The 288,358-nt window shown below is 41.2% G+C and overlaps 1 protein-coding gene across 3 annotated transcripts; it reads left to right on the top strand.

The window, feature by feature from the left end:
• The first annotated feature begins 97,212 nt into the window (after positions 1 to 97,212).
• Positions 97,213 to 282,632, top strand: LOC124554806. Of its 3 annotated transcripts, XM_047128463.1 has the most exons (11): positions 97,213 to 97,942; positions 116,607 to 116,793; positions 128,930 to 128,978; positions 152,319 to 152,590; positions 178,075 to 178,309; positions 198,242 to 198,431; positions 203,004 to 203,125; positions 240,836 to 240,959; positions 260,162 to 261,154; positions 261,848 to 261,997; positions 280,440 to 282,632. In XM_047128463.1, the coding sequence occupies exons 3-10, from the start codon at positions 128,972 to 128,974 to the stop codon at positions 261,978 to 261,980; spliced, it is 2,076 nt and encodes a 691-aa protein (XP_046984419.1). In that variant the 5' UTR covers positions 97,213 to 97,942; positions 116,607 to 116,793; positions 128,930 to 128,971; the 3' UTR covers positions 261,981 to 261,997; positions 280,440 to 282,632. The 3 variants fall into 3 exon arrangements, with proteins under 3 accessions (XP_046984419.1, XP_046984418.1, XP_046984417.1); XM_047128462.1 differs by lacking the exon at positions 116,607 to 116,793; XM_047128461.1 differs by lacking the exons at positions 97,213 to 97,942; positions 116,607 to 116,793; positions 128,930 to 128,978 and having other exon boundaries at positions 152,297 to 152,590.
• Positions 282,633 to 288,358: the final 5,726 nt, after the last annotated feature.

The raw sequence follows: 288,358 nt of genomic DNA, 5'->3' as shown, positions 1-288,358 counted from the left end.
TAGCGCTCTGGAAAACGTAACTTCCACTCATCGCTCATTTCGTTTGCTATTCTGAACACAATTCCCTTATGTATTTTGTAATATTTATTCATATTTTCGTCTGCCCTAGTCCCCAAGCGCATCTTTATCTGTTATAACTTGCGATTCTGATCCTGTGACCTTCCCATGTCCTTACATATTCCCCTGATGTTTTTCTCACTCGGTAACCCTTTGTGTATGACATTTTAAATTCTTTATCTTCATCCTCTTCCTCTCATAAAATATCCCTCTTTGTCACTGGTAATCTCGAGAAAAGAGCAGTGATAACATTCTCAGTTACCTTAAGGTACTGGATGCTGTAATTCAATTGCTGCAAGGACTTAGTCGGCCTTCAACAATTTACATTCGTGTAAATAGTTCAATACTTTATGGCCAGTGAAAACAATCACTTGATGACCCACTATATAGTTTCTGAACTTGGGGCATGCCCACACAAGTGCTAACAACTCCTTCTCAGTGATCCTGTAGCTCCACTCATTTTTGGAAGGTGTCCACAATGCAAAAGCCATAGACTTCAGTTCTTCATGTCCACCTACCTAGTTCAATACTTTATGGCCAGTGAAAACAATCACTCGATGACCCACTATATAGTTTCTGAACTTGGGGCATGCCCACACAAGTGCTAACAACTCCTTCTCAGTGATCCTGTAGCTCCACTCATTTTTGGAAGGTGTCCACAATGCAAAAGCCATAGACTTCAGTTCTTCATGTCCACCTACCTAGTTCAATACTTTATGGCCAGTGAAAACAATCACTTGATGACCCACTATATAGTTTCTGAACTTGGGGCATGCCCACACAAGTGCTAACAACTCCTTCTCAGTGATCCTGTAGCTCCACTCATTTTTGGAAGGTGTCCACAATGCAAAAGCCATAGACTTCAGTTCTTCATGTCCACCTACCTAGTTCAATACTTTATGGCCAGTGAAAACAATCACTTGATGACCCACTATATAGTTTCTGAACTTGGGGCATGCCCACACAAGTGCTAACAACTCCTTCTCAGTGATCCTGTAGCTCCACTCATTTTTGGAAGGCGTCCACAATGCAAAAGCCATAGACCTCAGTTCTTCATGTCCACCTACCTAGTTCAATACTTTATGGCCAGTGAAAACAATCACTCGATGACCCACTATATAGTTTCTGAACTTGGGGCATGCCCACACAAGTGCTAACAACTCCTTCTCAGTGATCCTGTAGCTCCACTCATTTTTTTAAGGTGTCCACAATGCAAAAGCCATAGACCTCAGTTCTTCATGTCCACCTACCACTAGTCAGGTTTGATGTGTTCAGACGTTGATTCCTGAGTAACTACCGGAGGAAATTACACATTCCTAAAAAGAACTTCAATTGTTTCTTGTTATTTGGGACAGCGCACTCAGCTGTAGCCTCGATCCCGTCTTTCCTTGGCACCTTTCCAGTGAGTGTTATGATTTGTCCCAAGAAATCTCCTTCCCTGTAAACTCACACTTGCTTAGTTTTAGCTTCAGGCTACACTTTCTGAGAGCACTTCACACTTCCATTAGTAAATGACAGTGACTTTCCCAGTGAACAGGTGCCATCAATATATCATCAACACAGACTATCAGTTTGCTCACAAGTTTCCTTTGTAAAACATAATCTAATACCCTTACAAAAATTGTCAGAAACTGCTCAGGCCAAATGGAACTGCTTTAAATTAGTGGCATCTGCCTCTATGCAAGTGGATGGTCAGTTTCCCTACAGATTAAGGTATTCAGCGGTCTAGCATCCAACACTAGCCTCACTGATTTATCCTTCCTTTCAAAAACTAGTGGATAGCTGTATTAACTATTACATCTCTCTGTTATCCCTTCCTGCACCATTCTTTCCAGCTCAGTTTCAACTGCCTTCCTTAGTGTAATACCTATATGGTATGGTCTCTGTATGAAAGGTTCAAGTGGCTTAACACTTAGAACACATTCAAAGACGTTCACCCCTCTTGCCCCATCAGGAAAGGCACTATTATGTTCACACTGCGAATCGTACAGAACCTCCCTTTCTCTCTCACCTATCCCTTCCATATTATAAATTTGTAGTATAATTTCTGACATTGTCTTCTTCCTAGCTCTGTAGTTTTGCCCCCACTCTTCACAATTTTTTCTTGCCCTTTTATCCATTACAAGTGATGCAACCATCGTTTTCCCAGTTAATGCCTTGTTATAGTCCATGACTAAATTAGCCCCACTTTCTTATATTTTTAATTGATTTCTTTTGCAATCTAGAACAGCTCATACATGATTCACAAAATCCACTGCAGTAATGAAATTCATATCGAGTCAAGGTATAACCACGCAATTGTGAAAAAAACTTTAGTCCCATAGTGCTCAGAGCCATTTTGAACCAAAAAACTTTGTACCACCTATCTTAAAACAAAACATTACTTATGTCCTCCAGGGTTTGCTTAACCTGTTAGTTGCAACCCTAATCTGTATTCCAGCTAATGGCAATTCCCTAACTTCTGAATGGTGGGCTCCATGTGGTTCCCAAGTTGTGCAGCGACCGTAAACCATAAAATTACCAAATAAGCAGCAACCAGTCGCAAAATTATGTTTTCTTTATTTACTTTTGCAAATCGATTTCAACTGATTAACATCGGTGCTTTCAACGAATATGTGCGCTGAGTAGTAACACTGTCTTGAGCAGAGGTCAAGCATGGCTGTTAATCAGTTGAAATCGATTTGCAAAAGTAAATAAAGAAAACATGATCTTGCGACTGGTTGCTGCTTATGTGGTAATTTTAATTCCATAACTTGTGTAACAGATTTCAGATATCTACATCTCCATATATACTCCGCTAGCCACCAAGTGAAGTGGTGTGTGGCGGAGGGCACAATTCGCGCCAAAGTCATATTCCCCCTCCCTGTTCCACTCGCGGATCGCACGAGGGAAAAACGACTATCTGAACGCCTCAGTACGAGCTCTAATTTCCCTTATCTTTGAATGGTGATCATTGCGCGATTTGAAAGTTAGTGGTAACAACATCTTCGGCGAACATCGGATTTCGGAATTTAGTGAGCAGCCCCTTCCGTTTAGCGTGCCGTCTATCTGCAAGTGTGTCCCACTTCAAACTTTGTACGAGATCTGCAACGCTCTCGCGATGGCTAAATGTAACAGTCACGAATAATGCCGCTCTTCTTTGGACCTTCTCAATATCTTGAATCAGACCCAACAATTCTCTAAGACTGAACGAACTAACGTATTGTAAGCTATTTCCTTTGTTGAAGGACTCCATCGCTTCAGGATTCTACCAATAAATGGGCATTTATTTTGTACTCGTCCATTAATGGGAATTTTCGCCTTGTTATATGCAGTAGCTTACACTTACAAATATTGAAAGATAACTACCAGTCATTACACCACGCATTTATTGTCTGCAAATCCTCATTGATCTGTTCACAACTTTCATGTGATACTACTTTGGTGTAGACTACAGCATCATCGGCAAACAGTCTAATGCCGCTGTCAATCCCATCAACCAGATCGTTTATGTAAATCGTAAAAAGCAGCGGGGCAAACCTGAAGTTACGCTTGTTTCTGTTGAAGTCACCCAGTTCAGGACGACATACTGCTCCCTGTCTGTTAGTAAATTTTCTATCCAACGGCATATGTCATCAGGTAGACCGTAAGCGCGCACTTTTTGGAGCACGCGACAGGGCGGAACTGAGCCGAACGCCTTTCGAAAGTCGAAAAATATGGCGTCAACCTGGGAGCCAGTATCTAGAGTCCGTTGCATAACATGCACAAAGAGGGCCAGCTGTGTCTCGCATGACCGCTGTTTCCTAAAACCGTGCTGGTTTCTACAGATGAGCTTCTCAGAGTCTTGAAAGGTCATGATGTCTGAACACAAAATATGTTCCATGATTCTACAACAGATCGATGTCAGTGAAATTGGCCGGTAATTATGTGCATCCGATTTTCTCCCCTTTCTACAGATTGCTATGCCTGGGCCTTCTTCCAGTTCCGTGGAACTTTCCGCTGTTCCAATTATCCCTGATGGACGATGGATAAGAATGGTGCTATATTTGTAGCATAATCAACATATAATCTTACGGAGATACCGTCTGGACCAGATACCTTCCTGGTGTCTAAGGATCTTAACTGTTTTACAATCCCAGATACACTAAACACTATGTCAGCCATCCTTGCATTTGTTCAATAAATGAAAGGGGTAATGGTGTGCAGTCCTCTACCATAAATGAGTTTTTAAAAGCTAGGTTTAGAATTTCTGCCTTCTGTTTATCATCATCCATTACATTACCCGTACTGTCAGCAAGAGAAGGTATTGAATTATTTTTAGCGTTCATAGAGTTTACGTACGACCAAAATTTTTTGGGGTTATTTTTAGAATCTGCAGAGAAAATATTGCTCTCAAATTCGTTAAAAGAATCTCTCATTGTCCTTCTGACAGCTGCTTTCATTTCGCATAATTTCTCTTTGTCAGCGGGGCAGTAACTACGTTCAAAACGACTGTTCAAAATTCTCTGCTTTCTCAGCAACTTCCTAATATGTTTGTTGTATCAAGGTGGATCCTTTCCCTCCCCTATATTTTTGCTAGGCACATACTTCTCTAGCAAATGGTGGACAATACCTTGAAATTCCGACCAAAGATGCTCAATATCCTTGTGTCCCGCGGTGAATGCTTGGAGCAGACTATGAAGATATTCATTAATGACACTTTTATTGGCCGGCCGAAGTGGCCGCGCGGTTCTGGCGCTGCAGTCTGGAACCGCGAGACCGCTACGGTCGCAGGTTCGAATCCTGCCTCGGGCATGGATGTGTGTGATGTCCTTAGGTTAGTTAGGTTTAACTAGTCCTAAGTTCTAGGGGACTAATGACCTCAGCAGTTCAATCCCATAGTGCTCAGAGCCATTTGAACCACACTTTTATTTGCTTTCCCAAACAAGAAAACTCTACGCTGTTTCTGTGGTTATTTTGAGCCGGCCGAAGTGGCCGTGCGGTTAAAGGCGCTGCAGTCTGGAACGGCAAGACCGCTACGGTCGCAGGTTCGAATCTTGCCTCGGGCATGGATGTTTGTGATGTCCTTAGGTTAGTTAGGTTTAACTAGTTCTAAGTTCTAGGGGACTAATGACCTCAGCAGTTGAGTCCCATAGTGCTCAGAGCCATTTTGTGGTTATTTTGCAACTTCGACTAACATAGAAGCCAAAACGACATTATGGTCACTAATACCTTCTTCTAGAACAACTTCCTTAAAAAGATCAGGTCTGTTTGTCACCAAGGTGTCTAATATGTTCCCATTGGTTTTCTAACCAATTGCTCAAGGTTGTATGTTGAGAGCGTTCCTAGAATAACTTCACACGAATCTTTGTTTCTGCCCCCTGTGATAAGAGTGTAATTTTCCCAGTAAATCTATGCCAGATTAAAGTCTCCACCTATAACTAATCGATAATTTGCATATTTATTTCCTATGTACTCAAGACTTTCCCTGAAACGTTCTGCAACGTTTGTTGCAGATGCTGGTAGTCTATAAAAACATCCTAATACAATGGAGAATCCTTGTCTGATTGACAGCTTTATCCAGACTATTTCACAGTCCGACGCAGTATCGATCTCAACTGCGTTTAAACAATTTTTATCTGCAATATAGTATAAGTCCTATCCTTCCTAAACATTTTCCAATACGAGTTGAAAATTTCACTGCTATTTATGCCTGGTTACAACCAGCTTTCAGTACCTAATACAATATTGGCTTTACTACTATTTATTTCAAAGAGTAACTTGGGGATCTAGCTACAGACACTTCGACAATTTACTAACATGAGATTAAGAATATTTAAATACTTGGAATGACTTGTTTAGGGGAACTAACAATTTTTTCAGTTGGAACACCCACATCAGTAACATGAACTGGTACTTTTTCAGGCCAACGGTTTGTTTCCCGTGGGGAGGAACCTAATCTAAAAAACTCCCATGTGCCCGACGCAAGTATTGTGCTACCCATATAGCTGCTTCCTGGGTGTAGTGCACCCCTGATCTATCGAGGGGCGTCCTACAACCTTCCACCCCATAGCGTAGGTCGAGGAATCTACAACTATTTTCGTCACAGAGTCGACGTAGCCTCTGGTTTAGATTCTGTACTCGACTACAAACCAGAGGACCCCAGTCCACCCTGGGTACGGTGCTGCAGATCGTCAGCTTGGCTTCCACTCTTCGGGAGATGGAGGCCGTCTTCGCCAATTTTTCCAGCCGTCGAAAGGACCCAAGGGTGTCCTCAGAACCCCAACGACAGGCACTGTTGGTGCTGACATGTGCAACAATCTGCAGCTGGCTGCACCCCACACGCTCGATAGCCGCCGGAAGAGCCTCTTCCACATCTCGGACAAGGCCCCCCAGCAAGCACACAGGGTGAACATTGGACTTCCTCCCCGCCCTAGGCGCTATGTTCCTGAGAGGCTCCATGACCCGCCTAACATTGGAGCTCCCAGTAACTAACAAACCCCCTACCCCCACGTGCCTGTTCGGACCTTGCTGAAGGAGTGGCCACTATCCAGCAGAAGGTGCATTCTGATCCGGCTCAGCCTCGCCCCCCCCCCCCCCCCCCCCCGCCCCAGCATCAGATATCACACTGAATCTATTAGCAAAGTGCATGGGATTTGGCAGTAGCCTGCGTCCCCCATGCAGCCTTCGCCTTGAGGCTCGAGACCTCGACACAGTCCGCCACCCACAGTGAGGTGAGAGTGGGCCGGCTGGCTCAGTCGCACCTGATGTTGGCTCAGTGACAGAGAGCTGTGACATCCCCCCCTGCACATCTAGTACAGCAGAGGCTGCCCCAGGCACCCCATCCCCACCACTCCTCAAGGTGGCACTCAGGAGCTTGTTGACTGTGGTCAACAAAGCTTCCAGCTGCGTTTGGACTGTGGCCAACTCCTCCTGTATCCGCACACAACAGACACAGTCCCTATTCATCTAGCTAATAACTGATTTACTATAAGAAACGTAAGGAGACCTACTGCCACACAAGGTTTACAGTTACACTCTAGTTGGCAGAAAGGACACTCAATAATGAAAATAAAAATTTATGGAAGAAACTAGATCTGGTGCTTATTTTCCTGCTAGGGCCTATCTAGTGAATACTAAAGAATAAGACAGTGACCTACAGTAAACTGCTGTGGGCTATCTAGTGAATATTATTAACAAATTAAACAGTGACGTACGGTAAGCTGCACCCGCTGATTATCCCTCGTATTTGTAAATTAAACAAGCGTTTACGTACACGCGAAAGTGACCTAATATAAGTATAAAAACTGCTACCTTAATGAACCGAGTCTAAATGACATTAATAAACGTAAATACTGAGTATTTTAGACTCCGTTACGTCTCAGTTGTTGGCTACAATATGTGGACGACACATTCGTTATCTGGCCTCACGATGAAGCGGAATTGGGAAACTTCTTCCAGCACTTAAATAGCCTGCACAAAAATATAAAGTTTACACATGAGACTGAAAACAATGGTACCTTGCTATTTCTGGATGTGGAAGTATACAGAGCTGCCGAAGGTAAACTGGGACACAAAGTGTACCGGAAACCAACGCACACTAATCGGTGCCTGCACGCGAAGAGCCACCACCACCCAGCTCAAAAGTATTCTGCTCTGCATACGTTAACTGCCCGAGCCTACCGGATAAGCGATGAAAATAACATCAAAGAAGAATTAAAGGAACTACAACACACGTTTCGTGCCAACGGCTATGATGACAACATCAAATGAAAGGTAGCTAAAACTAAAGGGAGCAGAACACGAGAAGAAGGCAAAGAAGAGAAGCTTCCACTGGTACACTTACCAAAGGTAAAAGGCGTCAGTGAACAGCTAGGCAACGTCCTCCGCCGACGAGGTTTCAAACCGATTTTTCGAAGCAGTCACAGGATCCACGAAATGATAGGTTCCACCAAATATGTAGTCAACAATCTTAACAAAATGGCTCTGAGCACTATGCGACTTAACTTCTGAGGTCATCAGTCGCCTAGACCTTAGAACTAATTAAACCTAACTAACCTAAGGACATCACACACATCCATGCCCGAGGCAGGATTCGAACCTGCGACCGTAACGGTCGCTCGGTTCCAGACTGTAGCGCCTAGAACCGCACGGCCACAGCGGCCGGCAACAACCTTAACACAGCAGGTGTTTACGAACTACGGTGTGAGTGCAGAGCTGCCTACATATGAGTGACAGGGACACCTGTCAGCTTACGAGTAGCAGAACACGAACGCTATGTACGATTTCAACAACATAATAAATGAATAAAATAAAGTCACCACCATGACTGTGGACAACCTATCAGGTTCCAGGAAGCCCGAGTACTGGCGAAAGAATCGTGGATGCGAGAACGCAAAATACGGGAGGCGATCGAAATTATCAACAGACAAGATGGCTACAAACTCCCGGCATCCTGGCTGCCGGCCACCCCAGTCCAACGGGTCGCGAGCGGTCGATGGGCAGAAGCTACACGAGACACGGACGTATCCGCACAAGCAGCTGTAGAGCAACTGTCAGTCCAATTCCGCACACACCAGGAGGAAAACTTGGCGACCAGAAGTCGAACGCTGATTGGCGGACAGCTACCAATCGTTGACGACATGGACATCCACGAATAGCATCGTTCCTTCCATCTTCCCTTACGTCATGACTAGCCAATCATATGAGAGGGCAATTAAAAGTTTTACAACAGTGACGTCAGACATCGATAGTCTGTAATAAATATAAGCATCTATCCCCATGCAAAACCAGTCGTGCCCTGAGGAAGGCCTTTGCAGTTCGGCCGAAACGTCGGTTTTATGACACGGCATAATACTCAGAAGAATTTTAATCACTATGACACCAGCCGCCGAAGCCTACGTTCTTATATCTTCTGTTGTATTTCTATTTTCGCTTCAAGTTTGGTGCACTTTTTCGGATTAATTAGTTCATATTTTAAATTGTTGGTGCATGATTATTATTCTAACATTATTGTAAATTTGTATAATAATGAGGAAGTGCAGAATTGTCCATGTCAAAAAATGCTGGATGCACTTCAGTTTTGTACATGAAGCAGAGTAGACAACTGCTGTTTCATGACAGGGGTCACAAACAGGTTGACTGTTTTTAACGTAAATGTGAATAGATCTTTCACATTTAGGTAGTTTCTGTCTAGCGTAACCACTCTTGTCCCAATCATATTTGAAAATGTTTTCGAATCTTGGAGAAGAAAACTGATTGTGAATGAGTGATTGAATTTTTAGAACATTATTTCTTAAATGCAAGTTAATATCGTAAATATACAGTAGAATTACGTCTGAAAAATGTTTCAAAAAAATCTTTCTGTGGCTGAAAAGTATATACATCCAATGGCTAAATCATACTGGTCGTTCTGGTAGGAATAATTACAATATTCATTTCCTATACATGTTTATCAATGGTGTTAAATATTTTTTTCAGTTTTCTCGGTCCAGGAATCTAAACATAAGACAGACTTTAAATTCGTATTAGGTATATAAACCCATTCAAAGCATTTCCTGCTGTCGAGACATCTTCGCGGGTACCGGGCGCGGTTGGGCCACCCTCTCCCCAAGGGGAGTGGCGGGTTCAGCGGCGTTCGCGGCGCACGAGGCGGAGGGTAAATGTGGAGGCTGGCCGTGTGGCATCGCCCGCTCTGCCTGTGGGTGGACATGTGGCTGCTCCCTCAGCAAGGTCCGAGCAGGCACACGAGGGGAGGGGTTTATTAGTTATTGGGAGCTCCAACGTTAGGCGGGTGATGGAGCCCCTTAGGGAAATAGCGGAAAGGTCGGGGAAGAAGGCCAGTGTTCACTCTGTCTGCTTGCCGGGGGGTCTCATTCGAGATGTGGAGGAGAGAGCACTGGGTGCACCCGACTGCAAATTGTTGCTCATGTCGGCACCAATGACTCCTGTCTTCTGGGTTCAGAGGTCATCCTCAGTTCGTGCAGGCGGTTGGCGGAATTGGTGAAGGCGGAAAGCCTCGCTCGTGGGGTGGAATCAGAGCTAACTATTTCTAGTATCGTTCCCACAACCGGTCGCGGTCCCCTGGTTTGGAGTCGAGTGGAACGCTTAAACCAGAGGCTCAGACGATTCTGCAGAGATCTGGGGTGCAAATTTCTCGACCTCCACTATCGGGTGGAGAAATATAGGGTCCCCCTGAATAGGTCAGGCGTGCACTACACGCCGGAATCGGCTACAAGAGTAGCAGAGTACGTGTGGAGTGCACATGGGGGTTTTTTAGGTTAGAGAATTCCCTCCCTAGGCCCGACAAGACGCCTCCTGAGACGCGGCAAGGTAGGAGTAGGCAAAATGCAACAGGGAATAACAATATTAATGTGCTAATAATAAACTGCAGAAGCGTCTATACAAAGGGCCCAGAACTGCTCTCATTAATAAACGGTCACAACGCCCTAGGGACAGAAAGTTGGCTGAAACCAGACGTAAACAGTAATGAAATCCTAAACTCAGATTGGAATATATACCGCAGAGACAGGCTGGACAGTGAAGGAGGAGGCGTGTTTATAGCGATAAGAAGTGCAATAGTATCGAAGGAAATTGACGGAGATCCGAAATGTGAAATGATTTGGGTGAAGGTCACGGTTAAAGCAGGCTCAAACATGGTAATTGGATGTCTCTATAGGCCCCCTGCCTGAGCAGCTGTTGTGGCTGAGCATCTGAAGGATAATTTGGAAAATATTTCGAGTAGATTTCCCCACCATGTTATAGTTCTGGGTGGAGATTTTAATTTGCTGGATATAGACTGGGAGACTCAAACGTTCATAACGGGTGGCAGGGACAAAAAATCCAGTGAAATTCTTTTAAATGCTTTATCTGAAAACTACCTTGAGCAGTTAAACAGAGAACCGACTCGTGGCGATAACATATTAGACCTTATGGTGACAAACAGACCCGAACTTTTTGGAACAGTTAACGCAGAACAGGTAATCAGCGAAGCGGTTACTGCATCGATGATTTCAGCTGTAAGTAGAAATATTAAAAAAGGTAGGAAGATTTTTCTGTTTAGCAGAAGTGACAAAAAGTAGATTACGGAGTACCTGACGGCCTAACACAAAACTTTTGTCTCAAGTACAGATAGTGTTGAGGATCAGTGAGCAAAGTTCAAAACCATCGTACAATATGCGTTAGATGAGGATGTGTCAAGTAAGATCGTAAGAGATGGAAAAGAGCCACTGTGGTACAACAACAGAGTTAGAAAACTGCGGTAGGTGGATCAAAACAAAATGTCCAGACACTCTGTGACCAAAATTGTACTGAAACAGAGGATGACAGACTAAAGGCCGAAATACTAAATGTCTTTTTCCAAAGCTGTTTCACAGAGGAAGACTGCACTGTAGTTCCTTCTCTAGATTCTCGCACAGATGACAAAATGGTAGAAATCGAAATAGACGACAGAGGGATAGAGAAACCATTAAAATCGCTCAAAAGAGGAAAGGCCGCTGGAGCTGATGGGATACCAGTTCGATTGGTGGATGACATCGGAAGTTCACTGAGGCTTTTTCCAGATGATGCTTGGTGTATTGAGTGGTTGTAACAATGGAAAATTGTACTGAAATGCAGGAGGATCTGCAGCGAATTGACGCATGGTGCAGGGAATGGCAATTGAATCTCAATGTAGACAAGTGTAATGTGCTGCGAATACATAGAAAGATAGATCCCTTATCATTTAGCTACAAAATAGCAGGTCAGCTACTGGAGGCAGTTAATTGCATAAATTATCTGAGAGTACGCATTAGGAGTGATTTAAAATGGAATGATCATATAAAGTTGATCGTCGGTAAAGCAGATGCCAGACTGAGGTTGATTGGAAGAATCCTAAGGAAATGCAATCCGAAAACAAAGGAAGTAGGTTACAGTATGCTTGTTCGCCCACTGCTTGAATACTGCTCAGCAGTGTGGGATCCGTACCAGATAGGGTTGATAGAAGAGATAGAGAAGATCCAACGGAGAGCAGCGCGCTTCGTTACAGGATCATTTAGAAATCGCGAAAGCGTTACGGAGATGATAGATAAACTCCAGTGGAAGACTCTGCACGAGAGACGCTCACTAGCTCGGTACGGGCATTTGTTAAAGTTTCGAGAACATACCTTCACCGAAGAGTCAAGCAGTATATTACTCCCTCCTACGTATATCTCGCGAAGAGACCATGAGGATAAAATCAGAGAGATTAGAGCCCACACAGAAGCATACAGACAATCCTTCTTTCCACGAACAATACGAGACTGGAATAGAAGGGAGAACCGATAGAGGTACTCAGGGTACCATCCGCCACACACCATCAGGTGGCTTGCGGAGTATGGCTGTAGATGTAGATAAATATAAAAACATATTCTAAATGTGTGTATTATATATAGATATTAAAACACTCCGTCTTCAGGCCACGAGTGGCCTACCGGGACCATCCGACCGCCGTGTCATCTTCAGAGGAGGATGCGGATAGAAGGGGCATGTGGTCAGCACACCGCTCTCCCGGTCGTTATGATGGAATTCTTGACCGAAGCCAGTACTATTCGGTCGAGTAGCTCCTCAATTGGCATCACGAGGCTCAGTGCATCCCGAAAAATGGCAACAGCGCATGGCTGCCTGGACAGTCACCAATCCAAGTGCCAACCACGCCCGACAGCGCTTAACGTCGGTGATCTCACAGGAAATGGTGTATCCACTGCGGCAAGGCCATTGCCCATGTATATATAAAAGAAAAAAAGTCCAGTAAACTTGTGCTCAAAAATCCGTATCTTAAAAGTTATGAGCACTTGTTCATTATAAGAGTTGTGTTTCAAAGCAGTGAAGATGAACAGGTGCTCATAGCTCTTAAGGCATGCATTTTACAGCACATGTTTACTGGACAAAAAAATGGTTCAAATGGCTCTGAGCACTATGCGACTTAACTGCTGAGGTCATCAGTCGCCTAGAACTTAGAACTAATTAAACCTAACTAACCTAAGGACATCACAGACATCCATGCCCGAGGCAGGATTCGAACCTGCGACCGTAGCAGTCCCGCGGTTCCGGACTGAGCGCCTAGAACAGCTAGACCACCGCGGCCGGCTGTTTACTGGACATTTTTTGCTTGGTTTGGTCCATATTACCACTTCACAAAATATGGAAAGCATAGAGCTTGCGGTAGAAGAGATTTATTTCACAGTATCAAAGATCAAGAACTGCTCATAACTCTTAAGGTATCCATGTTTACTTGGACATTTTTGTTTCGAATGCTCATTCCTGTCATATCGCTGAATGTTGACCGTCACTTCTGAAACACCCTGTGTATATATATATATATATATATATATATATATATATATATATATATATATGTGTGTGTGTGTGTGTGTATATATAATGTAGGGCTTGGGCCCATGAATGTACATATTTGGAAACATTCTAAAACGAAAGCATATGTGTTTTTTAACACAAACTTATGTTTTTTTAAATGTACCTCCTATATTTTTTCTTCAGCAATCCATAGCACGACAAAGCACATACACAATGGCGTTGATTGCATCGCAATATTCCCATTACATCCCGAGATATTGAGACGCGAAGATGACGCTTGAAACACCCGACATGCGCTGCTAGCGCACGTCCTGAGGCTCAGGCGTCAACCCCATGCTGCCCGTAATCGCGATGTGATTGACATGTGTAATCACATCTCCATACTTATCAAGAGGTCTGTAACGAATAATACGGTCTGCTGCCATCAACTCTCATAAGCACATAATGGTTTCCCTCTTGCACGTTTTACGTATCTACGTACACAATATGAACCAGTACCGATCGGTGTACACCCGTCAGGTTGTCTTATTTATCCTGCACATCTAAAATAAGGTTTATCTAATGCGTTATATGACCCATTGTGCCTGTCGCGCAGGGCCTGGCTCTAACTAGTCAAGTGTCCAACGTAGTTCCCACTACTGCCACAGTTACCACTTCGCCTTGTTTATGATTTGCGACCCATGCAAACTCCTGTACTCCACCACCCTCCGAGCATCCCATTTGTTGTTGCTTTGGCGTGCAGTACACCACTTGCCAGTGTAGTCGTGCATCAGAGTAATCTAGTGACGGCACGGAGGTGGTACACATTGTGAATAAACGTTGTGTTGTGGAACTTATACTGTACAGTATAATGTACACACATGAAGATGTGGTAGAAATGCTGCTGATCTATGGAGAATGTACGTTGACGGGAAATACGTTATGAGATTGCTTGTTTGTTGATAGTACTGTTAGCGAACATTATGATTATTAAGTTAATGTCTGTTTTCTACCCTACTCTACATACCTGTACTGTACCCTGTTGTAGGTGGACGAAATGCTGTTCAGGCAGAACGACTGTACAGAAGACGATTCCCTGACAAGCCATCGCCTTCGCGCCGGATTTTTGGTCGTCTCACATCGCGTCTACGTGAAACGGGAAGCTTAAATCCAAGACCTCGACAGATGAACACGCACAGATGAACGTGCTGAAGTTGCTGTGCTCGCTACCATAGCTGTGAATCCTCAAATCAGCACACGTCAAATTGAACATGAAGTTGGTGTGTCGAAATCAAGTGTACAGCGTATTCTTAAACGTCATAAATTTCATCCTTACCATGTTCATTTACACCAGGATCTTCATGGAAATGACTTCCGCAATAGGGTAACATTTTGTCGGTGGGCTCAGCAAAAACTTCTGACTAATCCAAATTTTTTTGCAGATGTTTTCTTTACCGACGAGGCATCATTCTCCAACAAAGGAATTGTCAATATGAGGAATATGTATTATTGGTCCGCAGACAATCCAAAATGGCTCCGTCAGGTAGAGCATCAACGTCCGTGGAAAGTTAATGTTTGGTGTGGGGTTATTGGAGATACCATTATCGGACCTTTCTTTATAAATGGCATCCAAAATGGCAGACAATACTCCAGATTTATACGACACTCTTCCTGTTCTCTTGGACACCGTACCTCTGAACCGGAGAATGGTCATGTGGTATCAGCATGACGGATGCCCTGCACATAACGCCTTACGAGCACGACGACTTCTGAACCGTAAGTTCCCTGGTAGGTGGATTGGACGAGGTGGCCCAGTTAGGTGGCCTGCCCGATCTCCGGACCTTACACCGCTGGCTTATTTTCTTTGGGGAGCAGTGAAGGATGCTGTTTACCAACATGAACCGACAACACCAGAGGACATGAAGCAACACATTTGATGCTTGTACAGCCATCAAAGGGGAAACAGTAGCACGAAGTAGGGCATCCTTCATCCGCAGACTGGCCCTATGTATGCAAGCCAACGGGCATCACTTTGAGCATGAGATGTCAACGCTATGTTTAGTATGTAGTGCTGGTATCACAGTGGAAGTTTCTACAAAGGGCCATTTTACCCAGTGATCTTAAGAAACAATGTGTTTGCAACAATTTGTCATTTAACGCATTAGATAAACATAAGATTGATAATTATGTGATAATAAAACTAATTGGTTAAACATGTTTACATTCATCTTCTATGTCCTACCTGAACTTCCCAAATCAAAACATTGTTACCTAAACAACGGTAAAACTTTTAGTCCACTTGCTCGTTTCACTAAAACCATCAACATGAATTTTACTATTACGAGTGAATGATTGACTGTCACTTGCGCTAAATCTACGTTAAAGTTTTAACGTTGAACGGCATTACGTTTTTAGTAACGGATTAACGATAAGCGAAGTTAACTTTGTGACTAACGTTGCGGTACACAGATATGTTACAGAACCGCATCACCCCTAGCCTATGGGATAAATACCTGCTGGAATGTACGACGTTAATGCGGAATGGCAGCAGACCGTATTATTCGTCTCGGACCTCTTGATAAGTATGGAAGTGTGATTACGCATGTCAATCACATCGCGATTACGGACAGCATGGGGTTCACGCCTGAGCCTCAGGACATGCGCTAGCAGCGCATGTCGGGTGTTTCAAGCGTCAACTTCGCGTCTTAATATCTCGGGATGTAATGGGAATATTGCGATGCAATCAACGCCATTGTGTATGTGCTTTGTCATGCTATGGATTGCTGAAGAAAAAATATAGGAGGTCCATTTAAGAAAAACATAAGTTTGTGTTAAAAAACAAATATGCTTTCGTTTTAGAATGTTTCCAAATACGTACATTCATGGGCCCAAGCCCTACATTGATACCGGTGAAAGTCGTTTTCCAATAGCTGTTATTGTTCCAGAGATATTTTGGATGGACAAGATAGCTGGGACACCCTATATATATATATATATATATATATATATATATATATATATATATATATATATATATATATATATATACATTTAGAATATTTTTTATTGGGCGGGTATATAGCGACATAGGTATATTTCTAGCTTTAACTCACAAATGCGTCTTTGGAATACTACTTCACATGATTGAATTTTGTATTAACCATGCTATACGTTTTGCTATTCGTCAAACGTTGAAATGAAAAACAAATTAGTGGAGCAGCTGATTTCAAAAAAAAAAAGAAAAACTATAAATCTCGGTACACCATTGTAACGTACATTAAAAAACCACAGAACTTTCAATTGAATTTCTTTTTGTATCTGTTACCGTTTCAATGGTATTCATTCAGAAATATTAAACTCAATTTTTTTCAAGGGAATGCTTCATCCCTTAACGTCTATATGGGCACATATAAAAAAAGAAATGTGTTGTATTTTACTCTACATGGCAACATATTCAAAGCTGATCAAAATCGAAGAGTGTTCCTTGGGGAGGCTTACTTGTCAGTATGTTCCACTGGAATACTGCTGGCTACAACAAAAACAGCTCAAGCATTGTTCCCAATAATGACCTCAGGGAGATCTCCTTTAATATAACTTGCACCATTAATATTATTATCCAGATCCAGTTCCACTGCCTAGTTCATTTCAGCCTCTATACTAGCATCAACACCAGGAACAGCAAATGCAACGCTGGCAACTTTCTTGATGCAAGGTTCAAAATTCAGATCAGTGTCAACATCATTTGAAATATCACATACAGAATCAGCAGAAAAAATATTATCACATGAAGGATCCACCCTTCCTTCATCTATATGTAAAGCAACACAATTACCAGTAACTTCACTTAATATGTTCTCGTGCTTCTCATTAGTATCAATACACACACTCTCAACATTTGTATTATCAGTTCCAGAATTAGAACAAACCATATTATCATACCTTAAAATTTTAAAACTAGTATTTCCAGTATCATCCACGTTTGAATTTTCACCATTCGCTCTATCACTTGATTCAGCTCACTGAAATATTTCACTCACATTCTCACTTACAATCTTTTCTTTCAACTACTTCTCCCTTTTCTTTTTTCCCAGTAGTTTCAAAACAGTCTCCTTAAAATTCACTTTCCCGAAATTCACTCCATATTGAATTAATTAAACTGCCTACCCACTGGTCCTTTAGTCAGCATTTCTCACTAGGTCCTTTTCCAAGCATTGTCAGTCTTTATCACAGTTCAGACCTCAGGTGGGATACCTACTCGTTTCCATGCTTGTGAGGTCCGTCTGACCCCCAGCTGGTCGTTCAACATCTAAATCTACATCTACATCCATACTCCGCAAGCCACCTGACGGTGTGTGGCGGAGGGTACCTTGAGTACCTCTATCGGTTCTCCCTTCTATTCCAGTCTCGTATTGTTCGTGGAAAGGATTGTCGGTATGCCTCTGTGTGAGCTCTAATCTCTCTGATTTTATCCTCATGGTCTCTTCGCGAGATATACGTAGGAGGGAGCAATATACTGCTTGACTCCTCGGTGAAGGGATGTTCTCCAAACTTCAACAAAAGCCCGCACCGAGCTACTGAGCGTCTGTCGTGCAGAGTCTTCCACTGGAGTTTATCTATCATCTCCGTAACGCTTTCGCAGTTACTAAATGATCCTGTAACGAAGCGCGCTGCTCTCCGTTGGATCATCTCTATCACTTCTATCAACCCTATCTGGTACGGATCCCACACTGCTGAGCAGTATTCAAGCAGTGGGCGAACAAGCATACTGTAACCTACTTCCTTTGTTTTCGGATTGCATTTCCTTAGGATTCTTCCAATGAATCTCAGTCTGGCATCTGCTTTACCGACGATCAACTTTATATGATCATTCCATTTTAAATCACTCCTAATGTGTACTCCCCGATAATTTATGGAATTAACTGCTTCCAGTTGTTGACCTGCTATATTGTGGCTAAATGATATGGGATCTTTCTTTCTATGTATTCGCAGCACATTACACTTGTCTACATTGAGATTCAATTGCCATTCCCTGCACCATGCGTCAATTCGTTGCAGATCCTCCTGCATTTCAGTACAATTTTCCACTGTTACAACCTCTCGATATACCACAGCATCATCCGCAAAAGGCCTCAGTGAACTTCCGATGTCATCCACAAGGTCATTTATGTATATTGTGAATAGCAACGGTCCTACGACACTCCCCTGCGGCACACCTGAAATCACTCTTACTTCGGAAGACTTCTCTCCATTGAGAATGACATGCTGCATTCTGTTATCTAGGAACTCTTCAATCCAATCACACAATTGGTCTGATAGTCCATATGCTCTTACTTTGCTCATTAAACGACTGTGGGGAACTGTATCGAACGCCTTGCGGAAGTCAAGAAACACGGCATCTACCTGGGAACCCGTGTCTATGGCCCTCTGAGTCTCGTGGACGAATAGCGCGAGCTGGGTTTCACACGGTCGTCTTTTTCGAAACCCATGCTGATTCCTACAGGGTAGATTTATAGTTTCCAGAAAAGTCATTATAATCGAACATAAAACGTGTTCCAAAATTCTACAACAGATCGACGTTAGAGATATAGGTCTACAGTTCTGCACATCTGTTCGACGTCCCTTCTTGAAAACGGGCATGACGTGTGCCCTTTTCCAATCCTTTGGAACGCTACGCTCTTCTAGAGACCTACGGTACACCGCTGCAAGAAAGGGGGGCACGTTCCTTCGCGCAGTCTGTGTAAAATCGAACTGGTATCCCATCAGGTCCAGCGGCCTTTCCTCTTTTGAGCGATTTTAATTGTTTCTCTATCCCTCTGTCGTCTATTTCGATATCTACCATTTTGTCATCTGTGCGACAACCTAGAGAAGGAACTACAGTGCAGTCTTCCTCTGTGAAACAGCTTTGGAAAAAGACATTTAGTATTTCGGCCTTTAGTCTGTCATCCTCTGTTTCAGTACCATTTTGGTTACAGTGTGTCTGGACATTTTGTGTTGATCCACCTACCGCTTTGACATAAGACCAAAATTTCTTAGGATTTTCTGCCAAGTCAGTACATAGAACTTTACTTTCGAATTCATTGTACGCCTCTCGCATGGCCCTCCTCACATTACATTTCACTTCGCGTAATTTTTGTTTGCCTGCAAGGCGTTGGCTATGTTTATGTTTGCTGTGAAGTACCCTTTGCTTCCGCAGCAGTTTTCTAACTCGGTTGTTGTACCACGGTGGCTCTTTTCCATCTCTTACGATCTTGCTTGGCACATACTCGTCTAACGCATATTGTACGATGGTTTTGAACTTTGTCCACTGATTCTCAACACTATCTGTACTTAAGACAAAACTTTTGTGTTGAGCTGTCAGGTACTCTGAAATCTGCTTTTTGTCACCTTTGCTAAAGAGAAAATTCTTCCTACCATTTTTAATATTTCTATTTACGGCTGAAATCATCGGTGCAGTAACCGCTTTATGATCGCTGATACCCTGTTCTTCGTTAACTGTTTCAAATAGTTCGGGTCTGTTTGTCACCAGAAGGACTAATATATTATCACCACGAGTCGGTTCTCTGTTTAACTGCTCAAGGTAGTTTTCAGATAAATCACTTTAAAAAATTTCACTGGATTCTTTGTCCCTGCCACATGTTATGAACGTTTGAGTCTCCCAGTCTATATCCGGCAAATTAAAATCTCCACCCAGAACTATAACATGGTGGGGAAATCTACTCGAAATATTTTCCAAATTATCCTTCAGATGCTCAGCCACAACAGCTGCTCAGGCAGGGGGCCTATAGAGACATCCAATTACCATGTCTGAGCCTGCTTTAACCGTGACCTTCACCCAAATCATTTCACATTTCGGATCTCCGTCAATTTCCTTCGATACTATTGCACTTCTTATCGCTATAAACACGCCTCCTCCTTCACTGTCCAGCCTGTCTCTGCGGTATACATTCCAATCTGAGTTTAGAATTTCATTACTGTTTACATCTGGTTTCAGCCAACTTTCTGTCCCTAGTACTATGTGGGCATTGTGACCATTTATTAATGAGAGCAGTTCTGGGACCTTTGTATAGACGCTCCTGCAGTTTACTATTAACACATTAATATTATCATTCCCTGTTGCATTTTGCCTACTCCTACCTTGCGGCGTCTCAGGACGCGTCTTGTCGGGCCTAGGGATGGAATTCTCTAACTTAAAAAACCCACATGTGCAGCCCGCATCTCGTGGTCGTGTGGTAGCGTTCTCGCTTCCCACGCCCGGGTTCCCGTGTTCGATTCCCGGCGGGGTCAGGGATTTTCTCTGCCTCGTGATGGCTGGGTGTTGTGTGATGTCCTTAGGTTAGTTAGGTATAAGTAGTTCTAAGTTCTAGGGGACTGATGACGTAAGATGTTAAGTCCCATAGTGCTCAGAGCCCACATGTGCACTCCACACGTATTCCGCTACCCTTGTAGCCGCTTCCGGCGTGTAGTGCAGGCCTGACCTATTCATGGGGCCCTGCATTTCTCCACCCGATAGCGGAGGTCGAGAAATTTGCACCCCAGATCTCCGCAGTATTGTCTGAGCCTCTGGTTTAAGCCTTCTACTCGGCTCCAAACCATAGGACCGCGATCGGTTGTGGGAACGATACTACAAATAGTTAGGTCAGATTCCACCCCGCGAGCGAGGCTTTCCGCCTTCACCAATTCCGCCAACCGCCTGTACGAACTGAGGATGACCTCTGAACCCAAACGGCAGGAGTCATTGGTGCCGACATGAGCAACAATTTGCAGTCAGGTGCACCCAGTGCTCTCTATCGCCGCCAGCAGGGCCTCCTCCACATCTCGAATGAGACCCCCCGGCATGCAGACAGAGTGAACACTGGCCTTCTTCCCCGACCTTTCTGCTATTTCCCTAACGGGCTCCATCACCCGCCTAACGTTGGAGCTCCCAATAACTAATAAACCCCTCCCCCCGTGTGCCTGCTCGGACCTTGCTGAAGGAGTGGCCACATGCCCACTCACAGGCAGAGCGGGCGATGCCACTCGGCCAGCCTCCACATTGACCCTCCGCCTCGTGTGCCGCAAACGCCGCTGAACCTGCCACTCCCCTTGGCGAGAGGGTGACCCAACCGCGCCCGGTACCCGCGAAGATGTCTCGACAGCAGGGACAGTGGGTGTAGCATGTAACACCTGAGGTGTACCATGCGGCGCACCAGACCACCCACTGCCGCTACACTCCAAGGCAGCAGCCTGAAGACGGCTGACCGCGGCCATCAACACGTTCAGCTTTTCGCGATCAGTGGCCAGCTCCTCCTGCGTCCGTACACAGCAGTCACACATCCTATCTGTCCTAAGAAATCAATTTACTGTAGAGAGTTAATCAACTTCTAACTAGACTGCTAATTCACTAAAGGCGGCTGATAGTTGACTAAACTGTGGTTACTAGACACTTGTTGTAGAAAACAATGAAAATAGCACTACCTGTCTCTGGACTGTATTGAAAACAAACACTAGCACTGCTGGCACTATGGCTGACTAAAGGGACTAACTCTGACTGTATTCAAAACAAACACGAAATCTATGGAACACTATTACTAGCACTCGACAATTAAAGCTTCCTAAAAGCAAAAATACATGGAAGAAGCGACAAGTAAAAAAAAATACAGTTAATACTTAAATTAAGGTAGCTCACTGCACAGCAGACGTAAAGCAGAGGGCAGTTACGACGACACAACGGTCTACTGTAATGTCTTCTATTATTTGGCCCACAATTTCTCCCACTATCATTCCTCTGTTAAAGTTCTGTTGTCTACCCTGTAATTCCTCCTGTCCCACCCATCATGATTTCTGACGTTTCAGAAATTTTTTCTGTTTCTAAATGGTCAAGCACTATCCATATTCCCTACATAATCAATGAATGAGTCTACATCATCTCTCGTAACATTTATGAGATCCCATTGTATATTTTCAGGCACTCTCTTCTTTAAAGTGGAAATGATAATGAATGGCCCAATTGCCTTTTCCAAATTTGCTTATTTTTCAATTTTCAATTAAATCAGCAGCTATTTTCCATAAATATTAAAACATTTAAAAATCTGAACATTATAATGGGCAACATATTTATAGTATGGTTACCATATTCATGTTCCATCATAGCAACCTTTACCCCATAGCAACCTTTACCCCATGTGTTTAATTTTCTTTGATATCACAGTACTGACATCAACTTTTAATTTAGTCAGTTTACTATCCACTTTATTAACATTTCTAGTTCCCATTTCACTCATTCTTGCAATTTGAAATTTTCAGCTGTGCAATTTTCATCCAGCTTAACAGTTTCATCCCTTACCACAGCATTTAATCTGCTACATTCCTGCTTCTTTCTGATGTTAGCTTTCCTTCCATTTCTCGTTTAATGTTGCCTCCACAGACTGAAAACTGTTTTTTTTTCTTATTTCACCTTTGCTACTCTTAACTTCTTTTAATTGTTCATGCATTTGGTTCCCTTGGGTTTTTACTTGCACTTCCTGCCTCGGACATGGATGTGTGTGATGTCCTTAGGTTAGTTAGGTTTAAGTAGTTCTAAGTTCTAGGGGACTGATGACCACAGAAGTTAAGTCCCATAGTGCTCAGAGCCATTTGAACAACATTATTTCCCGAAATTGGTTCCCCCCATTACAGCAAATAAAGGAAGGAAAACACAAAAGTTTGCAGCACACGACAATAAATTCTACACATAGATCTTGCAGATTTACGTAATTTTTGAAGTCTTCGTCTCTGCTGCTGCACTCCGTAGCGCCAGAAAAGTTGCAGCGCCCCCATGTGCCGTAGTCCCGTGTTGCACTGTGAACAGCCGTTTGCGACGTCTGTTCGTTTCAGTTATATCCTAATCAGGAATGTCGAGTGCTGTGTTTGGGCTGTGTTTGGCACTAGAACTCGAAAAAACTGGAAACGACAGCGTACAGTAGCCGTTCAGTAGTAAAACTGCTGATCACTCTTTTTATTATACAGTGGATGCACACTACCACACGATAAATTATACAGAAATAAATAGAATGAGATTTTCACTCTGCCAGTACCTCGTCTCCTACCTTTCAGACTTCACAGAAGCTCTTCTGCAAACCTTGCAGAACTAGCACTCCTGGAAGAAAGGAGTACTAGTATTGTATTAATAGCCAGTACCATGCATCTTGACGTTTTGCAGAGCCCACGACTCCACAACATATCTGGCATATATTTTGTAATAAATCATAGATAATTACACATATTTGTCGAGTTGCTCTTCTTGTAGAAAAGTTGAATTCTATCATTGTCTTCCGGGGTTCTCACACACACTACATCTTCATGTCACCTGTCCTGAACTAGGGCCCCCTTATTGTAGTGTACTGGAACTGCAGTTACTGAAAAAGGCGGGACATGGCCGCACAAATACATCCATAGGGATTTCCCTACACATTATTCCTTAGTACTATTATCATGACTCCTTAGAAGGAGAGTACATAATTTAACAATATTCTTCAAAACATAATCCTTTTAAGAATATAAATCAAATAATATACATTTATATATTTCACAAATATGGTTTATGAAATTCTACAGCATCATTAGTTGCTACTTTAGCCATGAGGTGACAGCACATTATCGTCACTTCATAACATTTGTACTCATTACAGCCATTAGGCGTCATATGCATATAGTTTGACATGCTCTATGACGAGCCTTTTTACTCATGAGAGAGGACAAGTGCTTAAGTGTTGCCAGCTGTTACAGTGCAATGTTAGTAAAAAGTTTACTGTTTATGGTCGTAATGATATTTCTATCTTTAGATGCTGCCCACTACTTTGCCTACCACCCACATGGTTCCACTGCTGTCGATCATCCGTTGCAGCGGTCAGATCGTCGTTAAAGCCTTTTTCACTGCTTCTTGGTACAACCAACACTATCTTTGGATCGTCTCCTGTCGTTCAGACATCCTGAACGAAAGCTCCCATTTATAACGCTAAACCGTTCTGATCACTACGAAAAATCTCATCGATGTTTTCAGTTAACTTTTTGGCTCTCTGGGGATGGTACCACTTAGCTCCTTGCTAGTATTAGCGTCATATAGCTATTTGATTACTAAAGTGCAACTGGTTGGGCCAAATAAAATTACAGTTTAAAACATACATTACTTTACTCCAGTTGCAAGTTCACATTCACTCACCGGCACTGCTCTAATGGAAAAGACACCAATGTATGTCTTGAGCCCCTCACCACTTCTGCTGCTTCTACCACATTGCTATCATACAAAGTACCCTCTCCAAAATAACGACAACATCCACAAGTTTCACACATTCTGTCATTCTGAGATCATTGTTTAATGCTAAATATCGCAGTTCTTAAGGGACTATCGTTACTTTGTTTTACTAGAACGGAAAAATTCGTCAAGACATGTGGCACAGTGATACAATAGGTATCTAAAAGAACAGATTTCCAGTGAGAACGACCGACATGTGGAAATAATATCTTTGAGTTACTTCCAAAGATTCCCTAGGATGTCGTCTGCCACCAACCATCAATTTTATTTTAATGTACAGTGTGCTGGCGATGGGGCAGGATCCACTAGAAGTAAGCGTTGTGCCATGACCGAGAGAATTCCATTGTTGGAGAAGTGGGGAGTGAGGGTGGTTGCATTAATGTCACGTAGCAGTGCAGTTTTTTGGATGTCCCACGTGATTGAAATGGTTTTGGGCTGGCGATCTGTGTGCTGTCCTTCGATGATGAGGTTGTTGTCTATAATTTTGACGGTGAGATCTTCAGGAAGGAAGTCACTGATGTGTATACGGAGTTTAGAGGTCAGTGGTATAGTGCTAATAGCATGAAGGTCGTTGGGCATTGGGAGGGAGGGTGCTTGGTGCGCATTGTCATCGAGTGTATCTTCCTGTAATGTCCATGCAGGATTCAGACTGCTTACGAACATGACTGTTAGTTTACCATTCAATAAGATGAGGAACATTCCATCGTATCATCGAAGTACCGTATGTGATTGTGTGTAAAAGGTTTGTATGGCAGGACGTACTGTGTCTCCTGTCTACATGACGAAGTCGCTATCTGCGTGAGGTCTGTGGACAAACACTTTTGGTATTGAGTGTGGGAGAAGCAGAGATATTCTGAGGTGCGCTATGTGTTTTTTAACACGATGGCGGGATTCATCAGACCTGTGGGCATGACTGGTGGGACTTCAAGTATGAAGTCCACTGAATGCTTTGGCAATGGCTTCAGCCATAATTCATTAAGTGGTTTCGCCTTGACCCATCGTGTGACTCAGTTGATAGCCGAGAGGATGGAGCGGTAGCCATCAGAGGCTGCCAATGGGTCAACGAGGTTGATGTGAACGTGTTGGAAGCATTCTTTAGCAACATCAAGCTGACCTAATGGTGACTGTGTGTGGCACGAAACTTAACTTTCTTGACATAGAATGCATGTGCGAGCCCAGAGTTTGCAGTTTTTTAATATTAGGCCAAACAAATCTATATATTACTAGGCAGGGCGAATTCGTGGATGTGCCAGACTGTGAAGCTGTTCGCATAGTATGGGGGGCGTCGCCTCTGCTATATGACAAAGTTCAAATCTACGGTTTATGTCTGGATCGTGGGTGAGGCCTTGCAACCGATGGTCTTTTCTTGCACCTTGGCGAACTGTTCATAATCGATAGTCGAAGACAAGGCGCTGGGGTGTGAAAAATAATCCTCTACGACGTTCTCTGCATCTTTGAGGTGGTGGACATGTATAAACCACGAATTTCTTACCAGAAAACAAGTTTCATGTCGCTGTTTCTGACAAAGAGTACACATTTGTAAATGTACATTTCTTGCAACAGTGTGTAGTCTGCAATTGCTAAGGAGAGGATAATATTAGTCCCTAGAGCCAACCTTACGCATTACATGTGACATTCTTCTTTGTATTTTTAAAATGTTGGTAATGTAAAAAGTGTGTGCATAAATGCAAATGCCATATGAAATTTTAAGAGTCCAATATACAGTACTCTACGATAGTACCAGCATTCGATAATCATATGTCACAATTTCCATAGGCAATAGGAGACTTGTGAAGCATTTTTGCAGAAATAGCTGACATGTTCTTTCCAGTTAAGTTTAGGATCAATATTTATTCCTATGATTTTAACAGATATATTTTCTATACCCTTGGAAAATCCTAAAACAAGTTGTTGTGCTACCTCTGGGTTGCAGAGTAGAAAGAGTGGAGTAAAGACTCAAGTGATTCATGTGTGATCATGTTCAGAAATGAGAAGTTCTGGTGCGATGAAAACAGAGTTGTGTCTTAGCACTGCATATGAAAATCTGGTATGTGCAGATCATTATAGTGATAATGGAAAAAAGAAGGGTCTGAGGACAAAGTCTGGTGGATACCAGCACTAATTTCTGGGAAAGAAGAATTTTTATTTTTACTGAGCAAACTGCCTGCTGTTCAGATAGGAAATAATTACTCTTAATGAAAGATTGCACACATCATAATATTCAAGGTTTACTACTAGAATTTCAAAGTAAAGGCAGACAAATGCTTTGCTTAGGTCATATAATACAATTGGCACCATATATTCTTATTTTCAAAGGCTGTTAATGGCCGATTAATAATTTCCACTACACTCACAAATGTGTTTCTGTCCTGCTAGAATCCAAATTGACTATTATATGGAAGATTATGTACCTCAAAGTAGCTAATTAATTGAGGATCCATAATTGACTCTAATATGTTAGAAATACTGTAACAATCAATTAAGACTGACTGACCGCTTTGTGGCATATTTTTATCACCCTTCCTGTCCGCCCCCATTAGCTGACTGGTCAGTGCGACAGAATGTCAATCCTAAGGGCCTGGGTTCGACTCCCAGCTTGGCCAGAGATTTTCTCCACTCAGGGACTGGGTGTTGTGTTGTCCTAATCATCATCATTTCATTCCCATCGACGCACAAGTCGCTGAAGTGGTGTCAAATCGAAAGACTTGCACCCAGCGAACGGTCTGCCCGACGGGAGGCCCTAGTCACACGACATTTACGTTTTCTTTTAACACTCTTCCTAAATATTGGAACAGCTTTTAAAAATCTAAGTGAATCATGTAAAACTACAGACTGTAAACATTTGTTAAATATGAAACTCACTGACATAAAAGTGAAGACTACTGTGTTTCTGCTAATAAGGTAACTAGACAGCCAATAGCAGTCTATACAGTTAAATACATTATGAATATCCAATTAGCTTCATGAGCAAACAATCTGATTGCTACAATAGTAGAGCACAGACTGATGGGCTTCAAGTGCAGAGGTAAACACACAAACTATATCTGGGTTACTTGTTTGCTTACATTTTGTACAATAGGGCAGACTTTTGTAGAGTCATTTATTTTGTCAATAGGACAGTGGTTTGCAGTGCTATTATCTTGTTACTGTTTCATCAAGTTCCAATTATGCTATGTCACTGAAGTCATCTTAGTAGGCTCTTTCCAGTGCCACAGGACAAAATATGTATTTTCATTAAACGACGGTGTTATAATTCGACAGCTATGAGCGTCAAAAAATAACTTTCATATGTGAGAAAATTCGCCTCAATGTACTCTATAGTTTAGTGAAAACCGCACTTAGATATTACTCATTCTGGATGCATTTGCATCTCCCTGCCTTAGCTGCTTCATCCTGTATACGTGATGAAACAACTAACAACACCACCAATAGTATTTTCAACATGAGATGTGCAACTGATACGATATTGATGTATATGCTAATACATGTGCTGTTAAAATTAACCCACACAGTAATTCCATAAGATATGATAATGATTATTAAGAGGACATCGTACGTCCTATGCCGCCAATGTTAAATTATCGGATTTTGTGACCCATTATCTAGGAAACTTTTTAAGACACCAACTTACAATTTTCCATAATTATTGAATGCACCTTTCTAGTTACACTGAGCTACAATTATTACTAAAATTGTATTGTGTGGCATGTTATGTTCTTTTTAAAACACTCAATTTTTTGTAAATAAATGAACATAAAAATAAAACAACTCAGGATAGTCAATTATACTAGTTCCATATGTGTTGAATCCCACACTTGGCATGCTGTGAAAATTTCATGTCTCTACCATCTATACTTTTTTAGAAAATGGGTCATTTATTACATAAAATGTAGTTCTGAGATATTGAGGTTTAAAGTTTTTTTATTACATATTCTCATACAGACTTCCATTTCTGCATCTTTTATGCACGAGAATTGTCCTGGCCCATAGTCTGTGTCTTCTTCAGTGTCACTACAGCCCAGTGCTTGCCTCCTCCTTTCCTTTCTTGCTTCTTTTGTTATTTGCTGAGCAGCTAACTCTGTTTCATGTACACGAAGCTCGTCCAGTTCCCACAGTCCTTTAGCTGTGTTCTGTCCAAATCTTACCCCTAATTTCTCCAGAACCATAAGTCTTTCATAGTTCCCACTATTAAAAGTTATTACGGCATCTGACACTGCGAACTTAATAGTCATAAGGCCAACAAATACATTTTTAGGCACACAGCACCACACAACATTATTGAAGGACTCATTCACATTCTGGGTCTTCCTATGTAAACACTTCTTTAGTAGCTCAGGATTTGCCAAATCTCTGTAAATAGGTTTGATTGCCTCCATTACTGCCAAAGAAAGAGAATGTCATCCATTTCTAAAGTTACTTTCCTTTTCGATGCACTAGGGGGCGTGGTCACTTCAGAAACATTATCGTGGTTTCCTTTACTGTTAGCACACATGTTTCAAGTACTTCAGAAGAAAATGCAGGTCTCACATATCTGTTACCAGCAAATTTACGTTTCTTGAAGTTCATTTTACGCTTAGTCATTTTATTCACGTATAAAAAGCAATAGAAGTTAACTTAATACAAAAATAACCGATATTCACACTACTTTCAACGAAAACTAGTATCAGAAACAAAGGACTGATTTGTTTATTCGCAATGTCAACTTCTGAGACGTAGCAGTAGGTACAAAGAAAAGCAATTCACAGCCTTCTAGACTGTGTAGTTCCTAAGATATGACTGCTCAACTGTGGCAGTATACGCATAGCGGCGAAATTTGACAGTCACATGTCAACATTCAAAATATTATTTGAAGGTCTCACAACAGTCTGATTTTAATGTATTATATACCAAAATGTTCAGCAAAGTCCAAAGTACATTATGGAGCAGAAAACAGAAAATGTCAAATTTCAAAGAATTAAATGGAGTAATAACTTTGTTTACTACAAAACTGGCGATAGAGGTATCATGAATCACAACTGAGCTCCTCATGCAGCTTTAGTTTAAATAGTTCTTGAAATACTGTAATTTCACTTTGCAAGTGTTTTCTGCCCCATTAGATTCGCCACTAGCACGGTAATTTCGCCTACAGTAGCTGTTTGCTTTATTTTATCATTTGACTTCCGAATCGTGGATGTCACTTGAATGAATCACAGACCTTGCCAAAGTGGGATGCCTTGCTTGCCTCAGTGGTACAGAGAGCTGGACAGTAGGTGCAGCCAGAATCATAGGTTATATGTGGAGAGGCCAGATAAACCTGTATTACTTGAAGAGGGGCATCATTAGTTGCAGGGGCAGTATTTTGAATGATTGAGTGATATGGCCTTGGAACATTAGCTTATATAGCCTTGCTATGTTAATACCATGGATGGCTGAAAGCAAGTGGAAAATGGCAGTCATTATAGCAGGTGGTTATAATTAAACCAACAGTGTACTGAGTGCTGCAGTGTGAGCTGTATACATAGCAGAACACTGAAATATCGTAGGTATGTTAATTAATCAGTGTACTTGTGAGGTATGCTAAAAAAATAAAAGTTCCAATTTCTTCCACCCGGTGAAAAGCTGGCGCTTTGAGCAGTCACAACGTGAAATGCTTTCTGTTTTGACGTCAGTATGCTGTTTGTTGCTTCGAAAAATGTGTGGATTTCTTTTTTGAGGTGACTGTTGGTGTAAAGGGTTAAGAATCTCGAAGTTTTCCATACGAAACATAGTGGCGATTGACTAGAAAGACCGTGCATTGCTGGTAAAGTCGTTTTATCACAATGGGAGCAATATCATTGTTGCAGTGCGAGAATATCGCCGACACAAACATCTTCAAAGAGGCTCCATGTAAGTAAATGGGCGAAATAATATAATCAAGACATTTGAAGAAACAGGTGAATTAGGTGGTGCAGCAGGGAAAGAGAGACGGCCCATTCGCATGGCAATCGTTAATGAAGTTGCTGTAGTTATAGCTTACCCTGTAGCACATGCCTCAAATTCTGCAGTCAGTGCGCAAGCTGTGTCACAGGAAGTGTTTCTTCCAGGGTCAACAGTTCAATGGATTTTGCGGCGCACCTTACACTGGTATCCCTAAAAGATTCATAATGTGCACCAAATGGAGCCCCCCCCCAAGATAGTTTTAAGTGCTGTGACGTTGGCCTTCGTCTTTTGGTCTGCCTGGAAATGGATGACACATGGCCGGGGAATATTCTTTGGATAGACGAGGCACATTTTACCCTGCAGAGTGCCATGACTGCACAGAACTGTTGCATATGGGGCTCTACTCTGCCACATGTTGTGCAGGTACATCCCCTGCACTCAGCTTATGTAACTATGTGGTGTGGTTTCACAAGCTCCTTCACTCTCGGTTCGTTTTTCTTTGAGGAGATTACACCACAGGGGCCTGTTAGGTGAACAGTGACATTTATATATTATAAGGACCTCCTTGTGCAACACGTCATTCCAACTTTGCAAGAACGCAGCTGTGGGGTGACACCACATGTCGCTTGCCAGGTGAAAGATTTTTCTTCGAGAAATCTTTGGTAACAACCACATCATCTCTACGGAATTTCAAGATGTGTGGTGTTCCAGTTCCCATGACCTAAATCCATGTGACTTCTGGTTGTGGAGATATTTGAAAGATCGTGCCTATCAGGGATTTATCTGGACTCTCCCTGATCTGAAGGATGGCATACAAGACATATCACTCTGATTACACCAGATATTCTGTGAGCAACTGTCGACCACGCCATGTTATGGACCCAGCGTGTTACTGAGTTGGGAGACCACATTGAACACATGTTTTAGCTTGTCACCATACCCTAATAAACATGTCACAACCATCCTTATTATCTGAATGATCGTTGTTCCCCTTTTGCCGCACCCACACCACATTCTGGTTGCTCACAGCGCCATATTATTTTAGTGTACTCAGCGAGATCACCGATTAATGAACATACCTACGATGTTTCAGCATCCCGCGATGTATAGAGACCACACTACAGCACTTGGAACACTATCATTTTAATGATAACCTGCCAGTATTTCCCGAAGATCTGCTGCATGTCTTAGTGATGATGGTATCCTCTTGGGTAAAACATACCAGACGTAAAAAGAGTCCCCCTTTCAGATCTCTGCACTGGGACTGCTCAGGAAAAAAACTGGTGTGCTACAGGTCAGACTGTGTGAAATGTAAGAGCCTTTTATCAGGTAGGTCCGTCAGAGGTTTTAAAAAGGGAACTGACAGGTTGAAGTTAGATATAGTGGGAATTAGTTAAGTGTGGTGGCAGGAAGAATAAGACTTCTGGTCAGGTGAGTACAGGGTTAGGAATATAAACACAAATATATAGAAAATTAAATAGGAATAATGCAGGAGCAGGTCTAATAATGAGTAAGAACATTTGATGTGGATAAGTTACTATGAATAGCACAGTGAAGCATTATCACAGACGAGACAGACAAACACCCACAGCAGGAGTACAAGTTTATTTGCAAACTAACTGCTAGATAATGAAGAAAGTGAAAGAATATATTATGAGGTAAAAGAAATTACTCAAATACTTAAGGGAGAAAAAAATCTTAATTGTGATGGGCAAACGGCATTCAATACAAGGAAAAAGAAGGGAACGAAAACTAGTAGGTGAATAGGTACTGGGGGAAAGGAGTAAAAGAAGTCATCTGGTAGAGTTTTGCACAGAGCATAATTTAATCACAGCTAACATTTGGTTGAAGAACCATGCAATAAGACTGTATACGTAGAAGTGACGTGGAAACACCGGAAGTTTTCAGATTACTTACGTAACAGTAAGATGGACACATTAGAAACAGATATTAAACTGTAAGACACTTCCAGGGACAGATGTAGATTCTGGCCTCAATTTATTGGTTACGAATTGTAAATTCAAACTGAAGAAATTAAAAACGGTGGGAAATTAAGAAAATGGAATCCGGATGGGTTGAATGAACCGAAAGTAGCTGAGAGTTTCAAAGGGAGCATTAGGCAACGATAGACTACCACAGGGGAAAGAAATACAATAGAAAACGAATGGGTACCTTGAGAGAAAGGTAATGACTAATTAGTGCTATCGACATGGGATGTCAAACTGAGTCCATATTTTTAGATTTCTACGGAGTATCGCCTCAGTTGTGAGACTGGATTCGTGATTTCCTGTCAGAAGGGCCACAGTTCATAATAACTGACAGAAAGTCTTCGAATAATACAGAAGTATCTGGCGTTCCCCAGAGAAGTGTTATAGGCCCTCTGCTGTTCCTGACATACATAAACGACATAGAAGACAACTGAGCAGCCCTCTTAGATAAATTTGCAGATGATGCTCGTTTTGTAAAGTTATCAGACGATCAAAGCTAGTTGCATCATGCTTTAGACAAGATATCTGTATGGTGCAAAACACTCTAAATAATGAAATGTGTGAAGTAATTCACATGAATACTAAAATAAATCCGCCAAATTTCGTTACACGATAAATCACATAAATCTACAGGCTGTAAATACTTAGAAATTACAATTACGAATAACTTAAATTGGAACGACCACATAGACAATGTTCTGGAGGAAGTCAGCCAAGGATTACAATTTATTGGCAGAACACATAGAGTGTGCAAAAGTTGTACTAAAGAGCCTGCTTACACCATGCTTGTCCGCCCTGTTCTGAAGTACTGGTCTGCGGTGTGGGATCCAAATCAGATGGGACTGAGGTAGGATATCGAAAAAGTCCAGACAAGAGCAACTCCTATTGTATTATAGCGAAATAGAGGAGAGAGTGCCACCGATATGATACGCGAATTTGGGCGGCAATCATTAAAACAAAGGTGTTTTTCGTTGCGGCAGGATCTTCTAATGAAACTTCAATCACAAACTTCCTATTGGATTACGAAAATATTTTGTTGGTGCCAAGGTTCATAAGGAGAAATGATCATCATAATAAAATAAAAGAAATCAGAGCTCGCACGTTATGTAAAGGCTTAAATGCTCGTTTTTCCCTCACGCTGTTCAAGTGTGGAACGGTAGAGAAATAGCTTAAAGGTGGTTCGACGAACCCCTGCCAGGCACTTAAATGTGAATCGCAGACCAATCATATAGATATAGATGTAGAAGGCAGCAGAGGATCAAACAGGTAATAAGAGAAGGCCAGGTAGAAGTCCTTGCCTATCACAGGAGATAATGAATTTAAATGATGAAAGGACAAAATATAAACACGTAGCAAATGAAGTACGCGAAATAGAGTACAAACGTCTAAGAAACGACAGCGACAGGAAGCGCAACATGGCTAAACAGTAATGCCTAGAGGACAAATGTAAAGATATAGAAGTGTTTATAACTAGAGAAAAGATAGATAAAGCCTATAGCAAAATTAAAGAGGCCTTTGGAGGAAAGAGAAAAAGTTGGATGGATATCAAGAGCTCAGATGGAAAACCAATACCAAGCAGATAAGGAAAAACTGAAAGGAAGAATGAGTATATAGAGGAGCTACATAAAGGAAATGAATTTGAAGGCAATATAACAGAAAGGGAAGAGGATATAGATGAGGATGAGATGAGGTGGGGATATGGCACTACGCAAAGAATTTGGCAGAGCACTGAAAGATCTACTCCGAAATAAGATACCTGGAGAAAATGACATTCTGTTGGACTACTGATATCTTTGGCAGAGTCAGTTAGGACAACACTATTCCACCTGGTGTGCAAGATATATGAGGCAGGCAAAATACCCTCAGACTTCAAGAGGAATATCATAATTCCAATTTCAAAGAAAACAGGTGTTGACATGTGTGTATATTAACGAATTATCAGTTTAACAAGTCGTGGCTGCAAAATACTGACACAGATTCTTTTCAGAAGAATGGAGAAACTTATTGAAGAGGTGGACACCAAGCCAACACCCACAAAAATATTAAAAATTTATAGGCCTGTTAGCCCCACAAATCATGAAGAGCTCGAACTGATGTATGATGAGATAAAAGAAATTATTCAGACAGCTAAATTTAATTGCGACGGGGCACTGGAATTCAATAGTAGGAACAAGAAGACAGGAAAAATAGCAGAAAATGAACTTGTGGAATGAAAAGGGAAGTCACCTGGCAGTATTTTTCACAGAGCATAATTCAGTCACGAATAGGGTTGTATATAAGGAACAGATCTAAAAATAAAATATGATGTGATATAAAATATACACTATGTGATCAAAAGTATCCGGACACTCCCAAAAACATACGTTTTTCATATTAGGTGCATTGTGCTGCCACCTAGTGCCAGGTACTCCATATCAGCGACCTCAGTAATCATCAGACATCGTGAGAGAGCAGAATGGGGCAGCCCGTGGAACTCACGGACTTTGCATGTGGTCAGGCGATTGGGTGTCACTTGTGTCATACATCTGTATGCGAGATTTTCACACCCTTAAACATCCTAGGTCCACTGTTTCCGATGTGATAGTGAAGTGGAAATGAGAAGAGACACATACAGCACAAAAGCATACAGGCCAAGCTCATCTGTTGACTGACAGTGGCCGCCGACAGTTGAAGAGGGTCATAACGTGTAATAGGCAGATATCTATCCAGACCATCACACAGGAATTCCAAACTGCATTAGGGTCCACTGCAAGTACTATGACAGTTAGGCGGGAGGTGAGAAAGCTTGGATTTCATGGTCGAGCGGGTGCTCATAAGCCACGCAGGTAAATGCCAAATGACACCTCGCTGGGAGTACGGAGCCTAAAAATTGGATGACTGAACGGTGGAAAACGTTGTGTGGAATAGCAAATCACAGTACACAGTGTGGCGATCCGATGGAAGGGTGTGGGTATGGCGAATGCCTGGTGAACGTCATCTGCCAGCGTATGTAGTAACAACAGTGAAATTCGGAGGGGGTGGTGTATTGGTATGGTCGTGTTTCTGATGGAGGGGGGTTGCACCCCTTGTTGTTTTACGTGGCACTATAAAAGCACAGGCCTACACTGATGTTTCAAGCACCTCCTTGCTTCCCACTGTTGAAGAGCAATATAGGAATGGCGATTGAATCTTCCAACACGATCGAGCACCTGTTCATAATGCACGGCCTGTAGCGGAATGGTTACACGAAAACAACATACCCGTAATGGAAGGACCTGCACAGTGTCCTGACTTGAATCCTATAGAACACCTTTGAGATGTTTTGGAACGCCAACTTCGTGTGAGGCCTCACCGACCAAAATCGATACCAGTATTGGGACAAGGCTGTGGCCACCCCAAACAACCGTTATCCAAGATGTCGGCGATGACGTCAACTGATGGCATCATCCAAGAGGGCAGCCATGACGTTATTCAAGATAGCGTCTTTTGGCGGGAAGTTTGAATTTTGGTGGGAAGATGGGCCAATTGGACTACCTCCACTAATGTAACCCCCATTCCCCTACCACACAAAATAGCAGGAACTTCAAATTCCATCACAACAATGCAGCCTCTACTAATCTAAGAAAAATGGCGGGAAGCTAGGTCAGTTGGGCTACCTCCACTAACCCAAGTCATCAATCACCACCTCTTCCTAGGGATTGGCACGAAGTTTGAATATTCGCAGTAAAGAAAGGTCACTTAGGCTGTCTCTACTAAACTAAGTAAATGCCGGGAAAGAAAGGACAGTTGGGCTACTTCCACTAACCTAAGTCACCCGACTACCACCTCTCCCTAGGGATTGGTGGGAAAAGGACTCAGCCTGTGCTGGGCTGCTGGAGAGAGGAAGGAGTGTACTTTATTTATTTTGGAACAATTTATTTAGGGATGGATTTTGTAAGATAGTATATTTATCACAGTGATGCAGAACACACGCTGTGATGTGCATGGGGTCACGCCACACAGCCTGCAGACCTACAAACCACTCGTAAATATTGCAATACATTTATGTCCAGAGAGCCAAACAACTCGTAAATTGTCAAAATAATAACCCCTCTAAAAGACTCTGCAAACTTGCTTACTAATCGTCAACTGTCAAAATCATGCACCAGTCTTTATTTAAACAATTTGAGGCACTTCTGCCATCCAGTGTGTTCACCACGAAGTCCAGAGTCCAACTGACCTAGTACACAGTACCACCATCAGAAGGCGCTGTCGTCCATTCCGCGACGTAATCCAAGATGGCGGCGATGACGTCAATTGATGACATCATTACGAGGTCTGGACCAAATACACAGTACTGCCACCAGAAAGTGCTGTCATCCATTCTGTGATGTAACCAAGACGGTGGGGGAACATGGTGGGAAACAGTGTGGTCGCCACGAGGTCTGGACCTAGTGCACAGTATTGTCACCAGAGGGCGCTGTCGCCCATTCTGTTACATAAACCGAGATGACTGTCTGGAGGGGAAAATGACTCAGCCTGCGCTGGGGTGCTGGAGAGAGGAAGGAGTGTACTTTATTTATTTCAGAACAATTTATTTAGGGACGGATTTTGAAAGATAGTATATTTATCACACTGATACAAAAAACAGGTTCTGACATGCTTGGGGTTACGCCACACAGCCCACAAACCTGTAAACTACTCCTAAATAATGCACTACAGACTCGCAAACAACTCCTAAATTACCGAAATAATTTCAGTACAAACATGCAAACTCCTCCTAAGTAATGCAGTACACTAATGTGCAGACACAAAGTCAACTCGTAAACTGTCCAGACAATACATAGCACAGCCTACAGACCTGCTAGCAAAATAATGCAACAGACAAGCAAACAATGTACACAGCACAGGCACTGCTCACTGTTCCCAGTCCACTGGGTCGCGCAGGAGCCTACCGCACACACTGCCAGAAGTCAGGATGCATCGGCTAAGTGATGCACATGTGCCCGTTTAGGTCCTGCAATCGTGAGGTGGCGACATCCCTTTAGTACTTGGTACCTGAGAACTTCCTCTCGAAATACTTGTTCACCTAGGCACCATTGCTGATGCGACCAGACGGGAGCGAAGACCTATTTGCACAGCACGTCGACACCACGAGCCACCGCTGAATGCGAGCCAGTACGAGCCAGCACTCTCACTCGACTGTACACGGCATGTGAAAGTTCGTCCATTGTTATACGGATGTCACACGTCTATCTAAATAAGCGCCAACTCATCCTCTGGACCGTGTGCACACGTGTTTACCGTCGGTGGGGCGATGACGCATAGGTGTGGTGTGGGGCCATTGGGAGCACCGTTCACCGTTGTTTTCTGCAGACGGGACATTCAGGCGATAAAATTATTTTGCACAGGTCGCTAAATTGCACTCACAGTTGAACCAACAAAACTTATCTACAGATCATCAAATGCATACAAGACTCACAAGAATATTGGAAGCCAGGAACATATTTAGCAGTGTAACTACAATTAAATATTATGATTTCTGCTACAGTCTGACACCGATCGATGAACATCTCCTCTTGACGGCTGTGGTTATGGTACGAAAGTCAGTATCTATAATTTTTCACATAAAAAATCTCTCTCATACCCTCGTGGTTATCAATGTGTTGAACCTATACTTCCCTCATGATAGGACATACACTCTTTTTCTCTGGTCATGCCACAATATAAGCCACAGTAACTTTACACTACAATATATACACATTTTACACAAACAGTGCAGTTATCTTTTATATCTGTACAGCACCGGAAAAAATTATGGTATGCTACACTCACACCGGCTGTATGTCTCGATTCTCCTCAGTCCTAGAAAATTATCTGACAAACTCTTACAACCAGCCCTTCTGGAAGGTGTTACATCCTGCCACAATTCTCTCAAATAAGTGTTACGAAGGACAGGCGTCTGGCACTATGTGTGATAATGAATACTGCACTCGCAGACATAAGCTTGGAAAGACATCACTGATGCAGGCTGATGTACTGTAATCATCATCACTACCGATAGAACAACAAGGGAAATGTGTATTCATTCTCCCTCGCGCTCCCAACATGACACCATGTCCTTCACGCCCTACCCTTCCGGCTTTCAACATACACAAACGTTCTCACTGCTAAGCAGAGACTCCTACATCCCAGCACAAAGGATGTCTTGTGAATGAATGGGAGATTATGATTGGCTCTTATCGAATTTACCCATCGAATTACTGATGCCGGCAGTCTGGAAGAACCGTCCGACTTTTTTATTCTTTCTGCAGACGAGACTTACAGTGGCAAAAAAATTATTTTACCCTCATCGCCGTATTGCACCAACAACTAAACCTTGCAAAGTGCCCTACATATCGTCAAATACGGAAAGACTCTTACTCATTTACACTGCTCTCCCACTAAGGACAAGATTTTGAATATTAGAGCGTCAAACTGATCTCCAACCCAGCAATATAACACCACATACGGTGTCGATGTAGTAAACGTCCAATATGTATTCTGCGCCATACAAAACCAACCCTCCTACATCATTCATACATATACCACAAAGACAGACAGCGCCGTATATACCCCTCACAGCACAAGATATGTCCCTGTGAGGTCTGCAGTCATCCATTCCCGACGGGTGACCAGAGCGCCCTCAGTGGATCAAAGTCACTCTCAGAACTGTTCTACAAATTTGGACTCATTCTCCCTCGGCACAAACGCGTTACTGTTTCTGGTCCGAACCTATTTCCTTGCTTGCTTTTCTACACCCATCTCCAGATTCTGGGATTACAAGAGCACATGTATTTTCGCATGATTTTCCATAATATTACACCATTTTCGCTCTACTTTTCGATATCAAGCACACAGCAGTAACCTACCAATCGCTCGCGCAACATAATTCCGAAGATACAGACTGGAAATTATTTCTCTTCAAAGCCCAAACATTAGCGAGAAGGAGCGTGCTCTAGACCACTAAGTAACTAGAAAATTATGGCATCTGCGAAGACCTTTGCTTGAGAACACGAAACAAATAGAGTAAAATGATCTTTCCACTCGCGAATACCGATGTCGGTGATGTAACAGATTCCAAATCATCCCTATAATTTACAAAGTCAACTAAGGTGTTTCTCATGTCTAGAGAACTGGCAAACATGTCTTCCAGCTGCTAGACGCACACACCACAATTTCTTCTCTCAACTAAATAAAGAAGTCAAATGTGAAGAAGCAGTCAACTGAACAATTTACATGGGAGGGAACAATGGCCCAGTGCAAACCTGTGTCCATATTCAATCTTCTCAAATTTCCACTTGATCACGAAAGCTGCCCAACACATACTAAGTATTAGTTCGGTATTCAACTGTCTAGAGGACAATACGGTTAATTCATCTACATTCATCCACTCCAACAGGCCTCTCCATTCTGACAGCTCCTACCGTTAACGGGAAACGTGAATCTTCCCTGCACAGGTTTTCGGCGCTGAATTCCGAGCACGCGCAGGTAGAATCATCACTCTAAGAAATCGGTCACATATATATTCTATTCGTGTTCTTACAACTAAATGGTACGATTGCAGCCTCAGTTGAATGACATTCGACAACGAGTGAAGTATCGGAAATATACCCCGTCGATGGCCGCAGCTCAGAAAATAGAAATATCACTACCATTCTTATGACTTGACATATTCTTCCCTTTGCTATCACAGTACTCGACGTCATATCCATCCGTACCTTCTGTTGCAGCCACGTGTAGTAAGCGTTGCTTCACGCAGTAGAGAATGCAAAACAGAGGCACACCGGCGACCGAGGCGTCGTGAAGTAAGCACGCACAGATAGCCTTGCTGACGGCAGCAGTCTAACGACAGACTGACACGAGGATGCACACAGACCGAGTTCCGAGCAAAATCGAGGAGAGTGCTGAGTAAAGAGGAGTGAGGCCAGCTCGCTAAGTTACGCTGCAATATACTGTGGGAGTAATAACAAAAAGCTACCACCGAGGTTAAAAAACGTCCTCCTGCTGGATATAAATAGTGGAGCACAGGCAGCAACAGACAGAAGCCATTAGGAAGCGGTTCGGATCTGAGGACGGACGTGGTACCGTGTCTGAAGGTTCAATCTTCGTAGGTGACGATTACGGATGTCTGTTCCAGCTCGCAGGAGTCATCCGTTCGCCGCCGGATGTCAACTTCAGCTCTGGAGGTCGGCCCGAGTTCGGTCGGCATCATGTGTAACTAATTGCAGCGAGAACCTCCAGCAGACCGGCCACAACGCAGTCTCGGTCACAGGCGCCTGGACTCCACGGCAACCTGGCCCCACGGTGCGTGGTCCGTCCGTGACGGGAGCTCAGGGACATCGCGACTGACGGCGTCTCAGCTCAGCCGCCGGTGCAGCTGACCTCACGGCGACGCGGCTCCGTGGGCGTGTCCGTACTGGGGCGCCGCGCGGCGATGAGTTCATCTCAACCACAGTGCATCCTGGCTTTATCGGAGCACTGGTGGCCTGAGGCTCCCGAGTGCCATCAGCAGCGCGCATTGTTGGAGAATCTACACAGCAGCAGCCAGGCAGAGGGATCCGCAGGGCTGGGCAGTGACAACGAGAGAGAAATTGTAAAGAAATTTCAATAAATAATTGTAAAACTCCACGCCGTCTCAGGCTTTGGCGCAGCCACTGTGTCTGCTTGTAACAAGTGGTGCAGAAGTCGTAACAAGTGGTGTCAGGCGCACCCACGCCACGACTTTGACTAGCACCGTGCAGAGCAACCGAGAAACATCTTATAGGGTGAGTCCAGCAACTGCCTTCTCTCTATGTTTTCTGTGTAGCTAGACAAGTCGAGGGTAACGTTAAGGGATGTGAGAGTGTCATTTGAAAGATCTAACAGCCCTGTCTACTTATCGCAGTTTTGTGGGAATGACAGTCATGTTAACTTAGTACCATCTAAATGTGTAGTGTGCGGATTAACAGGTCACGCCGCTCCTTGCGATAAATTTGTACCGAGCTCTTGCGATGTGTGTGGCTTCTATGGTCATGTAACGGGGCAATGTGGTAAGTCTAGATGGCTTGCCATTAGACGTGCTAGGTATTAACTTGCTTCTGGGTAATTCACTTTTATTTTTGTGAGGTGAGGTATACCACACGGAAAATGCCAGAGACACGTGCAACCCAGAAAAGTGACGCCGTAGTCGCATTGACAGAGCAAGTTAAGAAACTGATTGAAGAAAATAAGTTGCAAAAGCAGCACATGCAGAGGATGGAGCAACAATTGTTGCAAAATACTCAATTAGGCTCGGGCAGCGATAATGTAGAATGCAAGGGTACTGTCTTTTCCGGTGTGGCAGATTGTTCAGCGGCTAATTTGACACATTCCTTCTCGGGTAAAACATCAGAGGATGTGAATGTTCATTTGTGACGTACATAGTACAGCTAGACTGTGTGGCTGGCCGGATGAAATGTGTTTGCAAATGTCGAGGTTACGGTTAGTAGGTGACGCAAAGAATTATGTGGCATACCACAAAGGGTTAAAGGATGCTATTACGTTCACAGAGTTGGCTGAGAGTTATTGAAAAGGTTTAGGAAACAAAACAGTGCCAGATTTTTTAGAGAAAAATTGGGGAGGATGATGCAAAAAACGGGTGAAACGGTAGAAGAATTTTCAGACAGAATCAGGAGAATGAATGCGCACACGTATGAGTTAACGCAAGATGCGAGTGCAAATGAAGTTCTATTGAAAGAAGCAGAGAATAGAGCTCTAGACGCATTGTTGCGAGGGGTCTCATCGGATATTTCACGCCGGATACGGATGGAAAATCCAAGTGACTTAGCAGCAGTATTGCACGTAGCTACACATTTGCAGGAAGTGGATAGCGCCACTATAAATTGCAATGACAAGAAAATTTGTTCATCTTCCAAAGAGTGTTACCGTTGTGGGAAGCAAGGTTATTTTAAGGGCCAATGTCGGGAACCGCAGTATTTCAGTTGTCAGAAAATAGGGCATAAGGCACGGCAGTGTAAAGCCAAGAAACAGGTTAATGGTACAGCAGGTGAAAAACTGTTATACGAAAAAGGGAGTGTTCCTGCCGTCGGGAGGCATTCCCAGTAAAAAGAGGTACTCAGAGAGTGCACGAAGAGGCGGATTGTAGTTTGATGGTTTGGATAAAAGACAAGTGGCGAAGAGTTTTAGTGGATACTGGAGTGTATGTATCAGTTGTCAGTGTGGACCTCGTGGGCAAGAAAGGATTGGAAGCTCCAAGATACAGATTGCCCGCAGTACGTGATAAAAAATTAGATGCACTAGGGACAGCACAGCTCAAGGTTAAGATAGGGAACGTGTGGTTCCGGGAGCAAATGGAGGCGTTGTCAACTGTGGGACAGGGATTTTCAGCGATACTAGGGTTGGACTTTCTGATTAAACATCACGCCAAAATTGACCTTTCGCAATATACGCTGGAACTCGATGGGAACTTGTTCTGTGTGTACAGCCGTTGCAAATGTTTCAGAGTCGCAAGGTGCACCGATAGCTAAGGTGATACCAACTAAACTGCGTACAAGTGCATTAAAGGTGATTTCGTGTGATGAAGTACGAACAGGTACAGGGAAGTTGATCTGGGTACCGGTGGATGTCGATGTGCCACAGCAGGGGTTATTCTTGGTAGAGCCACTACCAAGTAATGAGGTTTTAGACGAAAAGCATTGCTTTATTCGTGGGAGTGTATCAGAGGTAATGGACATAAACGGGCAGTTTATGGTTCTGGTGAGTTTAGATAACTTTGGGCGGGATGATGTCGATCTGCCGAAGGGATTAGTAATAGCCACAGTAGAGTTAATGGATGAAGAGGACATCGATAGTTCGAGGCTAGACTATGATGTAAAGCAAACCGTCAGCACGTCTGCACTTCGTGACAAGGTAAATCATTTGAGAGGAAATGATCGTCCGGGTATGGAAGCATTATTATTAAAGTATAAAGCATTGTTTGAAGCACAGAGTACGTTACCTGCTACACCGATAACACAGCATCGTATTCTGACAAGGAATCATGCTCCAGTGTATCGTAAGCGATACAGACTACCGAAACAATTACAACCAGTAGTAGAGCAATTAATAGAGCAACAACTGGAAGATGGGATAATCCAGCACAGTAATAGTCCTTGGAGGATGGGATAATCCAGCTTAATAGTCCTTGGAAGATGGGATAATCCAGCACAGTAATAGTCCTTGGCCTAGCAGCGTGGTCCTAGTTCCGAAGAAGACACCAGACGGGTCGAAAAAATTTCGCTTTTGTTGCGGTTACAGGCATTTGAATGAACGGACAATGGCGGACGTATATGCAATTCCGAATATCACAGAAACGTTAGACAACCTAGGGCAGTGTAAATTTTTCTCCACTATGGATTTGCGAAGCGGTTATCACCAGATTGAAGTATGTCTGGAGGACAGGCCAAAAACAGCATTTACGACGCATTGTGGTCACTTCGGGTATAAAAGAATGCCGTTTGGACTAAAAAACGGTCCAGCGACATTTCAGAGGTTTTTGGATGGAGTCCGCGGGTTGAAACCGAAAAAATGCATGGTGTATCTGGATGACATTATAGTTTTTTCAAGAGATATAGAGCAGCATGTGGAACGGTTAGAGGAGGTGTTTAAAAGATTAGAGGCAGCACGGCTAACATTAAGTTTGGACAAATGCCATTTTGCGAAAGCACATGTAAATTATCTCGGGCATGTTATCAGTCAGGATGGGGTACGGACAGATTCTCGTCTCATTTCTGCAGTACGAGATTTTCGGGTTCCGCAAACGGTTAAACAACTGCAATCGTCTATTGGTCTTGCGAGCTATTATCGAAAATTCGTACAGCGGTTCGCAGAAATAGTGAGGCCACTTACTAAGTTGCTAAGAAAAGGTGTTACCTTCCAGTGGACGTCAGAGTGCGAGAAAGCATTTCAAGAGTTGAAACGGATACTCACATAGGTCCAGTTTTGAAGTTTCCAGACTTTTCGAAGGAGTTTATACTACAATGTGACGCATCTAATCACGCTCTTGGGGTTGTTCTTGGGCAAGAAATTGATGGCAAAGAACATCCGATTGCATTCGCGTCTCGTCAACTTAACAAGGCGGAACAAAATTACTCCGCGACGGAGAAGGTTCAAATGGTTCAAATGGCTCTGAGCACTATGCGACTTAACTTCTGAGGTCATCAGTCGCCTAGAACTTAGAACTACTTAAACCTAACTAACCTAAGGACATCACACACATCCATGACCGAGGCAGGATTCGAACCTGCGACCGTAGCGGTCGCTCGGCTCCAGACTGTAGCGCCTAGAACCGCACGGCCACTCCGGCTGGCGACGGAGAAGGAATTATTAGCGGTAATATACGGGATTTCGTACTTTCGATGTTATCAGTATGGCAGAAGGTTTAAGGTTGTGTCGGATCATTGAGCTCCGAAATGGTTATTAGGTCTGAAAGACCCAGCGAGTACGCTAGTGAGATGGGCGCTGAAACTCAGTGAGTTTGATTATGAAGCCAGGTGTGAAACATGCCAATGCTGACGCATTGAGCAGGAAAGTGGCAGTATTACAAGTAACAGGGGTGACTGAAGATGAGTGGAAAAGGGCACAAGCCGTGGATAGTGATTGCATTCTTCAGAAAGCAACTGCAGTTCCTAGAACAGGACGGGTTACTTTGCAGGTCGACGAAATGCGGCCCACGCGTCGTCGCACCAGCAGCGTTAAGATCTGAAGTTTTGCAACAGGCTCATGACCATTTTCTTTCAGGACAAATGGCTCTAAGCACTATGGGACTTAACATCTGAGGTCATCAGTCCTGTAGAACTTAGAACTACTTAAACCTAACTAACCTAAGAACATCACACACATCCATGCCCGAGGCAGGATTCGAACCTGCGACCGTAGCGGTGGCGCAATTCCAGACTGAAGCGCCTAGAACCGCTCGGCCACACCGGCCGGCCTTTCAGGACATGGCGGGAGAAGAGCTACGGATAGGCAGATAGCAGAGAAGTTTTGGTGGAGGACACGACGTCAAGACGTGGACGAGTACGTCAGGAATTGTGTGCCATGTGCACAGCGTGCGGACTTGAGCCATCAAAAGATTCAGCTTCAAAGATTACCAGAGGGAGACAGACCTTTCCAACAAATCGGAATTGATGTATTAGGCCCATTTCATAGGAGTGCAGCAGGGAATATGTATGTGTTAACAGTGATTGAGAACTTTTCTAGGTATTTAGTCATGGTCGCATTACCAGATCAGAAAGCAAGTATGGTGGCACAAGCTTCAGTTAATAATTGGTTACTCAGGTATGGGAGACCTCAGTCCTTAATCTTGGATCAAGGTACTAATTTCACGTCAGATCTGACGAAGCAACTGTGTAAGTTACTGAAGGTAAAGAAACTATGGACTAGTCCATTCCATCCGCAAGCAAACGGACGAATGGAGAGAGTGCATCGCACGATCGCTAAGATCTCGAGTCACTATGTAAATAGTCAACACACCGACTGGGATGTGTACTTGCAATTCGTAACCAGTGCATATAATAGTAAGGTACATACGTCGACAGGATTGTCGCCGTACGAAGTGGTGTATGGGCGGAAGATACCATCACCTTTTGAAATGCTTAGTCCAAGGCTGGGAGCGGAGGGCGAGCATGTAAGGCAGTTTGTGAAAACCATTAAGGAAGTATTGCAGAGAGTTAGAGGAGCTAACACAAAAGCGTTGGAACGACAAGAACGGATAGGAGGTACAACAAGGAAGTTGCCACAGTACAGAGTAGGCCAATGGGTGCTAGTGACTAATCTGTATGTTCCAAAAGGGAGAATCAAGAAGTTCACAAACAAGTTCCAGGGACCGTACCAGGTAGTGGAAATGACATCACCTGTCAATGTAAAATTACAATTGCCTACCAAGACGACGGTGGTTCACGTTAGTAGAGTTCAGCCATTCCAGGGGCTAGTAGATCCGTGTATGTGTACTTCTCCTTCTGGCAGAAAGCGAAAAGAAGCGCCAGAAGCAGACAGTAGACCGGGTATTAAGTATAAGATGCGTTCGAGGGATGTGTAGTTAGCAGTAATTATCATTTGTGTATTATTTTTGTGCACGGACCAGGGTTATTTTATTGGTATTAAGGGGTAGTAATGGGAGTTTTTTCCTTCTCTCTCCATTCTGTAGGTGACGCAGGATGGGGTACAAGTGGATAGTATGGGGCGTAGTCCTCTGGCACTCGAGTCACGAGTGGACGCTTCGGCTGGCACTCAACATCCTGCAGGTACGGAACTTCGGGACGTGCAAGAAGAGTACGAGGCTTTGGATATATCATGTAAGGAAATAAGGGAACAACTGCGCCAAGTCATGAGCATGATTCCAGGGAGGAGAAAGAGAGTAAAGACGGGTTGGTTGAATGCAGGTGGGAAGTTGCTGAAAACAATTTTTGGAACAGCGGATAGAGACGATATTGAGGGTTTGAACAATTCTTTAACAATTATTCGCGACAGGGAGGAAAGCATAGGGAAGTTAGTGGATATACACACAACAAAGATACTAGGATTAAGTACAGAGTTGTTGAATGTGACATGTGTGGTGTGTGGGGTGGCTACAGGGTTACTACCATATATAGAACAAACACAGGAATTATTGAATACGGATCTGGAATAGGTACAAACGCGATTGGATATAGTGGAAAGGAAGCTGGAAATGGTTAAATTGCTGCGGGAACTGGTTAACAGCATTGGTGATGCACGAGTGAGGATGGATGAATTGCAAGAGGTGAGTGTGGATTATGTCTAGGATTAAGGTAGGAACGGATCTAGTTAAGATGTATATAGAGATTAGATTCCCAGTAACTAGTGTGGGGAGACAGTATCACTGTTACACAGTGCATCCTTATCCGGTCAGATGGGAGCGCATGGGGAAGGCGTACAGTTCAGGACACAGGAGGTTTTATTAATTTTTAAGGAGGGGGATACTCATGCTACTATGTCGAGTTTAGAGTTGAGCAGATGATAAGAGAGTCAGTTTCCATTTGTCCAGCACGGGTTGTTTTCACGGGCAAGGGGTCGTGTGAGATCCAGTTATTTAGGGCAGAAGCAGAAGCATCGGAGTGTCGGAGAATAATAGTGAAGCCTACGCCACATTTTCAACAAGTTGGGAGGCATTGGTTGTATTCGGTATTCGCTACGGAGAGGATACGAGCCGAGTGTTATGGCAATGGGAATTGGACAGCAACCACGGAGATGGAATTATGGGACAGTGGTTTGCTAATCAACGGGACAGATTGTGAAATAGTAGGGGATCGTTTCAGCTTACCAGCGACAGTCAAAGGAGTCACCAAGGTTACAGATACTCATCTGACGTTGTACTGGCCAGATGCGTCATTCGGCATCGCTCCAGGAGAAAATTTGATGTATATTAACAACACCTTCCATGCTACACTATTACAAACGATAGATAAACTAGCAGATTCAGAGAAAGGTCAAATTTCAATGCAGCAATTATTAAGGCATGTGGGAAAGTACAATATCAGGTGGAAACGCAGCATAGTGACCATTGGTATTTCAACCAGTACTATTACTGTGTTGATTGTATTTATCGGTGTGATACATTTCTTATTAAAATGGAGGATTCAGCATCTTAATGCCAGACCTCTCCATGAGATTCCTGTAGAATGGATTACCAGTAGGGCATGAGTCAGGGCAACCTGGATGTATATAGGGAAGAAATAGAATATAGCATAGAACTAGAGTTAAGGAATAGGGTAAATTCGGGGACGAATTTAATTTTTAGGAGGAGGCAGTGTTGCGGCCACATGTAGTAAGCGTTGCTTCACGCAGTGGAGAAGGCAAAACAGAGGCTCGCTGGCAACTGAGGCGTTGCGAAGTAAGCACGCACAGATAGCCTTGCTGACGGCAGCAGTCTACCGACAGACTGATGCGAGGACGCACACAGACCGAGTGCTGAGTGAAGCCTGGAGAGTGCCGAGTATGGAGAAGTGAGGCCAGCTCGCTAAGTTACGCTGCAATATACTGTGGGAGTAATAACAAAAAGCTACCACCGTAGGTAAAAAACGTCCTCCTGCCGGATATAAATAGTGGAGCGCAGGCAGCAACAGACGGAAGCTATTAGGAAGCAGTTCGGATCTGAGGACAGATGTGGTCCGTGTCCGAAGGTTCAATCTTCGTAGGTGACGATACTGGAAGTCTGTTCCAGCTCACAGAGTCATCCGCTCGCCGCCAGATGTCAACTTCAGCTCTGGAGGCCGGCACCATGTCTGACTAACTACAGCGAGCAGCTCCAGCAGGACCGGCCGCAGTGCAGTCTCTGTCACAGGCCCCGCCTGGACTTCACGGTAACCTGGCTCCACGGCGCGTGGTCCGTCCGTGACGGCACCTCGCAGACATCGCGACTGACGGCTTCTCAGCCGCCGATGCAGCAGGCGTCGGCAGCTGACCTCACGGCGACGCGGCTCCGTGGGCGTGTCCGTACTGGGGCGCCGCACGGGGACAAGTTCATCTCAACCACAGGGCATCCTGGCTTCAGCGGAGCTCTGGTGGCCTGAGGCTCCAGAGTGCGATCAGCGGCTCGCGTTGCGCGCATTGCCGGAGAATCTACACAGTAGTAGCCAGGCGGAGAGATCCGCAGGGCTGGGCGGCGACGACGGGGGAAAAATTGTAAAGAAAGTTCATAAATAATTGTAAAACTCCACGCCGTCTCAGGCTTTGGCCCAGCCACTTTCTCTGCTGCTAACAAGTGGTGCAGACGTCGTAACACTTCCTTTGCACATGACGGAACACAAACACATACTTTATAAGCCTGACGCTCAAGACGAACCTATCATGCACCCCCTACTACTAACTATAATACTGCGTCAATAACTGATCGCTGGCGATACGAAATAATACTGACCGAAAGTCAGCTAGGGTGGACACGTCTCATAAGTTTTTCTTGTGAGTGATACCACTGTGTCTTAGAAAGATAGGCGTAATCGTCTCATATGTAAAAAAAAAAAAAAAAACGACCACAACAACTACTGCCGGCCGAAGTGGCCATGCGGTTAAAGGCGCTGCAGTCTGGAACCGCAAGACCGCTACGGTCGCAGGTTCGAATCCTGCCTCGGGCATGGATGTTTGTGATGTCCTTAGGTTAGTTAGGTTTAACTAGTTCTAAGTTATAGGGGACTAATGACCTCAGCAGTTGAGTCCCATAGTGCTCAGAGCCAGCCAACAACTACTCTATGTTACTGTCACAAGCGCTCCTGGTTCTACAGGTGCACACAAGTATCCATGTTAAAAGCTATACTTGCTATATAAGTCGAGGTACGACAAATACCGAGACAGTGATCGCTGGAGTGTATATTATCAGAGCAGCAGTCCGAATACACGTAGCCCACGATGCAACCTCATGATAAAACCGCTGAATTTTGAACCTAGAAGGTATTGGTAAGAGAGAACATAAGCACATACACTCCTAAGGCTACAACGTCCCGCACTTAAAACGGGCTATAATGTTACATCGCTTGCGTTTCCAACCTATCGGTTGTATGGAATGTGTCGCTGTTAATATTCCAGTGCAAGAAATATACTTCAAGCGTATGACATACACCCTTCATCCCGGTTTCTCTACGATGAACTATGTCATCGAACCGTAAAACGAAAAAACTGCTGCCTTAAAACATTGACTCTGTGTGATACGAGCACAATATAGCTTTCCGGAGATGTATAGCGTCAACTGTTCACGTCCGATCATGGTTCAGAAATTATACTATGCTTGCCTCAGCCCTATATAAAACGATCCAATCTGGAGGTGACTGGACACAATCGGGTACAGTGATATACTACACCTTTGGGCTAGGTGTTGGCAGCTGTGCTACATTTACAAGCAATTTTAGAACACAGAACGAGAGGCTGTGTCATGATCGCATGGATAGATCTGACATAAAATCGATAGAAATGCTATAAATGATGGGGGAATAGGTATAAATGATCGAATATACACCGAAATGTTAGGAAATTGAGGAAGTGCTTGCGTATCTTCTGATTCGCGCAGAACAATTTGTACATGGGAACAAGTATGAGGCAGCAAGAGGAATCCGGGAAAACGTCGACATGGAAGCGAAAAGGAATCAGTGAAGCAGTCAATTTTTCTCCTTCGAGGCAGCATTTTAGTGTATGTCTATTGAGGTACCAGTGATACACGCAAGTTGTCTACTGTATTCGACGCTTTTCAGGAAGACGGAGAACTATCCGCCTCTAAACTTACATACATCTGCGTTAAAGGATAAAGAGAATTGACGGGGTAATCGACTCAGATGGGGCTGTAACGAGGTACGACTTAATTGTAGACTGATGATGCATTCTAGAGAGGGAGAAGTCACTGCAGGTCAATTTTTCCATTGTTCTGTCAGAAGGCATCGGTCACGTGACATAACCTCCGTTCTACTCGTATATAGCCACGTGTTCTGTATGTGGTTTAAAGCACTGTCTACTTGCGATCGTTAATGGTAAACCTGTCGGTCAGCAGAGGACTTCCATCTCACGTCTGATGAAACGTGAAACATTCATCTAAACGAGCTATGATTTAGGTGATGTACTCCATCCCTCTGTCGCATCTTGGGTGTAAAATCAAGACTTCTGCTTCATAACTAAGTTAGCGATAGGTGTTTGTGAGGCACTGCAATCCCCATGTATACATTTACCTGACAGATGTGCTGTCTACAGAGTTAGTGGCAGAATGGCTTGTAATTTTCACATATCCAAAGTTGCTGGTATTCGTTTACTTGTTTCTTTGTAAGAGGTATTCACCGTTACTAACAATCATTTTATATAGGGCTGACGCAGGCATAGTATAATTTTCAAACCGTGATCGGATGTGAACAGTGGACGTTACACGTCTCCGGAAAGCTATATCGTGCTCGTGTCACACAGAGCCAATGTTTTAAGGCAGCAGTTTTTTCGTTTTACGGTTCGATGACATAGTTCATCGTAGAGAAACCGGGATGAAGGGTGTATGTCATACGCTTGAAGTATATTTCTTGCACTGGAATATTAACAGCGACACATTCCATACAACCGATAGGTTGGAAACGCAAGCGATGTAACATTATAGCCCGTTTTAAGAGCGGGACGTTGTAGCCTTAGGAGTGTATGTGTTTATGTTCTCTCTTACCAATACCTTCTAGGTACGGATCCTAGGCTCTGTACTAATACTTTAAAATTGATAACTTGGTTGATTTATGTAAAAATGCTTCGAACTCCATCCGTCTGGAGCTCCATCGCACATAAAAATCACTCGTTTCTTGTTCTTCTTCACCGTCTGTAATAACATGATAACACTTTCAAATCTGTCACTATATATCGATAAGGAGTGCTAAAATACTCGACATGGTCACATCTCAATAAATCTTGCGCACTTGGATGGGCGAGGACTCGGCTAGCTCCATTCATTCACGAGACGTCAAATGTAAAGGCCTACTTCTGGTCGGTTGTAGATTAAACCGCTAACCGTGCCGCGGGTTGGTCAATGACAGTGCGCAGGGAGTCTTTCATTCTCTAATTTTAAAGTAAGACTGCAAAAATGCTCTGTGACTCCCATCAGCATAGAGATAGATCGTAAATTAAGCACAATGCTCGAAGTGTTAGAAATATGTAGAGCGCTGTCTGATATACTTTGGTGATGGATGTGTTCGAGAATTAACAATGCATGCACGTACAGCACAGTCATCTACCCACATTTGCAATGATACTTGCAAAGTGGGGGATGGGATGGTATAGCTATGATACTGAAATTGAGAAACCTGCTGTCATCATTGGTCGGTGTTGAAGTTACTGTAAAATTGGTAAAATTGTTCACACAATCAAATGTAATGGTTATTATTTCAGTACGTTGGGGGTGTCTTTTCCATCCCATCCGTCCACTGGAACGCTGTTGGTTGCCACGTAATGATTGACTGACATCGCTTATTTGAGTTGGAGGAAGAGATTTGGTGGAGGGATAACACCTTCTGGGGACGGATAGCAACTAAATAGTGATCACGTACATGACTGCAATATGGGGAATCAGTCGATACGGAACGCAGAGCCATCAGCTATTCGGTCAATGGGACAGATGAGTTTAAATGTATTTTGGAAACCCATGCCAGCGTCGTAAAACTCTTCCAGTTTCTTTATGTTTTAACTGTCTTTTACTTAAAATCATCCAGTGTGTGCGGCGTGTTATGGTAGGTGCAGTAACAACATGATTTACACAGTGTGACGTCTAGTTTTCTGCGAGAGGCAATGGATAATAACGTGTTAATGTCAGTTGAGAACCTGACATAGACCTCGAAGTGTAAGCAGTGTACAAAGCGTGTTACAGCAGAAAAAAACAACGTTTCAAAGAACGACACACAGTCAGAGGGAGCGACTCTTGCGACTTAGAGTATAGTCTGTGGGATACGGTCGTCGTCCTACAATATACACTCCTGGAAATGGAAAAAAGAACACATTGACACCGGTGTGTCAGACCCACCATACTTGCTCCGGACACTGCGAGAGGGCTGTACAAGCAATGATCACACGCACGGCACAGCGGACACACCAGGAACCGCGGTGTTGGCCGTCGAATGGCGCTAGCTGCGCAGCATTTGTGCACCGCCGCCGTCAGTGTCAGCCAGTTTGCCGTGGCATACGGAGCTCCATCGCAGTCTTTAACACTGGTAGCATGCCGCGACAGCGTGGACGTGAACCGTATGTGCAGTTGACGGACTTTGAGCGAGGGCGTATAGTGGGCATGCGGGAGGCCGGGTGGACGTACCGCCGAATTGCTCAACACGTGGGGCGTGAGGTCTCCACAGTACATCGATGTTGTCGCCAGTGGTCGGCGGAAGGTGCACGTGCCGGTCGACCTGGGACCGGACCGCAGCGACTCACGGATGCACGCCAAGACCGTAGGATCCTACGCAGTGCCGTAGGGGACCGCACCGCCACTTCCCAGCAAATTAGGGACACTGTTGCTCCTGGGGTATCGGCGGGGACCATTCGCAACCGTCTCCATGAAGCTGGGCTACGGTCCCGCACACCGTTAGGCCGTCTTCCGCTCACGCCCCAACATCGTGCAGCCCGCCTCCAGTGGTGTCGCGACAGGCGTGAATGGAGGGACGAATGGAGACGTGTCGTCTTCAGCGATGAGAGTCGCTTCTGCCTTGGTGCCAATGATGGTCGTATGCGTGTTTGGCGCCATGCAGGTGAGCGCCACAATCAGGACTGCATACGACCGAGGCACACAGGGCCAACACCCGGCATCATGGTGTGGGGAGCGATCTCCTACACTGGCCGTACACCACTGGTGATCGTCGAGGGGACTCTGAATAGTGCGCGGTACATCCAAACCGTCATCGAACCCATCGTTCTACCATTCCTAGACCGGCAAGGGAACTTGCTGTTCCAACAGGACAATGCACGTCCGCATGTATCCCGTGCCACCCAACGTGCTCTAGAAGGTGTAAGTCAACTACCCTGGCCAGCAAGATCTCCGGATCTGTCCCCCATTGAGCATGTTTGGGACTGGATGAAGCGTCATCTCACGCGGTCTGCACGTCCAGCACGAACGCTGGTCCAACTGAGGCGCCAGGTGGAAATGGCATGGCAAGCCGTTCCACAGGACTACATCCAGCATCTCTACGATCGTCTCCATGGGAGAATAGCAGCCTGCATTGCTGCGAAAGGTGGATATACACTGTACTAGTGCCGACATTGTGCATGCTCTGTTGCCTGTGTCTATGTGCCTGTGGTTCTGTCAGTGTGATCATGTGATGTATCTGACCCCAGGAATGTGTCAATAAAGTTTCCCCTTCCTGGGACAATGAATTCACGGTGTTCTTATTTCAGTTTCCAGGAGTGTAGATAATAAAACTTTAAACTTGTCTGTGCAGTGGGTTAATACCTGTATATTTAATAGGATCGTCTCATGTGCTCGAAGCCAGCACGCATGTGGTATTTGTTTTCGATATATGGGAGGAGAGTGACGCGGTAAAAAAAAAAAAAAAAAGTTCAAATAGCCCTTAGCAATATAGGATTTAATATCTGAGGTCATCAGTCCCCTAGACTTAGAACTACTTAAACCTAACTAGCGTAAGGACATCATACACATTCATGCCAGAGGCAGGATTCGAACCTGCGACTGTAGCAATAGCGCGGTTCTGGGCTGAAGCGCCTTATCTGTTAGAACCGCTCGGCCACAGTGGCAGGCGATGCGGTAAAAACCTTATCGAGCTCTCTATCCGATGAAGTTAGTGGAGCTTATATAGTTCGTAATTTTTTCTGGTGGATGGACCATAACAAAGATGATAGAATGTGGTGGTGATAGGTGTGAATGGGCCCTGATGGATGTGGATCTGTGGCACCTGCTTGTAGTTTGGAGACGCACCACAATGCTGTAGCAACATCCTCGTCCTTCCCCCAGTTCCCGTACTGTCTTTTATACTACCCAGTGTTGCAGGAGCAGGCTTTGTTTCCGTCGAATGGTCAAAACACTGTTCTGTCGCAGTAACTCGGCTTTGTATGTTTCTATATGGGTTGCAGAAGGTGGTAGATACAGCATTCTTTGACTTCTACTCAGTTCCGACTTACATTGGAAAAATCACTCGTGCAAAGCTGCAGGGACGGTAGCGCAGTGTCTGAGGGGTAGTTGCAAGATGCATAGGGGCTACCTAAAACCACGGTGGAATCTCACTGTAGCAGGTAGGTTCGAGAAAGGTGGCTCGTTTCGAGATACGAGAGTGCCAGAAATATGATTCACTAGTGACTGTAATCATTAGCGGACTACTCCATAGGATCCAACGCAGGTATGTGGTTGAATAGAAAGACTTGATTCTCAAATCATAGACATCATTTCTAGCGGGTAGTGGAACACAAGACATCTGAAAAGCTAGTGTACATTTCTTGCGACCTCAATCAGCACACCATCTACTGCTACTGTTTGTGATCCTTCTCCATCAGTCATCGCCTATAACTCAGTGGATATATCGCAGAACCTCTGACATAATATCAAGGCAGAATACGCTACAAATACTATAGACATATCTAGCTGGGGCGGCGTGAGGGAGTCGCAAATACCGCTTACATACCACGTTCCTTAGCCGAATCACTTTCAAAATTCAGATGTTTTATCATGAGGTTGCATCGAGGGCTACGTATAATCGGTCTGCTGGTCTGATAATATACACTCCAGCGATCACCGTCTCGGTATTTGTATGGACAAAAAACCATCTCCTTCAGAGGTAACGTCGTACCTCGACTTATAAAGCAAGTATAGCCTTTAACATGGATACTTGTGTGCACCTGTAGAACCAAGAGCGCTTGTGACAGTAAAATAGAGTAGTTGTTGTGATCGGGTTTTTAGCATATAAGACGATTACGCCTATCTTTCTAAGACACAGTGGTATCACTCACAAGAAAAACTTGTGAGACATGTCCACCTGTAGTTGATTTTCGGTAAGTATTGTTTCGTATCACCAGCGATCAGTTATTGACGAAGTATTATAGTTAGTAGTAGGGGGTGCATGATAGGTTCGTCTTGAGCATCAGGCTTATAAAGTATGTGTTTGTGTTCCGACATGTGCAAAGGAAGATATGGATTTGACGTCGAGTACTGTGATAGCAAAGGGAAGAGTATGTCAAGTCATAAGAATGGTAGTGATATTTCTATTTCCAGAGCCACGGCCAACAACGGAATGTATTTCCGATACTTCACTCATTGTCGAATGTCATTCAACTGAGACTGCAATCGTACCATTTAGTTGTAAGAACACGAATAGAATATATATGTGACCGATTTCTTAGAAGGATGATTCTACCTGTGCGTGCTCGGAATTCAGCGCCGAAAACCTGTGCAGGGAAGATTCACGTTTCCCGTTAATGGTAGGAGCTGTCAGAATGGAGAGGCCTGTTGGAGTGGATGAATGTAGATGAATTAACCGTATTGTCCTCTAGACAGTTGAATACCGAACTAATACTTAGTATGTGTTGGGCAGCTTTCGTGATCAAGTGGAAATTTGAGAAGATTGAATATGGACACAGGTTTGCACTGGGCCATTGTTCCCTCCCATGTAAATTGTTCAGTTGACTGCTTCTTCACATTTGACTTCTTTATTTAGTTGAGAGAAGAAATTGTGGTGTGTGCGTCTAGCAGGTGGAAGACATGTTTGCCAGTTCTCTAGACATGAGAAACACCTTAGTTGACTTTGTAAATTATAGGGATGATTTGGAATCTGTTACATCACCGACATCGGTATTCGCGAGTGGAAAGATCATTTTACTCTATTTGTTTCGTGTTCTCAAGCAAAGGTCTTCGCAGATGCCATAATTTTCTAGTTACTTAGTGGTCTAGAGCACGCTCCTTCTCGCTAATGTTTGGGCTTTGAAGAGAAATAATTTCCAGTCTGTATCTTCGGAATTATGTTGCGCAAGCGATTGGTAGGTTACTGCTGTGTGCTTGATATCGAAAAGTAGAGCGAAAATGGTGTAATATTATGGCAAATCATGCGAAAATACATGTGCTCTTGTAATCCCAGAATCTGGAGATGGGTGTAGAAAAGCAAGCAAGGAAGCAGGTTCAGACCAGAAACAGTAACGCGTTTGTGCCGAGGGGGAATGAGTCCGAATTTGTAGAACAGTTCTGAGAGTGACTTTGGTCCACTGAGGGCGCTCTGGTCACCCGTCGGGAATGGATGACTGCGGACCTCACAGGGACATATCTTGTGCTGTGAGGGGTATATACGGTGCTAGAATGAGATTTCCACTCTGCAGCGGAGTGAGCTGTGATATAACTTCCTGGCAGATTAAAACTGTGTGCCAGACCAAGACTCGAACTCAGGACCTTTGCCTTTTGCAGGGAAGTGCTCTACCAACTGAGCAATCCAAGCACGACTCACATCCCGTCCACACAGCTTTACTTCTGCCAGTATCTCTCGTCTCCTACCTTCCAAAGGCTTTCCTGCAATCGTTCTTCCCGCGAACCATACGCGACTGGAACAGGTAATGACAGTGGCACGTAAAGTGCCCTCCATCATACACCGTTGGGTGGCTTGCGGAGTATAAATGTAGATGTAGATGAATATCCTTTCTTTCAGGAGTGCTAGTTCTGCAAGGTTTGCAGGAGAGCTTTTGTAAAGTTTGGAAGGTAGGAGACAAGATACTGGCAGAAGTAAAGCTCAAGGACGGGGTGTGAGTCGTGCTTGGGTAGCTGAGTTGGTAGAGCACTTGCCTGCGAAAGGCAAAGGTCCTGAGTTCGAGTCTTGGTGCAGCACATGTTTTAATCTTCCAGGAAGTTTCATATACGGTGCTGTCTGTCTTTGTGGTATATGTACGAATGATGTAGGTGGGCTGGTTTTGTATGTCACAGAATACGAATTGTATGTTTACTACATCGACACAGTACATGGTGTTAAATTGCTGGGTTGGAGATCGGTTTCGTGCTCTAATATTCGAGATCTTGTCCTCACTGGGAGAGCAGTGTAATTGAGTAAGAGTCTTTCCATATTTGATGATATGTAGGGCACTTTGCAAGGTTTAGGTGTCGGTGCAATACGGCGATCAGCGTAAAATAATTTTTTTGCCGCTGTAAGTCTCGTCTGCAGAAAGAAAAAAAAAAGTCGGACGGTTCTTCCAGACCGGCGGCATCAGTAATTCGGCGGGTAAATTCGATAAGAGCCAATCATAATCCCCCATTCATTCACAAGACATCCTTTGTGCTGGGATATAGGAGTCTATACATAGTGGTGAAAGCGTTTGTGTATGTTGAAAGCAGGAAGGGTAAGACGTGACGGACCCGGTGTCACGTTAGGACTGCGAGGAAGAACGAATTCGCATTTTCCTTGTTTGTCTATCGATAGTGAACATGACTGCAATACACCAACCTATGTCGGTGATGTCCTTCCAAGCATTAAATCCATGGGTGCGGTATCCATTATCACAAGTAGTGCTGGACACCAGTCCTTCATAACACTTGTTTGAGAGGATCTCGACAGGATGCAGCATCTTCTAGAAGCGTCGAATGTAAGACTTCATCAGATAATTTACTAGGACTAAGGAGAATCGAGACATATAGCCAGTGTGAGTATAGCATTCCATAATTTTTTCGGGTGCTGCACAGATATAAAAGATAACTGCACTGTTTGTAAAAATGTGTATATATTGAAGTGTAAAGTTACTGTGGCTTATGTTGTGGCATGACCGGAGAAGATCAGTGTGTGTCCTATCGTGAGGGATGTATAGATTCAACTCAGGGATAACCATGAGGGTGTGAGATTTTTTACGTGGAAAATTATAGATACTGAGATTCGTTCCAGAACCACAGCCATCAAGAGGAGATGTACATCGATCGGTTTCAGACTGTGGGAGCAATCATAATATTTAATTGTAGTTACACTGCTAAATATGTTCCTGGCTTCCAATATTCTTGTGAGTCTTGTATGTATTTGGTGATCTGTAGACAACTTCTGTGGGTTTAACTGTTAGTGTAATTTAGCGATCTGTGCAAAATAATTTTACCGCTGAATATCCTGTCTGCAGAAAATAATGGTGGACGGTGCTCCCGCTGGACCCACACCACACCTATGCGTCAACACACCACCGATGGTAAACACGTGGGTGCTTATTTAGATAGACACGTGACGACCGTATAACAACGGATGAACTCTCATATGCCATCTGCAGCTGAGTGACAGTGCCGGCTCGCGCCGGCTTGCGTCCGGTGGTGGCTCGTGGCAGTGACGTGATCTGCAAATAGGTCTTCACTTCCGTCCAGTCACATCAGCAATGGTATCTAGATGAACATGTATTTCGAGAGGAATTTCTCAGGTACCAAGTACGAAAGGGATGTTGCCACCTCACTTGTGGGATCAGAGCAGGCATCTGTGCATCCTGACTTCTGGGAGTGTGTGCGGTCGTGCGGTAGGCTCCAGTGGGCAGGGGGCGGCGTGCAGTGGCTGTGCTGTGCATGTTGTTTGCTTGTCGTTTGCTTTATTTGGCTACTAGGTCTATAGGTTGTGCTATGCATTATTTGGGCAGTTGATTTCGTGACTGCACATCAGTGTACTGCATTATTTAGGACTAGTTTGCATGTTTGTACTGAAATTATTGCGGTAATTTAGGAGTTGTTTGCGTGTCTGTAGTGCATTATTTAGGAGTAGTTTAGAGGTCTGTGGGCTGTGTGGCGTGACTCCAAGCATGTCAGATCCTGTGATTTGTATCAGTGTGATACCTATACTATCTTCCAAAATCCATCCCTAAATAAATTGTTCCAAAATAAATAAAGTACACTCCTTCCTCTCTCCAGCAGCCCAGCGCAGGCTGAGTCACTTTCCCCTCCAGATAGTCATCTCGGGTTATGTCACGGAACAGACGACAGCGCCCTCTGGCGGCAGTACTGTGTACTAGGTCCGGCCCTTGTGGTGAACACACTGTTTCCCGCCGAAATCCGCCGTACTAGAAAACGGCACCTGTGTCATCAGCTGATGTCACGGCCACCGTCTCGGATCACGTCGTCAGGTGACGTCATCGCCGCCATCTAGCATTACTTCACAGAATGGACGACAGTGCCCTCTGGTGGTGGTACTGTGTACTAGATCGGTTGGACTCTGGACCTCGTTGCGAACACACTGAATGGCGGCAGTGCCTCAAGTTGTTTAAAGAAAGACTGGTGCGTGATATTTATAGTTGACAATTAGCAAGCATGTTTGCAGAGTCTTTTAGATGGATTATTATTTTTTCAATTTACGAGATGTTTGGCTCTCTGGACATAAATGTATTGCATTATTTATGAGTGGTTTGCAGTGCGTGACCCCAAGCATGTCAGAGTGTGTGTTCTGTATCACTGTGATAAATACACTATCTTTAAAATCTATCCCTAAATAAATTGTTACAAAATAAATAAAGTACACTCCTTCCTCTCTCCAATAGCCCAGCACAGACTGAGTCCTTTTCACGCCAATCTCTAGGGAGAGGTGGCTGTCGGATGACTTTGGTTAGTGGAGGTAGCCCAACTGCCCTTTCTTTCCCACCATTTTCTTATGTTAGTAGAGAGAGCCCAAGTGACCTTTCTTTACCACCAAAATTCAAACTTCGCGCCAATGCCTAGGAAGAGGTGGCGGTCGGATGATTTGGGTTAGTGGAGGTAGCCGAATTGACCTATCTCCCCGCCATTTTTCTTACATTAGTAGAGGCTTCATTGCCGTGATGGAATTTGAAGTTCCTGTCATTTTGTAGGGGAGGGTGGGTTACATTAATGGAGGTAGACCCATTGACCTATCTTCCTGCCAAAATTCAAACTTCCCGCCAAAAGCCGCCATCTTGAATGACGTCATGGCCGCTTTCTTGGATGGTGACATTAGCTGATTTCATCGCCGCCATCTTGGAGGACGGTAGTTTGGGGTGGCCTGGCCTTGTCCCAATACTGATACCTCTCCTCAGTGTAGCACTCCGTGAAGAATAGGCTGCCATTCCCCAAGAAACCTTCCAGCATCTGATTGAACATACACTTGCGAGAGTGGAAGCTGTCATCAAGGCTAAGGGTGGGCCAACACGATATTGAATTCCAGCATTGCTGATGGAGGACGCCAAAAACTTGTAAGTCATTTTCAGCCAGGTTCCGGATACTTTTGACCATATAGTATATATTACATAATGGTAAAAGAGGGATTGTAAAGGTTTTCCAGCAAAACAATTCCAGGGGCGAATATGTACTCGTATCATAGATTATTGATTATGAATTGCAGATTAACACTAAAGAAATTGCAGAAATTTGTTAAATGAAGGAGATGAGACTTGAATAAATTGAAAGAATCAGACGTTGGTGGGAATTTAAGAGGGAGCATTACACACAACGATTGACTGAAACAGGGGAAAGGAATACAACAGAAGACAAATGGTAGCTTTGAGAGATGAGATAGTGAAAGCAGCAGAGGAGTAAATAGGTAAGAAGCCAAGGCCCAATAGAAATCCTTGGATTACACAAGAGATACTGAATGTAACTGATGAACGAAGAAACCATAAAAAACTATAGCAAATGAATGAGGAAAAAAGGAATAATGATGCGCAGTGCACTACCTTGGGAGACAGGAAGGTCAATCACAATTGGATGAAACCCATCCAGACGGCTGACGATTTTGGCTGGTGCACTGGCTGGCCTAAGTGTGATTTCTTGGCAGTTTCCCACGCTTGTTTAGGCAAATGCTCGGCTGCTCTCCAATTTATGCAATTTCTGTCTCGGAAAGAAAGATACAAGTGCAGTTTGACAAGAAGCACTGATAATATGCTGTAGATGATTTTGTATGTGTTGCTCATGATTACCGATTGCGGCTATTTGCAAATGTATTTGTTGTATTAAATTTCAATACTTACAGCGATAGCGATCTACTTGTTGGTTTCAGCTACTAAACTCGGTGGAGACAGACACAGAAAAGCAACTAGTCGATGAAACTCAATCATTTATTCATGTCTTAAACACACTACAAGCAAGCATGCATGCCTACTGAAACGATCCAAAGCAATCTCATGTCAGAGATCTTCACTTCCTTCGTCGAAGTTGTTTGGATCACTGTCGATAGGCACCAAGGAGAGCACCCCCCCCCCCACCCCCCCCCCCCCCCCACCCCATCATTGCTGTGGCAGCGTAGAGCACGGAGAGGCTGAGGAACCGACAAGGCAGGTGCCAATCCATGTAGGTTGATGTGGTGATCGGCTGGCGTTGGAAGGACCATGTGGCAAGCTTGTATGACCAGCTGTGTCATGGCCAGTCCCAAAGGAAAGAAAGGCTGGGCTGTTTCTCAGTGATAGAGTTCGAGGACGCAAATGCCCGAACAACATAGTCTCGGAGACCAACGGGGGTTCTAGGCATCGACTCACACAGGAAAGGGATATATCTGTCGAGTGGCCATGATATTGAGAAGGCACAAGTAGCAGAACAGTAATGGAGAGGCGACTGTCTCTAGTACACTACTGGCCATTGAAATTGCTACACCAAGAAGAAATGCAGGTGATAAACGGGTATTCATTGGACAAATATATTATACTAGAACTGACATGTGATTACATTTTCACGCAATGTGGCTGCATAAATCCTGAGAAATCAGTACCCAGAACAACCACCTCTGGCCGTAATAACGGCCTTGATACGCCTAGCCATTGAGTCAAACAGACCTTGGATGGCGTGTACAGGTACAGCTGCCCATGCAGCTTCAACACGATACCACAGTTCATCAAGAGTAGTGACTGGCGTATTGTGACGAGCCAGTTGCTCGGCCATCATTGGCCAGGCGTTTTCAGTTGGTGAGAGATCTGGAGAATGTGCTGGCCAGGGCAGCAGTCGAACATTTTGTGTATCCAGAAAGGCCTGTACAGGACCTGCAACATGTGGTCATGCATTATCCTACTGAAATGTAGGGTTTCGCAGCGATCGAATGAAGGGTAGAGCCACGAGTCGTAACACATCTGAAATGTAACGTCCACTGTTCAAAGTGCCATCAGTGCGAACAAGAGGTGACCGAGACATGTAACCAATGGCACCACATACCATCATGCCGGGTGATACACCAGTATGGCCATGAAGAATACACGCTTCCAATGTGAGTTCACCGCGATGTCGCTAAACACGGATGCGACCATCATGATGCTGTAAACAGAACCTGAATTCATCTGAAAAAATGACGTTTTGCCGTTCATGCACCCAGGTTCGTCGTTGAGTACACCATCGCAGGCGCTCGTGTCTGTGATGCAGCATCAAGGGTAACCACAGTCATGGTCTCCGAGCGGATAGTCAATGCTGCTGCAAACGCCGTCGAACTGTTCGTGCAGATGGTTGTTGTCTTGCAAACGTCCATCTGTTGACTCAGGGATCGAGACGTGGCTGCACGATCCGTTACCGCCATGCGGATAAGATGCCTGTCATCTCGACTGCTAGTGATACGAGGCCGTTGGGATCCAGCACGGCGTTCCGTATTACCCTCCTGAACCCACCGATTCCATATTCTGCTAGCAGTCATTGGATGTCGACCAACGCGAGAAGCAATGTCGCGATTCGATAAACCGCAATCGCGATAGGCTACAATCCGACCTTTATCAAAGTCGGAAACGTGATGGTACGCATTTCTCCTCCTTACAAGAGGCACCACAACAACGTTTCACCAGGCAACGCCGGTCAACTGCTGTTTGTATATGAGAAATCGGTTGGAAACTTTCCTCGTGTCAGCACGTTGTAGGTGTCGCCACCGTCGCCAACCTTGAGAGTGCTCTGAAAGGCTAATCATTTGCATATCACAGCATCTTCTTCCTGTCGGTAAAATTTCGCATCTGTAGCGGGTCATCTTCGTGGTGTAGCATTTTTTATGGCCAGTAGTGTAGTTCTGGCCATGATGTTTTACTCGTCGGTGTCGACTGATATCTCGAATGAGCGAAGTAAAGTGATGTGGGTCCCGGATGAGTCATCATGTGTTTGCATCAGAGCAGAAAATTCACAGATTATGCCATTGAACAGTTGGATGGAGCGTTCCTCGATATGAAAGTTGGAGACATCGACAGTGAATACAGAAGCTTGTATGACCAGCTGTGTCACGGCCAGTCCCAAAGGAAAGCAAGCTGGGCTGCTTCTCGGTGATAGAGGTCGAGGACGCAAATGCCTGAACAACATAGTCTTGGAGACAAACGGGGGTTCTAGGCATCGACTCGCATAGGAAAGGGCTATATCTGTCGAGTGCCCAAGATACTGAGAAGGCGCAAGTAGCGGAACAGTAATGGGGAGGCGATCATCTCTGATAGCTCTGGCCATGATGTTTTACTCGTCGATGTCGACCGGTATTTCGAATGAGTGAACTAAAGTGATGTGGGCGCAGGATGAGTCATCGTGTGTGAGCATCAGTGCAGAAAACCCAAAGATCATGTCATTGCACAGTTGGATGGAGCGTTCCTCGATATGAAAGTTGGAGACGTCGACTGTGAATACAGAAGCACTGGAGGGGGAAGAAAGGGGGAAAAGGCGAAGAGTACTTGTGTACCCTAACTACACCTGCCAGAGGGGAAGCATCACATGAAGCGACAGTGTTGTGGCACACACTGGGGGGGGGGGGAAGATGTCACAGGGAGCAGAGTCATCATCACACAACACACGAGGCAGGGATGTCGTCGCGTCGTATATCAGTTCCACATCAGTAGCAGTAGCCAAGGAGGGCCTATCGTCCAGGGTGCAAGCAGGTTTTACTCTGTTGATGGAAACCATCTGGCGTTTCGCCATTGAGTAAAATGTCTATGGTGTTACTCGCATGGCTAAGTATTCTGTGTAGGTCTGATTATGGCGAGTGAAGTGCCACCCAAACTGTGTCATCGCATAACATGATGAATTTGCAGTGACCCATGGTGTGTAGCTGCAAGGTTGGGTTGAATATGTTCGTGTTATGTGAGCAGGTGAGCTCGATTAGGGTAGGGAGCTCGTCCTAAAGTGTGAGCTTGCAGTGGTATCTCGGAGTCTTCCACAAACTTAGCCAATAGCACCAGAGGCTCCCCGTATAGGATATCATCTAGAGAAGTGTTCAAGTCATCATTGTGGGCAGAGTGAATGCCAAGTAAGGTCCATGGCAGGGCCTCTGACCAGCAACCACCATGGCACATTAGTGCTGCTTTGAGCATGCAGTGCCAACATTCTACAAGCCTGTTGCTCTGCAGATGATACACAGTTGTATGGAACTTGTCGACACTGCACAAGTCACACAATTTAGCAAAGAGTAAAGATTCGAACTGTCGTCCCTGGTCAGTGGTAGTAGACAAGGACACTCAAAGTGTGCAATCCACCTAGACACGAAAGTGAGTGCGACTAAATCAGCTATGATGTCCGAAAGAAATACGGCCTCGACCCACCTGGTTACCCAGTTGATGGCTGAAAAAGTATACCTATACCCCTCGGAGGTGGGAATTGGGCCCACTATATCGAGGTGCACATTTCTAAAGCATCCCTTCAGCATGTCAAATATCCTCAGTATTGGTTGTGTGTGACGTCCAACCTCGCTTGATTCAGATAGAATGCAAGCACATATCCATGTACAGCAGTCGTCTTTCATGTTGGGCAAAACGAAATGCTCCATGATAAGGTGTGTTGTAGCCTTGACGTCTGGGTGCATGAGATCACGTATACCCGAATAACTGTCCGTCGGAGAGGGACTGGGATGAGGTTGTGGATGTTACCCGTAGACACATTACGTAATATATGGAGTGAAGAGACCAGGAAGGCAGTGGGACACCAAGGTTAGCGCCAAGTTAGGTGCCTGTCATAGATTTTGAAGTCTGTTGTCCGCATGTTGCCGTGCCAGCTCGTACAGCTCCAAAGGAGAAGTGATGGCGTTCACTGAGGAAAGGGTATTCACAGCCACATAGTCTGCCACCCATATGTAACGAATGTTGCTGGTATGCTGACTAATCAGATTCGTGTGGTGGAATCTCCTCAGAGGTAGGTCCTGTGCTGGGTTGCTAACAGCATCAGAAAGTGGCTTATAGTGTGTAAAAATTATGATCGCATGCCATTCAATGGCACCATGGAAGTATCTCATGGCTTCATAAATCGGGATTAGCTCAAGGTTGAATGCTGACCACTTGTGTTGGGAATCTGTGAGTTTCCTTGAGAAGAACTGGAATGGTAGGCTTGTATGCCAAAGAACAGCACTCATTGAGGTGTCAAATGGTTCAAATGGCTCTGAGCACTATGGGACTCAACTGCTGAGGTCATTAGTCCCCTAGAACTTAGAACTAGTTAAACCTAACTAACCTAAGGACATCACACACATCCATGCCCGAGGCAGGATTCGAACCTGCGACCGTAGCGGTCTCGCGGTTCCAGACTGCAGCGCCAGAACCACGCGGCCACTTCGGCCGGCATTGAGGTGTCACTCACATCAACTGTGACAGAGACAATTGCATTTAGGACTGAGTGCGTGACCGTAAAAGTGTTCTAAAGTGCAGTCTTGAGTCCGTTAAATGCTAGAATCACTTCATCCAACGACATGATCTTTCATTTCGCTGAGGTGTTTCTCCCAGCCAGAGCATATGTGATTGGGACCTAGATGGAGGCAGCATGGGGCTAATGTCTTTGGTAGAAATTTACTATACCGAGAACACAGCACAAATCGTGGTAAGTGTGAGTATGGGGAAAGCATGGATGAAATCAATGTGTTTTACATCAGACGGATGCTGTTATTGGTGACAATGTGACTGAGAAAGGTTACAGTTCTGCAACCCAATTACAGTTTGTCATGGTTAATTTCTAAGCCGTCGTCACTTATGGCAGCCTTAACCTGAAACAGGTGGTAACCATGTTCCTCAACAGAGTGGAGAAAGATAAGGATATTGTCGAGGTAGGTGTAGCAGTATGGGAGATTGAACAAGACAGAGTCAATGAACCTTTGCCACGCCTGAGCCACGTTTTTCAAGCCATAAGGTATTAAGCAGAACACGAAGAGGCTGAATGGTGTAATGATTGCCGTTTTAGCAATGTCGTCTTTGAACATAGAGATCTGAAGGTATGCTTTCTGGCAATCAAAAACGGTAAACACTTGTGCCCCATTAAGCAAATGGATGAAGTCCTAAATGTGGGGGATAGGACAGTTGTCAATAATGGTGCAAACATCTAGTTTCCAATAGTCACTACACAAACGGAATGAACCATCTTTCTTAGGCACATGGTGCATGGGTGACGGCCAGTTACCCTCTCAGAGGTGTATGATACCCACATTTAAAAGGTCGTTAACAGTTGCTTTCGTGTGATTTTTTTTTAAATGGAAATAATGGAAATGCCGTGTGGCTAGGGCCTCCCGTCAGGTAGACCGTTCGCCTGGTGCAAGTTTTTCGAGTTGACACCACTTCAACAACTTGCATGTCGATGGGGATGAAATGACGATGATAAGGACAAGACAACACCCAGTCCGTGAGCGGAGAAAATCTCTGACCCAGCCGGGAATCGAACCCGGGCTGTTAGGTACGACATTCCGTTGCACTGACCACTCAGCTACCAGGAGCGGACTTTTTTTTTGTGAGACACAGCGAGCCTTTTAGTGCATGGGAAGGCCTTCTATTGTGGTTGTCCTGTGGCAGCTGCCTATAGTGATCATGCCTAATAGCGCATCTCGCTCGAGTGTAGAAGGAACACAGTTGTCTTTGCGTGGAAAGGACACACAGTGGAACAAGACACTGGGAAACGGAATATCACTAACCTCAGTGTATGGATGCTGAGGCCCCAGTTGGGCCATGTCCGCTGCAGTGGGTGTGCCAGCAGCGAGCTTGTGAAGCAGGGGAGCACGCAGTGAGCTTGTGACAGTATCTCTGACGTGGCGTCAATCATCTGTTTCAGCTAGACATTGTGAGCATGTAGGGCACCAATCTTGGAGCGCTCAATCATAAGCTCAGCCAGTGAGGAAGTGAGGAGAGCAGTCAGTGTAGAGCACTCATAGAAGGCGAACAGAAGTTGGGGGGGGGGGGGGGGGGCAGAAGGGCTGATGCGAGTGCCAGAAGCATGGTGCAGTAAGGATGCTGTCTGTAGATCCGCGAATTGGCTAAAATGCTTGAGGAAATCGATCCCAAGTACTGGTTCATTGATGTCAGCTACGTGGAACATAAAGGTAAAGTCCATCCTGGTGTAAGCTGGACCTGAAGTTCGGCTGCACTATGAACACCAATGTGGGATCTGTTGTGGCACATAAAGGGAGTCTTTGCGCAAGGGTGTGTAGGAGCACACAAGTGTTGGGAATGACATTGGCATCCACCCCTGTGTCAGTGAGAAAGTGAAGACTACTGATGAGATCCAAGACATAGTGTCTTCCACTAGATGTTGTGGCACTGTTTGCCGATCCCTGCCTGTGAGGGCGACATACAGAGATGTAGCGAGCCAGGCGTCTAGACTAGTCAGTGTGCAAAGTTTAGGAAGGCACAGGGCGGGCAGCAGTTTCTTTCTGTATCACCGAATGTAACGTGAAACAGGAAAAGTGGGTAGGCAGGATGGGGAGTGAGGCAGGTGTCACCCATCCCATCTGTTGCACTCCACTTGAGATTGGCTGCACCTTTGGGTGAAGCGTGGGCAGAGGTCATCAGCAATCAGGAATTTAGTGAACTTAGTACCCAGTGTTGGGCGCCAGATGGCCACAGGTTGTTTTCATGTATCATGGCTGCTCTCACATGGTTCCTGCCACCCAAGCATATCAGAGGTGGTGGAGAGTGTGTACACTGCTGCCAACATTGTCATCTGCTGGTGTACATGTGGTCAAAAGTAACTGTCTATGGTGAATAATTCTGTCAGCCTGATCTACAGGCCGAAGTTTAGTTTCCAATGTGTCTGATGATGAAAGTGAAGCTGGAGCTATAGCTGATGTGGAAGTTTCACTAGCCACAGTGTCCATAAAATGATGTCGAGCATGACCTCTGGGCCCACTTGTGCATGTAGATGGCATCAAAACTGCGAAGTCGATTATCAACCAAGATCTCCACGATTCCACTGACCTCATCAGTGACTTATTTCTGTGCCCTACCCCACACCATAAATGTGCCACACTGAAGTCTGTCATCATTGACTATCTGTTGCAGCTGACAGTCAATGATGACATACTTCAGTGTGGCACACTTATGGTGTGGTGTAGGGCACAGAAATAAGTCACTGATTAGGTCGGTGAAATCGTGGAGATGGCTGACAAGTTAGATGAATTGGGCACCGTCATCGAGAGTGTCATGTATGTCCAGCAGATTGTCCACCACTGTGAACTACTTTTTAAGGCTGTATTGTAACTGAGGTAGGTTTGGGAACCTGCCACATTCAGAGAATAACTGTCTGCTGAGGGTGAATAACAATAGAGGAGTAGAAGGCACAACAGTGAGACATAGCGAGGTAGATCTGGCTTTGGAGGGAGTAAAGCATAGCGTAATGCAGCTGGCAAAACTCGGAAACAAATATACCTTTGTGTGTGTGCCAGCGCCAGCGTGTGCGTTTCCTGCCATTGAGGTCCAATGAAGGTTAGACTGGCTGCATCTGTTTCCGTGCATATTCACTTGCAACTATCAGTTACATCATTGACAGCATCTGTGGTGCGTAATCGTAGTTAGGTGTATATGCAAGAAACACAGTGGCTGATTCACCCCATGGTAGGCTATCCTTTGCTTCCGCCAATGAAAACACAAAACTCATAATCGAAGAACGAAAAAGATTTGGGTTCACCAATGTGGGTTCCAGCTACTCAACTCAGCAGAGAAACTCAAGTAGTTGATGTAATTCAATTGTTTATTCGTATGTCAAACACAGTACAAACAAGTGTGCACATATACTGGAAAGACCAATATCAAACTCAAGTAAAAGATCTTCACTCCCTTCATGGAAGTTGTTCGGTTCACTATCAACATTTGCTGCAGATGTCATGTCTGAAAATAGTCACTGAAAATAAAGAACATTTCTCACTGCGACTCTGACAGAATTACAAATAACAGTTTTGATACACAAACAGTTAATATACAATCACACACAAAACAAAGATTACACAATTAACAGAAATGTGACATACATGACTCCCCACCCCCAGAGGTAACTGACGACTACAACGACGGAAAGGGCATCCAAGCACACAGCTTAATAACACATATTTGCCAAATTTTGAGGGCTCTAGGCACTATGGGACTTAACACCTCAGGTCATCAGTCCCCTAGACTTAGAACTACTTAAACCTAACTAACCTAAGGACATCACTCACAATCATGCCCGAGGCAGGATTCGAACCTGTGACCGTAGTAGCAGCGCGGTTCCGGACTGAAGGGCCTACAACCGCTCTGCCAGAGCGGCCGGCTACCAAATTCTGAGTACAGAGAACCTCGTCCTATATGGGATATATGCTAACGAAATAAGAAGCAGAAGAAGACTAGAGGAGTCAAACGAATTGAGATGCAACGAAGTTATGTGATGCCTGTGTACTATTATTTTCCGAAAATCTCATTTCGATATCTTGAACCATACACGAAGTAAAATGGATGTTACGTTTTATGCAAGTCACTGTATAATAGTAACCACAGACGGGCCAATTGGAACCGACCGAGCACAGTGTCATCTTCTGCCAGTAGCATTGCTGGATGTGCTATGAAGTGGTGGAAGCAATACACTGCTCACCTGGCTTTTGTACTTTTAGCAGGCTTTTGTCACCACCACTTGGTCAAGTAGCTCTTCAATTGGCACCATAAGGTTGAGTGCACCCAGTTCTAGTTCTCCCACCAAGGGAAAATCTTTGGCAGCACAGGAATCCAATTCGGTGTAATGTGCCTCTTAAATGCCGCATATTCGATGGCTTGTCCTCGAACCGCACGTTAGTCATTATTTTGAAATGAGTTGCACTGAAGGACATATCCACATACTAAGATACACAGTTCTTCCGTAGCTGATTATCTTAATGTTGGCTTCATTGCCTTTAGAAGCATGATAACGTCCATACACTGGTCTACTATGTACAAAATTAACTGATGAACGATTACGAAATGTCGTATCTGACCTTTTAACTGTTTGTATTCTGAAACTTTTCATGTATTATGATGACACAGTTTTGAACTAACAATTCGAGCAATACATCTGCTTTCTGAAGTCTCACAGGACGACTTGACCACCATTCACCCCAACTTCCCATCAAACCTGTACATGATGAAGACCAAAGATACTATACTAAGAAAAGTATTTACATCTTTATCAGACCCTATATCTGATACATATGTAGCAAAATTTAATAGAACTGAATTTACGAAATTTTGTATTCAACTTCAATATTGTTCTAACTAAATGAAATGTAAATATCTAAGCTTGAAATAATTAATTCTTGTGGACATAGTTTTCTATTAACTCTCCTTTATGAAGGAAGATATTGATACCAATGGGTATCATAGTATTCCCAAAGTGTCATAGGCTTGATTACATTACACTGGTCCCTCACATGGCAATGAGCCACACTGAGCACTGAGCTACAGAGGTGGCTCACTGTATATTACTTTAGTTATTTTCTGTGCCCTGTTGCCAGAATATACTATTATAGCTTAATTATTGGCTCAAAAAATACAAGAGTACATGTAAACTTTTTTCTACATATCTTTTAGAGACAGATACTACTATAATAATAACAAATGTTCGTATTTTCTGAACTTTAGGTTAAACATAGTATACTTCCTAGTAGCCTACTCTTACATGAAATTTTGTTTTCTTAATCTAACAGCCAATTTCTTTTGATCATAATGCTCAACGCATATTCCTTGAAACTATGAACAAATTCAAGTGAAATTCCAAATGAAGAAAATTAGCACAGGACGAAATACAGTGAAACACGGGCCAGAGAAACGACAAACTGATACCCAGCTTCCATTTGTATTTATAGAAGGTCACATCTGGAGCTTAACACAGAGGAGGTATTGAATGACAGTTTTAAAAAATCTTTCCTAGAGGGTAGAAACTAATTGTGAATAGGATAGCTTTGGTAGTAACATTAACTGTACAGACAATTACAAAAAAGCACTAGAAGCAAAGAAACACAGTAGGAAATTATGTCAGTAAGTAATGTAACAAATATAAAATGTGTTTGGTAGTAAGAACAATTAGCGTTTTTATGTGGTTTGAAATCTTAAAGACTTCTGTTATGAGTATTCAAACAAACAAGTGACTCAGCCATATGTTCATAACGTCTAATATTAAGGACAAGCTCATAATTCCGAATATTTAGTTTTTTATGAAAAATATGGCCCATATTTGACACACTCACATGGGAAGCATGGAAGGGCTTTGTAGCCACCTTTCATTAGTCCGGTAGCCCACTTTCACTAGCATTTCTCTTTCTTTTTCTTGTTTCTCTTTTTCCACAACTAACTGAATGAATGTGGTTGTGTGTCACGTTGCTAGACAGTTGTGTAGTCTGCTGCAGAAAGTCTGCGATAGTCATACAGATTCAGCAGCAGTTGTACGGAATAGCCAGCTCTCATAGTGGTCAAGTAGGCAAAGAGGTTTGCGCTACTTTTGAGAAATCTGCCTGCATTAGGTTGATGGTGGAAATGGCATCTTTGGGTTTTCCGGGCCACACGGAGCGTGGAAGAGGTTGGAGGAGAAAAAGTGAAGCATCTGCCGCCGGTACGGGAAGCGTCCACAGCTGTGCTCCAGTCGAAAAAGGGTGAGTTAGACTGACCGCATGGCGGGTTGTTACTTGGCGAGAGGACAGCTGCTAGCTTTTGGTCTCGCTTTTCAGCTCTGAAAGATTGCTTTACCTTGTGGCAGCAAGGAATGCAAAACTTTAGCAGATTTTCCTTTTAGTAAATTTGTCGCATCTATAAGAAGTGAGCCCTCACTTCTGTATGAATGTCTGTTCACCCTCAGCCGTGCCTGTATACGCTTTGATTTTTCTAAATATTAATAGCTATGCCTTCTCGTGAATTTTCCTTCCTTTATGTATCTTTCGTACGTGGGGAGCCAACCACGTGGTTGGACATTAGAGTTTGTTGGGCTACCATCATTACTAACTGTCCGATCTCATGTGTGTTTTAAAGAACGTTAACTGTTCACGATTGCGTGATGTGATATTGTTGCAACTTGGCCACGATACCTAGAAATTGCGTCTCCACAAACCACGTGGGTGCGCGGGTGTACTGCGAAACGTGTACCGTTTCACGAGCCATTGCCACCAGTTATCAGGCAACCGCAGTTGTATGAATGATTCACAACAATGATTTTAGGTCTAGATTATAACGGTGAATGTATCTCTGATTTTCTTTAATGTTTTAGGAATTAATGTTATCAGGAATTGTGTACATGCCTCGCATCCATACCTTAAGAATAAATGATTTTATCCACAATTTTCTCTTGTATTCCGAGGTTACGTTTTTGCACCTAAGCCACTCACATCGTAGCGTTCACGTTAGCACATCCAACGCGTTTCCTTATGCACAGGTCCAGTGATTAGTTTTCCCTTTTATTTTAACACAAATGCTGTAGATTAAGTCTTATTTCCAGGTGTTTTGCTGGGAGCTGATCTTATGCACAGTGTTCATGTACTTTCTATTTTATTTTAAATGTTTGATTCTCGTGAACAGTCCACAGGCAATACTAGTAACTACATCACATCCCCTATGAGCAATATCACACTGTATGTACTTTTATGAGTTTTTGGTCTGTGATCAAATTAATTTATTTTCCGACTCGGCCAAACCTTTGGTTAGTTGTATGGTTAGAGTCGGTGGCGACCCTAATCTTCTCATGTTAATTTCACAAGCAATAAGATAGTGTCGGAAGTTCCATGCGGCTTTTTGCGGATGGTGCTGTAGTATACAGAGAAGTTGCTGCATTAGAAAATTGTAGCGAAATGCAGGAAGGTCTAAAGCGGATAGGCACTTAGTGCAGGGAGTGGCAACTGACCCTTAACATAGACAAATGTAATATATTGCGAATACATAGAAAGAAGGACCCTTTATTGTATGATTATATGATAGTGGAACAAACACTGGTAGCAGTTACTTCTGTAAAATATCTGGGAGTATGCGTACGGAACGATTTGAAGTAGAATGATCATATAAAATTAATTGTTGGTAAGGCGGGTACCAAGTTGAGATTCATTGGGAGAGTGCTTAGAAAATGTAGTCCATCAACAAAAGAGGTGGCTTACAAAACACTTGTTCGACCTATACTTGAGTATTGCTCATCAGTGTGGGATCCGTACCAGATCGGGTTGACGGAGGAGATAGAGAAGATCCAAAGAAGAGCGGCGCGTTTCGTCACAGGGTTATTTGGTAAGCGTGATAGCGTTACGGAGATGTTTAGCAAACTCAAGTGGCAGACTCTGCAAGAGAGGCGCTCTGCATCGCGGTGTAGCTTGCCCGCCAGGTTTCGAGAGGGTGCGTTTTTGGATGAGGTATCGAATATATCGCTTCCCCCTACTTATTCCTCCCGAGGAGATCACGAATGTAAAATTAGAGAGATTCGAGCGCGCACGGAGGCTTTCCGACAGTCGTTCTTCCCGCGAACCATACGCGACTGGAACAGAAAAGGTAGGTAATGACAGTGGTACGTTAAGTGCCCACCGCCACACACCGTTGGGTGGTTTGCGGAGTATGAATGTAGATGTAGATGTAGAAGCATTTCCATTTGCACCTGGTTCATTTAAATATTCGGTCACAGTTCCGAGCGCTACATTTTGTTGACTCAAAGGCGCTTCATGCCACTTACACACAATGCAACAAGTACACGCTGTAATTCTTCGTGCTTTCTCGGCGATCTGTTGACATCTTGGATATTCGAGAATCCAGCCGGATGTTCGCGTCGTTCTCGCACGATATTTCAACAGCGTGCCTCGCTGTCTTCTTCAGGTGCTACCTGAGACTGGTCCTTGGGTTGATTGAGTCCAGTATTTATGCCTGGAAGGTGCTGGGCGTTCCCTAATCGGTCCGCGCCGAGTCGAGTGTTCCGACTGTGGTTCGCGCCCGCCAGACTCGACTTCAATGGACCACTCCAGTCGTGGATGTTCCGACTGCCGTCCGCGCCTGTTTTGGCCGTCCTCAACGGTGTGTCAGACCCGATCTGAGATGTTGGGTACTCCGTCTCATGACTGTTACTATGATTTCCACTTCTGTTTCGTGCTGGGCGCTCCATAATCGGTCCGCGCCGCGACGTGTGTTCCGTCTGCGGTCCGCGCCCGCCAGACGCGGATACTTTGGCCCTCTATGGTTGCCGGTGTTCCGACCGCCATCGGCGCCCTGCCTGGCCGTCCTCTGAAGTCGAGTTCATGATCTGGGGTGTGTCAGATATGGTCTCAAATGTCCGACACCTTGTCTCACGGCTGTTCTCTCGGTCTCCACTTCTATTTCTTGTAGAATCCCAGAGTGTCCTGCGTTGAATTTTCACAAGCTCAAACGCTGGATTTCAGGCAGTGCTGATTTGGAATCCCGAGTCACGGTTGATTAGATTATCTGTGACCTTAATCTCAATGGTTCCTTTAATGACACTGTCCCAAAATCTTGAGGTCTGTGTCACAATTTTGGTGTCACTGTAGTCCATTGAATGACTAAGTTCCAGACAGTGCTCTGCTATGGCTGATTTAGTTGCCTGTCTGAGTCTGGTGTGTCAGGTGTTCTTTACACCTGATGTCCTCAGTTCCGGTGGCCTGACCAATGTATGACATCCCACACTGGCATGGTATGTTGTAAATACCTGGCTTGCATAGCTCCAAGTCATCTTCTACATTCCCCAGCATAGCCCCAATTTTGGTGGGTGGGCAAAATATGCTCCTTGATGTCATATTTCTGGAGAATCCTGCTGATTTTGGCAGAGATAGGTCCAGCGTATGGCAGGTATGCCATCTTCTTTGCCTCTTCTGGTTCTTCTTCTGGATTCTTTGGCTGATTAGCAGGTTGAAGTGCCTTCTGTATATCTCTAGAGGAGTACCTATTCCTGCTGAACACTGATCGTAAGTGTTCTGGCTCTGAGCACTATGGGACTTAACATCTATGGTCATTAGTCCCTCAGAACTTAGAACTACTTAAACCTAACTAACCTAAGGACATCACACAACACCCAGTCATCACGAGGCAGAGAAAGTCCTTGACCCTGCTGGGAATCGAACCTGGGAACCCCGGTGCAGGAAGCGAGTAAGTGTTCTATTTCTGTGGCCAAACTATCAGGATCTGACAGAGTTTGTGCTCTGTGGACCAGTGTTTTGAGCACTCCATTCTTCTGTGCCGGATGGTGGCAACTGCTAGCTTGTAGGTATAAGTCAGTGTGTGTAGGTTTGTGGTACCACACTGGGTCCAAATGTGCCATCTGCCTTTCCTGCCTATTGTCAGCAATATTGGCGCAGCAACCTATCCTACTGCGAAATACCTGAAGAAGATGTTGACACCACATGTGAGTAAATGTGCATATCACATCTGGAACATACTTCCTATATGGGGGTCAATTTTACGAACAAACAGAAGGGTTGGCGATGGGCAGCCCTCTATCACCAGTGGTGTCCAACCTACTTATGGAACGGTTTGAAGAGGAGGCACTCTCTTCAGCCACGTATCAACCCTAGTGCTTTTTTAGATATATGGATGATACCTATATCTTCTGGCCCCATGGTAGGGAGAAGTTGGATGAATTCCTGCTACATCTGAACTCTTGCCATCCGAATATTCAGTTCACAATGGAAATGGAGAAGGATGGACTACTTCCGTTCTTGGATGTTCTAGAGAAGGGAAAGGCAGATAGTGTGTACCACAAACCTACGCGCACTGACTTATACCTACAAGCCAGCAGAGACACACCAGACTCAGACAGGCAACTAAATCAGCCATAGCAGAGCATTTTATGGAACTTGGTCATTCAATGGATTACAGTGACACCAAGATTGTGACACAGACCTCAAGATTTTGGGATAATGTCATTAAAGATGCCATTGAGATTAAGGTCACAGATAATCTAATCAACTGTGACTCGGGATACCAAATCAGCACTGCCTGGAATCCAGCGCTTGACCTTGTGAAAACTCAACGCAGGACACTCCGGGATTCTACAAGAAATAGAAGTGGAGACCGAGAGAATAGCCGTGAGACAAGGTGTCGGACATTAGAGACCATATCTGACACACCCCAGATCATGAACTCGACTTCAGAAGACGGCCAGGCCGGGCGCGGACCGTGGTCGGAACACCGGCAACCATAGAGGGCCAATGTAGCCGCGTCTGGCGGGCGCGGACCGCAGACGGAACACACGACGCGGTGCGGACCGATTATGGAGCGCCCAGCTCCTTCCAGGCATAAATACTGGACTGAATCAAAGCAAGGACCAGTGGCAGGCGAGCATTCTCTGGATGTTTCACGGGCGTTCGATTCTGTATGGCATGAGCGGCTTCTCTTCAAGCTCCTGGACCTCGGTGTGCCCCTGCCACATGTCCGTCTCTTAAAGTCTTACCTCGCTGACAGAAGCTTTCGTGTACGCACGGAGGACCTGTCGACGCGCCGCCGGGTCAGGGCTGGAGTTCCCGAAGGCTCCGTCCTCGGCCCCATACTCTACATCCTGTATACCGCAGACGTGCCGTGAGTGGACAGGGTCCACCTCGCCCTCTACGCGGATAATACGGCGATGTACACGTGCAGCGTGAATGCAGCTCTGCTCCAATGATGCGTGCAGGCAGCAGCTGACACACTTAGTCAGTGGGCCATGAGGTGGCGCCTCAGCTTCAATGGGGCTAAGACGCAAGACCTCCTCGCCACCAAGAGGCATATCCCAGCAGACCGACTGCAGATCACCATCAGGGGAACCGCCGTACCTTGGGGCAATACCGCCAAGTACCTGCGTGTGACACTGGGTAGAGGGCTCACGTGGAGACACCGTATCGACGACATCATCAAAAAGGTCAGGGGTAGAATGACTCAGCTCTACCCCTTCCTCAATCCGACACCTGCGCTCCCACTAGAACTGGCTGTTGCACTTTATCTTACAGTCATACGCCCGCTCATCGACTACGCCGCTGTGGTTTGGGGTAATGCTGCAGCGACCCACGTTGACCGACTCCAGCGACTTCAGAACCGGATTCTACATCTGGCATTGCACCTCCCTCGGGACTTCCCGTCGGCCACCTTAACCGAATCTCCAATGTCCCTGCTGTTCGAGACAGGTTTCGTCAGGCTTCACGGCTCTTTTACGAGAAGAACGTGCAGTCCAAAAATCCGCTCCTTCGAGCACTGGGCCACCGGGTGCAGCGTCTTAACGCAACCAGATGGCCCCACCTGCTTCGCGACCACTGAGTTGCCAGCACGTCCAGAACACCGTCCCAGAAGACTGACAGGACATCAAAAAAATGGTTCAAATGGGTCTGAGCACTATGGGACTCAACTTCTGAGATCATTAGTCCCCTAGAACTTAGAACTAGTTAAACGTAACTAACCTAAGGACATCACTCACATCCATGCCCGAGGCAGGATTTGAACCTGCGACCGTAGCGGCCTCGCTGTTCCAGACTGTAGCGCCTAGAACCGCACGGCCACTTCGGCCGGCGACAGGACATCAAACACGAAGTCAGGACACATCACACGCTCCGTCAGTTTGGAGGAATAGCCTTCCGGCTTAGACTCCACCGACCCACAGGGGCTCATCTGTCCCTGTCAGGCAGCAGCAGCAGCCAAGGACCAGTCTCAGGTAGCACCTGAAGAAGACAGCGAGGCACGCTGTTGAAATATTGTGCGAGAACGACGTGAACATCCGGCTGGATTCCCGAATATCCAAGATGTCAAGTACACGGCTGTCTTACACCATTTAATCACAGATGCCGCATGACGACTGCCAGCAGCGACCGTTTGCCTATGCTTTAGTTTAATAGTAAGAAGTAACCAAGTGAGTTACACAGAGTCGGTACCGACCCAATAATAACGTAATAACCCGTAGAAGCAGGTTAGTTACACATGGCTTACCCTGCTCACAGATGTCGGTAAACCAGAGAGAGATCTTCTGCTGTGCAGTGAGGATTAGTTATTTTCAATTGGATGTGGTAATTGGTATATTGTCTTTCTGCAACACAGAATTTACGTGAATTTAGGATATAGGTGTGCTATTTCTTCCATGTTTTATCTTCTTTATGAATTACTGTACAGACATTGTGATTTAGTATCCCATTGTGTCACAAGTGTGGGTTGATTCTTGTCCTGTGGCGTGTATCGGTGTAATATAGTAAATTTTGGGTGCTTTGTGGGGACTGTGAGTCCATTACGAGACTTTGGCATTATTCTTGTTGTATTTTAGAGCACAGAGTAACTATCCTTATGATGGAGACGCGTAGCTGTTCAGGGAGCTGCAATCGGGAAAGCCAGCCAGACGATAACCCTGAAGAAGGATGAGACCAAAACCTTGAGTCCGTCCAGGAACGAAATACGGAAAACTCGTGTACAAGTGTTGTCCATCCTGAGTTCGCTGTAGTGATTTCGAATCAGTCGATAGATGCAAATTCATTACAGAGTATGCTACGCCAATTACTAGACAGTAATAGGAGACATATCGAGGAAGCGAATAAAAAACTAGCAGAAGAAAATAGGAGGGATATCGAGGAAGCAAATAAAAGACTGAGTAGTGAAATAGTACAGGGTGTTGGGGAGAAACTGGCGATCATTGACCAACGCATCTCTGCTTCAGAAGAGGGTCGCTAGTCATCAAGAAGAAAGGTTCGCTGGGAATCTACGTATGCTAGCAGAACAATACCGGAGTGAACATGCGGCTCTTAAGTCCTGAATAGGACAAAGATCCGCCGGGGATTTCCGCGTGTTAGCAGAACAATGCAAGTGTGACCACGCGGCTGTTGTGTCCTGAATAGAGGAAACTGCGGCTAAGTGCCCGGTCCACCTTAGCACGCTGGTAGAAACCCTCCGCAAGGCCATAATAGCCCTCGAGCGAGAGCAAGGGCATATGCAAACGCAACAAGACACGGCCCACCGATAGATGCAAGAAGAAATATCCAGAATCTCAGACGCAGTAGCGCGTAACTGTGACAATAATAGGGAAACGATTACCTCGTCGTCATCGGATTCAGACGAAATACGGCAGATGACGAAATGTCCACATGGACGGTGTGAAATAAATATACAACGAAGAGGGGTTACTGAGGGACTGTGTGAGCACATGGCCCATTTAGGATTTCACCTAAAAGGGTTAACGGCCCATGAAATTGAAAGAAGTGAACGAAAGGGCCATTATTCCAACGATGGTAATCAAAGACACCCCAGGGAGTTTAGAAGATATGGTAATGAGCAGAGATTTAGGCACAATTATAGCGGACCTAGGAGCGGTAGTCATGACCGGCCACAAAATAATTATCGAACAAGCAAGAACAGAGGTGCTGTAAACAGTACGGGTGGTCCGCCAATGGGTGTTGAAATTCATCCCGCGAACCTGCGGCACAATCCGCCAAATGCCCGTAATCAAAAGAGGTCAATGACTATTGGCTGACTTGGTTGGTGTCAACTTAATGAGGACCGGTGCTATTGATGTGCATTTGATAGAGGAAGACGATATTAGGGAAGATTTGTTGAGGGAGGGCCGCAGTGTCGGGGTGCCCGCAGTAAACCCAGTCGTGTCTGTTTACATTCGGGGAGTCAGTCTTAGATGTGTACTCGATACAGGCAGCCCCTTTCCACTTATTAGTGAGGCAGTGTTTCGGAAGTCGAGGAAACGGGAAGTTGGCTGACTTTCCAGGTGAGAGGAACCACAGTCCGGGGCGTGATATATGGAAAAAGTGTTCAAATTGAAGTACAGAATCGAGTTAACTTCGTCTGTCAAGGACATGAGTTTGAATTCAATTTTTTTGTGACGCCGCTAATGAGTGTGGCGATGATATTGGGGACAGACTTTATGAATGCCCCCCGTGCCATAATCGACGTGGCTGGCGGTGTTATGACTATCGTTGCCGAGAGCAACCCTGTCAGTCTAATTTTCGAGGAATGTGTTTTGCGCAAGGAGGTGAGCTGTCTGAAATTTCACGTTAGGACTGAGCAGGAGGTTCTGGTCAATCTGATTAGTGACCTAGATTCACAACCTAATGAGCATGACAGAAACTATGTTATCACGAGCGGTGTGGAAAGGCGTATTGCTGGTGCAGGAGCCACGGAAGCGAATCGTGTGGAACTGTGCCGCGTTCTGAGAAGCCATGCCCGAGTATTTCCGGATTCACCGGGGGGCAATCGATGGATTGCTGTACCGCTTTACGGTGTGTGAGCATCTTCCGTTGCTTGTTAAGCCCCACCCCATCCCAATGGTGCACAAGAGCAGTGTGGAAGCCGAAATAAGCAGGATGCTGGATCAGGGTATAATAGAGTGAGCTAGGAGTTCCTCTAATTCGCCATTACTCGTTGTGCCAAAGCGGGACAAGTCTATGCAAATAAATATGGTCTTTACGTCCCAGACAGATAGACCAGAAGGACTGGAGTAACTGCTGCAAAGGTTTCATGGCGTGAAAGTTTTGTCATCCGTGGACCTCTGAAACAGCTATTGGCAAATTATGCTCGATTCGTCTTGCAGGCAATACACTGCGTTCCCTGCTATGGGAGTTGCTACCGGTTTATACGTCTCCCTTTCGGGTTGAATGTTTCCTCAGCCGCCTTCATAAGAGGCCTGAATAGCATACTACTTTAGGACCTAAAAGCGCGCGTGACTGTGTATGCGGACGACATCCTCATTGCAGAGCAGTCATGTGAAAACTGGGTTTTAAACCGATTGCTCGAAGTATTCGAGAAAGCGGGGGTGACTGTGAATCTGGACAAATCCCAGTTCAGGGGCGAAAGCATAAAGTTTCTGGGTCATATTGTGTCGGCGGAAGGTATTCATCCAGATCCCGAAAAAATTTCAACGACTGCAGAGTGCGCGATGCCCACGTCAAAGCGTCAGCTCAGGGGTTATTTGGGGCTTGGCAATTTCTACAAGAGATTTATAAATCTCAATATTTTGTCCATCTCTCGTTTGTGTGCTCTGACGGGTAAGAAAACTGTTTGGATGTGGGATGAGCAAACACAGAGCGAGTTTGACGAATTAAAGAATGCATTGGTTAACGCTCCATTGCTCGTGCATCTGGATTTAAATCAGGAGTATGGCCTGATGACAGATAATTCACTGACAGGGCTGGGAGCAGTGTTGTTCCAGACGGATGGTGGAAAGGATTCGTCCAACTGGAAAACTATCTCGTTCGCCAGCCGTGTGCTCTTGCGGAGTGAACGGAACTACTCTGTCACAGAGCATGAAGCCCTGACGATTGTCTGGGCGCTCAAGAAATTCCGCTACTATTTTTCTGGGCGCACGACTAGGGTGTACAGCGACCACTGAGCACTACAATTCCTAATGAGCGCCAAGATGAATCATGGTAGGCTCGGACAGTGGACCGTGTTCCTCCAGGAATACCACTTCACGGTAGAGTACATTCCAGGGCACAACAACATCAGAGCTGATGCTCTAACTCGGATGCCTATCGGGCTCACCCACGCTGAGGATAACGCTATTGATGAAAACAATTTTAGTGTTTTATACCTTCAAATTGTGGCATTCGAGAATTATGTCACTGAATCACTAGGCGGAGCAAGACAAGGACGAAGTGATGCATGACATCAAAGAGAAATGGCATGATAAATTCCACGCACCTACCAGGCAGTATTTTATTATCAGGAATGGCATCCTATTTAAGAGGCGAGCTCTGGATGACTCCAGGTGGCTGTTAGCAATTCCAGAGGAACTGGTGAACAAGCTCGTGTGGTATGTGCATCTGAGCTACGGTCACTTTGGTGCGAGGAAATGCTTGGAGACACTGCGGGAAACCTGTTACTTTAATAATGTGCTTCGGTGTATAAATAAAGTAATTAGGGTATGCAAGCCCTGTCAGGAAGTCAAGCTGCCCACTGTGTCGTTTGCCACACCAATACACCCGATCGTTCCCAGTAAACTCAGGGATCTCGCAGCAGTATATCTATTCGGTCCGCAAGTGCGTTCTAGGAATGGATTTGCGTACATTTTTGTGGCAGTAGAGCTGACGTCAAAATTCGTCTGCCTCACCTGCTGTGTGGGGCTACCGGGAAGGCAGTAGATGCCGTGTTCGCAAATCACTTCTTATGGGAGGTTGGCACTGTGTAGCGTGTGACTTCGGACAACGGGCCACAATTCAGGTCACGGCACTGGGAGTATATGCTTCGAAGATAGCGAGTGAAACCGATCTTTATCTCTCTTTTCTGCCCTTCAGCAAATCCCTGTGAAAAGTGATGAAGGAGATTGGAAAATCGTGTCGGTTATACTGCCACCGTGACCATCGGACGTGGGACACAAAACTGTCCGATTTCCAGAACATATTAAATGAGTTGCCAAATGCCTCGACGATGTTGCCACCGATTCTGGTCCTGAAAAACAAGGAACCTCCGAGTAAAATAAAAGAGGTGGTTCTCTGGTCAGCAGAACCCATGTTACGGAGATCTGCAATTGTGGAGCTTTCCCTGAAAAATATAAATAGTGCCGCAGAGGCTCAGATAAGAGCCTACAAAAAGAAGGTGCTGAACATAACTTTTCACGTAAGCCAGAAAGTACTTGTACGCTAGCACAAGCTCTCTAATAAACGAGCTGGGCTGTCAAAGAAGTTCGTTTTCTTATTCAACGGGTCGTACCGAATCAAGCAGATTCCACATCCGAATGCACTTGAAGTAGAAAACCTTCGCTCTCGCAAATCGAAGGGCTTGCACCACATTTCCAATGTAAAACCTTATATTGAATAAGAAGCAGAAGATCTTGCCTCTCGGAGGTCAGAATGACGTATTGCCTATATGTTTTTCTTGCATTCATTCTTTTGTGAGTAAAATTACAGTGTACGTTTTCCAATGTTTTGATTCACTCTGGTGTGATCAACATCACAGTGTATATTTTCTATGAATTGTAAAGGGTGCCCCAATGTGTGTGTAGTTATTTCTTCTTCTCAGCAGAAAAGAGTAGTGTTGTGCAGCTTTATAATGTCTCAATGTGAATGATTATGAGGCTCAGATGAAGCGTTTCCTATTACAGTAAGATGGCTTTTTTTTTTCTTTTGATGACTAAAAAGGTATCGGGTGTGTTGGCGTGGCGAGTCAGAAGTGGTAAGGTAATTATCGATGACAAATTACAGTTGTAGTGTGTTTATTCTCCCTAGGTGAGGATAATTCAGTGAGACTTTGCAACTGTATTGCGATGTTGATGAAGCGACTTGGTGACTTGTAGGTGAAGGATTTGTGTATGAAGGAAGATTAACAGTGTTTGATTTTCAGAGTTGCCACCTTATAAGATGTTTGGAAAGTGTAACTTGCCGCCACATACTACTAGGTACGGTTGAGGGTACCAGAATGTGAAACCCCAGAAGACATATATGGAAACAGCTTATAAACTCAAGCAACTTTATATTTAATAGAGAATCCATGCGACTACCTCCAAGCTGAAATAACATGATCGTAGGTGAGGATCTTCGGGGACACGTGGTGAGTAATCATGCAATCATTATGAGTATCTTATGACCAGTAAGTTGGGTACTCATGGTCCTGTACAATGGCTTTCTTTTGACAGTATTTTGTATGTACTTATAGGACGAAGTGTTTATGTGTTCGATAATAGGATAGAATGATTTTAATTTCCATTTTTATGCCCACTGATCTTTTTCATTAGTCTGATGAATAGATGTTGAAACATTTACCATTCCAGGTGTGACTTGAATAAACCTTCTGTGTCTCATTAATCATAACTTATATTATGCAATGTCCATAGAAAAGAAGTCTCGGAAATTTTTCACAGATCAGCAAATGTGTGCTGCAAACCTTGGAGGAGCAGTCGATGAACAACGATATGGGTATCGGTGTTGAAAGGAACATTTTGTTTATATGTAGGAATTGTAGTCGGGCTGTATGGTGATGGTGGCTAGTACGAGCTCTGTAGATTGTGTGAGAGTGTAGTTAGGAGTAGGTAGAGTTTTGTGTCTGTAGTTAGCAGCAGCGCCAAATCCTATCCACATCCTGACCAAATCTTGCACAACATCTACCCTGAATGATTGGCAGCAGATGTAATGCTGGACCTATATTTTGTAAAAAGGATTTTTTTATTTGAATATTGGCTCAGTAATTTTCCTCATTGTTTTTTATTAGTATTGTTAAGAAGGCCCTTCTTGCCAAGTTAAGTTTGGGCAATATTACATGTATTGATCAGGAGTAAGAAACTCTGCTGATTTTGTGGTAATCTGTAAACATGATATTTTGTAACGATCTCTGTGAGCACAGTTCTTAAGTGGGCACAAGGCCGCCTAGGGAACCTCCGCGTCAGAAAGCACAGGGCTCGGTCCACTGGCAGGCGTTGCAGAACCCTGCAGTGGTGCGGCGAGCGGTCACAGCTGTTTCCCCATCAGAGGGGAGGGGATGCTGGTCTTCCCCCAACTCCAGGCTCACGCCGGGGCCCGCCACAGGCGTGTCACCACAGCAGCGCCAGCTGATGGCCAGCGTTCCCCTCCACGCGCTAGTCATCTGACAAGCGAAAGGGAAAGTATGACGCACGCCATGCGAGGCCGCCGATCCCTGAGCGCCGCTAGTCCAGAAGGCTGCTGCGATGAGATAACGCACGCTGTCAGGAGGGAGACGTGTCCCACCACTGACGCATCAGCTGAGACGGTGCAAAGAGGTGATAAGCGGGTCTCATGCCCGACACCCGCACGAGTTTACGTCGAACTCGATGCGACGCAGAAGAGCGCGTGTCTCTCCATTGACACGACAGGAGAAGGGGGTGTCTGTCGTAAAACACATTCCTCCGTATTACGCGGACGATGACCGCCAAGCCGCTTTCTCGATCATAAGGCAGGGTCGACAAGCGGCGATGTCCTGCGAATCTGAAATGTCAAACCATCACACAGTACGGATGCAGAGGGTGGAAATGGGCACGATGCAACGTCGTGGGGTGCTGTCTAGGATGAACAATCTGGGTTACAACGGACGTTACAATCGACGTCGCCGCGAACTCCCCAGTTCAGTGTTGTGGTTCCCTAGTAGCATATCCTCCAAGTCACCATTAGGAGAGACGCCCACCCCAGCACCTAAAGAGAATACCCAGTGAAACTACCATGTGACAAAACTGCAAAATCACAGGGTGTCACTGAGCTGGTTTCTGTATGTGTTTTTGTACTCATGTCTTATTTTCCATAGGTGGTTATTTACCAGCTGCCATTCGATTGGGTTCATTAATGATTTTCTATCACTGTATTTGTTGTGCACATTGGGTTTTGCACTTTCACTTAGATGTTTTTATATCTGTCAGCACCAGCTAACACTCCTATCGTTCGTGGTAACGATTTTGAATCATTATATATATATATATATATATATATATATATATATATATATATATGGTGCGTCAAAAAATGTATACACACTTTGAACTGTCATAGACAATTTATTTCCCGTTCTACAAGGTTAAATATCTGTGAGAAAGTAATGTTATGTTTTTTCAACAGGTGGCAGCAGCTAAGTGACAATCCAAATCGAAGGTTAGAATTTTGTGAATGGGCTCAGGAGATGGTGAGACGTGAACTGGGATTTATGGGTAGCATAATTTGGTTGGATGAAGCCCAATTCAAACTCAATGGAACTGTCAATAGGCACAATTGTGTGTACTGGGCTGATGATAATCCTCACATTACAGTTGAAAAGGCTGTGAATTTGCCTGGTGTAAATGTGTGGTGTGTTTTGTCTGCAAGGGGACTCATTGGACCTATCCACTTTGAAGGTACTGTTACTGGAGAAACGTACCTAACAATGCTTGCTGACTCCATATTCCCTGCCATTCGTGCATTATACGGTAATGATGAGTTTTATTTCCAACAATATGGCGCCCCGCCGCACTATCATAGGGATGTACGAGCATACCTTGATCACAATGTGCCAAGCCAGTGGATAGGACGCAGGGGACCAATCGAGTTTCCTGCACGCTCTCCAGACGTCACGCCGCTGGATTTCTTCTTATGGGGCACAGTAAAAGATGAGGTGTACAAACGTAAATCACGTAACCTGGACACACTTTGGAATGAGATTCTGGTGGTGTGCGCAGAAATCTCATTGGACACTTTGGTACGATGTACGGAATCAGTGGTGACTCGTACTCAGAAATGTATTGATGCTGAAGGCCACCAGTTTGAACATTAATCACATTTGCAAAGTACATTTATTTTTCCAATTGGACATTATGCTTTCCATTTCCAGAAATTTAACACTGTAGTACGGGAAATAAATTTTCTATAACGCTTCAAAGTGTGTATACATTTTTTGTGTACTTGTTCATCTATGTCTCTATGTTAACTTTTGATAATTGGTTAAAGCAATTTTAAGATCATATCTCATGTTTGTTGTCGTAGTACGTCAGGTTACATGATGTTAGTGTACAATATCATGCTTAATTTAATTTGTTCTGTTTGCTTTTCGAACCGCATGAGTTCACAGTTATTGACTAAGGTCAGATAAAACTCATTTGGATATAAGAGATTAATCAGTTCTTTTGTGCTGCTGTTTGCCTCTTGCAATTGTTGCTCGTTAGGGTATGTTTGTTTCGAACACTGTTGGCGACTCTGCTAGCATGGCGAGAAAATTCGCGGCACAGTCTTCTCCAGGACGTTTGGGGTGGTGAAAGGGTCCTGTAGCCACCTTTCATTAGTCCGGTAGCCCACTTTCACTAGCATTTCTCTTTCTTTTTCTCGTTTCTCTTTTTGCACAACTAACTGAATGAATGTGGTTGTGTGTCACGTTGCTAGACGGTGGCGTAGTCTGCTGCAGAAAGTCTGCGATAGTCATACAGATTCAGCAGCAGTTGTACGGAATAGCCAGCTCTCATAGTGGTCAAGTAGGCAAAGAGGTTTGCGCTACTTTTGAGAAATCTGCCTGCATTAGGTTGATGGTGGAAATGGCATCTTTGGGTTTTCCGGGCCACACGGAGCGTGGAAGAGGTTGGAGGAGAAAAAGTGAAGCATCTGCCGCCGGTACGGGAAGCGTCCACAGCTGTGCTCCAGTCGAAAAAGGGTGAGTTAGACTGACCGCATGGCGGGTTGTTACTTGGCGAGAGGACAGCTGTTAGCTTTTGGTCTCGATTTTCAGCTCTGAAAGATTGCTTTACCTTGTGGCAGCAAGGAATGCAAAACTTCAGCAGATTTTCCTTTTAGTAAATTTGTCGCATCTACACACCTGGAAATGGAAAAGGAACACATTGACACCGGTGTGTCAGACCCACCATACTTGCTCCGGACACTACGAGAGGGCTGTACAAGCAATGATCACACGCACGGCACAGCGGACACACCAGCAACCGCGGTGTTGGCCGTCGAATGGCGCTAGTTGCGCAGCATTTGTGCACCGCCGCCGTCAGTGTCAGCCAGTTTGCCGTGGCATACGGAGCTCCATCGCAGTCTTTAACACTGGTAGCATGCCGCGACAGCGTGGACGTGAACCGTATGTGCAGTTGACGGACTTTGAGCGAGGGCGTATAGTGGGCATGCAGGAGGCCGGGTGGACGTACCGCCGAATTGCTCAACACGTGGGGCGTGAGGTCTCCACAGTACATCGATGTTGTCGCCAGTGGTCGGCGGAAGGTGCACGTGCCCGTCGACCTGGGACCGGACCGCAGCGACGCACGGATGCACGCCAAGACCGTAGGATCCTACGCAGTGCCGTAGGGGACCACACCGCCACTTCCCAGCAAATTAGGGACACTGTTGCTCCTGGGGTATCGGCGAGGACCATTCGCAACCGTCTCCATGAATCTGGGCTACGGTCGCGCACACCGTTAGGCCGTCTTCCGCTCACGCCCCAACATCGTGCAGCCCGCCTCCAGTGGTGTCGCGACAGGCGTGAATGGAGGGACGAATGGAGACGTGTCGTCTTCAGCGATGAGAGTTGCTTCTGCCTTGGTGCCAATGATGGTCGTATGCGTGTTTGGCGCCGTGCAGGTGAGCGCCACAATCAGGACTGCATACGACCGAGGCACACAGGGCCAACACCCGGCATCATGGTGTGGGGAGCGATCTCCTACACTGGCCGTACACCACTGGTGATCGTCGAGGGGACACTGAATAGTGCACGGTACATCCAAACCGTCATCGAACCCATCGTTCTACCATTCCTAGACCGGCAAGGGAACTTGCTGTTCCAACAGGACAATGCACGTTCGCATGTATCCCGTGCCACCCAACGTGCTCTAGAAGGTGTAAGTCAACTACCCTGGCCAGCAAGATCTCCGGATCTGTCCCCCATTGAGCATGTTTGGGACTGGATGAAGCGTCGTCTCACGCGGTCTGCACGTCCAGCACGAACGCTGGTCCAACTGAGGCGCCAGGTGGAAATGGCATGGCAAGCCGTTCCACAGGACTACATCCAGCATCTCTACGATCGTCTCCATGGGAGAATAGCAGCCTGTATTGCTGCGAAAGGTGGATATACACTGTACTAGTGCCGACATTGTGCATGCTCTGTTGCCTGTGTCTATGTGCCTGTGGTTCTGTCAGTGTGATCATGTGATGTATCTGACCCCAGGAATGTGTCAATAAAGTTTCGCCTTCCTGGGACAATGAATTCACGGTGTTCTTATTTCAATTTCCAGGAGTGTATAAGAAGTGAGCCCTCTCTTCTGTGTGAATGTCTGTTCACCCTCAGCCGTGCCTGTATACGCTTTGATTTTTCTAAATATTAATAGCTTTGCCTTCTCGTAAATTTTCCTTTCTTTATGTATCTTTCGTACGTGGGGAGCCAACCACGTGGTTGAACATTAGAGTTTGTTGGGCTACCATCATCACTAACTGTCCGATCTCATGTGTGTTTTAAAGAACGTTAACTGTTCACGATTGCGTGATGCGATATTGTTGCAACTTAGCCACGATACCTAGAAATTGCGTCTCCACAAACCACGTGGGTACGCGGGTGTACTGCGAAACGTGTACCGTTTCACGAGCCATTGCCACCAGTTATCAGGCAACCGCAGTTGTATGAATGATTCACAACAATGATTTTAGGTCTAGATTATAACGGTGAATGTATCTCTGATTTTCTTTAATGTTTTAGGAATTAATGTTATCAGGAATTGTGTACATGCCTCGCATCCATACCTTAAGAATAAATGATTTTATCCACAATTTTCTCTTGTATTCCGAGGTTACGTTTTTGCACCTAAGCCACTCACCTCATAGCTTTAGCGTTAGCACATCCAACGCGTTTCCTTATGCACAGACAGGTTCAGTGATTAGTTTGCCCTATTATTTTAAAACAAATGCTTTAGATTAAGTCTTATTTTAAGGTGTGTTGCTGGGAGCTGATCTTATGCACAGTGTTCATGTACTTTCTATTTTATTTTAAATGTTTGATTCTCGTGAACAGTGCACGGGCAATACTAGTAATTACATAGCATCCCCTATGAGCGATATCACAATGTATGCACTTTCATGAGTATTTGGTCTGTGATCACATTGATTCATTTTCCGACTTGGCCAAAACTTTGAGTAGTTGTACGGTTAGAGTCGGTGGCGACCCTAAGCTTCTCACGTTAATTTCACAATCAATAAGCATTTCCATTTGCATCTGGTTCGTTTAAGTATTCGGTCACAGTTCCGAGCACTACATTTTGTTGATTCAAAGGCGCTTCATGCCACTTACACAGAACGCGACAAGTACACGGCTGTCTTACACCATTTATTCACAGATGCCGCATGACGACTGCCAGCAGCGACCATTTGCCTATACTTTAGTTTAATAGTAAGAAGTAACCAAGTGAGTTACACAGAGTCGGTACCGACCCAATAACAACGTAATAACCCGTAGTTACAAGCAAGCATGACAATTGCATGCCAATGGATGGCCTGAGGATGGTACTGTGTACCAAACCCATTAGCCAGTAAGAAATATAAATAAACTGTGACTGTAGACACAAACATACTTTTTCAGTGACATTATGGTCCGTGAAGCATGACTTCAATTTGTTTCTGAACTATTATTAGTTATTAATGTCTTGTTTTATACGAAGAAATAGATTGTTATAAACTTTTGATCCATACCAAATAATTCTTTTTGTGTCCTTATGAGGGTTGCAGTGCTATTGTGAAAACTTTGCTTCTGTTGTGGACGTCCTTGTTTGTTTGGAAATGTTCTCTGTTGTTAGCTACAATCATAATTAATGTGTAGATATAATGACTAGTGACTATACATTGATGAGCCAAAGCATTACGACCACAGCCCACCGCAAGATTGAATGCCTCCTGGTGGTGTTGAGGGCATGTGATGCAGTAAGGAAAGAATGTAAGAGGAAGAGAGACGAATGGGCAGTCATTATAGTCAAAATACAGGCCATAAATGCGGAAATCCAGTGATATAAGCGGTTTTGGCAAAGAGCACATTGTTGTGGCGCTGCAGCTGGTAACGAGAATCTCTGAAACGGCGAAGTCGGTCGCCTGCTGGTGTACTACTGTCGTCAGCACCTGCAGAAAATAGTTGAAGGATGGTGAAATAACGAGTAGGCCGCACGGTATTGGACGAACATATCTCATCACCGAATGTGGAGGTCGGAGGACCCCCCTCTGTGTAATCCAGAGTAGGCAGCGATCTGATGACAGAATGCTGGTGCAGGCACAAGTGCCTCAGAGCACACCGTTTAAAGGCCATTATTCATCTTGGAGCTCTACATCACACAACCCCTATGTATTCCTATGCTGGCCCAAAGACATCATCAGTTACGATTGCAGTGGGCACAGCATCACTTATTGTTCACAGTGGACCAGTGGAAACGTGTCGCTTGTTGAATGAATAGCGTTTCTCGTTACACCATTTCGATGGCTGGGTCCTTACACGCCATCATCGAGGCGACTGGCTGCACGAAACGTGCACTGCACCACAGATGCAGGCTGGCGAGGACAGAATTATGCTATGGGGTACACTGAATTGAGCTTTAATGAGCTCTATAGTGCTATTCGGAGGCATCGTGACAGCAGTGAACCGTGTGAACATTATTGTGCACCACCTGCAACGCTTCGTGCTTGAAGTCTCTCCCTGCAGCGATGACATCTTCCAGCAGGATAACTGTCAACGTTGCAAGGTCAGAATTGTGCTACAGTGGTTTGAGGAGCATTATAGTGAACTCACATTGGTGTCTCGGCCAGCAAATGTGCCCGATCTGTACCCATTGAAACACATATCCGGCGCCCGCTACATGCCCGTATACCACCGTCCCGTAATTTGCGGAAATTGCTTAACCCATCTGTAGACATCTCATGCCAAGTACTTCTGCAATCCTGTCAATGATTTGTAGAATGCATTCGAGCAGAATCCGTGTTTCACTGTGTTTGGAAAGTGGAACAACATGTTATTAAACAGGTGGTCATAATGTTTTGTTTCATCCGTGTAAATCTGTCTTGAACAGATGCCTGCATGAGGTCTTATACCAAATTCAATTGATCCTTTTTTGAAATTTTTAAAAAAGCCTCTCTTTTACTTAATACCCACTGCTTTTCTTGTAGAGCATCTCATTGAATTTTACTGAGCGTTTCTGTGGCTCTTTCGTGTCGTTGAAATAAATTCACATACCGTGAAATCAGGCAACCTTGAATATCAATGGTGCAATGCATAATCCGTGCACCCATTAAGTTGTGGGGTGTACACTGCCATATTTTTATCGAAAAGCACGCCACACAATTATAAATGAATTGTACCTGTTGGAATGGAGACCGCAAAATGCCTTCTGGTGCTGTGTTATCGTTATCTCGATTTGATGCACTAAGGGTAATTAACGAGCGAGTGAGCTACCTGCATGATGAACACACAGGTCTCTTTGTTGGCTATGATGGAGACCCCTACTGGCAACCACACGAACTGATAACTTACAACTGATGTGAGGGAAATGCTTTTGTTTCAACACCCAAGTTTCTATCTTCAGTCATGTAGAAGATATGAATTCTTTTTGAATATCCTGTATTATATGACACGTCAAATACATTACAGATGTCTTTACACATACATACATTTATATGAAAAGGAAATAAACTTGAGTGAGATTTGATATGTGTGCTGCTGGAAATTAAACCCTCCAGTTATTCACCTAAGCAGCTTTGGGAAACGAAGCCTGGGTGGGTGAATAAGACAGTCAGTCCCGCTCCTCCAGACAGTGAGTCTACTGCATTAACACTGCACCACCACACTTAGTAGTCTTGCAGTCGACCTTACACTGTAGAGTAGGCTATGGTATTGGGTTAGTATACTGTCCAGTCATTTTAATGTAACCACCAGTCAGAAGACTGAATGACCATTTTTGTAGTGCAGACCACTGCGAGACGTGCAGGAAGTCAGTGAAGTTCTGGAAGTTACTGACAGGGATGTGGTACCGTGCCAACCCGAGGATTCTCAGTTGAGGATCACTGGCGCAAACAGCCCAATCGAAGTGATCCCACATATTCTCGATTGGGTTTAAATCTGACGAGTTCGTTGGCCAGGGGACTACTGTAAACTCATCCTGGTGCTCTTTGAATCGTGCATGTACACTGTGAACTCTGAGACACGCTGCATTTTCCTGCTGGTAGATGCCATTGCGTGGAGGTTCAAATTCAAATGGCTCCGAGTACTACGGCACTTAACATCTGAGGTCATCAGTCCCCTAGACTTAGAACTACTTAAACCTAACTAACCTAAGGGCATCACACATATCCGTGCCCGAGGCAGGATTCGAACCTGAGACCGTAGCAGTCGCGCGGTTCCGGACTGAAGCGCCTAGAACCGCTCGGCTACCCTGACCGGTTCGTGTGGAGGAGAAACATACTGTGTGTAGGGGTTCAATGGTCCCCAAGGATAGATAGATACTTTTGTCGATCCATCGTGCCTTCCAGAATGATGAGATAATCCTGAGAATGTCACGAAAACATTCTCCAGGCCATAATGCTCCCTCCTCCAGCCTGGATCCTTCCAACGATGGTTGCAGGGCTGTACACACCAAAAGCCATCTGTCCAATGGAGCACAAGACGTGAGTCATCTGAAAGGGCGACCTGTCGTCACTCAGTACATGTCCAGCTGCGGTATTCCAGCCTTCATCACTGATGAACAGCAGTCAGGCAGCTGCTGCAGAAGACTAGAAGCAGCAACGTTTGCTGAGGAGACACTGTTGTTAGACAGCCCCGTGGTTCATCTGGACAGTCAATTGCTCAGTATTTGCACAGCTATTCGCCCATACACATCTCCACAGTCATCTTTCACCCCTGTCAGCTGTCAGCAGTCGCCTCGGCACCAGTTGTGGATAGCTCCATTTTGCCACGCACGAGGTACGAGGGCTATTCAGAAAGTAGGGAACGTTTTGGCATAAAAAAAACTAAGTACAAGCGATACATTTTATTATATACATCTGAAAGAGCGACTGACATACTACTTTTCCACATAGTCACCGAACACATTGAGGCCCTTATCATAGCGGTGGACAAGCTTTGAAAGACCTTCGTCGTAAAATTCTGCCGCCTGAGACGTCAGCCAGTGAGTCACGCCCGCCTGGAGTTCCGCCTAGATTTTGAGTGACAATTTCAAAGAACAAAGTCCGTGAAACTTGTGGAAAAGAAAGCGAAAGCTTCGTTATTGTGAAGCGACGGTTTTCACGAATCGTTTCATCGACTTTAGCGACAAGATCGTCAATCACAATGCTTGAGCGTCCACTCTTCTCTTCATCGTGAACGTTGGTTCGGCCATTTTTAAACCGAATGCACCATTTCCGGACGGAACATTCACTCATTACGTTGTTTCCCTACACTTCGCACAGTTCACGATAAATTTCTATAGGTTTTAGGTTTTTTGCCAACAAAAACCGTATCACGGATCGCACCTCACAACTGGAAGGATTTTCTATTGCAGCGCACATTTCAAATTCGAATATCGAAAAAACCGGACGCGCAGAGACGTTCCCGCTGTCACGAATGGATGCCAACCGAGCTGCCGAGTACGCACATACCAAAATATACGCGATCTGATCGCGGCTAGCGGCTTCAAGAGGGAAACGTTCCCTACTTTCTGAATAGCCCTCGTATTTTATCCATGCCACCACACAAACAGTTTAAGAATTCAGCCGTTTCAGAAATCCTTCCACCCTTGGCCCGAAAGCCAGATATACCCTTTTGGACATCAGATAAATCTCTCCATTTCTACATTACGTCAACAATTGCACTGTTTTGGCTCTGAGCACTATGGGACTCAACTGCTGAGGTCATTAGTCCCCTAGAACTTAGAACTAGTTAAACCTAACTAACCTAAGGACATCACAAACATCCATGCCCGAGGCAGGATTCGAACCTGCGACCGTAGCGGTCTTGCGGATCCAGACTGCAGCGCCTTTAACCGCACGGCCACTTCGGCCGGCTGCACTGTTTTCCGCATCCTCCTGATACGCCTTAAATACTCTTCACTGATAGTGCTGCCACCTGCAATCTGTGAGTGGTTATTGCACGTTGAAATAATCAACAGTATCTCACATATCTGATGTGAGCATACGATGTGGGTGACGTATTAGTCCCAGGAATCGTGCTGTCGGTAATACTGATATCGTATCATCTTCTAACTTCATATTTGGAACAAGGTGCTCCACAAGTTTGTGACTATACACAACTACTTCAGGTTTGCAAGGTGATATTGTTAGCCCATATATTTTTTTTATCAACCATTCATCAAGTTATCTTGCAACACGATCTAGACCAATGGCTGGAAATCCACGGCTCACGATTCAACGCCATGCGGCTCTGAGAGCCATCATTGCATTGAGCGTCATACAAGGAACAAAGCTTTAAATAATTTTATGAGTTTTTCATAAAAGAAAATACATTTCAAACAACCACTTATAAACAAGAGCCGATAGGTTCCACCATTGTCGGTGCTAACTATTTGGCCGCTTTTACATGTCGAATAGAGCGCAGCGCAGGAAAATTAGTTTTGTCGTGGTCAGCACAATTACGTAACTACAAAAGTTATTCCGCGGTTTGTCATGCTTTACATGTTGTTCGACAAGTACAAACCTATAGATGTGCCTACACTTCGGGTGCAGTCTTTCTACAGTAGCCGGAAACGCTTAATCGTCACTGTCACTACTGTCGTATTTGAAATGTTGCAATATGCAGCGACTACACGAACGCAGGTAGCTGAAGCTGTATGACGTAGCAACTCGTCTAAAATGTTACTGACTCCTGGTGTAGGCTGCGGTTGCTATCCCAGAGGGACATAAGCATTGAATGTAGGCTTTTATCGTCTGTATGTTGTTAATACTTTAATTATTCATGGTGTAGAACTTTGATTTTCAACAGTCCATACAATATATAAAGTTGGATTGAGGAGCGCCCCATGGCTGTATTGCGATATTGTGTGTGAACCCATCACCTCACCGCTCATCCAAATGTATGCGCAACAATGGTGAAACAGCCCGTCGACATCACAATAACGATCTGAAGTGAAGGCTAGTATTCTAAGAACGCGAAGTTCATGTATTCGTATACGGATTTGGCCATTTTGTACGCAGCTGAGGCATTGACTAACACTGCAGTGACGATACTGCATCGGACGTGAGAGGCCAACATGTCACTCGTTAATTACGTGGTTGACCTAATCACCTTCCTTTAGGAAACATCCTAGCGTACAAACACATACAGTAATGTTAGTGCACCTGTTAACAATCGTATAAATATATTCAGCAATTTCGAGTGATTAGTATGTCTGGGGCCGAATATTATTGGCTTAAATTGTAAACACATTTTCCAAGAAGAAACATTTTTAGTCTGCGCTAAAATAACTTTCGTCTTACACACCATTGGTGTAGGGTGGTAATGCACTGTAATTTACCTTATTCCCGGCCACTCCATCAACAATGAAATTTACACTCTCTTGATAATTAGACCACTGCCATTGTACCTTAATCTGTTTTTAATTGGAGTTTGTTTTCTAAAAGAATCACGGATTATGTATAGTACTTATAAATACAGGTTTCGCAAGTGACTAATCTAACTACTTAAAACAGTAGGTTAGCTTCAAATCTATTGTACACCTGTCCGTAGTCTACCGGTAACATTTCCTTAAATATCGTTAATGTCATTTCTATGTTAGACCTTACGTACATAAGGATCTGACGAATAAGTCTGTTGAGATAATTTCATTCTGACTAAGCTATGAAGTAAGCAATTTCGGAGAACAGTAAGGAACTACCGACAGATAACGTACAACACGTACAAGCGGATGTCACTGAATGTGGTGGGGGAAGCAGTTGACTCAGTGTAAGGTTTGTCTTCCATTTCAGTGGAGGCTGCACAATGAATGAAAATTGCGTGTGAAACTTGATATTGTAACTCTGCACTAATTTAAAAACTCGGCTAGGAATTAAAAAAGTGATTTGAGACGAAATGTAAAAATACAGTCTATTTTTCTACATTATTACTACAGTGTGCGGTAATTATATACTTTCGAAGTGGGAAATGAACTCATTGTTTTGGTTGTACCCTGATAATGTTTGAGATATAACAGTGAATAAGACTTGCAGAAAAAAGATAGAGTGTAACTAATATGCCGGGAGGAAATCAGTACAATTTCTCGTACCGACGCCGCCGCAATGAACATCTCGTGAGAAATAACGTTCGTTTTAAACAGTAGTTGTGCATCAGACTATGTACTGTGTGTGTGTGTGTTAGTTACGCATCCCAGAATGATTTAGTGCCAAAGTGCATGTGGACATGAGCCTTTCACGAAGTAAGGCCCAAATTTTGGACGGTTTTGAAGGATCTCACAGATACGTTTTCCAGAGGTTTGTTTATGGACCTCTGAGAGACCAAATCCAGTGTTTGGCAGACGCCCACCGATGATGAATGCATTTCTTGTTGTTTAACACTAATAAATTGTTTTCCGGTGGTATGCAGAAGCAATCCGACGGCTATGTAATTGATCAGCACCAGGGATTTTTTAGCTTGTAAAGTAAGTGGAACAATTATATGAAGATAAAATCTTTTGATCTCTGAACTAGAGATGTAGCAGAGTAGTTTACAAATAATGAAACCGACTGAATGAGGTGAAATTGTTGTGTGTTTTACGTTAGTTAAAACTGCGTATAAACGCTCATACAAATTGAAGGTAAACAACACTTGACAGGATACATGTAAACAGATGAAAAAGCTGCCTATGCTGAAGACAAAGGTTTAGATGTGACCTGTGGGTGATACTAATATTTGCTGACATTTGTCTGACATAGTGTGTGCATTGTGTCTAGTATTCTACACATATTATTGAATATGTTATTTCTTTCTTGTTTCAGTAGCATCAGATAACCTATATTGTTATTAGCATTTTGAGTAACTGGAAACATTATATCATTCAATGATATTTTTATATAACTTGTACAGATAACAAATAGAAGTAGTGTATACACACATCATAGAGCACTCAAAGTATGAATCCAAGATATCTTTTTCTATGGCTCTCGTGCCTGTATGCTGTACACTAATAGATATTTGAACATTATAATCAATGTAGGCCTGAGTATAAAACACTGTGGGCATGGAAAGTTGACAAGGGCTGATTTATTTGGGAAAGAAAACTGTAATAATTGTGCACAGTTCACAGCATGCAGTTCATATTTTTCTCTTGTCCACTTGTCTCCTTCGTATTAGAAAATACAAAGAACACCCCTCTTTTCTTTCAAAAGAGGGAATGTGGAGGTATAGTCTAGGTATGAAGACTAATTCTTTCTTTATACCTTTTCCACAACACAAGAATGTATTGGTTGAGGTCCAAGCCACAGTTCGGTGGATATTGCTAATTACTATTGTAGGTAAGCTGTCATGGTGGCGGTCATGCCACACTGTACTAGTGAATGGTCCAACCAGTACAGTAGGTCTACATTGATCTTTTGAGTCTTTTGTCCGATCTAATACTCTAATAACACATGACAAAATTCTAACTTTCTGCATGGCATTTTATTTGTTGTTATTTTGGCAAATTGGCTTTGGTGTTTTTTATACTTGTTTCTGTACCAAAATTGGATTCATCATATTAGTGTGATGATTGATTTCCTGTAGTATTATGAATGCCACTTTCATTCTTTGCTTGTGGTGAATTGTTGATTAGAAAATAATATGAATTTGAGAGGATTGTAGTAGTCCACATTCTTTAAATATATGCACAAAAAAATATAGGGCTTTGAAATACACTCATAATTATAATAGTTTTATTTTGACCAGTCCACAGTTATTGTCTCAATGGTGGTTTCCTCAAAAATATTATTCTTTGGAAACAAGAGTAATATATTGACTCTATATGGTATTCTGGTACTGTAATAGGGCTCAATCTCCAGTTGGTGCTAGGATATTCTTTCTTTCACTTGCGACTTCTGCTGATACTGACATTGTTTTGTGTACTTGAATATGTCAGCTTGTAACATGGGAGAGAGTACATAGTGAATTTATAATCCCCCCCTATGATTTCCTGGGTCAGTCAGATCAAAGGTCGAAAGAAAGCAAGGGCATTCCACCTAAAGTAAGATCACGCTGATTAAATCACTGTCCCTGTGTGTGTGTGTGTGTGTGTGTGTGTGTGTGTGTGTGTGTGTGTGTGTGTGTGTGAATACTCAGAATGACTGTAAAAATTATAAATGTATGTCAAGTTATCCACCGTACAGAGGTCGAACAGTGACTTCCTTCAATTTGCCATGCTCATTCCCTTAATTACTCGTGCACTTTGTGAGCCAACAAGAATATATTATAAGGACACGAACATTTTATGATTTATAAGTCCAAGTTCCTGAAAATTATCCTTTGAGTATTACTTGTACAATCAAGTTCATATACAAGTAAATTGCATTTTACAGAGTTGTAGTAAAAATATAATTGTAGAAAATGTGAAATGTGCTGGTGTGCATGTGTCAGAATTATTTCAGGAAGGCTATCCTGACTAAATGGGACAGGCTATGGTTTAAGCTCCCATGAGACAGAAATTGCTGCAGTATGTGAAGACCATCCTACCTCGGCCCATTTTCAGTCAGTCAGTGGGTGCAAGAGGTTCCTTCTTACTTTTACTCATTATGTTCTCCAGCTTCAGTAGATCCATTTACAATAATGGTAAACTGAAGAGAACTGGTAACTTAATTGGTGGTATAGTCTAGTAAATATAACTTTACCTGTATGGAAAATAGTCTTCAGAGAAAGGGGCTCTCTGATATATTGTAGATGTTTTAATTATGCAGATATATATCCCTTGTTTGAAGTGATTGAATTTTATAACCATATTCTTCTTCCTGCCGTAAATCTTTACAAGATGAGACTTGTTGTGCACTGGTTGTGACTGTGGATTCCTATTTATGATTTAGCTGCCCCTCCTAAGATAGTTTTTCTGTGATTTCTTTAAGTAACTTCAGGCAAATGCCTAAATAGTTCTTTAAACATCACAACTTCCTCTTCCTCCCTCCAAATGGAGTAATGCATACCACTTGGTGTCTAAATTGGTAACTAATGTGAAATATGTCAAGTTACACCATGGTTTAAAGTCCACTATAAACTGATTTTTCTGTAACTAGTAATGTAAATCAGTTCATAATTCGGAAAAAAAGGTATTGGCAAACCACAGGTGGGACCATGTCTACTAAAGCACTACAGTGTTAAAACAGACATTTGGATTGAGCACTGCTTTATTTTTTAATGGAGTACAAAGTACGAAGGGACCACACCATACTGCCTGTTCGAATTTCAGAATTTGTTGTTGTCAATGTGGTGTCAGTGTCAACATCTCCTATGCAGACACATTTTATAAATCTGGTCCACAGTGATTTGCAGATGTTATCTAGGCTAAAATTAGTATTATATGCTTTTAGGTGCGTACTTGACAGAGATGACAATTTTTGAGCAGGTGTGCTTATTATTGTCCACTTACTGAATTTTATTTTCGAGAGAGAAGTAGTCTTATTCCCACAGGAGATGAGGAAAGCAGTGCTTTCTCCAAATTTCCAATGCAGTACTTGTTTGTTGTACTACTTCACTTTTTCTTCCGAATTCCTTGAACACATTTCAGTCATTTAAAAAGTCATTACGGTGTTTCAAATACAACTAATGTCATTGATGAAAATTTTGATCTCCATAGTAGAAATGTGGACACTGAAAGTCGTGAGTGGAATACAAACAGTGCATAGACTAACGATTTTCACTCACACCTCGTTCAGCTGTTTCATGTAGACAGGCCTTTAAATAAGATTTAATTGTGTAGCTAAGTTTCAAATAATATCCTTCCTGAGAATTATCTCTTCTCTTCAAGGAAGATGTTGTCATAAAGGCTTAACTGTAGGTCCAGTCGTATTTATGTGCTTGTCCACTCTTCATCTATCTTTGGTGTGTAAGTATTTTTATGTGGAAGGATAATACATCCATTAGATGTCGAGAACTTGTTTTACATTTCGTTTATGTGAGCTAAAGAAGATACAAAATTTCCCGGCAGATTAAAACTGTGTTGCAGTTTGATACTAGAACTCAGAATGTTGCAATTGTGGGCAATGATGGGCAAATCGAAGTTTGAGTCCTGCTACATCACACAGTTTGAAACTGTCAGGAAGTTTCAAAACAGCTACTGCTGCTGAGTGAAGGTTTCATTCTCCAAAAATAGGTATAATTTAGCTGCGGATATTCAGGGACAAAATAAATATGTGGCCCGCAATGAAATGAACTCTCTTGCTAATGCTGTCACACCATATATTTTACGTCTTTATCCATTGTGAATGTTTGGTATAAAAATTAGTTTTTGGGGCTTGTCTTTCATTGTATCTATTGAAAACAAATCCACATATGTATGTAATTAGATTACTGCTGCATTTTCCCCACATTTTCCATTTTATTTGCATACCAGATGTCCCAAAAATATGTAACTGATACCATACCTGTAATTTTAATGTTACAAACACACTGTGCGATAATAAAACCTGTGTCACTGCAGATACGACTTGAACAATTTCTTAAATTGTCAAGGTTGGAAATACTGCTTCAGTTGTAAGATTATTTTCTCGCTGATGGTACACCGTGTCCTCTACTTGTCCATTGCGACACTTGCAGTCACAGCACAAAGTTATCGCACTTGACAATGGGCGCGTTAGAGCTTGAAACTGGTCTTGGTTTAAGCTTTGTAAAATAAAAAGATCAATACATTTGGAGTGGTATTTTAAAGCTCTGCTATAATTCTCAGTTGCGGATATTCCTCCAGTGGGATTGTTTGTTCTTAAATAGTGCTTTTGTATATCTTGTTCATACTTTGAAAGAGGTTGCTATAAATTTTTGGTCATTTTTAGTGTGCATTTTTAGCACAAACTAGTATCTTTGCATGATTATGGTGGGATAGTAGTATCACTTTCCTTTAGGAGTGTATCGTTTTTTTTCTGTTACATTGCTGTTAAAAACTGCAGTGTCTAGCTAATGTAAATGCATGTTAGAGAAAGAATATTGAAAGCTTTGAAATTTATTTCAATTCAGCATTCTTAAATTCTTGCTGTAGATATTGAATATAGTGAGTAGAGCCATGGATGTCCACAGAAATTTATGTAAAAGGGGGCAAGGTCCTAAAAATTGCAGTTTATTATAGAAATAGCAATCTGCCATGGCTTCATCATGAGTAGCACCAGGTATATATGACCAAATGACTTGTCTGGTCTAACTGTATTAAATTAAATACTTGAACCGTCCATTTGAATCAGTCTGTTTATTTGTGAGAATGTATCAAAATCTCTAAAGTAGTTCCTGAGATTAGCCTTGATGTACAGACAGAGAATGTGGCAGTAGGCAGGTGCCTTGAATTTAGTGATAGGCCTATTTATGGACTAATTTTTTGAGTTTCACACCATATCTCACACTAAGAACTAAGTCTGTTGAGAAGTACAAAACATGTTGGGTTTCATTCAATTGACAGTTATCCAGTCACTATTGTTTTTTGAAGATAAAATACCCTGATAGCTGAATTTATGCATTCTTAGCCTGTGTATTCTAGGTGACAAGCTTCAGCTTATCTCACTGGGTATGTCATACAATTTTATGTGCAGACACTCCAAGATGAAAGAAATATCAATATTATGACTGCATACACCATTTTACATTCAGTCAGGGCCTGATTACAATGAACATAAATTAAATTTACAATGAGAAATCACATTCTAATGGTGCATTAAGTGTCTTTGAAACATATTTATTACATATTTCCTGCTCTAATGTGACAGCTGAAATTAAGTTACATTGAACTCATATGTAAGTGCATTTCTGTGTAAGATACACTTCAAACATTTTTAATGATTTTTAATTCCTATGATTTCTTTAATTTAGTTAGATAGCTTATTAAAAAAACCGCATGCCCCTTCTTCCTCTGGAGCATTCATTGTCAGGAGTTTCACTGTCTTGTGTAATAATTTTCCTTCCCTTTTATTATGTAGTTTTATTAAGAAGGTTTCGTTCTCTCTCTCTCTCACACACACACACACACACACACACACACACACACACGGGGGGGGGGGGGGGGGGGGGGTAGGAGGTGGGAGGATAAAACTGTCATTGTATTGTATACAGGACTATCTGAGCAGTATAGCTACACAATGTACTCTCTTATGTAACAATTGAACAGAACAGATGTGGAAATATAACAAATTTTCCTGAGAACTTACTCTTCCACACAATTTGTCATTTTTTGGCTCAGGAAGATCTGCGTGCTTATCATTTTACATAGAGCATCTACAGGCTCTCCCCACCCCCTCCCCCACCTACCCATATGTCAGATACTTATCGATAATAGTTCCCAAAATTGCTGCATGCTACATTAACTGCCTCTCCATTTATTTCAGTTTTTTTTTTTCTCTGTTCAGTTTGAAACATTGTGTATATTTTTTTAGGTTGATTATAAAATATTGTTTTGTCATTGATTCTTATTTGCTTTTCCAATATTCAGGACTGCTATCTTTTCAAGCTCCTCCTCTGTTTGTGTAGAACAGCTAAATTATATTTTCATCGGCATACATTGTAAGTTTCTTATTTATATTGTGTGGAAAATTGTTGCAGTATATATTTCACAGTCCTTTCCAAGGCCTGTTCTAGTTTTGAAAACAGAAATCGTAATCCACTACTGGCTCGCTTAGCCTATCGTAGCTTCACCAGAGCCCTGTTAGCCGTCACTTTTCACGGTTCCTGTAGGACCTTCACAGCTATCGTAGCGGTCCCGAGGCACACACAGTCCCCACTGTACCTCATTCCTACAGGCAATCCCCTACTTCGTATGGGATGAAATTTAGTATAAGTAAGAGTGAAATGATTATCACAACAAGAATGAAGAAGAGAGGAAAAACTGGAATAACAGTTGGTGGGGAATGATTGAGGAGAGTTTCAAGTACCTAGGAAACCTGATACAGGAAGATGGAAAAAATGACAGAGAAATAAATGAGCAGGGGAGAAAAGCAGAAGCATTTCGGAAGAGTGTCAGAAGCCTGATATGGAGTCATCTGAAACCTAGGGTATGAAAGGAAGAGAGAAAAGCAAAGTACAAGCTAGTGAGATGAAATTCTTGAGGAACAGTATTGCAGTGACAAAGATAGACAGGTTAAGAAAGGAGAGGATCAGAGAGTTAATGAAGGTGGAACCATCACAGGAGGAGATAGAGAAATGAAGGTTGAGATGGTATGGGCATTTTAAGAGAATGGGGGAGAAGAGGATACCCAGGAGAATACACAAGATGAAACTGGAAAGAAAGAGACCAAGAGGAAGACTAAGAGACAGATGGCTGGAGGAATGCGTCCAGAAGAAAGGACAAGACTGGACCAAAGTGAAGACAGAAGACACGGAGAGGCTTATGTTCCAAACAGAGGCTGGAAACTATCCAAAACTGTCCTACATGATGATATTTCACAGTGAAGTAATATTGATGGAGAAACACTATTTAGGAACATATATTTTACTATGTGTAATGTGTCCCCAGCACTATACAAAGGCATATTAGACAAAGGTGTATAGCACAGAGCATCTAGCATACATATTTAAGAATACATATAACGAGCAAAGAGATCTGTACACATAAACTCACTATTGATATAACAAATATTTTGTTCACCAAATCCCAAAACCTGCCCTTGAAAGTATTTTTATGTGCTCACAATAATACTGAATACACCACCACCTCAAACCACTATGCATGGAATGTTATGTTGTTAAACCATACAGTTTTACCGATTTCTGGAATATGTCTTTACCGAGAGGCTTGGTCAATAAATCAGAAAGCATTTCCTCTGTACACAAATAGAGTATTGTAATCTTCAACTTTTATAGTCTTGTCTTCCTCAGTTGCGTGTAATATTACGGTATATTAATAATTTTTACTTATTGACCGTCTGACAGCAACTGAATAAAACACAATTTTAGTGCCATACGCATTTCGCCTTTATTTTCTGCAAGGCATCATCAGTGGCAGGTTGCGTGGACAATTTCCTACATATTACGCTCCTGTTACATTTTTAGTGTTGTTCTTCTTCTTATGAACGCCAATTTGCGGTTTTTTTCGCCATTCCACAACACTATGCACAGAACGCTTTTTTTAAAGCAATGTTTTGGTTTCTGTTGACGACTGTCAAAAATTTTGACAGTCGTCAACAGAAACCAAAACATTGCTTTAAAAAAAGCGTTCTGTGCATAGTGTTGTGGAATGGCGAAAAAAAACGCAAATTGGCGTTCATAAGAAGATGAACAACACTAAAAATGCAACAGGAGCATAATATGTAGGAAATTGTCCACGCAACCTGCCACTGATGATGCCTTGCAGAAAATAAAGGCGAAATGCGTATGGCACTAAAATTGTGTTTTATTCAGTTGCTGTCAGATGGTCCATAAGTAAAAATTATTAATATACTGTAAGAGTATTGTAATATTTGTCTGTTTGTGTGGTACCTAATAAAATGTTGCCTAATATAAATGTGCTTGGACCACACACCTGTTGTTTGGTTTTGACCTAACTTGATTGCTCCCGTTTTGTCACAAAACGTGTTGGTTGGCTCAATAATTACATGTGGCTCAATATCACCTATTAAGAGCCCTTACCATAGCACTTCTTGTACGGTGAAAGACAATGCCGTATATTCAGCCTAAACAGTACTCAAGTCACTATTCTGTGTTTCTTGCAAGACCAGGATATTAATCATCCTGTCAACTTGGAACAGCTACCTGCAATAGAATGTCTGTTATACAGCTCATTTCCCCAGTCTGCGTCACTGTAACATTACAGATTCCAGTTTCCTGTCTTGTAGTACCTTAATTTGTTGTCAACAGTTCCTTTTAAATTTCTAGATATTCTTTTAACTATATCTACATCTACATATATACCCCGCTAGCCACCAAGTGGTGTGTGGCGGAGGGCACAATTCACGTCACTGTCGTATTTCCCACCCCCACCCCCCCACCTCCCACCCTCTGTTCCACTCGCGGATCGCACGAGTGAAAAACGATTGTCTGAATGCCTCAGTACGAGCTCTAATTTCTCTTATCTTTGAATGGTGATCATTGCGCGATTTCAAAGTTGGTGGTAATTATATATGCTCTACATCCTCGGCGAAGATCAGATTTTGGAATTTAGGGAGCAGCCCCTTCTGATTAGCACATCGTCTATCTGCAAGTGTGTCCCACTTCAAACTTTCTATCAGATTTGCAACACTCTCGCGATGGCTAAATGTACCAGTCACGAATCTTGCCGATCTTCTTTGGAACTTCTCAATCTCTTGAATCAGACCCAACTAGTAAGGGTCCCATAGAGATGAACAGTACTCTAAGACTGGACGAACTAATGTATTGTAAGCAATTTCCTTTGTTGAAGGACTGCATCGCTTCAGGATTCTATCTATAAACCGCAATCTAGAGCTCGTCTTGCCCGTTACTTATGTAATCTGATCATTCCATTTGAGATCATTTCGAATAGTCACACCCAGATACTTGACAGATGTTACCGCTTCCAAAGACTTTGCATTTATTTTGTACTTGTACATTAATGGGGATTTTCGTCTTGTTACACGCACTAGGTTACACTTACTAATATTAAGAGATAACTGCCAGTCATTACACCACGCATTTATTTTCTGCAAATCCTCATTGATTCGTTCACAACTTTCATGTGATACTACTTTCATGTGATACTACTTTCCTGTAGACTAAAGCATCATCGGGAAACAGTCTAATGCCACTGTCAATACCATCAACCAGATCATTTATGTAAATCGTAAAAATCAGCAAACCTATTACGCTGCCCTGGGGCACACATGAAGTTACGCTTGTTTCTGTTGAAGTCACCCCATTCAGGATGACATACTGCTCTCTCTCTGTCTGTCAGAAAACTTTCTGTCCAACCGCATATGTCATTGTATAGACCATAAGTGCGCACTTTTTGGAGCAAGTGACAGTGCGGAACCGAGTTGAACGCCTTTCAGAAGTCGAGAAATAAGGCATCAACCTGGGAGCCGGTATCTAGAGCCTGTTGTATATCATGCACAAAGAGGGCCAGCTGTGTCTCGCATGACTGCTGTTTCCTAAAACCGTGCTGGTTTCTGCAGATGAGCGTCTCAGAGTCTAGAAAGGTCATTATGTCTGAACACAAAATATGTTCCATGATTCTACAACAAATTGATGTCAGTGAAATTGCCCGGTAATTATGTGCATCGATTTTCTCCCCTTTTTATAGATTGGTATGACCTGGGACCTCTTCCAGCCCCGTAGAACTTTCCGCTGTTCCAATGATCTCTGATAGAAGATGGATAAGAATGGTGCTATATTTGTAGCGTGGCCTTCCTGGCGTATAAGGATCTTAACTGTTTTACAATTCCAGATACACTAAACACTATGTCAGCCATCCTTGCATTTGTTCAATAAATGAAAGGGGTAATGGTGTGCAGTCCTCTACCGTAAATGAGTTTTTAAAAGCTAGGTTTAGAATTTCTGCCTTCTGTTTATCATCATCCATTACATTACCCGTACTGTCAGCAAGACAAGGTGTTGAATTATTTGTAGTGTTCATAGATTTTACCTACGACCAAAATTTTTTGGGGTTATTTTTAGAATCTGCAGATAAAATATTGCTTTCAAATGCATTAAAAGAATCTCCCATTGACCTTTTGACAGCTGCTTTCATTTCGCATAATTTCTGTTTGTCAGCGGGTCAGTGACTACGTTTTGAACAACTGTGCAAAATTCTGTGCTTTCTCAGCAACTTCCTAATATGTTTGTTGTACCAAGTTGGATCCTTTCCTTTCCCTGTATTTTTGCAAGGCACATACTTCTCTAGCACGTGGTGGACAATACCTTTAAATTCCGACCAAAGATGCTCAATATCTTTGTGTCCCGCGGTGAATGCTTGGAGCTGACTATGAAGATATTCATTAATGACACTTTTATTTACTTTCCCAAACAAGAAAACTCTGTGATGTTTCTTTGGTTTTTTGTGCAACTTCCACTGACATAGAAGCCACAACGACATTATGGTTGCTAATACCTTCTTCTAGATTAACTTCCTCATTAAGATCAGGTCTGTTTGTTGCGAAGATATCTAATATGTTCCCATCTCGAGTTGGTTTTCTAACCAATTGCTCAAGGTTGTATGTTGAGAGCACTTCTAGAAAAACTTCACACGAATCTTTGCTTCTGCCCCCTGTGATAAGAGTGTAATTCTCCCAATCAGTGTATGCCAGATTAAAGTCTCCACCTATAACTGATGGCTAATTTGAATATTTATTTCCTATGTCCTCAAGACTTTCCCTGAAATGTTCTGCGACGTTTGTTGCAGATCCTGGTGGTCTATAAAAACATCCTAATACAAAGGTCAGCTTTATCCAGACTATTTCACAGTCCGACCCAGTATTGATCTCAACTGCATTTAAACAGCTTTTATCTGCAATGAACACACCACCTCCCATAGCATCAGTCCTATCCTTCCTAAACATTGTCCAATCCGAGTTCAAAATTTCACTGCTATTTATGTCTGGTTTCAACCAGATTTTGGTACCTAATGCAATATTGGCATTCCTACTGTTTATTTCAGAGAGTAACTCGGGGACCTCGCTACAGACTCTTAGACAATTTACTAACATTAGATGTAGCATATTTAAATCCTTTGGAATGACTTGTTTAGATGAACTAACAATTTTTACAGTTGGCACACCCACATCAGTGACATGAACTGGTAACTTTTCAGGCCAATGGTGTGTCTCCCATGGGGAGGAACCTAATCTGAAAAAAACCCATGTGCACGCCACAAGTACTGTGCTACCCATATAGCTGCTTCCTGTGTGTAGTGCACCCCTGATCTATCGAGAGATGTCCTACAACCCTCCACTCCATAGCGTAGGTTGAGGAATCTACAACCATTTTCGTCACAGAGTCGATGTTGCCTCTGGTTTAGATTCTCCACTCGACTCCAAAACAGAGGACCCTGATCCACACAGGGTACAGTGCTGCAAATCGTCAGCTTGGCTTCCACTCCTCGAGAGATGGAGGCCACCTTTGCCAATTTAGCCAGCTGTCGAAAGCACCCAAGGATTTCCTTGGAATCCCAACAAAAGGCATTGTTGGTGCTGACACGTGCCAACAATCTGCAGCTGGCTGCACCCTGCATGCTCAATAGCTGTCGGAAGAGCCTCTTCCACATCCTGGAAAGGCCCCCTGGCAAGCACACCGAGTGAACATTGGAATTTTTCCTCACCCTAGCCGCCTAACATTGGAGCCCCCAGTAACTAGCAAACCCCTGCCCCCGCATGCTTGTCCAGACGTTGCCGAAGGAGCGGCCACTATCCTGGCAGAAGGCGCATTCTGATCCAGCAAAGCCCCCCCCCCCCCGCAGCATCAGATATCACACTAAATCTATTAGCAAAGTGCATGGGATTTGGCAGTAGCCTGCGTCCCCCATGCAGCCTTTGCCTTGAGGCTCGAGACCTCGACACAGTCCGCCACCCACAGTGAGGTGAGAGTGGGCCGGCTGGCTCAGTCGCACCTGATGTTGGCTCAGTGACAGAGAGCGGTGACATCCCCCCCTGCACATCTAGTACAGCAGAGGCTGCCCCAGGCACCCCATCCCCACCACACCTCAAGGTGGCACTCAGGAGCTTGTTGACTGTGGTCAACAAAGCTTCCAGCTGCGTTTGGACTGTGGCCAACTCCTCCTGTATCCGCACACAACAGACACAGTCCCTATTCATCTAGCTAATAACTGATTTACTATAAGAAACGTAAGGAGACCTACTGCCACACAAGGTTTACAGTTACACTCTAGTTGGCAGAAAGGACACTCAATAATGAAAATAAAAATTCATGGCAGAAGCTAGATCTGGTGCTTATTTTCCTGCTAGGGCCTATCTAGTGAATACTAAAGAATAAGACAGTGACCTACAGTAAACTGCTATGGGCTATCTAGTGAATATTATTAACAAATTGAAGAGTAACCTATGGTAAGCTACACCTACTGATTATCCCTTGTATTTATAATGTAAAGAAGCATTTACATACACACAGAAATGACCTAATAAAATTATAAAACTGCTACCTTAAATGTACTGAGTCTAAATGACACTAATAAACGTAAATATTGAGTATTGTACACTGACAGAGGCAGGTACAAACCAAAACCTTTAGCTAACAATAAGAGCTCAGAATGTAAAGCACAAATACGAACTCTACTTTATAGGAACCAATGGGTTTACAGTACACGATCACTAAAGCCCACAACAAGCTAAGGAACTTAAGCAGATGGCGGGGTGAGTTTTAGCTTTCTGCTAACTAAACTGTATGTAAGAAGGGCTCAGAAGTTGTATTGTAACACTGATTTACTCAGATATTGTAGTGTAACACTAATTTACGATGTATTTTACGTGTGCTTAACTGTTAATAGTTGCAGGTTGCACTAGTCAAACGTATAGAAGTGAAGTTAGAATTCACTGTCAGTATCATTTTTCCGAATAAACCGCAACCCAGTGTTTAATTTTTGGGTCTTTACAAAAACTACTTAGAGTATTATTATCAAAGGCAATATCTTGCCTCAAAAGTTTGAGCTAAATATAAAAGACTTTCCACTGCCTCCAAATAAGTTACTTTATTTTTACACATTTCATCTTCTTCTGCCACTAACAACTCCACACCATGTTCCATAGGTGTGGAAACTGGCTTGCAATTATTCGTGCCAAATTCTTCTAGTATTCCCTTCCTGTACATAGATTGGTCAATTAACAAGTCTTCTCCCTTGTCACTTCTTATGATCTTCATACCAAGATACTGTTTCACTTCACCTAAAGCATGCATATCAAATTCAGATTAAAGTTGTTTCTTGAAACTATTCTTTGAACTATTGTCAACCCATATAGCCAAAATTATAGTTTCTTTGCCATTCCTTCTGTGATATATACCAGGATGTTTTATCATAAGCATCGATTCCAACAGTATCCACTCTGTTTAAGACCATACATACTCCTTTTCGGATGTCAGTTCTTATTCTTTTCTTTAGGAGTTTTCTCGGCTTCCTCTGGCAGAATCACAGAAATGTCTTCCTACAATTCTCCATCGAGCTATGTGGTCTTTTCTTCCATATGGCAGATTAATAAATTTTCTTTTACAGCAAGGAGCAGGAGATAGTTTAAGTAACGTATTTCACTGGAGGTGAGAATGTTCGTGTATAGTCTATGTTCTCTGTGTCATAGCAGCCTTTAACTATGAAATGAGCTATAAAATTTTGTTTTGAATCTTCCAGGTTTTCAATACTAAAGACCCATCTCACTCGTACAGGTTGCTTTCCTTGTGGTGCGGCAACCCATTCATAAGTATCAGTCGTGGAAAAAGACTGTAATTCCTTTTCTATACCTTTCTTCCAATTATCTACATTCGAGCAGGTCAAGGCTGCTTCAGCTATAAGAGGGTCATTGTTAACATTTGAGGAGCCACATAAATCTCCTAATCTGGATACAGCTTAGGTTTTATTGTATGTGATGAACGGCTTAAATTTACATCCTCGCTGCAGGTGTTTCCTGGATCTCATTATCCATTTCATCTTCAATAAACGTATCTGGTTGTTCCTGAACAACTTCTTCAGGTCCTTTAGTTTCTAAATTTACTGGTGACTTTGCATATTCTTGGACATCATCTTCGTGATTAATAGCTACAAATACTTTTTCACCATTTGTTTTGTTTTCACCAGATTCTAAGAATATTACATCTCTATTAGTTCGTACCTTTTGGTTTTAGGATTTATTAATCTGTAACCCTTGGAATGTTCACAGTATCCAATAAAAATAGATTTTTCAGATTTAGAATACCATTTTCTTCTAAGTTGTTTAGGAACTTGTACCGAGGCCTTACACCAAAAATTCTTAGATGATCAAGATCAGGTTTCTTTCCAGTCCAGACTTCATATGGAGTCTTGTTTGGTACAGCTTTAGTATGTGATCCGTTATTGTAGATACACTGCAGTTGGTACTGCTACTGCCCAGTAACATTTTGGTAATCCTGCATCCTTTAACATGCTTGCTGTTTTCTCTACAGTCATTCTGTTAGCCTGTTCTGCTTCTGCATTTGAGCAGAACTATAGCGAATTGTAGTTTGATGTCAGATTACTAATTCACTTAATTATTGCTTAAACTGTTTTTCGACATATTTGGTACCGTTGTCTGATTTGATAACTTTTATCTTGTCATCTGTCTGTCTTTCAACTGGCACGAAAACTGGAAAATATTTAACTCACTTTGTCATTGGTTCCAAGGAAATAAACATGGATGTATCTTGAAAAATCATCAATCAAGGTATGAAATAACAACTGCCTCCTATGGAATCTTCTTCCATAAGCCCACAAAGGTCTGTGTGCATCAGCTGCAGAAGCTTAGTAAATCTATTTTTACTTGTTTTAAATGATAATCTGGCTTGCTTTCCTTTATGATGCCATAAAAAAAATTTTGCGGTATGTACTGGGTAACTATTTCCAACTGGAAAACATCTAATTTTTAAAAATGCCTTTCTTTACTTTCTGTGGCTACCATCCTGCCACTCCAATCAACTATTTCTTCACCATTAAAATCAAAAATTACCTGGTTGCCCTTATTCACTGTACCACTCACTGAAAGCAAATTTGTAGCAACGTTCTTCATTTAATGTACATTATGTGTTGTAATATCTTGTGATTATCCTTTAACATTTAAATTGAAGTTTATCTTTCCAACCAGTTCACATTTGTATTTGAGGACCATCCACTGTTTAAACTTCAATGTTTATTTTTGAAGAAACATCATACAAAACTGATTGGTCTTTGGTAATACGCATAGAAGCTCCAGAATCCAGGAACCAATTTGTACTCTTGCTTTCAGTTTTGCCATAAGAATAACATGCGGTAAGTGCCTTTACCTTTATTGTCTGGATTGCTTGTCTTCCTTTCTGGACCTTTTGAAACTTGACTTTTTTCTTGTGTAGTTTTTTTTTTTCCCCCCCATGCACTGTGGTGCAAAAGTCCCATTCTTTGGCATTTATAACGTGAAACACATTTCTTCTTTTTGTATTTTGAATATAAAGCTGTTTCCCTATCCTGGATAGAGTATTCTTGTACATTCTTGCTTTTGCACAATCACCTGTAATTGGTATCCCTGAACTCTCGAAGCCCATTATCTCGGGGGAGTACTTATTTGGTAGTTCCACTAGTAACAAGGTACTAATTCATTCTTCAGCAGTGCTGAATCTGATAATTCTTAGACATTTCAAAGTGGATATGATTTCGTTTACATATTCATCACCATTTTTACGTTCATCTAAAAGCTTGATGATAAGCTTTAGCAACCCACTTTCCTAGTTTAACCCCTGTCTTCAAAAGCTCGTCCTAGATTGTCCCATGCTTCCTTGCTGTGCTGACCTTTTCTATATAAACATAGTTTACAGGATCAATTAGAGGAATTAATTTGGATTTTTCTTCATGATCTTTGTTTTGAAAATCTGAATCCATGGACTTTAAGGTTTCATCAATGACATCCCAAAGGTCATCCAACTGTAGATAAGCTCCTACTGCAAACTTCCAAGTTGTGTTATTCGTTCGATCCATGAGCATCTCAGTCTGTGGCATTTGCTAGTCAAACTTATTTAATTCAGTCTTCCTAGGCCCATAATGTGTTGGACTATATATTTGCACAGAGAAATAATGTTGACGGAGAAACACTATTTAGGGACATATATTTTAAAAATTTTAATGTGTTCCCAGCACTACACAAAGCCACATAACACAGAACATATACCGTAGAACATGTAGCATAGGCATTTGAGAATACATGTAACAAGCAAAGAGATCTGTACACAAAAACTCACTGCTGACGTAACAAACATTTTGTCCAACAAATCCCAACAGAAATAATTTACATAGAGAATAAATAATATTGGTCAGAACATTGAGGCACACTGTGTTTGTCAATTTTTGCTCAGCTCTGTAATTGATTATTTCTGTGTGCTGTTTCGTATTCATCATGTATAAATTTGTTATGTAATAGCATTTCCCTCAAACCCAATGCTGATACAACTCCATTAGTTTGAAATGATTCTAGCAGATTTCATTGGTGTATACTAACTTCATCGTATTGTATAATTAATATGAATATTAATGCCACATTTTGATTCAGTGATCCCTCCTCTTATTATGCGATGCATTTGGGTCAAAAGGGGTATAGATGTAAATACCTACAGAGTAGTATGACTATTTTTTTTTGTCTTGCAAAACTGAATGGAGACTCAGGAAGTCATCATGGGTATCATTCATCCACTGAAAAATTGTAACCTAATTTTGTAATTGCATTGTACAACAAGAAGAGGGTTTGCTAGAGGGAATTGGGGATGGAAGCCAAGCAGCTGTACTGCAGTCATGTTCATGATATGCTAGGATTTTTTGGCAGTATACGGGTGCCAAGGTCTACCTTCTCTGCACCTTAATAAGAGCTTTGAGATGGAGCGATAAAGTGAAGATTTGGGTCTCACTTTTGGCTCTACTCTGTACAGATTTCCGTACACTTTATATGCAGGATAGTGCCAAGGAAATGGCATAATATCTCATGAACTGCATGACAAAACACAAATCCAGTTTATGCAGTAATTATTACAGCCACAGCAGTATTTCCCACTGGCTTTTCAATGCAAAATCTACTGTTTAATAGACTCACAAACAGTCATTGGTGGCAGTGTGTGAGAATATTGTAATAAATAAAAATGTATACACTCCAGATTCCAGTAGGGGGTCAAGCAGCCCACTTGCACCTCCTCTCCCCCCATAACCTTACAAGTTGCCAACAAGTACAGCTGAGAGGTTTGTTTTTTTTCCAAATTAATGTAGGGTTTAAAAACTCATAAGCTCATAGGAGGTATTTCCATGTTAAGTGCGGCTGTCATTTTGCTGAGTGAGACCGACCATGTAATAAAATTCGCCAACACGGGAGTTCTGGCTGTAGAGAAGCACTATCACACCTGTTTGTTCAGAGATGCTGTAGAAATACAAAAACACAGGAATAGCTTCAACAAGAAAGAAGAAAGCCTTAAGGTAAATGGATCCTGGCTTCCCGTACTGCAGCGAACGACCATCACAGATAGCAAGAGGAAAACCGCTCTGGAAATGACCATGGAGAAGCCCTCGGACGTTGGTGTGCCAGGTACATATAGTCAGTGGCTGTGAGCTTAGCTCCAGTTTATCACCGACAATATAGGGGGAAGCTTTGACAATGCCAGCCCCTCGTACTGGCGAAACGTCAGTAAAATCATCAGACAAACGTCAGCCAAAGAATCCTAGACAGCCGCTAATAGGCAGTTTGAAATTAATTATATTCAAACTGAGAACGTGTTCAAAAATTCTGGAGCAAATCGATGTTAAGGATATTCATCTCTAATTATGTGTATTTTACCCTTGTTATATATAATAGTTGCCGCACGCTAAATAAGTAAATATATATACAGGAGTGACTTGTGCTTACTTCCTATTGCTTGGGATTTTGCACTGGTCGAGAGATTCATGATAAATAAAAGCTATTATGGTGATAATTGCGGAATTTTGTTTGGAAAGTGCTTAAGCAGTTATTTGCAGAACTGTTCATTTGGTGTAAGGCATCATTTATTGGCCATTGGGGTATCTCTCCTTCCTTCTCCCCTGAATGTTTATATCATTGACAGATGTGACAATTTTGTTAACATCTACATTTGAAATCAAATCATTAGTGCAAAAGGAGGAAATAGTAAATGTCTAAGTTACTGAGCATGAAGACCTTGTCATATCATGAATGAATTTCAGTGGCTTGTTTGAGCTTATTATCTATGTACTCCAACCTGAACAATTACTTTTATTTTTAAGAAACAACATTGAACTTGTTTTAGCAAGTGTTATTTCATTATTAATTAAGCCCTTTTAATGCATATTCTACTTACAATAGTGTGATATAATATATGATTCACTAGTATTGACTGTTCTCTGATGAGAATAACTTGATAGGCCTACAATGAGCTGTTAAAGCTGTGCCTCATGCTACTTTCAGTCTTCAGAGAAGAAAATGAAATATCACAGTTTAAGTAAAATTTATGTAGCCTGAAATTATTATGGATTAGATTACATGTACTTTTCGTTCCAGTTGATCCATAGTGAGGAGATCCTCCAGAATGTAGAACGTGTCAGAAGAACAAGAATACACAATATATATTTCCAATGAAAAACACATACAAGTATGCTAATGAGCCTTCCAAAGATCCCAAGTGGAATGATCGTCATGGATGTAGAATGAGTTGAAAAAAAAATTTAAACATATTTTTGTGTATGAGGTAATGGACATGAAAAGAAGAATAATTTTACAACACCTAATTACGGTGATCTCATTACTGCACTGAATGTGTACAGAAGTCAGATTGTTCTAATATTTGCATTGTTTTATATTATTAATAATATGTGCTTGCACACACACACACACACACACACGCACACACACACACGCACACACACACACACACACACACACAAAAATTAGTTGTTTGTACTGAGTAATTCATCAGAGGAGTAGGAAGAGTTGGCCACCAATAAGCCCTTTATGCTCCTCTTAAACTGAACTTTATTGATAGTTAAACTATTATGGCTGCTAACAAGCCATTGAAAATGTGTATTCCTGAATAGTGATCACCTTTCTGGACCATTACTCACATTTATAGAACTGATTCCATTAATTGAGCTGTTGGTTTAAGGAATAAATACATTGGGAAGCAGTGGTTAACCTCCCTAGCTCCCTAAACAGGCCTCTGCATGATGTTCTGGAGTTCACACCACAAATAATAATTATTACATGTTTTTGTACCCAGAAAACTTAAGCTTGGCTTACGAGTAACCCCCTCCCCCCTCCCCCCCCCCCCCCCCCAAAAAAAAACACCCTCATATGACATTACGGAATGGAAGTAAGCACAGTATGTCAGCTTTTTTATTCTTATGTCCCCCATGCCTGACAACATTTGTTCTGTAGTGTGCTCCTCCCAGTTGAATTTGTCGTCAAGCTGTAATCCCAAGAATTTAACATTGTCCACTTCTTCAATCTCTCTGTCATCATATTTTGGGCGCATACTGGTGGGGAAACCTCTTCCAATTCTGATTTGCGTTAAGTGTGGGGTTTTTTTTTTTTTTTTTTCTTTCAAATTTTAGTGACACACAGTTGGCTAGGGACCATTTATTAATGTCCATGAAAATTCCATTAACTGATCTTTCTAAGACTCCACTTCATTTACTATTTATTGCAATGTTTGTAGCATCTGCAAACAAAGCGAACTTGGCATCCGGTAATGTTGCTGATGAAAGGTTACTGAGATACACAGGAAAAAGTAGTGACTCTCAAGATGGAACCTGTGGGATGGCACATTTAATTAGTTCCCAGTTGGTTGATGCATGGTAGCTTCATTTATGTCTCTTACCTTATGACACCTTTTGTTTTCTGTCAGGCATATAGGAATTGAACCCTTTTGCAACATCTCCAGTTACACTGTAATACTCTAATTTACTGAAAAGGATATTGTGATTTACTCAGTCATGTGCATTTGACAGATCACAAAGCACACCAGTAGCCTGTAGTTTATTGTATAATGAATTAAGAACATTTTCACTGTATGTTTAGATAACCTTCTCAGTATCAGAACTATTTAGAAATCCAAACTGAGACTTGGACAATTTATTATTTGGGTTAGATAGAGCAGCAATCAGCCGTGGAATTAAGTTGCTTTAATATGACATTTATAGTCACAACGCAGATCAGATTTTGACCTGTGTCAGCTCATTATCAATGCAGTGCGGAATTGTTGCAGTTGTTCATGCTCAAGTGAATGCTTACACAGTTCAACCCCATGGAGGGCAACCTCATGAATATATTATTTGTTGGCAGGTGGTTAAGAAGCTGACTGTATATTACCTTTTCGAAAAGTTTTGAGAATTCTGGAAAATGTGAAATTGGACAGAAATTTGACACCATTCATTTATCTCCTTTCTTGAACAAAGGCAAAATTCCATCATCTTTCAACCACTCAGGAAATGTCCCACTGATAAACAGCTGGTTAAACAGATAGCTTAATATGTTACCAAACTCAGAAGCACACTCTTTAATAAACTTCGTTGATATTTTATCGTGGCCACTAGAATTTTTTTAATATTAAATTTTTTATGATGGGCATTACTTCTGCTTGGGTAGTGAGGGTCATATTTATGTTAGTCAAGTTATGTGTACTGTATGGTCTGAGGTCCTCCATTACACCATCTACTGAACCTGACAACACCATTTTTTCAGTAACAGTTATGAAATGTTTGTTAAAAGTTTTGCAGCATTGCACACATCCGTTACAAATCTATCATTTACTCTTTGATGCTATTTGCCCCTTTTCATGTCTGGTTCCACCAATCGCCTCCTTCACTATATGCCATATTGTCATTATTTTGTTATCCAATATGATTATCTTTTTCTTGTAATGCATTTGTTTTGATGTCCATATTAATATCTTAAATATTTTGCAGTATGTCTTGTAATGTGCTATAGCATCAACATCAGAGCTGTTTCTGACTGACACATGCAGTTTTCTTTTTCTTTTACACAATATCTTTATTCATTGAGTAATCCATGGTTTCTTTGTAAACTTTAGTCTAATCTGGGTTATTTTTTGGGGAGAAAACAGTGTTCAAATAAGATATGTAATTTTTAATGAAAGTGTTGTATACTTCATTCGTGCCATTAGCACTGTATACATCACTCCAGTTCATATCTCTGAGGAGTGTCATAAAATAATCAATTTTTTGCTTACCGAACAGCCTCTTGAATTCAGATTTAATATATTTTATATCCTGTTCAGTATTAACAATTAACAAAAGGAACTGCATGTTATGGTGTGATTTTGTTATATAACTTCATTCATTAGACCTCTCTATAAAGGTATGTGGCTGTTTGTCAGCAAGTAGTTACCCTGTGACTTTTCATTCTTTCCCGACGGATCTGTTGCAAATGCACTTCTCGGATTTGCCGCCGGATCGTGTCGTGTAGCTCGCACAGTATTTCATTGATGCAACTGCTCGACGTTGTCAGTTGATGGTAGCCGCTGCTGTCGCTGCCGCAGTCACACCTTGCAGCAGTGACAGCAGCAGCTACCACCACCTGATGATGTCTAGCAGTTCCATCAATGAAATATTGTGCGAGTTACACAATACGATCCGTCGGCAAACCCGAGAAGCGAATTTGCAAGTAGTTACCCTAGTTGGGAAGTTTTCAGTAGGAATTAACTCAAATTATAGTGTTACTGACTGTATTAGATTCTACCTGAAAGAGTTTTTAAGAAAATCTACATTAAAGTCACCAGCAACCACTGTTTCTTTGACCAGTTGATTTTCAAGGTGATTTATGAACAGATTAAAATTACCTGCAGGTGCTCAATATACACTTGCTATTACAAATCATTTGTTATTAAATTCTACTTCTGTTGCGGATGAGGTTGGTGATAGTGCCTGAGAACAGATACAAAGTCAATATTGGTATGTCTTGATGCTGATGCAATCTTTACCAGGTCACGCTGTATACTGTACCCAGGACCTCTATGTCAAAGCAGTTACCTGGCCCATCTGCTATAATCATGATGTCTTCCTTGGTGAAGCCTGTGCAAAGTGGCCCTAAATCCTCATGTCACCTGCTCCAGACCAGCACTAGGTTAAAAAAAATTGTGACCTGGTATTCAGATTCAGGTTCATCCTGGAAAAGTTGGCTGACATTTGTAACATGAGAACTACCTAAAAACAAAACTTACTTTCTCCTTACTGCCTTCTCTACATTTTTAGTTTTTAATTTGCTGCTGAAAATTTGTCGTTCCCTGTCTACACTTGCATCTGCTTGAGGCTCTTGAGTTACTAACTGAAGTCACAAGTCAAACTCATTTTTTCACATTCACCACAGCTACAGATGTAGCTGTAAGCCTGTTCCTCCTGTTGCATGTTTCCACTTCCCACCTCTATTTATCCTTCTTGTGAGCTTATTCATCAGACCATCATTGCTAAACAAGATATTTGCAACAACAGAATCACATGCTTCAAAAGCAGCATAGATCATAGATGTGCTTATTAGTTTAATAGTGTTCCCAAAAACTTATAAAATTTGAGTTACACATAACTAACTGCAGCCAAAAAAATATCACTTTTTACTTTAAAAACTTCCTAGTAACTATAAATTTGAGCTGGAAGTACTTCTCAACCGAACTGTTCAACAATAACAAGCAGGAACTGAACCTGCATAAGCCAACATAGAAACATTTGTACAGTCTGATTCATATCAACACTTTCATATTATAATCACATTCAGCCAGAGAATACATGTTGATTAGAAATCGAGAAGTTCAGTATGACTCAGTAGTACAATGAGTTGTAACGGTTATTCCACCCAATAGAAAGACAATTTTGAAGTGAATTATGCTATGGTTGTGTAATGCAGCAAAAGGTAAGCAGTTAAAGTTACTGCTGATGAGTAAAAAACTTTGATTTTATTGAAAGTATTTCAGTAGTATGCTGTTAACTATTTTCATATAACAATGAGCAATGATAGTGGAATAATGAATTTGGATAAACTACTATGTCAAGAATTTATAACTGAGTGATACCTCACTTCAGTGGAAGAGAGTTTAGTGTACTGACTAAAGTTGGTTAGTTTGTTGAGGTTTTGCCTTCATGTTGCATAGGTATTCTTGTTGCTTTTAAAGTTCTTGGGCATATCATAACATGTTGTTGTAGAAACTACATATTATTTCAATTAAGCAGATGCTTTTCATCTTCAGCAATAGACAGCTGCTGTAGCACCTGAGGATGAACAGTTGCCTCTTTAATATATTGTGTAGTTTCTACAATAACATTTGCTGCTATACCCGAGAACCTTGTAAGCAGTTATTATGCCAAGGGAAACTTAAAGGAACACAATATTCTTACTGTTCATTCATAATTTTCCCATTTGAATTAAAGCAATATAATTGCTTTTGCACATTAGTGGCTATAGATATAGAATCCATCACCACTGTAGCTATTTTTAAGACTCAGTGGAATGACAACAAGTACACCAGACAATTTTAGATGATAACAGACACGTTGTACTGCTACTTCTCGGCACAGTTTCTGAGCATCAGTGTCATAGTGTTCTACGCCCAACTCCTTTCCGTATATTAATTACAGATTATGTACAAAGTATTTTTTAAAGATTTTACAGGGAAATAACTAATCTGTTTTAGTTTAAATAATTCTTATAGTGAGTGGCAGCATATAGATGTGCACTTTCTGTTAGACTTTGGACCGAGTGAGGTGGTACAGTGATTAGCACACTGTACTCATATTAGGGACGATGATGGTTCAAATCCACATCCAGCCATCCTGATTTAGGTTTTCTGTGGTTTCCCTAAATCGCTTCAGGAAATGCTGGGATGGTTCCTGTGAAAGTGCATGGCTGACTTCCTTCCCCATCCTTCCCTAATCTGATGGGACAGCTGTTTGGTCCCCTCCCCCAAATCAACAGACTGACCTTAGACTTTGGAATCACACATGCTGCTGGTTAACGTATGGACCCATTGTATTTTCCGTACAGCTAAAATGGACCTGCTGTATGTGGCTCAGTTGGCATTTCATGATGCTTACACATGTGCAAAAATCTTTCTTCATGGCAAAATGTATACCTCGGTAACTTCCGTGTTTTACAGAAATGACAAGTATTCCATTTCCTAAAGACCCAGTGAAGGAATACCAAAAAAGGATGAATAAGGGGAAAAAAGTCATGTAGTCACAATTTTTTGTACAGTGGTAGGAGGGAGTGTCATGAACAACATACTAAAAACACTGAGTGGTGGGGTGTGAGCATTGAAAGGTGGGGAGGGAGGAGGGGACAAGTGTTTAAACTACATTAAATTTTCTACAACAAAAAGTCCTATACATTTTTTCTCTAGAACTAATAGTTTCCGTGTTGCAGAGGATGGAAAAATACATATTATTAAAAATAGTGCTTTAATGGTATAAAATTAATGTTTGCTATTAAATCAAGTGAGTTAAGAACAAATATTAAACATGTGTACCACATCTAAATGCAGTAGACTGTATTAAGGGAAAAAATTGTGTTCTGAGGACATAACAGGGTAGAGGGATAGGAGAGTAGAAGCACAAGGGAGGGCAGGCTGCCAGATTGTGGTCATTCAACTCCATCCTTCATAGGTCTGCAGACAGAAGAGCAAGGAAGTGATTCCCCACTCTGTCTACACCACAACATCACAAGAAACAACTACACGATGTTTCACGAAGTTACACCTACTCTCTGTAGCACACCTTACGAATCAGTGGCAACGCAATGCATGGGCATGTTCGGGGGTGTTTCATTTCCATTAAGTGCATTAACGCTACATGCAATGCCCAGTATGAGTTACTAATGATACTAATGCAAGAAACTCTTATGGACCAAATCTATGCAAAGTTCTACACCCTGCTAGAGGGAAAAGTGATTCTTAGTCATCTGGTACATCAGCTGTAGAATTCTTCCGGGAAAGGCAAATTCCCACCCACCACAAGCACTGCTCACTTTTCATTTTGCAGACAAAATATACTCCCCAGCATTTTCTGTCAATCTCCTTTATGTGAGATGGTGAAGACAACTACACTAAGCTTGTGTTTATGTAATAGTTATTTTCAGCTCATTAAATGAGTGCTTACTTGCACTTCTTAAGTCAACTATCATGTGAAAATGTCAAACAGATGAAGCTGTCAACTGTCTATCGTACTGAATAGCCTGTTACAAGTGTAATATGCTGTCAATAAATGTACAACAATGTCAATTTAATTGTTTCCGCTATCACTGGCTAGAATACTTTTCACAGCACGAGGGGTGTCAAACGTACTGCCTCAGCCTCAGCTCTCCCAACATCTGAAGAGGCCCAGAGGCTTAAACTGCCTCGTCTCTGATGGAAGTAGGTCACCTAGATGCTGTTGAATTTTATGTATCTCAGTATTAGTCAAGCAATGTGTTGCAGCCATTTCTATTCTAGACTTGAACATAATCAGTCCCATTACTTCAGACATATTCGCATCTGCCTTGGAAGGTATACAGTGGATGTGTGATAACTGGCTCTGCTCAGGGCAGCCCATTCTACAAGTGACAGCAATTCCTAAGCGGAAGAGATTTATCCAGTCTGCCAGTAGCACAGTTAGTGGTGAGAGAAGTGCAGTATCTTCCTGGTCAGTCATTAAGTCACCACCAAGTGACTACAACCCAATTGCATAGTTTCATGACATGTTGTCAACAACAGATAGCAACAAGTTGCTACATTTACCAGTTCAGTCCCTTTCCCACCAACACTGTATAGATCACTGACAACATGACACAAATTATACACTTTTCCATTTTCTTTTGAAATGTCTGCAATGGTCTAGTGTCTGATAATTTTAGTGTAACATTTTATCGCCTTCAATATAATGTAAGGAAACATTCCACGTGGGAAAAATTATGTATAAAAACAAAGATGAGGTGACTTACCGAACAAAAGCGCTGGTAGGTCGATAGACACACAAACAAACACAAACATACACACAAAATTCAAGCTTTCGCAACAAACTGTTGCCTCATCAGGAAAGAGGGAAGGAGAGGGGAAGACGAAAGGAAGTGGGTTTTAAAGGAGAGGGTAAGGAGTCATTCCAATCCCGGGAGCGGAAAGACTTACCTTAGGGGGAAAAAAGGACAGGTATACACTCGCGCACACACACACACATATCCATCCACACATACAGACACAAGCAGACATATTTAAAGACCAAATATGTCTGCTTGTGTCTGTATGTGTGGATGGATATGTGCGTGTGTGCGAGTGTATACCTGTCCTTTTTTCCCCCCTAAGGTAAGTCTTTCCACTCCCGGGATTGGAATGACTCCTTACCCTCTCCTTTAAAACCCACTTCCTTTCGTCTTCCCCTCTCCTTCCCTCTTTCCTGATGAGGCAACAGTTTGTTGCGAAAGCTTGAATTTTGTGTGTATGTTTGTGTTTGTTTGTGTATCTATTGACCTACCAGCGCTTTTGTTCGGTAAGTCACCTCATCTTTGTTTTTATATATAATTTTATCGCCTTCTTTTGACAGCTGTTTTGAAACTAATGTATATTGATGTAATGTCTAGTGCTTGCTCCATTCCAATTAGCATTTCTTATGGTCAGAGGTCTGCATGGATAAGTGAAATGCTATCAAAATCAGCATGTCCCTTATTCCCATTTGAAACTATACAAAAGAATTGCAAGGATAGTTTTATATAGGTTTTGAGGACACTGTCAATCCCAGCCTGGCACAAATTTTCAGCTTTCCCCATTGTTTTCAGTCAGTCCCTGCTTGCAGCCAATGTCTGTAATTCCTTTGTGTCTTAACCTTACATCTCTTTTCTAGCTGTTTTTAAGATTGTTTGCTGTTTCAATTGAAAATGCTCATTTGCGTTTGTGGGTGTATTTAATTGACCAGCAAGGTAATTTCAGTTTTAATGACAAATCTTTTTACATTAAAACTGTCCAGGATGTCTACTTCATGTAGAGTTTCCAGGTCTCTATAATGAGGCTGCAAAAGTGCTACAATATTTTGATTGACATATTTGTGTGAAAAAAGTGTGAAATTGTTGTGTCTGTCCATATGCTGGCAGTTCATACCAGACAAAAATTATATTATGTCTTCATCGTGCCAAAAATAATTAAGTAACACTGAAAATTTGTTTTGTTTGTGATCTATGATGTTGAAAAATGTGGAATATAAAACAAGTCATATGCGGTGTGACAGCACTGCTATTTAAATGCAGAGTATTTGCTGCAGTTTTCCCCCCTCTCCCCCCCCCCCCCCCCCTTGGGCTCAGACAGCATGGTGTGGCAGGAGATAAAATGTGCAGTGAAGCCGAGTGCTTTGGCATTCCGGCTTGGGAATGGCCCACGGGCAAAAATCTTGGCTACCCATGCAATATGTACTCACATTGCTTCAGATGGAATGAAATGTTGTCTGTATTTCTAATTTCATTGACACACACTCCCAATAATATTAATATTGCTGCATGCTTTATTTGGTCACTACAGAATTATAAAGCAGTAATTGAGGATAGCACAAATTAATCCTAGCAGTTAGCTATTGTAGTGGCCTGACACATTTTTGGGAACATGCACCATAGATTTCATGAAAATGTCTTTGAAACATAAATCAAAAGTTTCAGATAAAGGGATTGTAGCTAAAAATTAAGGACAGGAGCAGATGTTTTCTGAACCTACAGTACGAAATTTGTCAGCTGACGTTTACTTTCTTTGCCGCTTCATGCATATAAATATGTGGACCACATGTAATGTTATAATATTTACACTGTTCTTAAAGTTTTATCCCAAAGGTGTGTAATACTGCAAATATCTGCATCTGTGCACATATTTCTGTGGATAGCTAGCAGATCCCATCTTGTGGTTTAATGTAACTGTCCTGTTGTTGTGCCATTGGTTTTTGTAAAGATTCCAGTTCTTCATATGCACCAAAGGTATTTGTAATATGCTATGAGGTGACAGAAGTCATGGAATACCTCCTAGTAATGTGTCAGATCCTGACATAGTGCAGCAACTCGATATGGTGGGGGGTCAACAAGTCCTCGGAAGTCCCCGGCAGAAATATTGAGGCACGTTGCCTCTATAGCCATCCATAATTTCGAAAGTGTTGCCAGTGAAGGATTTTGAGCGTGAACTGACCTCTCGATTATGTCCCATAAATGTTTGATGGGTGTCCAAATAATTCCCTTGAATTGTTCAGTATGTTTTCAAACCAATCACGAACAATTGTGGTCTGGTGACATGATGCATTGTCATCATTAAAAATTCCATCATTGTTTGGGAACATGAAGTCCATGAATGGCTGCAAATGGTTTCCAGGTAGCTGAACACAACCATTTCCAGTTAATGATAAATTCAGTTCTACCAGAGGACCCAGTCCATTTTATGTGAACATAGCCCACACCATTACGGAGCTATCACCAGATTTCACAGTGCCTTGTTGATAAGTTGGAGCTATGGCTCTATGGGATCTGCACCACACTTGAATCCTACCATCAGCTCTTACCAACTGAAATTTGGACTTGTCTGACCAGGCCACAATTTTCGTCATCTAGGGTCCAACCGATATGGGCACGAACCCAGGAGAGGCACTGCAGGCATTTGTGTCAGTCGTCTGCTGCACTGTCCTAACGGATACATTCATTGCGTGCCCCACATTGATCTTTGGAGTTATTTCACGCACTGTTGCTTGTCTGTTACCACTGACAACTCTATGCAATCGCTGCTTCTCTTGATCATTAAGTGAAGGCCGCCAGCCACTGTGTTGTCCGTGGTGAGAGATAATGCCTAAAATTTGGTATTCTCTGTACATTCTTGACATTGAGACTTGGAATATCGAATTCCCAAATGATTTTAAAAATGGGATATCTTGTGCATCTAGCTCGAACTGCCATTCCGCATTCAAAGACTGTTAATTCCCATCGTGCAGCCACAATCGGGTCAGAAACCTTTTCACGTGACTCACCTGAATACAAATGACAGCTCTGTGAATGTACTCCCATTTAATACCTCGTGTATGTGATACTGCCGCTATCTGTATATGTACATATCACTGTCCCGTGACTTTGTTAACTTCTGTGTAAATAATTGGACACAGTGGTCTAAAAATGCATTTACAGTATGTGAGGGGGAGGAATAGGCATATATTTGTGTAACACAAGCATGCTGTGTTGGAACAGTGAATGGGACACACTTTTATGAGCTACTTGAATAGTGAATTGGGAAATAGTAACTTGTAATCATTAGTGCTTTGCAGCCAATCAGTGTGGTTATGTTTGTGTGAACAGTTGGTGTTGTGTCTATTTCTATACGGTTTTATCCTGCCTTTCATTTTAGTGATCAGTAGGGCATCCTGTATTTACTTTGTGATCTCTAATTAAGAAAGTTATAGACACTGAGAGTGAAGATACTGTATACAAGAGTCGAGTACACTGATGAGCCAAAACATTACAACTACTGTGCGCCAAGACATTAAATGCAGTCTGGTGGAAGTGCAAGCATATGACACAGTAAATAAGTATATTAGCTGAGCAGAGATGAATGGGAAATCATTCTAGCAACAATACTAGCTGCAAGTGGGAAAATCCAGTGACATAAGTGACTTCGACAAAGGACAGATTGTCGTGACCTCACAGCTGGGAACGAGCATCTCAGAAATAGTGAAGCAATTCATTGCTACTATCTACGGAAAGCAGTCGAAGGGCAGTGGAACCGGGAATAGACAACGAGGTGTTAAATGTCCGTGCCTCATCAAAAAAGTTGAAATCTGAAGGATAGTTGGCAATTTGTGGCAAATCTGGTGATAGAGTACACTGCTGTTTCCAGCACATGTATTTGTGAGCACAGTGTTCATTATTGAACTTGGGATTCTGTAGCAGATGAAATATACATTTTCCCACATCGACCCGATGACGACGTCAGTTACAATTGCAATGGGCGAGAGATCATCGAGATAGTACTGTGTATCGATGGACACGTGTCACTTGGTCATTACAGTTCTTGCTACACTATGTCAGTAGTTATGTCCATATACTCTGTCATCCAGGCGAGAGTCTGCTTGAAACGTGCACTGATGGAGGCCAGTGGGAAGGGGGGAGAGCTTTACATTATGTGGGATGTTGAAGGCACCGTCGACTACATGAACATATTGTAGACCACCTGCATCCCATTGTGTTTGATATCTTCCCTAACTATGATAGCATCTTCCAGCATAACAGCTCTCCCTGTCACACGGCCAGAACCGGCATACATTGATTTGAGGAGAATGCATGTTAAATCGCGTCGATTTCTTGGCTGCCAAATTCACCTAATGAAACACGTCCCAGATGCTATCGGGCACCAGCTCTGTGCCCACAAACCACTGGAGTGTAATTTACAGGAACTGCACGACCTGTTCGTAGACCTTTGGTGCCACATACTTCTCAAAATCTACCTAGGACTTTCCGAATCCGTGCCACACTTAATAGCTGCTGCATAGCGTTCCATAGATTAATCGTCACACTATTGAAGAGGTGTTCGTAATGTTTTGGGTCTTCATTGTATATGTAATTGTTTATCGAACATATTTGATGAGGTTCTTCCTAGATAAATTTCTCACATGTAAGGTTGTTGCCCACATCTGAACCTCCTGGAAAATGTAGGAACCAGATTTTACAGTCTATGTGACCCTTGCGTACAGTCTTTGCTTGCTAAAATTAGAGTCATCATTTATTTGTTGGAATGTTTGCTAGTTTTATGATTATTTGAAATGCAGCAGCTTTCTTTGTTTCCAGTTGAGTAGTATTTTTATAAAAAATTTACTTCAAACTTTGTTTGATAAAGTTCTTCTAATTTACAGGTGATGGCAGAATTTTAAGCTTCGTGGCAGATCATTTCTGATATGATGGGTACGTAGATCATCTCTTTGTTCAAATACTTGAAGTATTTAACTAGTTTTTCCCAAAGTCTTAGCAAAATTTCAATGCTAATAATATTTGTGTCAAAAGAGATGCATTTACTTACCTTGGGAGTAAATAGGAAGTAAGAAATCAATGCAGACAGGTGTATTCAAATGTACAAATGTGGTTAGTCTCGTATCGGTTTTCACTTTTTTAAGACATTGCTTAAGGGGATCTGGGCATCGTGGTCTTTATTTTTTTGCTTTTATTTTAAAATATAGCAACACAAAGACTTCAGTAGATACTGACAGGAGACTCTAACCAAATAATTAGTATATTGTCTTCGATATGACAAAAATTTAAATATTGTGGAGTCCATAATGAAGTGAAAATTGATTTTTGTCTTACACTCTGAATTATGTAGGGTCTTGGGATGGAATAACAACAATATTATGAAAAGGATAGATTGCTACTCACCATATAGAGAGACGGTGCATTGCAGAGGGGCAGACTGCTATAAATTTTAAGCTTTGGGCCAAAAGGCCTTCTTCTGAAATAGAAAATACACACACACACACACACACACACACACACACACACACACACACACACATAGTAACTGCACTTGATGATAGCAGCATTCTGATGTAGGTAGTGGAGGTAAGGAGAGGACATGGGGTGGGGAGGGGATGGAAGCAGGATAGGGGTGAGGGAAGGTATTGTGCTGCTTGTGTGAGCATGCATGAACATAGTGGGGACAGGATATGTCTGCTAGGTGCAGCTGGTGCCATCTCCCTCTACAGTAACATCCCCGATGCCCAGTGCCTTGCTGCTATTGAATACTTTCCAGTACCCAATTGACTCCAAACCTACACTGTCCTTCCTGGTCACCATGACCAACTATATCCTCACCCACAATTACTTCTCCTTTGAAGGATTTGAGTACAAACAAATCCATGGTACAGAAATGGGTGCCCACATGACCCCATCCTATGTCAACCTATTATGGGCCATCTAGAGGAATTCTTCCTAACCACCCAGAATGCCAAACCCCTCACCTGGTTCAGATTCACTGATATCTGTGTGTTCTGAACTGAGGGTGAAGACACCCCATCAACATTCCTCCAAAACTCAACATCTTCGCCTCCATTACTTTAACTGGTCCTCCTCAACCCAACGAGTCACCTTCCTCAATGTTGACCTCCACCTCAAGGATGGCTACATCAGTATCTCTGTCCTCATCAAACCCACCAACCCCGAGCAATACCTCCACTTTGACAGCTACCACCCATTCCATACTAAGAAGTCCCTTCCATATGACCTAGCCACCGTGTTCATCACATCTGCAGTGACGAACAGTGCTTCTCCAAATAAACCGAGGCTCTCACTGAGGACTTCACAGGCCAAAATTACCATCCCAAACTTGTACAGAAACAGATCTCCCATGTCATGTGACCCCAGTCACCTACCACCTACCGCCTCCCATCTCCAACATACCTTCCGTCCAGCCACAAAGGAACAATCCACTCATCACTCAGTACCACCCAGGTCTGGAGCGACTGAATCACATTCTCTGTCAGGGTTGTGATTACCTTTCATTGTGTCCTGAAATGAGGAATATCCTACCCAGTATCCTTCCCACCCCTTCCACAGTAGCATTCGTCAGCCTATCTTAATCCTTCATACAAACACTAGCTTTTCTGAATTGAGCAGGTGAGAACTCTCCCTGCAATACATCTTGCATTTCCTAAACTCCCTTGCCTCAACCTTCGCTAGTCGCTGTCCTCCACCTGCCTATAGAATTGCCTCATCCCACTTGGCACTACACAGCCTTTTATTCAAGCATTGCACCCACCAGTCTTTTTCCCCTTCTGGGTATTTCTCTTTTTCTCTCTGCCCCCCGCCCCCAACCTCCTGACTGCACTACCTGCCCTACCCTGTTTCCACCACATCCCTGCATGCTCACACAAGTAGCACTATACGTTCCCACACACGTACTCTGCTATCGGTCCCTGTTCAATGCCACTTCCTTAACCCCACCACGTACAGAGATTGCTGCTACTGTCTGACACAGTTGCTCTCTGCAGTCTGGCCACAGCGGCTGCATGATGGTCGTGCGTGTGTAAGCTGTGTGAATGTGTGTGTGTTTTCTGTTTTTGAAGCAGGGCTTATGGCCAAAAGCTTAAATATGTAGCAGTCTGCCTGTTGTACCTGTCTGCAACTCAGTGTCTCCTCTATATGGTGAGTCCTTTTCGTAATATTGTTGTTATTCTGAATTCTTTGTAATTTTTATTTTGGATACACTGTGCTTCCTCACGATTCAAAATAAAAGGTCAGAACAAATTTTAGTCTTTTAATTATTAACTCATTAAACAATAAAGCAGGAACATTTACTACTAATTTCTTGTTTTGTGTATTTAAAAAAAATTAGAAACTAATTTTTTTCTCCTAATAATGTAAGGACGTATGAGATGCTCCAGCTTAAAATATTTAATACATTATTAAATTATCTGGTTCATTATGTGGGCACACACTGCATTATTATTCATGCTTTTTGTAAATATTAGATGAGATAATGATACCTAAGTATGCAAAAACATTGATTACAGGAAACTGAAACTAAAGGTTTGCATTGCTTTTCTTCTCAGTAATAACATGTCAGAACACTCCAGCTCCATAATCTACTTGATTCTGTGTATCCTTTTCATCATCTTCAGTTTTCTCTCTTTTCTTCATTATTCTGGCTCCTTTGTTGGTTTTCAGCAGCTTTTTCACCTACAGCAGCAGGTTGCCTGGCCTTATGTAGAAGCCAATCTTTCATATTGTCCCTAGTTTTAATGCCTAGTCTGCTCCTGGTTTTTAATCTGCTTGTTACTCCATCATTAAAACATTATGGCATCCATCCTACCAATACCAATACAATGCCTCTCTCCTGCCAGGAATTGTAAAATGCACCAACAATATCAATAGATTGACAAATATTTACAGTACTGTTTCACAGTATATTTATTCTCTCATGAAGTTTGTTCTAAATAATACACTACAGTTCTAAGGCACAATGAGGTACATAATTACAATACCAGAAGGAAAAATGACATTCAGTACACCACGTTAAGGTTGTTTTTAGCACAAAAAGGGGTGCACAATGCTGCTCCAAAAATTTTTGATCACTTACCCAGTGATATAAAATGTCTGACAAACAGCAAAGTAAAATTTGATAACAAACTGAGAAAGTTTCTCGTTGGCCACTCCTTCCATTCCATAGAGGAATTTTCTCTGTATAGATGCTTCACTGATTTCAATTAGGGCACTATGCAGCTGATTATAATACCTCTCAAATTTGACAAGTGGTGGTAAGAAATCCACCCAGAGCACAGAATATCTGGGTTGCTTTTCTTCACTTCTTAATACACCTCACAGAATAAGTGAGGCGAATATTCACTTCACAATACTTTGAGCACAGTACAGATATCATTGTCTTTTCATAATGTTACATACTTGGCATTCCATTACATTTTTTCTAGATAGGCCTCTTCTGTTACTTATGTCCTCACTAAATATAAAGGATTTTTCACTATTACAGTATTTACATTTAGCAACAGACAAAAGTAATTTTGAAATCTTGCACTTACTAATTAAAATATTACCATTATTCTCAATTTTTACAATGCCAATGTCTTTTTCACTTTCTGTAAAATGTTTCAACTTGTGTTTTGAAGCACTGCCTGACAAACTTTGAGGCATAACCTCGGTTCACTGCAGCATAATGATTTCTTCATTTTTGTTACAATACCCAACAACACACTTGTATTGATTAACTTAAAATTTACAACTGCAATTAAGCATCTTAGTTTTTGTCATTTTGGGATGAAAAATCATTTAAGTTCACCTGAAATGGTCACAACAACAAGTTTACCACACAAACACCTGCAAAAAACCTAAATAAACCGAAGTAAACAACTTATATTATCAGAAAGACAAATTACTCCCAGTACAGTCAGTTTGTTCTTAAAATGAGTTACTATAGAAGTATTGGCAGCAAAACTAAATAACAATGTTTTGTGTTTGACAGTAGTATGACAGCTAGGCATTTAAAAAACACACACTGCATCTGCTTTAGAAAGGCATTTAAACACGAAAATCATGATGTAATATACATGAAATATATATTTTTAGAATCGGAAACAATCACAGAATTTTATTAAATAAACCCAAATTACCATTTTTTTAAAATTATTATTATTATTTCTCTTTCCTGTCTCAGATGTTATCTCTGGTTAAAAATGGAAAGTGACGCGGACCTTGATCAAGCGTCACTTCCTTTTAACTGTACGGTATATGTTATATTGCATTTAGGAACTTTCGGGTAATTGAACATGTATCAATAATTACGGATTTCTGTAGTTGTATATATAAGTTTGGATGTAGCTGTATTGCATTGATGTACTGGTGGATATTGTGTGGTATGACTCCTGTAGCTGATAGTATAATTGATATAATGTCAACTTTATCCTGATGCCACGTGTCCTTCACTTCCTCAGCCAGTTGGATGTATTTTTCAATTTTTTCTCCTGCTTTCTTTTGTATATTTGTTTTATTGGGTATGGATATTTCGATTAGTTGTGTTAATTTCTTCTTTTTAATGGTGAGTATGATGTCAGGTTTGTTATGTGGTGTTGTTTTATCTGTTATAATGGTTCTGTTCCAATATAATTTGTATTCATCATTCTCCAGTACATTTTGTGGTGCATACTTGTATGTGGGAACATGTTGTTTTATAAGTTTATGTTGTAAGGCAAGCTGTTGATGTATTATTTTTGCTACATTGTCATGTCTTCTGGGGTATTCTGTATTTGCTAGTATTGTACACCCGCGTGTGATGTGATCTACTGTTTCTATTTGTTGTTTGCAAAGTCTGCATTTATCTGTTGTGGTATTGGGATCTTTAATAATATGCTTGCTGTAATATCTGGTGTTTATTGTTTGATCCTGTATTGCAATCATGAATCCTTCTGTTTCACTGTATATATTGCCTTTTCTTAGCCATGTGTTGGATGCGTCTTGATCGATGTGTGGCTGTGTTAGATGATACGGGTGCTTGCCATGTAGTGTTTTCTTTTTCCAATTTACTTTCTTCATATCTGTTGATGTTATGTGATCTAAAGGATTGTAGAAGTGGTTATGAAATTGCAGTGGTGTAGCCGATGTATTTATATGAGTGATTGCTTTGTGTATTTTGCTAGTTTCTGCTCGTTCTAGAAAGAATTTTCTTAAATTGTCTACCTGTCCATAATGTAGGTTTTTTATGTCGATAAATCCCCTCCCTCCTTCCTTTCTGCTTAATGTGAATCTTTCAGTTGCTGAATGTATGTGATGTATTCTATATTTGTGGCATTGTGATCGTGTAAGTGTATTGAGTGCTTCTAGGTCTGTGTTACTCCATTTCACTACTCCAAATGAGTAGGCCAATATTGGTATAGCATAAGTATTTATAGCTTTTGTCTTGTTTCTTGCTGTCAATTCTGTTTTCAGTATTTTTGTTAGTCTTTGTCTATATTTTTCTTTTAGTTCTTCTTTAATATTTGTATTATCTATTCCTATTTTTTGTCTGTATCCTAGATATTTATAGGCATCTGTTTTTTCCATTGCTTCTATGCAGTTGCTGTGGCTATTCAATATGTAATCTTCCTGTTTAGTGTGTTTTCCCTTGACTATGCTATTTTTCTTACATTTGTCTGTTCCAAAAGCCATATTTATATCATTGCTGAATACTTCTACTATCTTTAGTAATTGGTTGAGTTGTTGATTTGTTGCTGCCAGTAGTTTTAGATCATCCATGTATAGCAAATGTGTGATTTTGTGCGGGTATGTTCCAGTAATATTGTATCCATAATTTGTATTATTTAGCATGTTGGATAGTGGGTTCAGAGCAAGGCAGAACCAGAAAGGACTTAATGAGTCTCCTTGGTATATTCCATGCTTAATCTGTATTGGCTGTGATGTGATATTATTTGAATTTTTTTGGATATTAAGTGTGGTTTTCCAATTTTTCATTACTATGTTTAGGAACTGTATCAATTTAGGATCTACTTTGTATATTTCTAATATTTGTAGTAACCATGAGTGGGGTACACTATCAAAAGCTTTTTGGTAATCAATGTATGCGTAGTGTAGCGACCTTTGTTTAGTTTTAGCTTGATATGTCACCTCTGCATCTATTATCAGTTGCTCTTTACATCCACGTGCTCCTTTGCAACAGCCTTTTTGTTCTTCATTTATAATTTTGTTCTGTGTTGTATGTGTCATTAATTTCTGTGTAATGACTGAAGTTAAATTTTTTTATATTGTTGGTAGGCATGTTATGGGGCGATATTTAGCTGGGTTTGCTGTGTCTGCTTGATATTTAGGTTTCAGATAAGTTATTCCATGTGTAAATGTATTAGGGAATATGTATGGGTCTGCAATGTAACTGTTAAATAATTTAGTTGGATGTGAATGTGTTGAGGTAAACTTCTTTGGCCAGAAATTTGCTATTTTATCTTTTCCAGGGGCATTCCAATTGTGAGTAGAAGTAATTGCTTGAGTGACTTCATGTTGCAAAATTATCACTTCAGGCATTTGTGGTATCATCTTGTACGTATCTGTTTCTGCTTGTATCCACCGTTCATGCCTGTTATGTTGTACTGGGTTTGACCATATGTTGCTCCAGAAGTGTTCCATGTCTGTTATGTTTGGTGGATTGTCTATTTTAACGTGTGTGTTATCTATTGTGTGGTAAAATTTCTTTTGGTTTGTGTTGAATATTTGGTTTTGTTTCCTTCTATTTTCACTTTTTTTGTATCTTCTAAGTCGTTTGGCGAATGCTTGTAATTTCTGCTTCTTTTCATCTAATTGCTCTATCGCTTCTTGTTGTGAGATTTTACCTAACCTTTTTAGTTTTTTTTCTGAGATTTCATTTCTTATAAATTGTGTTAGCTGTCCGATGTCTTTTCTCAGTTTTTCTATTCTGATCTGTAGCCTGTGTTTCCATGCTGGTTTTGTGGGTTTCTTCTGTGTGTTGGTTGGTTCTGATCTCTGCCTAGTGTGTATATTTAGTGTAGTGAGTGCTCCTATATAAACCAGTAGTTGTAACTCTTCCATAGTTGTGTTTTCATTTATTTTGTTGTGTATGATTGTGTTGATAGTTTTTATTGTTGTCTCGACTTGTGGGTTATTTGGCGGTCTATGCAAGAATGGTCTAATGTCTGTATTTGTGTCTTTGTATTCTATACATGTCAGCTGAAATTTTTCTTCTATATCTAACATGTGTGTTACTTCGAGTTCTGTTTGTGCTTGTTCTGGTGGCTGTCTTAAGATTTCGTTTTCCTCTGATTGTTTAATTGATGCGTGTTGTTCTTTGTTTGTTTGCTTTGGGATGTTTGAGTCTATTACTGATTTTCTTCTTCTTCTGATTGCACATTATTTTGTTCCAGTATTTGTTGTACTTGTTGTTTGATGTTTTCTAATTCTGACTGGGATATCCTGTTATTTTTGATTATTACATGGATCTGATCAGCTAGTCGTTGTTCTGTTAAAAATTTTAATTCTGGGTATCTGATAATAAATGTTGTGTATACTTGTGATCTGTATCCAGTTGTGTTGGTTCCTAGGTTTGTTGCTTGGTAATAACAGAACATGAGGTGTCGATTAACTTCATCTGACCATCTCATCCTCTGTCTTTGTTTTCCTTCTAGGGTGGTTGCAGGAAGCATATCCTGCAAAACACCTCTATTTGGATTTAAATCATTTTCCAGTTGGCTAGCAGTGTCGTTACCATTGTGGGCGGGCATAGGGTTCAAACGTCGTCCCCGACCATGACGGCGCTTGTCCGAGGCTTCTTTAGTTCTGTCCTGAACCAACTAATCACACTAAAAGGAGGGTTAGCCCTATTAGTGGTTTGTTCTTTTCGTTGCCTTTTACGACTGGCAGAACACACCGGAGGCCTATTCTTTTCCCGGGCCTCCACGGGCTTTATTATTATTATTATTATTATTATTTGTAATATGCTCATGGCGTCCAGGTCCCCCTTAATTGTGAGAAAAAGATATGGAAACTGCACAGGTTTGTAAGGGAATGAAAAAGTGCCCCCAAACACTGGATCAGGAGACAGACATGGGGCAAGAAATTATTTGGAAGAATTTACGGGCTATATTGTAGGATAATTTGTTCCTGTTGGATATTAGGTGGTTGTAAAACTCTGTACTCAATACTCCTGAATGCTGGGGCAGAGAAAACTTTCCTTATTGGAATTTTGAATGCCTTCATTTCCTTTAGCATTTGCGTGTAGTCTTGGTATTTGGTATAGGTTTCTTCCAGTATTTTCCCATGTAAGTTCCATGGGACCTTTGAACTATTTTAGGTTGTAAATTGCTGCGTACAAAATGTAGTTGACATATTAAAATTGTTTTTAACACTGGAAGAAGAGCCATATCTCTTGCGAGTCCTGGATAAATACTGTTCAGTGTTTACGATGTGGCTGATGACGGGCTTCACTAGACACTATGGCTGCATGCTATGCAGAGTTATAACTTAAAATTTCTCTTTTGTACGTGCTTTAAGAAGTCAGTTACAGTCACGTTTTAAGATTACATTACATAAGAGTTATTTTCATTTTAAAACTAGATAGACATACATAGATCAAGTGGCAGATTTAGCTATACCTTGTCTGTATTTTTTTCTTGTCTGCACTAAGAGTTTCATTCACAAAAAAATCAGCAAGTGATTTTGTTCACATATTGTTCAACAAATGGCGTTTGCTCCAGAGAGCAAAGAATGTGAAATTGGATTTTACTATTGATGTAATTAAAGCATATTGTGTTCTGGTGCTCAAAGACACATTTACTGTGAAATTATATGAATCCGCCTCAAACTTGGATGAAAGAAGAAGAAATGAATTAACAATAAGAAACAGATTTGCTGTAACTGATTATTTTTTAAGTGAGGCTGGTAAAAATTCCTTGGTAGGACACCAGAATCTGAGGTCTTACAGAAAGTAGAATACGATTTCGCATATGAATTTCCATTTACATGTACAATTTTTTTAAATTTCATTGTTCCACCTTGCTTATTACTTTTGGTAATTGTATCTGTAAATACTTCTGAAACATAATAAAACAAACTAATTGGCCATGTCCTCACACTGTCTAGCAATCCATTTTAAAGCAGTGCTTTCTAAACATGGTTTGTTGTATGTTCTATTTTTATTGACATATCACTAGTTCCAATAACGTAATTGTCCAAGGCTATAATGTGGTGTAATTCCTGTGATGCAAAGGAATCAATCCCTTTATTGTCATGAATGTGGGAACAGTATCCTTTGTCACACCTTGTAAGAAATTATAATGGGTGCTGCCACAGATGCATTCATGCTGTCTTGTTACTTGTCATCTGTTCGTATCGATCCAGTAGAAACACAAATGTTGCACAGATAAACACTGTGTCGCATGACCGTTACTGCAACTTGTCAAATTGCATATCGTATTGTCTCTATGGGAAACCGTGCCTACCAGTCACATACAACCCATGTGGAGGGAGATCATCCTTGATACTCTCAAAGCTAGTGGCTCATTGGTTAAAGAACTCGATCCCATGTAGGAGGAAGAGGATTCAAACTCTCATTTAGCCCTCTAGATTTGGTTTTTTAACAGTTTTTCTAAATTGTGTAAGGCAAATACTGAGATGGTTCCTTTGGAAAGGGCATGGCTGTTTTCATTTCCAATTTTTGTCTAACTTATATGACTTTGTTGTTGAAGAGAGATTAATATTACTCATCTCTTTGATACCAAAACCAAATTTTAGTGTATTATTGCAATAAATATTATTATGGAGTGTTCTGCTTATGAGGTTGAGACATATCATCTCTTTGGGCTCTTACATGTGGTCCTTTGCTCAACCCTAATAAAGTCTTCTTGCTTTCCAGACTACTTCCATACGCTAAATACAGGGTGTTTCAAAAATGACCGGTATATTTGAAACGGCAATAAAAACTAAACAAGCAGCGATAGAAATACACCGTTTGTTGCAATATGCTTGGGACAACAGTACATTTTCAGGCAGACAAACTTTTGAAATTACAGTAGTTACAATTTTCAACAACAGATGGCGCTGCGGTCTGGGAAACTCTATAGTACGATATTTTCCACATATCCACCATGCGTAGCAATAATATGGCGTAGTCTCTGAATGAAATTATCCGAAACCTTTGACAACGTGTCTGGCGGAATGGCTTCACATGCAGATGAGATGTACTGCTTCAGCTGTTCAATTGTTTCTGGATTCTGGTGGTACACCTGGTCTTTCAAGTGTCCCCACAGAAAGAAGTCACAGGGGTTCATGTCTGGCGAATAGGGAGGCCAATCCACGCCGCCTCCTGTATGTTTCGGATAGCCCAAAGCAATCACACAATCATCGAAATATTCATTCAGGAAATTAAAGACGTCGGCCGTGCGATGTGGCCGGGCACCATCTTGCATAAACCACGACGTGTTCGCAGTGTCGTCTAAGGCAGTTTGTACCGCCACAAATTCACGAAGAATGTCCAGATAGCGTGATGCAGTAATCGTTTCAGATCTGAAAAATGGGCCAATGATTCCTTTGGAAGAAATGGCGGCCCAGACCAGTACTTTTGAGGATGCAGGGATGATGGGACTGCAACATGGGGCTTTTCGGTTCCCCATATGCGCCAGTTCTGTTTATTGACGAAGCTGTCCAGGTAAAAATACGCTTCGTCAGTAAACCAAATGCTGCCCACATGCATATCTCCGTCATCAATCCTGTGCACTATATCGTTAGCGAATGTCTCTCGTGCAGCAATGGTAGCGGCGCTGAGGGGTTGCCGCGTTTGAATTTTGTATGGATAGAGGTGTAAACTCTGGCGCATGAGACGATACGTGGACGTTGGCGTCATTTGGACCGCAGCTGCAACACGGCGAACGGAAACCCGAGGCCGCTGTTGGATCACCTGCTGCACTAGCTGCGTGTTGCCCTCTGTGGTTGCCGTACGCGGTCGCCCTACCTTTCCAGCACGTTCATCCGTCACGTTCCCAGTCCGTTGAAATTTTTCAAACAGATCCTTTATTGTATCACTTTTCAGTCCTTTGGTTACATTAAACCTCCGTTGAAAACTTCGTCTTGTTGGAACAACACTGTGTTCTATGCGATGGAATTCCAACACCAGAAAAATCCTCTGTTCTAAGGAATAAACCATGTTGTCTACAGGACACTTGCATGTTGTGAACAGCACACGCTTACAGCAGAAAGACGACGTACAGAATGGCGCACCCACAGACTGCGTTGTCTTCTATATCTTTCACATCACTTGCAGCGCCATCTGTTGTTGAAAATTGTAACTACTGTAATTTCGAAAGTTTGTCCGCCTGAAAATGTACTGTTGTCCCAAGCATATTGCAACAAACGGTGTATTTCTATCGCTGCTCGTTTAGTTTTTATTGCCGTTTCAAATATACCGGTCATTTTTGAAACACCCTGTATATACTGACTGTCTAATGCTGTTAGTACAGATTGCACAGGTGTGTGGTGATTTATTGTGAATATCAGATTATGATTTGGCCAAGTTTACAGGTTGGCAAGGTTGTCATCCTTCAGTCATTTCTCGTCCTTTTGAATATATTTTATTTTGTGCTTTTTCCTGCAAGATTTAGGATTTGAGGATGGAATAATTGGTGCAGTAGGGCTGTAGTGTATTTTTTTATACTGTAATTGCACAAAATCATCAAGAATGAACTTCAGATAATATGAATGTAATTACTTCTCAACTTCTCCTACTTTTGGCACAGCTATTGAAGCTATATGAAGAAAAAGTAAACAACTGCAGATATTTCTTTAATAGCAATTCTATAGTCTTCTTGGATCTGAAACAAAATACGTGCAGTCACGAATACACAGTGTAAGAGAGAGGCTTGTTGTAGTGCTGTTATTTCAGACCCACTATTGTCAGTGCGATAAGAAAATCTTACATGGTTAAAAATAAATTTCTTTGGGTCCTGGAATTTTGTTTGCAAATATAGTAGAGCTGGTACAGCAGGTAGTGAAAGTCAGTATTGGGAGGATTTGGGGGGAGGGGATAAATTTGATCAAATATCTGGAAAATCTGAAGAAATAAACATGTGAGCTTCTGAGTAGTGAGATTGAAAATAAAATCTACCTTTTTTACTGAAGCAAAGTAATTATGTGTTTGAGTTAAGGACTGATCAAAGAGGCACACAAAGGAAGTAAAATAATTTGGCATTAGTACACAAGGTTAATATGAAAATCTAATTGAAAATGAAAATTTACTATATCATAGAGATTGTACAGTTCAGTGTTCTTTTAAAAATGTGAGGAATGTAAAGTTATTGTTCCTTATCCAACAAAAGAGAAGTTTTATAGTAAATATTGAATTTAGAAGGAAGGTCAGTGTTGACCGTAATATTGATGGTTTATTGACAGCAAAATCGATTTTCAATCACATAGTGATCATCTTCAGTGCTGTGGTGTACAAATTAAACTCATAGGCACAGGTGTCAAGTTATTATCAGTAAAAAGCTAAGAAACGATCACAATAAAACAATAAAAATCGATTTTGCTGTCAATAAACCATCAATATTACGACCAACACTGACCTTCCTTCTAATTTTAAATATATGGTCGTTGTGGACGCAGCACTCTATGGAGCCACCAATCAAATATTGAATTGAATAGAGAAATTGCCTACAGTGTATCTCAGTCTATTTGGTTTGTGCTTTGTCAGGGGGAAAAATATGTTGGTATAAATTTCCTGGGGTCCATGTTAAGTGCACTGAAAGGCTCCTCTTCACCAGACTGACTCGGCATGAAGCCCAACAGTTTTTATACTAGTAATCCTGTGATGTTGTATAGTTTTGTTGTCTCTTCCAGGTACAAATTTAAATCAGCATGGCCTCATTAAGAATGTGATGTGAATCACTTACCCATATATTTAATGTTACAGATTTACTCCTTCGTAAAGCATTTCAAAAATGAAGTGACGAGTGGAGATTTATGGTGGTTATCTTCTTTTTAATAACAGAAAATTCAAACATGTAACTTAATTTAGTCATCAGCATCAGTTATCAGTCTTGTTAAGTTGCAGAATTGGGCTTTCCGTCTTTTCTGTGGTCTTCCAGTACTACAATTCATTATGATTCAACTATTTTATCAGATTTACTGCAATTTCTTCCATGTACTCTTTATACCCTATGTGGATTTTGTATCTTCATTTCAGATGGGATCAACTCTGGTAGCTTACCACTATCATTTCCTCGTTTCTCCGTTCAATTTGTGAATGGTACATGGGAAGAATGATGGTTGATAAACCCCCTTATCAACTCCAGTTTCTCCAGTTTTCTCATTTTACGACACGCATGTGGGGAGAAGTAACATGACACCCAACTCCTCTTGAAATGTACGCTTGCGGAATTCCAACAGTAAGCCTGTCTGTTGTAGCATTGCCACGGGAGTTTGTTGAGCACCTCCGTAACACTCACACGCTTACTAAATGATCGTATGACAATGTACTGCTCTCTATTGGATCTTCTCCATCCCTTCTATTAATCCAATCTGGTAAGGTGCTCAGGATGATGAGTAGTACTCAATTATCAGTTTTGTAAGTGTTTTGCAAGCCACTTCTTTTGTGGATTAACTATTCTTCCAATTAATCTCAACATGACATCATTTTTTCCTGTAATTCATTTTATGTGTTCTTTCCATTTTAGGTCATTCAAGACAGTTACTCCTACGTATTTTACGGTAGTTACTGTTTCCAGTGGTTTGTCGCCAGTAGTGCTATCGAACAGTAGTGGATTTCTTCACCTTTTAATATGCGAGACATTACATTTATTCACATTAAAGCTTAATTGGCAGTCACTGCACCAATCATTAATCCTCCGCAAATCGTCTCGCATTTCATTACAGTCTTCTAGTGTCGCAGCCTTCCTATAGATAACAGCATCGTCTGGGAACAGTCTCATAAAGTTTCCTGCATTATCCACTAGATCATTTAAGTATATATTGTAAACAGGAAAGTTACAGGCACTATAACACTTGCTAGGGATACAACTAAAATTACCTTTATATTTGTCAGTTTCATCATTTTAAGAGCAGTGTGTCGAGTTTATCTGCTAGGAACTCCTGAGTCCAGTCACAGATCAGGTCCATTCTCTGTCACTAAACAACAGTGTTAATCCGTATCAATCGCTTTTCGGAAGTCGAGGAATACGGCACCGATCTCGGTGTATTCCTCGCCAGTGTTCTATATATTTCATAACTGAACAGAGCTAGGTGTGTTATGCAAAATCTCTATTAACGGAATCCGTGTCGACTTTTATAAAACTTTCCCTTCTCGAAAAATGTCATTATGTACGGACGTAAAAAAATGTTCCATATTTCTACACCAGATAGTGATATAGACTTGTACTATGTGCATCTGTCAGATGATCACTATTGAAAACTAGTGATTTGCCCCAGCTTTGCACGGGTGACACGAAGTATCTGTGGCCAGTGACTTGTCTGGCATAATGGTAACAAATTATCTGCACAAACCTCCCTCACGAATCAGTCTATCCATTAGTGAAAACCGTATCAGTATCCCTACATCAGTCCCTGAGCTTAGCCTTCACATACAGACAGAAAAATACAGCAGGAGACTTTAATTTAGTAATACGAGGTGATTACAATTAAACTGTCCCATGAAAAACAAATGAATATAGTACAATGAAACTTCATGCAAACCTATGTAAAGACACGCAGAAGAGGAATAATGAATAAACTACTGAAAGAAACACATTTTAATTTCCTCATAAGAGGGTAATGCACTAGAGATTGCTCTACTGCTGGTTACCTTCCTCACTAAGCTCATCTTCAACCTCCAACACAAGTTCAAATCTGATAATCTTGGTGGCCACATAGTTTGGAACAATTGGCCAATGGCAGAGTTATCTCTCAAGCAAATGGCAAGTCGTGACACTAACAACACAAATCCTGCAGCACACAGTCTGTACATTAACCCTATAAAGTTGGGTGCCTATAATGTAAAGAGTTTTCCGTCTACACTGTCTCGAGTGTACAAATAGGAATAACGTGTGCTTTTTTTCCAATTATTTGTTATCCCTCATTGCTCCAGTGATTTGTGGTATACTGCTGTTAGAAGGGAAGCAAGTTTTTTCTCGTAATCTCTATAGAATCACAGAAGTATGTCATATTGACTAGATTTTTTGCTTCTGTTGAGCTATTTTAATTGCTTTTCTATTCCGTAATCTGTCGTTTCGGCATTTGTACGATGATTGGAAGGAGGAACCCTATCACAATCTTCTGCAAAGAAACCATTTTGGAAGAGTAAATTCGGTCTTTCAATTTTCTCTCTGTCATCTTCTGCTTTGGTGCCAGTATGGTCACTGATCAACTGAATACGTGATTTTGATCTACAAATAAACTTATGTAAGACCAGTACTTCTTAGGTGTTTTTATCACATTGGTTGACAGAACTTTAAAGTTCATTGAACTCTTCCCTCATTGCCCTGCTTATGCTCATTTTGGGCTTGTTCAACTTTTGTTTGTCAACTAGATTTTGACATCACTTAATTCTTTGATTAAATTTTCTTTGCTTCTGTAGCAACTTTTTAACATCATTATTAAAACTATTCCCCATCCCTCACAATTATGCTGGGCATGTACTGGTCTAAAGCATATTGTACAGTGCTATGAAAGTTAGTCTATTTGTGCTCTCCATCATGCTCCTCAGAAATAAATATTTGTAGAATGGAAATTCTAAAATAGGTAAGTGCCATGAAACTGGATTTTAGTTATAGTGAAAAACATAATAAATACCAGAGAACAAGATCGATATATTTTATCAAAATTTTGTATTGAGTTACATTTCAAATTACTCTATAATATTTATAGAGATGTTTTCTTACAGTCAATGGAAATAACATTTTGGAAAATTGTCCTCAAAAACTGAAAAGGGCAATGTGCCATAATGCAGATACTGTAGTTATGTGCTAAATACTTGTAACCTGAAAAAAAGTGTAAGGAGATGTTTAGAACAATTCAGTTGCATTATCAAATGCTAAGAGATAACACGCATTACAATATTTTGTGATACTGAAAACAGTGAAACAATAAATCCGTAAAATAAAAAGTGACACTTATTTTGCACACAAATCAAGATAAAACTGTTTGTTTCCTTCAAGATAGTCAGTCATTGAAAGCAAGTTCTTTTAAAGCTATGATTTCTTGCTCATCATTCAGCAAATCTTAACTCGGTGACTCCTGCGGGTCCGGGGGTTAGAATAGGCCCGAGGTATTCCTGCCTGTCGTAAGAGGCGACTGAAAGCAGTCTCACACATTTCGGCCTTTATGTGATGGTCCCCTGTAGGGTTTGACCTCCATTTTTCAAAATTTTCCTGAAGAGCGAGCCAATTGGGAAAGGGTGCTTTACACGGTGCACCGTGCATAGAGATCTTCGGCCCACTTTCTCGTCGGCGCATTGCAGACCCACCCGTTCTCCATCTCTTGGGCGAGGACACCTTCCCGGGTGCGTTTTCCATGCACCTCATATCCCGCACGGTAGCCAACCCGTTACAGTGGGGCCGTCGTGTACTCTGTTGTAAAACAGTAAACCAGTATCCGAGATTGCAGGAATTATTTTTAATCCACGATTACCGGTTTCGGTGAAACTAAAGCCGCCGTCATCAGATCTTACGACACGTACAGGTTACGGCATCAAGGCAAACAGTGGTCATAAGATCCGATGGCGGCGGCCTTAGTTTTGCCGAAACCGGTAATCGTGGAATAAAAATAATTCCTGCTATCTCGGCTACCAGTTTATTGTTTTACAACCGTCTAGATCACTCCCGCACAAACACAATGTGATCCCTACAAAATGTACCCCTGACTACACGTATGCCGAGGAGTAGATGCCCGTCACCCCGGGTCGTCGGGACTTCCGGCAGTGGCTGTCCTGCCGAGTGGTCGTTGCTGCGGCTGGGTGGCACCCGTGGGGAGGGCCCCAGGTCGCAGTGAGTGGCATCAGGGTGGATGACACGCCAGGAAGCACAGTATGTCATCTCTTGCTGGTGGTCCGCTGCCAGCAGTCTCTAAGCGGGCAAAGTCTAACTACAGTGCTAAGAAATATGACCCCAAGTTGTTCCCCTCCCTGGCTACACCGTGAGAAGAATGTCAGGCTAAAGATGGTAGTGAAGCTTATTCACCTCGGTACCTCGTATGTACGAGAGTTGGAGAACCTTTCGTGTTCGTGAAGCCTCAGTTTTTTGTGGGGCATTTGGAGAACAGGTTTGGGGAGGTGGAGGGCTTGTCCAAAATGCGCTCTGGGTCAGTTTTGGTAAAAACGGCATCCTCTGCCCAGTCACGGGCATTACTCGCTTGTGGCAAGTTGGGGAATGTTTCTGTTACCGTCACGTCTCGTAAGAGCTTAAATATTGTCTGAGGTATTATATTCCACAGGGACCTTCTTTTGCAGTCTGGTGACGAACTGGATGCCAATTTAGAGCAGCGAGGTGTTCGTCTTGTCTGGCGCGTCCATTGGGGCCCGAGGGATAACCGGGTTGCCACCGGTGCCTTCATCTCAACCTTCGAGGATGACACATTGCGTGAGAAGGTCGAGGTGGTGGTCTACCGCTATGACGTCAAGCAATATATTCCTTCCCCGATGCAGCACTTATGCGTCGGAAGTTCGGCCGTATGTCTTCCCGCTGTACTTCCGGCCCCACCTGTCGAGATTGTGGACGTCCGTCGCATCCCGATACTCCGTGTGCCCCACCTCTCATCTGTGTCGACTGCAGGGAGCACCATTCACGTTGCTCGCGAGACTGCAGGATTTTACAGAAAAAGAGGAAAATCATGGAATATAAGACCCTGGACTGACTGACCTAAGAGCAAATTTGAGCACCTACATCCTGTTTCTTTAACCTCCTCATATGCCGCTGCTACAAGAACAGTTGTCACTCCGTCAGTTCCTCGAATTTCTGTTGACTCTCAGAACCGGGAGATACACCTGCCCCCTTGATGGTGGGGGGCACTTCTCTCCCCATTGCTCGTGCACCACCTACTTCGGGAGCAACATATGTCTTTTTTGGTACCAGACCCCAACAGGTGTCCCTGGCGTTACCATCAATGGTGTGCCATATACCGTGAAAATGCGATTGCCAAGCTTGAGCCTCTGTGTTGGAGAACTACCCCTCTAGCCTTTTGCACCCTCAAACGGCAGATGGAGAGGAAAGTCCTCTCGTTCACTACGCGCCACAGTGAACCCTATAATGCCCCATTTACAGAGTGGGAGCTCCTCAGCGCACCTGCACATTGTCCCAACACAGCTGCTGGGCCAGATCGGATCCACAGTCAGATGATTAAACATCTCTCGTCTGACTACAAGTGCCATTTCCTCGTCATCTTCAACCGGATCTGGTGTGATGGTGTCTTTCCATCACAATGGGGGGAGAGCACCATCATCCAGGTGCTCAAACCCAGTAAAAACCCGCTTGATTTGGATAGCTATCGGCCCATCAGCCTCACCAATGTTGTTTGTAAGCTGCTGGCGTTTGCCTAGCGACAGGACCTTTTACGACGAGTCCGGTGACCAGCGTCCTGGTGGAGGCTGTAGGCCCTCCATTGCAGATCTGATGTGCACAACTGCTCACCAGTTAAATTACACACATTCGTAGTTCTCCTGAGCATCAAAATTACTGTCTCCATTTTCCACCTGTGGCAGTTCATCTACCACATGGGCGGCCCAGGTTAGGGCTAACGATTGCGGTTCGCATGCGATCCCTTCTGTCTGAACTGGAGTCCTTCCCTTTACCACCTCCCATCCAGGTCCATCTGCATACACCTCCATGGTGTACACCTAGGCTGCAGATTTTTCTGGACCTTTCGCATGACACTAAGGACTCAGTTACTCCTGCACTCTCTGCTGTCACTTCCTCTTGATTCTTGATGTATTCAGAGGCTCTGAAGTGGTTTACACTGACAGCTCTATGGCCAAGGGTCATGTTGGCTTCGCCTACATCAAGAGACCATTTTGAACAGCATTCCTTACCCGATGGCTGCAGTGTTTTCACTGCAGAGCTGGTGGCCATCTCTCGTGCACTTCAGTATATCCGTTCATGTCCCAGGGAATCATTTCTTCTGTGCATTGATTCCTTGAGCAGCCTACAAGCTATTGATCAGTGCTACCCTTGCCATCCTTTGGTAGCGTCCATCCAGGAGTCCATCTTTGCCCTGGACCGGTCCTGTCGTTCAGCGGTGTTTGTCTGGACCCCAGGACACGTCGGCATCCCAGGCAATGAACTTGGTGACAGTCTGGCCAAACAGGCTATGCGGAAACCACTTCTGGTGACGGGCATCTCTGAACCTGACCTGCGTTCTGACTTACACCGTAGGGTTTTTCGGCTTTGGGAGACGGAATGGCATAACAGTACACACAACAAACTGCGTGGCATTATGGAGACTACAAATCTGTGGAAGACTTCCATGTGGGCCTCTTGCAGGGAATTAGTTGTCCTCTGCCGGCTCCGCATTGGCCACGCTTGGGCGACCCACGGTTACCTCCTGCGCCGTAAAGACCTGCCTGAGTGTTGATGCGGTGCCTGGTTGACAGTGGCCCATATTCTGGTGCACTGTCCCACTTTTACTGCCCAACGACAAAATCTTGGGTTAGCAGACTCGTTGCCGCTAATTTTATCTGGCAACACCCTAGTGCTTCTAGGGTGGAGGTTTTAATGTGTTGCAGGCATCTCCTTTTTTATTCTCGTGGTCTGCCAGTCATGGTAATCTGCTTTGCTGTTTTAATCTCTTCATCCTGTTTCTTGCGTTCCTGTGGTTTTCTTGTCCTCTTTTGTCCATTTACATGTTTGTTACCCTTCATCATTGTTGTGATTTTTCCTTTCATTCCATTTTGAGTTGTCAGTCTTGTTTATCTTATTCTCACACTTGTGTCATTGTTTTATTCAGAACAAGGGACTGATGACCTCGTAGTTTGGTTCCTTTCCCCCTTTTTTAATCCAACCAACCAACTTAACTCAGTGGACAGTATGTCAAATAATCTACAATCTTTCTTCAAAACATTATAGTGTGACCACATTTCCATTTTATTGAAGTCTTTCTTGTATTTCACGACACCAGGATTGTCACTATCTACTCGTAGCCACACTAATTCTGATATCTTCAACTTGTTGGTGTCAGTAACTTTTGCAGGTACTTTATAAAGTCAATAAACTTTCCCATAATTTTTACAGTTGTAAAAGGCCGCATTGGCCATGCACTCGGACAACTTCAGCTGGAACTTGACACTTTGTTATTTTGCCCCAGCACTTCTCAACCAGTGCAAAATCTTTGTCGGAAGAAGAGAAACTGTGCCCAACCACTAAAAATTTGTGATTGATCCTTTTAAACAGTCCTGCACTGACCAGAAACATGTAGAGGAATAAGATCGTGCATTTTTTAAAAATTTTCCTACAACAATTATCACACCAAACACACAGTTCTTTTTTGTGTTAAAGGACTGTCAGGGTCAACAACAACTTGAAGCACATAAGATTCCGTCTAGTTTCCACCTCGAGAGGACTCTCCATCATGCCAAACACACATTATCCCATCTCCAGTATTGCAAACATGAATGCCGAAATTGTATGAACAACATTCTGGCTTGAGCTGCCGGAGTTGGCTGTTAACATGTGCACGAGGTGTGCTTGCTTATGTGTGTGAATGGTGTGTGTTTCTCTTTTGCTGATGAAGGCTGTGGTGGAAAGTTTTATATAAGTGTCTTTTAATTGTGCCTTACTGCAACTTAACGTGCCTTATTTACGATAAGAAGCAATCTATCTTTTCCTTCGTCATTGAAATTGTATAAATTGTTGTTGTCAAGAGTAATACATATTTAGATGTGTGAGTTTAGGTAGCTGAAACATTTTCTGTATGTCCACGATTATATTGCATATATTGCTGTCAAGTAATGTTGAGGCAATACTGTCACTTTTCATGGCATTGAAAGCTGCTTCAGCTTTTCAATGGTGTAGTTCCAATTTTAATTTTGCTGAAGCAGCTTCAGCTGTGTCTCTATTTTTCATGGCTATATTGTAGCAGTCACAGCCTTTGCAAGTGTCTACATGAGATTTCTGAAAGGAAAGTTGAGGAAAGCCATTGTGGAAAAACCTGCAATAAAACTTATATGTCACCTTACCATTTAGGGTATTTGATCAGAAATGCCTTCCAAGCCTTTCCGTATTTAAATCGCAACTCAAATACTGCTTCTGTGTTTTCCTTCTTTTTTCCTCTTCACCAGGGTTTCAGTTAGCTTTGGAGTAATTCCAAAAATGTCCATAGAAGTCTTCTTGCATAGCCTTAAATGATTCTCATTTTCATCTGGAACAATGAAGCTTATCAAACATTAACTTTGACTCTCGGTAGGCTCAGTATATGAGGCATCTCAATGTCTTGCAAATGGCAATACTTGCAATGAGCCAAGTAAGTAGCTACCATGACTGTTCATATCTTGCTTGTGAAATGCATGAAAGAGAGCCTTCATAATATTAAAAGTGATGTCCTTGCATTGATATTGGCAGCTACATATAACCTGAAAGTAAAAAACACTGTGATTGTACATTACTTGACAATTACTTTAGTTGACACAGTATTTTTATAGTTTCAGAAGACTTATTCTTTCATTGCCTTCTGCACTTGAATCTAAGCTAAAACACATTTTCAGATATGCAGTTGGTGCAAAATACGGCTTTAGAGCAGTTTAGTTACAGTATAGTTGGGCGATTTTTCTCACTGACGTGCACATTCTCTTTGTTTTCTCTAAATGGCGTAACAGGAACTGTATTCACACCGTGAAATTACTTCTTCCTAGTTGAAATATATTTATTGCTCCCCACATACTATTTCAGATGACTGTATGACAGTCTACATTTCAAGATTAGTTACCTCAAAAGATTACTTATTAAAACTTAATGATGTATTACTGCAGATGATGGTAATTTCTTTTCTTGCTTATCAACATTTCTGTAGTTATGATAACTTTCACCACTAATTCTTGAATTGTGTTGTTATTTCCTAAGACTCATAATTTTCCATTAAGATTTAAAAATCATGTTACTAGTAGCTACTCAATCTATGTCGATTGTAGACATGTTGAGTGGAAATGAGAAATGTGCATAACTTCACACATTAGGTGACAGGCACATAGTGCTACAGCTTCCAAACAGCATGGACATACACCAAGAGCCACGTGTAGCCATTTCAACTAGTTGCAGCAGAAAGATGACATAGCACTTTTAGAGGGGAAGTGGAATTGACACACAGCTCATTTACATGGCAATAACTCATTTTTAATATTGCATTCAGAATTCCAGCTCTACATTTTTTTGTTGACTACTTGGATACTGAGCAGTTTATCAGGTCAGTATCCTATGACTGACTGTTGAAGCCTAATTTCTGCTGCCTGGATATAAAATCTCATCATTGATTAAACATTGGTTTTGCAACTTAGGTTCTTTTAATTGTGCCATGTGAACTAGAATAGGATTTAATTGTGGTGTCAGTCTCTCTGGAGCTGTTTAAAGTTTAAACTACAACCAAGGCATTTAAAAACATTGACGTGTTCCACAAGTTTGTCTCCTATGAATATTTTTGCTGTTGTCAGTTGTTTACCAGTGGATATTTGTATCTTAATTTTATGCATAAATATTTCAAAATTACCTTTTTTGTTATTTCCTGTTTGTGGATTGACTTCTGTAAGTTATCTTCTGAGTCTCTTGTAATGAGGGGAAAGAGCCACTTTCCTCTACCTGGATGATGGATAGAACGTAAATGCCCGTAACTGCTTAGAACATTGTTCTAGCTTTCAAACAATTTATTGTCCATTTTCTACTACTACTCGTGCTCCTGATCCTGCTCCTGCTCCTGCTGCTGCTGCTGCTGCTGCTACTACTACTACTAACACACACACACACACACACACACACACACACACACACACACAGGGTGGTTTTCCACAACTGCAGAAAAGCTAGTGAAATGTTTTGATCTATTACACATATCAGTCTGTGCCACCCATCAATTAGCTGCAGTTGAGTGCTTGTCTGTTTTCATTTTGTATTGTAGTGACACATGTTCATCTTGTAATCTGTGGCATTGAGTGTCATGGCTGGGAACTGGAGATATTTATTTACAGTAAAATTTTTAAAAAAGTTAATTTTTTATTATGCACCATTTAATAATTTAGACATTTAGATTAAGTATAGAATCACACTATTATGTTTGCCCTTGGCTGTGTAGATGGTGAAAGTCTGGATGCACAGCAAAGTAGCCACAGAGAGTTAATGGCCTCTTTAGAATCACGCAAGAATTCAATAGAGCTGAAACTGCAGGACTGCACTCAAGAATTGAAGGAGCTGTGTATTAAAGAAGCTGAACTAACAGGAGTTCTTCCTCCTGAGATACCATTAGAACCAGGCGAGTCTCCTCCACAGTTTCGCAAGCGTGTGGGCACAGCTTTCCAGTACCCAGAAAACTTAATAAATGGCTGCAAGATATCAAAGTCAAAAGAAGTAAGTATATTTGTATATACATTTACACAGTAAGTTTGATGTAATTAGTTATTAGAAATTTCATACAAGATGATGTGACTTACCAAACGAAAGCGCTGACAGGTTGATAGACACACAAACAAACACAAACATACACACAAAATTCAAGCTTTCGCAACCAACGGTTGCTTCATCAGGAAAGAGGGAAGGAGAGGGAAAGACGAAAGGATGTGGGTTTTAAGGGAGAGGGTAAGGAGTCATTCCAATCCCGGGAGTGGAAAGACTTACCTTAGGGGGAAAAAAAGACAGGTATACACTCGCGCACACACACGCACATCCATCCGCACATACACAGACACAAGCAGACATTTGTAAATATATACTACTAGCAGGAATGAAGTGATGTAATTTCCCATGTTGTATGTTTTAGCTTAGTCCCCCTCCTCCTTTTTTAATTTATCAAATAATTATGTCTTAATTGTGAAGTATTTCCTGCAGATTTCCAAATTGAAATATTCTGTAATTGTTGCATATATTGTTTACTTGATAATATGTATTTAAACCCCCCCTCCCCCTCTTTTCCTTCTTAGTAGGTGCTGTGTATTTATTTAACAGTGGAGGTGAAAGTCGTGTCACAAATTGAGAGCCTTTGATGTAGCAGCCTTAAGCAGTGTTTCATTATTGTGTTCAAAATTAATCATTTTCATCTTCATAGATCACAAATATTTTCTTTAGGGACTCAACCATTATCGGTGTGTAATAAACAATGTGGTATATACTGTGTGATCCTGAGCTCAACATTAGAAGCTACTTTGGCTGTTGTTAAATGATCAGAGTCAGTGGAAAGATCTAATCCTAAATGATGCCTTTCTTTCACACACCAGTTTAGGAAGGCTGTAGTATATAATAGTGCTGTAACATTGTGATGTCCAAGTATTCACTGTGTTTCAGGTTGAAGATAAATGATAAAGAATGTAATCTTTTTCATTGTGGCACCTGTGGTAAAATAGTGATTGCAGAACACTTTTTCTTCATTGTCTTGGAGATCTGTTAGTATTAGAATTATGTTTGTTCCCAAACTATTCCAGGTGTAGGCAGTATATATCTGTTACCTGTAGTTGATTCCAGTCCAAATGTTATCAATGATGACACCACTGTTATAATGTGCCAAAAAGAACTGAATGGCACACTTAATAGGTCAGGTGCATTCTAAGCACAAAAAAGTAATTGCACTGTTAATAAATGTCAGGAGCGTTCCTGATAATACCACACGATTAATCTAATTTATCAGTAGTAATTATCACATACAGTATCTAGAGATGTTATTGGAGAGTTGCTGTATAAGATATGTATTTAGTCTCAAGCTTCTACATCATCATTAGAAGTTACCCATAGGCTGTGCAGTACTTGATTTATTTGACTGAATTATGTCACGAAGATCTCACAATGTCACAGAGCTTCCTTACACTACCTGAGGTTATGTCAGATGTCTGTGATGGGAAAGCATTGGTAGTGATTGTGATTTCTTTAGATGGTGGATGACTCAGCAGATTTTACTGATGTATTTCAGCATCAAGCACCCATTTCCATGCACCACTGAGGTATATCCAGTGTCCTGGTTAAAGTAATTGTTACACATTCTGATCCCAGTGGCATCTCTGATGACAGAATCCAGAATCCCAGTAGTTAGGTGCATGTTCTGTGCAGCATTCTTATTGACTGAGCAGTGTAGCTACTATGGCAGTCATAAGAACAAATAAATGAAGTACTACATTGCCTACGGATAACTCCTGACTGTGACGTCAGAAAAAGTTGGTGAAAGCTGTGGTTGAATACAAACCTGATATGGAAAGAACTCCATGAAGCAGTCATTCAAGTCTGTTGCTGTGAAAATGTACATTGTTATGTTAATATGATACTTTTATAGACCATGTTCCTCAGAAGCCACAATGACAACATTTTAGGAAAAAATTAGGGTATATCACAAATAAATTTTCTGCTCATGCTGTGGCAAATACTGACTTGTAGCTTAAAGGCTCGTGATATGAACAAGTGGTAGAAACAGGGACTTAAGTGATATTGTACTAAGTGTCTTATACAGAAATTATCTTGAACAGTTAGAGAACTGACCCTTAAGAGTAATTTCTGAGATCTGATTGCCAAGGGATCACAAACTTTGTGATTCACTAAACATAGAGAATTGAATTGATGACCATATGGCTATTATAGCATCAATAACTATATGCATTAAAAGAAATTTGAAGAAAGGCAGGAAAATTTTGCTGCTGAGCAAATGCAACAAAAAAGGATGACAGATTACCTGAGTAGTCAGCATCAAACATTCATCTCAAGCAGTGGAGGTATGGAATATCAATGAATAAAACTCAACAGTATTGTACAGTACACTTCAGCAAGATTGTGAGGGATAAGAGATACCTATCCTGGTTCAGTAGTCATGTTAAAATGTTGCTACAGAAGCAGAGGGAGGTTCATCACAAATTCAAACAGAGCCAAAGTCTTCTTGTCAAACAACAGCTGAACAAATCCAAAGTGAATATGAGGAGAACAAAAATAGAAGATTTCAATGAATTAGCAGGAATTAGCAGGTAACAGTCTGTCCCTAATGTGACAAGAATTCATAAGAATTTTGGCCTTGCATAAGTCAGTAAACATTTTAAATTCGTCTATCAGCTAACTAGTATCAAAATGGATGACAGCACAGACAAGGACAAAATTTTTGATACCATCTTCCAGAATTGTTTCACTGGGAAGATCATACTACAGTTCCTCCTGTCTGTCATTATATGAGTACTGATGTGATTCATTATATGAGTACTGATGTGATAGGTACAGAGAGAAATAATTGTGTAATAGAAAATAAACTAAATTTTGTCAATACAGGTAATGTAATTGGAGCTTATAGCATATATGTAAAATTATATATAGATTAAGCAAAAGAACTTTCTCCCCTTACAGCAGCAGTTTATTGTCAGTTTCTACATCTACATCTACATTGATACTCCGCAAGCCACCCAACGGTGTGTGGCGGAGGGCACTTTACGTGCCACTGTCATTACCTCCCTTTCCTGTTCCAGTCGCATATGGTTCGCGGGAAGAACGACTGTCTGAAAGCCTCCGTGCGCGCTCTAATCTCTCTAATTTTACATTCGTGATCTCCTCGGGAGGTATAAGTAGGGGGAAGCAATGTATTCGATACCTCATCCAGAAACGCACCCTCTCGAAACCTGGCGAGCAAGCTACACCGCGATGCAGAGCGCCTCTCTTGCAGAGTCTGCCACTTGAGTTTATTAAACATCTCCGTAACGCTATCACGGTTACCAAATAACCCGGTAACGAAACGCGCCGCTCTTCTTTGGATCTTCTCTATCTCCTCCGTCAACCCGACCTGGTACGGATCCCACACTGCTGAGCAATACTCAAGTATAGGTCGAACGAGTGTTTTGTAAGCCACCTCCTTTGTTGATGGACTACATTTTCTAAGCACTCTCCCAATGAATCTCAACCTGGTACCCGCCTTACCAACAATTAATTTTATATGATCATTCCACTTCAAATCATTCCGCACGCATACTCCCAGATATTTTACAGATGTAACTGCTACCAGTGTTTGTTCCGCTATCATATAATCATACAATAAAGGATCCTTCTTTCTATGTATTCGCAATACATTACATTTGTCTATGTTAAGGGTCAGTTGCCACTCCCTGCACCAAGTGCCTATCCGCTGCAGATCTTCCTGCATTTCGCTACAATTTTCTAATGCTGCAACTTCTCTGTATACTACAGCATCATCCGCGAAAAGCCGCATGGAACTTCCGACACTATCTACTAAGTCATTTATATATATTGTGAAAAGCAATGGTCCCATAACACTCCCCTGTGGCACGCCAGAGGTTACTTTAACGTCTGTAGACGTCTCTCCATTGATAACAACATGCTGTGTTCTGTTTGCTAAAAACTCTTCAATCCAGCCACACAGCTGGTCTGATATTCCGTAGGCTCTTACTTTGTTTATCAGGCGACAGTGCGGAACTGTATCGAACGCCTTCCGGAAGTCAAGAAAAATAGCATCTACCTGGGAGCCTGTATCTAATATTTTCTGGGTCTCATGAACAAATAAGGCGAGTTGAGTCTCACACGATCGCTGTTTCCGGAATCCATGTTGATTCCTACATAGTAGATTCTGGGTTTCCAGAAATGACATGATACGCGAGCAAAAAACATGTTCTAAAATTCTACAAGAGATCGACGTAAGAGATATAGGTCTATAATTTGCGCATCTGCTCGATGACCCTTCTTGAAGACTGGGACTATCTGTGCTCTTTTCCAATCATTTGGAACCCTCCGTTCCTCTAGAGACTTGCGGTACACGGCTGTTAGAAGGGGGGGCAAGTTCTTTCGCGTACTCTGTGTAGAATCGAATTGGTATCCCGTCAGGTCCAGTGGACTTTCCTCTATTGAGTGATTCCAGTTGCTTTTCTATTCCTTGGACACTTATTTCGATGTCAGCCATTTTTTCGTTTGTGCGAGGATTTAGAGAAGGAACTGCAGTTTCTGTAGCAAGTAAATGTTCTAAGCAGGGTGTATGCGACCCGGGAGATCTGGGAGAAACCCGGGAAGTTTTTCATCCAGGAGAAAACTGGGAAAAAAAACCAGGAATTTTTTAGAATTCTGGGAATTTTTTGTTGTTTTAGTTTTGAGTTAATTTTTAGTAATTTTGACTGGTAAGAATCAATACTCTAACAAAGAATATTGCTGTATCCCGCTACTGCAGAATAATACTGTAACAATGAAACGGAACAAGGGGGGGGGAAAAAAAGAAAATAAAACATAAATTGCAAAGGAAATGTGCCATATACAACAACAAAACTCAGTGCTCATACAAGCATTTGCCAACAGCGAAATGTGTCAAAGGCTTTAGGAAGGCTATGCAATGCTTCATAACAACAAATTGCCTCCAATGAGCGTGACATCACAACTGTTTACATTAGATTCGGTTTAGCAGTTACGAGCGGGCTCGAGTGACGTGTGAGTAGTACCTTCTCCCGTTTCTGGCTACAGAAATATGGCTGTTTCCTATGTAGCAGTCGCAGCAAGCAGCTAGATGCAACCGGGAAAAATTTTACTGCCACGCCCAAGCTGCCAGATTCACGCATGCACAGCAAGCCCAAATCTGTGAGGGGGGGGGGGGGGGGTCAAATTCATATTCTTATATTCTTGAGAAGAAGAAACCTTGTTTCACAAAGCACCTAGCATCCAGCGCACATTGGTCTATCAATTACTCATATGATTTTGATGCGCATCCCTGTTGGTTTTGACTCTGTAAGTTGATTTCTGAATGAATCATAAGCTGTGCGGGGTAGCCATACGGTCTAAGGCAATTTGTTACAGTTTGTGCGGCTCTCCCCCCCGTCAGAGGCTCGAATCCTCCTACGGGTGTGGGTGTATGTGTTGTCGTTAGTGTAAGTTAGATTAAGTAGTTTGTAATCCTAGGGACCGATGACATCAGCAGTTTGGTCCCATAGTAAAAAATAGTAATAATAATAACGATAATAATAATAATAATAATAATAATAATAGACCACCAAATAACCCACAAGTCGAAACAACAATAAAAACTATCAACACAATCATACACAACAAAATAAATGAAAACACAACTATGGAAGAGTTACAACTACTGGTATATATAGGAGCACTCACTACACTAAATATACACACTAGGCAGAGATCAGAACCAACCAACACACAGAAGAAACCCACAAAACCAGCATGGCAACACAGGCTACAGATCAAAATAGAAAAACTGAGAAAAGACATCGGACAGCTAACACAATTTATAAGAAATGAAATCTCAGAAAAGAAACGAAAAAGGTTAGGTAAAATCTCACAACAAGAAGCGACAGAGCAATTAGACGAAAAGAAGCAGAAATTACAAGCATTCGCCAAACGACTCAGAAGATACAAAAAAAGTGAAAATAGAAGGAAACAAAACCAATCATTCAACACAAACCAAAAGAAATTTTACCAGACAATAGATAACACACACATTGAAATAAACAATCCACCAAACATAACAGACATGGAACACTTCTGGAGCAACATATGGTCAAACCCGGTACAACATAACAGGCATGCACGGTGGATACAAGCAGAAACAGACACATACAAGATGATACCACAAATGCCTGAAGTGACAATTTTGCAACATGAAGTCACCCAAGCAATTAATTCTACTCACAATTGGAAAGCCCCTGGAAATGATAAAATAGCAAATTTCTGGCTAAAGAAGTTCACCTCAACACATTCACATCTAACTAAATTATTTAACAGTTACATTGCAGACCCATACACATTCCCTGATACACTTACACATGGAATAACTTATCTGAAACCTAAAGATCAAGCAGACACAGCGAACCCAGCTAAATATCGCCCCATAACATGCCTGCCAACAATATACAAAATATTAACTTCAGTCATTAAACAGAAACTAGTGACACATACAACACAGAACAAAATTATAAATGAAGAACAAAAAGGCTGTTGCAAAGGAGCACGAGGATGTAAAGAGCAACTGATAATAGATGCAGAGGTGACATATCAAGCTAAAACTAAACAAAGGTCGCTACACTACGCATACATCGATTACCAAAAAGCTTTTGATAGTGTACCCCACTCATGGTTACTACAAATATTGGAAATATATAAAGTAGATCCTAAATTGATACAGTTCCTAAACATAGTAATGAAATACTGGAAAACCACACTTAATATCCAAACAAATTCAAATAATATCACATCACAGCCAATACAGATTAAGCGTGGGATATACCAAGGAGATTCATTAAGTCCTTTCTGGTTCTGCCTTGCTCTGAACCCACTATCCAACATGCTAAATAATACAAATTATGGATACAATATTACTGGAACATACCCACACAAAATCACACATTTGCTATACATGGATGATCTAAAACTACTGGCAGCAACAAATCAACAACTCAACCAATTACTAAAGATAGTAGAAGTATTTAGCAATGATATAAGTATGGCTTTTGGAACAGACAAATGTAAGAAAAACAGCATAGTCAAGGGAAAACACACTAAACAAGAAGATTACATATTGGATAACCACAGCGACTGCATAGAAGCGATGGAAAAAACAGATGCTTATAAATATCTAGGATACAGACAAAAAATAGGAATAGATGATACAAATATTAAGGAAGAGCTAAAAGAAAAATATAGACAAAGACTAACAAAAATACTGAAAACAGAATTGACAGCAAGAAACAAGACAAAAGCTATAAATACTTATGCTATACCAATATTGACCTACTCATTTGGAGTAGTGAAATGGAGTAACACAGACCTAGAAGCACTCAATACACTTACACGATCACAATGCCACAAATATAGAATACATCACATACATTCAGCAACAGAAAGATTCACATTAAGCAGAAAGGAAGCAGGAAGGGGATTTATCGACATAAAAAACCTACATTATGGACAGGTAGACAATTTAAGAAAATTCTTTCTAGAACGAGCAGAAACTAGCAAAATACACAAAGCAATCACCCACATAAATACATCGGCTACACCACTACAATTTCATAACAACCTCTACAACCCTTTAGATCACATAACATCAACAGATACAAAGAAAGTAAATTGGAAAAAGAAAACACTACATGGCAAGCACCCGTATCATCTAACACAGCCACACATCGATCAAGACGCATCCAACACATGGCTAAGAAGAGGCAATATATACAGTGAGACAGAAGGATTCATGATTGCAATACAGGATCAAACAATAAACACCAGATATTACAGCAAGCATATTATTAAAGATCCCAATACCACAACGGATAAATGCAGACTTTGTAAACAACAAATAGAAACAGTAGATCACATCACAAGCGGATGTACAATACTAGCGAATACAGAATACCCCAGAAGACATGACAACGTCGCAAAAATAATACATCAACAGCTTGCCTTACAACATAAACTTTTAAAACAACACGTTCCTACATACAAGTATACACCACAAAATGTACTGGAGAATGATGAATACAAATTATACTGGAACAGAACCATTATAACAGATAAAACAACGCCACATAACAAACCTGACATCATACTCACCAATAAAAAGAAGAAATTAACACAACTAATTGAAATATCCATACCCAATACAGCAAATATACAGAAGAAAACAGGAGAAAAAATTGAAAAATACATCCAACTGACTGAGGAAGTCAAGGACATGTGGCATCAGGATAAAGTTGACATTATACCAATTATACTTTCAACTACAGGAGTCATACCACGCAATATCCACCAGTACATCAATGCAATACAGCTACATCCAAACTTATATATACAACTTCAGAAATCCGTAATTATTGATACATGTTCAATTACCCGAAAGTTCCTAAACGCAATGTAACATATACCGTAGAGTTAAAAGGAAGTGACGCTTGATCAAGGTCCGCGTCACTTTCATTCCGAACCAGACCTAAGGTCTGAGAAAGGAAAGATAATAATAATAATAATAATAATAATAATAATAATAATAATCATAAATTGATTTTTGAATACGTGCATAGTGTATGTGATGTCTGTGTCAGGGGAATCCTTGTTGCATCTAGAAATAAACTTTCCTGCAGGCAAAAGGAGACTGGGCTATACAAGTTGAGCGGAATAAAGCCGAACGAGTGAACGCCAATCACTGTCTGATTATGTTGTTAATTGGGTTTGCGAATGATCAGCGTTGTTATAAGTACTAGGGAAATCCATAGATTCAGACTACCAGAGTGGAAATAAGCGACTAACAGGAATAACAGGTTAGAAAGATTACATTTTATCTTCTCGGTGTATCCAGGAAAATGAAATTTTGTCAGAAAATTTTAGGCCAGATCGCTACACTAGTAAGGACCAGTTGTACAGTCCCTGTCTAGCAGCCACTTAAGTTCTATTGTGGAAGTAGCGCAGAAAATGGTTTGTACAGACATAACACCTAACCGCAGAATAATCAGGGATAACTAAACCGGTGATTCTTGCAGGGTTAGTGAAATTAACCGGCGAAAAAGTTTTGACAAAGGTAGGAATAATTCCAGAATTAGTCATGACAAGATTGTTTGTTAGAACAAGGAAGGAGAGGAAACGGGGACATCACACAAATTAGGGAAGAATATTTATATTTATATAATTTATATAAAAATCTCGTACTACTACTTTTCGATCTCATGCTCGCGAAACTGCAGCATAAGAATGAAATGTGAAACTATTTTCTAACATAAAGCTTTTTGCTTGTAGTAGGCCTAATAGGCATTTTATGTTGGTCTTCGTGAAATATAATCTGCCATGTTATAAAAATGACCATTTGTGCCCAAACAGTCTCATTTATTTGGTATGTGTTAAAATTTCTGCAGTGTTGGAAAGACCTATATTGTTTTATCTAGCAGACATTGACAAAATAGACTTAATCAAACCGAGAAACCACGCCAGTCTTGGGTACTATTTGTATTAACAGCTTAAGCAGTATTAGACAACGATATTTCGATGTTTCGTGTAGCAAAACGTTTGACGAAATTTGATGAGATAATAGATTCTTTCGCAGAAAGGAAAGCACGCCATGTAAAGCTGTAGCAAGATTAGAGAGAAAACAATGCTAGGAGCTAAGGATTGAAGAAATTTGTACTGTATTGCTTGTCTCTTGTCTTTACTGATTTTATGTATCCTATATTTAATTTTGTCACCCAAAACAGAAAGTTATTAGTTAACAGGCAATAAAGAGTGCAAATTTTCTGAAGAGTTCTTGTTCTCAGATTACAAATAATCCCATCCAGTATTAATTGCGAGGTTTTTTTTTTTTTTAAAAAAAAAAAGAGGGGTATAATGTCAAACCGGGCGACTGGAAGCAGGAGAGGCACCACATGAAATTTTAATTTCCACTGTCCTGAATATAGTTTGATGGCATCCAGTGCAAAATATACACTTTTCAATCCCACGGAGCGAAATAGAGTGACATGCGATAGAAGAATGCTGTATAAAGAGGCACTGCACTCTGGCACACTTGAGACGAAATAACATGTCTTACATTTCCTTGAACATATATGTTTTATGTATCAGGCTCTTCAGAACGATGTGCCCAACAAAATGAACATATTTTTGAAAATTCGATTTTTTAAATTTTTGACGTCGTATCTCAAACGCTCGAGGGAGGGGGGCTGGGAGGGCCCGGGGGCGCCACTATCTTAGTATTGCCCCGGTTCGGAAATATTGTAGATCCGAGGCTGATGCGCAGAGCAGACTTAGTTATAATGAGGGAGTGTGTAGTGTCCACGTGACCCGTGCTTACATTTAGTGATTTTGCTGTTTCCTCTTCGTTTACTGCTCTCAAATGGTTCAAATGGCTCTGAGCACTATGGGACTTAACATCTGAGGTCATCAGTCCCCTAGACTTAGAACTACTTAAACCTAACTAACTTAAAGACATCACACACATCCATGCCCGAGGCAGGATTCGAACCTGTGACCGTAGCAGTCGTACAGTTCCGGACTGAAGTGTCTAGAACCACTTGGCCACAGCGGCCGACCATCAGCAACATTTCCATCGCTATCGCGCAGGGACGGTATTGAATGTTTTTGCCACTGGTGTACTTTACTTACCACCAGAATCTCTCTGGGTTTTCTACCATATTTTGAGACAATATTTCATTCTGGAAACTGTTAAAAGCATCTCGAATTGACGTCTGCACTAAATTTCGAGCTTCGGTGAAAGTTATCCAGTTTTGGGGATTTTGCATTATTCTGAATTTGGCATGAACATCCTCTGATGTATTTTTTCATTTATGACATAATGTAAGATCTTTTAATGTTCAACACGTACGAACACAGGGCTTCCTGCGTCATAGCAGCTGCCAAAGCGTGGTGGCACCTGTTATCTGGCGCTCTCTGACGACTATTGAAATGAACCTATTTCTAACAGGTCGCGGGAAAATATTGCTAATGGTGGTTTGAAAAGTGTTACTTTCAAAGTAAATTTCCTTTCACGCAAGTTGAACTATATGTGAGAATGTACGGTGAATTTCTTAAATCTCACAGCCTTTGACGAGCCATTTAGAAGTATTTTGAGCCCAGAAGATCATGTCGTTATTATGAGCAAATTGATGTAGTGCTACGGGAAGCTCTCTCTCTGCGGTAGCTAATTCATTTGTGGAAAACTTTAAGGACAAGTCACTGGACTTGGCTAAAAATTTTATGGCACATTTGTCTGATATATCTTAAAGTGTAACACACGCAAAATATATCAACATTATATGTGAAAGCTTAGCTTCTCTTGCAGCTTATTAACCTTAGAGCCAATATTATATGTGAAAGCTTTGCTTTACTTGTAGCAACACTATGTATATTAATTTACAACATTAACTTTTCCTGTTTGTGTATCCGTGCTGCTTAACAGTGATGTTTCTATTAGCTGACTACATTACGTGTCCTGTGGTCTGAATATCTGCTGCCATCGGCTGGCGGGATCACGTGACATGAGCTACGACTAGCTTACAAAAGTGCATTGCAATCTCAATTACAATGATTTGGAAAGTAACATGTGGTGTTTGGTGGAATTCGAATTTATACTTTCGTAATACGAAAATATGCAGCGTACATGTTGCTGCACATCAAAAAATTTTCCGAAAGGAGTTTTCTTCCCTGAGTTTTGTTTTCTAAAGTGCTGGGAAATTCTACGCCAGTGTATAAAAACCTAACCATTCAAAGGATTGATAACTTTTACAGTTCTGAGGGAAAATATTCTGTTACTTAATAACACGGAAAAAGTTATTTTCATACGGGAGAAAATGTATTTTTAACCGGGAAATCGAGGAAAAATATGGGATTTTTTTTCCCTTGTCTGCGTATGCACCCTGTCTAAGTGATTATGAAAAGTTGCAGGTCATTTTTGTTTTCAAGAAAGGTCAGCTTATAAATGCACAAAACTATACTCTTATAGTACTGATATCAGTATGTTCTAGATCTATGAAGATGTTTTGTGCTCACATAAAATTATGTTTTTGGAGACTGAAAGTCTCTTCAACAGGAATCAGCATGGGATCTTAGGACAGTGATCATGCAAAACTTGACTTGCGCTCTTTGTCCATGAGATCTAAATGCAGTGGATGGTAGTTTCTAGGTTGATATAATGTTTTTTGACTTCCACAAGACAGTGTATAGTTCTACACTTTTGCCTATTGAAAAGAATGTGAACGTATAAAATACCAGACAAAATTTGTGACTGGAGTGAAGCTTTCCTTGCACGTGCACTTGTTACATGGAGAAAATATAAACAATTTTAACATATCATGCATAAATAGCTGGAAAGATGAACTATTGTTGGATTACATGATACAGGCATCTTGTATCAAAACTAGCCAAATCATTGAAGGCATATTTTTCGGTGTGGATGAGAAACCTCTAGAGACAAAACGATAATGGTCAGAAACATTTTACTTTCATAGTTACATCCTTAATGGTTTAATATTTAAGCTCTATTGTTTTGTGAAAATGATTCATAGTAATTTTTTTGATGTTGTAAGTTTTGGTCATTTTTGTTGCAATTTTATATAATTTTATTCTTTCTTTATAAAACTATATCCTTTTTAAATTCCAGAACCTTGTGAAAAAAGCTGTTAAGTGAAAATAAAATGCCATTGTAATTAATTTTCTTTATAGCAGTAAAAAAGCATTTCAATATAAATTGGATACTAACATATCAAAAGAACATCAAAAAACTGAGGAGAATACGAAATAGGATTTTTCTAACCAAAAGTTTGTAGTTCACTTAGATCTTGAACACAATAAACAGAAAATGATGTGCAAATATTCAAGTATGTCAACAGAATCATTAATATGATACACACTGTTAACACATACTGAGTAATATTGTTGTTTTAAGTCTTCAGTGTGTCCTCATTTAGATTACAAAATCAGGACTTTTATGTGAACCATTGACACAGGCTTTGGTGATTGTGTTTTAACCCTTATTACAAGTGCAAGTTGTTTCACTAGTTAATATAATTGCAATGACTGAATGTCTTTCCGTGTTGGGCCAAAGTGTTTTTCTGGGAGATTTTTTGTTTCTTTTGTTTTAGAGACAAGAAGTGTAATGCCTTTGGTCACTGTGCAAGGTACCATTTCAACCAGTATTTTTCTTTTTTACACCAACTTTGGGACTTCCCAATATCGTGTTTGCAAAATACTTTACTTTTTACATAGACAGAATTTTGTGCGTTCTCTGGTTTCTTCATAATAATTCTTTGGGTGTTAGCTAATGGAAAATGCCTTTGAGAAGGAGATTTCAACACATTGGCAGCCTTTCATTTCCAATCATTGAGTTCACAAGCCACACCCAAAGGAAAAACAGTTCCATGACTAAATAACATCTGTTCATATTCATTTGGAAATAGGATTGCTTTCACGTCAGTTTTGGTAATAAGCCCATGAATATGGAAATTAGTGGAAAAGATTGGTGTTGCCAATATACAGATGAAATATTATGATGTCAAAGAAATAAAATAAAATAAATTATTTTTCCTACTGGTATGGTCACATTGTTATTAAAAAAAATGCTGTGACATGAACATTGTTGCTCTTTCCTTGACATGACTGGTTATGAATTCACTGCTTGCAAGAGTTGGCACAACCAAGAATACAGTGCTCTGAAACATGAGGACATGACCGTGTTTGAAACATTTTCTTGTTTCACCTGATAGTGATATACTTCTACTTTAAATTGATAACTTGTATTCATTTTTGTAAATTTTGTGACTTGTCCGGTTATGATATAGACACCTCAGTTGGTTATCAGTTATTGGGGATAGTCACAGTTATGAAACATACTGAAGTACGACTTTGAAGTAATAAAAGGGGCAGTGACCACGTAAATAGGTACCTGACTTAGATTAATTGAAAACACCTTAATGAGATGTAACTCTCCAACAAAGGAGGTAGCTTATGGACTCTTTGTTCTACCAATTCTTGGGCATGGCTTGTTTGTCTGGAAGTAGACAGGGAAGATCCTAAGAAGGGCAGTGCATTTTGCCACATCCTCATTTAACAAGCATGAGAGCACCTCGAAAACGCTTGTCCACCTCCAGGGACAGATAATGCAAGAGAGTCATTGTGCATCATGCTGTGATATAGTGTTAAAATTCTGAGAATGTGTGTTCCTAGAAGCAACCTTTGAGCAACATATTACCCCCCCCCCCACACACACACACGAAGAAGAAATGAAAGTGGTATATGAGATGTACAACTATTGTGTGTCCTGAAATGTTACTAACACTATTGATTATATTGTAGTCATCCTAACTCAAGTTTTGTCAACTGGCTCCAAATTAGTGGACTGTTTTGGACATCGAAGTTTGAGTTTTGTGCTGCATGTTGTCAGAATGTTTGAAAGTAAAATATTTGTGAAGTTCAAATTGCTGCTGAAATTCTCTCAGTTCTCACGATACTTGATAAATATTACTACTTTGCCAATGGGTGTCTTTTAATGGGACCAAAAACACATTTTGGAGCTGCCAAGCAGTTTGGTGGGGTAATACTAAGGTGATAGAGCCACACATTACTTTTATTATTCATTGCTTGCCATTAAGAGTTACAGTTTCACATGGATTAGAAGGCAGATTTTGTGTTGCATATCTGTCATGGAAAGACACAGTGGCCATTGCACAAAAATACTAAATACACTAACCTATGTTAGTTAAAACTCATAGTTGTCCACTTTAAGACAGAAGTGTCATTCTCATTGCTGTCTTTATCTTCCTCACTCCATAGGTACTCTGCAAGCCATTGCACAATGTTAGACAGTTTTTTGAGTGATTTTTCTGCCCTATTCAAATTTGTATGTGGACCTAAGGAAAAATTACTTGTTTTGTACCTTGGTACGCATTTATATAGTTTTCTCTGACTGGGAGATATTTGATATGTATAGTATGGCCACCTTTTGCTACTCTGTTGTAGCATAATATTGCATATAGTTAGAGATTGTCTGTGCGTCTTGCTCCACCAACTTTCTATTTGTGATTTTGAAGGAAGTTGGGGAGCTAATTGAACACGCAAGGACTGGCGAATCAGATTAACACCACCGTACCAGAACCAGGCATACAAAATGCAAAGCACCCCTTGGGATATAAGGGATTGTACATGGACCTGAATGTGATTTTGATACAATGGAGCAAACATTAGACTACATTATCAGTGAATTCCTAATAAGATGATGTCAACTGAATTGAAACAACTTTATAAAAGCCTCTCTAAAGGACACTGTCTCATTAATGTCCCTGTAGATAGAACTTGTAATGTGACAACGTGCCATTTAGTGAAGACAAGGCATAGTCAAGGCGCAACGGTAGAGAAAGTGGATGCTTATGCCATCTGTGGGCCAGAATCGAAGGCAAAGTGGAAGTGCTTCCACCTGGTGGCAGCTAAATTAAAGAACGCTATGCAGGAGACAGTGTCTGGCTTGTGCTGCACTCTGACAGCGAAATAACAAAAGAATTAAACTAAATAATACTGTTACGTGTAGTAAAAATATAAATGTAATATTACTTTAATATATGAAAATGACTGTAATTGAATATTGTAATGCTATGGTATGTTTAATTTTAAATAGAGAACTTGACGTAATGTAAAATAATGTTTAGGTGTGGGGGGAATCCCCGAGAATGAGGACAGCGTACAGGTTGACATGTAATATTGGAAGTAGAAGTAAGTTGGCATAGCTCTGAGGCAAAACAAGTGTTAAGTGGTGTAAAAGTGACTGCCAGTGTGTGCTACGGTAACGTTGCTAACAGACCATTTAGAAGTGGAAAGTTCCTAGCAGATTAAAACTGTGTGCCCGACCGAGACTCGAACTCGGGACCTTTGCCTTTCGCGGGCAAGTGCTCTACCATCTGAGCTACCGAAGCACGACTCACGTCCGGTACTCACAGCTTTACTTCTGCCAGTACCTCGTCTCCTACCTTGCAAATTTTACAGAAGCTCTCCTGCAAACGTTGCAGAACTAGCACTCCTGAAAGAAAGGATTTGCGGAGACATGGCTTAGCCACAGCCTGGGGGATGTTTCCAGAATGAGATTTTCACTCTGCAGCGGAGTGTGCGCTGATATGAAACTTCCTAGCAGATTACCGGATGTGAGTCGTGCTTCGGTAGCTCAGATGGTAGAGCACTTGCCCGCGAAAGGCAAAGGTCCCGAGTTCGAGTCTCGGTCGAGCACACAGTTTTAATCTGCTAGGAAGTTTCACGTGTGTGTATGTGTGGGTGTGTGTGTGGCCCCCATGTCTCCGCAATATCCTTTCTTTCAGGAGTGATAGTTCTGCAAGGTTCGCAGGAGAGCTTCTGTAAAGTTTGGAAGGTAGGAGACGAGGTACTGGCAGAAGTAAAGCTGTAAGTACCAGACGTGAGTCGTGGTTCGGTAGCTCAGATGGTAGAGCACTTGCCCGCGAAAGGCAAAGGTCCTGAGTTCGAGTCTTGGTCGGGCACACAGTTTTAATCTGCTAGGAAGTTTCATATCAGCGCACACTCCACTGCAGAGTGAAAATCTCATTCTGGAAACATCCCCCAGGCTGTGGCTAAGCCATGTCTCCGCAATATCCTTTCTTTCAGCAGTGCTAGTTCTGCAACGTTCGCAGGAGAGCTTATGTAAAGTTTGGAATGTAGGAGACGAGGTACTGGCAGAAGTAAAGCTGTGAGTACCAGACGTGAGTCGTGCTTCGGTAGCTCAGATGGTAGAGCACTTGCCCGCAAAAGGCAAAGGTCCCGAGTTCGAGTCTCAGTCGGGCACACAGTTTTAATCTGCTAGGAAGTTTCGTATCAGCGCACACTCCGCTGCAGAGTGAAAATCTCATTCTGGCATTTAGAAGTGAGCTGAAAACAGATATGGACTTCGTTATCGTATGGCTACAAGCTAAATGGACACTAAGGCTTGTAAGATGCGGTATTTCGATGGAGATGGGCTGTGAGCGGCAAAATAGTACGGTTTCCCACTCTGGGCTACATGGCACTGTATGGTGCAATGCTATGTTAATTGCGACGAGTTACTTGTTCCAACGCCGAGGTTTGAAGGTACCAGTAGCCGCATCCAACGGCGTATGGTGATCTCAATAACTGATGAGGTCCATCGGTGAGCTCACTTCGGTAGCAACAAACTAGAAGTTATCTTACAGGAGTATCATTATGAATAGTGGTGGTTATACCGATGCCATTACCGGTACATTTATATTCTCTGAATCATTTTGTGTAATAGTCACACCAAGTTCTCTACAGTGTGTAAAGTTTGTAGGCAATAATAATTTTGTGGTTTAAATTGCATTCCCCAAGCGTAATCAGTTATTTAAAGGAAATAGCTCATTATTACCCCATATCCAGTGATTTGCATGTGCTGCAACATCAGTGAAAAGTTATGGTACCTGAGTATCGGCGTAGCTATATTGCAAGAGAAAATAGTCGGAATTAATGCCGAAATCGCCAGCAGATGCCGCTTCGTGCATTGGATGGAAGATGCCAGGTACTGTGCCACCTTAATTACTATCCAGCTCGATGTGGTGGCTTTTCAGTACATTGCCGTAGTCAAAAATTACTCGGTTCCGTCCGAGCAACGTGATTCTCAATTAGTGTTTTCAGTAACTATATTGATGAGCAGATCTATATTGTTCTTTAATTAAGCGTTCGAGGACATTGCTGCCACCACAGTACACATTGTGCCTTCAACACAATGCAAGCTCAATAACATTAAATTCAGTAATTACAATTTGTATAGTTTACATTAACCTAAAACAAGTTCAAGTGTTTATCATGTGTGTTTATGTATTGTGAAATGATTTCAGGCCGTGGTAGTGTTTTAAATGAATGATGTCCTCCTGCTAGGCAATATCAAACGTACAGAATTAAGTGCTCCCTGTTCAGTCACTTCAAAGAGATTATCAGTGCTACTAATAATCAAATATAGTCATAGAAATAAGTTGGTTACATGCCATTATCATTATTTATTCCAAAACTTCCGTGTAGTAGTTGGATCACCATAGGGTGTCTATTCAAACCGATTACACATGAGAGCTGCTTTCCGGAAGTCCGATGCAGTATGGTCAAATAATAATACAGCAAATTCTGGTAGTGGCATGATTGAATTGTGATGTTAATAATATGAGCTGCTATAATTTTATACTTGTTTGTTAATTTTTTCATGTTCGTTTTTATATCTAACTTTCCTGTTGTACATGTGTCACATTTTTCTGTAGTTTTCCCACATACAAAACTAACTAAACATTATTTTTATTTTTATTATTATTACTCAGATTATACATTTTTGCCCTTAAGACAGTGTTCAACTTGAATGTTACATGATTATTCATTTTTTCTTGTTTCTTTCTTCTTTTCCTCTTCCCAAAACTCTTCATTCTTTGACTGTGTTCGTGTTTCCTTTCCTCTGTCCAGGTTTTCCTTGTTTTCTTCCTTTCTTTTATTTCAAATTTCATGTTCATAGTTGTGTTCCTGAATTTGTCTTTCATTTATCATCAAGACACTCTAAAATTTCTAAATAAAATCCAAAACTTCACCGTAGCTGCTAGCTACTGCAGACAAAATAAATCACATGGAGGCTCATGTATACTTGACATTCTAACATAACGTTTAAAATAAGAAATGAGTTTGATCATTTGAATGAGGAATGTAGCTTTGAAAGTTGCTGTGTAGAACTTGTACATGTAGGTATTATTGTAATTTCAATTTACAGAATCCCGGGAAATCAAATAACGAACCACTTCCTAAAAAAATGAGAAAATATGCTCGAAAGCCTAATTAAAGAAAAAAGTAGTAATAGCAGCTGACTTCAACATCAATGTCATAAGTGAATGCCATGAAGCTGACAAATTCACTGATCTAATAAAAAAAAAATCCGGCTTCAAACTAAGCTTCTTAGAATACACCAGAGAAAATGCCCAGTCAGCAACCAGCATTGATGACATTCTGACAAATTATGTATTTGAAGACGTTCATAAATTTTGCTTAGATGTAGGAATCACTCGGGTGATGCTGAGGGGATTAGATTAGGAAATGAGACACTTAAAGTAGTAAAGGTGTTTTGCTATTTGGGGAGCAAAATAACTGATGATGGTCGAAGTAGAGAGGATATAAAATGTAGACTGGCAATGGCAAGGAAAGCATTTCTGAAGAAGAGAAATTTGTTAATGTCGAGTATAGATTTAAGTGTCAGGAAGTCGTTTCTGAAAGTATGTGTATGGAGTGTAGCCATTTATGGAAGTGAAACATGGACAATACGTAGTTTGGACAAGAAGAGAATAGAAGCTTTCGAAATGTGGTGCTACAGAAGAATGCTGAAGATTAGATGGGTAGATCACATAACTAATGAGGAGGTATTGAATAGAATTGAGGAGAAGAGGAGTTTGTGGCACAACTTGACTAGAAGAAGGGATCGGTTGGGAGCTGCATCAAACCACTCTCAGAACTGAAGACCACAACAACAACATAGGAATGTCTGATTATAAAACACTGTTTATTGAACTGGCAAAAACAAACACAGAAACCTCACCTAAAAGTAAGCCTAAGTACTTTAAAAGAAATTTCAACTCAGGAAATTTAACTGTATTCCAGTGTTTTTGTGTACGTAGAATATTAGCGTTTCCTAATCATGTCTGCAAGTCTCTGTGTGTGGATCAAATAAACCCATTAATGTCTGTTCTGGTATCCAGCAGTTAGTGGTCATTGTCTGTTCACCAAGTTGGTGTGGCTGCTACAGATATGTCTTCATCTAAGCAATCAAGTCTAACATTTCTAATCTCCAACAGAGATCACTACAACCACCTTCAATTTAAAAAAAAAAATCATGACAGAGCAACAGGTAAGGTATCCAGTACCCCAGGCCCCATTAAATGTACTGGTCTTTCCTGGTCATTGGATTCTGGGGGATCAGGAACACCGTGAAAAAGAGGAGAGGCAGAGCTTCTCGAAACCTCTTCGCAAAATGTTAATAATAATAATAATAATAATAATAATAATAAGTAATAATCATATGATGATGATGTAAAAATTCTTTTGGTTCATGCCTTAATCCGTATCATGTCATTCTCATGACCACATCATCAAATATACAAAGGAAGAAGTAGTATTTTTTCACAAGAATGTCTCATTTATTTTAAACATTTTCATTTAAGTTCCTCGAATGTCTACACTGGCATCTAAAATTGAAGCAACAAATGGAAATTGTGAAAGGTTGTGTTATTTTGCAACAAAACAATATAAACAGGTGATAGTAAAGTAGAAACAATGTAAAGAACACAGAATGTAAACATCAGCATGCATAACGATAGAGAAAAATGTTCTTCATTTTTTTACAATTTAAAGGATTTGCACACGCATTCCGACAACTGGTTAATGTGCTCAGTATCGAGTGTGACCTCCTCTAGGAGCAGTGCAGGCTCGACAGTGATGCAGTATGCTCTCAATGATGTCATCAGTCTCATGTTGTGGCAATATCATCCGTTCTTCCTGCAGAGCTGCTCGCAAGTCTTGGACGGCGCTTGTGGATGCTGACATAATGTAGCCTGTCTCCCTAGTTTGTCCCAGACAATCTGGAGAGTGAGCAGATCCATGCCATGCATGCAATATCTTCCGTTTCCAAGAAAACGTCAACCATCCGTGCTCTACGAGGTCGAGCATTATCGTCCCTCACTACAAAATTTGGACCCAAAACACTTCGCAACAACCGCACATCGGGTCCCAAGATCTTGTCGCAGTACCGGACAGCAGTTACACGTTGCTAATTCACTCGTACAGTTTCCTGGAGAGGTGTTTGAGTGGTAAACATAATCCGTACTCACACCTTTAGGGACTCTCCTTGAAATCTGTCTCTTTCCACTATGTTTGGGTCCAAATATCGTGTTCCACTTTTGCTCCAGATCGAATCGGGACTCGTCTGTGGAAATAACATTGACCCACTGTCCGACAGTTCGGGTGGCATGTTAGTGACGCCACTCTAGACATTCCCTTCTGTGAAGATGCAGCAGAGGTACACGTACAGCAGGTCTGTGACAATAAAGGCCATTCTTCTGCAGCCTTCTGTACATTGTTTGCCTCAATACAACACTTCCAGTGTATACTGTGAGGTCAGATGCCAGTTGCCAGTTGCTGTGCAGTACTGAGGTGGTACCGTCATGCCCTTAAAGCCAAATAACAGTCTTCTCTTTTATGGTGTCACACCTGGTCAGCCCTGTCATTGTTTTCAGGATACCGTTTCAATCTCCATCGCCACATCTGAGAAACGACAGAACGATTCACATTAAGCCGTCTGGCCATGTCAGTTTGCGCCTGTCCTGCTTCCGTTCTTCCTGTGGCCTTCCGCAGGGACTCTGGTAGGCATCTTGTCTGTGCCATACTGCACCATCTCTGATTGTGTACAGAGGGATTGTGGATGTGGGACTAACTGGCAAATGCTACCCCGTTTGATAGGTGCCCTGACGTCATCGTTGGCATGGTTGTCTGTTTACCGGAATGCTGTCTTCTGTGCAGAACACAAACATATGGACATCTGTTGGCAGTTCGTATTATTATATCATGAATTAGACACATAATGGGGAAATAGCAGTTTGTTGCTTTAATTTTGGACACCAGTGTCTATTAAACTTTTGTATTGTTGCTACTGATATATTATGACTGTAGGTGCATGTCTGCATTTGATTCTACATCTACAGTTACATCTACATATACATGGATACTCTGCAAATCACATTTAAGTGCCTGGCACAGGGTTCATTGAACCACCTTCACAATTCTGTATTATTCCAATCTCGTATAGAGCGCGGAAAGAACAAACACCTATTTATTTCCATACGAGCTCTGATTTCCTTTATTTTATCGTGATGATCGTTCCTCCCTATGTAGGTCGGTGTCAACAAAACATTTTCGCATTTGAAGGAGAAAGTTGATGACTGGAATTTCGTGAGAAGATTCCGACACAATGAAAAACGCCTTCCTTTTAATGATGTCTAGTCCAAATCCTGTATCATTTCTGTGAGACACTCTCCCATATTTCGCGATAATACAAAACGTGCTGCCTTTCTTTGAACTTTTTCAATGTACTCCGTCAATCCTATCTGGTAAGGATCTCACACTGTGCAGCAGTAGTCTAAAAGAGTACAGATAAGCATAGTGTAGGCAGTCTCCATAGTAGATCTGTTACACCTTTCTTAGTGTCCTGCCAATAAAACGCAGTCTTTGGTTAGCCTTCCCCACATTTTCTGTGTGTTCCTTCCAATTTAAGTTGTTCATAATTGTAATGCCTAGGTATTTAGTTGAACTCGTGGCCTTTAGATTTGACTGATTTATCATGTAACCAAAGTTTAACAGATTCCTTTTAGCACTCATATGGATAACCTCACACTTTTCGTTATTTGGGGTCAATTGCCAATTTTCACACCATACAGATATCTTTTCTAAATAATTTTGCAATTTGTTTTGATCTTCAGATGACTTTATTAGTCGATAAGCGACAGCATCTTCTGCAGACAACCTAAGACGGCTGGTCAGATTGTCTCCCACATCGTTTATACAGATAAGGAACAGCGAAGGGTCTATAACACTACCTTGGGGAACACGAGATATCACTTCTGGTTTACTCGATGACTTTCCGTCAGTTACTATGAACTGTGACCCCTCTGACAGGAAATCACGAATCAAGTCACATAACTGAGATGATATTCCATAAGCCCGCAATTTCACTACAAACTGCTTGTGTGGTACAGTGTCAAAAGCCTTCTGGAAATCCAGGAATATGGAATCAATCTGAAATCCCTTGTCAATAGCACTCAACATTTCATGCGAGTAAAGAGCTAGTTATGTTTCACAAGAACGATGTTTTCTAAATCCATGTTGACTGTGTCAATTGAGGTAATTCATAATGTTTGAACACAATTTATGTTCCAAAATCCTGCTGCATATCAACATTAATGATATGGGCCTATAATTTAGTGGATTACTTCTACTACCTTTCTTGAATATTGGTGTGACCTGTGCAGCTTTCCAGTCTTTGGGTACAGACCATTCGCTGAGTTAACAGTTGTATACGATTGTTAAGCATGGAGCTATTGCCTCAGCGTACTCTGAAAGGAACCTAATTAGTATACAGTCTGGACCAGAAGTCTTGCTTGTATTAAGTGATTTAAGTTGCTTCACTAATCTGAGGATATTTACTTCTATGTTACTCATGTTGGCAGCTATTCTTGATTTGAATTCTGGAATATTTACTTCGTCATCTTTTGTGAAGACATTTCAGAAGGCTGTGTTTAGTGACTCTGTCTTCAGTAGTATCTCCATTGCTATCGGTAGTATCTCCATTGCTATCATCCAGAGAAGGCATTGATTGTGTCTTGCCGCTAGCATACTTCACATACAACCAGAATCTCTTTGGATTTTCTGCCACGTTTTGAGACAAAGTTTCGCTGTGGAAACTATTATAAGCGTCTTGTATCAAAGTCCGCACTAAATTTCAAGCTTATGTAAAAGATTGCCAGTCTAGGGGATTTTGCGTCTGTTTAAATTTGGTACCCACTGTCATGTCCATTTGTTAAGCACTAAAAATGCTGAAGTAATACTCAAGAACTGATCACGCTAGTGTCTTTGCATACAGTTTCCTTTAAGTTTGTCCTGCTGTTTCCCAAAATCCTCCCAACAAATCCAACTCTTCCATTTCCATTCCCTAATTCTGATTTTAATATCTCATATAACTGCTTACTGTTAGCCTTAAACGTTTGAATTTTCCAACACATCCCAAAAGTTCACCACTGCTCTTGTAATTGGATACTATCAGGGTTGTTCTCCTTGTTGTGGACATTGTTTTGCATTAATCGTGTATTTGAACTGGACTGATTTTAAGTAAGTCAAGTGGTGAATTTTCATACCATCATCTGGAAAGAATACTTTTCATTAGACTATAGTAGCATCAGATAAAAATTAGTGTCAGCTGCTGATCTTGTCTGTTAAATCTTGTATGTTATCTAAAAACAAAGATGATGTGACTTACCAAACGAAAGCGCTGGCAGGTCGATAGACACACAAGCAAACACAAACATAACACAAAATTCAAGCTTTCGCAACCAACGGTTGCTTCATCAGGAAAGAGGGAAGGAGAGGGAAAGACGAAAGGATGTGGGTTTTAAGGGAGAGGGTAAGGAGTCATTCCAATCCCGGGAGCGGAAAGATTTACCTTAGGGGGAAAAAAGGACGGGTATACACTCGCGCGCGCGCGCACACACACACACACATATCCATCCGCAAATATACAGACACAAGTAAGTCACATCATCTTTGTTTTTAGATATATTTTTCCCACGTGGAATGTTTCCCTCTATTATATTCAAATCTTGTATGTTTATTGATAATATTAGTGGCCCTATCATTCTTCTTCGGGGTGCACCTGATGTCACCTTCTGTTCTGTTGAATATTTACCATCCAGTATAATGTACTGTTATGTAAAAGTTCTTTGAGGCAGTCACATATTTATGAAGCAACTCTTCATGGTCATATCTTGGTTGGCTGTCAGCAGGATGATGCAGTGTCAAACCCACCTTGTAAGTCTAGGAAGATGGAATCTGCTTCATCACCTGCATCTGCCATTTGCAGTATATCATTTGTGAATATAGTGAGCTGTGTTTCATACATATTAAACCCATATTGACTCTTTGAGTGAAGATGGTTTTCCTTCGGGAACACCAAACTTTAGAATATGTTGGAGGATACTGATACAGGTGGATGTTAGTGGTGTTGAGTTCTTCATCTTGGTCTTTTTATATAAAGGAATTAACCCTGTGTTCTTGTTACACAAGACTCTCTGCCTCAAAAAGACATTCTTTAAATATGAGAACAGGCAGCTTACTATAGTTTCAACACTAGAGTGATCTGCGAGAGTGAGGATTGGAGGATAGATCAATTCATCTACTTTGTATAGGACCGGAACTTCCTAGTAGATTCTGGTTACATTTTGCAAGCACCAGGCTGTGAAAATTGTAGCTTTCCTACATAGCCCTTCTTATGGACTCAAAAGTTGCCACTACACTTTCTCTAGGAGTTTCCGTATATTCTCTTCAGTAGTAAGAGTGTAGCAATCTCTGCTTTCAGAATATTACCCAGATGGTACATATAACCAAGATCAGTCTTGATTATCAGTTATTTACTTATTTTGTGCATATTTATTTCAAGTGCTATTTATAATGTGTTTTGGCTGATTCATAGTTTGTTAAATAAATTCTTTAATCGTCAGTGATGTGAATGTCGTATGACAACCGAAATATGCTAGTATGAAAGATAACTTAGTGCAGTTGCTTTATGCCAGTAATAAAAGCTGCCTAATATTGTGTCCAAAAAAAAGTAAGAATCATTGTCATAAGTTCAATTTATTTTCCAGGAAGAAACCATTGATACCTTGGAACTGGCACTGAAGATTCAGACGGGTATTGTGGAAGTGGCACTCGGTCTAGCAAATGACCCCAATGCAAGTAAAGCAGTACGCCGTAAGCGTAGACAAGACTACCAACTTGCATATGAACGTCTTCAGGAACTGAAGGCACAACTGGCTAACTGCCGTCAGGCACACAAGACACTGAAGCAAAGAAAAAAGCCACGACCACCACTTGACTGTGGTATGTTTCTTAACATTCTCTATCTGTTTCCAACTTTTTGTTCCACTAACATTTTTTTATAAATTTTATATCCCTTGCTGTTCTTGTGTCAGCTTACAGTAAGACCATTTTCTCATAAATAATTTTCAAATTTTCACCCAAAAACATTTTTATTAATCTCACACAAATTGAGAATTTTTATCATTAAACTGCTTAAAATTTTGGACTAATGAGATTTAGAGAACACATGTGTTCTATTTCATCATGTGTGACCTTAATTCTAAACCTTTTCTTGCTGCAGCATAAATATCTGCAAAAATTCACTGAAGAGCCAAAGAAACTGGTATAGGCATGCTTATTCAAATACAGAGATACGTAAACAGGCAGAATATGGCGCTGCGGTCGGTAACGCCTATATGAGACAACAACTGTCCGGCGCAGGTGTTAGATTGGTTAGTGCTGCTAGAATGGCAGGTTACCACGATTTAAGTGAGTTTGAATGTGGTGTTACAGTCATAGCATCTCTGAGGTAGCAATGAAGTGGGAATTTTCCCGTACGACTATTTCGTGAGTGTACTGCGAATATCCGGAATCCAGCAAAACATCAAATCTCCGACATTGCTGGGAAAAGACCCTGCAAGAACGAGACCCACGAAAACTGAAAAGAATCCTTCAGTGTGACAGAAGTGCAACCCTTCTGCAAATTGCTGCAGACTTCAATGTTGGGCCATCAAGCGTCAGCGTACCAACCATTGAACAAAACATCATCAATATAGGCTTTCGGAGTCAAAGGCCCACTCGTGTATCCTTGATGACTGCACAACACAAGTCTTTACACCTCACTCACCTGGGCCCCCAACATCAACATTGGACTGTTGATGACTCGAAATGTGTTGCCTGGTCGGATGAGTCACATTTCAAATTGTATCGAATGGATGGATGTGTACAGGTATGGAGACAACCTCATGAATCCGTGGATGCTGTCGGGGGACCATTCAAGCTGGTGGATCCTCTGTAACGGTGTGGGGCATGTGCAGTTGGAGTGGTATGTGCAGTTGGAGTGGTATGGGACCCTTGATACATCTAGATATGACTCTGACAGATGACACACAAGCAAGCATCCTGTCTGATCACCTGCATCCATCCATTTCCATTGTGCATTCCAATGGAGTTGGACAGTTCCAGCAGGACAATGTGACACCCCACAGGTCCGGAATTGCTACAGAATGACTCCAGGAACAATCGTATGAGTTTGAACACTTCCGCTATCCACCAGACTCCCCAGACGTGAACATTGTTGAGCATATCTGGGATGCCTTGCAACGTGCTGTTCAAAAGAGATCTCCACCCCATCATACTCTTACAGTTTTATGGACAGCCCTGCAGGAATCATCGTGTCAATTCCCTCCAGCATTACTTCAGATATTAGTCAAGTCCATGCCACGTCATGTTGCAGCACTTCTGCTTGCTCGCAGGGGCCCTACACAGTATTAGGCAGGTGTACAGTTTCTTTGGCTCATCAGTGTACATACAACTGGATGCAGTGTCAAATACTAATGTCACAAGATATGTAAGCAGAACACATTCTAGATTCTCTAAATGTTTAATGTGTGTATTGGTGTGTGTATCATCATAGCTTTTTTGGTCATATCTGAACAGTTCAACCTTTAGTTGTGCATTTTCGCTTGTAACAGCTGTCCACCATTTGTGTACCATTTTTTTCCTTTATTAACTTCACATATGATATATGTACACACCATCGGCAGGTACATAAATAATTTGAGTTGTTCTCTGTGACTGGTAGAATGGCCACCAGAGTGCATTAGTGTTGTTTGTGTTTAGTGTTGGTACCAGGCCTCATGGGTAATGTGAGGAACATGAACTATATTAAATGTTAAGTGATCACTGTGAAGGACGTGGAGATGCCACACACTCGTGTGAGACAGCATTATTAGCACCTGAAATAGTTTGAAAGGGGAACTCGACATGGGCTCCATTTGGCCAGCTGGTTGAGTTGTGCAATATCCACATTTGTGGAGCACTTAGATGTAACACTGCCCATTGTTGTACTCCCTGGGAACATGAGAGTAGGCATTCTCATCATCAAAGATCTGATTGACCACATTTGACCACCACAAGGGAAGGTTGCTGTATTGTGCACCAAGCATACTATAACCCCTTCACACCTGCACCTGCCACCTGGAACATTGTGTCAGCCCCCACCACGGATCAGACTAGCAGCAGCTGGACTAGGGAATTACCATCCCTAGTGTGGGCTGCTGTTAATACCAAAACACAAATGGCTGAGTTGGAAGTGGTGCCATGACCAGGAAGCATAGACTGCTGATTAATGGCATTGCATTGTGTTCAGTGATGAATCATAGTTCTGAACTACAATGGGTGACCACGGCTGATGACTATGTTATCACTGAGCGAGGTGGGCTCAGTCGTTAGACCACTGGACTCACATTTTGCGCGATGACATTCCAACTCTGCATTCAGCCATTCTAATTTAGGTTTCCTGTGATTTCCCTGAACCATTCTCTCATGGAGCATGAGAAAACATGTTGATGAGGTGCTGATGATATTGCAGCATGGAATTCCACGTTCCACTACAGTGCAGAGTGTGAAATAAAGAATCAGGCATGTCACAATTTTGCCTAATGGAGAGGATTGTGACGCACTCTTCTTGATTTTGTCACCTGCAATGATGATTCATCCACTTTCACTACATGCACTCTTATGTGCTGCATACAAAGCCTTCCTACAGTTCATTCTGGGCTTAGTTCCTATTTCCTCTAAAACACATTTTCTACTTGTTCAGTGTCATTAAAACATGAAGCTGCATCATAAACAGCAACAGCAAATGCATTTCTTCCCACAAAAGTGGTTCTTGGCAATCTTCCCCATAAACATTGGTTAAAACTCTCATTTGGGTTTTGGGTACTGTCATGAAGACATTTATTGAATAAGTTTTCATTTTAAATGTTCCTGAATATTGGTTTGATGGCTTCCATTACAGCAATTGGTAGAGAATTTCTGCAATGATATCCTTCATCACCAGCAATTGACCTTTGGTAGCCACTCCATGATTCACTTCCCTTTGGACACAAGTTGTGGATAGTGTTATTGTCTGTAGACATTTTGTGGAAATATAAGGCCCAAACTGCCTGTTTCATGTTTCTCAAGTCCCTTTTATTCCTTCTTATTGCCAAGCCACAATGTGTGTCTAGCTTGTCAATTTCTGCATCAGTCTGTCGCTCTCTCCATTTTATTCATTTCCGATTAGATAATTTTTTTTTCCTGACAAATCTTGTCTCATCATTCTAAGCCTAATGCCAAATCTTTTCTAAACATGCCCCACACATTCGATCTTCTGAACAATAGTGTCAGTTTCATATGGAGCACATCTTTTAACCTCAAGGAAAGCTTTACTTTCACTGCCACCAAGGTACTTCACCTATTGCAGGCCATGGGAGACAACTGATATGATAAACAAGCTGACAACTCCTTTTGCTTCCATACCTCCACTTGATTCTTTATAGTTCATATTACATTTATGATCTGGAATCCCTGTCACTCAACTAAGACAAAATTTACTGAAAACTTCAAGTTGCCACTATGTCCTTGTCACCATCAATTTTGGCAATAGATTCTTCAGTAGCACTTTTCATTGACGATTCTACAACTTCTTCTCCACTAAAACATTTTTGCAGCCTTCTGTCCCTTACCATGTCATACGGTACCCTCTTATTTACATAATAACCTTTGTTTATGATTGTAGATGTCTAACAAGGCGCACCAAGGTTGCATTTGCTGCAGAGTACAGACAAGTTTGTAACAAGGCCTTTCCTGCCATTCTAATATTCCACCATAGAAAGACACTGCACACCAAAGCAAAGCTTGCACATAACGTTGTCCAATATTAACTGTGACAGTGTATTGATATCAACAATAACATTGCATGAACCCTCATATTCACAGTGTCTGTTTTCAGCAGCACCAAAAATAAGTTTATTGCTTGAAGCACGTAGCAGTGATTCGTTTACTTGCACTGAGGTTGCAGTCTCTTGCCACTGGTGCAACATTTGTTGAAGCATGCTTTACTGCATATCTGCTGCTCTGGTGATGTTGTTTACGGTTGAAGCAACTAATTCTAGGCATCTTGTGTGATAATATGCCACAAATGAGCACGAAACAATGTAGCCGTATGAAAATCGATTTGAAATTCACAAAGTCTCATTGCAAGACTTTCAGAACAAAGCATAAACAAAAATGAGTAAACAAAACGATGCACATCGATAGCAGTGGATATCGGTAGTCCTTTGTTTTAGGTATGACAGTCCCTGAGGAAAATATATATGTTTGAATTCCGCAGAGTGAAATACAATGACCTTGACAGAACATATTGTGCAAAGGGGTGTGGCACTGCACGTCATTACTTTTAAGACCAAATAACATGTCTTATATTTCCTCAACCATATATTTTTGAAAATTGATTTAAAATTTTGACGTCTTACCTCCTTAATGCAGCTATTTTATGTGTATCCGTTTTAGTAAAGAAACTGTGTAATTTACATGCCAGATACCGGGAAAGCACTAAGGTTGCAAATCACAATGAGCAGCACATTCTGAGAGATATATCAGAGAGTGCAGCAAGATCGACAGACACCACATCTGGTGTGCTTTGTGATGAGAAACATGACCCACGCGAAGACAACCTAAGTCACTCCAGGCAAATGCTTGGATGGGTCCTTTGAAAGGGCTTTGCCTTCCCCATCCTTCTAAACTTTCTGAACTTGTGCTCTGTCTCTAATGACCTCCACATGCATCCAAACCACCAGGGATGTAACGTCGTACTGATAAGTGGGCTCATACTGCTGAGTTCTTTGTAAATTCGAGTCAGATTTGTAATCACTGAAATAACATTACATACCCTCTCAAGCCATGAAGTTTCATTTCATTTCGTCCTCCCCTTCTGGGTGCTTCACTGTTTTATCAGTTTTGTAGTCCAGTATCTATTGATTTTAGCAATGAGGGGGTTCCAGTTTCAGTTTTGGCTTGTAAATGATAGTTAAATTCTTATTGAATAAGATCACACAGGGCTTATCATACTAAATTCACATTTAGGAAAAGTGGGGTTCAAATCCTCACCTGATCATATCAATTTAGGTTTTTTGTCATTTCCCTTAATTGCTTAAGGTCAGTGATAGAATAGTTCCTTTGAAAAGACATAACTGATTTTCTTCCTCATCCTTGTTCAACCTGCACTTGGGCTCCTCCTCTGATGACCTTATCATTGACAGGATGTTAAACCCTGAACTTTCTTCCCTCTTAAATTGTGTATGGTGCCAGGAATGTCATTCATCTTATGAGGTTGATTTAGGAACCAGTTAATGTGGAAGCTCTACCATGCATTTCTCAGCATAGCACTGATTCACAGAAATTACACCAGAGAAGTTACCAGTCAGAAGTCATGTTGTGCAACAATTTAAATTCGAGAGGTGTAAGTATTATGGTGAGCTTTATTAGATCATGTAGTACGTAACTGGTCAGTTTTGGCCTGGTCAGTTTGTGTCACTATATTTAAAAACTATTTAGTGCTACATGGGAAAAGATATATCAAAAAGCTGCATATATTGTATTGTGTAGCCCACCATATAACTGAAATGCTGTTCACAATTGGTTTCCAAGTCTTTGCTTAAGATATTTAACAGTACAATCTGACCTTTCACTTCAAGAGACATAAACCAAGGGAAGTCTGTGGAAACAAAAGGACACATTGTGCTGTTGAATACTTTAAGCAAGGACTTTGCAAATGATCTGTCAGCAGTGTTTTAGTTATATGACATGCTAGACAACGCTTTCCCATATACAGTATGTGATATTAACATTGAAATATATGTTGTGAAACATGTTCCCATATTGCACTGAATAATTTTTAAATGTAATGACACATATTTCACCAATACAAATGCATTTAAAAGTAAGCATAGGCTGAAACTGTCCAGTAAGGTACTACATGATGTAATAAAGTACATCTGTATAAAAAAATCAATAGCCTGTAGCGGACAAAAAAGGGGGATAGCATACATAGCATTTGTTATTTTTGTTTTCGCAACAAATATGAACATGAAATTTAGCAAACCATTTCAAAGTATAATACTCAGTCTCAAATTTTCTGTTGCACATTACAGAAAAATTAGATGTTTTTAACTTACAAGAGAGAACTGGTTGCTACCAAACTTTCCTGTACTCAATTACGAAAGTAATGCTTATGTTGTCTCTGAGCGACATTCTCCTCCAGAACTAACTACTATGAAGGGGGGGAAAAACACACACACACACACACACACACACACACGAATGAGGGTGGAGGGAAGGTGGCACTGGGAGGGAGAGGCAGCAACTGCGCTAGATAAGAATATGAGGTTAGTTTGGTGTAGGCAGAGGGAGTGGAATATGGTGCACAATGACCTAAAGGAGTGAATCTGATGGCAACAGAAATAATCTGATAACTGATTGTCAGAAATATTACCTCAGGTTTCAGCTATATTATCATACAAAATGGTTGTTCTCATAGAATAATCGGTGCATTGGTACTCAATATGTTGCATTTGAAACATTAAGGAGTAAAGTTGGTTCACTTGTAGAGTCTTTATCCTTTGTATCATGGTAATTTACTTGCGTCACAGTTGGAGGACAGCTGCCAAAGGTAATGGACACCCATGCAGTGCCTGTTTACGAAGTAAGGTGACAAACCAACTTTAGGACCACTGCCGTCAGTATCTGCACCCATCAGAATCTTGGGCAATGTAAGAAATTGTATCCCTCATTTCAAACCCAGTTCTGTAAACTAATAGTTCAGTTTGTACATCTCACACATGTGGTACAAGTAGTAACATATTAACTTTTCAGAGCCACGGGTTTGTGTAATAGTATGTTTATACAGGGTGAGCCGAAAGTTATATCCTATAGGACAAAATCTACATTGGTGATTCAATTGTCTTGGCCCATATAACAAAGTCATATGAAAGGAACAGTCATTCAAAATAAAAAAGTCAAGTAAACATGGGTGCTAAAATGCATACCTTTGAAGCTGTGACTTTTTGTTCAATAGAAAAGATGGGTTTCACAGTAATGAAGATGAGCAAGTGCTCACAGCTCTTAACGTATGCACTTTAGAGCCGATGTTTACTAGACGTTTTTGTTTCAAATGATCATTCGTGTCCTATCCCTGACTATGATTTTGTTCCATTGGACAAGACTATTGAATCACAAGTGTACACCTTGTCCTATGGGACACGGCTTTCAAATCCCCCTGTATACCAGACTGTGTGAGTTTAGATAGATAGATAGTCACATTCCATAGGTAATCTGAATAATTTTTCTATCAAAATGTACATCTACATCGATACTCCCCAAGCCACCATACGATGCATGACGGAGGATACCCTGTACCACTACTTGGCATTTCCTATCCTGTTCCACTCACAAATAGTGCGAGGGAAAAACAAGTGTCTTTATGCCTCCAATGAGCCTTAATTTCTTGAATCTTATCTTCACAGTCCTTATGCGCAATGTATGTTGGCAGCAGTAGAATCTTTCCGCATTCAGCTTTAACTGTCAGTTCTCTAAATTTTCCCAATAGTGTTTCTTGAAATGAACGTCACCTTCCCTCCAGGGATTCCCATTAGTTCCCAAAGCATCTCTGTAACACTAGTGTATTGTTCAAACCTACCGGTAACAAATCTAACAGTGCACAGTTGAATTGCTTCGATGTCTTCCTTCAATCTGACCTGGTATGGATCCCAAACACTCAAGCAGTGCTCAAGAATAGGTCACACCAGCATGCTATATGTGGTCTCCTTTACAGGTGAACCACTCTTTCCTAAAATTCTCCCCGTAAACTGAAGACTACCATTTGACTACCATGTGCCTTCCCTACAACAGTTTTCACATGCTCATTCCACCTCATGTTGCTTTGCAACATTATGCCCAGATATTTAAACGACTTGACTGTGTCAAGCAGGACACTATTAATATTGTATCCAAACATTACAGGTTTGATCTTCCTACTCATCCTGCATTAACTTTCATTTTTCCACATTAATGGCTAGCTGCCATTCATCACACCAACTGAAAATTTTGTCTAAGTCATCTTGTATCTTCCTACAGTCACTCAACTTCGACACCTTATCGTGCACCATGGCATCATCAGAAGAAAAAGAAAAAAAGAAAAAAAATGAAGATTGCTGCCCATCCTGTCTGTCAAATTATTCATGTATATAAAGAAGAACAGCGGTCATGCCATACTTCCCTGCGGCACTCCAGATGATACCCTTGTCTTTGATGAACACTCCCCCTCGTGGACAACATTCTGTGTTCTGTTATTTAAGAAGTCTGAACCACTCACATATCTGTGAACTTATTCCATATGCCCGTACCCTTGTCAGCAGCCTGCAATGAGGCACAGTGTCAAATGCTTTCCGGAAATGTAGAAATATGGAATCTGCCTGTTGCCCTTCATACATCGTTCACAGTATATCGTGTGAGAAAAGGGCAAGCTGAGTTTCGCACAAGCAATGCATCCTAAAATCGTGCTGATTCATGGACATAAGCTTCTCTGTCTCAAGAAAGTTTATTTTACTCAAACTGAGAATATGTTCAAGGATTCTGCAGTAAACAGAAGTTAGAGATTTTGGTCTGTATTTTACAGGTCCTTTCTTTTACTCTTTTTGTATACTGGACTCATCTCCACTTTTTTCTGGTCACTTGGGATTTTGTGCTGGGCAAGAGATTCATGATAAATGCAAGCTAAGCTAGGTAAGGGGTCAATGCCATAGAGAATCCATTGTAAAATCGAACTGTGACTCCATCTGGACCTGGTGATTCATTGGCTTTCAAATCTTTCAGTTGTTTCTGTACACCAGGTATGCTTATTACTATGTCATCCATATAAGAGTCTGTCAAATGGTCAAATGATGGTATGTCTGTATGATTCTCCTGTGTGAACAATTTCTTGACTGTGAAATTTAAAACTTCAACTTTCATTTTGCTATCTTCAACAGCCACACCAGACTGGTCAACAAGGAACTGAATGGATGCCCTTGACCCACATAGCGATTTTACATAGGACCAGAATTTTCTTGGGTTCTCTGTCAGATCTTTTGCTAAGGTGTGACAATGGTAGTTATATGCTCCGCACATAGATCTTTTCACAGATGCACAAATCTCTACTAACCTTCACCTGTCATCATTTGTGCATTCCCTTTTGAACCAGAAGTGCAACAGCCCCTGCTTCCTCAGACTCCACTGAATTGATAAACTTCACCAAAGTACCAACATACCATTTAGCCAAACACTCTCTCTCTCTCTCTCTCTCTCTCTCTCTCTCTCTCTCTCTCCTGCAGACAATATACAAATACACTGAAAAAAAAGTCTAAAGAACTAGAGTGACTGAATAGAAAAAATAAGAAATGAAAACATACCAAACACAGCAACATTGGTTTCATTTGACATAATTTCCATGTACACACACATCCCAACAGAAGAAATCATCATCATAATAGAAAGAAACCTCCAACTACAAAGACCATACCCACAACAAACATACAAGAAATATCGACTATACTCAAGCTCATAACAGAGCAAAACTACTTCACATTCAACAACAGATTTTACTCTCAACAAGATGGACTACCCATAGGATCCCCAATCAGTGGCCTCCTAGCTGACATTTTCCTCAATCAGATAGAAAAACAAATCTTTGACAAAATAGTAATAACAAAACAGTACAAAATAATATATTGGTAAAGATATGTAGATGACATAATTTGCTTAATAGATGAACCACAGCCTCACATAAAAGAACTTCATGGCAACATAAACTCCATCCACCCACAAATACAATTCACCATTAAAACACAAACAGATGAAAAACTTAATTTCTTGCATCTCACCATACACAAGAGAAACAACAAACATGAACTCACAATGTACAGAAAACCCACAATCACCAGCACTATTATTCATAACCAATCCAATCACCCCATAACTCACAAAGAAGCCATCTTCAGATACTTACTTCACACACTGAACAAAATACCCATGAACAAACATGATTACACACAAGAACTGAACACAATAAAACAACTGAGCTACCGAAGCACGACTCACGCCCGGTACTCACAGCTTTACTTCTGCCAGTACCTCGTCTCCTACCTTCCAAACTTTACAGAAGCTCTCCTGCGAACCTTGCAGAACTAGCACTCCTGAAAGAAAGGATATTGCGGAGACATGGCTTAGCCACAGCCTGGGGGATGTTTCCAGAATGAGATTTTCACTCTGCAGCGGAGTGTGCGCTGATATGAAACTTCCTGGCAGATTAAAACTGTGTGCCCGACCGAGACTCGAACTCGGGACCTTTGCCTTTCGCGGGCAAGTGCTCTACCAACTGAGCTACCGAAGCACGACTCACGCCCGGTACTCACAGCTTTACTTCTGCCAGTACCTCGTCTCCTACCTTCCAAACTTTACAGAAGCTCTCCTGCGAACCTTGCAGAACTAGCACTCCTGAAAGAAAGGATATTGCGGAGACATGGCTTAGCCACAGCCTGGGGGATGTTTCCAGAATGAGATTTTCACTCTGCAGCGGAGTGTGCGCTGATATGAAACTTCCTGGCAGATTAAAACTGTGTGCCCGACCGAGACTCAAACTCGGGACGTTTGCCTTTCGCGGGCAGGTGCTCTACCAACTGAGCTACCGTAGCACGACTCACGCCCGGTACTCACAGCTTTACTTCTGCCAGTACCTCGTCTCCTACCTTCCAAACTTTACAGAAGCTCTCCTGCGAACCTTGCAGAACTAGCACTCCTGAAAGAAAGGATATTGCGGAGACATGGCTTAGCCACAGCCTGGGGGATGTTTCCAGAATGAGATTTTCACTCTGCAGCGGAGTGTGCGCTGATATGAAACTTCCTGGCAGATTAAAACTGTGTGCCCGACCGAGACTCGAACTCGGGACCTTTGCCTTTCGCGGGCAAGTGCTCTACCAACTGAGCTACCGAAGCACGACTCACGCCCGGTACTCACAGCTTTACTTCTGCCAGTACCTCGTCTCCTACCTTCCAAACTTTACAGAAGCTCTCCTGCGAACCTTGCAGAACTAGCACTCCTGAAAGAAAGGATATTGCGGAGACATGGCTTAGCCACAGCCTGGGGGATGTTTCCAGAATGAGATTTTCACTCTGCAGCGGAGTGTGCGCTGATATGAAACTTCCTGGCAGATTAAAACTGTGTGCCCGACCGAGACTCGAACTCGGGACCTTTGCCTTTCGCGGGCAAGTGCTCTACCAACTGAGCTACCGAAGCACGACTCACGCCCGGTACTCACAGCTTTACTTCTGCCAGTACCTCGTCTCCTACCTTCCAAACTTTACAGAAGCTCTCCTGCGAACCTTGCAGAACTAGCACTCCTGAAAGAAAGGATATTGCGGAGACATGGCTTAGCCACAGCCTGGGGGATGTTTCCAGAATGAGATTTTCACTCTGCAGCGGAGTGTGCGCTGATATGAAACTTCCTGGCAGATTAAAACTGTGTGCCCGACCGAGACTCGAACTCGGGACCTTTGCCTTTCGCGGGCAAGTGCTCTACCAACTGAGCTACCGAAGCACGACTCACGCCCGGTACTCACAGCTTTACTTCTGCCAGTACCTCGTCTCCTACCTTCCAAACTTTACAGAAGCTCTCCTGCGAACCTTGCAGAACTAGCACTCCTGAAAGAAAGGATATTGCGGAGACATGGCTTAGCCACAGCCTGGGGGATGTTTCCAGAATGAGATTTTCACTCTGCAGCGGAGTGTGCGCTGATATGAAACTTCCTGGCAGATTAAAACTGTGTGCCCGACCGAGACTCGAACTCGGGACCTTTGCCTTTCGCGGGCAAGTGCTCTACCAACTGAGCTACCGAAGCACGACTCACGCCCGGTACTCACAGCTTTACTTCTGCCAGTACCTCGTCTCCTACCTTCCAAACTTTACAGAAGCTCTCCTGCGAACCTTGCAGAACTAGCACTCCTGAAAGAAAGGATATTGCGGAGACATGGCTTAGCCACAGCCTGGGGGATGTTTCCAGAATGAGATTTTCACTCTGCAGCGGAGTGTGCGCTGATATGAAACTTCCTGGCAGATTAAAACTGTGTGCCCGACCGAGACTCGAACTCGGGACCTTTGCCTTTCGCGGGCAAGTGCTCTACCGTCTGAGCTACCGAAGCGCGACTCACGCCCGGTACTCACAGGCTGTGGCTAAGCCATGTCTCCGCAGTATCCTTTCTTTCAGGAGTGTTAGTTCTGCAGGTTCGCAGGAGAGCTTCTGTAAAGTTTGGAAGGTAGGAGACGAGGTACTGGCAGAAGTAAAGCTGTGAGTACCGGGCGTGAGTCGTGCTTCGGTAGCTCAGTTGGTAGAGCACTTGCCCGCGAAAGGCAAAGGTCCCGAGTTCGAGTCTCGGTCGGGCACACAGTTTTAATCTGCCAGGAAGTTTCATATCAGCGCACACTCCGCTGCAAAGTGAAAATCTCATTCTGGAAACATCCCCCAGGCTGTGGCTAAGCCATGTCTCCGCAATATCCTTTCTTTCAGGAGTGCTAGTTCTGCAAGGTTCGCAGGAGAGCTTCTGTAAAGTTTGGAAGGTAGGAGACGAGGTACTGGCAGAAGTAAAGCTGTGAGTACCGGGCGTGAGTCGTGCTTCGGTAGCTCAGTTGGTAGAGCACTTGCCCGCGAAAGGCAAAGGTCCGGAGTTCGAGTCTCGGTCGGGCACACAGTTTTAATCTGCCAGGAAGTTTCATATCAGCGCACACTCCGCTGCAGAGTGAAAATCTCATTCTGGAAACATCCCCCAGGCTGTGGCTAAGCCATGTCTCCGCAATATCCTTTCTTTCAGGAGTGCTAGTTCTGCAAGGTTCGCAGGAGAGCTTCTGTAAAGTTTGGAAGGTAGGAGACGAGGTACTGGCAGAAGTAAAGCTGTGAGTACCGGGCGTGAGTCGTGCTTCGGTAGCTCAGTTGGTAGAGCACTTGCCCGCGAAAGGCAAAGGTCCCGAGTTCGAGTCTCGGTCGGGCACACAGTTTTAATCTGCCAGGAAGTTTCATATCAGCGCACACTCCGCTGCAGAGTGAAAATCTCATTCTGGAAACATCCCCCAGGCTGTGGCTAAGCCATGTCTCCGCAATATCCTTTCTTTCAGGAGTGCTAGTTCTGCAAGGTTCGCAGGAGAGCTTCTGTAAAGTTTGGAAGGTAGGAGACGAGGTACTGGCAGAAGTAAAGCTGTGAGTACCGGGCGTGAGTCGTGCTTCGGTAGCTCAGTTGGTAGAGCACTTGCCCGCGAAAGGCAAAGGTCCCGAGTTCGAGTCTCGGTCGGGCACACAGTTTTAATCTGCCAGGAAGTTTCATATCAGCGCACACTCCGCTGCAGAGTGAAAATCTCATTCTGGAAACATCCCCCAGGCTGTGGCTAAGCCATGTCTCCGCAATATCCTTTCTTTCAGGAGTGCTAGTTCTGCAAGGTTCGCAGGAGAGCTTCTGTAAAGTTTGGAAGGTAGGAGACGAGGTACTGGCAGAAGTAAAGCTGTGAGTACCGGGCGTGAGTCGTGCTTCGGTAGCTCAGTTGGTAGAGCACTTGCCCGCGAAAGGCAAAGGTCCCGAGTTCGAGTCTCGGTCGGGCACACAGTTTTAATCTGCCAGGAAGTTTCATATCAGCGCACACTCCGCTGCAGAGTGAAAATCTCATTCTGGAAACATCCCCCAGGCTGTGGCTAAGCCATGTCTCCGCAATATACTTTCTTTCAGGAGTGCTAGTTCTGCAAGGTTCGCAGGAGAGCTTCTGTAAAGTTTGGAAGGTAGGAGACGAGGTACTGGCAGAAGTAAAGCTGTGAGTACCGGGCGTGAGTCGTGCTTCGGTAGCTCAGTTGGTAGAGCACTTGCCCGCGAAAGGCAAAGGTCCCGAGTTCGAGTCTCGGTCGGGCACACAGTTTTAATCTGCCAGGAAGTTTCATATCAGCGCACACTCCGCTGCAGAGTGAAAATCTCATTCTGGAAACATCCCCCAGGCTGTGGCTAAGCCATGTCTCCGCAATATCCTTTCTTTCAGGAGTGCTAGTTCTGCAAGGTTCGCAGGAGAGCTTCTGTAAAGTTTGGAAGGTAGGAGACGAGGTACTGGCAGAAGTAAAGCTGTGAGTACCGGGCGTGAGTCGTGCTTCGGTAGCTCAGTTGGTAGAGCACTTGCCCGCGAAAGGCAAAGGTCCCGAGTTCGAGTCTCGGTCGGGCACACAGTTTTAATCTGCCAGGAAGTTTCACAATAAAACAAATTGCACAGGAGAATGGATATGATGCAAAGAGAGTAAACAGAAGAAACCACAAAATACAAAAACAAACAACACATAACCATGAAACACACACAAACAAACACAACACACAACAAATTAGCAGACAGTAAGCAACAAATGGCACATAATGACTTACAACAACAAAGTCACACACAGGGCGGGTAATATAGTGAAGAAAAAAAGGACTCGAACATCACATACAGAACCAACAACACAATACAAAGCAGACTTGGAAGAAATACCACCAACACCGACAAATACAGCCAGTCCAGTACACACCAACTTACTTGCAACTGCTGTCGATCTGTATATATGGGCCAAACATGTAGAAATTTCAGAACCAGGTATACAGAACACCTCACAGCACTGAAAAGCAATAGCTCACACTCAACATTTGCAGACCACCTGATAGCACACGATCACCACCCAACAAACATTGAAACTGACTTAAACATCCTAAAAACTAGTAGCAGCTTATACCAAAAATTAACTATAGAAGAAAACTATTACATCCAGAAATCAATAACCCAAGGAGAGAAAGTGCTCAAAGAATACACATCACTGTGTAACAAAACCCTCTTCACCACAATATAAGAACTATACAAATAACACCCACATGAAAACTACTCGTGGGGAAAAAATCTCTCTCTCTCTCTCTCTCTCTCTCTCTCTCTCTCTCTCTCTCTCTCTCTCTCTCTCTCTCTCTTTCCCCCCCCCCCCTCTCCCCCCCCACCTCTCCCCCCACCCCCTGCCCCAGTACTCAACACACACACACACACACACACACACACACACACACACACACACACACACACACCATACACCACTGATGCCAAATACAATTCAAACTCGTGCGCCTCACCCTGCCAAACACGCTACAAAACAAATGAATCCCACACAGCCACAACAACATGTAATGGCAGCAAAAACTCCGCCTGTGTTTTGAGAAATCGAAAAAGTGCAGTGCCAAGCTACCGTAGGTCACAAAGTATGCCTATTTACTTCGCTAACAACACAGAGGAATGCACCACAACTTCAGAACTGTAAGTTACACACAAAAAACATGATTCAGACTCATTTCCATTCGTAAATGCATAACAAACAGAAAAATAAATTACATTTTGCTGTTTACAGATGACAAGTTGTATATTGTGTAGAAGAAAAGCTACTAAAATTAATGGACAATAGCATCATGTAAGGTATGTTAACTAATGCATACATCCACTTTTCGCCAATTGAGCTATAAATGGAACTTTGACACAATGTTATAAACAACACAAATGTTAGTATGTAACAACAATTTTACAGTTAAAAATAAAAATTAAACCCACTGATGATAGCACAAAAGTGCTGAAAAATGTATGGGTGAAACAAAACAGAAAAAAGGTGTCTTGCATAAGGCGGAACTTCTCATCCCATTTTCGTAGCAACCACGGACATAATAAGAAGAACTGCACCACGAGATGATTATTACATGTCCACCTGCAAATGGATGGACTCCCTAAACTTATTGGCATTCCTGATGTTGTCCAGTGCTTCTCCATACCCTAACACTTCTAGTGGCTAGTCTTGTCAGCAAACATGATATTACTCCGTTCTGAAATGGTCCACTGTTGATGTGCAACACCACAGGTCTTTCAATTGCGCCCGTTCCTTTGGTTCGGTGAAAAACTTCTCATTGGTCTTCTGGAATGGAAACCACCCTGATGCAATCGTCTACACACTGTTTGGTCTGAGATACAAATACCTGTTGCCTAGAATAAATCATTTCCAATATTTCTGCAGATGATGTTGGGTGCCTACATTTGTGTTGACATAAGAGGATGACCACTGTGAGGTCTGTCATTCACATTTCCCATCCGTCAGCATCTTTCGACATCTAAGGCACACCACTTGAGTGCCGTGTAACTGACTGGCAACATCTTCCTGTGTATGACCTGCTGAAAGTAAAGCCACTATCCTGGCTATATAAAAGTATTGTATGCCTCTATGTGGCTTGTTACTGCAGTGTTGAACACAAAATTGAGTGAAGTTGTTGTCGATACTGCTCACAGTTAGCCACAGTGGCAGAGGTATGTTTTCATGACTGGGAAACGGCTACAAAGCATGCCAGTAGTAAACACCTTCCAGTATATCGGCAGTAACTGGATAATGCCTGAAGTGCGTAGGTGAGTGAGATTTCTAGTATCGTAGACTACATTTTACAGTAATATCCCAAACTTTTGTTGAGTAGTGTAGGTATTATGCAGTAGTCTCGGTTTCTTTAGATGTTTCCTTAAAAGTTTCTTTACAGTGACTGTATACCAAGGAGGATCCCTTCCATTATGAACTGTCCTACTGGGTACATACCTATGCAGAGCATCGTCAACTATTCTCATAAATGTGAGCCACAGTTCCTCTACATAATCATGTCCTGAGCTAAAAGTTTAGAGTTCCTCATTGAGGTATGACACTATTGTCTGTCCAGTTTGCTGAACGTGCAAATCTCTCTGCTTGTTTCAGTTGCTGTCTGTTTTGGTATTCATTGTTGCTATAATTGCCTCATGGCCATTGATACTAGTTTGTAAGTAGACTTCCTCAAAGAGGTCAAGTCTGTCTGTTGCCATTAGATCCAACATATTTCCATCACGAGAGGGGTTCTGAACGATCTAGGTAGTTTTCAGAGAAGGAATTTAGTAACATTTCGCATGATGTCTTGTTGCACCGCAACTAACAAAACTGTAGCTGTTCTCATTGATTGTTGGATGATTAACGTCTCCTCCAATGATTATTGTAGCATTAGGAAACTTGTGTACAAGCAAACTGAGGTCTTCACTTAAGTTTTTGGTTACATCAGTACAATCTGGCGGTCGATAGGAGGACACTATTATAATTTTTTGCCCATCTGTGATACTGAGTCTTGCCCAAAAGTCTCACATGCAGCTTCAACTTGTATCCTGGTGGATTTGAGTTTCTTGTCAACTGCAACAAATACACCACCTCTCTCTCTTGTTTTCCTATCCTTTCAGTATACCTTTAACTTTTCCGCAGAGATCTCACTACCAACTCTAGGTTTCAACCAGCTTTCTGTGCCTAATATTATTTTTTTAGTGTTTTGCACTCTGGCCCTTTGTTGCAAATTTGATGAGTGAATGTATAAATAGCATTTTCAGTTGAGCAACCTTTCTGGAATCCAAGCTGTGATATGCTGAATAAATTTGTTCTACTTACGTGCAAGAGTACTCGAGTATATGGCTTTTTCGAATATTTTGGAAAAAGATGTCAGTAATAAAACTGGACAATTATTTCTGTCACCTTTCTTACGAAGAGAGTTAACAGTTGCATATTTTAACCTGTCTGGAAAAATTCCCTGTGCTAGTGATGTTTTACTTATATGATTAAGAGTATGACTTATTACATTAGAACAACTATTCAGAATTCTGTTTAAAATTCCATCAGCGTCACATGAGGTTTTGTGCTTTAGAATTTTTGTAATTCTATTAATATCAGTGAAGGATGTTAGTGCTACTTCTAGTTGATTAAAGTTTTTTGGAATGATGTTTTTAATACAACCTCTTGCTTTTTAAGTGAACCATTTAATCCTACATTTAGAAAGTAGTTGTTAAAAGTACTCACAGCATGTGAATTATCAGTCACAACACTGTCATTCACTTTAATTGGTATGATATCTGATACACTGACTGGCTGCCCTGTCGCCAATTCACAATGTCCCATACAGTTTCAATATTATTATTCACATTATTAATTGCTAGCAGGATATACATACTTCTTGACAGTTTAATAACTTTCCTTACAATATTACACTATTTTTTGTAGTCTGCAAGTAATGTCAGATCTTGACTTATTCTGATCTTATATAAATTTTCCTCTTCCTCTTACATGAGAGTTTAATTCCCTTAATTATCCATGGCTTAATTGTTTTTTAGTTAATCTTCTGGATACCTTTCTAGGAAAACCATTCCCAAATGTTGACACAAATTTACTATTGAATAAATTGAATTTGACATTAGGATGTCTTTTTATATATATACATCATCCCATACCACCTCTTTTAACTTACTCTTAAAAACACTGTGTTCTGTTATCATTAATAAGCCTCACTGCTTTGTCTGAACCTGCCTCAGGGCTGTAAGGTGCTATATTGTTTATTTCCATTAATTCATGATCAGATAGTGCATCCACAGTTGAGTATATATTGATGGTTTCTGTCTGAGCACTTTCTACAAAATGTTATCAGTCAGTGTCCTGCTATCTTGCTGCACATGAATTGGAAAATTGATTACTAATTTAGACTGAAACATCAAAATAATGATTCTAGTTCATTTTTCTTGTTTGTATCTTTTAAGAAATCTCCATGAGCTAGTGACAGTTCCTTCTTGTCTGACAGATAGCTCAGTAATGCATGTAGTTTTCTCATAAATAGCGGAAAGGTTTGTAGAAGGTATCTGTAGACTGTTACAATTATCAGAGAAGTATTCTGTTTGCAACAACTCACAAGTACATGCTTTTAGGATCTGATCAACACAAAAACTGTTTGTTTCAATATGTTTGACTTTGTGTCACACTTTTATATATGTTGCAATGCCTCCTTTTTCCATGTTACCTTTACATAAAAATGATGCCAGTCTGTAAGCCCGGATATTTAACATTTCCAACTTATATTAAACAAAACAAACAGTATTGTAAGTGTAATAATTTAGATAAATGATTCAGGTAATGTAAAGTCCTGGATGAAAAATACACTGATGACAAAAAAAGAGTGCCATCTGCTGTTCTTGAAGAAGGAAGATTAGCTTTTAATGTTGTAGTGATGATGCAGTTTTTGGAAATACAACTCGGGCTCTGGGTTGGAGTAGCAAATCAACCCTGTCATTTTCAAAGTAATCGTACAGCCATTCAGGGAAACCAAAGAAAATCTAAATCTGTATTCCAGGTGTGAACTGGAACATCACTCCTCCAGAATATGGAATATGGGTCCATTGCCAAAAGAGGGACAATTTAATGGCTTACAGGCAGGTAGTGAGTTGAGATAGCTGACTGACTTGCAGTTCAATGTACTAGTTTCTGGTCAAGATAATTTTAGGAATAATAAATGATGCATCAAGTGGAAGCTGCAGTGTTAATCACATGTAAACCTAGCATACCTGTAAGAACATTGTGATTCTAACAATCAAAAGATTTAGTTATCATACAAAAATTTTTTTATTATTTGATTGCTGGAAATGGAAAAGAAAACAGTTGAGGGTGACTTTATTTGAAAGCATGGAGGCTAACTGTATTCATTGCCACAATTATTCTTGCTATTAGGGCAGTTAACTTCACATTACTACAACAGCTGAACAGGAAAGTAACAATATTTATAAATTGATATCCTGAAAATCAGAGCTGGAGTATTTTTTTTTTTTTCACTGAAACATTAATATGTAATACAAGTGTTTAATTCACTTGATAATTTTTGTAATATATATTTCCATCTTGCTGAATTAAATGCTATAATTGCTAAAAAAAAAAAAAAAAAGAGAGATGTACCTGGAATTTATTTTACGCATTTTTCTTTGGTTGGATTTTCAGAAATAGGCACCAGCACATTGCCAATCCAGAAGGCAGAAAATGAAACAGATCCACGATGCCCAAATTATTGGCACCAAACTCATGATGATACAGTTGATGGTGTAGCTTTATTCAGACATTCTGCTGCCCAAAATGTTTTTTTGAGGCACCCGCAGGATGCAAAAGCTGTTTACACCCTTCAGCACCACAGGTACTTTCTTTTCATTATGCTAATGGTAGTGATGATGACACATGCAGCAGTAGTAGAAGTGAAGGTATTCTGGGTAGCTGTAAAATATCAAGTCTCGAGAACTTTGAATGATAGAAAACCTGCCTTTGGGGTTTTTGTTTTTTTTTTTTTTTTTCATTTGGTGTGTGTGTGTGTGTGTGTGTGTGTGTGTGTGTGTAGGGGAGATTGGGGGACTTAGACTATTTGGAAATTATTTATTGTATTCTCGAGATACACAATATTGCCAGAATATGAACTGTATAAGAAGTACCATATTTACTCGAATCTAAGCCACACTTTTTTTCCGGTTTTTGTAATCCAAAAAACTGCCTGCGGCTTAGAATCGAGTGCAAAGTAAGCGGAAGTTCTGAAAAATGTTGGTAGGTGCCGCCACAACTAACTTTTGCAGTCGAATATATGTAGCGCTACACAGGCATGCTTTCCAGGCACAAAGATAAATACTGGCGCCAAAACCTCTGTGTCAGTAAATAAATTAAAAAAAAGGTCGAAGACGAGCTTTTTTCTCCGCCCCAAGTTTCTACCACTGCATTTTCGTACATTATCCAACGAAGTAAATACAAATTCCGTGTTGTTCATCTTCGAATACAGCAGCATTTCAATGTACTACGAAAATCCGACTGGCAAGACTGTTTGGGATGTTTATCAATATGGCCAACTCTACGTTCTGAATTTTTTCCTGCCTGTGAAAAGAGATGGTTACTAATAGGAACTTTTAAGAATCGTGAATCACATGCAGTATTCTCTTCACCATAAGAATAATACGAATATAAACATTTTGCCATGTATTCTTTCGTGTTTGCTGCTATCTCATTTAAATCCTGTCTGCCTAATAAACTACGAAACTAGTGTGAGACAACAGCAAAACGCGGAAGAATATACATATCATGTCATGTTTATATTCGTATTATTCTTATGCCTAATGGTGATAGTCAGAAATGAAGCACGGCAATTGACGAGATTTTTAAATCTAAGCTGACTCTAATTTCTGTGCAGAATGTAATGTACAAAAGAGGCGTGTGCAAAGATTTTCAAATGGAGAAAAATTTTAGCTAAACTCTCGTTCAGAACATCTATCACTCGCAGTCTATTATTTGGTTCGTGTTGATCATTATCAAAGAAAACAGCAGTGTAAGTAACAACAAATAGCAGTCTCTTGCCATTGTTTCGCTAATGAGACAATTCCTCTCTTTTTTTATTGAAAGCAGCGGTAGCGCGCACAAAAGCAAGCCATGCCGCAAGCGGCGACAGGTCGTAAACACACATTATCAGAATGCGACAAACAATGCATGACACAGTACAGTAATGCATTTTCAGCTTGGAGTGACGTAAACACGTATAACAAAGAGAACGGAACTTATCAGATCAAAGAAGAATAAGCAATCGATTCAAACCAATCGAAGCACGTGAAAAAGGAAGGGTACCCGTATAAATACGGACGGGGCGCCTGACGCATAGCAATGGCTACCTGGTAAAGCTTAACTGCTAAGCTTATGAAAAAAAAATGGCTCTGAGCACTATGGGACTCAACTGTTGAGGTCATTAGTCCCCTAGAACTTAGAACTAGTTAAACCTAACTAACCTAAGGACATCACAAACATCCATGCCCGAGGCAGGATTCGAACCTGCGACCGGAGCGGTCTTGCGGTTCCAGACTGCAGTGTCTTTAACCGCACGGCCACTTCGGCCGGCTAAGCTTACGACTCGAACCAAACTACTGTAGCTGTATCGTCATTCATCCGACCTAAATTGTGTCTCATATTACAATGGACCAACTTTCTTTCAATTTGGAGGTGCGGCCTAAAACTTTTCTCTCCCCTTGAATTTCGAGTCTCAAATTTCAGGTGCGGCTTAGATTCGGGAATTTTTTTTTTTCCTTGATTTCGAGTCTCATTTTTCAGGTGCTGCTTAGATTCGAGTGTGGCTTAGATTCGAGTAAATACGGTATACAAAATGATGTAGCAAGGTAAGTGACATATACTGCCAGCAAGAATGGTACATTAACAAATTTTACACTTTATAATGTTCCAAAAGAAACTGTTGAAAGATGTGGCCGAGTATAGCATTTACTTTGTTCAAGCTATTCCATTTCAACTGTGAAAATCTGATTGTTTTCTGTATGGTCTCTCTCTCTCTCACACAGACACAGAGAGAGAGAGAGAGAGAGAGAGAGACTGACTGACTGACTGACTGACTTCTCATATGTGTGTACACTTTGTTTACTCTTTTAGCACTTTCTTTCTTCTCCTTCAATTTTTGTCAGCTAATAATTCCCCATTAAAGGCCAGAGGTAAGGCAGTGACAACACTTAGCCCTCATATTGGACCCTTCCATGATTAAGTTATCATAAACAAACACCTCCATTTCTGATTACATCTAAAGAGAATGGGAAAGTTGAGAAATTGTAACACTGTTTAGTGTTGTGCAATAGTAACACTTCATTCCATGTGTATCAAACAGTGGTTTGTCAAATGAAACATACCAAGTTTTCCTTCATTGTTTAGAACTTCTGTTGGTAATAAAGAAAGGGGGAGGGAGGAATCTTGGATAATGTGACTGCCTGATTGAAGGTTGGTTCTTTATTTGTTGCAATAACTGTATTATGGAATAGAGTTTACTGAGTTTATTAATCTCCAGATTACAGATTTCCACTGTATTTTAAGTTGATATTGAATATTATAATATAAGTATTTTCACTGCATCTTTGTAAAACTGTTTGCTGATGTAAGGTATGTGACTTTTACTGCCAGTGCTGCTCTACTACGCCAATAAAATTTATATTGTAGTCTAGTTCATAGTTTCTAATCAGATACAAATGATTTTTCTTTTCTTAAATGTTTGTTCTCCATTTGTGTTTGTATTTATATTTTTTATTGGTCCTGTTGTCTACATAGCAGCTTAAGCATAAGACATTGGACAAGTCAAGTTATAAATGTACAGGCTGAAAGTCATTTCAAGGCATACATATTTAAGGTTGCAATAATACACTTTACACGTAAGTATTTATATAACACATTTCATAAATTTAAGTATTCTTCAATGGAGTAAAGGCAGTGACGCTGTAAATATGACTTTAGAGATTTTCCAAATGTATTGACCTTTGTGATAGCTTTTACGTTTTCAGGAATTTTGTTATAAAGCTTAACTCCCATGTGAAAAGTACCTTTTTGGCACAGTGCTGTGCTGATTTGAGTCATATGTTCTGTTTTGTCTTGTAAAGTGATCATGTATATCACAGTTTTTGCAGTCTCCAGTCCTTACCTATCACATTTAATTTAAAGAACAAAAGGGTTTCCATAATGTATACACATAGTAATGGAGGAATACCAGATTTCTTAAACAGGGGTTTACAAGAGTCTCTAAGCTTGCACCCAAACAAGATTCTAGTGGCCCCTTTTTTGTAGTTTAAAAGTGCTATTAGCTGTTTTAGAGTTTCCCAGAAGGTGACCCCATATCTAAGACGAGAATGAAAGTACGCATGATATGCATTCAATACTGTTTTCGCTTGGTCCCTTTCATCCCTCAACCAACCAACCAACTGTTTTCGCACTACAGGATGATTTTAATGAACAAAGAAGGTAACATGTTTTGCTCAGTTCTGCATTGAGATATTCAATATGCTTATTCCATCTGATGTTACTCTGCAGCCAAAGTCCTAAGAATTTGGTTTCAGTTTTGTTACCAACTGGTTCGTCATTGATAGAGACTGATGGGATAAACATGTCCTTGTTAGGAACATTGTGGAATTTTAGAGCAATAGTTTTCTTACTGTTTATTACAAGCTGATTACTCTGTGCCCAGCTGCTAAGTTGTTTCGTGACGGCATTTACTGTCTGCTGTAACTGTTCATCATCGTCTCCTTTTAGTAGAATCGTGGTGTCATCTGCAAATATGATTGTTTTGTGTGCATCAACATTGAAGCTTAGATCATTTATGTACAGAAGAAACAGAAGGGGTCCCATTACTGATCCTTGGGGTACACCACATTTAATTTGTTTATAGTCAGATAAGTGATTAGATACAGTTTTTAGTTCAACATTTGTGTGCTTGATGCACGCTGCCTGCTTACTATTAGTCAGGAAGGAACTGATCCACTTGTTGGACAGACCTCGAATACCATATCTTTCAAGCTTTGATAGCAGAATTTTATGGTCCACCATGCCAAAAGCTTTTGACAAGTCAATGAATACTCCTATTGTTTCCTGTTTTTTGTCCATCAGGTTTAAGATGGAATTGATGCACTCATAGACGGCAGTTGTCGTTGACCTCTTATTTCTGAATCCATGTTGTTCATTACATAGGATGCTGTTTTTATCTATAAATTTCATAAGTTTGTCATACGTAACTTTTTCCAGTACTTCAGAGATGCAGGAGAAAATTGTGATGGGTCTGTAGTTATTTACATTGTCGTTATCCCCTTTTTTATATACAGGAATAACTTTTGATGTTTTCAACACATCGGGGAAAGTGCCTGCCTGAAGTGAGCACTCTTCTTGATGCACTCTTCTTTAACATTGTTTTTTGTTGTGTTTGCAGGCATGGGTACTATCAGTCACATTTCGTACCGGGCCAATATGGAGGACATCACTATCCAACACTTGCTTCATGTGCCCATCCAGAGTTGGAACGTATGGGATACTGGACACATCATGATCATAGTAAGAGATTTCATACATTAGCATTTGAAGTACGCTTACAGTCTGTATTTTTAGAATAAAAATGTTAAAGTGTTGCAGAAACTAAAAATGGACTCACTTTTGTATAATAAAAATAAGCATGTATCAACTGAAGAAATAACACTTCAAGGAGTGGTACTGATGTAAGGGCAATTAAAGAGAATGGGAGGTTTCATTTAACCACCAAGTGAAATGGGCAATTAAAGAGAATGGGAGGTTTCATTTAACCACCAAGTGAAATAAAAGAAATCAGAACAAAAACAATATGCCAATTGGAATTACAAAACAGATTTGAATATCGAGGGGGATTACTCTCATCACATCCACAGAATTCAGGAAGCTCCTAGGTCATCCCAAATGACAAACTCCTTGAATTGACAACCTATATATGCAATCAGTGTGTAGGTGTCAATGTGCACCACTTGTCAATGGCTGCATATTAAATTTGCTCAATCCCTTTTTTTGTTTTAATTTTGTTGTCAGATTTTGTGGGCCAGTCTGAGCTTAAGCTACTTGATCATCAATGAAGTCACTTCATTTTTCATTCAGTGCTGATACAAATAATTCATCCATTGTGAAAAATTGTCACCTTCTTCATAGAAAAGATCTCTAAATTCCATTAAGGGGTTGTTTCTACTGCTAATGTTCCATTACACAGTGACATCTCAATAAGCCATTAACTAACCTTATGAAATTCAGACAATTAGTAAGTGTCCCATAGTAGCATAACTGTATCAAATCATTAACTACAATAAAGGTGTGATGACGTGCAGTGACATTATGCACATGTGGAATATGGAGATCAGAGCTTGAGGTGAAATGAAGACAGCTAAATTTACACTGGTACTTGATATGCTGATTTTGCAAATCATGTAAAAACTGGATTTATGAGGCTGAAAGTAAAACCTTGCATTTGAAACCCCTGTTGTTGTTTCAAGTACCAGAAATTTGAGCTCTGTGACATTTAAAGGTCAAATGATATGCAGAAAATACGATTTGGCAGCTCGTGCTGAAGAAACTGTATGCCCCTGACTTCTGTGTTAATTATTGGAGCAAACGCAAAGTTTAGAGCATGAAATGATCCATTCTCCTAAAATAAAATGGAAATATAAGAGCTGAAAATCACTTGGCACAGATCATGTGTTGAGGTTGAGGCAAAGACAACTTACAAGTCACATTACCCCCCCCCCCCCCCCCCTACATTTTTTACATATTTCAGTGTTCTGTCATAAGAATGGGATTTATCTAACAAGAAAATAAGAAATTATACAGAATGGCTAAGGATAACAGCTATATCAGAACAAAGTAGAAATTGGCCACAATTGACCCAAACCATAGATCAGATACTTAGCACAGTTCATTATCAGTTAGTCAGGATAAGTACCAGATATTTATGCCACTAGGTGTGAACTCTGATAATGCTGTCTTCAGGCTGAAACAGTGGCTGTGATGGTGTACGGATAGTGGTAGCCCTGCTGTTGAAGTGGTGCTGTGCTAGGAAAGACTGCTGTAGCAGAGGTTTATTGTACGGTGTGTCTCCGGTCTCCCTACACGATGTGACATCTGTAATGTGCAGAGTGTCGCGTTTGTATACAATCCTGCATGTAATCGCCTTCACTGTCCTTACCTCATTGTCAGGTTAAGATGCAAGCTCTCTGTTTCCTGGAGACTGAAGTGACTCACCCTGTGGCGGCTCAATCGTGGGGGTGGCTGCAGTAGATGGGAGTACCCTATCTACACTGGCAGCTACGTAACAGTGTCCAGGACAAGTGGTTCCCTCAGTGTGATTATGTCACCAGGAGACAGTGGGCAATATGTGTTGCTTACACATCTCAGTATCCTCTGGATTAATATTACTTTGAGGAATGGCAGTATCATGGCAGAGGACTGACATTATTTTGTGTTGCCCAGAAGATAACTGACTGTCATCAGTGTATCTGGACAGTGACCCTCGTTGTTTGTCCCAGACATGCACAGTTAATGGGCACTGTAGTGAAGACAGTAGATGCAGCAATGACAGTTGTAGATTTTGTGGTAGCTGCTGCTGTGTCTGACATGGGGGCTGCTTGTTACCTTGTTTATTGTAGGTGCAGTTGGTTTCAATGGCAGGAGAACTTTGTGAAATCAGCATCAGTGATAAACACCCAGCATCCATGTGTTGCAGTGACCAGTATCAACGTTGGCCATTGGCAAAACACTTGCACCCAGTCAGAAGCACCCAGGTAGCCATGACAACACATCAACATTTGTGCTGTGCTGTTGGTTTGTAATGGATATCATAGTTTATAATTGCTTAGAAAGAGAGTTCACTTATGTAAACTTTAGGCTGTTTCCTTGATAAGCTGCGGGTATGAGTCAAAAAGTGGCTGTAATGGGTTATAGTTTGTGGCCAAAGTTGTTACCTTTTAGGAAAATGCGATATTTTTTTAACTAACAGTGGGCTGCCCCAGCTGGTGGTGACACTTGTGTCTGTACTTTGGTGATGGGGACATTTTATAAATAAATCACCAAAATGAGGTGAAACCTTTGGAATTATTGTGGCAGAGGCAGTGTGTTAGATATACCACTACATTTCAAGATATTCAGAAAAAGCACTGAAAAATGAAGTGCATCAACACAGATTGTAGTTATTGATACATACACAAAAAATTTCTGATGAAAGTGTATGTACAGAAGTGCAGTGAATGAGCTTGCTCTTAACTGTTGACCAGCTACAGCAACAAGGGAGCAGTAACACCATTAGAAACAAAGGAAGAAAAGTAGTACCACCATCTAAGCCAGCCAGCTCCATCAAATCAGGAAGAGACAACCAAGTAAAAGAATCAAGAAATGTCAGAAAAAGACTCAAAAACAGCATATCTTTAGATGCACATAATCTCAAATTCAAATCATAATCAAGTAGTAAAATAATTCTACTTAATTTCTGGTGCACGATAAATAATATAAATTTAGGATACCAGTTACAGTCAAGTTAAATTGGAGTCATCACATAGAAAATGTTGTGAGGAAGCTTGTAATAGTGTGAGGTGGTGCCATCCTACTTCTTCTCCTACCACTCCTGCCATCCAGATAATATTTTTGTTTATTTGATCTCGTGTCGTAAATAACATACATACGACTACTACACAAACTGGTACTTAAGCAGAAAATCATAAAATTTTATTAGTCACTATCTAATTTCCAGATTACTGATGCCAGTAGCCTAATTAGTTTACTGGGAAATAATTTGTGTTCAATAAGATTCAGATCAGGTCATTTAGCCAGTCAAACCATGCAGTGAATAGCCTTACTTTGCAGATATTCATTAACCAGTCGGGCCCTTTGTGGCCATGCGTTGTAATCCATAAAAATGAAATGAGAGCCAACAGCACTCTTAAAAGGCTGCACATAGGTTTTTAGGATCTCCTGCATGTACCTCTGGGCATTCACAGAACCATTGCCAAACACATGGAGCATTATGTGGGTATCGTGCATGATCCGTGCCCAAATTGGCACATCTCCACCACGTGTCCGTTTCCCTGATTATGTGGGGATGCTGTCATGTCCCATGTTCCCTCCATATGAAGACTTACCAAGAGTCAGGTTGTAGACTAAATCTGGACTCGTCCATGAAGATAACATTAGCATATTGAATTGTCCACTGTCTGTGTTGTATGCACCACCATTGTAAGCGCTCTCTTTTGTGGGAGAGGGTGAGTGGGAAGTACATGGCCAGCTTTCTAGCATATACACCCTGTATCGTGTTGCCTTCTGGCAATTGTCTTCATGGAAACTGATTTTTTGAGGCAACAGCAAGGTATGAAAGAGTTGGGTGATTGTAGAAGTCCTCTGGCGCTTGTCTGAAAGCACCAAATACTGATTGTCATTGGCTATTGTGGCTTGTGGACAACTTTGTCGTGGAACTTCCTGGCAGATTACAACTGTGTGCCCGACCGAGACTCGAACTCGGGACCTTTGCCTTTTGCGGGCAGAAGTAAAGCTGTAAGGACCGGGCACGAGTCGTGCTTGAGTAGCTCAGATGGTAGAGCACTTGCCTGCGAAAGGCAAAGGTCCCGAGTTTGAGTCTCGGTTGGGCACACAGTGTTAATCTGCCAGGGAGTTTCATATCAGCGCACACTCCGCTGCAGAGTGAAAATCTCATTTTGGAAACCTTGTCCTGGTCTTCTGCTCAGTGTCACACTTGTTTTAAACTGAACCCACAAATTCGAGATGACACTTGGTGTTACATCTGGTTGTCTTGCAACCTGAGCTTGGTACTGCCCTGCCTCAAGCCTACCAACGATTATCCATCTTATACCATTGCCTAAGTGATGATGTGTACTCATTTCACCTAAACAAACAGAAAGGAAATGACATTATTTATAGAAGGTAATGACTACTGTACTGGGGTGTGGACGTAGCTATGCAGACTTTTATACTTCCCAATGGCATTGGACAGCCCACATGAACATGTAACCTTATCTCAGCAATGCCAGGACCACAGTGTTTGTGTATGGCACCCCACAGTCCCGGTTTTGTGTGGTTTTTTCGGAGAAATTTGGGAAAATGGCACCCATCTCTTAATTTTGTCCACCATTGTAGCAGGAGGGTGATCCAAGACGACAAATTTATAAGATCACCAACAATGAATCATCAGGTCGTGTAAGTTACAAAGTGAACCAAGGCTTGCATTTAATTGGCAAAACATATAGAAGATGCAAGAAATCCACTGAAGAGACTACTTACACTGTACTAGTCCATCCCCTCTGGAGTGTTGCTGCATGGTATCTGATCCTTAACAGATAGATTGACAGGGGACAACAAAAAAGTTCAAAGGAGGACAGATTGTTTTGTGTTATTACAGTGTTATGGATGTGAGCAGTGAATCAGGGTGGTAATCATTAAAACAAAGGCATTTTTTGGTGCAGTGAGATCTTTTCACAAAGTTTTAATCACCTACTTCCTCCTTCAAATATTTTGTTGAGTCTGACTTACATAGGGAGAAATGGCCATTGTAATAAAATAAGGTAAATCACAACCCACACGGAATAGTCTGAAAGTGGTTCTCTGAACCTTCTGCGAAACACTTTTAAGTGTGAATAGCAGAGTAATCACGTAGATGTAGACTTCAGTGTACTATGGGGCTCTAAGCTACCCTACACCAGAGTTCCAGAGTTGTGTTGTTGAGACCTTTGTTACCTCAGAAGATTCGTGTCTTCTAAATGTCAGTGGTTATGCTGGAGTTGGGTCATTCTCTACCATTGACTTGACAGTCTGCTGTCCTACTTTTTCAGTGGAAAATGGTCACAGACTTGCATTCACGAGACAACCTCCCTGTCTGGATCCGCTTCACGGATAGAGTAATACCAAAATGCATAGTCAGTAGAGCAAACTGGAGGGGGGGGGGGGGGGGTGCTGTAGGTATAGGTGCATCTCATTACTAATGTGAACCTTTTTGCATGTAATGCATCTGTCCCAAAGTCCTCAGTCCAGCTTCAAGGTAGCATGTCTCATCTAGTAGGGGATGAGTATCCTCCACAGTTAGTCAGGCAGGCAACTATGAAATGCTTCAGGTACCAATAGTCTGCTTAGAACCTCACAGCCTTTCAGATCCTGAAGCCAAAGACAGTAAAATATAATAAATCACACTAAACAAGAAGCTTCTGTGATATGTATTTATGAACTTCTTACATAATTTCATTAATTGTGTAAGGTTATGGAAATTGAAAAGAGGATTTCTGGCAAATTTGTTGTGAATCAGTAACAGCTTTACTGAAACAGAGGTGTCTCACCACTGCTGTTGAAATCATTACCCTCATGATGGCGAAGTACTTCTCTTTGATCACTGTCACGTGAAACCAGAATCCGCTCTTCCACTACTGACTGACATTAAAGGTGACTGGTGACTAGAACTTCCTTTTCAATTACCCTGAAAATTGCAGCTGCATCTTTTCTATGTGGGAGCTGGATTCTTCATTGTCTGTGGCCTTGAAAATGTCGTAGTTGATTCCTTGGATGATTAGAGTCTTCCTTAAGTGATGGAGGGAGCAACTTTTGATATCCGCCTGAAACGGGGAAAGACTGTACGGAGTCCAGTAGTTATTGTGGTGCTGCTCCTCCAAGCTATATAACAAAGTGACTCGCAGTTAACTAACATTTGACCATTGTTTTTAAAACCAGGAAATTACTTTCCTCACTTTCAGTGTGTGTTCAGGAGGTATCATTTAACCTCTGACAGACTTACATGGTTCCCATGCCTGAAGCACATAACTTGAAGACCTAAGTGTGTAAGCACATTAGCTACATGTCATTTGGAACAGAATGAATGTGTCTGTTCTAATTCTTTTCAAATGGAATGTGTTTTTTTGTGGTCGTGGCTTTACAATGGCTGAATTCTTTGCATTTGGGCTTGACCATTTTATCATTCGTGCACTTCGCCATGAGAGCATTAGGCCAGTAACAGGGCATATAAAACACTTGCCATACAGAATGATTTTTAATGTACTGACAACCCTCCCACCCTGTCTTTGGCATTCCATACTACTGTCTACTCTGCAATAAAGCAATAAAGAACTTTAATGATTCAGCTGAGCATGATCTACGGTATTGTTACTGTGTGTGACCCATATAGTTGGGCATAATTCAGCGTGACATTGTTCACCATTGTAGATATTTTGTTGCTTACAGAGGGAGAAACCGTTGGCTACTCTACAATATTCTCAAAATTTGTCCTCAAGATTTGTTTACCATGTTTCATACAGTATTATATTTAATCACAATAGCACTGGACAGGTTAGATGTTGCCATGCCATTACATTCCTTATCTGCTTTGATTCCCCTTCACACTTATACAGCAAATAAGATCAGCCTCCCCAGGACACCTATTTCTCCCTGCTGTGGTAGAGGAAAGCTGTTTGTTATATATAAAGGCAGGCTTATATTCAGGGAAACTAAACTGCATACAAAGCAGCTGAAGATATTGACTTAAAATACGTTGTAGAACTGGTTACCAGGTCCTGCATGCTAATGCTAACACTTTTTTTTTTTGGGGGGGGGGGGGGGTGTTGTCTAACAACAAGCTGCAGTCAGTGAAGCCAGTAGTATAGCTGTGGCTTTCAACCTTCTAGCAACTGATGTGAGAGCCATTATGCAGAAAATATTTTATGTCATAACAAAAGGGCAGAAACCAGTTTACCAGGTGCTCTGTACTTTAGTTTTGCTGGCAAGGATATGAACACCCCCAAGGGCTCAGCATTTGTTTGCTGGGAACAACCTTGGCAACCCTCGAGTTCCCAAGCTTCCTGAATTGGGGACTGGGAAGTACTGCAAGTCCTCTGTCACCATAAGCTCAGAGCTTGCTTCAGACAATGGTGGAGTGTTGTTTGTCATAGGGTCTGGGGATCTTGGCTCAACTGCTCAAATTAAAAAAAAAAACCTCAATCTCAATGGGTGCTGTGCAGTGACGAGGTGCATGGCTCCTGAGGAGGCACGGCACAGTCACTAGCGGGCAAGCGGGTCTCTGTCTGGGTTTACTTCTTTCCCTAGCTGCTCGTGGGAATTCCGTGAAGCCTAGATCTAACATTTCTACTCCCAGCAGTTCGGGTGGTCCATTTGGCAGCATTTACACCCAAACTCCTAAGAGGTGTCATGTGGCTAGTCTATCTGCATTCTCTCTGAATGTCTGAGAAAGTCAGTGTTAACGGGCCACGTCCTGTGGTAGCTAATGTCTTCGTTGTGATGGAACGTGTGGGCAGTTCTTTTGAAAAATTGTCACCCTTCTCTATCCATAAAGCTCTGGAGGGACTTGCAGGGCAATTCAAAGCTGTCAAGAGGCTGCACAGCAGTACTGTCTTGCTTGAGACTCAGGAGGCTCCCCAAGTAAACGAGCTGTTGAATGCCAAGCTACTCGGAGGATATCTCACCGACAGTGAACTACACACTGGGTAAATAGTGTTAATGAAGCCGAGACATTATGGATACGGATACAGACGAACTGCATCAGGGATGTGTAACAGCACAGGTGACTAAGTCCAGAATGTTATGAAAAAAGTTGATGGTGAACTTCAGAAGTCAGCACCTTATATCCTGTTATTCAATCAGCTGAAGTTGCCCGAGTATATTACAGCAGGCTTTCTCCACCTTAAGGTTATGCCTTATGTCCCAAATCCAATGCACTGCTTCAAGTGTCAACACTTTGGTCACACCACTGTGGGTTGTAATGGTCGGGCTGTGTTGTGACACGACCCACAAACCAGGTTTTCAATTTACTGCCCCACGTGCCTCGTACTCTGATGTGAAGAAAGAATTTACTCACAGTCAGGCACCAAGTTTTGTGAAATCTCTTGCCTCGACATTGGAGCAGCCTGCCCAGAAAATCAGTGCTAGCACTTGGACTATGAAGGTTCAGCAGTGCATGTGTACCTGTACCTGTAAATGCCTACCTGTACCTGTAAAGACAACTGCCAGTCTGCACCGCTGGTCCTATCGCTGAAACATTAGTAGTTGCAAAATGTAATGTCAGTGAAGATAGAAAACCCTCTTGGAAGACATTAGAAGAGATCCAGCAGAGTGTTCCTATTACATCAGCCTTGCTACCATCCCCAAATCCTAGCAGGGGACCATACATGCTCGAGTAGTTATTGTAGTGTCTCCCCCCCCCCCCCCCCCCCCCCCCCTAGCTGTGTGGCGAAGACCTTGGAGCAAATGGTCAACTGCCTCCTTGTCTGAATCATAGAGTCCATGCAGTCCCGGGTGGCTCCATATTTGATAACCTGGCCTTCCTGGAGGTAGCTATACTAAAGGGTTTCCTTTACTGGCGTCACCTTCTGGGTAATATTTTGACACAACTATGTGGAGGTATCTCATTCTCAAGTAGCTCCATGGTTGGTGTTTTTATGGATGTCTTCCGATTTTTATTTGGTCTTTCCTCTCACCACGCTATTTTCGATACCAAGTCGGTGATGCCCACTTTGCTGTGTGACCAATTTCCAGCCTAGATGGAATTCTGAATACATTTGTTTGTGTGGGGATGAGATCTCCTCCCCCTCTGTTCCTCTTACACCCGTATTGTGGAACTCGCTTCTCCACCTCAAATTGTAAAAGTGTCCTTGGCAACATGCACCCCACAGCGAAGGGTTACCTCCGTCGGAGCTTACTCGGCCCAACAAGTCAGTGGTTGAAGGATGCACAGGTTATGAGTGCAGAAGAGTTTGCTCATCCTCAGTTCCAGACTGACTTCCCAGTAAATCCCAAACTGAGGTAAAACTCCATAAGGGGAACAAAAAGAAAAAGAAAGAAAGAAGGCAGGCAAGGAATAACCCCTCTCCCACTCCTTACACACACACACACACACACACACACACGCCCGCACGCACACCAAATTATGCATGTTGATGTTATTCCTAGTCAACAGGTGATCGTTGGTTGAAACGTGACCCATCTTCTTGCCTTCTTCCCACAACCCCTGGCTACACTTACAGCCATCATCCAGTGGAACTTTTGGCTATTTTCACTCCCTAGTGGAACTTGGACAACTACTACTATAATTTTATGCAGTATCATATATTGCCTTTCAAGAAACATTTTTTGCTGAAACATATGCCATTATTCTAAGCAGTCGCTGCCCCTAGTTTAGAAGTAGAGTAACCCTGAATGAAAATTAGCTCATGTCTGTACATTGATACTTGCAGATATCTTATATACAATATACTCAATACAGCTTTAGATGCTGTGGCTATTTGCATACAGGCAAGTATGGATTTTGTTCTCTCTGATTTCTGCCTTCTACCAGATACTATAACTCTAGCCTCCTCTCCTCAATAAGAGGGTACATGATAATCTCTGCTCGAGTGACTGTTTCCTGCTTGTCATGTGTGTTTTGCATGGGCATCCAACTCAGTACCCACCATGATGAGACCTCAACATGATTTCACACTACCACCTGGTGCTAATTCTCGAGCGTATTTTGATAACATACTACAGGAGACAACTAACACAAGACCAAAAGCAGTGGAATTAATTAGCCCCCTGTTGTTCGGAATTTCTCATCAGGAGTCCATCCCATGGTGGACACAAGAAAATGCCGAGATCAACAAACAGTGTGGCTGGGAACTCCAATGACACAGGTGTCATTCATTCTAAGAAAACTATATTGCATTTAAAAGACTCCATGCTGGGGCACTCTGTCTCATTAAACATCAGAAGAAGGGACTACTAGGATATGTCACTACCATAGTGACCCATGCCACCTCTTCACAGGCCAAGTTGTGTTGTGTCTATGCGCCACCAGCTTACAAACAGTACCCCTGGTTGGCAGTGTTCATACTAATTGTGCTGTTAACATGTGACCCCTTATAAGGCTCCTTTCAGTTACTGGAAACTTCTCTGCACTCTGAGAGTTGATCACAACATGATACTGGTACGTGACAGAACCCACAACCACTTGCTACAACATCTATCCATGCTTAACAAACACAAAATTCTTGTGGTCTGTAATGGTATTGGTTGTGAGAATGTGTTCCCAACCCAGTGAAGGGAAAAAATTGGGTAGTCTCAGTCCTGAAACAAGGTAAAAGTGCATGTGAAACAGACAGCCTAATGCAGGATTGGCTCAGGTGACTGTTAACATAGGGGGGGGGGGGGGGGGGGGGGGGTTATGAAGAATTTTACTAAAGAGGATCAGGTAGTGATTGTGGGTGGGGCTGGTAATAGTATTGACAGGGATGGGGAGTATGACATAGATGGTGACCCGGAAAAGATAGCCACTCAGACTGGCAACACGAATGTGCATTTCGTGGAACTGTTTCAGCGTCACAATCGGCCTAATCTTAATACAGCCATCAGGCGTAGTAACATGAGACTTGGGGGTGCGCTGATGACAGAAGCCATGAGTCACATTTCAGTGGTGTCGGTGGAGTCTATCAGCAGGACGGGTTTCACTAGACATGGCCTGCACCTCAACAGGTATGGAAAGGGGAGGTTGGCAAAGCTTATGGGTGACAGCATAGGTGGGGGTGGTGGGATCACTCATGGGAAAATTCCGGTAGTTGTGGGTGTTAGAGCTGTACCTTTTTTAGATTGAAGTCAGCTGATAGGTATTCCTCCTTAAGGGAAGTCTCTCTAACAAAGAAACCACTTTCGACAAAGCTTAGGTATCCGATTAATAAGGGAATTAGTATATTTCATCAAAATATACCAGGTATTAGAGATAAAGTTAGTGAACTGCTTATAGATGTTGACTCTGAAATTATTGGTATATCTGAACACTTCTTAAATAAGGAGGTAATTCAGAGGCTTCCTTTACCAGGATACAGGTTGGCTGGCAGCTTTTCTAGGAGCTCTTTGCGGTGTGGGGGAGTAGCCATGTATGTGAAAAACTGTATCCCATTTGAGTCAATTGATGTTTCAAAGTACTGCACTGAAAAGGTGTTTGAATGTTGTGCAGGTGTGGTTAAATTTAGTGGAGCTAAACTTCTTACTGTTGTTATTTATAGATCCCCAGACTCCGATTTCACAACATTTTTGCTAAAGCTAGAGGAGGTTCTTGGTTCACTTTATAGGAAATACAAAAAGTTAGTTATATGTGGTGACTTCAATATTAATTGTATAAGTGATTTTGCAAGGAAAAGGATACTGGTAGACCACCTTAATTCATATAATCTTATGCAAACCGTATTCTTTCCAACGAGAGTGCAAGGGAACAGTAGAACAACCATAGACAATATTTTTGTTCATTCCTCATTACTAGAAGGGCATTCTGTTAGCAGAAAGGTGAATGGCCTTTCAGATCATGATGCACAAATTTTAACTCTAAAAGATTTTTGTGCTGCAACACATGTTAAATATAGTTATCAACTTTTTAGGAAAGCTGATCCAGTTGCTGTAGAGACCTTTGTAAACCTTATCAAGGAACAAGAGTAGCAAGATGTTTATAGTGCTGATACAGTAGACGGTAAATATAATGCTTTCCTCAAGACTTTTCTCGTGCTCTTTGAAAGTTGCTTTTCGTTAGAACGTTCAAAACAGGGTACTAGCACAAACAGGCAGCCTGGGTGGCTGACTAAAGGGATAAGAATATCTTGTAGAACAAAGTGGCAATTATATCAAAACGTTAGAAACAGTCAGAATCTAAATGCAGCAGCCCATTACAAACAGTATTGTAAGGTGCTTAAAAAAGTTATTAGGAAGGCAAAAAGTATGTGGTATGCAGATAGAATAGCTAAGTCTCAGGATAAAATTAAAACCATATGGTCAGTCGTAAAGGAAGTGGCTGGTCAGCAGAGACAGGTCGAGGATATAGAATCAGTGCGTAGTGGGAATGTCCGTGTTACTGGTAAGTTGCATATATGTACAGTATGTAATAATCGCTTTCTGAATATAGCAGGTGAACTAAATAGAAACCCAGTCCCAACAGGGAATCATATAGCGCTCGTAGAATAAAGTGTTCCGAGACTGTTACCTGAAATGCTCCTCCATGATACTGACAAGAGGGAGATTGAGTTAATAATTAAATCGCTAAAGACCAGAAGAATGCTGAAGATCAGATGGGTAGATCACATAACTAACGATGAAGTATTGAATAGAATTGGGGAGAAGAGGAGTATGTGGCACAACTTGACAAAAAGAAGGGACCGGTTAGTAGGACATGTTCTGAGGCATCAAGGGATCACAAATTTAGCATTGGAGGGCAGCGTGGAGGGTAAAAATCGTAGAGGGAGACCAAGAGATGAATACACTAAGCAGATTCAGAAGGATGTGGGTTGCAGTAAGTACTGGGAGATGAAGAAGCTTGCACAGGATAGGATAGCATGGAGACCTGCATCAAACCATTCTCAGGACTGAAGACCCCAACAACAAACAAAGACCAAGAACTCTCATGGATATGACGGGGTATCTAGCAGAATACTGAAGTATTGTTCTGTGTATGTTAGCCCAGTACTTAGCCATATCTGTAACTTTTCCTTTAGGAGTGGTCGGTTTCCTGACCGATTAAAGTACTGGGTAGTGAAGCCACTTTTTATAAAGGGAGATAGGGATAATGTTGACAATTATAGACCTATTTCTATGCCATCGGTGTTTGCTAAAGTTATCGAGAGGGTTGTATATACAAGGTTACTGGAGCATATAAATTCACATAATATGCTGCCAAATGTACAGTTTGTTTTAGAAATGGCTTAACAACTGAAAATGCTATATTCTCTTTTCTCTGTGAGGTTTTGGACGGATTAAATAAAAGGTTGCGAACGCTAGGTGTTTTCTTTGATTTAACGAAGGCTTTTGACTGTGTTGACGACGAAATATTACTGCAGAAGTTGGACCATTATGAAGTAAGGGGAGTAGCTTACAATTGGTTTGCCTCTTACTTTAAGAACAGAAAGCAGAAAGTAATTCTCCGCAATATTGAGAGTGGTAGTGATGTTCAGTCCCAATGGGGCACTGTTAAGTGGGGTGTTCCCCAAGGGTCAGTGCTGGGGCCACTGCTGTTTCTTGCACCTGCTATACGGACGTTTGAGTCACAGCTCCTGTACAAGATAAGTAATTTAAGTAGTAATAAACTGTTTCTAACACTTAAAACTAATTTATTACGTTAATTACAGTGCTCTTCAAGCGTACCATTAATTTTTTTTGTCTTACTCACGTATTTTCACAGTAATCACGTAAAGTTCGTTTTGTTTACATATCGCGGCCAGGCCGAACTTTTGAGCTTTCAGATTAAACTTCATACCGCAATTTTAAGTGCATTTACTGATAGTTTAGTGTGCTAAATACGTTTGCTGCCCCTTTATATCTGTAGAGTATCGTCATCTCTTAAGTAATTTCCAGTAATAAACTTCTGAACCATTGTTTACATTGTCGCAAGTAGGCCCTATTTTTCGTACACGTATTTTCATTGTTTTCCGGTAACTTAATTGTCTTTCTGTCACTAAAATCGATTTGTACCATGAGTGTAAAGTGCCTGACGTGCCGTAGAATCGTTAGCTCCGGGGTCTGGTGTGATGTATGTGGTAACTTTTTCCATTGGGGCGATTGTAGTGGCATGGGAATTGAGAAAATGAGCGAGATTCATCAGTGGTTCTGTAGGCTATGCAGTAGAGATAGAAACATTGTGGAACAGGAGGGGAAAATTGCTGCCCTTCAGGCTGAGTTAGATGAGGCTAGGCGAGAACTGGGCAGGTTAATGGGGGAGAAGGGTAAACAGGGGTGGGAAGTGGCAACAGGCATAAGGAACAGGCCAAGAAATTCTTCTGACAGCTTTGTTATTAATGTACAAATTAGGTTTGACCTGTTGCCTCAGTCAGAAACTGATGAGCCTCTCACAGAAGCAGATATAGACAGGGCTCAACAAGCTTTCAGCAGCAAATTGAAGAAGAAGGTAGGGAAGTCTGCGAAGAGAAAGAAATTCTTGTTCTAGGTAGTTCGCATGCTAGGGGTGTGGGCCAACTTCTGCAGGATGAGTTAGGGTCAGAATACCAGGTCACATGTTTTTTCAGACCTAGTGCTGGACTGGGGCAGGTTACAGAGGATTTATGTTCACTATGTAGAGGCTTTACTAAGGAAGATACCGTGGTTATTGTGGGTGGGCCGGGCAACAGTATTGACAGAGATCCGGGGTACAGCTTAGAATGTGACCTGGCAAAGATTGCATCAGCATTGAGTCATACCGGTGTTGCGTTTGTGTCGGTTCTGGAGCGCCACGACTGGCCTCATTTGAGCTCTTCTGTCAGGAGAGTTAATTTGGAGTTGGAACGGCTACTTGGATCTGGTGCGGGGTGACACATTGGTGTGGTTCCTGTTGATTCACTCTGTAGGTGGGACTGTACTAGACATGGCCTACACCTCAACAAGAAAGGGAAGGGTAAACTGGCTGGGCTGATAGCAGGAAATTTAAAGGGGGGAGGAACTACATCTCATGGTGGAAACTCTTTTTTTAGTGTAAGATCAGTGTCCAGTGGGAAACTCAGCCAGGCAAGTACTAAACATGTTAAAAAAAGTTCAAGATACTCACAAAAGTAAAGTGAAAAATAATGTTAGTATATTTCATCAAAATATTGGGGGATTGAAGATAAAATTGATGAGCTTCTGCTTTGTTTAGAAGATATATAAACTGAGAATGTAATAGATGTACTATGCCTGTCTGAGCATCACATTGTCACTGATATGCAAAAGGTTAGCATCAATGGGTACAAATTAGCTGCACATGTAAGTAGAGATAATATTATGAGAGGAGGAGTTGCCATATATGTCAAAAGCTTCCACAGTGTAAAAAATTTAGAAACTAAAAAATTTTGTGTAGAGCAACATATGGAAGCATGTGCCACTGAAATAAAACTAAATGATGGCACTTTCATAATTGTAACAGTGTATAGGTCCCCCTCAGGGAATTTCCAGCCATTTCTAGAAAACTTGGATGCTTTGTTGTGCTATCTGTCAGACAGGGGGAAGCAAATTATCATTTGTGGGGATTTCAATGTTGATTCCCTGAAAGAGTGTAAGAGGAAGGATGACCTTGTAGTATTACTCAGTTCTTTCAGTTTGAGCTCCGTCATTGATTTTCCTACTCGGACAACAAAGAAAAGCAGTACATTGATAGATAACTTTTTTATAGACCAAGATAAGTTTAAGGGCATAAATGCTTATCCTGTTGAGAATTGTCTTTCAGATCATGGTGCACAGCTAGTTACAGTACATCACATAGGAGAGTTAATTTGGAGTTGGAACGGCTACTTTGTTTAGAAGATATATACAGTATATCAAATCAGAATTTCAAAGCAGTGCGTTCAATTAACAATATAAATATTGCAAACTTTAGGGAAAGCCTAAAGCAGCTAGACTGGGATGAAGTGTATATGGAACCCGATGCAAACTTGAAATATAACTTATTTCACGATACATTTTTAAGGGTATTTGAAAATTGTTTTCCCAAGAAAATAGTTAAACATAATTCCAAGGAAACATATAAAAAATCTTGGCTAACTAAAGGAATAAGAATATCTTGCAACCGTAAAAGAGAACTGTATCTAACAACAAGAGGGAGTACTGACCCCGAAATTGTTGAATATTATAAAAACTATTGTGCGGTACTAAGAAAAGTTATTAAAATGTCCAGAAGCATGTGTATCATGTCTGAGATCAGTAACTCCGATAATAAAATTAAAGCAATTTGGAATATTATTGAAAGGGAACAGGGCAACCAAGAGCACAGGAAGACTTTAGTGCCATAAAACTGAGTGACAAGTGTACTAACAAACAATCAGAAATTGAAAATATTTTCAATAATCATTTTTTAAATGTTGTGGAGAAAATAGGATCTAGATCTTCACTAGAAGAGGCAAGGCTACTAATAGAAGAGGCCATACCTGTGCAGTTTGTAATAACTGTAATTCCACCAACCTCTCCCTCTGAAATCAGTAAAATAATAAACTCACTGAAAAGTAAAAGCTCTTACGGAATTGATGGCATTTCCAGCAAGATACTTAAAGCTTGTTCCCCACAGATAAGTAGGATTCTCAGCCACGTATGTAATAGCTCTTTGGAGCAGGGTGTTTTCCCCGATAGACTGAAATATGCCATTGTAAAACCATTGCATAAAAAGGGGGATACGTCAGATGTCAACAACTATCGCCCAATCTCTCTTCTGACAGCTCTATCAAAAATTTTTGAGAAAGTAATGTATTCAAGAGTAGCCTCCCATATTTGTAAAAATAAAGTACTAACAAAATGTCAGTTTGGTTTTCAGAAAGGCTTTTCAAAAGAAAAAGCTATTTACGCTTTCCCTGATCAAATATTAAATGCTCTGAATAACCGGACATCACAGATTGGTATTTTTTGTGATCTCTCAAAGGCCTTTGATTGTGTAAATCATGGAATTCTTTTAGATAAGCTAAATCATTATGGTTTGAGGGGGGCAGTGCACAAATGGTTTAATTCATACTTAACTGGAAGAATGCAGAAAGTTGAAATAAGTGGTTCATGCAATGTTAAAACAACAGCTGATTCCTCAAACTGGGGGGGGGGGGGGGGGGCTAATCAAGTACGGGGTCCCACAGGGTTTGATCTTAGGTCCTTTACTGTTCTTAATATACATTAATGACTTACCATTCCACATTGATGCAAAGTTAGTTCTTTTTGCTGATGATACAAGTATAGTAATAACATCCAAAAACCAAGAACTAAGTGGTGTAATTGCAAATGATGTTTTTCACAAAATTATTAAGTGGTTCTCAGCAAACGGACTGTCTTTAAATTTTGATAAAACACAGTATATACAGTTCCGTACAGTAAATGGCACAACTCCAGTAATAAATATAGACTTTGAACAGAAGTCTGTAGCTAATGTAGAATTTTAAAAATTTTTAGGTGTGTCCATTGATGAGAGGTTAAACTGGAAGCAACACATTGATGGTCTGTTGAAACGTGTGAGTTCAGTTACGTATGCTGTTAGGGTTATTGCAAATTTTGGTGATAAGAATCACAGTAAATTAGCTTACTATGCCTACTTTCATTCACTGCTTTCGTATGGCATCATATTCTGGGGTAATTCATTGTTGAGTAGAAAAGTATTCATTGCTCAAAAACGTGTAATCAGAATAATTGCTGGAGCCCACCCACAGTCATCCTGCAGACATCTATTTAAGGATCTAGGGATCCTCACAGTAACCTCACAGTATATATTCACTTATGAAATTTGTTGTTAATAATCCAACCCAGTTCAAAAGTAATAGCAGTGTCCATAGCTATAACACCAGGAGAAAGGATGACCTTCACTATGCAGGGTTAAATCTGACTTTGGCACAGAAAGGGGTAAATTATGCTGCCACAAAAGTCTATGGTCACCTACCAAACAGCATCAAAAGCCCGACAGATAGTCAACCAACATTTAAAAATAAATTAAAAGAATTTCTAGATGACAACTCCTACTCATTGCCTGAATTTTTAGATATAAATTAAAGCAGGGGGGGGGAACCAACCTAACTTAAACATTAGTGTCCTGCAATATTTTGTGTAATGTAATATCTTGTACAGACATCTTTTATTAACCTGACATGTTCCACATCATTACGAAGTGTCGTATTCATGATCTATGGAACAAGTATTAATCTAATCGAATCTAATTTATATAAATGATATGCCTTCTAGTATTACAGGTGATTCAAAAATATTTCTGTTTACTGATGACACCAGCTTGGTAGTGAAGGATCTTGTGTGTAATATTGAAACATTATCAAATAATGTAGTTCATGAAATAAGTTCATGGCTTGTGGAAAATAATTTGATGCTAAATCACAGTAAGACTCAGTTTTTACAGTTTCTAACTCACAATTCAACAAGAACTGATATTTTGATCAGACAGAATGGGCATATTATAAGCGAGACAGAACAGTTCAAGTTCATAGGCATTCGGATAGATAGTAAGCTGTTGTGGAAAGCCCATGCTCAGGATCTTCTTCAGAAACTAAATGCTGCTTTATTTACCATTAGAACAGTATCTGAAATAAGTGACATTTCAACACGAAAAGTAGTCTACTTCGCATATATTCATACGCTTATGTCATATGGTATTATTTTTTGGGATAATTCTCTTGATTCAAAAAGGGTAATTTTTGGCTCAAAAACGGGCTGTTCGAGCCATGTGTGGTGTAAGTTCGAAAACCTCTTGTCGAGCCCTATTCAATAGTGTGGGAATTTTGACATTGCCCTCACAGTATATATTTTCTTTAATGTCGTTTGTTGTTAGCAATATTAGCTTATTCCCAAGAGTTAACAGCTTTCACTCAGTTAATACTAGGCAGAAATCAAATCTACATGTGGAATGCACTTCCTTGACTCTTGTGCAGAAAGGAGTGCAGTATTCTGCTGCATCCATTTTCAATAAGCTACCACAAGAACTCAAACATCTCTACAGCTGCATGCGATCCTATACACTCCAGCTTTTTCCAATGGTTTGCGAGCGTTCTTGGCAGGCTTAAGGTATTCCTGTATCTTTCTGGTGGACTTGTAAATTATGGTAATATTCCGCTTCGTCAAGATCCTCCCTATTCTTTCCGTTACATTTTTAACAAACAGCAGAAAAACCTTAGATTTTGCAGTAGCCTGTACGTCACTATGATTTCTGCGTGGCTGTCTCAATGCATGTTTTATTTCGATGGACGAATATCCGTTTTTCATTAGTGCATTGTGGAGATGTTCCATCTCAGCGTCGAGCAACTCAGGTTCACAAATATTTATAGCTCTGCCCGCTAACGTCTTGATAACACCCCGCTTCTGTTGTGGGTGATGGTTCAAATCCCGGTGCAAATAACGGCCTGTGTGTGTGGGTTTGCAGTATACTGAGTGGCCGAAACTACCATTTTCGTTTCTAAAAACAAGCACACCAAGGAAATGTAATTTGCTGTCTACCTCCTCCTCCATTGTAAACTGAATTCTCAAGTTTATAATATTCAGATGTTCGTGGAACCGGCTTGGTTCCTCCCTGCCATGTCTTCACAGCACAAACGTGTCATCCACGTATCGGAACCATACATTTGGTTTTTTGCTGGCAGTACCTAAGGCCTGTTCTTCGAATTTGTCCATAAAGAAGTTTGCAATTACGGGACTTAGGGGGTTTCCCATAGCCACACGATCCATTTGTTCATAAAACTGTTCATTCCACTTGAAGTATGTAGTCGTCAAACAACACTTAAACAGTTCTGAAATATTGGCAGGAAAAATTCAATCCAGCTGTTCCAATACATCATTAAGTGGAACCATGGTAATCAGCGATACCACATCAAAGCTGACCAATATGTCCTCCGGCTGGACCACTATACCATTCAATCTGCTGATGAAATGTGTCAAATTCTTTATATAAGAGTCCGAATGGCCCACATGTGGTTTTGACAACGTAGTCAAAAACTTGGCTAACGAGTAGGTGGGCGAACCAATGGCAATTAGTATCGGTCTTAATGGAACATTTTCTTTATAAATTTTGGGCAATCCATAAAGCCTTGGTGGTAGCGCAACCGAACTGCAGAGACCTCCTCTTCAATGGAGGACTTTTTTATTAACCGCGACACAGTTCTAAGAACGTTGTTAGTGGGGGTCCTTATTCAGCTTCCTATATGCTTGCAGATCCAATAGATCAGTAATTTTACTCTGATAGTCAGCCACACCCATAACCACCATTGCGCTTCCTTCGTCAGCTGGGAGAATCAAAATACTGTTGTCGTCATTCAGGAGTTTTAAAGCTCTTCACTCACCCACAGTTATATTACTCTTTGGCGGTTTTGCATTGGCTAATATTCTCCCTGTTTCTATATGGATTTCTTCAGCTGTTACAGAATCCACACTGTGAATTCCTGCTTCTACATTGGCTATAATTTCTTCCGTGGGCACAAAACACGGACTAACAGCAAAATTTCCTCCCTTGGCAAGCACAGATGTCTCATCGTCAGATAACGAATGTTTGGATAAATTGATAATGGTTTGGGAAACGTCTAAATGCCAAACAGTCTGATTAGGTAGCAAATTATCAAACTACTTCTTCTGCCTACTAGACGTTGTCAACATAAGCTTCCCCATGGTATCATGCAGTAGTCTATCAATTTTATCCCAGTCACCGCTGCACAGTTTATTACTGATAGTAATATGGAGCGACATTAACTTACAGTTTGTGCTTGCCAAGTCCCATCATATCTGCTGAATGTGCACTCGTAGTAAGGCCTCCTCAGTCCATTTGAAAATGCGTTGTGCCTTTCCCGAATAGAACAGTCACTTTATCTTCAGAAACTTCGGTATAATGCCGACGGCTCTGCAATGAGACTGGGATGTGAGGGAACACAAAAGCTGCACTCTCTTCTTCTGGAGTCCTTCCAGGCGTCGCACTTCTCTTGACATCTCCTCCCCATAGAGGCATCTGATACTAAAATGTAGACTTTCACGGCCGGAAATGTCATGTCCATTATAATTATCCGGACTGTTATGCCGTGGTCGGTTGATGAATTCTGTGTCAATTCCCAACGTTTCGTCCCCGTCTGCGGAGAGCATCTTCAAGGGGGTCTGTAGCTCGATGGAAAGTCCAACACACCCACTGGTTCGCTACTGACTGCCGCTAAATTCCGTGTCCACGTGCTTTGAAAAGGTCAGTGCAATTGGCCGCTGTCTGCTGCCGTCAATCGCCTTTGCCATCACCCAGTAGTGAACGGGTGGTACACATCATCTTCAACACCAGCATCCATATACTGTTTAATTTTACACCCTCCTCCTTTCAATTGAAATTATTAGGGTGTTTGGCGATTTCGATTGCCTCCCTGTAGAGCCTTTCATAATATCCACTTGTGGCCGCTAGTACTTGCGTCTCCTCGAAACGAATATAGTGGTTACCTGGCTGGAAAACATGCTCCGCAACAGCTGATTGTTCCGTTTCTCCTCTTCTACAATTGCCCTTGTGCTCTTCCAAATGTTTTGAAACAGTTCTTTTAGTGGTACCCTAATAATTTCAGTCAAAAGGAGGAGGGCGTGAAATTAAACGGTATATGGATGCTGGTGTTGAAGAAGATGTGTACCACCCGTCCACTACTGGGTGATGGCAACAGCGATCGACGGCAGCAGACAGTGGCCAATTGCACTGACCTTTTCAAAGCACGTGGACACGGAATTTAGCGGCAGTCAGTAGCGAGCCAGTGGGTGTGTTGGACTTTCCATCAAGCTACAGACCCCTTGAAGATGTCCTCCGCAGACGGGGACGAAATGTTGGGAATTGACACAGAATTCATCAACTGACCACGGCATAACAGCCCAGATTATTATAATAGACATGACATTTCCGGCCGTGAAAGTCTACATTTTAGTATGTATTACCCTCCATAGGGAGAATAATGGAGTCCCACAAGTGTGTGTGCTGAGTCTGATCCTCTTCCTGATGGTCTCATCATTTTTATATGTCAACGACTTTTATATTTAGTACAGTCCTTCAACCACAAGTGTTGCTGAACATTGGGCACAGGGTACCTTAAGGTAAGCCCAGTCCAGTGCCCCACCAAGTGAGGTGGTGCAGTGGTTATCATAATGGCTCGCATTCAGGAAAATTGTGCTTCAAATACGCATTTGGCCATCAAAATTTAGGTTTTCCATGATTTCCCTAAATTGCTCCAGGCAAATGCCGGGATGTTTCCCCTGGAAGGGCATGGCCAGTTTTCTTCTCCATTCTTGTAATAATGTGTGCTTGCAGTCCATCTCTAATGAATATAATGATGTGTTAAGCATTCCTGCTGATGTAGAAATGTTCATCCAGATCCAGAACTTTAACTTCATAATAAACTGCTCAGTTGATGAGAGTCATCTCACTTTTTGGGATTTTTAATTGCTGCCCTGTTGACCTGCCTAGGACATATTTGTTACCTTAAGTGCCAGTTGAAACTCGACACACTCCTGTGCTTCACTAACACTGAGAATGATGTGGCTGCTCCTACTTGTTGTATCATTATAAAGCCCTTGTTGTAGCTTTGACAGGATTATGGGATCTGGCTTATGGATTAGTGGCCCAACAGTGATATGGCTGTTGGAACTGATGTACCATTATGTGATTCAATTTGTAACTGGTACCTCTGTGGACAGCTTCCTGGCAGAGACTGGACTTACAGATCAGAGGCCAGAAAGTACTACTGAATTATGCAAGCTACGCTGAACTCCCAAATTAACATGTCAATTTTAGTGAAAAGGGGCTTCGCCTCTCACAAAGGTGACCCATGTCCATTCTTCCAGAATCAGTGTATCTGAAGCCTCTTCATTCTGACCTTCGTATTTCCTTCTTGAACCTTCGTGTCAGATCATCTCTGTGTATCCCCCATGGCGCATACCTCACCCAAAGATCCATCTGGACCTATCCTTCAGACTGAAGGAAATATTAGACCTGTCTACATTTTAGCACTTGCTCTTCTCCATTCCTGGCCAATTTCCTGATTCAAAAGTCATCAGTACTGACAGCTTCGAAGTTGACAATCATCTCAGCTTTCCCTCACAAAATCAGGGAGTCTCAAGCAACACTCCCTACCACACGTGCAGTGCTTTTACTGCAGAACTAGTGGCCATTATCCAAGCCCTTCATTACACTTCCACTTAAACTCATGAGAATTTTCTAATTTGCAGTGACACACTAAGCAGTCTGCAGTCCATAAACCAATGCAGTCCTCAAAACACATTGGTTTTAGTAATACACTATCTCCTTTCTGACCATTGTGGTGTGCTCTGTTTCTAAAGACCTCATCTCTGGTGGAACATTAAACCCAAATTCGTTTCCACATCCACCCACCAACCCACGCTGTCTACTAACTGATCTGATTTAGTTTTGAATGCTTTAATTGCCTTGACAACAAAACTATACCATTGGAAATGAGATGTAAAATGGAGAGAAAAAGACAAGTTTGTACTTGCATATTTTATTTGTACAACCATCTTCAGCTTTAATTATTTTACCACAGTAAATGACTTGAAATTGCATAGAATATATTGTTGATATATCATTTCTGCCACAAATGGTTTCTTTTTGTGAATACAAATGGTTTCAGAATTGGCACTTGATGCATAGCGAGTAGAAGAGAAAGTGTGCTGACTCCCGCCCGTTAACACAGGCAGCATAGGGTGGGTGGCGTGCCTGTGAACTATGAGCAGCACTGTCACTTGGGACTCAAGTTCGCGCGGTTTTGCTTTATCCGAAGGTGTGTTTCGCTATTGTCTGTGCTTATTTTGTGAGTGTACTTATGGTGTTGAGAGTGAACGTTGAAGAGTTGAATTCTGTGGTGAATAAGTGGTGTTTAGGGATACAGTTACTCGTATTTGAAGAAGGATAAAAAATGCCGACTTGTTTCATTCCAGCGTGCAGATCTGGCAACCGAGAAAGTAAAGGTAAACATTTTTTTAGGCCTCCAAAAGATGAAGTAGAATTTGCAAAATGGGTCAGAGCAATTCCTCGGAAAGACAGAATTCTAACTCACAATTGTTTCATGTGTGATTCACATTTGTATGAGGAACTTATTATAAAAGCTGACGTGTTTATCATCGAGGGTAAACAAGTTAAAATTCCTAGACAAAGGTGGTCTCTAAAATCAGGGGCAGTTCCTCATTTATTTCAAAATGTACCAAAATATCTATCGAAAATATTACACAAAAGAAAACCACCGCCAGTAAAACACTCACAAAAGAGTAGCTGCTGTAAAGAAAACGTTCAACAAGAAGTTCCGATGTTTCCCAGTGTTTCATTTGTCGAGGAAAATGTACAGAAGGTACCGGTGCAGCGCTCATTTCACGAAAGAGAACATTTAAGTGTAAGAAGTTGGAAGTTGTACGGTTATGTAATAAACTAAGAACAGAGAATGCAGAAATCCATCTACTGTGAAAGCAGGTCTCAGACGAAAAGCGGAAGACAGCTCAATCAAATCTCCTAGATCATTCTGAACTGAGTAAGAAACAGAAAATGATAGTAGACACTATGATAAAGACATGCCAATTAAAAAGCACTAAGGGAATGCGGTATGATGACGAGTTTCTTCTGGAGAGCGTGCTCTTAAAAATTAAGTCGCCCAAAGGATACAGACATTGTTTGAAGCATGATTTGTTTCCACTTCCTTCTGAAACACATCTTAGAAATTTAGTAAAGGGTCTCAAATACTCATATGGAATCAATACACACGCTGTGAAGGCCATTAAGAATTATTTTCGGGAAGAACGAGATGAAAACAAACACTTAGGTGTGCTGATTTTTTATGAAATTAAGCTCCAAGTAGAACTGCAGTTTAATAACAATTCCCTGAAAGTTGATGGTTACGTCAATTTAGGAGAGTATACTCCGGATGAGTGTAAGAGTAAACTTGCCACTCATGCTCTCGTGTTCATGTTTTCTCCTCTGTTGCTTAACTGGATCCAACCTGTTGCTGTGTATGCAAGTCGCAATGCAACTCCAGGCGATGTCGTCTTGCAGATATTAATTCAAGTGATTATCCAGCTGGAACAAGCTGGAACAAGAATTATTGCATTCACTTGTGATGACAGTCAACCGAATAAAAACGTCTGGCAATGTCTTGGAATTAGTGGCAAAAAAAAAAAAAAAAGTAACCTGCTCTATTTCAAATCCTCTTGACGAAACCAGAAGAGTTTGGGCATTTTCAGATGCTGTTTACGCAATAAAGTGCGTAAGAAATAATTTCTGTGCTAAAACCGAAGTACTTTTTAACGATGAGATCATTAACTATAATTTTTATCGCAAAGTCTATCAAGAGGATAATTTCCCAGGATTTGCTGGATTGATAGTTTGCCACAAGTTAACTTCCACCGACTTGAACCTGACGTCATTTCAGAGAATGAATGTAAGATTAGCCCTGCAGTTATACAGTAAGTCACTAGCCAACGGCATAAAATTCTTCAGGGAATTTAAAGCAACAGGATTCGAAGGTAGTGAATCAACGGAATCATTCACTAGATGTATGAACAACGTAATGGATGCACTTAATTCTTCATTTGCATTGTACAAAAACTCAGAGGCTCACAGAAAATCAATGAAATGGAAAAGCATTCTCGCCGATAAAAATAACAGCTTTGCTTCGGAAAGAACTCTCCAGTCTCTAAGAGTAACCATTGAAAGTACATTGGCGATATCTGAATATTTGTGGGGAAAAGGTTTCAGCTATGTCTTGACTGCATCAGTATCGTAAGGTCTCCGAGTTGCAATGATCACCCGTCAGTAATAAGACTTCTTGAGCTTTCACATGTTACAGTGTGTTTACATTCCTGTAAAACTAGGCCTTTTCTTCCGGCGGAAACTGCAAATGTAAATGTGAATTTTCATTGACGTCATATGTATGTCAAGTGAGGACGTTAGCCAGACATTTGCAGCAAAAGAACAGAGACAGAGTTCTGGAAAAGGAAGACATAATTAAAAAAATGCTCCGTGTTCCACATAACTTCAGAGGCTCATCCCAGTCCACAACATATTCCGGAGAGTCTCGAAAGCACCACAGGAAAGGAATGTTTAGTTTATCATCTGGCGGGTTCCGTGGTGCATCAAGCAAGAAAAGCCGTAAAATGCCGTAAGTATTTATGCCTTCTAAGTGGAAATTCCTCTGACATCCCATTCTCTTTACTTACATCTATTAGAGATTACGGCTCTTCTACAGAAAAGGCATTGCTCACATATCCATCGAAAGGCGTCTTCAATGTTCTTATGTAGGTGGAAAATATAGTCGCAGTAAACTCCATGAGGACAGTTTATGGGGTGACATTTTTTATGATTGCCTCAATAGTTTGGACCACATAAGTGTTGAAATATCTAACGTTGGATGCTGCAAAGATCATGTAATGGACATTGTTCCCTAGCTGATTCTTCATTATATGAAATGCCGGTTTTTCACTGGCATTAAACAAATTCGGAAGGAGCTGAAGTCTTCAAAAACTTCCAAGACTGCCTGGAAACTATCCAGACTAGCTGACAACTGATGTATACTGAGGTAAGTTAATGGAATCGATCTACTTTTCACATGATTACATAAATGTTATGAATGAATAAGTTCATGTGCAGCGTTTGGCGTAATAACATGTATTTCCTTGGGTCACAAGCGGACCAACTGACATCTCACGGTGGAACCTGTGAACTAGCGGAGATGGCACACTTTTTCTTCTACTCACTATGTTTGATGTAATTTGTGTATTTACTATGATAGAATTTTTGTTGGCAGATATGCCTGAGTATGAAATACCAGAAATATGAAAAGAATATATTGCTAGTCACCATGTAGGGAAGATGTTGAGTTGCAGAAGGTACAGTGATAAAGACTGCTAAAATATTAAAGCTTTCATGAAAGTCTTTTTTTCTGCAGTAGAAACACACACACACACACACACACACACACACACGTGTCCATATGTAGGATGAATGTAACACAGATTGAGGCTCTAGTGTCCTGAGACAGTGGCTATGTGTGTGTAAGTTGTACTTGTGTGTGTGTTTTCTACAGCAGAAGAAGGACTTTGACTGAAAGCTTTAATATTTTAGCACTCCTTTTTTCATTGTGCCTGATTGTGGCCCAACACCTCCACTAGATAGTGAGTAACAATATGTCCTTTCCATATTGTTGTTATTCCAGCCTGGAGTTTCCATTGTTTGAATATGTAGTAACAAATTCTGAAATCAGTTCCATTAATAAAGGCATTTTAATTGCAACAGAGATGGTGTGGTGATAATATGTTTCAAGTGACAACCAGCTGTCACAGAATCTATTCAGTACACATGAAGAAAATGAAACTTAAAAAATAATTTGCAAACTTGTTACATTATCACAGTAGAAGACTGAATTTGCTTTGAGAATGATGGAGGGTAATGTGTTTAGTTACTAATACATTATTTCTCACCAATATTAGTATGATTTATACTAGCATGGCGTGGAGGTAACCAAGCTTATTAGTTAGTAATGAAAGTACTTCAGTGTGAAATACACAAATATATTATCTTCATAGAAATTGCTTCGCATTGCGTATTAAATATGCAAAGCTCTGAAATGAAGCTCTGATTGCCAAATAGCTAAAAGTAATGGCAAATATCTAGTTTGCTGGATTGTGCCCCTGAAATTTATATCTTCCATTCCAGTGGTGCTCCTTTTCTGCCAAAATTTCAAAATCTTTCATTGACATTTGTAGTGAAGTTTTAGAAATCAGCAACATGTTTTATGTTCATGCCATACAACAAATAATTCTCACTATCTCTTCTACAGTATGTTTTTGTCTTCCAACAATGACTACATGTTTATCTGTCTCTTTTTGTACTGTTTGGTGTTACCAATGAACATGACAGATTGCTAAACCATCACCTTCACTAGACAGAGCATAGCAGAAATTGTGAATACACAATGAGGAATTGGGACTTTGCTTTTTAGAGTATCACCATTGCAGCAGTTGGTAATGTTTATTTTCCATACTAGTTTTGGAATATACTCATTCCATATTTGAATGGATGTACACCATATTACGCCAAGCGTGCCTCATGGGGCAAAACCTTTTGCAAACAGCACTGGAAAAATATTGACAATTTCTGATACTTGGTGTGATTGCATTTAAAATAAATAAATCACCATGTCCAGATGGAATCGCAGTTCCATTTTACAAAGAGTACTCTATGGCATAGACTCCTTACCTAGCTTGCATTTATTGTGAATCTCTCACCCAGCACAAAGTCCCAAGTGGCTCAAAAAAGGGCAGGTGACCCCAGTATATAAAAAAGGTAAAAGAACAGAAGCACAAAATTACAGACCAATATCCCTAATTTCTGTTTTCTGCAGAATCCTTGAACACATTCTCAGTTTGAATATAATAAACTTTCTTGAGGCTAAGAAGTTTATGTTCACGAGTTAGCACGGTTTTAGAAAGCACTGCTTGTGCGAAACTTGGCTTGCCCTTTTCTCACACGATATACTGAGAACTGTGGATGGAGAGCAACGGGCAGATTCCATATTTCTAGATTTTTCAAGTATTTGACACGGTACCCCATTGCAGGCTGTTAACGAAGGCACAAGCATATGGAATAAGTTGACAGATATGTGAGTGGCTCGGAGACTTCTTAAATAATGGTACCCAGTATATTGTCCTTGACGGCAAGTGTTCATCAGAGAGAAGTATAGCGTCAGGAGTGCCCCAGGGAAGTGTAACGTGACCACTTTTGTTCCCTATAGACATAAATTATTTTGAAGGCAGGGTGAGCAACAATCTGTGGTTGTTTGCTGATGATGGCACGGTGTACGGTAAGTTGTTGAAGTTGAGTGACTGTAGGAAGATACAAGATGACTTAGAAAGAATTTCCATTTGGTGTGATGAATGGCAGCTAGTCCTAAATGTGGAAAAATGAAAGTTAATGTGGACAAGGAGGAAGAACAAACCTGTAATGTTCGGATACAATATTACTAGTGTCCTGCTTGACACAGTCCAGTCATTTAAATATCTGGGCTTAACGTTGCAAAGCGATATGAGGTGGAACGAGCATGTGAAAACTGTGGTAGGGAAGGCAAATGGGGAGAATTTGAAGAAAGTGTGGTTCACCTGCAATGAATACTGCTCGAGTGTTTGGGATCCATACCAGGCTGGTTTGTAGGAAGACTTCGAAGCAGTTTAGAGGAGGCCTGCTAGATCTGTTGTATTAGGATTGAACAAAACATAAGTGTTAGGGAGATGCTTTGGGAACTCAAATGGGATTCCCTGGAGGGAAAGTGGCATTCTTTTCAAGAAACACTATTGAGAAAATTTAGAAAACTGGCATTTGAAGCTGACTGCTGAACGATTCTGCTGCCACCAACGTAAGGTACGAGAAATTAGGGCTCATATGGAGTCATATAGATAGCCGTTTTTTCCACACTCTATTTGTGAGTGGAACAGAAGGGGAAATGACAAGTAGTGATAATGGTACCCTCCACCACGCATCTTACGGTGGGTTGTGGAGTATCGATGTAGATGTAGATCTATGTATAACGATGTTCTTCAGTGTGGAACATATTAATAGTAGACTTAAGTAATCACTTCACATGTTTGCTTTGGTAGATACTTCACATGTTTGCTTTGGTGGATAGTACAGGTTTTACAAAACTGAGGCCTCTTCTTTGTATTCACCTGATTTTGAAGTTGTTTGTCAGTAGCAGTTCAACTGCAAATGTTTTTGTTTGTGTAGCTCCAATCATAATATTTTCTTCTTCTTCTTCTTCTTCTTCTTCTTCTTCACCTTCTATATGCATAAGCTCAACAGTCTGTTTCATTGAAGGGATTTCCTTGTGAGAGGTGAAAGGCCTCTTTGATCTCTTCTAGTTTTATCAGTAACTTTAATGGTATTTAGCTAGTGACTGTTATATTAATCAGATACCCCTTTTCTGTGAACTTTGTATATTGCTGCGAACTGTGCCGCATGCGTTGTGTGCCGCATCCTTTGTGGTATCGCTGGCTGGCATGCTGCGGGTCACCAGTTCAAACCTAACCACAAGCAGTTATTTGTTATTCAGTGTTTATCATTTGTGGAAGGTTGTCAAGATTTCTTATGTTTGTCACATTTTTGTAATCTGGAATATTTGATGTTCATATGAATAGCAGCACACACTGTCCAGGAATTAGGGTCTCTTCTGTCTGTATGTTGATGTTTGTAATAAACATACTTTCAGTGCTAACCATTGTGCTTCATTGATGACCCTGATTTCATATTGTGAGGTTCAAAAACTCTACATGACCATGGCTCCATTATGCAACATCAAAGCTATCATCTACACGGACAGACCAGAATCCAAGCAGTATATCATTCTCCTGGACTGTATATTCACAGGACCAATGGATAAAAGGCAAGCCAGCAGTATGTTAGCTGTACATCAAGCATTCATCAGTGTTCTCCGTAGATGATAGACTGAAGATGATGAAGTGGCTGAAAGAATTTGACTGAGTCACCAAATACAACAGGTTGGATGACGTGATGTGCTTGGCAGATGTGTTGTTTTACTTGCACACCACAACTTTGAGAACAACGAAAAGAGGCTTGTTAGCCAGGACAAATTCCAGACTGAACTAAAGAAAACGTTATGCAACAACAGCGGGAAGTCCACTTAGCAGAACATTTGGAGAATAGAGCCCAATGTCATGGGTAAGTGAGTTTTTCATACAGAATGTCATAGTATGGATTCAAATGTAACATAAGCCAATAAAATCTCACACTGATGAAAGTAGTTGCAGAAGACATGCACCAAGATCTGGTAAGGGATGTTTCAACAACTGAGGGATCCTTCAGGTACGAACTGACTCTCTTTCTCTCTCTTTATTTTAATTGACAATCAAATTCGTGTGGCCCGACTGTTAACATTTTGTGAATTGTCCAACCTGTTCTCTAAAACTTTGAGGTGATGTTTTTAAAATGTTATCAGGGTGGCTGGCTCAGCCGTGTTCTTTGTAAGTGATCAGCCAGCCACATATTCCTGTGAAACAATTTTACCTTTGTCTTACGTAGATTTACCTAACAGTTTTCAAATGTTGTGGCTGTTTCTGCCACTGAATGTATCAGGATGACCAAATGTAGTGGGAAGACATCAAATGTAGAGGACGGGTGCCAAATGTAGTGGGTGATGCCAGGAGGTGCCGTATTAAAACTCGGCGAGAACTTTCCAAGTGATTTATTGTTTTTTAGCTACAGTGCCCTCGTTCCTCTCGGTCTGCATCACAGGCCCCCGCAATGCTGAGAAAGCACCCCAGCGGCCCTTGTAATGCAGTGCTGTGTCGAGCCGGCCTCGTATGCCAGCAGGAGTTGTGTCGTGGTTAGGATGCCACAGTCGACTCGGCAGTCTGCGTCCCTGCCGACTCGGCTGTGACCGTCCTCGTTGCCTCCGCGCCGCTCAGCAGCCTGCTGACAACTGCAAGACGGTCCGTGCCGCGTTCCTCCGCCGGCGTGGCTTAGGACGGGTCGACGACAAGCGGCGTGTGTCGGAATCCGGGACGACTGCCCGCAGTAGTGAGCCGTGGAGTGGCCTGCCGCTGGCTGGCTGGCTACAGACCCCGCGTCGGCCTCATGGGGTCGAACCGACGACCCACTGTGGACTGGAACGCCGACGCCCCGTCTGCTGCTGTGTGTAGCCGGTGGTGTGACACGCCGTGCTGTCCAGGAGAGCTGCCACACTTTAAAATCTCGTTAGAAAATAGCACCTATTTATACTCGGTTGTGCACCTCTGTTTTGCCGAGTGCACCGCTACGCATCACGTACACATAACATGCTAGGTTGGCCAGTGGGCCCCTTCTGCTTGCGCCATGCAAACTGCTGTGTGTGCCTTCTCCAGCAGTGCTACGTCCCTGTGGCCTCTATTTGCCTTCGCAACTGCTGGTATGCGTAACTCACTGCAGTCCGGCCCGCACCTGGTTGTAACTTGTGCTCAGAATATCGCACAAAACTAACTTTCCCTATTCTAAAAGGTGGTGCCGCTACACAAACATCCGAACAATTTTAATGCTGTGTCCTATGATGTAAGCTGCTGAGAATGTACGAGCGATCACGGATGAGATTCAGGGAAAGTGAGTACAATTATATCTCTTTTCTCACAGTTTCTCCATTTTAACCACATTCGCCTCTATTTCCTTGTCGTTGAGTGCCCCTGACCCACAAAGACACACATTCTTGGATGGGACTTCTTGCAGGCATCACAAGCAGTTGAAGACTGTGGAAGATTGAAACTCCAAATTAATAAAGCTATTCCAACCAGCATACATAACAAAGAATTCTCTGTGCAGTTGTTTGCCACTGAAAATGTTGTTATCCTGCCTTCATCAATGAGATGCATTCCAACCACCAATCTAGGTGCTCAGTTGAACTATGAAGCTTTTGTTGATTACAAAAAGCTAGTCAGGCTCATAAAAGAAATCCAAATGCCCGCAATGATCATAAGCATTGTAGTCAAGGAGAGCATTAAATCACTAATTGTCATAAGCGGCCACAACTAATCCCTCGAGGCTCATGTGAAAGAACAGCTGAACCGGTCTGGGAAGGGCGGCTCATTGCAGTCAATAAAGAATCGTGCTCTGCTATCACTGCAGGCAACACAATGTAGGAACCTGTTAATGAACTGCCGATGGGATCTGGCTTGACTGAGGAACAATGTCAGTGAGTTTTAGCTGTTCTACGCCAGTTATCGTGCTTTCAGATCTGAAGTGGAAAAAAGACAGACCAAGCAGCCCAAGGTAAAACACCGTATCAACAGTAGGGATCATCCACCAACTAGCCAAGAGTCCGTGGTCCTCTCTTGTGAACTTTGCGAAGAAGGAGGATGGCACGGTGTTCCTGTTTTGACTACTGACCATTGAACAAAATCATGAAGAAAGATGTGTACCCACTGCCATTCGTTGATTACACCCTAGATTGCCTGAAAGGAGCAAACTGTTTCTCAACTATGGACATGCAGGAGAGCTAACAACAGATCAAAATTGATGAAGCTGACTGGGAAAAAGGCTGCCTTCGTAGCTTCTTATGGCCTCTATGAGTCAAAAGTTATTTGATTTGGACAACCTGTTGACGCCTGAAATGGAAAATGTGTTTCCTATCTGGATGACACTGTAGTTTTTCCAAGACATTTGAAGAACATCTCAGCTGCCTGACAACCATGTTGAAGTGTGTTCAGATCACAGCTCCAATTTAATCCGAAAAAGTGACCCTTCACCATCCAAGAAATAAAAATCTTGGGGCACCGAGTTAATGTTGAATCCATCCCGATCCAGAGACAATAAGAGCAGTCACAGATTTTGTGACTTCTTGGTATATCTATGATGTGAGGTACTACCTGCAATTCATAAAGGTTTTTTTGCAACAAGGCACATACGTTGCAAAAAACTACTGCAGAGAGATGCCAAATTTTTGTGGATTGAGTTGCAAGAAAGATCATTCCTTGTTCTCAAGAAGGTTCCACCATCATCTTCAGTCTTAGCATTGTATGATGAGACTGCCGAGATAGAACTGCATAACAACATTTAGCAATTGTGGGACAGGGGCAGTTCTGGTACAAATTCAGGAAGGTTTTGTAAAGGTAATAGCTTATGCTTTCAGAGTACTATCCAAGTCTGAGGTCAACTACTCTACTACTAAGAAGTTGTGTGGACCATCAACCGTTTCTGGACATATTTATTTGGCGAACCATTCACAATTGTTATGGACCATGCGATGCCACTATCTGAATGTACTGTGATATTTTTAGACCATGCGGCCTCAGACGTCTGGAAAGCGGCTATCGCATGTAATAAGCCTGAATAGCTTTGCTATGTAGTTCAGACTACTACACAGAATTACTGAATAAATATTGGCGATGGTGTACAAGAAATTGAATGTTAAATGAATTCTGATTTTCATTAACAAAAATAACCTCTTTGAAGTGACTGAACAGATTGCACTAACTGATGTAGGTTAATCACGCCTAAAAGGCGAACAACATTTACGTAACACAATATACACACACACACACATGATAAACACTTGAACTTGCTGTAAGTTAGATTGATCTACACCAACTGTCAGTAATGATTTTAATGTTACTGAATTTGCATTGTACTGATGATACAATGAGTACTGTGGTGGCAATAAATTCTTTAATTGAATAATCAATGAACACTATAGAACTGATGGTTACTAGGGACGTTAAAAACATTACTATAGAATCATTTTGTTCTAATGAAACTGAATGAGTTTTTACGTTGATAATGTACTGAAAAGCCACCACATCGAGTTGAAGTGTAATTAATGTGGCACAGTACCTGGTGTCTTCTGTCAGTTGTATAATCCAGCGTTAAGTGATGGATTTGGGATAATCATGAACTATTTTCTGTAAACAATTGATGACACTCATGGAATGCACTTTGAATCACAAACTTATTATTTCACTCAGACATTACACTTTAGAGAACTTGACTTGATAAATACATAAACTGGTTCGCTACGGATAAATTGACTTGTTATGGCGGTGGTATAAAATGCACTGATCATAAAAACACTGTCGTATGATAACTACTAGTTCATTGCTTGAGCTCATCAATGGATCTCATATGGTAGTAAGATCACATTCAACATTAGCTGCAGACACTGGTCACTTCATACCTTGCTGCTGGTTGCTGCAGTCCGTCGTAAATCACGCAGACTTCCACAAGGCGTGCCATGTGCTTTTTGAGTGGGAACAGCAACTATATCGCTCACAACCCATCTCCCTCGAAATGTTGCATCCTGCAAGCCTTATTGTCCATTTGACTTGATGACACACCATAAATCCAGTTCGTGTTTGTTGAAAGCTCACTTTTAACTGTCTATAAGCAACGTTACCATACCGTACTTAAACCGTCACTTTCGCGCTGTGTAATCTCTGTTCTGCATCTGAACGGTTCCAGAACACATCTCTCTCTACTGCCAAATTGACGCGCCAACCTGCATTGTCCACGTTCTCAGGGATTTCCCTCACATTTAAACATTAATTTACACTATGCCAAGTTCTCTATTTACAAATGGACATACCATAACATTACCATATTCAATTACAGTCATTTTATATTTTTTACCGTACATAATAATATTATCCTAGTTTAATGCTTCTTTATTTCGTCGTCCGAGCGCAGCACTATTCAGATACTGTCTTACTCGTAGCGCTATTTCATTTGACTGCCACCAGGTGGAAGCACCTGTGCTTTTGTTTGCGCAACTATCCAACAGATGGCATGAGCGTTCACTTTTCATCTACTGCGCCTTTTCTATGCTTCGTTGTGGCATTACAACCACCATTCTCTATACTGGCTCTCTAGGCAAAAGGATCCGTTGGATCGACTAGTGAGATGGCATGGAGGGTTCAGAAGTATGATGTTACAGTGATATACGAAAGCAGATGCAAATGCAAGGATGCCAACCGCATTTCAAGGAATCCATTGGTGGAACACAGCAGCACGGATGAAATCTCAGTCGTCTCTGCACTAAATGACATAGCTGCTGAACAGAGGGAAGATCCAGGCATTGTTGAGCACTATAGAAGCCTCAGAGAAAGAGGAACTGACCAGAAGAGAATTTCAGTTAATAAACGGAGCATTGTATAAGAGGAACTAGTGCTTGTCACATGAGCTCATCTATGGCTGGGTATCACGGCCAGGTTTCAGCCGATCTGTTGGTCACTGTGTGAGGCACTGTAAGCAATGCCCCCAATGGAACCACATGCCGCATTTACCTGGTGCTGTAAGCAATGCCACCAATGGAAGCACATGCTGCATTTACCTCTGAGGCTTCTGATACAAATCTTGCCTGTAGCAGCACCATTCCATTGAATTGGAATTGACCTTTTGAGGTTCCTGAAGTCAACAAATGGGAATTGACTACCTCATGTGCTGCACTGCCACCAAAGCTGATCTGACTGCTTAAGCTCCAGAAATTACAAGGTTCCCCGTATAGACATAATTCTAAAGCATGAAGCAATTTGATTGATGATCTATGATAGTGGAAAAGTTTTTCTGTCAAGACAAGTATCAGAGGTAATTTGATATTGTGGCATAAACCACAAGATAACTGCCTACCATCCACATATGAATGGCCTCGTAGATTGCTTTAATAAGACGTTGGCAGATACGCTCTTGTGTACATTGATGTCAAATGGGGAGACTGGGATACTGTACTGCTCTTCATGTCATTTGCATTTAATGCAGCAAAGCAAGATGTTGCAGTCTTCACATCATTCTTTCTACTCCACAGTCATGGGGCTGAAACAACAATGGGTACACTGTTCCCATTTCATCTGGACAGTACTCAGGATGACTACATGAAACATCTCATCACCAGGATTAAGCAAGCAAAATGGCTGGCTTGCATACGCACTGTGGATGCCCATGAGGGCTAGGAGCACTAGAGGCTAGAATGCCAAGCACTGGCCAGTGAGCTACAGCCCAGGATATTTTTTACGCTTTTGCAGAAAGTGGGACTATCAGAAAAGTTACTAAAGCGTTACTTTGGGCCATGTCATAGCCTACGTCGCTTGTCAGTTGTCACATACGATGTAAAGGATTATGATCCTTCATCAAGAAGACAAAAGCTCAAAGACATTGTCCATGTCCTCCATATGAAGCCACACTGCAGTACCGAGGCGCAGATTGACAATGGGTGCTTCCCATTCAAGGAAACTGAAGACACTCTAGGCGACCACAAAGCTTTGACCAGAGGAGCCACTTTCGATGGTCATCATCACTAAGAGGATGTGACAACATAACCAGAACGTAAGTATACACCAGCACTTTGATACAGAGGACCATTGACAACATCTAGATCCAGGGTGCTGCAGTCAACTCCAATGAGAACTTCTGAAACATCGGATTACTGTTTCTCCAGCAGAGGGAGCAATGCTATGAGCTGTGCTGCACGTGTGGCATAGCGGTTAGCATCACTAACTGGCGTGCTAAGGGTCACCAGTTCAAACCAAACCACAAGCAGTTATTTGTTATTTAGTATTTACCATTTATGGAATGTTCTTGAATTTTGTTATGGTTTTTATGTTCTTCTGTTCTGGGATTTTCAGTGTTTGTATAAATTGCCACATGCTCTATTGAGTAATTTAGTTCTGTTCTGCTTGTATGTTGGTGTTCATAATAACTTTGCTTTCAGTGCTAAGTACTGTACTTCATTGATGACCCTACTTTGGATATGGATGTGATTGTGGGTACAATATGAAGATATTAGTATGTCTATGTATACAGTAGTTCGAGGTGCCCCTAATAGTTTTGTGACTGCTCTCACTGATGCACCAACTAAGTGGGAACTGATAATTGGGCCTTGATGAACTATGTAAGGTCAAACATGACCATAATTCAGCACAGCATCACAACAATTACAGATGTAATAGTGTCTCAGGACTTTCATAGGGGTGTTATACTGAAATGGGAAAATAAAAGATGGTGTCAGTCTGTTACAGGTAAAAAAAATGGATTCTGTAGGTGAAATATTTGTATCTGGGTGTTCATATTGTTGCCCAACCTCTGTGTATATTATGAGAATATGAAAATATAGTTTATTTTTTGTAGGTTCTCTGTTTCTATTGTCTCAGGTGAGATGCTACATTTATGAATTTTGCTAAATTCTTTCAGATACAATATTTATAGGATCAGGTATTACATATACTTACTTAAATTACTACATATACTTACTTCAGTTTAAAAGGACTCAATCTTTATTTTTTTTGCTGTTAATTTCCCAGGTCCAGTTTCAGTAAACAGGATACATGATGTCCCAGATCAAGAAAAATCTTGGTACTCTTCGACTCATCATCCAGTTCGTGGGGTCTCGTCTGAATGTATTGAGTCACAGCATGATCGTGAATGGTATGAAGTATTATTTGTAATTAAAACCAGTAATATCATAGTTCATTAACAGTGATGCAATTTTTTCATCAGATTTCATCCCCTCCTCCCTCAGAGATGGCATGCGGCCATTCAACAGTCTTTTATGTAAAACAGTAAGATATATCAGTTCATTATGAGATACATAATATGTGTGTCAAGTCAGGAATCAAATCTGGTCTTGTAACACTGGTCTTTAGCACTTTGACCAAGAAGTACTTGGGAGGCTGGGTTTTATTTGCATTTTTTTATTTGGTCAAATCAATTGTAGAAAAAGTGCCAGCTATTAATTCTCTGTATCTGTGAAATGTTTTTCCTATTTTTCTTGTAGCTTAAGCCTGAAATTCCTGTTTTGCCAGACTGCTCCTCCACCTCCTCCTGATACGATGAGGCTTTGATGTAATTAACTCTGAGTACCTGAATTGAAGTGATAGAAATCAAATGGCATTGACTATTATTGGCGGCGTTGTGGTCACAACTGCCTTTAGGTAATAGATAGCTCGACATTTTATGTGGTTAATAATGTTCTTGTTGTTGCTGTTGTTGTTATCACCTCAGACTGAAGACTGGTCTGATGCAGCTCTCCGTGCTACACTATCCTGTGCAAGCATTTTCATCTGTGACTAACTACTGCAACCTACATCCTTCTGTATCAACTTACTGTCTTTATCTCTTGCGTTTATGATTTTTATCTGCCACATTTCCCTCCGATACTGAATTGGTGATTCCTTGATTTCTCAGAATGTGTCCTATCAACCGATCCCTTCTTCTAGTCAAGTTGTGCCACAAATTTATCTTCTCTCCATTCTACTCAATACCTCCTAATTAGTTATGTGATCTACCCATCTGATCTTCAGCATTCTTCTGTAGCACCACATTTCAAAAGCTTCTATTCTCTTCTTGTCTAAACAATGTATCGTCCACATTTCACTTCCATACATGGCTACACTCCATACAAATACTTTCAGAAACAACTTCCTGACACTTAAATCTATACTCGATGTTAACAAATTTCTCTTCTTCAGGAACTCTTTCCTTGCCATTGCCAGTCTACATTTTAAATACTACCTACTTCAACCATCATCAGTTATTTTGCTCCCCAAATAGCAAAACTCATTTAATACTTCAAGCGTCTCATTTCCTAATCTAATTCCCGTAGCATCACCTGATTTAATTTGACTACATTCCATTATCCTCATTTTGCTTTTGTTGATGTTCAGCTTATATCCTCCTTTCAAGACACTGTACATTCCGTTCAGCTGCCCTTCCAGGCCCTTTGTTGTCTCTGACAGAATTACAATGTCATCAGCGAACCTCAAAAGTTTTTATTCCTTCTCCATAGATTTTAATTCCTACTCCGAATTTTTCTTTTGTTTCCTTTACTGCTTGCTCTATATACAGATTGAATAACATCGGGGATCGGCTACAACCCTGTCTCACTCCTTTCCCAACCACTGCTTACCTTTCATGCCCCTCGACTCTTACAACTGCCATCTGGTTTCTGTACAAATCGTAAATAGCTTTTCCCTCCCTGTATTTGACCCCTGCCACCTTCAGAATTTGAAAGTGAATATTCCAGTCAAAATTGTCAAAAGCTTTCTCTAAGTCTACAAATGCTAGAAATGGTTTGCCTTTCCTTAATCTATTTTCTAAGATACGTCGTATGGTCAGTATTGCCTCACGTGTTCCAACATTTCTACGGAATCCAAACTGATCTTCTCCAAGGTCGGCTTCTACCAGTTTTTCTTCATGTGTAAAGAATTTGTGTTAGTATTTTGCAGCCGTGGCTTATTAAACTGATAGTTCGGTAATTTTCACATCTGTCAACACCTTCTTTCTTTGGGATTGGAATTATTATAGTCTTCGTGAAGTCTGTGAGGGTATTTCGCCTATCTTATACATGTTGCTCACTAGATCGTAGAGTTTTGTTAGGCCTGGCTCTCCCAAGGCTGTCAGTAGTTCTAATGGAGTGTTGTCTACTCCCAGGGCCTTGTTTCGACTTAGGTCTTTCAGTGCTTTGTCAAACTCTTCACGCAGTATCGTATGTCCTATTTCATCTTCATCTACATTCTCTTCCATTTCCATAATATTGTCCTCAAGAACATTGCCCTTGTATAGACCCTCTATATACTCCTTCCACCTTTCTGCTTTCCCTTCTTTGCTTAGAACTGGGTTTCCATCTGAGCTCTTGATATTCGTACAAGTGGTTCTCTTTTCTCCAAAGGTCTCTTTAATTTTCCTGTAGGCAGTATCCATCTTACCCCTAGTGATATGCACCTCTACATCCTTACATTTGTCCTCTACCTCCTCACATAATGTACCCATCTAAACTTTATCATTCTTCTGTAGCACCACATTTCAAAAGCTTCTATTCTTTTCTTGTCTAAACAGCTTATTACCCATGTTTCACTTCCATACATGGCTACACTCCAGACAAATACCTTCAGAAAAGACTTCCTAACTCTTGAATCTGTATCCAATGTTACCAAATTTCTCTTCTTCAGAAATACTTTTCTTGTCATTGCCAGTCTACATTTTATATCCTCTGTACTTTATCTGCCATCAGTTATTTTGCTCGTCAAATAGCAAAACTCATCTACTACTTTTAATATCTTGTTTCCTAATCTAATTCCCTCAGCTTCACCTAATTTAATTTGACTACATCCCATTATTCTTGTTTTGCTTTTGTTGATGTTCATCTTATATCCTCCTTTCAAGGTGTTGTCCATTACGTTCAACTGCTCTTGCAAGTGCTGTCTCAGACAGAATTACAGTGTCATCGGCGAACCTCAAAGTCTTTATTTCTTCTCCCTGATCTTTAATTCCTACTCCAAATTTTTCTTTGGTTTCCTTTACTGCTTGATCATTCTACAGATTGAATAATGTCAGTGACAGGCTACAACCCTGTCTCACTGCATTCTCAACCACTGCTTCCCTTCCATGCCTGTTGACCCTTATAACTGCTGTCTGGTTTCTCTACACATTGTAAAAAGTCTTTTACTCCCCGTGTTTTACCCCTGCTACATTCTGAGGTTATTTTGCCTGTCTCATGCATCTTGCACACCATATGGAATAGTTTTGTTATGGGTAAGTCTATCAGTAATTCTGATGGGATGTTTACTCCAGGGGCCTTGTTTTCTCTTACATCTTTCAGAGCTTTTCAAAGTCTTCTTGGAATATCATGTCTCCCATCTCATCTTCATCTACATCCTCTTCCTGTTCTACAACATTGCCTTCAAGTTCATCTCCCATATATAGACCCTCTATATATTCCTTCCATTTTTCAGCTTGCTCTTCTTTGCTTAGTACTGGTTTTCCAACTGAACTCTTGATATTCATATAGCTGCTTCCCTTTTCTTCTTTAATTTTCATGTAGGCAGTATCTATCTTTCCCCTAGCAAAATTTTCTTCTAAACCTTTACAGTTATCCTCTAGCCATTGCTCCTTAGCCATTTTGCACTTCCTGTCAATCTCATTTTTTAGGCATTTCTATCCGCTTTTGCCTGCTTCATTTTCTGTCTTTTGATATTTCTCCTTTAATCAATTGAATGCAATATATCCTGTGATAGGCCTTGTCTTTTTACCTATTTGATCCTCTGCTGCCTTCACTATTTCCTCTGTCAAGGCTACCCATTCATCTTCTACTGTATTTCTTTTCCTTTTACTAGTCAGTCATTGCCTAATACTCCCTCTGAAACTCTCAGCAACCGCTGGTTCTTTCAACTTATTTCCTATCTTCTTGCAATTTCTTCAGTTTTAATCTGCAGTTCACAATCAAAAAATTATGGTCAGAGTCCACATATGGCCCTGGAAAGGTCTTATAGTTTGAAATCTGGTGCCACATCCTCTGTCTTATTTTATAAAATCGGTCTGAAACCAGTTGGCGTCTCCAGGTCTCTTCCACATATACGGCCTTCTTTCGTGATTCTTAATGATAATTAAATTGTGCTCTATGCAAAATTTTGCCAGGGTGGCTTCATCTTATATTCCTTTCCTCCAGTCTACATTCGCCTGCAATTTTTCCTTCTCTTCGTTTTCCTGCTGTTGAATTCCAGTCCTCCATCACAGTTAAATTTTCATCTCCCTTAACTATTTGAATAATTTTTTTTTGTTTCATCTTACATTTCCTCAATTGCTACATCACTTGCGGAGCTAGTTCGCCTGCAAACCTGTACTGCTGTGATGGGTATGGGCTTAGTGTCTATCTTGGCTACAGTAACATGTTCACTATGCTGTACATAGTAGCTTATCCACATTCCTGTTTTCTTATTCTTTATTAGACCAACTCCTGCATTACCCCTATTTGATTTTGTATTTATAATGCTGTATTCACCTGACCAGAAGTCCTGTTCCTCCTGCCACCGAATGTGACTATTCCCACTATATCTGACTTCATCCTCTCTATTTCCCTTCTTATATTTTCTAAACTACCTACCTGATTAAGGGATCTAACATTCCATGATACAACCCGTAGAATGCCAGTTTTGTTTCTCAGATGTTGACATGCTCCTGAGTGGTACCTATTTGGAGATCCAAATGGAGGACTACTTTACCTCCAGAGTATTTTATCCAAAAGGATTCCATCATCATGTAACCATACATTAGAGCTGCATGCCCTCAGGAAAAATTAGAGTTGTAATTTCCCCTTGCTTTCAGCTCTTCGCAATACCGGCACAGCATGGCCTTTTCGGTTGATTTTACAAGGCGAGATTAGCCAATCAACCCGACTATGGCTCCTGCAATAATTGAAAATTCAAGTGCCCTTCTTCAGGAGCCACACATTTGTCTGGCCTCTCACCAGAGGTGTTTGCATTTATGTAATGGCTATCTGTATTGCTGAGGCACATGTGCATCTGTAATCTATAGCATCCGTAATCTCAAGCTCAATTACATGTAACATTTTAGCAAGTGTTAACTTTGCTTTGGCTAGCTAAATTTGATGGCAACCAGAAAGCTGTTAATACTAGCTAGTGTCATTCAGTTTCCTGTGATTCTGCAATTCCTATCAGTCATCCCCAAGAACCATCTTACAACGTGCATATAGTAATGTAGCTGGTTCCTCCAGTGCTGTAAACCCTGTGCTTACTTCAGCAACCGTGGTTGAGGTAACAGAGGTACATTGTGTATAAGAGGTAATGGGCATCCTGGTCTCAGTGGCTATATCTTTAAGAAGATACTGTGTAACGTTCAACTTCAGTGTGTGCATATCACAGGAAAGTCAGTTATTGTTGAGAGTAAACATTCAGTCAACTTCAACATCTGAGGTGTCTGTCACATCACAATTGCATTACATTTCCTCAAGTACACAGGACCCTATCTCAGCAGACTGTTTTCTTAGCTGCTTGTGTGATCAATTTGGATTCTAACAACTGAAAAACAAACTCCCAGTTGTTTGGGTTGGCAGTCAGGGTGTAGTAACATCCAGTGAAACAAGGGGACAAGCTGTCTTCAGCAAGTATCACCGATACTCAACACATTAACAGAACATATATAATGTGTCAGAATGTAGTTGTCGATGTTAAAAGAGAGAAGTCAGAAAGGGAGGGGAGATTTTTAAAATTATCTGCAGTTATTACTTAAAACAAGGGAAAACTGTGTACTGGAGATTTTTGTGTTGTAACAATTTCAGCACCTCAGCATAACCATGACTGTCATATGACAGTTTGAATTGCAGAACTCCTTGATATCTCTTAGAGACATTGCAATGTGACTTTACATCAAGCATATTTCATGAATTTGAGAAGATGATTTCTTTCAGCTTGGCATTAGATTTACCTGTTCACCAGAATGCACAGCAGATGACTATGTGTCTTACAACTGTGGTGGTATTTTCTCCATCCGGTGAGTGCTATAAATGACAAGAATTTGGTTCTTGTGCCATGGTATGTTAATGTTTGGTGGGGTAAAGGAAAGTTATCAGATTGGTGATAAGATGATCTCTTATCTGTCCATTCCCACAGGCATGTTTCAACTGTTCAGCAGAAATATAGCTTGGAGAAGACCATGAACAAAATATAAGAGTAACAAAACATGTAACCAAGTGATGTGGCTCAGTGTTTAGCACACTGGGCTCACATTTTGAAGTAGTGAGGATTAAATGGGGACAGTTTACGTAATCCTGATTTAGATTTTCTGTGGAAAATGCTGGGATGTTTCATTTCTAAGGACATGACTTATTTCCTGCTTCATTCTTGCCCTAAATGACCTCGTGCTCTATCTCTAATGATTTCTGTCAGTGGGATGTTGAGCCCGAAACTTCCTTCTTTCATTTATCAGAATATGAACTGCAGTTGTATCTACAAAGATTTACAGATTTTTAAAGCTATCTTTCATCTCTTCTGTAGATGGAAGATGCAAAAGCACAAAGTTGCAGAAGCTGAAATGTCTATGTTGAAGGCTATAGAAGCAAGTAGAAATCCAGTGATATGTAACTGCACTTGTAGGGGTGAATCTGCTAACCAATCTGTTGTCTTCAAACCAAAGGTAGGTCATATTGCTCATGGTGTTCCTGAATTTCCTGCTGTCTCACAGCAAACAATAATGACAGTGCCACCATTATCATCTTCTGCAATGAAAGCAGCTCTGTCTCCTCTTTTTCTGCAGATCGAGGAGGTGTATGAACGATTGGAACACATCTACCTGAGTGTCGATTAGAAATGTAACTTCACGTGGAAGGTATCCAGCTATACATTCTAATCTATTTCTCTTCATCCTTATGTTTGACAAAACAAAGAAACAAGAAAAGATAAACTATGGAAGTAATTAGCTTCCATAATATAGTGGAACATTAGTGGAACTGGGCTTCATTTGAAGGAACTGATCAGCCCATAGAAGTGTGTGCTTGTGAATTAATACTGAGAAATAGTTAACTTTTAATTGTAAATATATATAAATCTCCACTGGCCAATTTTGAATTGTTTCTGAGGAATTTGGATTCCTTACTATGCTATCTGTGAGACAGCAGCGGGCAGTTAATAGTCTGTGGTGACTTCTGTGCAGATTTTCTGAAGTATTCTGATAGGAAAAATGATCTGGAAACCTTATTTGAATTCTGCAATATGATCTCAATAATCAACTTTCCAACACGGGTGGATAAAGACAGTAGGACCCTAAGTGATAATGTTTTCTCTGGTGAAGCTCAAAGCAAGAAAATGACTGTTTACTGAGGAACAAATGGTATCTCTGATCATGATGCACAGTTAGTTAGGATAAATAACATGGTGCCTTACAGTATGGCTACTCCTCAGGGAAATCAGTTTGAATAATTAATGACTCCAGGACAAATGTTTTTTAAGAATAGTGTACAGATGACGACCTGGGATGAAATTTATGATGAACCAAATGCTAACATAAAATTTGATCATTATAAATTCATATCATCATTTGAAAATAGCTATCAACATACGCTAATCAGAAGGGACATTAACGATTTAAAACAACCATGGATCGCTAGAGGAATTAAAATATCATGTGAAAGGAAAAGGGAAAATGTACTTTTTGCCAAGAACAAGTAGAAATCCTGCAATAGTTGCACACTACAAAAACTACTCAAAATTAGTAAGAAAAATTATCAGAAAATCAAGGAAAGTGCACATTGTCGGAAGTCAGTGATTCCAACAACATACTGAAGGCTATATGGAATGTAGAGAAGTGAGAGACACAACAGGATAACATTACTGTTCAACTGAATACAAGGGCTATCAATGTGTCACAGACAGCAAATATATTTAATACTCATTTATTAAATGTAGCAGAAAGTATAGGGACAAACAGTTCCAGAGAAAAGTCACACCAATATGTTGAGAAACCAACCCTGATGAAATTCAGTCATATGAATATATCACCAACTTCTCCTTGAGAAAGTAAGAAAATTATACATTCTCTTAAAAATAAAAGCTCATCTGGTTTTGATGGTGTTTCCAATAAAGTACTAAAGATTTGTTCCCATATAATAATACCTGTCTTATCTGAATTTGTAAAGAATCACTAACTCAAGGCAATTTTCAAGTGAGACTGCAATATCCCATTGTTAAACCCCTCTTTAAGGAAGGTGATAGGGAGGACTTCAGTAAGTACTGGCCTGTTTTGCTACTGACATTTTTCAAAATTTATGAGAAGGTGATGTATTCTAGAATAGTATCTCACCTTAGCAACAGTATTTGCCTCAGAAAATCACAGTTGGGTTTTAGAAGAGTTGTTCTACTGAGTTGCCATTTACATGTTAACTCATCAAATTTGCATTAAATAACAAAATAGTGCCATTTGGTATTTTGTGTTACCTATTAAAGGCATTTGACTTTGTGAATCACAATATTCTCCTAGATAAACTGAAGTTTTGTGGGATTAATGGTGTAGCCAACCAATGGATAATGTAATATCTAACCAAAACAACGCAGAAAGGTTTCTGACTGGTGAGAAATCACATATGGGGTTCCCCAAGACTCAATCTTAAATCTGTTGTTATTCCTCATATGTGTAAACAATCTCCCATCCAGTATACAACAAACAGAATTAGTGCTTTTTGCAGATGACACTAGTGTTGTAATCAATCCAACCAGACATACAGCAATAGAAAAAAAATGGTAGACAAGTTTCTTAAAAGTATCATTGACTGGTTTGCTGTGGATCATTTGCCCTCAAGTTTAAAAATACAGAACATATTAAGTTCTGGACAGCTAAGGCTATTACACCAGTGATTAGGTAACACATGGTGAGGATTTAATAACTAGGGTGGAAACTCAAAATTCTTAGGTGTCAATACTGATGAGACTTTAAACTGGAAAAAGCAGATCTTGGAACTCCTAAAACAACTTAGTTCTGCCATATTTGCACTTAGAATCATTGCAAACTTTGGCGAGAGAGAAATTAGTAAGATGACATATTTTGCATATTTTCATTCAATAATGCCACACGGAATATTGTTCTGAGGTAATTCATCTTTCAGAAAGCAAGTCTTCTTTGCTCAAAAATGTGCTGTAGGAGTATGTGGTGCTCAGCTATCATCATCTTGTAGAGATTTCTTTAAGGAGTTGGGCATTTTGACTACTGCTTCGCAGTATATTTATTCCCTCATGGTTTGTTATAAATAATCCACTGAAGTTTAAATGAAACATTTCTGCACATAATTGCACTGCCAGAAGGAAAAATGACATTACTCCACATTAAAATAGTCTTTAGCACAAAAATGTTTGCATAATGTTGCAGCCAAAATTTTTGGATCACTTAACACAGTGATATAAAAAGTCTGATAATCAGCAAAGTAAAATTTGAAAATAATCTGAAAAAGTTTCTCTTTCACAACTCACTCTGTTTTGTAAAAGAATTTGTGTTACAGTGATGTGTAAAAGATGATGGTTAGGAATTACTAACACACATCTGCATATAATAATAATAATAACAATAACTTTTAAATGATCAACATTAGGCACATTTAGAAAATAATTATGATGTAATATAAAATGACTGGGCCCATGTCATCACTGTTTTTCATGCAAATGATCCATAGAACATGAAACTAATGAAGTAATTAGCTCCTAATAGGTAAGATAAGTTTTTGTTAGTGTGAAGAGGTGTAGGGGAAACTTTTATACCATTCCTGTTAAGGCTGAGGAGTTTGCCCCAGAAGCAAGATTAATCCCAGAGATGGCGGGCTTAAAAGTGTAGTTGTTATCCTTCTTTCTACATTTGATTCCCTTTAAATTCAATTAGAAATACAAAATACTGCTATATGCGTGTTCCAGAATATAACAGCATTCTCTGTATTCTGTGTCACCTTGTAAAATACCTTATTATTGTGCAATCATGCTTTAATTTACTCCTTGGAGACTGAAGTTCACATAGCATACTGCAAGGTTTGACATCAGCTTATCCCAGGTTAATTCTGTCAACAACCTAATACAACCAAATGACACTTGTCTCCCAAATTTGTATCACATGGCTGACTTCATTGTTGTTCATGCCATTCTTAAAAATTACACTGTTGTATTTGCTCTCAAGCCTTTGTGTGCAAGAGACCATTAGGCTTTCAAAAGTTGTGACTAAAGACTGACAAATTACTAAAGACAAGAATTCTGCAAATTACGGGGGGGAGTACATGAGAATATTTAATAGAAAAGCTTGATGTTATACTGGAATTGTCATCGTACATAGTAGTTTTCCAGAAACAATTCCAGCACAAGAATTTTGGACGAGTTTCATGATCCAGTGTTTGAGTATCAGATGTGAAATGATACTAAGAGTGAATGGGCTTAAAGTCTGTCAGAAGAATACTTAACATTTAGGAATTTCAAAATAAGTTGTGTAGTGAGTGACACATCCACAGAAGCAATGACATGCATTATAAGGTTATTTGAGACACTATCTAGGACAATCACACCCTTCCCAATAGTTATCATAGTATGGCACTTACCGCGCCCGCCCAGTTAGCCGTGTAGTCTAACGCACTGCTTTCCGAGCAGGAAGGCATGCTGGTCCCCGGCAAAAATCTGCCTGGTGGATTAGTGTCAAGATCTGGTGTGCCAGCCAGTCTGTGGATGGTTTTTAAGGCAGTTTTTCATCTGCCTCGGTGAATGCAAGCTGGTTCCCCTTATTCCGCCTCAGTTACACTATGTCGGCGATTGCTGCGCAAACACTTTCTCCACATTCGCGTACACCATAATTACTCTACCACGCAAACATTTGGGGTTACACTTGTCTGGTGTGATACGTTCCTGGGGGTGTCCACTGGGGGCCGAACCGCACAATAACCCTGGGTTCGATGTGAGGTGGCGGTGAGGTGAGTGGACTGCTGTAGCCTGTTGTGGGGTTCTAAACCACTGAGGGCTATGGTGGGGACAAAGCCTCTCCATCATTTCTAGGTCCCCAGTTCCATACAGTACAATACAATGACACTTACCAGTAGCATTGGAAAGACTACTAAGTGAGTGTTAAAAAAACTACTGCTTGCTATGAAGTTTTGTAGGTGGAAAGCTTAATAGTTGCTTTCAGTGGGGAGTTTGGAAGTATCATTTCACCCTTAATGTTGGAAAAGGACACACAGGATTTCCATACATAAACATTACCCCAATAGGGTATTTCTCTCTTTTTTTTGTGGAGACATCTTGCATCAACTTTTTAAACGAGGCTTGTGAGACTATGCGCTTCTCCCCCTCCCCTCTGCCCCTCAACCCACCGATCTCTCTGTTCCCTCACCCTTTTAGTTGATGAGACTAACAAAAAAATTTTGTGTAGAGCAACATATGGAAGCATGTGCCACTGAACTTAAACTAAATGATGGCACTTTCATAATTGTAACAGTGTATAGGTCCCCCTCAGGGAATTTCCAGCTATTTCTAGAAAACTTGGATGCTTTGTAGTGCTATCTGTCAGACAGGGGGAAGCAAATTATCATTTGTGGGGATTTCAGTGTTGATTCCCTGAAAGAGTGTAATAGGAATAATGACCTTGTAGTATTACTCAGTTCTTTCAAATTGAGCTCCGTCATTGATTTTCCTACTTGGATAACAAAGAACAGCAGTACATTGATAGATAACTTTTTTATAGACCAAGATAAGTTTAAGGACATAAATGCTTATCCTGTAGAGAATGGTCTTTCAGATCATGGTGCACAGCTAGTTACAGTACATGACATAACTCCATGCAGTATATCAAATCAGAATTTCAAAGCAGTGTGTTCAATTAACAATATAAATATTGCAAACTTTAGGGAAAGCCTACAGCAGCTAGACTGGGATGAAGTGTATAAGGAACCCAATGCAAACTTGAAATATAATTTATTTCACGAAACATTTTTTAGGGTATTTGAAAATTGTTTTCCCAAGAAAATAGTTAAACATAATTCAAAGAAAACATATAAAAAACCTTGGCTAACTAAAGGAATAAGAATATCTAGCAACCATAAAAGAGAACTGTATCTAACAGCAAGAGGGAGTACTGACCCCGAAATTGTTCAATATTATAAAAACTATTGTGCGGTACTAAGAAAAGTTATTAAAAAGTCCAGATGCATGTGTATCATGTCTGAGATCAGTAACTCTGATAATAAAATTAAAGCAATTTGGAATATTATTGAAAGGGAAACAGGGCAACCAAGAGCACAGGAAGACTTTAGTGCCATAAAACTGAGTGACAAGTGTACTAACAAACAATCAGAAATTGAAAATATTTTCAATAATCATTTTTTAAATGTTGTGGAGAAAATAGGATCTAGATCTTCACTAGAAGAGGCAAGGCTACTAATAGAAGAGGCCATACCTGTGCAGTTTGAAATAACTGTAATTCCACCAACCTCTCCCTCTGAAATCAGTAAAATAATAAACTCACTGAAAAGTAAAAGCTCTTACGGAATTGTTGGCATTTCCAGCAAGACACTTAAAGCTTGTTCCCCACAGATAAGTAGGATTCTCAGCCACGTATGTAATAGCTCTTTGGAGCAGGGTGTTTTCCCCGATAGACTGAAATATGCCATTGTAAAACCATTGCATAAAAAGGGCGACACGTCGGATGTCAACAACTACTGCCCAATCTCTCTTCTGACAGCTATATCAAAACTTTTTGAGAAAGTAATGTATTCAAGAGTAGCCTCCCATATTTGTAAAAATAAAGTACTAACAAAATGTCAGTTTGGTTTTCAGAAAGGCTTTTCAACAGAAAAAGCTATATACGCTTTCACTGATCAAATATTAAATGCTCTGAATAACCAGACATCGCTCATTGGTATTTTTTGTGATCTCTCAAAGGCCTTTGATTGTGTAAATCATGGAATTCTTTTAGATAAGCTAAATCATTATGGTTTGAGGGGGGCAGTGCACAAATGGTTTAATTCATACTTAACTGGAAGAATGCAGAAAGTTGAAATAAGTGGTTCATGCAATGTTAAAACAACAGCTGATTCCTCAAACTGGGGGGGGGGGGGGGGGGGGCTAATCAAGTACGGGGTCCCACAGGGTTTGATCTTAGGTCCTTTACTGTTCTTAATATACATTAATGACTTACCATTCCACATTGATGCAAAGTTAGTTCTTTTTGCTGATGATACAAGTATAGTAATAACATCCAAAAACCAAGAACTAAGTGGTGTAATTGTAAATGATGTTTTTCACAAAATTATTAAGTGGTTCTCAGCAAACGGACTGTCTTTAAATTTTGATAAAACACAGTATATACAGTTCCGTACAGTAAATGGCACAACTCCAGTAATAAATATAGACTTTGAACAGAAGTCTGTAGCTAATGTAGAATTTTAAAAATTTTTAGGTGTGTCCATTGATGAGAGGTTAAACTGGAAGCAACACATTGATGGTCTGTTGAAACGTGTGAGTTCAGTTACGTATGCTGTTAGGGTTATTGCAAATTTTGGTGATAAGAATCACAGTAAATTAGCTTACTATGCCTACTTTCATTCACTGCTTTCGTATGGCATCATATTCTGGGGTAATTCATTGTTGAGTAGAAAAGTATTCATTGCTCAAAAACGTGTAATCAGAATAATTGCTGGAGCCCACCCACGGTCATCCTGCAGACATCTATTTGAGGATCTAGGGATCCTCACAGTAACCTCACAGTATATATTCACTTATGAAATTTGTTGTTAATAATCCAACCCAGTTCAAAAGTAATAGCAGTGTCCATAGCTATAACACCAGGAGAAAGGATGACCTTCACTATGCAGGGTTAAATCTGACTTTGGCACAGAAAGGGGTAAATTATGCTGCCACAAAAGTCTATGGTCACCTACCAAACAGCATCAAAAGCCCGACAGATAGTCAACCAACATTTAAAAATAAATTAAAAGAATTTCTAGATGACAACTCCTACTCATTGCCTGAATTTTTAGATATAAATTAAAGCAGGGGGGGGGGGGGGGGGGGGGGGGGGGACCAACCTAACTTAAACATTAGTGTCATGCAATATTTTGTGTAATGTAATATCTTGTACAGACATCTTTTGTTAACCTGATGCGTTCCACATCATTACGAAGTGTTGTATTCGTGATCTATGGAACAAGTATTAATCTAATCTAATCTATCTTTCAGACCACTTTGCCACCAGTTGGTAGAAGCAGTAACAAGAGCAGCAGTGATGACAACAACAGAGGAATATGTTTCTTCCATTTATCATAGAAGTAAAAGCTATACATTGCCTCATATAGATTCACTAAAGTTTAAGAGGTCATGAAATTGCAGTTAGGTGTTTTTACTCTTTCTCTACTATTAGACACACTTATCATCACACAGCCACACCAACATGCAGATGTTGTTCCTGTGGTGTTCTTTTAGATAAGATTACTCTATATCCATGAATTCTGAAGAGATGGATTACTGGGTTGTGGAAAGAAGTCAAGGATGCACATATTGTTCTGCTTGATATCATTTTTTATTACTGTGTTCATATTAGTAATAATACAATTGCAGTCATTAACTTTAAGACTTTCTGTGAAGATGCTGGTTCATGGAATAGATGGAGCTGCCCACCAGAAAACTTTGTAACTCAATCATAAATGCCACCACATTATCCATAGTACATTTAAAGTGCTCTGGCAGGTATTTGAATACATGTGAACTCACATATGACTCATTTCTGTACTACCATGAAGCAATTAAAGTCTTTTAAAAGTTGTTCAGTTGCTGTTAGTAATGGAGAAAATTATTTCAGTTTTGCAAGTGCACTGGTTTATTTATTTATTTTTTATTATTATTATGATTATTATTATTATTATTATTATTATTTATTTATTTATTTTTGGCGAATTTTCCCTAAAAGGAAATCGTTAAGCTTATGACTTTGAAGGCTTGTTCTTCTTGTCCTTCCAGTACTCCTTCATTCTCTTGGAGAGGGCCTCTTTTCTCTCCTCAGACCATTCTTGTTTGGTCCGCTGTTTTAGCGCTTCTGACTTTACTTCCCAATTGTCTATGTGTTTTCGGAAGGTGCTTCTGTCTGTGGTGTTTGTGGTGCCAATTGCTTGTAGGTCTTTTCGGACTCCTTCCATCCAGGGTGTCGAGACTTTAAGTGTCTTGAATTTTCTTGGTGAGTCTTGTTTCAGGGAGTCTATCTAAATGTCCGTAGAATTTAAGGCGCCTTTTTCTCATATCGTTCTCGATGTTCGAATATGCTTCTACTGTTGAGTTCTTCTGTAGTCTGTAGCCATCTGGTGTGGGTCTTCCTCCTAAAATTTTCCTCATGATTTTGCGTTCTTCTTTTTTGATTTCTTCAATTTTGATTTTCCTGTTGAGTGCTAGTGTTTCGCTGGCATACAGTACGGCGGGTTTGATCACTGTGTTATAGTGTCTGATCTTGGTGTTTCTGGAAATGCATAGTTTGTTGTAGACGTTTCGTACCATGCCTAGTGATTTCCGTGTCTTCTGTTGTCTGTCTTCGTAAGCCAGTTTCTCTGTTCCGGTCGGTTCGATGATTTCGCCTAGGTATCTGAAGTGTGTGACCCCTTTAATTTTGCCGTACTTGGTTGTGATGTCGTCGCCTTCTCTTGTTAGGACTTGCGTTTTTTCAAAAGAGATTTGTAGGCCGACTTTCTCGGCGCATTCTTTCAGGATTTCGATCTGTGTTTTTGCTGATGTTGGGTCATAGGTCAGTATCGCTAGGTCGTCTGCGAATGCTAGGTAAGGGATTTCCAGTCTTTTCCTTCCTAATGTGACTGGTCTCCAGGTGTTTTGTCTCCTGACTTCAGCTTCCCATTCGCTCATTACTTTGTCCAGGACGATGTTGAACAATAGCGGGGATAGTCCATCTCCTTGTCTTAGGCCAGTGTGGATTTCAAAGGGGTCCGAGATTTCGCCCATGAATTTGACTTTGGATTTTGTATTGGTTAGTGTCTGTTCGATTAGTCTTCGGGTCTTTTGGTCTAGGCCTTTTTCTCTGAGGATTTGGATGAGGGACTTTCTGTCGATCGAGTCGTAAGCCTTTTTGAAGTCGATGAAAGTTCAGATGATTTTTTTGGGGCTTGTCATGTGGGATTTTATGATTGATTTCAGGTTGATGATTTGTTCGGGGCAGGCTCTGTTGGGTCTGAAACCCGCTTGGTATTCCGAGATGGCGGGTTCCAGTTGTCCTTGCGTTCTGGTGAGAAGGCAGGTTGATAGAATTTTGTAGATGACCGGTAGCAGGGAAATTCCTCTATAATTGTTTGTGTCTGTCCTGTCACCTTTCTTGTGTAGCGGGTGAATGAGTGCGGTCTTCCAGTCGTCAGGTATGATTTCGGTTGTCCAGGTGTTCTTTATGATTTGTGTGATTTTGTTTAGCGAGTTTGGTCCTAGGTTCTTCAGCAGTTCTGCCGTTATTCCATCTTCACCGGCTGCCTTGTTGTTTTTCAGTTTCTTTATGCAGTGGAGGATTTCTTCTTTTGTTGGTGATGGTGAGTCTTCCGGTGCGTTGGCCGGTTCTCAGGGTTCGAAGGTTAAGTGAGGTTCCGGGCAATTTAGTAATTTTGAAAAGTACTTCGCGAGCTCTTCACAGTTTTCTTTGTTGGTAAGTGCCAGTTTTCCGTCTTCTTTTCTGAAGCAGAGGTTCTGTGGTGAGTATCCTTTGACTTGGTTGGCGAACGTCCTGTAGAAATCCCGTGTGTTGAAATTTCTGAAGTCTTCTTCGATGGAGTTTAGCTGATCGTTTATGTATTTGCGTTTCTCTTGTCTTATTGTTTTCGATGTTTGTCTTTGAATTTCATAGAAGTTGTCCTGTGTTTCTTGTGTTTTGTTGCTGTTGTAGTTTGTGAAAGCTGTTCTTCGATTTTGTAGGGTGATTTCGCAGGTAGTGTTCCACCAAGGGTGCCTGGGTTTTCTAGTCAGCGGGATCAGTTCTTTGGCTGTGTTCACAATTTTTTGTTTAAAGCTGGTCCAATCTTTCGCCTCTTGTTTTTCCCAGTGTTCTGTGATGTTCGATTCTCTGATCTTTCTTGTATCAAATTTCGGTGAGGTCAATTTCTTTTTGTGTTGTCTTCTTGGTGTGAGTTTGATTTTGATTCTTGTTAGGTAGTGGTCCGAATCTATGTTGGCGCCTTTTCTCACTTGGACGTCGTGGATTTCTTTCTGGTATTCATAGGAGATTGCCACGTGATCTATCTGGAATTCGCCTAGTGAGTGGACTGGTGATCGCCACGTCTTTTGTTTCTTGGGCTTTTTCATCAGGGAGGTTGACATGATTTTGAGGTTGTTTTGCTGGCAGAGTTCGATCAGTCTGGTGCCGTTTTTGTTGGTGAATTTGTGTGCAGGGAAATTTCCTACTGTTTTTCTGTAGCGTTTTTCTCTGGCGATTTGTGCGTTGAAATCGCCTAGTAGAATTTTCGCGTTGTCTTGGGGTATTTTTGCCAGGGTGGTTTCGAGTTTGTCCCAGAATTTGTCTGTTTCTTCTGGTTTGTCCTTGTTGTCTGCGTTCGTGGGGGCATGTACGTTGATGAGGGTGTAGTTCTTGTTGGCGTGTTTGATTCGCATGGTCATGAGCCTGTTGTTGATCGCGTTGACTTCTTTTACTGAGTCTAGGATGTTTTTGTTTACTGCGAAGGCCGTGCCGAGGAGTGATCCTCCTTTGCCGATTTTCCTGTTGGTTCCACTCTTGAAGAATCTGTAGTTTCCGTAGTCTATTGTGTCTGAATCCGTGTATCTTGTTTCTTGTAGCGCTAGGATCGAGATCTTTTGACTGGTGAGTTCCGTTGTTAGATTGTGTAATTTTCCCGTTTGTATTAGTGTCTGTATGTTGAAGGTGCCAAAGTATGTGTGTGTTTTCTTGGGTAGTTTGCCAGAGCGCTCCGACTCGCCCTTTAGCACATCTCCAGGTCCCCCAGAATCCGAGTGCCTGGTTGCCGTCTCGCGACGGGTGGATCGTCCACCTGGGGTAATGTTGTTTTTAGGTGTACTTGCCATTATGCTTGTAATTCGTCTGGCTTGCGCCAGTTTGGTAGAACCAGAGATTTTCAGTTCCTGGAGCTCGTATCAGCCGCACCATTGGTGACAGACGCTGGCCAGAGTACCGGTGGTTACCACACAGACGTGTCTGGGCTTTTGTGTTAGTTTTCTTCGTTTCGCCGGTTTTTACTCCGGGTACTTATCCTCGAGGATGTGATAGCTTTGGTCCGCCCCGAGCATTTGATTTCCTCGGTGCCACCCATATCTGGGAGGCTTTCCCCTATCCGCCACCTGGGGAGGCGCCCGATGGAGGATCTATCAACCTCACACAGGTTATTATTATTATTATTATTATTATTACTTCTTTTATCAAAGCAGGGAAACACAGCTCCCACTAGCTTGTCACCAATTTGCAGTGGCTAAAAGTTGTAAGCAAGCTGAGTAAGCTATGGCCAGTAAAAACTTAAAAAATTGTCATTAGTGGTCTTCTGACAAAGGTAGAAGTGCAGTATACTGGGTACGTACCCCCAGCTAAATCAGTCTATGTCTTGAGGAAGGCTGTAACATGGTCAAAACACAGGTTGTTTTATTATTCTACTATTTTCAGTATTACCTATGCTGAAATAATAGTACGTCCAGAAGAATTTTAATGAGTGGGAGCCTACATATTTGTCATGTTAAATGTTCTGTAGGGCCATATAAGCAGTAGCTTCCCTTTAATCTGTCTCTAAATGTTTGAGTGTATCAGAATGTTGATGTCCTCAGTAGTCATTAATGACTTAGTTTGAGGTTTCAAGTGAAAGATGAGTCAAACACCACTGGATTTCTTAGAATAAGTAGTCTCAGGTGGGCTTGATAATTTAAAATGATTAGTGACATGATAACATTATGAAAAGAAGAGATTGCTGCTCACCATATAGCAGAGATGTTGAGTCACAGATAGACACAACAAAAAGATTATCAAACAAGTAAGCTTTCGGCTAGAAAGGCCTTCATTGATTTTGACAACACACACACACACACACACACACACACACACACACACACACACGCACACGCACACACGCGCGCGCGCGCGCGTTTTGTCTAATTTGTTGTGCTTATCTACTACTCAACATCTCTGCTATATGTTGAGTAGTAATCTATCCGTTTCATAATAGTGACATGACAGTTTGCTGAAAGACAAAATTTTGCTGACTGTGATTACTTCTACGCCTAAAATGTTTAGGGAGAGTTGTGCTGCCTGACTAGTGACAGTGACAACAATGTAGAGTAGATTTAATGAGCCTCTATTATTTTTACGCTTTCATTTGTTTGTGATCTAATCTTTTGCAGGTTTGGAAGTCTAGACAGAAGAAAGGTGGTTGGCTCAACTCAGAGTGATGCTGATTATAGCTCAGACCCAAGGTGCACAGACAGAAATAATGGATACTGTCTCGTTCCACCGCACGGACATTTCACACACAAAGTGTCATTGCCTCAAACACTGCTCCCAAATCAGATGTACCCTGAAGCTGCGAGCATCGATTCGCACGGTTTAGTGCGTGCACACTCTCTTGACAGTGTCGGACAACAACATAGTGGAGTGGATCACTGTTCTAGCAACAGAAAGCCCAAAGAGAAGGAGTGGTACGAAACATCATTAGATTCAACACCTCGACGCACGAAGCTCATTTCTCAGCGACACGGTAGCCCCATTTCTCAGCGACATGGTAGCCCCATTTCTCAGCAACACGGTAGCCCCATTTCTCAGAGGCATGGTAGCCCCATTTCTCAGCGACACGGTAGCCCCTCTGTAATTAGGACAGGAGGAACTACAGTGAAAATGATGAGTGAAGATATAGATGTCATTTCCCGTGACCCATCTGCTCTCAAAAAGTGTGAAGTGAGCGCCGAAGTTTGTAATAATGATGTGTCACATAATGGAGAAATATCCGTACCTATTAGCGTTCGTGGCTTGTTGTCTTCACCTGTGTCTGCCACTTTAGATGGTGCACGTTCCGAAGGTAGTGATACTTATGTTACTACGATGACTGCAAATACTGCTACTACACCCACAATGCTCACTGTAGGTAGCTTCGATACAATTGTTCCTTTTGAATCCCCAAAGAATCATACTGTAGTTCAAGCTGGTATGTGGCAGCCATACCGTGAAGTGACAAAGCCATTTGAAATGTCAGATTTTTATAAGTACAGTACAAAATTCCGCAAAGCAGCAAGTAATACTTGTCAACAGCCTCAGGCCTCACCCCAGCAAAAAGGAATATATCAGCCTCTGCAGCCCATGACATGTAAACCTTTGGATCCTGCTGCATCGGATGAATTAAGGTAAACTACTAATCATTTAAGTGACAAGTTTCATGTAGCCATCAAATTGAATGTTACTGCAATAAATTTTTAGCTTAAGTAAGTAGTGCATATTTGTTTCATGTGCCTATCTCAGTTGTTTTACGGCGTGAGAGAATATTTACATTTGTATGAAAAAGAAAGTTCACTTGAGGAAACTGTAAAATTATGGGATAGAACAGCTGGTTAGCACTTACCTCCAGAAGCTGAAAATCTTAGTACTGCCAATAGGCACACAGAAGAGTACAAGAAACTATCCTAGCTTTGGGAAACCTTTAGTTCCTCCCTCCAGGAGGAAAAAGAGATAGCTTGAGGATGGGTGAAAAAGGAAGGGCAGATCACTCGAACACCGAGGTGAGAGGAACCCACCTTTTGCGAAGACGGCAGGATCACAAGATATGAATCCCTCTCATCATTAGATCTGAATGACCTGCCCTTTCTTTGCATTCATTTACAAATGCCCCTCTCTGTCGCCAAGGAAGAAATTATTAGTTCCAAAAGATAGGACAGTTCCTTGAACTTTTAACCAAATATATGTACGTTTGCAAATACTGGTAATAAACCATATACACACCAAAATACAAAATATATCTAATGAAAAAGTTACCTTCTCAGTAACAGTTCAGTAATTCTTGGTGTTTGCTAATTTGTCTTTGCTAATTTGTCTTGAAATAGGGTCCAGGATGCATCCCCAAATACTTCAGTTAAAGATACTGTAACTCCAGAGTCAGTTGGAGACACATTCTCAAATGAAATGTTGGCATGGTATCAAGATCAGAATGTTCCTCGATCTGCAACGTTGGTGTGATAAATACTAGTTTCCATGTAAGTACTTTTACTGTTGCTCAAATGTTCTGTTTAGTATTGTTCAAATGGCTGGTGTATCAAATACTGATTGTGTACATCAGTTGCATGGCTATTAATTACAGAGAACAAGTTGAGAACATGTGAAACGTTATCTTAATGTTACTAATCAGGTGGAAAGAAGGGAGACGTTAAATGTGGAATTCTTTGTCTAAAATAAATAAATAAAATGAGCACAAGACTTGAACCAGACTAAGTACCACAATGGCATGGACCTACCAAAATTAACGTTTCTTGCTGTCACTCGACGATACTTGGCAGTTTGGAGTAATCCAAGATAATGGTACACAGCTTGTTACACCACAAATTAAGCTGCCATAACTGTGAATCCTAAACACCATGGTTTTTCATTTCTTGATGAGGTTGTTTCCAACATTCTCTTCTTGCAGTGACCATACAAATAACACCCACTCTCAGATGATAAGCACTGAGTGATGGTAGTAATAATATTGAAAGATATAAATACACAGCGTTCTGCGATTGGTGTCACTCCTTCTGAATCATCTTAGAAGATACTTGAAATACTAAAATAACTGACCTTTCAACCACGTTGCAGCAGCTTTCCTCAAGACCTTCCTCATAGCTGAAATGTCAGTTATTTTATTTTAAGTGTTTTATATGATGATGTGGCATTACATCCAAAAATATATTAATAAGAATGTTGGAAAAGTTTGGTGTGGATGATAAAGCAAGAAACATAATTTGGCAAACACTAATAAACACATATCTACATCTATCTACGTCTACATCCATACTATGCAAACCACCTCGAAGTGCATGGCAGAGCATATGTCCCATTGTATCAGTTAGGGATTCTTCCCATTCCATTCACATATGGAGCACAGGGAGAATGATCATTTGAATGCCTCTGTGCATGCTGTAATTATTCTAATCTTGTCCTCATGATCCATATGTGACCGATAGTTAAGGGGTTGTATTATATTTCTAGAGTCATGATTTAAAGCTGGTTCTTGAAACTTTGTTAGTAGACTTTGTCAGAATAGTTTGTCTATCTTCAAGAGTGTGCCAGTTCAGTTTCTTCAGTGCCACTGTCACTCTCTCCCACAGGCCAAACAATCCTGTTTCCATTCATGCTGCCCTTCTCTATGTACATTCAGTATACCCTATTAGTCCTATTTGGTATGGGTCCCACACACGTGAGAAATATTCTAGAATGGGTTGCATGAGTTATTTGTAAGCAATCTCCTTCGTAGACTGATTACACTTCCCAGTGTTATACCAATAAACCAAGGTCTACCACATGTTTACAATGTGTTACACCCAGTTAGTTTTATGAGTTCGCCAATTCCAACAGTGACTCGTTGATATAGTCATAGTATACGATATTTTGTCATTTTGTGAAGTTCACAATTTTACATTTAACCTAAGGTGCCAATCTTTGCACCACTTTGAAATCTTATCAAGGTCTGACTGAATATTTATGCAGCATCTTTCAGAGTACTTCATTATCTATAACTGTAACATCTGCAAAAAGTCTGTGGTTACTATTAAAATTGTATGCAAGGCCATTAATATACAACATGAACAGCAAGGTTCTCAACACACATCTGTGAGCACACCCAAAGTTACTTCTAACATCTGATGATTACTCTCCGTCCAAGATAACATGCTGTGCCCTCCCTACCTAAAAGTCCTCATTCCAGTTACAAATTTCACTTGATACCCCATACGACAGTACTTTTGACAATAAGTTTAGGTGTGGCAGCGCGTCATATGCTTTTTTGAAATCAAGAAATACCACACCTACCTGACTGCCTTGATCCAGAACTTCCAGTATGTCATATGAGAGAAGTGCAAGTTGGGTTTCACATGATCAATGTTTTCGGAAACCGTGCTGGTTGGCATGGAGGAGGTTCAAGGTAACTCCTTATGTTTGAGTCAAACAATGGAAAATCCAGGATGGAGTGTAACAATATTGTGAAAAAGAAAGTTGCTACTCCCCATATAGCAGAGATACGGAGTTGTAGATAGGCACAACAAAAAGACTGTCACTAACATAGCTTTTGGCCAGTAAGGCCTTCATCAGAATTAGACAGCGAACATACACATACACACAGTCTTTTTGTTGTACCTATCTGTGACTCAGCATCTCTGCTATTTGGTGAGTAGCAACTTACCTTTTCGCATTATGTTTGAGGTTAGAATATGTTCTAAAGATTCTACAACAAATCGATGTCAGAGATAGTGAAGGTTAGTTTTGTGTATTACTTGTACTATTCATGTAAACAAGTGTTACCTGTGCTTTCTTGCAATTACTGGGTATGGTTTTTTATACAAGGGATGTACGTTAAATTATAGGAAGAACAGGGCCTAACTCAGCCACAAATTCAATATAGAAGGTGATAGGGATTTAATCCGGTCCTGGAGCTTTGTTCAGTTTTAATGATTTCATATGTTTCTCAACACCACACACTAATACTGGTTTCACTCATCTTTTCAGTGGTATGAGGATTGAACTGGGGCATTGTATCATGCCACCATAACAAAACTGTAATTTTCCCAAGTGATTGTTGGATGGTTAAGGTCTCCACCAATGATTACAGTATGATTGGGGAACTTAAGTATAAGCAAACGGAGGTTTTCTCTAAAGTTTTTGGTTACATAAGGAGATGAGTCTGTTGGGCAATAGAAGGATCTAGTTACCATTTTATGGCCACCCCTGATACTGAGCCTTGGGTAAATAATCTCACACACACAGCTTTCTATCTTGGTGGATTTGAGTTTCTTGTCTGCTGTTACAAATACACCACCCCCATTTTCCATTAAGCTGCCCTTACAATAACATTAAAATTTTGCCCACATATCTCACTGCTACCAATTTCAGGTTTCAACAAACTTTCTATACTTAGTATTATATGAGCTTCGCTGCTTATCGGGAGTGCTTTGAACTTTGGCACTTTGTTGCAAATGCTTTGGCAGTTAACAACTAGGATTTTAATACTCTCACCTGCGAGAGCTATTTGTTTTGATTTTATAGTGATACTTCTGGTTTTCCTGCAGCTATCACCATCTGGATTGGATGGAGAGTCTCCCAATCTAAAGAAAAAAAAAATCTTGTGTCCACCTCACACACAGTCAGCTACCTGGGTAGCAGCTTCTGGCATGTAGTGCACCATTTACGGGCACCGTACAGTTCTGCATCCTATGGCGCAAGTCTGTGAGGTTGCAGCCTTGCTTGTCACAGAACATTCAAAGTCTCTGGTTCAGCTCTTCCACTGTACTCAAAATCAAGGGTCCATTATCAGTTCTGGGGACAATGTTGCAAATTGTGAGCTTTGTTGAAACTTCATGTGGTAGGCTGGTCTTCTCAGCCTCCTATGCCTTTTGTTGGAATGATCCATGTATGACCTCGGAGCCCAGACTACAGGCATCATTTGTTCCAATGTGTGCCACAACCTCCAGCTGCTTGCACCCTGCTCTCTCAGTGGCTGGAATAGCCTCTTCAACATGTTGAGTGAGGCTCCCAGGCATACATACTTAGAAAATTAATAGGCCGTACCCTTTTGCATTTGACTCCTCCTGACACCAGACAAAACAGATTTCCCCAAAACAAGTGAAGTGAGTTCCACAGGCTCAGTTTCAGTGAAAGAGCACCTCGAACTTGTTGGTTAGAGGGATTGATGTAACACCTGAGTCATCCCTAGTGCCTATCCACACTGTAGAGGAGCCTAGATCTACAATTGAAATGTCACTCACAGTCAAGTGGATGAGTAATGACAGATTCTGTACTTTGTACAGAGGAGTTAGGATCCACAGGAGAGGATAGTACTTGTGGTACCTTTGGTACCAATACCACAGGTACATGAATCTTGGGGGCTCTCCAATACACCGATTCACAGCAGCTGCCAATCATTTGACTGTAGTCAGGGCAATTTCCAGCTGCTTAAAAACATCAATCAACTCATTCCGTGTTCGAGAACAGCATTCACATTGGAGCTGCATTTTATCTGGTGCAATGTATTACAGACCAGTGAACAAATAACTTTGAACTAAGCCTGCTGATTATGTTTAATATCCTTTTTTTATTTATTAGGGCAGCTCAGTTTGTATTATCATGTAATAGGGGAGAGAGTGTGGCAGATATGATACGCGAGTTGGGATGGAAGTCATTATAGCAAAGACGTTTTTCGTCGTGGCGAGATCTATTTACGAAATTTCAGTCACCAACTTTCTCTTCCGAATGCGAAAATATTTTGTTGAGCCCAACCTACATAGGTAGGAATGATCATCAAAATAAAATAAGAGAAATCAGAGCTCGAACAGAAAGGTTTAGATGTTCGTTTTTCCCGCGCGCTGTTCGGGAGTGGAATGGTAGAGAGATAGTATGATTGTGGTTCGATGAACCCTCTGCCAAGCACTTAAATGTGAATTGCAGAGTAATCATGTAGATGTAGATCTATTGAGCTAAAAAAAAATTACTAATTCCTTATGAGAATGGGAACAAATACACAAAATGAGATTTCTATTAAGGCAACAGAAAAACCTGTGCTATAAGCTACTACTTTCTTAAAACTTTTTGAAGTTAGTTATAGTTATTAGAAAACCCAAAAATAAAGTTAATTTATGATAAATGTTGGTAATAATACTCCTCTTTAAGGGAAAACTAGATATAACACAGTACGTTAGCTAGAATATCTACTATGGTAACTAAATCGCAAATGCCAAGTTACTCTGGAAAGTTCTCAAAACTGTGTTGATATAAAATGAAATTTGGGGCAATCTGTTCTTAGGCAGTAACTGTGACTCATAAATGCTGATTTGCCATGAAATAAGTTATCAAAAAATACTCATACTGGTGTTGTTGTTGTTGTGGTCTTCAGTCCTGAGACTGGTTTGATGCAGCTCTCCATGCTACTCCATCCTGTGTAAGCTCCTTCATCTCCCAGTACCTACTGCAACCTACATCCTTCTGAATCTGTTTAGTGCATTCATCTCTTGGTCTCCCTCTACGATTTTTACCCTCCACGCTGCCCTCCAATACTAAACTGGTGATCCCTTGATGCTTCAGAATATGTCCTACCAACCGATCCCTTCTTCTAGTCAAGTTGTGCCACAAACTTCTCTTCTCCCCAATCCTATTCAATACTTCCTCATTAGTTATGTGATCTACCCATCTAATCTTCAGCATTCTTCTGCAGCACCACATTTCGAAAGCTTCTATTCTCTTCTTGTCCAAACTATTTATCGTCCATGTTTCCCTTCCATACATGGCTACACTCCATACAAATACTTTCAGAAACGACTTCCTGACACTTAAATCTATACTCGATGTTAACAAATTTCTCTTCCTCAGAAATGCTTTCCTTGCCATTGCCAGTCTACATTTTATATCCTCTCTACTTCGACCATCATCAGTTATTTTGCTCCCCAAATAGCAAAACTCCTTTACTACTTTAAGTGTCTCATTTCCTAATCTAATTCCTTCAGCATCACCCGACTTAATTCGGCTACATTCCATTATCCTCGTTTTGCTTTTGTCGATGTTCATCTTATATCCTCCTTTCAAGACCCTGTCCATTCCGTTCAACTGCTCTTCCAAGTCGTTTGCTGCCACTGACAGAATTCCAATGTCATTGGCAAACCTCAAAGTTTTTATTTCTTCTCCATGGATTTTAATACCTACTCCGAATTTTTCTTTTGTTTCCTTCACTGCTTGCTCAATATAGAGATTGAATAACATCGGGGAGAGGCTACAACCCTGTCTCACTCCCTTCCCAACCACTGCTTCCCTTTGATGTCCCTCGACTCTTATAACTGCCATCTAGTTTCTGTACAAATTGTAAATAGCTTTTCGCTCCCTGTATTTTACCCCTGCCACCTTCAGAATTTGAAACAGAGTATTCCAGTCAACATTGTCAAAAGCTTTCTCTAAGTCTACAAATGCTAGAAGTGTAGGTTTGCCTTTCCTTAATCTAGCTTCTAAGATAAGTCGTAGGGTCAGTATTGCCTCACGTGTTCCGATATTTCTACGGAATCCAAACTGATCTTCCCCGAGGTCGGCTTCTACTTGTTTTTCCATTCGTCTGTAAAGAATTGGCGTTAGTATTTTGCAGCCGTGACTTATTAAAGTGATAGTTCGGTAATTTTCACATCTGTCAACACCTGCTTTCTTTGGAATTCGAATTATTATATTCTTCTTGAAGTCTGAGCATATTTCACCTGTCTCATACATCTTGCTCACCAGATGGTAGAGTTTTGTCAGGACTGGCTCTCCCAAGGCTGTCAGTAGTTCTAATGGAATGTTGTCTACTCCTGGGGCTTTGTTTCAACTCAGGTCTTTCAGTGCTCTGTCAAACTCTTCATGCAGTATCATATCTCCCATTTCAGCCTCATCTGCATCCTCTTCCATTTCCAAAATATTGTCCTCAAGTACATTGCCCTTGTATAGACCCTCTATATACTCCTTCCACCTTTCTGCTTTCCCTTCTTTGCTTAGAACTGGGTTTCCATCTGAGCTCTTGATATTCATACAAGTGGTTCTCTTCTCTCCAAAGGTCTCTTTAATTTTCCTGTAGGCAGTATCTATCTTACCCCTAGTGAGATAAGCCTCTACATCCTTACGTTTGTCCTCTAGCCATCCCTGCTTAGCCATTTTGCACTTCCTGTCGATCTCATTTTTGAGACGTTTGTATTCCTTTTTGCCTGCTTCATTTACTGCATTTTTGTATTTTCTACTTTCATCAATTAAATTCAATATTTCTTCTGTTACCCAAGGATTTCTACTAGCCCTTTTCTTTTTACCTACTTGATCCCCTGCTGCCCTCACTACTTCATCCCTCAAAGCTACCCATTCTCCTTCTACTGTATTTCTTTCCCCCATTCTTGTCAATTGTTCCCTTATGCTCCCCCTGAAACTCTCTACAACCTCAGGTTCTTTCAGTTTATCCAGGTTCCATCTCCTTAAATTCCCACCTTTTTGCAGTTTCTTCAGTTTTAATCTACAGTTCGTAACCAATAGATTATGGTCAGAGTCCACATCTGCCCTTGGAAATGTCTTACAATTTAAAACCTGTTTCCTAAATCTCTGTCTTACCATTATATAATCTATCGGAAACCTCTCAGTATCTCCAGGCTTATTCCATGTATACAATCTTCTTTTATGATTCTTGAACCAACTGATAACTTACGAAAATATACCAGGTGTAGAAGTATGAAACTGGAATTTGCTGCAATAATTACACATCTGTTGTTTGAAACTGATAAACAATATTTTATTCAAAATAATCTCCATTGCTATTTATACATTTCTCCCAACTTTCTGGCAGGCTACGAACACCACTCAAAAAAAAAAAAAAAAAAAAAAAAAAAAAAAAAAAAAAAAAAAAAAAAAAAAAAAAAAGGTAAGTTCCTCTTTTGAAGCAAACCACTCAAGTAGCCATTTTCATACATTCTCATACAAATTGAAGCATTGTTCAGTGAGAGCATGTCCCAGTGATGCAAATAGACGATAATTGGATGGAGCCAAGTCTGGGGAATAAGCCACATTTGCCAGCAGAGTACTTTGATCCTTTCTCTGACCTGTTTTGCTGTGTGTGATGGGGCGTTGTCATGGAGCAGTATGACTTTGTGTTGCTTTTTTCCATATTCTGGTCATTTTTCATATGATTCTTGATTTAAATCGATCATTTACTGTTGGTAGCAATCAGTGTTAATGTTTTCACCAGGTTTTAGCAGCTCATAATATATGACACCCTTTTGATCCCACCAAACAAAGAGCATTGTCTTCTTTCCAAAGTGTTTCAGTCTTGCAGTGGATGTCGATGGTATTCCAGGATTCGCCCACGATTTGCAATGCTCAGGATCCATTTTCCATCACCTGTCACTATTTGATGGTGAAACTACTTTCTTTTGTATCTGGGCAGCAGCATTTCACAAGTGGTCTTTCCAGTTATTTGCTGTCTTTCGTTCAGTTTGTGCGGAACCCTTTTTCCCCACTTTCTGCACCTTTCCCATAGCTTTCAACCTGAGAGAAATGACTTTCTGTGTCACATCCAATTGTTCTGCAAGTTCCTGTTGAGTTTGAGGATCATATTCATCCAATAAGACCTGCAATTCGTTGTCTTCAAACTTTTTTATTGGTTTTCTGCACTCGTTGTTTCTCACATCAAATTGATCACTTTTGAATTTTTTGAACCACTCGAGACACAGTGCTTTCCCAAGAGCATGTTCGCCGAAACCTTTGACGAGCATTCGATTAGATTCTGGAGCAGTTTTCTTCAAGTGATAACAGAAAAACAATGCTGTTCACAAATCGTAGTTTGTAGGCACAAAACTTGACATGTTTAAGGGTTTGAAAGAGATACCAATGTATGGAATTTGGGTTACTGTTCGTTGACATTCGTCGTCAGCCATTACAGAAAGCAGATAGCACTGCAGATGCAGTCTCATGGGCGCTACACTGACTGCTAGCACCATCTACAGGGAAATTCCAGTTTCATACTTCTACACCTGGTAGTTTTGTAAGTGTCAAGAGATTCTCAAAAATAACCTTTTCCTCATGTAATTATACAATGACATTAGAAAACTATTGTTTTGAACAAGGATAGACCTATTGTTCTCAGAAATTTTAAAAGAGCACAAATAAGTTAAAGCATACAATTGACGATAACAGTAGGAATTTATCACAAAACTCATGAATGTTCGAAATTTCTCAATATATCACAGTAAAAGCGGGTATTGTTGCAATTGGTGAAAGATTATGCAGAAGCACTGTGACAGTAGAATACGCGAATCCAGAACTTCGAATCAGCACATAAATTTTGCATCCACAGTCTCACAAAGTAGAAAACTCTGAAATCAGCTTTTTACATATAAATACATATGCAAATTGCATGGCTTTTTTACTTAGCTGTTCTGTGCCAACTTCTACACTGGCGTACCAAAGAAGAGTCACCTCAACATGAGTTTCTTGGTCAAAGTCTAGAAAAATGTGCAGCAGCAACAAAGCATTGTAGGTAACAATGTATAATCTAAAGTTACAGTTTTTAGCAATGTATTTGCAACTTTTGAGAAAACTTAGAATGACATTATTACAGCCAACTGGTTCACATATATGAAAAAAGGTTATGCAAGAAAACTTTCAAACATATCAAATGGAAAAAAATCTCCCTGATACAAGCCGCTCCAAGAAATTGGAAGCAGTCTGAAAGAGATGAAGACTGAAGAAAATTAAATTCTGAAAGAGAGAAATTTCAAAATAAGGTTTTAGATTCCATTTTCTTGCCTTGGTGGCTCTGTGATAAAGTGCAAGACTACAAATCCAAAATCTTCGTTGATCTATTATGGATCGTGGGATGACAGCTGGCATGAACTTCTTGATGCAATAATTTACCAACAGCCGTATGATTTGTAGAAGTTTATTTTATTTTATAAACTTCTATGTGCTACCAGTTTCGGCATTACATTGATGCCATCTTCAGGCCCCACTCATCATAGTCGTAAAATCGCTATACACGGAAGGCGCCATATAACTGGATCCGTGAATCAATCGTCCTGCAACAGCTCTTGGTGGCCAGGTGACACAGACTAAGGCGGTTTGCAAACATTGATGTGTCCAAAAAAAAAAAAAAAAAATCAGATTGAATCCCCAGTTGATCCTAGGATTTTTATCTATCGATTATCATTTCTTTCACTGCAGGCAATGTTGGTTGATGGGGGAAAACGCCAAGTTGCACTACATTTCAGAATCCTTATTGAACTGTAGGTCACCGTACAGCCGGCCGAGTCGGCTGTCAGTTCTAAGGTCAGAGGAAGGCAACAGCATACCACCACCAACAGAACCATGTCTAGCGAAACACTATCATTCAAAACAGTCTTCAGAGTGACGACTGCTTTACTATCTCCAAGAAAATTAAAACAGCAAACTGGAACAAATTGGTCAGAAGCTCAGAAACGCCAGCACTCTGATGTAACGAAAAATTATTGAAAAAACTGGAAGCTAAATGATAAGTAGTTACTTATGTGGTTCATAGGGGGACCTAATTGAGTAGAAATATGAAAATTGCTGTAATTTTTTTTTTTTAATTTTTTTTTTGGGGGGGGTGGAGGGGGGGGTTGGCAATTGTGCAGCAGTTTTAAAGCTAAAAAAAAACTATTATAATAGCAACCCAATGTCTACACAATGCCTGTCTGCATGTTTTCCGGCACATGCTGTAACTTTGGATTAGAAATAGACTGTTCAAAATGTTATGACCCATCCCCATGTCTTACACAGTTTGTGTTTTTCATCAACTTCTTCTTCATTCTCCTCTCTCCCTCCCCTCCTCACCCCTCCCCTCTTTTTGTCCACAGGAAACCTCTGATTACAGCCAGCAGTAGTTTTCTGTCTCAAGGAACAATGCAGCATATGTACACTGTCCAGTCTGTCATTAGACCTTGAAGGATCATTTCAAGCTTAAACCATACATGCACTGTCACTTATAGCAAGAAGGATCGTAAACACAGAAAGTTTCCTGTCGAGTTGGAATACACCACAGTGACACATCATCACTTGAATATGTTTTGTTTTTATTTGAGAGAAAAATAAGTTATTTAGTTTCAAGAGGCTGCTTCTTAAAATCCCTGCTCCTTTTAAATATAAGCTCACAACCACTTGCAGATATGCAGATGGTGCAAATGATGCAAAACTCATTTTTAGCAGTTATACCAGTCATTACTGGTGCCATTAAATTACAGATATCTGTCAGCATTAAGGAGGACATATCTGTATAGTACAATACAGTCAGATAATAATGTTATTTATTCTGTTGCAAAACAAAACCTCTTTGGATGCAGTGGTATATTGTAATCGGCTGCTTCTGTTCTCAGGAAGATAATCTGGACATAGATGTAGTCAACTTCCACAGAAACAACAGATGATTACACAAACCGACTGGCTTTCACTTCAGTTAGGTAAATCGTGGTCTGTGTCTTACTCATTTTACAAAATACGCTGTCCAGTCCTATTAATGTGATCACCTGTCAAAAGCCCGAGTAAGCAGCTTTTCCAGCCCAAGACGTGCAGGAAGAGTGTCCGTGAGGTTCAGGAATGTACCGACAGGGATCTGGACCGTGCCAACTTCAGTGCTGCAGCCAGCTGCGCTAGATTTCTCGGTCGGGGATCCGTAGCGCAAACATCTCGATAGAGGTGGTCACACGGATTCCTGACTGTGTTTAAATCTGAGGAGTTTAGTGGCCAGAGGAGTACTAAACTCATCCTGCTGCAATTCAAACCACACACATACACTGTGAGCAGTGTGACACATTGTGTTGTCCTACTGGTAAATGGCATTGTGCTAAGGAAAACTGCATGTAGGGGTGGACATGGTCCCGGAGGTTAGATGCATACTTGTATTTATTCATTGTGCCTTATAGAATGATGAGATCATCCAGGGAATGCCACAAAAACATTCCCCGTGCAATAATGTTCCTCCTCCTGTGTAGATCTTTCCCATGGTTGTTGCAGGGTGTTTGCTTTCATACATTTCACACACTGCATGCCTATGGCCATCTGTCCAATAGAGCATAAAATTGTGGTTTATCTGAAGAGGCCACCTGTCATCACTCAGTGAACATCCAGTTGCGGTATCGGTGTGCAAATTCCGGCCTTCATCGCCGATGAACAACAGTTAGCACGGGTGCACGAACCAGGCACCTGCTGCAGGGGCCCGTGCACTGTAACGGCCACTCGGTTCATCTGGGTGGTCAGCTGCTCAACAGTTGTTGCACGTCTGTTCGCCCGTACGCATCCCCACAGCTGCTGTTCACCCCTGTCATCTGAGGCCCATCGTCCACCGTAGTTGCCTCATTGCCAGTTTTGGATAGTGCCCTTTTGCCATGTACGGTATAGTTTGATTGGCGTGGTGTCCACAAATTGCCAAAAAGGTGGTCAAAATGTATAGAAAGCAATGGTCAGTACTTTGAATAAAATGTTTTTACTTTTCAATTCAAAATTAGTGTTTCATTTTCACAAAAAAAAAAAAAAAAAAAAAAAAAAAAACGCTCATTTCATACCGGTACACCTGGTAAAGTTTGTTCAGGATGCAGGAAAGAGTGCAGTCATTGTCCTAATGTGTAAACAGAGTGATTTATCTGATGTCCAAAAGGGCATAATCATTGGTTTTCGGGTCAAGGGTGGAAGCATTTTGAAATGGATAAGTTTGTAAACTGTTCGCGTGCCACCATGGCCAAACTATACCGTACATATGTGGCAAAAGGGCACTATCCAAAACTGGCACTGAGGCAACTATGGATTTTAAGAAGCAGCCTCTTGGAACTAAATAACTTACTTTCCTCTCAAATAAAAGCAAAACATATTCGAGTGATGAGGTGTCACTGTGGTGTATTCCAACTCGACAGGAAACTTCCTGTGTTTATGAGCCTTCTTGCTATGAAGTGACAGTGCATGTATGGTTTAAGCTTGAAATGATCCTTCAAGGTCTACTGACAGACTGGACAGTGTACATATGCTGCATTGTTCCTTGAGACAGAAAACTACTGCTGGCTGTAATCAGAGGTTTCCTGTGGACAAAAAGAGGGGAGGGGTGAGGAGGGGAGGGAGAAGAGGAGAATGAAGAAGAAGTTGATGAAAAACACAAACTGTGTAAGACATGGAGATGGGTCATAACAGTTTGAACAGTCTATTTCTAATCCAAAGTTACAGCATGTGCTGGAAAACATGCAGACAGGCGTTGTATAGACATTGGGTTGCTATTATAATAGTTTTTTTTAGCTTTAAAACTGCTGCACAATTACCTCCCCCCCCCCCCCCCCAAAAAAAAAAAAAATTAAAAAAAAATTACAGCAATTTTCATATTTCTACTCAATTAGGTCCCCCTATGAACCACATAAGTAGCTACTTATCATTTAGCTTCCAGTTTTTCCAATAATTTTTCATTACATCAGAGTTTCTGAGCTTCTGACCAATTTGTTCCAGTTTGCTGTTTTAATTTTCTTGGAGATAGTAAAGCAGTCGTCACTCTGAAGACTGTTTTGAATGATAGTGTTTCGCTAGGCATGGTTCTGTTGGTGGTGGTATGCTGTTGCCTTCTTCTGACCTTAGAACTATGGTGCAAAATTTGACAAATGGTTTTTTGGTTTTCCATCTGTCTTTCATTCAATTCATGTGGCACCCATTTTCCACACTTTTGGATGCTTCCCATAGCTTTCAAACGGTCAGAAATTGTTTGTTGTGCAACATTTAGCATTGCTGCCATTTGCTTCTGACTCAGAGTATCATCTTCATCCAATATTGCTTACAATTCGGCGTCTTCGAACTCTTTTGGTGGTCTTCCACGTTCTTCATTTCTTACATCAAAATCATTATTTTGGAACCGTTGAAACTATCTTTTGCATGTTGCTTCTGATAGAGCATGATCACCATATGCCTCGACAAGCATTCGATGCGACTCTGCAGCACTCTTTTTCAAATGAAAACAGAAAATTAATGCTTTCTGCAAATCATTATTTTCTGGTACAAAATTCAACATTGTTAACATGATGAAAACATATGATGATGTTTGTTCCATGATTTGATGTATACTAAATATCTTTGACAGGTGTCATACCAACCAAACAAAAAAAAAATTAAGGCTCGTTCACAACAAATGTTCCCTATCGACACATTTGTATCTTAAACGCTCATTTCATACCGGTACACCTGGTATATGCCCTCCACTGCTAGTACTACCATTTCCCATCTGAGTGTGGTTATTGCACATTGGCATTGATCATTGGCAATGGTCACAATAATGCTACTGGCCTGTGTGTGTGGACAGGTTGAACGTGTTTCCCTGGAACTGACACGTAATCTGTTACCCCTTATCATCAGTATATTTCTGTTCATGGGTGCTGTTATGTAAATTTGGTTTCCTGATAATTTGCACAACCCAAAAAATCAGGTTTCCAACTTTTTCCATATGAAAGTGAAACTATCAGTATTCATAGTGTCCATACTCTGAAGGCATTTTGAGAAGACTGTTGGGTTGATATGTAACAAGTCATCAGATAATATAATTTCTTTCCTGAAGTTAATCACTTACTGCAGTTCTACACTGCTGCGTGTTTCCAGTTGTCAGTTACTTTCATTTCAGTTAATTTTTCTCTGACTTTGACCGGTTTTGTCCATTGATTGTTACATAATTGTTAGTGTGTTACTGAATATTTCACAGAAAGTACTAAAAATTTTTCTGAATTTTTTTCTGTCTCAAAATTGTTGTCTTTCACATTTCTCCCTTACTCCCTTACTCCTTAGTTCAGTGGGGATTAACCCCCCCCCCCCCCCCCCCACTCCATCCTGCATTGAGAGGAGCCTTGGGTAACAGAAGAGTGGTCTGAAGTTAATTCGTATTGTACTGCCTGCAGTAGAAATGGGACCCGTGTTTTGTGTTTCATGAAAGAGAGAAAACTGTCTTACAGAGCTTTTCAAAGGAAACATTTACAGTGTTGCAGGTGAAGGACATTTTGAAAATCAAATATGCTGAATGCGGCAAAAATAAAAAATAAAATGTTATTCATCAGTTGTAGTGAGGCTGCACCACTTATTCACAAATACTCATATGATTTGAATCACTATTTGCGTGAAATCTTCAAGTTATAATGACTCAGTAGCAAGCCAGAAAAAATGGGACATATCTTATTATGTGTATCATCTTGACTATACTGTAAAAACAGATACAAATCAGAACACATCAAGTAATAAAATAAAATGAGATAATTTCTTTCCACGAAACAGCACTCTCATGCTCAGTCTTAAACATATTTTGAAGTTCTGTGGCAGTAATGGTTGCAATTACGGTTGGACTCTTAGGGCATACCCAGAGAGAGCTGGGTGAGGGTAGCCACTCTCCTCCCCCTCTCAAAGAAAAATACACTATGTGATCTAAAGTATCCGGACACCTGGCTGAAAATGACTTAAAAGTTCGTGGTGCCCTCCATCGGTAATGGTGAAATTCAATATTGTGTTGGCCCACCCTTAGCCTTGATGACAGCTTCCACTCTCACAGGCATACGTTCAGTCTGGTGCTGGAAGGTTTCTTGGGGAATAGCAGCCCATTCTTCACAGAGTGCTGCACTGAGGAGAGGTATCGATGTCGGTCGGAGAGGCCTGTCACAGAGTCTGCATTCCAAAACATCCCAAACGTGTTCTATAGGATTCAGGTCAGGACTCAGCGCAGGGAAGTCCATTACAGGGATGTTATTGTCGTGTAACCACTCTGCCACAGGCCGTGCATTATGAACAGGTACTCGATCATGTTGAAAGATGTAATCACCATCGCTGAATTGCTCTTCAACAGTGGGAAGCAATAAGGTGCTTAAAACATCAATATAGGCCTGTGCTGTGATAGTGCCATGCAAAACGACAAAGGGTGCAAGCCCCCTCCATGAAAAACATGACCAGATCATAATACCATCACCTCCAAATTTTACTGTTGGCACTACACACACTGGCAAACGATGTTCACTGGGGATTTGCCATACCTACACCCTGCCATCGGATCGCCACATTGTGTACCGTGATTCGTCACTCCACACAACGTTTTTTCCACTGATCAGTTGTTCAATGTTTATGCTCCTTACATCAAGTGAGGCATCGTTTAGCATTTACCAGCGTGATGTGTGCCTTATGAGCAGCTGCTCGACCATGGAATCCAAGTTTTCTCACCTCCCGCCTAACTGTCATAGTACTTGCTGTGGATCCTGATGCAGTTTGGAATACCGGGAATTCCTGTGTGATTGTCTGGATAGATGTCTGCCTATTGCACATTATGACCCTCTTCAACTGTCGGCGGTCTCTGTCAGTCAACAGGTCAGCCTGTACACTTTTGTGCTGTGCAAGTCCCTTCACATTTCCACTTCACTATAACATCGGAAACAATGGACCTATGGATGTTGAGGAGTGGGGAAATCTCGCATACAGATGTATGACGCAAGTGACACTCAGTCACCTGACCACGTTCAAAGTCCACAAGTTCCGTGGAGCACCCCATTCTGCTCTCTCATGATGTCTAATGGATACTGAGGTTGCTAATATGGAGTGCCTGGCAGTAGGTGGCAGCACAACGCACATAATATGAAAAATGTATGTTTTTGGGGGTGTCCGGATACTTTTGATCACATAGTGTATCTTAGAGAACTGAACTTGCATCCTGTTGTCCCACCAGACAATTCAGTATCAGTGTGAAGAAAGATAAAATCTTCTTTTTCTCATGCCTTTGACCCACATTGGCAGAGGGTCAGCACGGTCATTTACAGGCTTGGCAAGGTTAATTTAAGGGATGGCAGATGCCATTCCTGTCACCACCCCATTACCTCCCAGAGCAGAGTTTGTGCACCCCAACTGTCTGCACGTAGTATTATTCATGTGGATGTGAGCGAAAGTTTTTCTGAATGTTCACAAATTGTGTCACTGAGGCGGGACTTAGGTACCAGCCCAGTATTTACTTAGCAGGATGTGGGAAAGTGCCTAAAAACCACATCTAGGCTGGCCAGCGAACTGAACCCCCTCATTGATGTGTTAGACAAATTCAGTTTGGGGCGAGCACAATTGTATGTCTTGGAAGTGGCACTTCAGCTCGCACGGTTGTCTGGGTGGGTCAAAGAAAGGTAGTATATGTAATGGATATTGACTAATAGGAAGTTCACCCAGAATCATCCTCCGCAACCCCTCTCCTGTTGTCACGAGTTCATCACCGGTCGGACTGCCAATGCTCATAATGCTTTGTGACCACAAAAACCATTATACGTGCTCATATTGAAACAAATGAAAGAAGATTGCTCGTGATCAGGTGTGTCGTACCTCGCTGCAGTTCACTATTATCATTGCGAGCATTCCGTGTGTATCTTTTATTTGTATTCTGTGTTGTACGACAATCTTTAACTGCAATTATTTTACTGTGGTGCAGTTCCTCTAGCACTCGAAAAAACAATTTGTGAGTTATTCATGGCAACACTGTAGAAAAGGTTTTTCTTTTGAAGGGTGAGGAAGGCTGTGTGGTTGTAGGTGGTATATTCTTGGTGGAGTATAGATAATGGAAGGAGTGAAGGTGACAAATCATCATATAGTCGAGCAGTCGATATGTACGCAAACAAGACAGAAATCGTTGCTAATCTTTCAGACAAATCCTTCTTCATAGCCAACAGAATACACATACACTTATACCTACACCTGCACAGCTTCATATCCTAGCCGACTGCACTGTACCTGCACAGCGGTGCCAGTACAGTGTAATCGGCCGGGTCAATGTTGGCGTGCAGGTATACGTACGTGTGTATTCTGTTAGCTCTGAACGAGAGTTTGTCTGAAAGTTTAACGACATTTTTCAACTCATTTATGTGCCTATCATTCTCTCAACACCTCAATTATAAGGCAAGTTGTAACCTTTACTCTTTCCATTATGTAGATGTTATGTTCATTCGTAAAGATTAATTTCAACAAACTATATACTGTAGTGTAATTTACACGGTTCGATCACTTTTTAATAAGCTTTCAATCACCATTCAACGTCACTCAAGTATTTTAATGTGAGCCACTATATTGCTGCCGATCGTAGCCAAACAATACGAGGGGCATTCGGTAAGAAATGCATCTCATTTTTTTATGAAAGCAGGTCAGTTTTTTTCAGGATTCTAATACACAATATTATTCCCCACTTTTGTGGCGGCCTTACGCCACCTTACCGGAAGGTCGACGTTTGGGGCCAGTGCCTTGCCGCACCAATAATCTCCGCGTCACCCACGTACCGCTTCCCGTGGAGTGCATCCTGCATCGTGCCAAACAGATGAAAGTTGGAAAGTGTCTGTGGCCTTATGTTATGCCGTGAGGAAGCTAGTGAGCACACACTTTTGAGTACCCCAACTGATGGATACGTGTACCGGCACTACTAGCAGAGACGTCCAGCTGAGCAACGAGCTGTTTCATTGTGATTTATTGATCACCTTGAATGAGATTATCCACACGTGCCAACATTGCAGAAGTGACAGCTGTGTAGGGCCCACCAGCATGCGGGACATTTGACGGGTTTGCATGAGCTTGTTGCAGTGATGACACCCACTGACTCATTGTGCTTTTATTCACTGCTAGATCTCTGTAGACACTCTGCAAGTGCCTAAGAATAAGTGTGATGCTTTGGTTTTCCATCAAAAGTAACTCATTACAGCTCTCTGCACGGAATGCAACTCCATTAGAAAGCACCATTTTGAAGGCTATATGTAGTGCTGCAATGTATTAGAACCTCGTGAAACTGTAAGGCAGAAGCAGGAATATTCCGTGATGTCACTCGACAAACTCCGCATTTTTCAACTGAAACTGGGCGGAGAAGAAATGTTTTGCATTACTTACTGAACGCCACTCGTAGTAGCTGTGTTTTTTGTATGTCCCTTTTAAAATGTAATCTTTATGTTCCAGGATGCGAGGAGCTTACCGTGGAATACCTAAAGGCGTGAAGAATTTGTAAACAATTATGACAGTGTGATTTGAGAAATGTACAGTCGATTGTGATGAAGTTAACGAGTCCGTGTACTCCCCGTCTTCAATAATGTGCCCCCGCCCCCACCCGGCCATGTGGCCACACTGACCAAAATGATTTTGTGTAACACATAGTGCCTTATATGTTTATGAAATTGTAATTTTTTAAGAAATGTTGATTTAGTGCAACAATCCCCGTGTTTGAGTACAATTGATGCCTTAAAAGTGTGATATTTAAGTGAATGAAAAATAATTTTAGGAATATTTTGATGAAATCAGTATGACTGATGTTTTATTTGAGATGAATTTTCACCTAAGATGTGTGTGGGAACTTCGATCTCTCTCTCTCTCTCTCTCTCTCTCTCTCTCTCTCTCTCTCTCTCTGCCTGCCCCCTCCCCTTATATATAGAAATGGCGCATAAAACCAGACGTGGAACAAGATTGAACAGTTTTGTGAACCAGAAATTTCCAATTTTCATATAGTTGAAGCAAATTATACAGTACCATGTATCAAATTAAACAGCAACCTCATCAACAATGTCCACCTCTGTGTAACTAATGGAGGCTGTTACTGCTTGGACTTAAAATATACAGGGTGGCCATAATAGAGCTGTCTTAGAAAATGTTTATAAATCTGACACAAAATATATTACCCTAGTTAATGAACAGGAGAACCATTCTTTAAATAAGAGACTGAAAAAGGCCACCATTGATATTATTTCAGAAAGCTCTTTGCAGTTATCATTACATTGTCACAAAATATCAAAAGAACTTTTGTCGCGAGTTGGAAATTTGGCTACCGTGTTTTGAAATGTGAGCAGCAATACATTAATGATTTCAGTTGCAAACTGTCCACTGTCTGTCTGGTAAATTTTGAGTGTATAAGTTGAGATTAGCTGATATTGTTGAAGACATTTATTATTAAGAATTTAATATAGGATAGGCATTTTTGCATTTGTTGTTGAATGTGCCATAGAACTGGAGCATTCACACGTAGAACCTTTGTTTTTCATTAATTTTCCTGTAGTAATGATTAGTGTTACTGAACCTATCCTGATAATTTTTCCCAAGGCCAATTTGAGTTTCAGTGTTAGTCAAAGTATCTACATTTGGCCTTCTCCCTTTCATGAACTTTTGCTGATTTTTGTCTAATGCTGAAACAGTTGTTGAGATAGTCAAATAAGATGGCCCAGTGGTATCAGTTTTATTTCATTTGACATGAAATTTGTACTATTAATATTGAACCCATGAAAATGAAAGTTCTGTACCTGCTCAAAACTGAAGCCTATTGCTGATAATTTATTGAAGTTATTTTCTTTCCTGCTGAATATGATAAGTAATTTGTATTCATGTCATTAATAACAAGGCCTCTAGGTTGTGTGGCAATATTTGAAGTTTCTGTATGACTACTTCTAGAGTCAGATAGAAAAGATTATAGGAAGGACATCCTCTTGTCTGACTTTTGTATTGATGCTAAACCATGTACTTAATATTCCGTATACTCACACTGCGGTGCTGGAATCAGCCAGTAGTTCTTGAATGAGTGAGAAGTATTTAGATGGTACACGAAATAGTTACACGTGATTTAGCATGTCTGCCTTAATATTATCAAAGCTATTTCTGTTTCTAATGCATTTCATATTTCTTATGAGTGATGCTGTCAAATATCTGTAAAAATGTGCTTTTTTTCCCCGATACGTAGAACCCAGTAACTCAAATGTTTCATTTGTGGTGTGATTGTGATTATGTAATCCTTGTCTTTCTGTGTGTAAAGTGTAAAGCTGACTCCATTGTAAGTACAGCTACACCTCATTCACAAAATTTCATCTGTTACTGTATAAGTTACTTTCAGATTATCATTTTTATCTAATGTGTGAACTCTAGTTTCATCATCATTAAGTAATGTTCCCATGCAATAATGTTCATGTATAAAACAGGATCATAAAAACAGTATATTTTTCAGAACATCAATTACCTTTTGTCTTGTGGCACAAAGCTATTACATTATTACAGAGAGGAGAAAACTGCAAGCAGAGAGGGAGATGGTTATGTATTTTGTACATAAATTATACTTGTACATATCAAGAGACTGTATAACTTATATTTTTATCACAATATATATTTTTTGTATTTTGTACAAAAAAAATTTTTATTAACCTCAGATATAACATAGCAATTCCTATTCCCACCACTTGTATTTACCAACTGGTTATGTGAAATAGTGCAGACCTTCTGTCATAGGTTTTATTGTTTTCTAGTTGCAAGTATATATAGACCTAAAGATGTGTGTTATACATCCTATGGAGACCCACATGGCAATATATTTCCTTTCAGATAAGTTAAGGGAAGTTGTTATCTCTCAAATTATAATGAATTCATAGCACAATCAAAGCACAGTTTGCAGTTAATAATGAAAATAAGTAATTTAGAGAGAGTGAAAGAATTGCAAAAATTTTAAAATCATTCCAGAGTAGAGATGAGTATTTTTAACACTAATAACAACTCTTAACTCGTGGTCATAAATACTTTAGCAGTGGGAAAACTGAGAGATAAATACTTGGAACATCCATCTTGTTCACCAGCCTTGCCAGTGACAGATTTCAACAACTAAAGAGATCTTGGCTGGATAATGCTTGGAGTTAAATGTAGAGGTTATGGCAACTTCTTATAGGTATTTTTTCAGACTTTCTTGAATTGCGTTTCAGGGATGCGGTCTTTTTCATTGAAAATGCACTGAACCCAGTGCATTAATATGAAAGCGGACTGTTAGAAAGCATGTACATTTTTACCTAAATGTGATTGCTCTAAGCTAAGAACTTTTTTGTACTATAGTATTCTCATGAGCCTTCTGAGAGTAGGAGCTGTGATAGATGAAGATATATTCTGAATTATAGTGGCCTCTTTTCTTATTTCTGTAACTTAAAGAAAATATTTTCATTTATCCAAGGAACCACTTACACCTGGTGGGGGGAGGGAGGTGGTGGCACACACAATGGAAATTTTACTAACAAGGTGAGGGTATGACACTGATTTTGATCAAGTTTTCCAAGGACATTCCATACTGAAAATAAATACACACGTTTCACCTTTTCATTAGACACTCTAGTTTTTGAAAAAATCCAGATCAAAGTTGATGACAGAAAATTGTATTATTTTTTTGTTAATAAAATATGGGGTCCAATGTTAAGTCCATGTTCAATTCTCTGTTACTGTTTCGTTTTCAATTGATATTTTGTTATGTGTATCTGATAATATTCTGATAATGTGGATACTTTTCTTCACCTTTTTTTAAGGAAAGCATCAAGAACCATGATTAATAATCAAATAAGTATATATAATGTATTTACAGCTATTTTCATCATGATACATACTACAAAAGCTGTGTAAATGAAATCACACCCTTGTACATTGTGCAATATTCTATCACTGCATCCGGAAAACTGATGCTTACAGTGGTTTTATCTCTGCAAGGATCCAACGGAAAATTGAGGCCGTGGCTCAAGAGATTGAAGCTCTCCAGAGGGATTTGGAAAAATTTTGCATGGTATTCAATTAATGGGGTAGCCAAACTGACATGACACAATATGATAGGACTTTCGTAGATAATGATGCTCACCGACCTGTACAGTGAAAGTGGTGCCTCCAAAATACACTACTGGCCATTAAAATTGCTACACCAAGAAGAAATGCAGATGATAAATGGGTATCCATTGGACAAATATATTATACTAGAACTGACATGTGATTACATTTTCACGCAATTTGGGTGAATAGATCCTGAGAAATCAGTACCCAGAACAACCACCTCTGGCCATAATAACGGCCCTGATACGCCTGGGCATTGAGTCAAACAGAGCTTGGATGGCGAGTACAGGTACAGCTGCCCATGCAGCTTCAACACGATACCACTGTTCATCAAGAGTACTGACTGGCATATTGTGATGAGCCAGTTGCTCGGCCACCATTGACCAGACATTTTCAATTGGTGAGAGATCTGGAGAATGTGCTGGTCAGGGCAGCAGTCGAACATTTTCTGTATCCAGAAAGGCCCGTACAGGACCTGCAACATGTGGTCGTGCATTATCCTGCTGAAATGTAGGGTTTCGCAGGGGTCGAATGAAGGGTAGAGCCACGGGTTTTAACACAACTGAAATGTAACGTCCACTGTTCAAAGTGCCGTCAATGCGAACAAGAGGTGACCGAGACGTGTAACCAATGGCACCCCATACCATCACACGGGATGATACGCCAGTATGGCGATGACGAATACACACTTCCAATGTGCATTCACCGCTATGTCGCCAAACACAGATGTGACCATCATGATGCTGTAAACAGAACCTGACTGCATCCGAAAAAATGACGTTTTGCCATTCGTGCGCCCAGGTTCATCGTTGAGTACACCATCGCAGGCGCTCCTGTCTGTGATGCAGCGTCAAGGGTAACCGCACACATGGTCTCTGAGCTGATAGTCCATGCTGCTGCAAACGATTCTAACTGTTCGTCCAGATGGTTGTTGTCTTGCAAACATCCCCATCTGTTGACTCAGGGATCGAGACGTGGCTGCACGATCCGTTACAGCCATGCAGATAAGATGCCTGTCATCTCGACTGCTGGTGATACGAGGCCGTTGGGGTCCAGCACGGCGTTCCGTATTACCCTCCTGAACCCACTAATTCCATATTCTGCTAATAGTCAGTGGATCTCAACCATCGTGAGCAGCAATGTCGCGATACGATAAACCGCAATCGCAATAGGCTACAATCCAACCTTTATCAAAGTCGGTAACATGATGGTACGCGTTTCTCCTCCTTACACGAGGCATCTCAACGACGTTTCACCAGGCAACGCCAGTCAATTGCTGTTTGTGTATGAGAAATCGGTTGGAAACTTTCGTCATGTCAGCACGTTGTAGGTGTCACCACCGGTGCCAACCTTGCGTGAATGCTCTGAAAAGCTAATCATTTGCATATCACAGCATCTTCTTCCTGTTGGTTAAATTTCGCATCTGTAGCACGTCATCTTCGTGGTGTAGCAATTTTAATGGCCTGTAGTGCATACTTCTGTGTCAACGGTGTGAAGTTTACTTCTTCCGACAAGTAAAGAATTTTGTCGCGTGACCTCAAAATAATGTTACATCACAGCAGAGCAGAGAATTAAAAGGTAGGGCAGATGCTATCAAAATTCATTCATTGGTTCATAACCAGTTGTCTGCACCTGTCTTTCAAGATATGCTTTGATACATACAGTGTGAGAAATATTTATGTTTTGTCTGTTTCCATGATAAGTTTTGCCCCAGTGATTGTGCAAACACTCACAAATAGTTGATCAGCTTGGATTATGCAATAATATACCTTATATTTATTTTGTACTATGTATCATGATAAAAATACCTGTAAATAAATTGTATACACTTACTTGATTATTAATCACACTTCCTGATGTTTTACTTTAAAAAGGCAAAGACAAGTATTCGGATTACCAGAATATTATCAGGTACATGGAAAAAAATAAGGAATGAAAACAAAGTCCTGACCAAGAATCAAACTCGGACCAGTGGTTAGGTATTCTAATGCCTCTATTGCTGAACCGCCAATCTCACTTTGCTAGATGTCTAGAATGATGGGTACCTGTATTACAGCATGAAAAGACAACGATGTTAATAACTGGGACATTATTACCTTTGGAACCCATATTATAGTAATAAAAATGTTTGTTGTTAGACCGTATTTCTGTGTCTAGCATTGAAAATATTATTTTCTGTCATCAACTTTGACCTCGATTTTTGTCAAAACCTAGGGGGTGTCTAGCAAAAAGTCAAACATGTGTCTCTTTGTTTTCAGGATATAATGTCTTTGCAAAACTTGTTTGAAATCGGTGATCTGCATGTCAGACTCTCCATTTGTAAGTAATTACACACCATTTTGACAACTGACTTATTTGTCTTCATCAAATGCTGTGAATGATAGTCTTAAATGTTACACAGCAGCATTGGATAGCATAAGCCAAGCCAAGTGAGTGGTTGTACCAGGAACATTAGCTGATGGTTTTATCCTCCTCAGTCAGTAAACTAAGTAATATGTATTTCCAGGGTGGTTCTGGGACAACCTCTACTTAGCGCATACCCAGCTCCAACTGCTTCTCATTATTGAGCTGTGTTTTAATTCCTAGTGACTTAACCCAAGTCTATTTTGTCCAACTAATGAACTACAATGGATGTCACTGGATAGATTAAAATATCATTTTATTTGAATGTAAATTTTTCTGGCACATATTGCTGACAAAATCTTGTTGAGCTTCCATCTGTGTGACTGTTGAAATTCCACAATGTTTTGATGAGTGTTACTATCATCATCTTCACTAGAAGATTGCTAGTTTGACATCTTTGACTGAAGATTATGAATGACACTGATTGAAACATCATGGAGTTCGGACGCAGCCATCTGGATGGAAGCCCAAGATGATTTCATCTTCCTTTTATTTTACTTTCATTACTGTGCAGTTTCAGCTATGAAGCTATTTTCAAAGCTTTGAATAGTATAACATATCATAATAGACATCCTTAGATTAGAATCTAAGAACTCATTAAATTATTCAGTGGTAAATAAGATAGTGTGAACTTGAACCAATATGATGTCTATAAAAACTAAACATGATATTTTTGAATGCCCTGCTGCAAACTCTCTCTTAGCAGATAAGGGAAACTTAACGGTAGATAAATTGTTTCTCCCATATATATTCTTTCTCCATAAATATAATTTTAAACAAAATGTGTATACACAATAATGTGCTGTTTCATTCTCTTCCTCACAATCGGGTTTAACAGATAACAGGTAAGTTGTCTTTATGGCTTATTGGGTTATGATTAAAATACTACTCTGAAATCTGAAATGTCCGAACTTTGTAATCCAACTCGTTTGGAGATTAAAACCACGTGAAATACTGTCACTGAAGCTTCTGCCTTCACAGATCCAACTGCTGGAAAGGTCTCTCTTATACCTTATATACCGTTGAGTCCAACCAGTATACCCATTCATTTTAAGTGATTTTGATTCCAAATCCAGGCATCCCTTAAAACACCAATAAACAATGCTCAAAGCCAGAGACAGAGGTACAGGAGATGGACTGAGAAGGGAGATGGAGGAAATGAACATGGAGAGGGGGGAGGAAGAGATTATTATATTAATTCAATTACCACATGTATTTAGCAACTGTAAAGCATTGCTGAGGTTCCTGGTGTTTGTATATGTTTATTAACATTTCCAGTCGTGATGATTAGCTGACTACTAATAGTCATAAGTTTCATGAATCAGATGAATAAACTCATATGGAAGTGACAGTAATAATTTAGCTGTGCCCAATAATGGACCACATACAGGGCATGAACTCAAGTGAAAACATGCTGAGTGATGGGGAACTTAATAATAATAATAATAGTGTCTGTACTCGTTGAATGCTAGCCAAACTGACTAAGGCATTGTGCACAATGCCTATTTAAAGGCGTGAGTAGGTTGGTTGTAAACTGTTAAAATAAGATCTATTATATCAACAATTGTAACATAAATGACAGAAAAAGTTTAAAATACAGATACACATTAGGCAAAGTGCTGTTCTGGTTAACAGTTGGTTAAATATGCTGATAAAAGTATAAATGATGGTCGTGTTTTGTGGTGTGGAAGTTTGAGTGTGAACTGGGATTTCCAAAGCTGACAAATATTTTTCTACAAACACAGACTTTTAATACAGTAGAGTCCCGTTAATCCGAACTAATTGGGACTGGACCTTGTTCGGATTACCGATTCGTTTGGTTAAGCCGACACTACGGTGACAAGTTTCTGGATTTAAGTATACCAAGCAGA

The sequence above is a fragment of the Schistocerca americana genome, chromosome X (assembly GCF_021461395.2).
Source record: "Schistocerca americana isolate TAMUIC-IGC-003095 chromosome X, iqSchAmer2.1, whole genome shotgun sequence".
In the NCBI taxonomy this organism is placed as follows: domain Eukaryota; kingdom Metazoa; phylum Arthropoda; class Insecta; order Orthoptera; family Acrididae; genus Schistocerca; species Schistocerca americana.
Note: the sequence above shows the minus strand (reverse complement) of the source record. Positions and strands in the feature narration are given on the sequence as shown.

What these genes read in the sequence shown, in the direction of transcription:
- LOC124554806 (XM_047128461.1), top strand. Translation starts at nt 152,297, where the DNA reads ATGTTTGCCCTTGGCTGTGTAGATGGTGAAAGTCTGGATGCACAGCAA. An exon ending in AGATATCAAAGTCAAAAGAA is followed by an intron (nt 152,591 to 178,074) that starts GTAAGTATATTT and finishes TTTATTTTCCAG; the next exon opens with GAAGAAACCATTGATACCTT. An exon ending in GCTGCATCGGATGAATTAAG is followed by an intron (nt 261,155 to 261,847) that starts GTAAACTACTAA and finishes GTCTTGAAATAG; the next exon opens with GGTCCAGGATGCATCCCCAA.